Genomic DNA, 288358 nt, shown 5'->3' with positions numbered 1-288358 from the left:
ACTCCATGCGACCCCAAGCACTGTAACACACCAGGCCTCCCTGTCCACCATCAACTCCCAGAGTTTACCCAAACCCATATCCATTGAGTCGGTGATGCCATCCAACCATCTCATCCTCTGTCGTCCCCTTCTACTCCTGCCTTCAATCTTTCCCAACATCAGTGTCTTTTCCACAGAGTCAGCTCTTCACATCAGGTGGCCAAAGTGTTGGAGTTTCAGCTTCAACATCAGTTCTTCCAATGAATGCTCAGGTCTGATCTCCTATAAGATGGACTCGTTGGATCTCCTTGCCGTCCAAGGGACTCTCAAGAGTCTTCTCCAACACCACAGTTCAAAAGCATCAGTTCTTTGGCACTCAGCTTTCTTTATAGTCTAACTCTCACATCCATACATGACTACTGGAAAAACCATAGCCTTGACTAGACAGATCTTTGTTGGCAATGTAATATCTCTGCTTTTTAATATGCTGTCTTGGTTGATCATAACTTCCCGTTCAAAGAGTAAGCATCTTTTAATTTCATGGCTGCAATCACCATCTGCAGTGATTTTGGAGCCCAAAAAAATAAAGTCAGCCACTGTTTCTACTGTTTCCCCATCTATTTGCCATAAAGTGATGGGACTAGATGCCATGACCTTAGTTTCCTGAATGTTGAGCTTTAAGCCAACTTTTTCACTCTCCTCTTTCACTTTCATCAAGAGGTTCTTTAGTTCTTCACTTTCTGCCAGAAGGGTGGTGTCATCTGCATATCTGAGGTTATTGGTATTTCTCCCAGCAGTCTTGATTCTAGCTTGTACTTCATTCAGCCCAGCGTTTCTCATGATGTACTCTGCATAGAAGTTAAATAAGCAGGGTGACAATATAGAGCCTTGACATACTCCTTTTCCTATTTGGAACCAGTCTGTTGTTTCATGTCCAGTTCTAACTGTTGCCTCCTGACTTGCATACAGATTTCTCAAGATACAGGTCAGGTGGTCTGGTATTCCCATCTCTTTCAGAATTTCCCACAGTTTATTGTGATCCACACAGTCAAAGGCTTTTGGCATAGTCAATAAAGCAGAAATAGATATTTTTCTGGAACTCTCTTGTTTTTTCAATGATTCAGCAGATGTTGGCAATTTGATCTCTGGTTCCTCTGCCTTTTAGTTTGAACATCTGGAAGTTCATGGTTCATGTATTCTTGAAGCCTGGCAGGAGAATTTTGAGCATTGCTTTACTATATAGTTCTATAGGATATTCAATGCAGGGCTGAAAAACCAACTAAAGGACTATGTCCTACCAGACAGCCCAAATGATACACCAACACCAAAATGATAAAGAATGTACTGGTGAGATGAGTGCCAAGATCACTAAGAAGTTCAGTGGTGCCTCTCTTCTATAGGCCAGAGTGATCTGGAGATTCCATTATAGTACTAGATTCACAAATAGAAAGTGGATGGTAAGCCTCTGAAACATAGGGCCGGATGCCAGAGGCCTAATGGATGCAGTTATGGTGAATGACAAAGTCAGAAATGCGAGCAAGGGCCCTTACCTACAGAGGATTACACGTGCATGCTCAGTTGCTCCATTGTGTCCAACTCTGCCACCCTATGGACTGTAGCCCATCAGGCTTCTCTGTTCATGGGATTCTCCAGGCAAGAATAATGGAGGTGTTTGCCATTTCCTCCACCCGATGCAGGGATTAAACCTGCATCTCCTGCATTGGCAGGGAGATTCTTTACCACTGAGCCACCTAGGAAGCCCACAGAGGACCATGAAGATGGTTAACTATATTTGGCATCCCTTAATGGGGAGGTAAAGAATAAATGAGAAGCCAGTGAGGGTACTAGTCAATATACATAATCAAAAGATATTAAGGATAGATGAACTGATACCTTACAAAGATTAAAATCAAGGAAGAAGGCAGTCCTAAAATTAAGAGCACAATTTCCCACCCAGTTCACGGGCCTGAGGCAGGTTTCAGACACAGAATCCTTTAACTGATAGAGAGGGTGGGCCCCAAGAAGAAGGGTCTTCTGAGACCATGCTGCTCCTGCTGCTAAGTCGCTTCAGTCGTGTCTGACTCTGTGTGACCCCACAGACGGCAGCCCACCAGGCTCCACCAGCCCTGGGATTCTCCAGGCAAGAACACTGGAGTGGGTTGCCATTTCCTTCTCCAGTGCATGAAAGTGAAAAAGTGAAAGTGAAAGTGAAAGTCAAGTCGCTCAGTTGTGTCTGACTCTTAACGACCCCATGGACTGCAGCCCACCAGGCTCCTCCTCCATCCATGGGATTTTCCAGGCAAGTAACATAATAGCGATTCTCCCAAAAAGACCTAAAGCCATTTACTTGATTAGCTGAAAATTACAGAAAGAAGTTTACCCATTGAGAGGACTCCTGGACACAGAGTATGAGCTGCCATTGACATCCAAAAGTGGCACCATGGCCCCACATTAGTATGAACATATAGAAAGGCTAGGAATAAATGAGCCCTGGACCAGGTTCAGGTCACAGTGGATCCGCTGAGTCCATGGACCCATCACTATTCACTTCTCAAGTCCCGAAATATAGTAGTCGACACTACTGACACAGATTGTGCTTGGCCTGTGTGGCAAGTGATATCACAGTGAGGAAAGCCAAGAATAAAACTCTAAGATTGCTCCACACTCCAAGCTAAGATGGGAGATCAAAAATAATGTAACATCTCAGAGAGAATAGCAGAAATTAGTGCTACTATTACATCTGAAAGATGTAAGGTTGATTATTCCCATCATAACAGCATTTAATTAGTAAGTCTGGCCCCTATAAGGAAACAGATGGATTCTGGAGGATGACGGAATGCTATTCTATTGCAAACTCAAAAAGTAGGAGCCCCAGTTGCAGCTGCTATGTTAGAACTATTATATGCCAGAGCAGATTAACACAATCTCAGATATATGCTATGAAGCTATTGATCTGGCAGATGAATTATTCTCCATCTCTATCAGATAAGAGGATCAGAAATAGCTGCACTCACTTGAACAGACAGCCATGTATATTTGCAGTCTTGCCCCAGGCCTTTGAGAAAAAGACAGATTATAGAGCATCAAATGGCCATACAGCTAGAACTGTCCATCATGACCTGAGTTTCATCAGACCCATCAAGTCATAAAATTGGATGGGGCCAGCAGCAATTCATCTTAAATTGGAAGTGACACAGCCAGGATTGAGCATGAGCGACTCTAGAGTACACAGACAAGCTACAAGAAGCGTTAGGACAGACCCACGTGTCAGCCACCACTGTTTCGCAACAGCAGTTCTCCCTTACCTACACTTCAACATGAGACTCCTGGGAGATCCCTCATGATCCATTAATGGAAAATAACTCCCAAGCATGGTTCATGGGGAGGTTAGTTTGGTATAGGAATGAAAGCTACACACCAACAGTCACAGCAACTCCACCTCATTCAGAGGTGTCCTTGATGGACAATGAGAGGAAATGCTATCCATGGGCAGAGCTTTGGCCAGTTTACTGGGTCATCCTATTTGTGTGCAAAGAGATGTGGCCCAAGGTAAGATGTGGCCATGGGCAGTGGCAAGTGACTTGGTTGGCTGGTTAGTTCAGGCCCTGAAAGGCGCAATAAGGGAATCCCAGGAACAAGGAGTTCTGGAGAAGAGGGATGGGGTAGTGGGCCCCAGATGTTTATAATCTGCTAAGATTATAGTGCAGCTTGTAGTCCTTCTGTCCAATCCTTCTTCCTGCTTTCCCTTCCCCATGTGTTGAACCCATGCATATAATCTAATAAACCTCCAGTTTAGAGTCTGCTCCCTGTTAAAAACCACCTGTAAACATTACCTAAAACACTGAAATCATAACTTTGTTTTCTGCTCTATCCCCAGTGGTAGCTCTGCTTGACACATTAGATTCTTAATAAATACTTGTTGAATAAGTGACTAGATCGCAGGGATGCTAATTGGACAAAGTTCATGACACAACCACTTCTGAGTTGTGTTGTTGTTGCTATTTAATCACTAAGTCCTGTTCGACTCTTTGAGACTTCACGGACTGTAGCCTGCCAGGCTCCTCTCTCCATGGATTTCCCAGGCAAGAATACCGGAGCAGGTTACATCCCTTCTGCATGGCATTTTCCTGATGCAGGGATCAAACCTGTGTCTCCTGCATTGGCAGGCTGCTTCTTTACCACTGAGCCACCATGGAAGCCACTCTTGGGTCTGTACCCTCATGCATAGTAAATTCTGGCCCTCCTGGCTTTAACACAGGATTCAGTAGCCTGAGGCGGACACAAAGTGGTAGGAGTAAGAGGATCGTTCCTGCTATGTTTTGTCATCCTGCAGTTGTTATGACTGCAAACACACATCCCTCAGCTCAAACAGACATACCAAAACACACGTTTTTGTCTGCACCTTATTATAGATACCCAGATTGCATATTAGTAATTTTCAAAACCATCAATAACATCACAAATCATTATCATACAGCAGTTATTAAACTTCTATTCTCAGTAAATTGTCTTACAGAAAAATAGCATTTCATAGAGAATTAGAATTTTTCACACACATACACAATAAGTCACTTGTTATTCAGTATTCCTGCTTAAAATTCTCATGGATGTTCAAATGCAGCTCAAAAGTTGAAAATGTGATTCATACTGTAAAAACTGTATCTTTTCATATTAAAAAAAAACAGAAACATAAATAAATGTTGTTAAAATACATGTGGTATTGGTTGCAAGGTCATGCTCCAAAGAGAAAATTGGAAAGGAGTTTGAAACATGCTCTTGGTGAGATCAGATGTCATGCATAATAGCCTCCTTTCTAAAATGCGAGGAATTTACCTACTTTTTGTTAAATTCTTTTTCTAACTTGCTCTCATACTCTACTTTCTGAAAAGAGAATTGTTAAGTTTTGCTTGCACCATTTGTGGGATAATAAAAATTCTAATTTTTATCAAAATACTTTCCTATGTAGATGAACCAAAACAAGTGGAAGAATATGAAGTTTAGAGATTGAATATTAAAATTCTCACACAGTTTAATAGAACTGTGTTGACCCAGGCTGGGTGTAGGAACTGCTAGTGACTCCTGAAGTGTCCAAAGCCTGTGGTGGCAGCGGCAGCGGCAGCCTGGCTTGGTATCCTAGTGTATGACAGTAATCCGGGACATTGAGATGACAGCATTTTAACAGTCAATTGTAGGTGCCCCGGAGGGAGTATACACAGTATACATATCCCAAAATTTTTGGTCCAAATCATTGGTAAAATTTTAAGGTAATCTCTACTGGTTCATATGTCATTTATATGTTTAATTGTTAAGATATATTTACTATGTTATAAAACATATATAAATGTCCTGTAAAATAAATGCTAAAGTTATAGCTCTCCCCTTCCCTTCCCACTTCAATCCATATGGCATCTTTATGAACAGGCAATGTAGTGTATGTGGGTAAAGATATATAAATCTTTTTAGATGCATTGATTTTTATATAAATGAGGCATAAAACTCATCTGGATTTTTGTGCCTTTTTTCAATCTTTGACTAGATGGTCTGTATTTTGGGTACATTTTGTTTTGCGAATTTTCATTTCCTCTCTGCTTTTTGTTCTTCTGGGCATTGCTTCTGTAACTACACAGAATGTACATATGTCTCCTTTTCTTGGTTTAACAATGCTGCACTGAATCAGTGAGACTTCAACATGAAAGTTGAAGATGGTAGTGCATATTCATCTCTCACTTCTCTCCAAACCCTCACCATCTCACATCTCAGGTTTTGTCAGTTGTGTTATTACTTTTACCTTGTCAAGTATAACATTTACATTGTGGTCCTCAACCTTGATTGCCAGAGTCTATGAATACATTCTTTCTTACTATGGTTTTCTAATGCCAACGCTCTTCATTTGATTCTCATGGTTGCCTTGATTTCTTTATCATCTATAGCTCAAATGTTTGAGAAGCTATTTCCTCCTACCTTTATTAATGAACAGTTTGACTTCATTTACTCTCTCTTCTAAGACCACTAAAGATATTGCTCTAATACCTCCAAACTTTTAGGCCAGTCTGATCTTTTTCTTCCTGAGTGCCTTTTGCTTTTTCTACCTAGATAACGATAGGGATCTTTTTTAGTTTTCTTGAGTTTTGCTACTTCAGCATACCATGCCTTGGGATTATTTATTTTTTATATCTTCTTGTTGTTATTGTTTCTAGAACAAACTTATGTGAAGGAGTAAATTACTCGTCTGGAGATCAGAAAACCTGGATTCTAGAACTTGAGGTAAATGGATGACTGGATCAGTCACTGAAGTTCTCTGGGACTTAACTTCCATACAGTAATGTAGAAAGAAATATTATATCATCCCCAGCAAATCTTTTAGCTTCCAAATTCAATGATACCCATGCAGATGCATGGCTTTATACAATATACATCTATTATATTCAGTTCAGTTCAGTCGCTCATTCGTGTCCGACTCTCTGTGACCCCATGAATCTCAGCATGCCAGGCCTCCCTGTCCATCACCATCCCCCAGAGTTCACTCAAACTCACGTCCATCGAGTCAGTGATGCCATCCAGCCATCTCATCCTCTGTCATCCCCTTCTCCTCCTGCCCCCAATCCCTCCCAGCATCAGAGTCTTTTCCAATGAGTCAACTCTTTGCATCAGGTGGCCAAAGTACTGGAGTTTCAGCTTTAGCATCATTCCTTCCAAAGAAATCCCAGGGCTGATCTCCTTCAGAATGGACTGGTTGGATCTCCTTGTAGTCCAAGGGACTCTCAAGAGTCTTCTCCAACACCACAGTTCAAAAGCATCAATTCTTCAGCGCTCAGCTTTCTTCACAGTCCAACTCTCGCATCCATACATGACCACTGGAAAAACCATAGCCTTGACAAGACGGACCTTTGTAGGCAAAGTAATGTCTCTGCTTTTCAATATGCTATCTAGATTGGTCATAACTTTATACCACTACAATTCTTGATAAACTTTGAATATTATAAGAAGCAAGATGATTATAATAAAGAAGAGAGAACAGATGTGGATATCTCTTTAAGACTTCCTCCTTGATATATGTTGAATGGGTTACATCAAACATAATAAATAAATGCTCATATATGTGATGTTATGAGGCTATGGGAGATTTACTAAGGGGAGAAGAACGGTCAAAGCCTCAAGCTTCATTCTCAGGTTCTGGGTTCATCCTTGCTTGGAGGCATCATAGTGAGTTAGAAGAGCACTGCACTATGAGTCAGAAAACCCAGGTTCTTGTCTTATTAATGTAGCTGGTCCACTGGTATGAGTTTGAGCAATCAATGCAGGTAAACTCAGGTTTGAACCCTAGTTATGCCATTTTCTAGCTGTGTGACATTTGGAAAATTATAAAGCCTCTCTGAGCCTCTGCTTCCTTGGATATATATGACAATAACTAGTTCAACTTTCTAATTATGTCATGGTTATTAAATGAAGCAAATTTATTTAAATGGATGTTTAGCTCTCTACATCCCAGCCACTTTCTCTCTGAGCTCTCTTCTCATGTTAACATTTTCGGAGTCTAATTAAAATTTGGATAATATAATATATGATTCATTTCCCCTTATTTTGCTGTGATATTTCTATAAGGTGCTTGCCATTATAGCTTGGGTGTAATATCTTTCTACTACTTGGAAATCTCATTTTTAATGAAATATTTGCTGAAGACCTATTTCTAGTCCCTAATTAGGCATGACAGATGGGTATCCCTGTGACCACCATTTAGTAGCTGCAAAACAGATATCATGAAAATACATAAAGAGGAACAAAATTGCCTGAGAGCAGCCAGATTCTCCTCATTCCTTTACCTAGCAGTTTCATTAGATTGGGGGAATTCTCTGAGGTCAAAGAGAAATTAGGTATGTGAACAAGAAATTTGACATTTTATTTCCAAACAATCTATCTGCAGACTCTGAATCTGATATGAAATCTTGCTCAATTAAAGAAAATAACAAGATAAATATAGTTGTTTGCAAATAACAAACAGGTGTTGGTATACATACTGTATTCTGATTCTGTTAAAATGCAAAAGAGAAATAAAATATATGTTTTACTGCTTAAACACTTTTAACTTTGCTTCCTGAAGCCATACATCATCTGGCTAGATGATTGATGATATCATTTAAATTCAATGCCCCCCCCCCACAAAAAAGTAATCCATTAGGTTGCAAATAATATTGTCATATTTTCCACTTACAAGAAAGAAAAGGTAGAAGATGAATAAATTAGTAGTCTAACATCCCCCCTCAGGGAGTCTTGTATTAATCTTTTTAAAGTAATGAACAGTGTGATGGAATCAGCATGGGAATCAGCACTATTTACTAGCAGCCTGCTCTTGGGCAAATTGCTCAGCCTCCTCCGGCCTCATTCTCTTCATCTATAAAGTAGGGGTAAAAACAACAAGAGCAGCAACAACTCACAGGTGTGTTTTGAAGACTTGATTAAGACAGCAACTCTGAAATGGCACTGTAAACCAAAATGACCTTCCCAATACTGGCTAACAAAATTAAATTCTGGCATCCTTTTTTTGTTTTTTATTTCACTTCTTCATGGCCAACCCTAACTCTAAAACATTTTTATTTCTCTTCTTTCTCCCAATGTGTAGGGAAAGTATGAGTTTTAAGAAACCATCATGTTCCTTCAAATTTTACTTCCAAATTTAAAGCCTTAGTAAGGGCTTCCCAAGTGGCACTAGTGGTAAAGAACCCTCCTGTCAATGTAGGAGATGTAAGACATGCAGGTTCAATCCCTGGGTCAGGAAGATCCCCTGGAGAAGGAAATGGCAATCCATTCCAGTATTCTTGCCAGGAGAATCCCATGGACAGAGAAGTCTGATGGGCTACAATGGTCCATTGGATCGTAGAGATTCAGACATGACTGAAGTGACTTAGCACACACAGCATAAGTACCATCTAATCAAATCAATACATCTTTGTTGAGCTTCTCATGTGTGCAGTACGTTGCATTAGGTACTGTAAGGACAGAGGAGACAGAGGCATGTTCATTTTTGGTACTTTATGATAGAATCATATTAAGCAAAACCTGTCTTCAGTACAAATGGTGCTGGATACTTAAGTCATCCTGTTAAAAGGATTGATACTTCTCTTTTTCTCTGCCCAGTATGTTGGGTTCTTTTTTTTTGGAGGGAGGAGGGTGTCAAGTTTTTTTTTTTTTTTTTTTTTTTTTAGTTGGAGGATAATTGCTTTACAATGTTGTGGTGGTCTCTGCCATACATCAATATGAATCAGTAATAATTATATACCTACTCCCTCTTGAACCTCCCTAGGCTCAAGGTCCCACACTTGTAGATCTACAGATTGCCAGACTGTGTTACACAGCAGTTGCCCACTTGTTATCTGTTTTACACGTGATAGTGTGTATATGTCAATGCTACTTTCTCAATTTGTCCTACCCTCTCCTTCCCCTGCTGTGTCTACCAGACCATTCTCTATGTTTGCATCTTCATTTCTTTGCTGTAAATAGGTTCACCAGTATTGTTTTTCTAGATTCCATAAATATGTGTTAATATGCAATATTTGTTTTTCTCTTTCTAACTTACTTACCCCTGTATAACAGGCTCTAGTCTTATCTACCTCACTAAAACTACAAATTTGTTCCTTCTTGAAGAAAGCTGAGTGCCGAAGAATTGATGCTTTTGAACTGTGGTGTTGGAGAAGATTCTTGAGAGTACCTTGGACTGCAAGGAGATCCAACCAGTCCATTCTGAAGGAGATCAGCCCTGGGATTTCTTTGGAAGGAATGATGCTAAAACTGAAACTCCAAAACTTTGGCCACCTCATGCGAAGAGTTGACTCATTGGAAAAGACTCTGATGCTGGGAGGGATTGGGGACAGGAGGAGAAGGGGACGACAGAAGATGAGATGGCTGGATGGCATCACTGACTCAATGGACGTGAGTCTGAGTGAACTCCGGGAGTTGGTGATGGACAGGGAGGCCTGGCGTGCTGCAATTCATGGGGTTGCAAAGAGTCGGACACGACTGAGCGACTGAACTGACTGATGGCTGAGTAATAGTCCATTGTATATACATATATACAACTTTTTAATCCATTCATCTATCACATCTGTCAGTGGACATCTAGGTTGCTTCAATGTCCTGGCTATTGTAAATAGTGCTGCAATTAACATTGGGATGCATGTGTATTTTTGAATTGTGGTTTTCTCAAGGTATATGCCCAGTAGTGGTATTGCTGGGTCGTATGGTATTTTTATTTCTAGTTTGTTGAGGAATCTCCATACTGTTCTTTTTAAAGGCTATACCAATTTATATTTCCACCAACAGTGCCGGAGGGTTTCCTTTTCTCCACATCCTCTCCAGAATTTATAGTTTGTAGTTTTTTTTAATTCTGATTCCTGTGAGGTGATACCTCATTGTAGTTTGATTGGCATTTCTTTAATAATGAGCAATGTTGTGCATTTTTTCATGTGTTTATTGGCCATTTGCATGTCTTCTTTGGAATCTTCATTTTTCTTCCACAGACCCATCTCTCTGCTTTGGATCATGTTCTCTGCCCTCTGGAGGTGGGTCTGTCTGGCTTCATGCTGGACTGCGTGGCGGAGTTCAGTGAACATGCAGAGGAATAGAGGTGGGAAGGAGGGTGATATTGTGCTTTTTCCCAGCTCCTCCTGTGGGGTGTTCCAGCTGAAGGCCACAGCTTCTTTTTTGTTTCTATTCTGGCAATTACTCCTTTCTCTACCCTTGCTAATCTAAGGTGTTCATGGTATCTGGACACTGTACTTTCTTTATGGTTTTCCTGGACCCTGAGCACCTTCGGAAATACTCTTCAGTAAATTCTCCTCAAATGACTCAGTTTAAATGTCCTTCTATTTGCTGACAAGATGGATACACTCACCTATCTCCACCTCCCTCCCACCTGTACCTACCCCATACCTACTTCCAATTCTAGGTACTGCTTGGTTTGATGTCTCTATACCAATGTTTCTCAGACTTAGGACCTTGCAGACCTCTGAAAATACATCTATGGACTCTAGGAGTCCACAAACACGAGTGTGAAAAGCACAGGTCTGTCCAGCATTCTTACCCCCCACCCCTCTCAATATAAGACCCCAACAGGTTAACTTATTTTCTGTTTAAAGGAATCTGTTCTTGTTGGAAAGAGGTCAAAGTAACAATTATATATCATCATCCATTTTTTGCTGCATTGGGTCTTCATTGCTGCACACAAGGCCAGTGCTTGGGCTCCTCATTGCAGCGGCTTCTTTTCTCATGGAGCACATGAGAAAAGGCTCTAGGACACAGGCTCAGTAGTTGTGGCTCATGAGCCTCGTTGCCCTGTGGCATGTGGAATCTTCCTGAGCCAGGGATTGAACCCATGCCCCCTACAAAGGCAGGTGGATTCTTAACCACTAGACTATCAGGAAAGCCCTGTCATTTTTAAAAATAATTTATTAGATATTACAAAATCTCAATGGTGTACAAAACCTAATATTTTAGGACTAAAAAAAATGAGTTTAATCTAGCACTTTCATTTAATAAATGAATGAACCCAGATTTAGAGAAGCTAAGTAATTTACCTGGCACCATACAGTTTTCATTGGCTAGAACTACAATCAGCCTCCTGATGGAGTTCTAATTCAGTGTTATATTCTGCCCAACACCATACCTAGCTTTCACTATATTATAGAGAAAACAATGAGAAATAAAATGTTATGCACCTTAACAGTAAAACTTCTAACACTCTATTCCTAAAAACTGGGGGAAAATACAGACTGTCAAGATATTAGGCTCTTGAAGATACTTTCAGCCTCTCCCTGAGTTTATAGGCAGGGGATCTGAGTCCCACAAAAAAATCAAAATATCTTGTTTCCCATAACATTTTCTCCATCACTTTCAGGATCTCTAAGGGAACTTTGAATAATTAGACACGTAGAGTGTCTTCATAAATCTATCATTTTTTTTTTCCTATGAGAGGATTTTAAGACTCAAAGGGGCAGTAAGATAGAGAATAACGAAAAAGTGAAATATGCCATCTGATGGATAGTATCTTAAGAGCTACCCTGTAAATTGAAAGACGAGTTAGTTAGCAGCTTCCTTTATACTAGTTTGATGGAAGCTGACAAAGGCTCTCTGAAAGAAGACACCCTTGATTAGTGAGCCTGCTAAGTCAGGGTACCTATGGTGATGAAATGTTCCATCAACCTGCGCACTGACGCTGATGTTTGTCCAGGACGCCATCACCTGTGCAAGACATTCAGGATGAAGTTTTCAATCTCTGTCTGAGGAAGGAGCGACTGCCATTCAATCCACAGGAGCACTTTCTCAGCGTCAAAAGATGCTGTTAACTCTGAGCTGGCATCATTTTTCATCTTAAAGAGGATATTAAACAAGCACAGTAAATTCATACAGGTGAGCCAACATGTGCTAGCCATAAAACAGCACACCGTTCAGGTTGAATTCTTTTATTAAGGCTTATTCTGTGAGGCAATTGGCCGATTACTTTGCCAAACTGTTAAGATCTATATTAAGGAAGCCCCCACCGTGATAAAGTCGGCTCCAATTTTCTTATTCTCCCATTACAGAGTGGTATTTTGGAAATGGACAGAGACCCCTGAGTTTTGTCCTTATATGTCCCTTTCAGACACCGCGAGGCTACTCATCCCCAAGGTCTCGTCATCATCCTTTGCTCACCTTAGAACAGGATTATCTCTTTGAACACAGGCATTTTGCTGAGTCAGGTAAGAGCGTCTCTTTAAAAAAACAAGAGATGGGAGGGAGGAAAAGGTGAAGTGACTCTAAGTCAGACATCCTATTGAGGAAATTCAAGGACTAGATGATCCCCAAAATCCTTTCATACTTTCTAATCCTCCGGTTTAGGACCACAACAAATGCCTCTGCCACGGTTTGCAGACTGATTTCAGCTGAATGTAACCCATGGTGGTTTGCTGCAGAATAATCTAGCCTTCTGAGTTTCATTCCAAGGTATTTCTCCCCCTCCTCCCCTTCTCTACCTTCCATCCCAAACGGGAGTGCTACGATTTTCTGAGACTGACCTGTCCAAGAGTGTCCTTTAGGATGGCAGAGGATTTCTCAGGCTTATCCTTCTGTTTGAAACTCCCCCTAATTGGCTGCAAAGCTATGAGAGTCCAGAAATAGAGCCCATGGAGTCTGCTGAAGTGTTTTTACCCAATTTAGTATAGAGGGAGGGCCTTGAATTCACAGTCCTGGACCTGAATCTTGATATAATCTTAGCCCAACTGAATAACCTCTCTGAGTGTTACCCTAGAAAACTGAATGTAGGTATTTACCCACTGGGGTGGATAAAGGGTTAAAAGAGACTCTACATGAGCCTTGCATTGAAGTTCAGCTTCATCCTGGGGGTTCAGCCAAAAAATATGGCATTAGCTTCAACTTTGGCCTTGATCTTTGGAAGGTACTAACAGATAGTTTACCTACTTCATCATCATTTCTGGCATCCCCCACCTTGAGAGTCATCAATAATTGCATGTTCTCATCAGCTACACAATATCAATATGATACACAGCAAGATTGGCAACAAAAGCAAGGGTTTCTATTCAGCCTCATCATTAACGTGCGAATATTCACCCTCCAGTATAGGTGAGCTATCCCTGGCCCTGCTTTATTTCTCGACCTGATCCTCGTGACTACCTGACTGGATAATACAATATCTATGTGCTTTCTATGCATTGTGTATCTCCCTAATTAGTATTCAAACTGTACCAGAGCAGGAATTTATTTGATTTTGTTCACTGCAGCATTCCAAACATCTAAAAACTGTGCTAGCCACTTCACAGGCACTTAATAAATTATTCTTGAATGAGTGAATATGCAACAGACCTTAATCTCTATCTTCATACTCAATTCTGCAAAAACAATTATTTTCTCTATATTTCCATAACTGAATTTAGCTGTTCTTCACCAGATTAGCAGTATAAGATTCAGCTCCATGTTTCTGTGGTGGGGTCATCCATCACACCTAAGATCTGGGGAACCTTACATAATTTTAAGGGGTTGAAGAGTTGGCAACACATCCTACCAGTCATCTGTCCAAGTTGACACCCACAGAAACATGCCCTCTAGTTACCTCTGGGCTATCCCCCCTCCTCCCCGACACTTCGCTGGGTTTAGTGGCACTTTTGGTCTCTGTCTGCTACTTCTGGGCCATTCCTGGGCACACATTCTGGACCATCATTAGGCAGTTCCCAGGCCCTACTGGAATTCAGGGGTATTCTCAGTATGTAATATCCATTCCACCTACAGAACACAATCACTTCTTTTCTGGAGCCTTGTCACTCACCCAGGACTCTACCTAGGAGAGGGCTAAGAGACCCTCTGTTTTCAAATCTGGGTTTTCCAGTGGCCTCACACACCTTGGCTAGAGGCTGGGTCCAGAGAGCAGAACACTTAGAATTTCGTTCTTAGGGACTCATCCATGCTTCTTGTCTGACTGTCTTCTATCTCCAGTGACTTACTTTTTTTCCATTCTTATTTGGAGAATCTAAAAATCTAATCAGAATCTGTGCTTTGGAAACTCAAAAGCCAGGAAAAGATTTCCTTTTTTCTGCCTGTTGCGCCACTTTCTTCTTCTGTGCCAGTGAACATAGACTGGTTAGTTGATCAAAATGTGGGATAAGGGTCAAGACATAAAAAGAAATATGAGAAAACAGTTAGTAACATTTCCAAAGCATCACACATACACACACACACACACACACACACACACACATAGTAAGTTGAAAAAACCCATCAGTTGTTAAGTTCTTTAAGCCTCTCAATGAAAATCTCCAGCTCTCTCCCAGCTCTCTCTTTTTTGGGAAATGGCAGATCAATTTATATAAGAGCCTCTCAAACCCTCCTTCCAGTAAGTTTGCCTAAGGCAGGCCAACAGTATCTAGAAATACTAAACTCCTAATGTCCAGGCACCTCACTGGGTAGCCGACACCTGTTCATCTTCTCCAGTCTGCTTAAGCATCACCTTCTCTGAGAAGCCTTGTCTGGTCCCCCCATAAAAAGTCACCCATCCCTTGTTAGTGTCCCTCACTGTATTCTGTAGCATTAATAATGATTCAGTTAAGGCAGGCTAGAAGTTGCAGAAAACTCAAAAGTATTAAAAATAAAAATATGTTTACTTTTCCTCTCATGAAATTTGAAAGTAAGAACCCCAAGGCTGGAAGCTGGCTTCAGGAGCACCAAGGATCTAGGTTGGGGGAAGGTGGGGCGAGAAGAAATCTGCTTTGCTATTGCTCCCACTCCCTCCCTACAGGACCTTCTCCTTGGGTATAAGATGGTAGCTCACACTCTAGCTACCACATTCCAGGTAGCAGAAAAAGAAAAACAGACAGTAAAGGAATGTCCCTTAACCTTCAGGAAACATCCCAGATGGTGCACACAGAGCTCCTGCCTGTCTCCCATTGGCTGTTACTTAATTGCAAGGCTGTTAATTAATTGCCAAATGGAGTTCGTAAAATAGTATTTTAACTGAACTGCAATGTTCCCAACAAAATTTGGGGTTCTTATATGCAAGAAAGAAGAACAGATGGGTACTAGAAGGCAGCTAGCAGTTTCTTTCACTCCTGCTTGAAAATAAAATGGTTACATTTGTTTACCTGTTTTCTTAACGACATGGTAAATTCCTTGGAAAAAAACACGAAACAGTGTCTCATTCATCTTTCTTCCCCAAATTCTAGCACAAGGGCAGACTGGAGTTATACTCAATGTTTATTAGTAAAGGAGAATTTGAAGCCTCTGCAATGAAAGGCACTTGATAGATATAAGGGGCTTTCCCAGTGGTTCAGATGGCAAAGAATTTGCTCACAATGCAGGAGACCCTGGTTTGATCCCTGGGTCGGGAAAATCCCCTGGAAAAGGGAATGGCAACCCACTCCAGTATTCTTGCCTGGAGAATTCCATGGACAGAGGAGGCTGGTAGGCCCCAGCCCATGGGGTTGCAAAGAGTCAGACATGACTGAGAGACTATTCCTTTCACTTTTTTTGGAAGCTGTGAAGTCTAGTTCTTAATTAAAATACAAAACAAAAACCAATAAAGGTATATTTAAGAACCTGTTTCTATTCCATTTTATGAAAAATAGGAAACAGGCTCAGAAATATTAAGTAAGTCACACAAGATATCAGGTCCTGTGAGTGGCAATGAAGTGAAGTGAAATTCACTGTCATGTCTGACTCTTTGCCACCCCATGGGCTTTTCAGTCCATGGAGCTCTCCAGGCCAAAATACTGAAGTGAATAGCTGTTCCCTCCTTCAGGGGATCTTCCCAACCCAGGGGTCAAACCCTGTGAGTGGCAGAGATTGGACTTAAAGCACCGCCTGACTCCAAAGTCACACTCATTGTATTATGTGGACTCTTCTACTGGCTGCTTCTAGCCTTTCCTTACCTACAACTAACGTGCCACTTAATGAACCTTGGTTTAAATCTGTATCATGGATACACCACTGGATAAAATGACCAATAAGAGCAGTGCATCCTGGCTCTTGAGGATAAAAGCACAGTACAACTCCTTAATAATAAATCCCTACATATGAACCCTCAAGTTTCAATTTTTCAAATATGCAAAACTTGCATTCCATCAATATCAGGCTTGAGTGAAACTGCAGCTTGCCCCCTGTCTCCTATTGCTGATGATCCTTCAGCTCTACCATCTTCCACCTCCTCTATATTCTTCAGTCAGTAACTCTTCTGGCCTGTTCACTCAATGCCAGCCCCTACATGCCAGCTGTTGTGCTGTATTACTGCACATTTCAAGGTACTGTACTGTAAGATTTAAAATGTTTTCTTCATTTTTTTGTATTATTTGTGTGAAAAGTATAAACCTATAACAATACAGCACTATATAGCCAATTGTGTTAGTTGGGAACCGAGGCTAACTTTGTTGGATCTGTGAGCAAATTAGACTTACAAACTCAGTCTTGGAACAGAACTTGTATATATGGGACTTACTGTACTTATGATAGAAACCCATCCCCATTTGCTTTCACACTGTATCATCGATTCCATCCCTTCACTTCCACTCCCACTTCAAAAGCCAGCTGATAAGACCGTGTTCTGCTTTGCCTTGATGACTGCTTACTTCCTTTGCATGCAATCGTGCTCAACCTAGTATCTTTTCATGAGGAGAGACTAGTACCTGAGCCACAAAGAGTGCTTAAAAAGTCCCTTATCAGCCAAGAGAACCCCACTTCATAAGGTTCTGATCGCTATTCTTGGCTCTCACCATTGCTGTGGTCACAAAAACAGACATTCTCACAGCTGCCTCCTCTCCTTCCTGATAGTACCTTCAAATACTTTACTATCTAAAAATCTGTTCCCCCAATCCATTGATTTAGTGTATTCTATTCTTCATATAACACAAATTATTTCCAAGAATATGTAACCACATAATTATATCTTTATAACCCCTCTAACAAAATACATTTTATATGCTTATTAATTACACTAACAAAATTCCCAATAAAATTTCACACTGATCTATATTACACATCACATCACACTATTTTCCTCTCTAATAGAAATTCGTAAAAGCACTTTATCATATGACTATACAACTAGAATTGGAGAAGGAAACGGCAACCCACTCCAGTATTCTTGCCAGGATAATCCCATGGACAGAGGGGCTTGGTGGGCTACAGTCCATAGTGTCTCAGGAGTCGAACTTGACTGGGTGACTAAGCATACAACTAGAATGAGTCACAGATCAAGATTAGAATGTAAGGTCTTTTGAGACTTGGCCTAACTGTATGTCTTAAATGTCTATAGTCTCTGGCCCTCACCTTGCTGTACATCATATCAGCTCTCATTTATTTCTCAGACTGATCCATATGGGAGAGTCAAGTCTAGAGCCAGTTGAATGGGGCTTCAACTCTAAATGTCCACTGGATTATTTTCAGCAACAAATTATGTTATCCTATGAAAGCAATATTATAATATTATGATCAATAATGCTGAGTTCTTTGTCTTCTTTCCAAAACAAATATTTTCAAGAAACCAGTATGACTTAGGAAAAGAGGGTTTTATCCACTCTTGGGTGTTAATGAATAGCATTTTTTTTTTAATTATTTTACCAGAATAGCAAACTGCCCAAGGAGGAACACTTCTCATTTTCCTCAAGAAGTGTTTATGAGACCCCTGCCAGCATTCACCAACCTTGAATTACAGCCAGCGAGGGACAAGTACCAACACCACTGGCATTCCTGAGGCTCAGAGTTGAGGCCCAGAATATCAGGGGATTTCAGGGGACTTGAACCTGGACTAGATCTGCAAATCTTAAATTTTAGAAGAAGAATTTTAAGCCATAAACCAATTCTATTTTAACTAAATTCAAGAAATAGGTACTAAGTGCTTACTACACAGCAGGAGCAATACTAGGTGCCAGGGACACAAAGAAATGAGAAGACGCTTTTCACCCTCAACAGGTTTACAAACTAAGGAGAGAGACAAAGCTAGACATTATTAGCTGATGTTTGTCACACTGTGCCATGTATCCTGATAAAGCCTGAGGAATGTTAATAATAACAAAAACAAGAATATAAATATACATAAAAGAATGACTAATATTTGCTGATGCCTACTGTCACTCTAAATGCATTATCTTGTTTATTCCTCATGGCAACCTATAAGATCTAAGTCACTACACCCCATTTTGTAAAAAAGAAATGCTATTGGGATGAGCAGAAGGAAACAACAAAGTCTGCCTTCAGGCATTGGGAAAGGCTTCATGGAGAAAGTAACATTTGTTGGAATCATCAAATCTGGTTTCTCATACAGTCCCCAGCACGCAGCGGTGGAATTTCATAATAAAGTCACTAATAGAAATTACGTACTAGGGGATTTCCAAAGCAATTGCTAATGGGGAAACTGCCTACACTAGATGACTAAATATGTTGTTCTGGGTCATTAAAACTGTATTATGCATATGCTGAGGTTGGGATTGGCTAAAATGTTATAGAGAGCCGCTAATCTGATCACCAGACCATGTTCAGTAAATTTGTTCAGGGATGAGCCAAAGTTAAAAGTATAAATCCAGCTGTAAATAAGGAAATAATTGGACTGTCTGCATCGGTTGATGAAAATCTGTGGCCAGCTGGAACCTTTTTAAAATTTTATTTTTCATGAACTATTTCATAGATTCAAAAAATTATGTCTAGGTAATAGCTAAAGTATCAAGAATGATTGACTGACCATCCATGTGCCCAAGCCAGCTTAAGAAACAGAAAGTGACTAATTCTGGCAAAGCCCCTTTCCCAATAGTTTTTCTTATTTCCCTTCCTCCCCACCTAGGATTATGTCTTTTTAAAACAGTTTACTATATACGCACATAAACTAGAAATATATGCCACTTATTTTTGTACATTTGAACTTGATCAGGTGAACTCAGTGTATCCTTCCGTGATTTGTGTTCTTTTCTCTGCATTGTGCTTCGATTCTCATCCATGTTGAAGCATGCAGTTGTATTCAATCATCTTCACTCCTAAACTATGCAAATTATTGATCCATTCTCCTGGCAATGGACATTTTGGATAGACATTTGTGTGGACACAGTAAGAATATTTTTGCACACTACACACATGAGCAAAAATTTCTCTACAGTATACACCTAAGAAAGAAATTGCTAAGGAATGGGATATGTTTTTTAAAGTTTAAAAAATCATGACAAGTAATTTTCCAAAGTGTTCGTGCTGATTTATACTCTAACAAGGTCTATGTATCTCACATTCTCATCACAGCTAGCATTGTCCAGCCTTGCTAGTCTGATGAGTATAAGACATGAATTCATTGTAGTTTTAATTTGGATTTCTCTGGTTGCTAATCAGGTCTAATATTTTCTTCATATATGTTTAATATCAGTGGTTTTTTGTTCTGTGGAATGACTTTTTCATGTCTTTTGCTCATTTTCTTTTGAGTTTTATTTTTATTTATCTGCCTTCTGATAACATAAAATTTTATGCTAATGTCATCAAATTCATTTCCTTTTCCTTTGTGGTTTCTATTTTGTGTGAACTGTTTAAAAATGCTACTTCACCACTTGAGGTAAAGATTTTATCCTATATTCTATTTCAGAAGGTTTAGAAATTTCTTTTCACTATTGAAGTTTTAAGTCACCCGAACTAGATTTTTTTTAGAATACAAAGCCTAGGCCCAATTGTACTTATTTGAACAGAGAGAGTCAATGGTCCCAACATAATCAACAGCACAGCCCATTTTCCTGCTTGGTCTGCAATGTGAGCTCTGTATAAGTCAGTTTTCTATGTATGGGTGGGTCTGTTTCTGACTCTCCTGTTTAAGTGATCTCTTTATGTACCCATACACAAAGCTAATGAAAATGAAAGTTGCTCAGTTGTGTCCAACTCTTTGCAACCCCATGGATAGTCCATGGAACTCTCTAAGCCAGAATATTGGAGTGGGTAGCCGTTCTCTTCTCCAGGGGATCTTCCCAACCCAGGGATCAAATTCAGGTTTCCTGCATTGCAAGCGGATTCTTTACCAGCTGAGCCACCAGGAAAGCCCACATCAAACTAATACAAAGCATTAAAATAAGTCTTTACAGTTCTAGGTCAAGTTCCCCCACATTTTTATTTTCAAGCTGTTCTTGGCTGTTTACTTGCCTTTTCCCCTTTTCTTTACACTTTAGATGCTATCTACTGAGCGAAGAATTGACTCATTGGAAAAGACTCTGCTGCTGGGAGGGATTGGGGGCAGGAGGAGAAGGGGATGACAGAGGATGAGATGGCTGGATGGCATCACCAACTCGATGGACATGAGTTTGAGTGAACTCCAGGAGTTGGTGGTGGACAGGGAGGCCTGGCGTGCTGCAATTCATGGGGTCGCAAAGAGTTGGACACGACTGAGCAAATGAACTGAACTGAACTGAGTTTTACCAACAACTCAATTTCTATGTTAACAGATCAATTATGGGAGACCTGATCATCATATCTAGCAACATGTCATGTCTCCATTTATTTAGGTCTTCTTTCTACATAAAAGACAGACATCTTTTGTTAAATTTATTCCTCAGTATAAATTGTTGTTGCTATTTTAAAACATTTTATACAAATGAACACTTTATAACTATTGGTTGCTATTGTATTACTATGCAATTGACTTTTAATAATCTTACATCTAGCAGTCTTCCTAAACTATCCTAATGTGTTGTGTGGGTATGTACATGTAAATGCAGTAGTTCTTCTACTTGAACAATTTTCATGTCATCTCTGAATACTCAGTTTTGCTTATTTCTTTCCACTCATGGCAGCTTTTATTTCATTTTCTTGCCTTACGCCAGTGGCCAAAACCTCAAATAAAACACTGAGTATCCTTGCATGGGAGTCATGCTAATATTTCTGAACTCATTCCAGGGTTGGTATATGTGCTGCCAAAGTGAGACACAGCTCTGTGGCCTCAGGTGGCAGTCGGCCCCTCCTGGGTGCACGTGCAAGGAGCTGAGGAGATGACTCCACAGGTGAGCTCTGCTTTCTGAGGAGTAAGAGGCTGTTTCCAGGGCAACAAGTTTGAGCCTTTGGACCAGAATCATACCTTTAACCACATCTCACTTTAGCCCACCTCCTTGAATAAAGTCTCATAAGAAGCCATGACATTTTTCTGTTTTCAACTACTTTGAAAAAGTGAGGCATCACTTCTGCCACAAGGTGAGCAGTAGGAGATCCCAGGCAAACACATTATCAATTCTCCAGAGGACCAAATTTGCATTAGGCACTAATACACTTGATTATCTTGCCAGCCCCAGAAGTGTCATCTTTATTACCTAAGTAACAAAGTGAATGTGCTGAGGATTTTCAGCATGCAGTCTCTCGCCTTTCCTTCTAAATTCCTATTAGACAAATTGGACTTTCAGCAGCCAGTGGCAGATTTTGGTCCATGTTACTCTTTTCTGGTTTATGAAAGTGAAATTGAGCATTCTGTTTAAACTCCACTGGGTATTTAATCTCCAGCATAAACTGGGACATTGACAGTGAAAAGGGGTGCTAAATAAATTAGATGTCTGGGCAGAGGTCTAAACTGCAACTCTCCTGAACAACCCAGGGCATCTAACCACTTCAGCTATGCCACTTTTCTAAATGCCCTTTCTTTCTCCAGCTCCTCTCGCCGTGATGTTTTTTCCTGTCATGTCTCATGCCTAATTCAAATGTTTCTCAGTTCTATTTTGCAAGGGATTCACCCAACCAACAGCCAGCCTACACAGTCCACTTGTAAACCGTGAAACCGCAAATGAGGTACAGTTTAAGTACCTCATGAAAAATGATTTCAAAGAAACTCTGATTGACCTCAAATGCTGTGTTTCACATCCTTTGTAGTGTTGCAGATAAGGCTCTAATCTTCTCACCTGTACTTTACTTTCCAAATTTTATTATCCAAATTTCCTGTTACAATGGATGGCATGCATTATTTAACACATATACACACACATAAAATATAACATAAATGATCTATTCGTCCTTGATCAGGGAAATCTGCTGTAAACAGCACTGCATCAAGATGCTCTTTGGGATGCTTTTGTGCTTTACTGGTGATGCTCAGAGGAAGCCATTTCAGCTGTTTTCAAAAAACATTTAAATGGGTTTCTGACTTACTCTGCCAACCTGACAGGCCTCCTGGGCAGCTCTGTTTCTGAACACTTCTGCCACAATTCAACATCATCCTATGCCAGTGTTATCATTTATTAATTGCATTTTAATTGGTTTCAACTAATGCCAGCTAACAAGAAGAGATGACCATCAAGTGTGGTTAGACAGCAACTGAAAGAGAATAGAGTAGGAACTACTCCAATTGAGGAACTAGTTTATCTGAGACAGACAAAAAGTTCCACAAACCACATTTCTCGATACTAAATAGTCTCCTAATGGTCCCCAATTTTATATTTGCATAAGAAAATAAAATGTTTATCTGTCAAGAAAGATGAATCTAAAGAGCTGGATTCAAGACGAGCACTGAGTCAAGTCTTACAGGTACATGGAGAATAAGAAGCTCACAAGATGGCAAATGGTAATAATTAACATTTGTTGAATTCCTACCATATACTGGGATCTTATCATGTCAATAGCTTAATAGCTATTGTCTCATCTAATCTGCACGACCCTGTGATGTTGGTACTTATGTTATCTCCACTTAACAGATGAGAAAACTGAGTAACTTGCCTGAGGCTGTAACATAGAGTCCTAGGGCTGGGATCTGATGCCAGAGGAGGTGCCCTTGAATAACCCAATATACAATAAGGCTGGTTTTATGTATGCATTAAGTGCAAATCTCTAATGTTTGCCTTCCAAATATCTTGCAACCAGCTTCTGCATATATATCCAGCATGACTAAGGCATGCCTTACCTGTGCCCCATGACTATAGTAAGATACAACATTCGTAATTCCCATAGTGATTCATTCACCAAAAATACACATTGTTACAGTTACACAAGCACTTCCCTGGTGGCTCAGATGGTAAAGCGTCTGTCTACAATGCAGGAGACCTGGGTTCAAACCCTGGGTCGGGAAGGTTCCCTGGAGAAGGAAATGGCACCCCACTCCAGTACTCTTGCCTAGAAAATCCCATGGACGGAGGAGCCTGATGCAGGCTACTGTCCACGGAGTCGCAAAGAGTCGGACACGACTGAGCGACTTCACTTTCACTTTCTTTCACAGTTACACAAAGGAGTCTCACTTGCAGACTATGACAATAAAGAAAAATTTCACAAGGAAGGTTACAGTTGACCTATTCTAAAAGTGAGGATGGAATCATTCAAAGTTAGAAGAAATAAAATGTGATAAGATACAGAGTTTGGAAAGCATAAGTATTGCTTAAGAAATATGATAGTTCAATGTGGACATAGCATAAGACACTGTGATAGAAAATTCATTTGGAAATGTAGATTGGGCCAGATCATAGAAGTTATAAGATTAATTCAGGCTGCCACACACATTCCAGGAAGACTGATGGTTCCTTAGAGTCAGGGACGGTAATATTCATGTTAGTGACCTCCTCTCCCACACAGAACATTGCATGGTGTCTAGCTCATTAAAGACATTTACAAATATGCTAAATATATAAGAAAATAAAATAGTCTGTGCAAGGCAATGTGTGTGCTAAGTTGCTTTAGTCATGTCCGTCCCCTTATGGACTGTAGGCCGCAAGGCTGCTCTGTTCATGGGGATTCTCCAGGCAAGAATACTGGAGTTGGTCTTCCCAACTGAGGGATTGAACCACGGTCTCTTATATCTCCTGCATTGGCAGGTAGGTTCTTTACCACTAGCGCCACCTGGGAAGCCCCCAAGGCAACAGGCTTTCTTAAAAAAACATGAATCAAAACCTTAAGTGAGCAGAAGTCACTCAAGTGGTGTAGTGGGCTCCCTTAAGAAAACAGAGAAGAATTTAAGGAGTTAGCAGCATCTCACTAGAATTCCTAAAACTGCATGAACTTATAATAACTAATATTTTCTGTGCTTTCACTGGGTGTCTGCCTGTGTCCTTGCTGTTACATTCAGCATCTCACTTTACCTCCACAAACCCTATGAATACAAACAATTATTATTCCTGGTGTCCATCCAGGGATTCTGAGGGCTGTTAATAGTCTTTGTCACATTGAACTAAAATTAATGTGTAAGCAAAATTTACAGAAGTAAATTTTCAAAATCAGGATTCTATTAAGTCTGACCACTCTTCAAGGTTTGGCAACACTGGAAATCTTATTCTACATGAAAATACACATAGTTAAAACTCCCACTGTTTAGAGGAAGAAAGATTGTTATTAGAATATTATTAGTGTCCTGAAAGGCAGTGCAAAGAAAATGCTAATTATACAATGCTCCCCAACCACTCCTGACATTATTATAATACATACTCATCTGTTTATTTCATTATTGCATGGCTTCTGCAACATAATACAAGCACCATGAAAAGGAAAAGCCCTTGTTTGGTTCACAGCTGTGTCCTTAGCACCTAGAACAGTGGCTGGCACATAGGGGCCTGTCAATAAATAGGAACAAATTGGCTAAAAGGAAAGTTTGTCAGTTGTCCTGGGACTAACATTGTGTTAACCCTTATGTGAGGAGCAATATTGAGAGCAGTGGTTTTATAAAGAGGCAAGAGAGTGTTCTTTGTGGTACCATGTCGTTTTACCCTTAATAAAAGCCAGAGATATCCACATGACATGTCTCAGAAAGGCAGTTCAGTGGAGAACTAAGCATGCCATTTCTAGTAATCAAATTTTATCAAAGGGCCATAAAATAGGAGAGTTCAATAAAATGTTGGTGGCAGGATCAAGGTGGTGGAAATTATGTCAGTTTTGCTGTGAGTTTGAAGGTGTTCTTAATTGAGTGTTTGGAGAACATCCCTCAAAAAAGAATATTATTAGTGTGTTCTTGATTGATCAGGGTTCTCAACAGGTGGTAGGCTTGCTTTTTAATTACTGTTACTTTAGTTTCCTTATTTTTAATTCAATGTTTCAGTTCAGTTCAGTCACACAGTTGTGTCTGACTCTTTCTGACCCCATGGAATGCAGCATGCCAGGCCTCCCTGTCCATCACCAACTCCCAGAGCTTGCTTAAACTCATGTCCATCAAGTTGGTGATGCATCCAACCATCTCTTCCTGTGTAGTCTCCTTCTCCTCCTGCCTTCAATCTTTCCCAGCATCAGGGTCTTTTCCAATGAGTCCAGAGTCTTTACAATTCAGTGTTTATGGATTAATAGCTCTAAAATTGATGACGACTTTGGAGGAGCCTATGATTTTTTGGAAACTAATATGAAAGTTTTAGCATAGTGCTTATTATTTTGTTTTCCTCCAATTTTTTCTGCTGCCACAGAGTTGTTTTTTAATCCTAGGAAATGGGAAGGGGTAAGACAGATGAATCAAAGACTCTTTTGCTCCATATAAGCAGGAAGCAGTCAAAAAATAAAAGGGAAAAAAGTGACCTAGAAGTGTGTGTGTTTGTGTGTGCTCAGTTGTGTCTGACTCTTTACAACCCCCTGGACTGTAGCCCTCCAGGCTCCTCTGTCCATGAGATTTCCCAAACAAGAATACTGGAGTGGGTTGCCATTTCCTACTCCAGGGGATCTTCCTGACCCAGGGGTCAAACCCTGGTCTCTCACATCTCCTGCATTAGCAGATGGATTCTTTATCACTGCACCACCTGGGATAACTGACCTAGAAGAGCAATGCTAAATTAACGTCATTGGATAACCTTTGCCCTCTGCTCTCAGATCGGACACCTCTTATCAGTCATGACACCTTCTTTCACTGAGCTAAAATGCAGCTTCAGATTCCTTCCTAACTCAGCATTCCAGATAGCATGTGGGCAGAGGAGTCGGTCCCTATTTGCAATCTGTCCTATAGCTATGATCTAATCTTTGATTGGAAAAGAATCTGCAACATAATTACTCCTTATAAGTTTATTGTTTTGGTTGGCACACACAGGACCATTTAACACTATCAACACTGACACTCATATAGCCATCTTTATGCATCATGCTAAAGGTTTTATAGATTATGTCACTTCATTCTCACAATAACCATCTGAGGCAAGGAGAGTGGATCCTTATTTTGTGATACCTCTGTAGTCTAGAAGGTGAATCATATTTCCAAGTGACTGACTTGCTAGGCCCCCAAGGTCCTAACACTTAATGACATGTTAGTCTTTGAACAAAAAAGGGAATTTTCTAGAATAATGCTCTGGAAAAGCTTTAAATGACAAATATTTAAGTGATCCTGAAATTATGTGAATGCGAGTGTTATGAACAAAGTATTCTCATAAAAGATACGGAGGCTGTATAGTGGAAATTTTTCAAGGTGGGCAAGGTTAGGACTGAAATTAAGCCTCTCTATAAAATATAAAGTATATTGTACAAGAATATGTGTTAGGGAATGTGACAGTTACTTTCACCATGTTTATTCTCTACAACTATGGGAGGTGAGTGTTATTACTCAGTTCTATGAACTGAGTATCCAGTGAGATGAAGTTACTTTTCAGGCTCACCTCTAGGAGCCAGGATTCAAACAGCTCATCTGAATCCAAAGCCTGGACCCACCCTGATGAGGCAACCTGAGGAAAAAATCAGTGTCAGCTTTAAATGATGTTTGATGGGGCTCAGAAAGCACTGACACCAAAATTCAAAGCCACTGGATCCTACACTGGAGACTGGTCAAGGTCTATGATGGACTTAAGAATCAGATATAAGCAACTTTTATGGTTAGGTACAAAAATGGGAAATGGGCTTCCCAGGTGGTGCTAGTGGTATAGAATCCACCTGCAAGGCAGGAGACACCAGGGACATGGGTTCAATCCCTGGGTCAGGAAGATTCCCTGGAGAAGAAAATGGCAACCCACTTCAGTATTCTTGCCTGGGAAATTCCAAAGACAGAGGAGCCTGGTGGGCTACAGTCCAGGGGATTGCAGAGTCGGAAACCACTGAGCACACACACACACTGTCACCACTGAAATGGAAAATGGAGTTAGCCACACATTTGAACAGCTTTTCATTTCAATCAAATATTTCTTCTCTCCACTAGGGCAAACTCAGGCAGGTGCCACGGGCTGACATCATTCATTTTACCCCATTGTAGTGTCATCAGGCAAATCATGCCCGTGATTATTTCTGTTCACTTGCCAGAGAAAATGCATCAGAAAATGTCAGCCTTCCATTTCTCATCTTAGGGACGACGGCATTAAACAAGAACTGAAATTCACACAGGTGAACCCATCTGTGCTAAGCATAAACTCACACAGTTCTCAGCATGAATTATCTCAACATTTAAGCTTTTAGTCACATGACCAACTTGGTCAAATTATTAGCATGTTGACTGTTTTTATTTTCTCTCAGAAAATGATAGTTCAGAAGGAAATTCTAGCTTATGCCTTCTTGGCATCTTGGGTTTCAATTATTCAGACTTTTCCTAACATTTTGACAGCAGTTGGTGGTTGGATAACTTGCATCCTTTTTCCCTCTTGTCCTTCATTAAAAAACATGTGTCTATTAATCCACCAACCATCAGGCAGCTCCGAAATCAAATGTGCTTCCTCATTGTTCTCCCATCCACCTGGGATAATAACATAGGTCAAGCTTCTTTGAAATCTCATTTAATTGATGGTACAGATATTGCAGGGACCCACAATCAGGGTCAAGATTGGGAACCTGTAACTTTTCTTATGACTCACTTTGCCTTAATCTAAAAAAAACAATTCAGGGCAATATATTTCCCTTCACAAAATATTTATTCAAATGGAATATGATTTATATCCTAACAAAAAATTTGTAAATTCTTCTCCTAGCAAGTAAATGAAAAATGAAATTACTTTTATAAGCATTAAAGAGCATATTGCTAAATTTTTATTTTAGTTTTAGTCATAATAATTAATACCAGTCTTTTCAGAATTATTTGTTGAGTCTTTCACTTTATTTCCCATGGACAGAGGAGTCTAGCGGCCTACAGTCCATTAGGTTGCAACAGTGGGACAAGACTTGGTGACTAAATTACCACCACCACTGTTTTATTTCATGTATAATAAGGCTCAAAATTAGGAGTTTAAAAATAAAAAATTAGACTTAAACATATCACAAGAGTGATGCATGTGACTTTTATGTCTTCCAAGTTTTTCTAAAAGCAAAATAAAACCTAAAATTCACCCAGAGTCCACCATCCAGAGTTAAGCTCTGCTAATATTTTAATGTAGATGTCCCTGACTTTCATCTTTCCCTGTGAATTAACATACAGATTATGTATTTATTGAATGTGGGCTGAAGAAACTTAATTTAAGGAATTAATGCAAAAGGAGGGATTTATAATAAGCATAGTAGGGTGCCTCCATGAACTCAAAAGAAGGAAGGCAGCCAGGTGTTAGACACAGACTAAAGCATGGCAGGGAACTGGAAGTTTCTTCTCTCCATCCTTCACTCTGTTTCCTCCTCTTACAGCAGAAAAGGATGCAAACTACCATCTTGTGATTTTCAATTTCCTCTATTCAAGCAAGCAGCCAGACAGAGACCAGACATTCTTGGTCACAGTCCCAAAGCTCCCAGGGAAGGGCATCAGGACTCTTTAAAGAGCCCATCACAATCCAAGAGGCATGCTTGTGTCCCAGCAAGATGGCTGCTTCCATTGTAACTGCATGTTTGGGTTGAAGGACAGTAACAAGAAGGGAGGCGTCACTGTGAGGCACAGAATCTACTAGCAATAGCTGTTATTTTTCAAAGGTGAAAATAAGCCATATGTATTGTTCTATAACTTGCCCTCTCACTTAATACATGTTGACCAATGTTCAAATAGGCTTCCTTTATTCTTCCTTTATTTTTGTTATTGATGAGACTTTCTCTGCATATTTGTTTTCCTTAAATTGTTCTTTCCAATTAAAGACAATCTCTTTAACAAGTGGTGCTGGGAAAACTAGTCAACCACTTGTAAAAGAATGAAACTAGAACACTTTCTAACACCATACACAAAAATAAACTCAAAATGGATTAAAGATCTCAACGTAAGACCAGAAACTATAAAACTCCTAGAGGAGAACATAGGCAAAACACTCATCGACATACATCACAGCAGGATCCTCTATGACCCACCTCCCAGAATATTGGAAATAAAAGCAAAAATAAACAAATGGGACCTAATTAAACTTAAAAGCTTCTGCACAACAAAGGAAACTATGAGCAAGGTGAAGAGACAGCCTTCAGAATGGGAGAAAATAAAAGCAAATGAAGCAACTGACAAACAACTAATCTCAAAAATATACAAGCAACTCCTCCAGCTCAACTCCAGAAAAATAAATGACCCAATCAAAAAATGGGCCAAAGAACTAAATAGACATTTCTCCAAAGAAGACATACAGATGGCTAACAAACACATGAAAAGATGCTCAACATCACTCATTATCAGAGAAATGCAAATCAAAGCCACTATGAGGTACCATTTCACGCCAGTCAGAATGGCTGCGATCCAAAAGTCTACAAGTAATAAATGCTGGAGACGGTGTGGAGAAAAGGGAACCCTCTTACACTGTTGGTGGGAATGCAAACTAGTACAGCCACTATGGAGAACAGTGTGGAGATTCCTTAAAAAACTGGAAATAGAACTGCCTTATGATCCAGCAATCCCACTGCTGGGCATACACACTGAGGAAACCAGAAGGGAAAGAGACATGTGTACCCCAATGTTCATCGCAGCACTGTTTATAATAGCCAGGACATGGAAGCAACCTAGATGTCCATCAGCAGACGAATGGATAAGAAAGCAGTGGTACATATACACAATGGAGTATTACTCAGCCATTAAAAAGAATACATTTGAATCAGTTCTAATGAGGTGGATGAAACTGGAGCCTATTATACAGAGTGAAGTAAGCCAGAAAGAAAAACACCAATACAGTATACTAATGCATATATATGGAATTTAGAAAGATGGTAACAATAACCCTGTGTACAAGACAACAAAAGAGACACTGATGTATAGATCAGTCTTATGGACTCTGTGGGAGAGGGAGAGGGTGGGGAGATTTGGGAGACTGGCACTGAAACATGTATAATATCATGTATGAAATGAGTCGCCAGTCCAGGTTCGATGCACGATACTGGATGCTTGGGGCTGGTGCACTGGGACGACCTAGAGGGAGGGTATGGGGAGGGAGGAGGGAGGAGGGTTCAGGATGGGGAACACAGGTATACCTGTGGTGGATTCATTTTGATATTTGGCAAAACTAATACAATATTGTAAAGTTGAAAAATAAAATAAAATTTAAAAAAAAAGCCAACCTTTTTTACATTATGACGTATGTGCATGGAAAATAATACTTCTGTTGCACACTCAGGAAACTGGAGGAAATATGAAGGCTTGGTACAAAATATTTTTTCTTTATATTATGAAATTATGATTAAAAATAAAAAAGTAAAATTGAGAAACATTTAGAATACAAAATTTAGGATAGAAAGCACAGAGACAAACCCACACACCAACGGTCACTTAATCTATGACAAAGGAGGCAAGAAGATACAATGGAGAAAAGGCAGTCTCTTCAATAAGTGGTGCTGGGAAAACTGGACAGCTACATGTAAAAGAATAAAACTAGAACACTGACACCATACACAAAAATAAACCCAATGGATTAGTGACCTAAATGTAAGACCAGATACTATAAAACTCTTAGAGGAAAACATAGGCAGAACATCTTTGACATAAATCCCAGCAAAATTTTTTTGACCCATTTCCTAATGAAAATAAAAACAAACAAAAAACAACAACAAATAGAGCCTAATTAAACTTAAAAGCTCTTGCAAGGCAAAGGAAACCATAAACAAACTGAAGACAGCCCTCAGAATGGGAGAAAATATTTTGCAACCAACAAGGGGTTAATCTCCAACATATACAAACAGCTCATGCAGTTCAATATATATATATATATAATACCCAATCAAAAAATGAGCAGAATACCTAAATGGAGATTCTCCAAAGCAGACATACAGATGGCCAAGAAGAACATGAAAAGATTCTCAACTAACTAATTCTAACTGATCAAAGATTCTCACTAACTAATCAAAATTACAATTAGGTATCACCTCACACCAATCAGAATGGTCATCAGAAATTTTACAAACATTAAATGCTGGAAAGGGTGTGGAGGAAAGGAAACCCTCCTGCACTGACAATGCTCTAATTTTCAGAAACAGCACACGCTCTCTAAGAGGCCATCCTGAAGCTGGCTAAGTTGCCACTAAAGAGGCATTATGCCACCAATGGGCATATGTTTTCAGATGTATGTAAAAACAGGGAGCTGTGCCCACCTGGACACCCCTACACTGGACCAGCATCACGTGAAGCTAAGTGTGGTTCTCCAACTACAACTGGTGAACACTGGCTGCTGAAAGAGGGGGATCCAGGGTGCACACGTGCCTCCTCATCTGTGCTCTGGCACAGCCCCAAAGAGCAGAGGGCAAATGTAGAAAGGCATGGCCAGCCTGTGGGGACTGAGAGGCACCATCAGATCACTCCACCCGTCAGGAAGCCCTGGACGTAGCTCCAGGTCAAAGACTACAGGAATCCAACAGCCCCAGGCTTGCTCAGCCACCCCACAGTCCGAGGAGATCAGTATCTTGAAGCTGGAGTCCATTGATAGCACCTTGGCAAAAGCTGTGACATGGAAGATGACATGGAAGATTTATTCATTCTACCTATTAGATAATATCTATTAAGATAATGGTTTTCAAATTTTGCTCCATGAGATCCAAGATTTTGTTCCAGGGCCTCTGGGTCCCCAGGTAGATGCAAGGGAAGCCCAGGGGTCATAGTTTTGAGTGTGCTGCTCTCTCTCAACCAGAGCAGGCATCACTATGACCTCTTTTATTTATTTTTTTTTTTATTTTGTTTTATTTTTAAACTTTACATAATTGTATTAGTTTTGCCAATATCAAAATGAATCCATCACAGATATACATGTGTTCCCCATCCTGAACCCTCCTCCCTCCTCCCTCCCCACACCATCCCTCTGGGTCGTCCCGTGCGCTAGCCCCAAGCATCCAGTATCGCGCATTGAACCTGGACTGGCATCTCGTTTCATACATGATATTTTACATGTTTCAATGCCATTCTCCCAAATCTTCCCACCCTCTCCCTCTCCCACAGAGTCCATAAGATTGTTCCATACATCAGTGTCTCTTTTGCTGTCTTGTACACAGGGTTATTGTTATCATCTTTCTAAATTCCATATATATGCATTAGTATACTGTATTGGTGTTTTTCCTTCTGGCTTACTTCACTCTGTATAATAGGCTCCAGTTTCATCCACCTCATTAGAACTGATTCAAATGTATTCTTTTTAATGGCTGAGTAATACTCCATTGTGTATATGTACCACTGCTTTCTTATCCATTCGTCTGCTGATGGACATCTAGGTTGCTTCCATGTCCTGGCTATTATAAACAGTGCTGCGATGAACATTGGGGTACACATGTCTCTTTCCCTTCTGGTTTCCTCAGTGTGTATGCCCAGCAGTGGGATTGCTGGATCATAAGGCAGTTCTATTTCCAGTTTTTTAAGGAATCTCCACACTGTTCTCCATAGTGGCTGTACTAGTTTGCATTCCCACCAACAGTGTAAGAGGGTTCCCTTTTCTCCACACCGTCTCCAGCATTTATTACTTGTAGACTTTTGGATCGCAGCCATTCTGACTGGCGTGAAATGGTACCTCATAGTGGTCTTGATTTGCATTTCTCTGATAATGAGTGATGTTGAGCATCTTTTCATGTGTTTGTTAGCCATCTGTATGTCTTCTTTGGAGAAATGTCTATTTAGTTATTTGGCCCATTTTTTGATTGGGTCATTTATTTTTCTGGAGTTGAGCTGGAGGAGTTGCTTGTATATTTTTGAGATTAGTTGTTTGTCAGTTGCTTCATTTGCTATTATTTTCTCCCATTCTGAAGGCTGTCTTTTCACCTTGCTGATAGTTTCCTTTAATGTGCAGAAGCTTTTAAGGTTAATTAGGTCCCATTTGTTTATTTTTGCTTTTATTTCCGATATTCTGGGAGGTGGGTCATAGAGGATCCTGCTGTGATGTATGTCAGAGAGTGTTTTGCCTATGTTCTTCTCTAGGAGTTTTATAGTTTTCTGGTCTTATGTTTAGATCTTTAATCCATTTTGAGTTTATTTTTGTGTATGGTGTTAGAAAGTGTTCTAGTTTCATTCTTTTACAAGTGGTTGACCAGTTTTCCCAGCACCACTTGTTAAAGAGATTGTCTTTAATCCATTGTATATTCTTGCCTCCTTTGTCAAAGATAAGGTGTCCATATGTGCGTGGATTTATCTCTGGGCTTTCTATTTCGTTCCATTGATCTATATTTCTGTCTTTGTGCCAATATGACCTCTTTTATATTTAGGTGCATGGGTGTGTGTAGAGGGAAAGAGGAAAATTTCAACTACTAAAAACAAAAAAGTGTTAAGCTATTATATTGGTGTTCATCTTTGAAACTTTTAAAAAGCACATATGAAGGACTTTCTTAGCAGTCCAGGGGTTAAGACTTCATGCTTCCAATGCAGGGGAGCACAGGTGTGATTCCTGGTGGGGGAACTAAGATCCCACATGCCACACAGTGCAGCCAAAAAATAAAAATAAAAATTTTTTAAGTTAGCTACTTTTTAAAAAATTTATGAAAACATATATTTCTATTAACATCAAACATGAAACAGTATACTTCTTCCTATAAAATGTGACATTTTTGTTAAAATGATCTAGGACTTCTCAATCTTTTCAATACTTTTTTGACATTATTTATCTTCTCTTTCCCTTTATTTTGACATTTGCGGTAAGTTCCATAACTACATTAGCAATAATAATCTAAATTTAATGCTATTTCACTGGTTTCATCTTTCACTACATTTTCTTTTATAAATCCTCTTGATTTCTAAATTCTTTATTACGATTAATTTCTTGGTTCACTGGAGCAAATTAGTCAATACTTTTTTCAGGAAAGGTACACTGACAGCATGCATTTTGAAGCCTTGCACATTGAAGATTGTTTTCCTTCTACCCTCCCGTATGAAGGCTAGTGTGTCTGGGGCTAGACCTCTGGGAACACAATGTTTGTGCCTCAAAATTGCTTCAAAAAAAGAAAGGAAGGGAATCTGTACTGTTATGTGGCCAGTGTTTCATTGTTTTCTTCCAGTGTTTATTTTTTAAAGAAGAGTTCTGAGGTCGGTTGGATTATTTTCCATTATAATGAATATTTCCCTTGAATCTGCATGCGTTAAAGCACTCAAAAACCATTGAATTAAGAAACTTTGCCCTGACGTAGCTAGACATTTTAATTATCTCAACTCTAAGAGCCAAATTTTTCCTCCACTTAAAAATATTTTTCTTTCACTATTTCCTGCACCTATAATGTCCTCTCTGAAAAGCATTCCAGCTATATGATATCAGCTCACTTATTAATAGATCATGCCACATGTTTCTTTGCTCTGTTTCCATTACTTTATTCTTTCCCTTACTGTCTTGGGATAGTTTATCAGCCTTACTTTTCATGCATTAATTCTATTTTCTCCTGAGTTCAAATCACTGGCTGCTTCTTCCACTGAATGAATGAATTCAGAGTTGATGTTCTTCATCTCCAAGATGAAAACTTTCAACAAAATAGACTCACAAACTTACAGAATGAACTTATGGTTGCTGGAGGGAAGGATGGGGTGAAGGCATGGTTAGGGAGTTTCAGATATACGTGTACACACTGCTAGATATAAAATGGATAGCCTACAAAGTCCTACTCTACAGCACAGGGAACTCTGCTCAATGTTATTAGGCAGCCTGGATGGGAGAGAAGTTTGGATACATGTATATGTAGGGCTGGGCATCTCTGGTAGCTTAACAGTAAAGAATCTACCTGAAATTCAGGAGACTCTGGAGATGCAGCTTCAATCCATGTGTCTGGAAGATCCCCTGGAGGAGGGCATGGCAACCTACTCCAGTATTGTTGCCTGGAAAATCTCATAGACAGAGGAGCCTGGCAGGCTACAGTCCACGGGGTCGCAAAGAGTCAAACACTACTGAGCAACTGAGCGCACACACAGGTAGGCCAGAATTCCTTTGCTGTTCACCTAAACCTATCACAACATTGTTAATCGACTATACTCCAAAATAAAGTAAAATGTTTTAAAAAAGATGAAAACTTTCAGACTCCTCCCTTTTCCAGATTGCCTGCTTTTTCATCATAAATGCAATTTACTCTTATTGAGAATGCAAATAAGAGGTTATCTGAGAGTTTTCCTTCTTCTTCCTGTGACTCGCAGGGTGACACTTGCCCTGTGGCATGAGGAAGCCTGCTGTCTTTAGAGCTGCTGTTGTTTTATATCACATGCCCAGTGAGTAAGTGTTCTCTGTTTGCCCACTCAGAAGAGGAACAGCCATGTTTACCCAGCATTGTTCAGGCAGATTCCGCCACAACGACTGTGGGTCTTTGATCAAATATTTCCAACAATATTAAACACATATAAAAAAAGAATATTTAGATATACTGTAGTTTTACTTTGTGAGATTAGCAGGATGGCTGCTCTCTGGGAGGGGCCTTCCTGGTGACTCAGCAGTAAAGAATCACCAGCACTGCAGAAGACACAGGTTCAATACCTGGGGAAGATCCCCTGGAGCAGGGCATGGCAACCCACTCCAGTATTTTTGCCTGGACAATCCCGTGGACAGAGGAGCCTGGTGGGCTAAAGTCCATGGGGTCACAAGGAGTCAGACATGAGTGAAGTGACTTAGCACGCACGCACAGCCCTCAGGAAAGTTTGGAGGAAGCTGCAGCCCAGTTCAGTCCCTTCAGGGAACCTCATCTCTATGCAGTGGCTATTTTCCACAGGTGACTTGGCAGCCAGAAAGTTAACTGGGGCTCCAGGCTTCCCTTCTCTAAAGGATACAACCACCTTCCCTGGGAGCCCACACAGCTTAACTCATCATCCAAGCCAATTACAAACTCGGTGAGTGCTCTGAGGGCGCTGGTTTCCTCACACATAAAAGGGGTTACTAGGATTGAATACTTACCTCGTGGTGGTATATGAGGATTGGATGGAGACCTCACACACACACACATCTGCCACATCTCCTGCCCTGGTCTCTTCCTCACCTCACAGCCATCTCAAAGCTGGAAAGCACTTCCCTTGGTCTGAACTCACCATCTTTTCCAACTACAATATTTTGTTGTGTTCATTGAGAATTTGAAGGAGGGAGTAAGTTCTTACCCCACTCCAACAATATCTGGCACAAAGTCAGATCTTTTTTATTTATTTATATTTATTTATTTTTACTTGGATAATTGCTTTACAGCACTGTTAGTTTCTGCCATACATCAACATGAATAAGCCATAGGTATATATATGTCCCCTCCCTTCTGAACCTCCCTACCACCCCCCACAAAGTCAGATCTTAATTTAGATCTGTTGAATGAAAGGTGATTCATAGCATCAGCTCCCCCTCTCGATTCTAAAGCTGTCCTGTTTATGAGAAAGTGACCTAATGTCACCTCCAGAATGTCAAGGCCTACTGAAAACAGTTTTATCACAGTTGGCAGCAGCTGACACCAATCAAAGTCCAATTAGTTGATGAGAATGTCGGAGAAATGATTTTAGAGCCCTTTAGGGCTGGGAGTTGGAAAGGCAATCGGTCAGTGGTGTTAGACAAGAGGCTTGGAAATTTACTGAAGAGTTTTTAAAGGAGTTGGAACACCTAAATGAACATATCCTAATCAAAGATAGACCGAGCAGCTGAAATCTGTTCAAAGGCTTTGAGAGCTTCAGCACTGAGCTAATTTTAATCAGCGTCTTTAGATAAGAGAGAAATAAGCAGGTCACTTTGGCGCATTTAGAAATTCTATGTGAGGTTTGAGACTGAGAAGTGAGGAAGGGGAAGACAGAGCCTAAAATTTCTCCCCACACCAAGACTGCAGAGCCCCAAATACATCAGGAGACTGACACTGCTTCACAGTTTCTGGAATAAGTTCAAAAGAAAATTAGATTTGGAAAATAGAATTCATTTTGGAGCAACCAAATTAATCCTTCTTTAATGACAAAACAACATGGTACATCCATGATCAAAACGAATTTCAGAATGGCAAGAGTCAAACTACACAAACAAACTAAGAGGATTTGCAGTACAAGAAAATAACAATAAAAATCCAGACCTTCATGAGGCTTCCTCCCCGTGGATTTGGCTGTACATGGTACAAAGGGACACTGGTCAGATAAGTTCAAAGCAAGGATAGTGCAGGACAATTTTCCTAGTAATGCCAAATAGCAGGCTGTATCCTAAAGAAAATGGAGCTCCCTCACCCGACCCTAAAGGAGAGCTTTAAACTCTTGTTAAGCCACTAAGAAACAGGAGTTTATTTCTGCAGTACATTCTAGCTTTAATATTACGCTAAGGTATGCTGTGAAAACAACCACAAAATATCAGTAGCTTAGAACACTATTAGATATTCTCACATTAGATGTGGTTGTGGATTAGCTGTGTATCTGCTTTATGTGTCTTCACTCAGGCATTTAAAGTGAAGAAGCAGACCTAACTGGGGTGCTGCTATTCTCGTAGCAGAGGCAAGAAAGTAGGAGGACCCATGAGATGGCTTTTAAAGCTTCTGCTCAGAAGTGGCATGCAATAGTTCTGTCCCCATTTCATTGCTCACACCAAGTCACATGGCCATGCTTATTACAAAGGAGCGGCTGCTGCTAAGTCGCTTCAGTCGTGTCCGACTCTGCGAGACCCCATGGACAGCAGCCCACCAGGCTCCCCCGTCCCTGGGATTCTCCAGGCAAGAACACTGGAGTGGGTTGCCATTTCCTTCTCCAGTGCATGAAAGTGAAAAGTGAAAGTGAAGTCGCTCAGTCGTGTTCAACTCAGCGATCCCACGGACTGCAGCCTACCAGGCTCCTCTGTCCATGGGATTTTCCAGGCAAGAGTACTGGAGTGGGTCGCCATTGCCTTCTCCAGAGAACTATAATCCCTCCACAGAGAGGAACAGCAAATAATTGGGAACAATAATATTAATATAACCTACCGTAATACCTTACCCTGGCTAATACGCATATTGAGAACAGAAGCAGTGAGCTGTCACCAAATAACAAAGCAAAAACAAATCCCCCAGAATTATAATATGTGGCATTGGTCCAGCAGTGAGATATTAAGAAGATTGATTTCTGAAGTTAGAGAAATGGAGATCCATGTATCATATTTGGTAAAACCACCTTCTGAGATAAGATGAAAAGCAGATTGTGTGTCTACTGAGCAGGCATCTTTAGATGGAGAGATAGGAAAACTGAAATGTAATTTTATGTATGTTGTTACTGGCTGTGTTTGGCAATATTACAAGACAAATAATACCCCATGGGGGAACAAACGGCAATTTCGATCAGAAACAAAGTAAATAGAGAGTCTGGAAATGTAGGGTGTTACAGAAAAACTAACTTCCAGACCCCACAGTGATATATGAGATGTCAAAACAACTTTAAGTGACAAACTAAAAAAGGGAAATTTGATTTTGCCAACAGAACTTACCCTGGTCCATCTATCCATCTAATTCTGGACCAATACATGAAAGATAAACTTCTATCTTATTTGAGCTAGTATTTTGGGGGGTATCTTTGTTATAGCAGTTTAGCTTGTACCCTAACCCACAACAGTAAAGTCTCTTTATTATTGCTTCCAAAATTCAAATGTATAGTCTGCCTCCTGAAGATCAGAACAATTATCCAGCACTGGTGACATCTAACATGACCTTGAGTAACTTCTTGTTCATTTAGCCTTTATAATTACCAAAAGAAAGAATCTCATCTAATTCGTTTCCCACCTACTATGAAGGATCACTCAGGGAAGTATCAAAGAATTCAAAGCACTGCAAGAAATTATAATTTGATATAATTATTATAATCTTATATAACTATTATATTCTGGTACATGTGTACATGTGTGCTAAGCCACTTCAGTCATGTCCAACTCTTTGCAACCCCATGGACTGTGGCCTGCCAGCCTCCCCTGTCTATGAGATTCTCCAGGCAAGAATACTGGAGTGGGTTGCCATGCTCTCCTCCAAGGGACCTTCCCAACCCAGGGATCAAACCCACATCTCCAGTAGCCTCTGCATTGCAGGCAGATTCTTTACTGTTGAGCCATGTAGGAAGCCCATTATAATCTGTTATAGTTATTATAATCTGGCACCAGAGAAAACTCTTGAGAGTCCCTTGGACTGCAAGGAGATCAAATCAGTCAACCCTAAAGGAAATCAATTCTGAATATTCATTGGAAGAACTGTTGCTGAAGCTGAAATTCCAATATTTTGGCCACTTGATGTGAAGAGCTAACTCACTGAAAAAGACCCTGATGCTGGGAAAGATTGGGGGCAGGAGAAGAGGGTGATAGAGGATGAGATGGTTGGATGGCATCATCAACTCAGTGGATATAAATATGAGCAAACTCCAGGAGATAGTGGAGGATGGAGGAGCTTGGATCCCTGCAGTCCATGGGGTTGCTAAGAGTAGGACATGACCGAACAACAACAATAGACTTACACTGAATTTAAAGACCAGTGAAGATGCAAGGTCAAATCTAGGTACTGACATTCTCCCCAGTTCAGTTCAGTTGCTCAAACATTTATTGCAGCCAGGGAGACTGAGAGATAGACAGTTTTTGCCCTCAAGAAATTTCCTATTAAGAGAAATTATAAATATGCAGAAAGTTGTAATATAGTAGAGTAGATGCTACTGCAAAGGAAAGTAGGCATGGAGTGCTGCAGGGACACAGATGCACAACACCTATCTCAGCTGGAGGCAAGCACTTAGGGCAGGTTTTGCAGAGAAGGAGATGCTTTATCAGAATTCTAAAGGAAAAAGTGAAAAAATATCTTTGCAAAGGGAAAAAATGGTATTAATAGTATAGGCAGAAAGAGCCAAGTCAAGTATGTGAAGGCAACACCTTTATTCCTGTTCCGGGATCTCCAACTGAGTATTTTATCCAGCTCTATCACTTTGTTGAGTACCTGGCCACTGGGACTCTGGAAATTACCTCTTGTGTTTGCCATTCTTTTGTTGGGAAACCATTTCAGATGGCCAGGCTAGAGAGTGTCCTTACACACTTGGTCATGTGTATAAAGTTGCTAGGGGCTTAATAGTCTTTCTTTCATATGTTGATTAACAATTTTCAATAGTGTTTCTGTTTTTCTTATATCAGCTTTTGTTCCACACTGTTTTTTCAAGGTTGCCTGTGTAACAGACAGCCTTGGAAGACAGAAATAATATCTCCCTCCAGGACAGAAAGCGCTTTAGCTTCATGACCCGGGGTAATGAAGATAATGTCTGCTTCCACAGAATATCCCAAGGTTGGGCAAGTTTACTAGAATCACTCTTTCAAAAGTAAGGATTTCCTCAACTGTGATGCATAACTTCACCTAGGTCCCAGTGAGACTTGGGTGCAAGGGGAGCCAACGTGAGCATGAAGCACATGCAGCCTGCAAAGCCATCAGTATCAGAGTCCTTTGTCTCTGACACAGAAGATACCTGTCTCCTACTAGCTTCTGTGAAATTGTGGCAGGCTAGCTTGTTAGCTTGCGAGTAAATAAAATCTCAGACTCCTCAAAGTTCTTGACATTACAGGGATATTTTCTTTTTGTATCAGAAAACATTTCCTTAAACTAAGAGGATGCATTTCTAATGAAGAATTTCCAGACACTAACAACAGATAAATATTTTTTCAGCAATGAACTCTCCCGTGGTCACCACCATTCCCAACTGTGTGTTAGGACAGCCCTGAGTGGTTTGGAACTGGCTCACCCTCTGAAATGAAGAAGTGGAAAGTCAAGGTGAATGGAGCCTTCAGAAGGAGATGCTTTTCAGTGTATATGAAAAGTGTGCATATGTGTGTGCTGTGCTCAGTCATGTCTGACTTTGGGACCCCATGGACTGTAGCCTACCAGGCTCCTTTGTCCACGGCATTCTCCAGGCAAGAATACTGGAGTGGTGGTGATGGTTTAGTCGCTAAGTCATGTCTGACTCTTGTGATTCCATGGACTATAGCCCTCCAGGCTCCTCTGTCCATGGGATTTTCCAGGCAAGAATACTGGGGGTTGGGAGGTTGCCGTTTTCTACCAAAAGGGATCTTCCCAACCCAGGGATCGAACCTGTGTCTCCTGTATCTCCTGCATTGACAGGTGGATTCTTTACCTACAGAGCCACCTGGGAAGCTCACTTTTCAATGTACTTCAAGAAAAATTTCTCTGGAAGCCTGGAAATGATTTATAATCCATGAGTACAATGTGTCATGTTCTAGAGTGTGGAAGTGTAGTTAAATCAACTTTGTGTGAAACCACACATGTCAAAATCCCTCCTTCTGAAGTATAGGGGCTTTGTCATCTCCTGGGAAGTGGTCCTAGTTATATAATCAAAGCTATCTCAGCAGCACAGGATCCATTTTCATCCCATTGAGAAGCAGAAAGTGAGCATGTGGAATTCAAGCAAATTTCTCTAAGTGGCATGGAAGTTGCATACTTCCCTTCTACTCATCACCTTTGGGAGAACTTGTTCATATGGCCACACTCAGCTGGAAGGGGAGCTGGGAGATGTTGCCTTGGGCTGCGTTGCCTCTAGTTGTATGGCCTAGTAAAATCTGGTGGGGTTGCATAGCGGCTATATGAATATAGAAAGGAGAGATATAACACTGGAAAAAAGATAGCTGTCTTTTTCACAGACTGAAAATATGATCATTCACTGTCTTGTGAATCCTTGCAATAAATCCACTTATCAAAGGTAATCTGGATGAGTCAGTTCCTTAGAAAGTCCAACTAGTGTGTGTGTGGGTCTTCAACAATGTTTCTTATTTAACCTGGTGAGATAAACAAGTGCTTTCCCTTTATTTATGCAGAGCGACTACAACAGCACCTGTTGAGTATCTGTAATAGGTCCAGAGCGAGGCCCAGAGTTGATGCCCCCATAGAAATGAAAATGTCTTGTGTACCTGGCCAACTGCAGTTACTCAGTGGAGAGAAATCAACATCCCTTATGTTGACGAGCAGTAGAAACTTCTATGTTACCACATTACTATAGATTAAAAGCCCTTGAGATCCCATTCTTGGGCATGGTTCTGGAGAAAACCATAATCTGAAGAGATACATACACCCCAATGTTCATTACAGCATTATTTACAATTGCCAGGACATGGAAGCAACCTAAATGTCCACTGATGGAAAAATAGATAAGAAAGATGCAGTACATATATACAATGGAATATTACTCAGCCATAAAAAAGAATGAAATAATGCCATTTGCAGTAACATGAATGGACCTAGAGATTATCATACTAAGTGAGGGTAGGTCAAACAGAGAAAGACAAATTATCATATGATGTCACTCATATGTGGAATCTATTTTTTTAAATGATACAAATGAACTAATTTACAAAATTGAAACAGCCTTATAGATATTAAAAACAAACTTCTGATTACCAAAGGGGAAATGTGATGGGGAGAGATAAATTAGCATCTTGGGATGAACATATACACACTACTATATATAAGAGATAATCAACAAGGACATACTGTATAAACAGGGAACTCTATTCAATATTCTGTGATAACTGATATGGGAAAAGAATCTAAAAAAAATTATTGTATGTATATGTATAACTGAATCACTTTGTTATACACCTGAAATTAATACAACATTGTAAATCAACTATATGCCAACAAAATGGGGGGAAAAGCCCCTGGTGGTGGAGGTGATGGGGATGTGGGGTTAATAGTCTCTTTCCCTCTGTGTGAGCATGCTGGGGAAAGACACAATGAAAATAGAAAAGAGAGGGCAACTCTTTCTTGCCTGGACACAGATTGTTCTAGAATAAAGAAGAGATACAATGTCTGTTAGAATGGATCTGTTTTCTTAGTGGATTATCTGAAATAATTCAGGAATGTATTTTCTTGCTTGATGTAGAGGATGTAGTTAAAAAGATGCCAACCAGCATTTTATTCGATATTTGTAAGAATTTGGAAATGAATTGCTAAATTGGTTTGATCCCAAGCGTGATTCAAATACAAGTTTAAAAAAACAACAAACCAACAAACCCTCCATCAGTATTTATGTGAGTTAAGTGAAAACACACTCCACTAGATGAAAACTAGGTTGGGAGCCTAGTGTGATCAGCACAATCTCTCATTAGCAACTTTCAGCCTGAGGGAGACACCGCTCACGACAAAACCCTTCTACAGGCGGCACATGAGCCACTAGAATCCGAAACACGCTGTGTTCACAGGGCACTTTCACAAGTTTCAGTTTGTTGCCTCGGTGCAGTCAGTTCTAAAGTGGTTCTCCATCCTGTACTCGTCTGTCAGGTGTTCCTTCCTTGTTTTTTCCTCTGGATCCTTTCTATCATCGCTGGAATAATCCTCCTGAAACACATGCCTCACCACCTCACTCCCTGACTTTATTTCCTTCAGTAGCTTCTCAGGGCCAAGGATATTGGCTCTCAGTGGCTCAAGCAGATATTATCACAAATATTTGTCAAGGGAGCCCTATGTACATGTTCCCAACAAGATATCTCATTTTATGAGGAAAAAATAGCCAAATATCATCTTTACTGTACGAGGAATTTCAGCTTTTCCCCCCAGAACTCTAAGGTTATTCCTACCTCAGGGCCTTAGCATCATCTCAACTGTTCATGTGGCTGGTGCTCCCTTCTTTCGGTTTCTGCTCTGTTGCTACCTCCTCAGGAAGGTCTTCTGTGATGGACCCCAGTCAATGTTATCTATTTCCTTACACTCTGCATTACACTGTCTTAATTTCTTCTTCACTAAATTTATCATTCCCTGAGATTTTTATACTGTACTTATTCATTTCTTAATTTATTTTCTCTTTCTGTTAGGAGACTATAAGTTCTCTAAGGGAAAGATCTTTCTTGTTTACTGCTATATCCCTGGTAACTATAAGAACAGTGCATAAATGTATTTGTTAAATGAATGAATAAATGTTGAGGCACTGCTCATTGTTTCTTAAACTAGAATTACTTTTATATTCAAACTGATTATTAAAGCATAATATACATTCATAAGACTATACTTAACATATCCTAAATATACAACATATTAAGTTCCATAGATGGAACACATTTGTGTAAATAGTGCATGCTAAGCCACTTCAGTCATGCCCAACTCTTTGCAATCCTATGGACTATAGCCCACCAGCCTCCTCTATCTATGGCATTTTCCAAGCAAGAATACTGGAGTGAGTTGCCATTCCTCTTCCAGGGGATCTTCCCGGCCCAGGGATCAAACACATGTCTCTTACATCTCCTGCTTTGGCAGGTGGGTTCTTTACTACTAGCACCAACAGTACTCAGATCTAAAAACATAACAAGACCAACTATTCCAAAATTCCCTCATCCTCCTTCTGTCATTCACTCCTACCATAGATAATCATTATCATGACTTTTATAGCATGAATTAGTTTTATCTATTTTTGGACTTCACTGAAATGGAATAATGAACATATTATCTTTTGTGTCCGATCTCTTTTATACATGACGCTTGTGAGATTCATACATATTTTTATATGTAGTTTTAGTTTTTTGTTGTTGTTTTTAAAAGAATTTTTATTGAAATGGTTGATTTATATTGTCGTGTTGATCCCAGGGGTACGGCATAGTATGTATATATGTATATGTATGCATCTTAGCTCTGTCCACTGACTCAGTGCATCACAGCAAAATCTTGGTTTCTAAATTCTATCCTACATTATAAGGAAACAGGACTCCTTGGGGAAATAACTAATTCCAAAGGTGAGACAGGAAAAATATGAGACAAACCTAGAATATCTTATTGGACCATAATTGAAGGAATGCTCAAAGAATAACAAAGATTCATCAAAGGGACAGAGGAGTCAGCTTGAAGAGACTTCTACTGGTCAAATTTGGGACATTATAAGCATCAAAATAAATACTGATAGTAACAGATTAAAATATATTATTGAGTAAAATAGACATCCGTGAGCCAACACTGATATGAATGAATGAAGGGGAAAGAAGAAAAATCTGTTCCTTACAATAGGAAATAAACTAATAAATATAGAAGAAATGATAGAAATAGAAAATACCATCTGATAATCAATATACTGGTAGCTGATAAAGTAAGAAATTGCCTTGGAAGTAAAGGTTGGTGGCTGATGGTTTGAAGAGGAATAGGATTAATATTTATCAATTACAAAAGGGAAAAATGGTGACTTTGTAGTACAGAACCCTATCATGTGCCATGACCAAGGTTAACATTGGCAGTGACGCCAGGGCAGCACCTTGTGCCTCCTGATGTGAAAACCACAAAGGGCACCGCTTCACTTCTGCAAAGAATGCCTGCCTGAGTCTGGCCTTGGGGAAGCAGTAGGCCGGCCGGAACCATGGGTCACAGTGACAGCGCACTGCCCAGCGTGCTGGCTGTGGCTGCGTGCGGCTGTCAGGCGCTTGGGATGTGACCAGTCTTAACTGAAACGTGCTATATTTACACTGGGTTTCAAAAACTTTTATGAAAATATAACATAAATAGACAATTTTTGTACTGATCACATTTTAAAAAATGATAGCATTTTGAAAACAATGGGTTAAATAAGTATATGTTGTTATTGTTCAGTTGCTAAGTCACGTCTGACTCTCTGTGACCCCATGGACAGCAGTCCGTCAGGCTCCACTGTCCATGGGGTTCTCCCGGCAAGAATACTGGAGTGGGTTTCCATTTCCTTCTCCATAAATAAGTATAGTATTCTTATTAATTCCTATTAATGGATCATCTTAATTAATGAACTCATCCTTCCTTTTCCTAATGCTAAAAAAAAATTCCATTTTGCTTTTCCACTGCTGCTGCTGCTGCTGTTAAGTCGCTTCAGTCGTGTCTGACTCTGTGCAACCCCATAGATGGCAGCCCACCAGGCTCCCCCGTCCCTGGGATCTCCAGGCAAGAACACTGAAGTGGGTTGTCATTTCGCTTTTCCACTAGAAAATTTTAAAATATATACTTACTACATGTATTGAACAGTGCATGAAAGGCCTGCACTGTTTAAAACTATCAAAGATGCAAAAAAAATCCCAGAAAGATTGAAAAACTGTTCCTGACTGAAGGAGGCTACAGAGACAGGACAACTAAATGCACACCTGGGGTCCACCAAGTTTCCTCACGACTAGACTCAGGAATTCAGTCTTTGCTTGATATAGATAGATATGCTGTCTACTCTTATCTTTCTGATATATACATGTGAGAGATTAGAAGACCTACAGTAAATGCAGTAATATATTGACAATTAGGAAATCTGAGCAAAAGGAATATAGGAATTTTTTAATATTACTTTGTTAACTTTTGCATAGGTTTGGATATTTTCTAAATAAATAATAAGTGTACCCATAAGTCAAGTGAAATATAAAAGGAAAGTAGAAATGGCACTACAATTCACACATACCAAGACAATGCATTACCTCTATAATCATCAGAGCCCAGTACCAGAGGCTCACCATGCTCTGTGATGGAGATAGAATAGAAAATGATTTGTGTACAATTCTTGGAGTAGCAGTTAAAATTCCACTCTGTTCTCTCCCACTCAAGAAAACAAATCAGAATGCAAGTAGACAAGATGAATTTACAGAAAAAAAAACAGCCTTAAATCTGATCTAATTTATAAAAGAAACAATCACCTATAACCCTTGGCATTTCAACTAATTTTAGTACCAAATTGCACCATAATAGACAAAATGTGTTAACTACTCTACAACTGAGAACTACTGCTGACTCAGACCAGTTGTTCCCTGCCATTTCAACGGTAAAGCTTCTTATGTTTTAAACATTTTCCACATACCATATGACAATAATTCCATAGATTTTCCTTCAATTTATAGATGAAGTTCTTAAAGACTTTATTTCAATTATAGAGACCCATAGCCCACATATTGGGAATCACCAGGCAAGGATAAGAAACACTTTAAGGTTAATTTTCTACTGACCCTTTTTTCTGAGCTACTTGAGGTTATCCAGACTCATCATGCTGTTTAAGACCATCATCATTTGGCTCATGACTTCCTTATGCCAGGAGTATTTATCTTTCTCCTTTCTGCCTGCTTTAAGAGCTTTCTATTTTGACATAGTTAGGGTTATTGGATTCTAACCTAAGCTTGGAATCCAATCTAGTCTCCAATTAATATTAGACAAAATGAATTCGTTTGATGGATGTAGGATGGTTCACGAGATGGAAAGAATATTAGAGGAATAGGGCTCAGAAGGAACAAGAATCAAGATAGCTCCAGAGATTCTGGTGGAAGGAGCCAGACATGGTGCTACCACCATGGAGATTCGTCCACTTCAACCTGATTTCATTTCCTTCTTTGTATCGCTCTGCTCAAACTCTCATCTTCTGGGAGATAAATTCCAATTAGCCAAGGACATGTGTACCAAGTCATGAACTCACTCATTGGTTAGACAAAGGCAGGGCCCCTTTATGGAGGGTTCCATCTAAATGACACAAATCGGGGAAAGGGGATTTCTCAAAAGAAAATGGGAGAATGGATTCTGGGAGACAGGAAAATTAATAAACTGACCCTATAATCTTTAAAAGTTAATTCAAGCAACACATTTATCAAATAAAAGAAGGAAACCATACCAAAGCAAAAACATATCTACACTCTTTCCCACAAAAGGAAGACCATGCCAATGCAATGTAATGTGATTTTACTGATTCTTGGCCTTCACCCAGCTCCTATTCAAAGCTGAGCTGGACTGTTTACAAGAGTCAGGACATGGAAGCAAACTATATGTCCATGGGCAGATGAATGGATAAGGAAGTTGTGGTCCATATACACAATGGAATATTAGTTCAGTTCAGTTACTCAGTTGTGTCCGAATCTTTGCGATCCCAAGGACTGCAGCACACCAGGTCTCTCTGTCCATCACCAATTCCTGGAGCTTGCTCAAACTCATGTCCATTGAGTCAGTAATGCCATCCAACCATCTCATCCTTTGTCATCCCCTTCTCCTCCTGCCTTCAATCTTTCCCAGCATCAGGGTCTTTTCCAATGAGTCAGCTCTTCGCATCAGGTGACCAAAGTATTGGAGCTTCAACTTCAACATCAGTCCTTCCAATGAATATTCAAGACTGATTTCCTTTAGGATTGACTGGTTTGATCTCCTTGCTGTCCAAGGGACTCTCAAGAGTCTTCTCCAACACCACAGTTCAAAAGCTTCTTCTTCAGCGCTCAGCTTTATTTATGGTCCAACTCTACATGACTACTGGGAAAACCATAGTTTTGACTATACAGACATTTGTTGGTAAAGTAATGTCTCTGCTTTTTAATATGCTGTCTAGGTTTTTCATAGCTTTTCTTCCAAGGAGCAAACATCTTTCAATTTCACGCCTGCAGTCACCATCTGCAGTGATTTTGGAACTCAGGAAAATAAAGTATGTCACTGTTTCCATCATTTCCACATCTATTTGCCATGAAGTGATGGGACCAGATGCCATGATTTTATTTTTTTGAATGTTGAGTTTTAAGTCAGCTTTTTCACTCTCTTCTTTCACTTTCATCCAGAGGCTGTTTAATTCCTCTTTGCTTTCTGCCATCAGGGTGGTGTCATCTGCATATTTGAGGTTATTGATATTTCTCCTGGAAATCTTGATTCCATCTTGAGCTTCATCCAGTCGCATTTCTCATGATGTACTCTGCATATAAGTTAAATAAGCAAGGTGACAATATACAGCCTTGATGTACTCCTTTCCCAATTTGGAACCAGTCCATTGTTCCATGTCGGTTCTAACTGTTGCTTCTTGACCTGCATACAGATTTCTCAAGAGACAGGTAAGGTGGTTTGGTATTTCCATCTCTTTAAGAATTTTCCACAGTTTGTTGTGATCCACACAATCAAAGGCTTTAGCATAGTCAATGCAGCAGAAGTAGATGTTTTTCTGGAATTCTCTTGCTTTTTCTATGATCCAATGGATGTTGGCAATTTGATCTCTGGTTCCTCTGCCTTTTCTAAATTCAGCTTGAACAATGGAATATTACTCATCTATAAAAAGGAGCAAGTTTGCATCAGTTCTAATGAGGTGGATAAGCCTGGAGTCTATTACACAGAGTGAAGTAAGTCAGAAAGAGAAAGACAAATACTGTATATTAACACATGTATATGGAATTTAGAAAGATGGTACCAACAATCCTGCATGCACGGCAGCAAAGGAGACACAGATGTAAAGAACAGACTTTTGGACCCAGTAGGAGAAGGCAAGGGTGGGATGACTTGAGAAAATAGCACTGAAACGTGAACATTACCGTATGTAAAACAGATGACCAGTGCAACTTCAGTGCATGAAGCAGGATACCCAAAGCCAGTGCTCTGAGATCCAGAGGGATACGGTGGGAAGGGAGGTGGAGGGGGGCTCAGGATGGCGGGGAAACATTTAAACCTATTCATTTTCCCTATTCATGTTGATGTATGGCAAAAACCATCATTTGTAAAGTAATTATCCTCCAATTAAAATAAATTAGTTTTTTAAAAAGTTGAGCTATTTTTAAGTTCTTATCTTCTTGAAAGGAGTTAGGAGAAAGGGTAAGTAGAAAGTGACTGCCTTGTAATCATTTGGGACTTTCCTAGTTTTGTTTATAGGATATATTCTGTGTGTAAGTTAATCTATTTTCTGCATAACTAAATAATTGAAAAATTCCCTTTTCTTTTACAAGGTGACTGAAAGATCAACTCTAAATACCACTTTTCAGGAACCTTATTAAAACAAGAATTTTTAAAACTTTGGGGTCCAATTTTCATGTTATGGTGAGGTTTTACTATGTATGTATGTATATGAGTGAGGCAAATGTGATAACCACTACACTATGAAAACACTCACGTATATATGTATGTGTGTATGTGTCCATCCGTCCACCCATCCAGCCATCCAGACTCCCAGCCAAACTTTTATCTAGCTACCTAGTATCTACCTATCATCTATCTACCATTAGAATAGCAATGAAGGAAATACAACTCAAGGCTATACACTCTGTGTCTCTTTGCTTTATCAACTCATTTGTTGGAGTTCTTTGCCCAGCTCATTGACCAGACTTTCATTCTTGAGGGATCTGAGTCCTTGCTGGACCTGCCTATGTGGAATCGTGACATTATTTCATTAAAATTCCATGAAGCATTTACTGTTTCCATCCTTACTTCTCCCTATTCTCACCATTCATGTAGCCTCAGTGCTATTCTGATACTCACAATCAAGCCCAAATGAAACACATTCTCTTTTGTGGCAGCATCCTAGGGACATGAAGAATTTGAAAGGACAAGGCAGCATTGCTTTGTTGCTAAGTCACTTCAGTCATGTCCAACTCTGTGCGACCCCATAGACGGCAGCCCACCAGGCTCCCCCGTCCCTGGGATTCTCCAGGCAAGAATACTGGAGTGGGTTGCCATTTCCTCCTCCAGTGCATGAAAGTGAAAAGTGAAAGAAGTCACTCAGTCGTGTCCAATTCTAAGCGACCCCATGGACTGCAGCCTACCAGGCTCCTCCATCCATAGAATTTTCCAGGCAGGAGTACTGGAGTGGGGTGCCATTGCCTTCTCCGAAGACAGCATTGGTAGATTCCAATTCACGGGAACAACTATTGTATCTCCAAGTAGAAATAGAACCCAGAGGCATAAAGACAGGAAGCACAAAGTTGCTAGGAGACATTTTCAGTTCAGTTCAGTTCAGTTCAGTCGCTCAGTCATGTCCGAATGTTTGCGAGCCCATGAATTTCAGCACACCAGGCCTCCCTGTCCATCAACAGCTCCCAGAGTTTACCCAAACTCATGTCCAAGGAGTCAGTGATGCCATCCAGCCATCTCATTCTCTGTCATCTCCTTCTCCTCCTGACCCCAATCCCTCCCAGCATCAGTCTTTTCCAATGAGTCACTTCTTCGCATCAGGTGGCCAAAGTATTGGAGTTTCAGCTTTAGCATCAGTCCTTCCAAAGAACACCCAGGACTGATCTCCTTTAGAATGGACTGGATGGATCTCCTTGCAGTCCGAGGGACTCTCAAGAGTCTTCTCCAACACCACAGTTCAAAAGCATCAATTCTTTGGTGCTTAGCTTTCTTCACAGTCCAACTCTTACATCCATACATGACCACTGGAAAAACCATAGCCTTGACTAGATGGACCTTTGTTGGCAAAGTAATGTCTGCTTTTGAATATGCCATCTACGTTGGTCATAACTTTCCTTCCAAGGAGTAAGCGTCTTTTAATTTCATGGCTGCAATCACCATCTACAGTGATTTTGGAGCCCAAAAAAATAAAGTCTGACACTGTTTCCACTGTTTCCCCATCTATTTCCCATGAAGTGGTGGGACCAGATGCCATGATCTTAGATTTCTGAATGTTGAGCTTTAAGCCAACTTTTTCACTCTCCACTTTCACTTTCATCAAGAGGTTTTTTAGTTCCCCTTCACTTTCTTCCATAAGGGTGGTGTCATCTGCATATCTGAGGTTCTTGATATTTCTCCCGGCAATCTTGTTTCCAGCTTGTATTTCTTCCAGCCCAGCGTTTCTCATGATGTACTCTGCATATAAGTTAGATAAGCAGGGTGACAATATACAGCCTTGACGTACTCCTTTTCCTATTTGGAACTGGTCTGTTGTTCCATGTCCAGTTCTAACTATTGCTTCCTGACCTGCAATAGGTTTCTCAAGAGGCAGGTCAGGTGGTCTGGTATTCCCATCTCTTTCAGAATTTTCCACAGTTTATTGTGATGCACACAGTCAAAGGCTATGGCATAGTCAATAAAGCAGAAATAGATGTTTTTCTGGAGACATTTTATGTAATCACAAAAGGCACTACTCCACTCAGCTTTTGGTTCCCCAATGTCTGTATTTTGGTCATAAATAACAGGAGGAAAAGAACCATGCCAGACACTGATCTCTTGATTTATAGCAACCTGTAAGATAGCACACTAACTTTACAGGATGCTGGCTTCAGCCAAGAACAGCAGTCTTCAGTATTCTATTCTTACACTTGAGAAGACTAGCTGCTCCTGGGGATTGAGGACTATGATAATACCAGTGACTTCCATAAGTATCATCTCATTGCCTTTTATTCTGCCATGATGTACATTCTTCGGTCCAATGTTACATAGACTCTCATAATTCTGCATTATAAGGCATTGGTTTGCAAAGAGATGGTGCTGGCAGAAGCATGATGGATGGGGAAACCGAATCCAAATCCTTTTATCAATTCCATGATATAGGTGTTCTTTTTATTTCCATTTTATATATGAAGAAACAGACGAAAGTGGCCGAGACAGGATCCACAGCAACTGACAAGCTTCAGCTTCAGTGAATGGTCTTATCCATTGAGCCTGTCTTTGGAGAAGTTAGGTGACTCAACCAAAGGAATAACCAGGCTTGGTTCTCTAACCACTGCCTTATCACCCTGTACTCTCTGCTGTACTACCTGCCTGCTTGGGGAATGCTGGAAAGAGAACATCAAGGATTTACAATCTGTAGGAGACAAAGAGTAAATATGCTTTACATAACCATTCAAAGTACTAAACATATCATGTTGTTTATCTTGCAAAGATGAAATGTGAAACCTCATTAATTTTTAAGTAGCACAGATTTAACAGCATAGATTTTCACCAAACAGAAGGAAACTGAAATCGCTGTCACCCTCCTCTGTAAAACCCTTCAGTTATCCCTCACTAACTTTCAAATGAAGTCCAAATTCCTTTACCAGGCAGAATTGGCTGCTGCCCATTGCACCACTCCCCCACTCCCAGCCCTTCTACTCACATGTTGTCCTGACTCTGGACTCCAAACATATTAAAATACAAACAGATTTTTCCAGGGCCCTTGGTATTTGCATAAATGGAATCCTCTGCCCAGAAAGCTCTTTTGCTCTTGATTTAGTCCTGGGTTGCCCTGGCCCAGAGGGGAGGATTAACCATATTCTCCATTTTGTATATTTTGATGCCTTGATATTTGGGGACTTGCTGTTTCTGGAGGGACTGCTTCTCCAGGGGTTAGCTGATTCTTAGAGAAAGACAGTGAACAACTAGCCCAGGAGCACGCCCTTCACGTACAAACCAAGCAATCCAGACTCCACATCCTCAACTGCCTTCCCTACAGGTCTCATCCACCTGCCTTAGTCGCGCAGGACCATATACCAGGAAACTAGGGCCAGCCTCTATGCCCCAGAGTCCACTGAAGTCATTCAACAAGCCAGTCCTAAACTTGCTTACCCTGCCTTGCTTCACCACAGGAAAGCCTCCTGTCCACATCCCGTCCTCCCCCTACATCCTGACCAACCCTGGATCTTCCTCAAGTGGTACAGCATGCCCCTTCTCTTGGAATCTCTGAATATAACAGAGTATAAACTATTTTTCAATGAAAATCATCTCACGATCTGTTGGCCTCATCGTAGCATACTGAAAAAAATTGGTGAATTGATTTTTCTTGCTTTTTTGTTACCACCATACCACACAACTGTTGCTGCACATTCCACATAACCATGCTGCAAGCCTTTACAGAACTGTCTCTACTGATTGCTATGGGCTTCCTGAGAAACTCTTTCATCTTCGTATTAACAGCACCTAGTATGCTGCACATCACCATGTAAGTTCTCAATAAATGTTAGATAGGTGAAGCAATTAATTAATAATTAGTCCTAGAAGCTCCTGCATGTCAAGTCACTTAAATTCAAATCTCATCACTTTTCAATTAGCCTTCCCACTTCTGACACATACAAATGCAAGCACCAAATTCATACATGGAAAGTTAAATCAGCTCATTGGTACATAAGACTACTTGATATAAGCATGAAATAATGCCAACAATCATACAAATGTTAAGGTTGAAAAGAAGTTTTACAACTGCAAGATATTATTATTATGTCCAAAAATGTGTGTGAAAGAAGTTCTGAGCCAAAGTATGGAATGGAGCTTTAGTGCCTCAATTTTATAACATTCATTGAAAGCCCATGAATCTGAGGGTTCATAAATTCTATTTGATGATAACTTAGAAAAGGAAGAAATGACCTCCATATTTTAATCCCTTGATATATAACAATGCAGATTCTTTTCCAGATGAGCCACTAGGGAAGCCCAAGAATACTGAAGTGGGTAGCCTATCCCTTCTCCAGTGGATCTTCTTGACCCAGGAGTTGAACCGGGGTCTCCTGCATTGCAGGCAGAATCTTTACCAGCTGAGCTACAGGGAAGCCAAAATTCTATTTGATGATAACTTAGAAAAGGAAGAAATGACCTCCATATTTTAAGCCCTTGATGTATAACAATGCATATATTCTAAATGATCTCACAGTATGTAACTTAAGCTACCATGTTATTAAGAAGAGAGGAAATCATATGTAACTGAGGGCCTACCATATGACAGAGGTCAAGCCTCATGAACATCTTGCAAGTTAGGTGCTGTGCAGCCCTGTCCCTTCAGAGATATCATGCTGAAGAAAACCTCAGCCTTTTGACTTGACAAGGGAAATAAATTCACATGAGAAGTTTTCCTTGGTTGGAAGAGCACGGAAGGAAGGTTCTGAACATAGAAAACGAAACAATGCAAGTCTCTATGGGAAATGATGATAGAAATATTACAGAATATATAAGAACACATGGGAAAAAAATTAATGTCTGGTTTGAGATGGTACAACAAGTAAGTGGTCATTCAGACCACACCCAGTGGGGAATGGGCAGGCAGGAGCACTGGTAGGTGCCAAGTGAGATGACTCAGGGGAGGAGGTGTAAGCATATATAGTTGGGTTTCTACTTCTGTATCTTGAACTCAACAAACCCCAAATACTGAAACTGTGTCAGATACATACTTTGTACTCTATGACTTTGTTTGCTGAAGGAATTAATGAATGAATACTTTTCAAACAATTTAAGTTGTTAACTACAAATTTTAATGCAAATTATCTGGTTATACCACTCACCTACCCTCATTTGGATCTTATAAAACAGGCCCCCCAAAACCTATTGTCATGGCTCTGGCCTTATCTGTCAGCTTAGGAGATGCAGCTGTTTATTTGAGGAGCAACAGGATAGGTAGTTACCTCTGAAGTATCCAAAGGGACATAGAAGGCATTCCAAACAGAACATGTGTAAGGATCCATCAGTTGTTTTCATTTTTAATTCATGTTTATTTTTCTCTATCAGCATTAGGACGGCCAGTGGTTTCCAACCAAGTTACAGCCACTTCGGGCAGGAGGAAGAAATCTGGGCTTCCCACTCCTACCTCAACCAAAGAGAAAGTGAAAGTTGCTCAGTCATGTCCAACTCTTTGCGGCCCCATAGACTATACAGTCCATGGAATTCTCCAGGCCAGAATACTGGAGTGGGTAGCCATTTCCTTCTTCAGGGGATCTTCCCAACCCAGGTTTCCCACATTGCAGGTGGATTCTTTACCAGCTGAGCTACCGGAGAAGCTCTAATTTTAACTCGCATAACAAACCTCCAGGAAAGATTTTATTTAGGCAACAATGATAACTGACAGTGCTTTTTTATAGACTTCATTATGTGTGAAGGTCCAAATACTGATACTACCACTTAGTAACTCTGTGATCTTGATCAAGACATTTTGCCTATTTATGCCTCAATTTCCTTATCTGTAAAAGGACACTATGACAGTAGCTAACTGAGAGGGTTGTTGTAAGGATTAAATACATAAAAATTCTATAGACCTATTGGAAATTCTCATCATTATCTCCTTTAAGCCTTTAAATAGCCCCACTGAGGAGGGCATTATTACCATCATCCTTGCATGGATGGGACAAGTGGGGCATAGAGAGATTTGGTATCTAGCTCAAGGTCACAGTCTATAAAGAGTAGAACTGAAATTCCAGCATAGATGTAGTTGACAGTGGAGCCTGTGCCCTTAATACAGAAGTGAAGTACAGTTTCCACAGATAAAAAGAAATTCAAAAGTCACAAATTTAGGTCTTTTCATGAGAGGGCAAGGTCCAAGCTGACTTTTTTTTTTTTTTTAAGTTGACAGGTTAAAAGTGTAACATTTCTGTATGGCAAAAACCAACACAATATTGTAAAGCAATTATCTTTCAGTTAAAAATAAATACTTTTTTTAAAAAGTGTAATATTTCAATGCTACTTAAATAGAATCAGCTGTTTAAAATGGCATATGCAATATTTCCTAACAACAGGAGGAAGACACAAGAATGATATAAATTAGAATGGGAAGAGAAGCAGAAAGATGCTTATAGATCAATCATGCTTTTTACATTAGCAGAAATTTATTGCAAGGACACTCAAGAATGCACTTTTAAATTCATTTTGAAAACTCTTTAGCTGGCTTCCCCTCTTGCAGCTGCTACCCCTTATGTTGAATGCTGCAAAAAAAGAACAAAAAGGCCGGTCTTCCTGGGTGTAGACCCAGTATCACCCTTGACTTCCCAGGCGACAGAGGAGCACAGCGAGTTTTATAGCACATGCTTGCTCAGCTTTCAGGTTTTGCACTGGGTCCTACAGGGAGGGTCCTTTGTCTTTCACACATGGAAAGAGAAAGTTTTTTCACATATGGAGGGTCACAGCGTTTGCCCCTGTTTGTCTTTCCCCAGTCTACTTTGAGATATTATAAACAACAAAACAAAAGTCAATTCCTAATGTGAAAAACTCCCCCACTCCAAAGTTTCCTGGTCTTTCTTTCTAGCGTTGGCCTGCCTTCAAATATTAATACTCCAAATGTTACAGGGCTCTGGGATTTACGAATTCTCAACAGAGTTGCCATGTCCACCCTCATGGATCTGTGTCGTGGCAGTAAGATTTCTCAAGAGGAAGGTGGACGAGTTGAGTTCAAGTCCTGTAGTCTTCTCACTAGCTTTGTGACTTTAAGTTGCTTTAGCTCTGTCAGTCCAATTTTAACAGTGAAAGAGGCGATGATTATAATCATTCATCCAGCCACTCATTTACTAAGTTACATTTACTCAGCACCTTCTGTTTACCAGGCTCTGGTAAAACAAAGGTGAGGTATACAAAATTTCTAGATTCAGCAGTTCACAGTACACCTCAGGAGACAGATATCTAAACAGGTCAGTAGTGAGGAAAAGGGGAGAGACCTTGACGAGAGATGTCTTTGTTTGGAATCACAGCTATGGAGGCAGGAGGAACTGGCTGTGAATAGGAGCCTCCCAGCCTCAGCTGGAAACCGCACATCTTTCTAACTCACAAAGTTGTTGGGAGGTTCAAACAACTTAAAGAGTTGAATCTTTTGAAAACTCTAAAGAGCGATTTCCACATGTGGCAGGTGTTGTGGGTTCTCTGCCTGTATCCCCTGCTTCTGCCACTTCAATACAACTAGGGACTGAAACTTTCAGTACCTGCCAGCCTCTACCAGAGGGACTTTTCTAGCCCCTGGAGCCCACCTCCTTTTGCCACCTGTGAGGCAGGCAGCAGGAGCCAAAGAGCCAGCACCAATTCCCCATGCTCAGAGCAGCCCAAACAAAGACCACCTCTCCCTCAGCCTCCTGTGGAATAACCATGCCTGGCATCTGCACTGGCTGCCAGAATCTCTCCAGCAGGACTGAGGCCCAGTTGTCTACAGTAGTAACTTGATGGAAAATGCACTATTTATTGGCTGCCTTCTCTCCGTATTTCACTTCCCTACTCCCCTCAAGATTTTCTCACCTCCCAAAGAGATGTTTGCACATAGCTTTTTATCCCAGAGTATACTTATGAGAACCCAAACCAAGACATCATGTAAGCCAATTTTTATGTTATTATTATTTATCATTTTGAAATGTGGCCAGAATTATATGCACTATTTTGCATGGAAAAAGCACTGCTTTGTATTTATAAATCCTCATCTGCATACTTAGGATTTGATTCACTGTAACCATTATAACATAATACCTGCCTAAGAATTTCTTGAGTCCTATCCCAACCACCGGGCTGAAGACTTTATCTCTCATTTGGATTTCCATAACAGTGTCCTGGGTGTTCTCTCTAGCTCCCATCTTTCCCCCTACAAAGCCATCCCTCTCACTGTCTCCAAAGACCCCACCTAGAAAGTAATTCCAGAGAAGGAAATGGCAACCCACTCCAGTATTCTTGCCTAGAGAATCCCGTGGACAGAGAAGCCTGGTGGGTTGCTGTCCATAGGGTCACACAGAGTCGGACACGACTGAAGCAACTTATCAGTAGCAGCAGCAGCAGAAAATAATTCTGAGCCCACCATTCCCAGTCCAAATGGTACTACTGTGCAAATTTTTAAAGCTTCGGAGGACTTCCCTGGTGGTCCCGTGGCTACATCTCCATGCTCCCAATGCAGGAGGCCGAAGTTCGATCCCTAGATCCCACATGCCACAACTAAGAGTTCACACAACCCTAACTAAAGGTCCTTCAGGCTGCAACAAAGACCCAGGGCAGCCAAATAAATAAATATTTTTTCTAAAAAGCTTCTCATACTTACAACACTTTACTTCCATCTAATCGAAAATTATGTTATTCTGATATGTGTAGAGTAAGATGCTTTCTGGTCATTTTCAAGGAAATTGATGAAAAGAAAATATACAAATCTGCAGCATCTATAACTGCAACAACCATTTAGATGTGTATCCTTACACACTGCACAACCTGCACAGATGTACAGAACCTGGTAACGTCTTACCCACACGCTTTCTCTGTTTTCAGCACCTACCATGAGTTTTGCTTTGTTATGTTGCCCTTTCTGCCAAGGGACACAGGCCTTCTCTTGATCTATTTCTGGTGATCCTTTAAAACCAACTAAACATTCCTCTTTTGCCAGAAATCGTATCTGAAGCACTCTCACACAGCCATATATCCCTTTTCTGGGACCTCTTTAATCCTTCATGTACACTTAGCCTGAAAAAAAGAGTTAGTCGCTCAGTTGTATCCAACTCTTTGCAACACCATGAACTATAGTCCACCAGGCTCCTCTGTCCATGGAATCCTTCAGGCAAGAATACTGCAGTGGGTAACCATTACCTTCTCCAGGGGATCTTTCCGACCCAGTGATTGAACCTGGGTCTCCCACAATGCAGGCAGATTCTTTACCATCTGAGCCACCAGGGAAGCCCTGTGTGGTCATATTACCTGATCACGGATTTGTCTTTGGAGGACTGTGTCTTTCCCCTCTTTGCACCTCCAACATCTAGTGGAGGACTTGGCCTTGAGTCAGAGGATTTAAGAAAGAGTGGAGTGTGGAGCTTGTGAAGGAAGGCTCTGCAGTCAGACAGAGCTGAGCAGATCTTGGTTCTGTCCCTTTCTAGCCATGTGACCTTGACCAAATGGCCTCACATCTCAATGTTTCAGTTTCCTTGTTGGTAAAGCAGAGATGACATAATACCTGATTTAAAAAACCTACAATTAGCACAATGCCTGACTGCAGGCACACAACACCTATTAACTATTATTTTTATTATAAGCTCAGTAAATATTTGAGGATGAATGCTTCTCTCTTCTTACCAAACAGGCAACCCGTTAAGAAAACATATCTTTTGTTTGATCCATCTGTATAGTCAGTATGGGGATGAACCCTATCCATATGTTAGTATGTTTTGTCTACACAGCTACTGGGCTTGAAAGGTTTTACTATCTGCCTGTTACAAATGAGGACACTGAGAAGGACAGTCAGTCAGTGGCTTGTTCTCAGTCACATTAGAGTTAGTGTCAAAGGTTGGGCAAAATCTGGTCTGTATGATGCCAAGCCTATGCTTTTAACTGAGCTGGGGAGGAATTAAGGAGGGGCCTCACTGTCCACCTGCAGGTTTATAAAGGAGAGGATACTGGTGGATGCTGTACAGGCTGAGATGTGAAGAAGTACGACAGAAAAGGACTTGTTGAAGGACCCAGCTGACTGGCCATAAATACTGTAAATTCAAAGAACAGTTTTTCTGGCTAATTCAAAGCATCCCTAGGTAGAGAGTCAGAAGATGAGATTCAAAGGGAATGGTGGACGCGTAGTTAGGAAGGACCTGGGATACTGAGCAAGGATTTCTAGCTTTATCTGGAAAACCATACAAAAGCAAAGAGACCTTTAAAAGACTGCCAACACCATATGCTGACAGGATGGGGAACAATGGAAACTCTCATTTGTTGCTGGTGGGAATAAAAAATGGTCCAACCACTTTGGAAAACAGTTTAACGATTTCTTCTAAAGTTAACCAGACACTTGTCACACGACACAACCATTCCATTCCTAGGCATTTATGCAAGAAAAATGAAGCCATGCATCTACCAAAAGACAAGAATGCACTTAGTAACTTTATTCGTAAAAGCTCCAAACTGAAACCAACCCAAATGTTCATTAACAGGAGATTGGATAATTTTAAACAATATGACGACTCAGCAATAAAAAGGAATAAACTCTTAAAATACCCAACAACATGGAGAAACCTCAAAATAGCATGTTAAATGAAAGAAGTCAGACTAAAGGGCATATTCTGTATGTTTTCATCTATATTATGTTCTACGAGGCTGATCTAGATGAAAATCAGGACCATGTTTGCCTCTTTGCTTACTGGGTGAGGGTTAGTCTAACTGGAAGGAAGCATGAGGGGATTCTCTGGGATGATGGAAATGAACTATAACTTGATGGCAGTGGTGGTAACAAATGCATAATTTTGTCAGAACTCATCAAACTGTACACCTAGTTTTATGTATTTTACTGTCTGTAAAGTATACCTTGAAAAAACAAAAGTAGCAAAACAGTGTATCACAAAACAAGGAACTGTTCTGGGTCATATTATCTAAATATTTGGTGTAAATTATATTCTTATAAATCAGACTAGTTTGGGGTTTAGTAGAGGAACTTGGTTCTGGGAACTCTTACAAAGCTTCTATCCATTCATTCTTAAACTAATATTTATTTGTTTTAACAAATATTTATTTAGCCTAATGCTGTTGTTGTTCAGTTGCTAAGTCATGTCTGACTCTTTGTCACCCCATGGACTGCAGCATACCAGGCTTCCCTGTCCTTCTCTGTCTCCCAAAATTTACTCAAGGTCATGTCCATTGAGTCAGTGATACTATCTAACCAACCCTAATGCTCACCACTCACCAAAGTCACCAAAGTCACCAAAGTCTGACTGACTTTGCACAACTGACTCTCAGTGTTTCAGCCCACTCATTTGTGAAATGCGGAAAACAGCAGTACCTATCTTGTGGGGTTGTTGTGAGGACTGAAGGAGTGAATATATATAAAAGTCTCAGACTAGTGCTGGCACATAGTAAGGAGCTGAATAAATGTTAGTGCTTAATATTTTTTACCCTCACTTAATGTGCTGGGCTTGTAGGGTATAAACAGTAATAAGACACAGTTCCCGTTCTGGAAAATTTATGATCTAGAAGCAAGGATGAACAATAAATACATAAATGAATATGTTTGGTACAATAACAGAATTTGAAAAGTGCTTTGAGGGCATAAATGACTAACTATCTTGGAACGGAAAATCCATTCAAAATGAAAATAATCAGCCACCTAAATCAAATCAAGTTCAGAGAGTCATTTATTGTTTTCTTCAGTATTATCATTGCTATAATAATGCCTCCTATTCTCGGCATCCGAAATTTGGAGCTCCCAGGGTTCAGGCTGGTGACCTCCTCTCGTCTGTGTCCTGGCTTATTCCTAGGTGACTTCATCCTTTCATGAACCATGATGCCCTGTTCATGTCTCTAATCCCAACATAATGCCTGAATTCCAATCGCCTGTGACATTTCATATTGAGAACATCTACATGCAAATTTCTATTCTCAGCCCCTCAAACCTGCTTTTCCAGAGCATTCATCATCTTGGAATTGGCAACATCTTTCCCCAAGGTGCCCAGGTCTAAAGCCTTGCATTTGCTTGCCCACTTTCTTTTTCTCATGTCTCATACCCAGTACCAGCAAATCCCTAAACCAGTCACTTCTCCTGAAAGTACCACCACCTTCTTCCACCTAGACCACTGCAAGAGCTTCCTAAGTGGTCTCCCTCCTTCTCTTGCTCCCCTAAAAGCTCTTTTCTGCACAGCAGCCAGGTGATCTTTCTTTCCAGAATAGTAAGAATCCATGGCCTTCCTCTGCTCCACACCCTCCAATGGGTTTCCTTCCCTCCGTGCTTTCATGGTCTATGAGGTGCTAGACAATCTAGCCCTGGACTACCGCTCAGTGCTCCCTTCCACAACTCTTCCTCTCATTCCCCCCAACGCCAGCTATACCACCTCCTTGCTGGCTCTTCAGCATGCCAACCAAGCTCTTACTTCATGGTCTTTTCATAGGTTGTTTCCTTTGCCTGAAATGCTCCTCCTGTAGATAGCTTCATGGCTCCCTCACTCACTTTATTAAAATCTCTCCTCAAACGTCACTATCCCAACTAAAACAGTACTACATCATGTCCCAATCTCTAGCCTGCTTTACCCTGCTATTTTTTCCTAGTTCTTGACATTCTAATATATTAGTTCATTGCCCTAGCTCAAATATAAGCTTCATGGGCTTATTTGTCTTTGTCACATTACTATGTCCCTGGCACATAGTAGATGCTCAACTGATATTTCTTGGATGAATGAAAAGAGTTTCTATTATCTTAGCTCATGCAGAGCTTCATAGTTTACAAAGTAGTCAATTATACAACATCATAATAACCCCTCCAACAATTTGGGGGCAGGGCTTAGTTATATTCATTTTACAGGTCAGTTTACAGTTTGCTTAATATTTTTAAGTTCTTTGGTCAAAGTCATGCAGGTCTTGGTCACACAGATCAAACCCTGTTTTTTCCCCTTCAAATCCAGTCTTTTAATCATAGTATTAGTAATCAAAGTATTAATTTATTAACCAAAGTATTATTAGTAACAGCTAACAATCTGTTAGGCTTCCCTGGTGGCTCAGTTAGTAAAGAATCCACCTGCAATGCAGGAGACTACCTGAAAGGCAGGAGACCTACATTCGATCCCTGAATCAGGAGGACCTGTTGGAGAAGAAAATAGCAACCCACTCTAGTATTCTTGCCTGAAAAATCCCATGGACAGAGGAGCCTGGTGGGCTACAGCGCATAGGGTCGCAAAGAATCGTATTTGACTTAGAGACTAAACCAATGGTCTGAGTATTTCTCTTGACACTTCACTTGTAGTATCTCAATTAACTTTCACAACAATGTTTTGAAGCAGGAGCTCTTGTAGTTGCTACTTTACAGATAAATCAAGGTACAGCTAAATAACTTAACCCAAGGTCACAGCACTGGGAAGTGTTAAAGTCAGAATCTGGGTCCTGACAGCCAAACTCCATGCATTTGTTCCCAACCATGCAGCCCATTAGGCACAGGCTATGGGTTGGGAAGATGCCCTGGAGGAGGAAATGGCAACTCACTCTAGCTGGGAAAATCCCACAGACAGAAGCCTGGCAGACTACAGTCCAAAGATTCAGACACAAGGCAACTGAGCTCACATGCAGGTGAAGTAAAAGGAGTTAAGGAAACTGAGGAACAAGTATCACTTTGTTCTGGGACTTTCTGCCATTATGAAACTTTATGCTCTTGTAGCATTTATCACAGCATTTTTTTCTTTAAGATCATAAAGTAGAAATCAGTTATGTCTTAATGCAGTTTACACTATGTTGCTTTCTGCTTTTCATACATCTTTGGAATGTTTGAAACGTTTGTTTCTGATTTGAGAGGTCATTTAGCAGTCATGGGCAGGGCTCACTAGTTTCCAGCAATCTGTCTTTCCTTCTCCCTGGGAGCTTTCTGGTGCCTCTGTGGCCCTGTGTACAGGCAGGCGTTCCCTTCAACCTCTAGATCCCACCTTCTCAATCTATGGCATGCCTTATTGCATGCCTTATTTCATAAATCCTCACCTTCAGTTTGCCTCATAACCTACATAGTGGAACATGCAATTTCTTTCCCTTTCCTTTCTTTTGCTTTCATAGGTAAGAATCTGTCTGATTGGATGTGATGGCACCAGAGGCAGAACTGTGGCAAAATTTTAAATGGTGAGAAATCCATCTCAGCTACCTGGATTTTGAGAAGCAAATTGTGATTCCTCGACTCACTTAGTATTGAACTGGACAAGTTAGATGAACTAAAAAACTTTATTGACTTGTCTACTTGTCTCCAAGTCAATCAAGTGTCTTGAATGCTGCCTATTTTCTGCTGTTTCTGGCTCTTCAAAGTACTAACTGAAAAGTGTGCAAAAAGTTACATCAACAGAGGTGGATACCCTTAAGATATTGAGCCCCTCGGGTAATAATAAGCTAGCACTCAGAAGTTGAAAACAAAGCCAAGCATTTTGATTGTTTCCTAATTCTTTGTAATATAAAGATTCATGGCAGTTATTTGGGAATAATAGGCTGTGAGTTGCTTCAGGGCAGCATGTCATCTATTTATCCAGGTATCCCCATGTCTGGCATGTAATAGGTACTTAGAGGAGATGCTTAATATGGTGGGCACTTGACAAATATATGTTTAATTCAGTCTTTCATTACCAGCTTGCAGACTTGTCACACACACACACACACACACACACACACACACACCCCTTAGGTTGTGAGCTCTTAGACAACAGGATCTGTGTCTTATTCCTCTCTGAATTTCCTAATATAAAATCACCAGATAGCAGATGATCATTAAATGATCATTACACTGAACAGCACAAGGATTCTCACTTTTGTCACTTGTTTTATCTGCCCTCCCCAAGGCCCTTTGTCCATTTGTCTCTCAGACCACAGTGCCTAAAACCTTTGCGTCAATCTAATCAAATATTTGAGAGCCAGAGACCGTGAAATTATTCAAGTCAACTTCAGAATTACATTTTTCAAATTTATCCTGGTCATCTCATAAGTAGATCGAGCTACTTGCTAACTGCTATCCCAGGAGAGGGGGAAAAAAAGCACAAGCTTAATGAATTTGGTCAGACATACTGTGTAACAGATGTCCAACGTGCTGCCATGAGCTTAAATCATAAATATGATGGCTCTGTTTGGCATGGCAAAATATATTAGAAGTGTTTTATTGGTCACCGGGCAACATACTAGATGGAAGGGGAATCATTCTGAAAAATGCAAAACCATGTCTAGTAGCATCTCAAAAGTAGCCCTGGAGAAACACAGATAATCTGCTTGCGCCAATTCATCAAGATGGTCCTTTGTCTCCCTAATTTGAGTGTCAAGAGCAACCACCCAATAAAGAATTGCCAAGACCCGATAAGATTCTCCTCTGGCTGCTGCTTTTTTTGCCCTAACAACTGGTACTATTCATGCCTAGAGCACAAATTGAATAAATAGCTTCAAGGCTGGCAATGTTGGACACTGTTTGGAAATTTTTGTTCTTCCTTGAAAGGCTAAATCCCATATGTTTCTCACTTCCCCCCAAACACATAGCATTAATAGTCATTGTTGCACTGACTAATTTTAACTTTCTTAATACTGAGTATAGAAGGATGCTTCATAAGTTAAAAATAGTTTCTGTTGTATCATCAGTCCAGCAATGGATTAGTGAAGATTAAAAACCGGATTGTAATGCCTTCTTTGGCCTTGAGAAAGCTCTTATTGTGCCTATGGTTCAGTTGGTCTGCTGATCATTTCCATCTTAATGTAATCTTTAACATTACACTGCTACAGGTGAGGAATTGAGTAATACATTAAGACAACTATTCTCACTGAGCAATTTCACAAAAAATATGTTTCCAACTAAATTAGACATTTAGCAAATGCCATTTGTAATTCAACGTGGGGTGGGAGAAGGGGAGATCATCCTTTAAACAAGATATTGATATGCATTTCCTGAGAAAAAACAAATAATTATTTTTTTAAATTTCAATTGGAGTTCTAAATGTGAAATTATATACTGTCAGTCCAGTAGAACAACACAAGGACAGCACTAAAGGCCTTAAGATTCTTACAAAATAAGCAGTAAACAATTTTATCTCTAGCAGCCAGAAATCTTTCATTTAAATTAAGAAGAATCTACAGGTCCAGTTAATCCTGTGGATATGATGTGCTGAATGTTCTTAACACTTAAATCATTTAGATGAACACTAGGAACCTCAAGGAGCTGATAAAAATAAATAAATTACAATATTTAAAACGTAATGAATTTAATAATTTGGATGAAAATGAGGCTATAAAGATTGCATGAGAATCACTAAATTTAAAAAAGTAAAATTAAGCAGGAAGAGAATATCAGAAAGCTTACAATTGGAAAACTGAAATATTAATTAATTTACTTGAAAAAAAAATTCGTGACAGATTCCTCCCTGCTAAGAACATAAACGCAAATTCTATAAATAGAGCTATTGACATTTCGGTTGTTGGCTTGTTTTTACCGAAATCACAAAACAGAAATATTAGTTTGCAAATTTTCAAATGGCTATCATGTTCAGAATCCAGCTGGATTCCCTCTTCCTTTTTACTTGATGACTTCATAAAAGATAAATAAGCCCTTGGACTAAGAGGTGGGTATACTGGCACAGTTAACTCTCTCGCCCAAGAAATTCTACTCCGCTGAGATTACTATTTGGGGGCTGGAAGGGGGGAATGAAGAGGTCTTTAGGACCCAGCAGGCGGCGGCAGGCGGCAGTTGTGTAGATCGCTGAGAGACTACGAGGGTCCGGTTCAGTTTTAATTCTGTCTCTAATCTCTGCAACAGCGGCGCTTCCTGGGTCCCGCGGCTCCCCTGCTCACTCAGCCGAGGCTGGCCGCCGGGCGAAAATCAAAGCCGCCTCCGCCCCGTCACCCACGATGGAAACCCTCCAAGAAAAAGTGGCCCCGGACGCGCGTGCCTAAGGATTCCGCACAAAAGAAGTGCCCAAAATGAAGACCCTGGTGGTGAGTCATTTGTTGTAACTCCTCTGGGCATCGGCGGGATCCCGGGGCGCAGCGTCCCCGGGGCGCAGCGTCCCCAGGGCGCACGGGAGAGCTCCCGGGCGCCTAACCCTGAGCTGCTAGATCGCCCGTTACAAAGGGAGAACTTTTCACCTGCTCCGGGTCTACTCCCGATTCCTCAGTTCTGCTAGGCTCGGAATCCCAGAGCCGGAACGGGAACTCGGGTTGCTGGGCTCCTGGATCTCCGGCCGGAGTTCCGAGCGGTCAGCGGAGAGCCAGAGAAACCTAGGAGTGGTGGGCGTCTTGTTTGGGAATGGGGATTGCCCTAAAGCAACAGCTTGGCAAAAACTAAGAGGGGCGGGAAGCGGGGGACCTTTGCCGACTTTCTTGATTTCCTTGTCGTTATTTCAAACTTGCAAGGATGGCCGAGGTAGAGCCCCAAGGGTCCAGAAAGGAGAGGCTAGACATTCCAGCAGCCGATCTGGGGACAGAGGGCCCCCTCCCAAAGTGCAAGCCCCCCCTGCCCCCGCCGCCGGAGCGCTGTCCCTCGCGTAACGGGGCGCCGCGCACCACCTGTCCTCTGCCAGGAGATGTGGGAGGCGGTGGCGGCCGAGAGCAGCGACGCGCAGGGAGCATCCCCTGCGGTACCCCCGGGGACTGTGCCTTCTCTGCCCGGGCTGTGAGCGGCCGGGGTAGAAACCGAGCCATGCAGCCCCCGACCCCGACCTCCCCCGCCCGTCTTGTCTGACCGTCGCGCTGGTATCCCCGCCGGGCGCGCTCCTCCCGGGTCGGCGCTCAGACTCTCCTGTGCTCTCTCCCGCCCGCCCGCAGCGCCATGGTCTGGCAGTGTGTTTAGCGCTCACCACCATGTGCACCAGCTTGTTGCTCGTGTACAGCAGCCTCGGAGGCCAGAAGGAGCGGCCCCCGCAGCAGCAGCAGCAGCAGGCAGCGGCGACCCTCAGCTCGCGGCGGGCGGCAGAGAGCAGCCCCCCGCCGCGCCCGGAGACCCCCGCGGGACCGCGGCCACTGGACGGATACCTCGGCGTGGTGGACCACAAGGTGACAGCTCGCTCGCCAGCCTGCCCGCCACCCAGCCTGGGGATCCCGCACACCTGAGCTTGCCCCCTTCCCCGGGGCTGGGAGGCGCCGTGAGTAGGTGCCATTCGGAGGCTGGAAGGGGGAGTGGACCCTGCGGGGTGGGATGGGATAGTTACTATTTGGTGTGAATTTCTATTTGGAGAAGGTAGCAAAGTTTTTTAAGGAACAGGAATGAGATGGGTGCGCCCCAAAGCCTAATTTCCTAACAGGAACCGTCCCTGGAACTAGAACCGCTCGTCCCCGGAACGACAGCTACTGCTGGGTGCTGGATTCCTGAAGCCTCGGGTTTGGCGGCCGAGTCGCGCCCTAATGGGAGGAGACCCGGGAATGGAGCGGGTACCAGTCCGAGCGGTTACCTCGGACAGGGTGCCGGAAGCTAAATAGCAGCTAGTCCTCTGCTGGCCGCTGCTCAGGCTCGCAGATTCCTATCTGATCACTGCTTCAGATGCTCAGGGCTGAATTATCACAGCCCTGGAGAGCAGTGCCCAGGCAGGCGCAGAAGGCTTGAGGCACAAACTCAGCTTCCATTGGCTTGAAACTCATCATTGAGGGCCTATTTTCCTGTGCCTTCCGGGAAGCCGCTGCATGGCTTGGCTAATAATTAATAAGATGAATTTTTAAGAAATTGAGCTTTCTTTCCCTGGAATAATAAATCTCTGGTTTCAGAGTGTGAAGCCTCTGGGAGAATTGTAATCAAGTTTCTTGATTCTAAAAAGATATTTTAATACAGTTTAAATGTATTTCCCATTATCTGAAGCTGTTAATATATTTTTATTAAAACACCATTCCATTCCATATATGCTCTATAAAGCTACCTCTTGAAACCACCCAACTGTTCTGCTTTATGTATTACTACGTTTTATGGTTGTGAACCAAAGTAATATTTAGGAGGTGCTCCTTTTGTGTGAAAAGGTGGCTTTTGTCATGCATGAAAAAGTCAGACTTTTTAAAGTGACCATCAAAATACTTCTACTCACTTGTGCAATGTATTATGCTAAGGAGTTAAAGGGTACAAAGGAGTTTAAGGCAAGACCCAACCTTTAGAAATCTTTGAATGCCTGTGGGGAAAAAACAACATACCATGAAATATGAATGGATGGATAGATGACAGAGAGATAGACGGTAAATATAAATGTATGGGAAATACTGGATATAAAGTTATTATTGTTGGAATACAAAGATGAGAAAGATCTCTGCTCTGGTAGGATTAAGGAAAGTTTCTTTGAAAAGGTGGAACTTGCACTGGAAGGATTCAGGGAGCAGAAAAGAGAGAGAGATTTCATTAGGAAGTGATTTGCTGGGGAGGGGTCTGGTGATCTTAAAATCAAAAGTAGAAACAGCTGTCAGTTTCACAGTTAAGGCTTCTGTTTCTCTTTAATTTGTTGATTGATTACATACTTTGTATCTGCAAGCAACCCATAAGGGCTGAGTCCTAGAAAAGTTTGGGCACTGACTTCTGACTGTGGATGGATGTGGTGTTTATGTGTTTATGATGAATCTATTGAACATGGTGGATTTTCATGGCTGTTGTTTAATGTAAATGGCTAGCATTTGTGAAGGTTTTGTTAATAGGGATGTCAAAAGGTAAATTTGCCGAAAGCTGTGATCTACCTTTAGGAAGATGTTGCTAGTACTTCCCTTCCTGGGCGCTCCTGCTGGACCAGCACTAGCTAAGAATGTTGGTAGCCTCAGGCAAACTATGATGCCCTCATGTTCTTTTTCAAAACAGTGTTTATTCACACTAATATACTGGTTTTCATTTTCAGTGAATCAGCATTGTATTTCATTAAAATGAAGAACAGCCCTTTTGGGAAAGGGATAGGGACACTATATATGAGAAATTGAGATTATCTGTAGTAAAGGGTTTTGTAAACTGTAAAGTGTTTTGTGAATGATAGATATGTGTGGAAGACCTTAGCAGAGAATTATAAATGTGACCAGGAAAGTCTTTGTAGATAATATTAATGAAATTGGTTTTATAGAAAACCAACTTCTCACAAAATTCCATATCCAAAGGGTTCAAAAAAGTTTACCCTGCCTCAAGCAAAGGAACAAATGCAGATCTTAAAACAAGTGCCTTCTCTTTAGGCATCATTGCAATTGTCCCACTGAATGAAATGTAAGCTGCTCAGAATGTAGCCACTTTGTTGTTGTTTAGTCACTAAGTCATGTCTGACTCTTTGCGACCCCTTGGACTGTGGCTGCCAGGCTCCTCTGTCTATGGGATTTCCCAGGCAATAATACTGGAGTGGGTTGCCATTTCCTTCTTCAGGGGATCTTCCCGACCCAGGGGTCGAACCTGTGTCTTCTGCACTGGGCAGGCAGATTCTTTACAGGGAAGCCAGTAGTCACTTTACTGCTACTGTTTACTGACTGGAAATTGGGCAAAGTTTCATCTCCAATGGCTCTCTGAAGGTACACATGTAAAAGGTTTATGTTCTCTCCCAGTTGCTGTTTAGGTTTACTTGGGAGTTTCCTATGTATAGTCTTGCTTAAGCAGAGGTAGAAATCATTTGTTAGACTATTGCTGGGAATTTTCTTTCCAGTGAATACTGAGGAAGGTAAGAAATGAAAGCTTTTCTATTCTTATTGTGTTGCCAGATGATGCTCTGATTGCTTTTGTCCCCCACTCTTACATCAGGCTTTAGAAAAATTACGGGATGTCCTGACTGTGATGACCACCAAGCCATATGCTGCTGCATATTGAATCAGAATTCCAACAGACTTTCTATTTCCCATTGATTTACTGAATCTGGAGAGGGTTACAGATACCACTTAGGAAAACGTTCACATCTCCATGGCTGGAGGTCCCAAAGTCTGATAAATATGTAGTGTTTTTGTTCAGTTACATGATGGTATTAACATTATAACTCCAAGATTAAATTCAACAGGCGGTCCTAATCCCCAACACCTGAATTTCACAAATTACCGCCTGTCTGCGATGATAGTCTTGTCTTATACGCTGCAGACTGAATTACTGTTGAGATTAAATCACTATGTGCTTTTGTTGAAAGACATGCCGCAAGTCAAGCCAGTGATGAGCAATATGTATAGAAGCTTAAAATATCACTTTGCATGGTCATATTCCATACTTCCTCTTTCATAAAAGATGTGAGCGGAAATTGTAATTCCAGTATGACTGAGTAAGTGAGGGATTCTTGCAATATCTTGTGACAATGAAGCCATTTCACTCTGCCTTAGATTTTTTTCTCTTCATTCCCAACCCTTCCCCTAAACTTTTCCCTACAAATCTCCCACTAACTCATTTCCATCTTGTTACATGTCTGTTACTGCAGCTACTGTATCTGCATCCTGGCATTTCCTGGTCCCTGTTTTTGGAAGCCATTGATTTCTAATCAGATCTGCCAGATCTAAGCAAAGAAGCCAAGTTTCATGGTTTGGGGAAACGTCAGCCTTTGAACTGCAGCATAATGTATAATCAAACTAAAATACACATGTGTGTGCTTGCACACAGAGAAACACACACACACACTAAATCAAACCACCCCCAGAGGAAAGCACCAATTCTCCCAGCAGAGTGGGAGGGGGCATGTAGCACATTCTATGTCCAGACTGGATTGGCTCTGGGTAGGTAAAGTCATTGGCCATCTGGTGGACCCTGTGAAATGAAACTGTGAGCCAATTCCCATTTCCAGTGGAGCAACAAGGGAAGCCTTCCAGTGAACAGGAGCTCTTATCACAGAAGGCCAACTTGTCACCTGGGCTGCCCTTTGCTTAAATGGCTTATAAAGAGCAGTGATCATAAGGTCTGAAGCTGAGCTGCTCTCTCCTCGCTTTAGCAAGAATGGATTTTACATGTACCAGTGGCATGCTTGCCTTGGTTCTTTCTTTCCTTAAGCACTCAGTTATATAGACAAAACCAAACTGCTTAGAGGTAATAGTACTATCACTATTAATCAGTAGCTGTCCAGTTGGAATGCTAAGACAAATCAACGCAAGAGTTGAAAAAAGAATTCAAAACTGGAAAAAAAGGTTCAGTTCTGACTCTTTGTGACCCCCATGGACGGCAGCACACCAGGCTCCCCTGTCCATCACCAACTCCTGGAGCTTACTCAAACTCATGTCCATCGAGTTGGTGATGCCATCCAACCATCTCATCCTCTGGTATCCCATTCTCCTCCTGCCTTCAATCTTGCCCATCATCAGGGTCTTTTCCAATGAGTCACTTCTTCGCATCAGGTGGCCAAAGTATTGGAGTTTCAGCTTCAGCATCAGTCCTTCCAATGAATATTCAGGACTGATTTCCTCTAGGATGGACTGGTTGGATCTCCTTGCAATCCAAGGGGCTCTCAAGAGTCTTCTCCAACACCACAGTTCAAAAGCATCAGTTCTTCGGTGCTCAGCTTTCTTTATAGTCCAACTCTCAGATCCATACATGACTACTGGAAAAATCATACCCTTGACTAGATGGACCTTTGTTGGCAAAGTAATGTCTCTGCTTTTTAATATACTGTGTAGGTTGGTCATAGCTTTTTTTCAAGGAGCAAGCATCTTTTAATTTCATGGCTGAAATCACCATCTGCAATGATTTTGGAGCCCCCCAAAATAAAGTCTGTCACTGTTTCTATTGTTTCCTCACCTATTTGCCATAAAGTGATGGGACCAGTTGCCACAAGCTTAGTTTTCTGAATGTTGAGTTTTAAGCCAACTTTTTCACTCTCCTCTCTCACTAAAAAGGTATGTGCCATATAACTTACTTTGAAATTATGGCATAAGAATTCTTTTTTTAGAGAGGTATATACATTCCAGATATAAGTTTATATCATTCATTAGACTCTTTTATAATATTTGAGGCATCCAGTGAAGGATAATTTGGTTCTCAAAGAAATTTAAAGTGACTCATTTGCAGTGTTCAAGTATTATAAAATGTAAAGTGCCAATTATGACAAAACTCTGTTATCACAAAGCATCAACTAAAAGAAATCATGAAATGCACAGCTTTTTATTGGCAAAAATTTCCAATAATGTAGTTGTTTTAAACTGGAAAAGTATTCTTATAAGGTTAATAAAATAGTTAACCTTTCTTAATTCTGATCCAGGAGTATTTCTCCAACTTCCCATAGGAGTAATCCCAAGATACCGTTATGCCAAAGCCCAGATTGTACCTAGTGGATGAGTCTGACCTGGCTCCCTTTCAAGTGTCAGGTATTCTGGCCTCTTTCTGATCCTTGCACACTGATTGTGCCTCAGGACCTTTGCACTGGCTATTTCATCTCCCTGGAAAGCTCTCGCTCAAGATCTTTTGCATGGTTGATTCCTTCTGACCATTTAGTCCTCAGATCACATATAATCTTCTTGGGTATCAAACTCTTTAAATAGCCCCCTTCTCAACAGTCGTTCTCTATTTTACCAGCCTGTTTTATTTCCCTAGTAATACTTAACAATATCTGAAATAAACTGAAAGTTTATTTGTGTCTTGTCTGCCCTCCCCCCAAGTACAATCTAAGTGCTGTGACAGCAAATATTTATACCTCTTGCTGAACAGTTTAACTTCAGGCCTAATGCTTGGCCATTGCAGTATACAATAAGTATTTATGGAAGGAAAGAAGAAAGCAGGGTGTATTGGGGGTACCTTACGTCAAGTCCTTTCTCTACAAGAAACATCAGGGCAGTCTCAGGCCCAGGTATGTCGTGTCTTTCCTAAATTTGATTTACTATTGCTCCACCTAATAATGATAATGGAAAGGAAGAAGAAATGATTTAAAACAAAAGACTCTTTGGGAATAAGATTTGGGAATCTACCAATTTAATAGGCTTCCCTTATTATCGTGCATATTAAAGTTTGAGAATCATCATCTGAAATGTTTTTAATCATCACAATGTGTAGTTCTGTAGCTAATTTGTTTCTGGGTTTTGAACTACTCACAGCCCTTAGTAAATATTCACTGAAGGCCTAATAGTTGCAAAATTACAGGGAATTCTGGAAGAAGAACACAGTCCCTACCCTCAAAGAACCTTTTTAATCTAATTGGAAAGAAAAGACAAAGAAGTAAGAAAGGTTAATAAAAAAGCAAGTGCTGAATAATAATATGAAACCAAGAAACAGTAAATCAAGGCAGTGGCACTAAAAAGGAGTCAATTTCTGTGATCTTTCCCATCTATAAAATTGGTTAAATACTATTATTACCTTAGAAGTTATAAAACTTTCAAATTAAAATTCCATTATTCATTAACCCTTTTAAATATATGTGTGTATTTCTATATATATTACATAGATGACAGGCAGCGATAGTTAACAACTTGAATATTAAATCAACTTCAAAGTGGGTTGATTTTAAATTCAAAATATTCAGTCTCTTTATGATTCTCCTTTGGAATGGCATAGGATCCCCTGGACTCTTGAAGGGAGCTAACCCTGTTACCTTGTTCACCTATCTCTGTAACATATGGTGATTATATTTACAAACCAAATCTCGTAACTCATGGTATGATGAATTCTAACATAATTGTGTTGGCCACAAGACAGAATATTTGCGATCAGATCTGTCCTGAAACACACATCTGTTATAGAGGAGACTTTTCATAACCTCTAAGGTCAAACCACAGCTCAGTGTAATTCCTGTCCTCCAAATGCTGGGATAAAGAGAGATTAAAGATGAGAAAAGACTGAAAGGTTAAAACCCATCATTAATCAATAAATTATTCTGAAAAGCTTCTATACATGTATTAAGTAGCCTTTGAGCAGCTGTGAAGGGCCTTAGATATTGAAAGACAAGGAATGATGATTTCTTAAATAATAATATTATTACCCATACCTTGTAATTCAAGAGAATTCCCTTGTGAGTCAGTAAATTTATGATCAAATGGTCAATAAAAATTTGGGAGTGGGGGCTTTTGTAAGATGTACTCAGATTCTTCTCAAACTGTTTTAGTCTTAAACTCACAGTGTGGGCCTGGGACAAATAAATATTTTTATTGCATGCTGTATTCAATATAGTTTCCCAAATAATAACCACAAGCATGGATAGTCTTAATTTAGACAGAATATCAGCAGGGAAGCCTTCCTAGACTTGTAGTCCATGATGGATCTGAGCTATATGCTTTGTCTTCATCACCAGGTTCCCACGATAACACTAATTCTAGTTTATTGTCATTTTTTGTCTAAAATTGTCTGCTTTTCCAGTTTGACAGTCAAGTCTTGGAGAAGGGGAATTTTTTCTCTTTTTTTGTCATTAAATTCTCAGCCTGGCATATAATGGGTCATCAATAAATATTTGTTGAATGCATAAGTGTATCTATATAAATATTTTATATTTCTTCTAAAATAAGCCCATTTATGACTGCTTGGAGTCACTGAAAAAGAATAACTACATATTGTAAATATCAATTTTTCAGGCCACAATTTGTAGTTCTGTAACTATTTCATTTCCACATTCTTGTACTTATCAGATCTCTTCAACATACTCAAAATTTTAGAGCTAGAACAAAAACTTCACAATTATCAAAAGGGACTCATGAGTGGTCGTGCAATTTTCCCAGAGTGGCAGTGAGTCTCTGACATGAGTATCATTCCTATAAAAGAAATTCAGTGCCAGTGTATTCTAAGCAGCGACTCAATGCTATTTGAACAGAATTTATTAAAATGAAGAACCTAGGCGTATCCAGTTATTGGAAAGAAATAAATATTTAAACATCTTATTATTCTGAAATGAATATGAGCATATGCCTCTAGATAGTTGAAAAGAGCTCCCACCAACCACTGACTTAGCAATGGGTACTCTAAAGACTGCATAAAATGCATGGCACTGATGTAATTGGAACAATTTGCAAATCAGAGTAGATTTTGCCTTTAAAAAGTAAACCAAGCCAAAAGGAGTGTGGTGTTTAATTATTTGCAGAAAATGTCATAAGTAGACCACTCATTCAGCTGAATTACCTTCTCCTCAGTGGGGAAGGAAACATCAGTGAGAGATTCAGTTCACCAAGTTTCTTCAGGTAACCATTGACTCCTGCTAGATTCTGAGATGAGCTTCTTGCTCTGAGATAGAATGACTTGAGGCAAATCAGAAAAACCATTTTACCCATAGTAGGGAAAATGAACCTTGATAGTTGTTGTAGCTCAGAATGAAAAGGAATCTTTTTTATTATATTCTCTTTTAATAGCTAAGAAGATGTCTTTAGTGTTCCTGAGAACCTCACCAAGTCTGAAGATACCCTGGCTGACTGAAATGCAGAGTTAAATCATTTTTAAATAAGAAAGCATATTCTGGAAATTAATTGCACATAAGGGACCTCTCTACTGACTGAACTGCATTACTGAATTTCTCATTTACAGATCTGCTCATGTTCTTCACACACCTCCAATGGCTTCCCATTTCCTGGAGGATCATGTTCAGACTCCATAGGATGGCTCTCAAGGCCTGATGGGGTCTTTGTGGCCTAACTCCCCAACCTCACCTCTCACAGCAACTCATAGCTCAGGTTCCACACACCCTGGGAACACAGCTTGCTGTTTCACACTCACCTGCTCTTCCTCCATTAAGGAATGCCCTTTCTCCTTTTTTTCCACCAGATAGGGAATGAATCATCCATTAAAACCCAGTGCAAGCATCTCCTTGCTAAAGTTTTCCCAGAGACAACCTCTATGCAGAGTAAACTGCTCATTCTTTTATGCCAATGGCATATCAGTCAATCAAATATTGGGTAAGTGCCCACTATGTGTTAGACACAGAGAGGGAAAAAATAGGGAGGACCTAGTCCTTACCCACAGGAAAATCACAGTGGAGGAAATTATATATTACAATAACTGTACCTTGGTAAGTGCTAAAATATTCTCTGTATCCTGTGCACATCTCTAATAACAAAATATTACAATTATTTGTTTGCATGCTTATTTCCCCTACTAGACTACACCTTTTTGAGGCCAGGAACAAAACTTATCCATCATAGTATCTCCAGAATCTGAAACTGTACCTCATACATGTCAAAACTCAACAAATGTTTGTTGAACATTAGGTGGACAGAAAATGAAAGTGAAAGTCGCTCAGTCATGTCCAACTCTTTGCAACCCCATGGACTATAGCATACCAAGTTCCACCGTCCATGGGATTTTCCAAGCAAGAATACTGGAGTGGGTTGCCATTTCCTTCTCCATCTCCTTCTCTCCAAGTTGCCATCTTTCAGACCCAGGCATTGAACCCAGGTCTCCCACACTGTAGGCAGACGCTTTACCATCTGAGCCACCCGGGAACAGAATCCTGTTCTAATTATGTGTAATAGGAAGAGAGCTGAACAAATCTGGCTGATAAACTTATCATAAGAATGACGGAAATGATAAGTAGGGACAGAAGGACTTCACATTTGTGGCACACACATCTTTAATTTCTGGTTCCCCTTTAAATGCAGCGCAGCTTTTGCTGATCTTTCCAGAGTGGTTGACCTGGTGTTGAGAAATAGGAATGCCTCTATTTGAGGGCAGAATGATATTGTGAAAGGCAGGTAGGCATGTCCAAGCTTTTTACTTGTTATGAGCTCTTTGGAAAGCCCTGTAACTTTTAGGCTAGTCTGTAGAAGGGGCAGTGAAGCTAGATTTGTTCATTCTTTTATTTATCAAATAATATTGTGTGACTTGCCATTATGTTCGGGACCCAGAAAGTAGCAACACATAAGGTATGATCCCTGACCCTGTGAAACTTAACATATATGAGAGACAGATAAGCAGGCATAAAAGCACAGCACAGATTTGGAAAGAAAGATTTACATGTTATGGAGATTAACTTTTTATCCTGAAAGCTTTGAGGAAGTCTTCAAAGGGTGATTAAAGAAATGACTTCACCAGATGTGTTTCAATGGATCATCATGGCTTTGGCGTGGCACAGGTCTGAGCGGTCCTAGGTTATAGGAAGAGGGACCAGTTAGCAGAGTGTAGATGTGATCTAAGTGAGAGATGCTTAAAAAAGATCTAAGATTTGTGCCTGCCTTAAGTTTCTATGATCACCCACCCCACTGTGTCGGTTCAGACAGTCTGAGTGCATCTTTTCAAACAGCAGAAGGTTTGTGGTTCACGATTGCCTCTCAAAAGTTAGTGAAAAGAGTTTGAGGATGATCCCAGATGGCACTCCAACTTTGTCTAATTTTGAAACTTGCTGTGCATCTTAATACCACATACTGACTTGAGCAAAACAATGGTGTGATGGTTAAGGCTGAAGCAAGCTGTTCATGGAGATTCCATCATGCACACTGGCAATGAATGACAAGAATTAAACCCTCCACCTGCAGCAGAGCCAGTGGGGTGTGGAATACATGTGATGAAGACTTTTTATTAGGTAACAGTTCTATAAGGAGAGAATTTACCCTAGAATAACCTTGTCATAGGAGACTTTTGTTGCATAATAAATGTCACCAGGTGTAAATCTGTTTGAAATATGGGGTGGAAGGTAGTCTCCTCTCCTTTCATTCCCATAGTTAGAGAGCAATTGGCATTTTTTTTAATCACTTAAGTTCGTTAACAACTTCTAAGAAAAGTAAAGATTCTATTTCCCATGCATCAGAAGGAAAAAAAATGTGTCAAGGGGGTCTGATTCCTAATTCATTTGAAAACATTTGGTTGGAAGCAAAAAATACACACATCTGAATGAGTTCTAGTTTTATCGGGCTCATATTTGGAGTTACTCAGCAATGTCGCACCTGCCAGGCTGCCATCAGGGATTTCCAAGTTGTCTCCCATTACCTAAGGAGTACATACTTCCATTCTGTAGTGCAAATCATAAAGCTGGATCATTCCATTTTTGTTCCTCTTGTTGCAGGTTTTGAACAAAGTGCTAGAAGTGGTGATGATATTCTACTTGTTTTCTGGAACGTGGAAAAGGGATTATAGGAATCTGTATGTGTTCCCCACTACCAAAGAAAAAGAAGCTTAACCTTGATACTCAAGCCATAATGAATCCCTTAAAGAATTGTGCCCATCACTCTTCCTAACAACTGTATGTGGTTTTTGGCTCTGTTTCAAATTTGAAGTGTTTTAACCCAAAAGTTCAGAAATAAAAATCAGAGAAAGCCATTATAAGAGAACAGGGTATCCTGACTGGATGAACCTTCAGTAGTGAAGTATAAAGATGAAATAACTAAGTCCAGGACCAGGAATAAAGACCAGAGTGAAAAATAAGACCAGTTGCTTCTTCCCTGTTATCAAAGGTGAACTCCTCCTGACCATACAGACATGAAATACTGATTGGGTTCCAGAAAGATGATTAGGGTGGTTTATCATGGGTTCTGCAGTGTCTATGAAGGAGTCACAGTTGTTTGAACTTATTATATTGAGTGTGATTTGATGTGCTGTGTTGTAACAGAACAGAAACATCAATGGACAAGGAATCCATCTAACGTTAAGTTCCTGTGACCAAGAATCACAACTGTCTATTTTTTTCCCTGAAATGAGCACTGTGGTTGCCTGCTAAGATGAGCAGCTCAGGTCCCCAAGAGAGTTATTAATCTCAACTTAATAACTGATCTTCCAAGTGGAAGACCATTCTTAATGGGTCCACAGAGTATCCTGATGGTGTTTCACACTTTAGAAGGTGTAAAGGATGGAAGCAGGGGCAGAGCTGAATCTTCAGGATATTCTGCCAACCAGTTAACACCAAAATTCAGTACCATCTCATGAAAACTATACCTCCAGACTGTATTTGAGAGCATAGAATGCCTTCTCTCTGAGAAAAGCTTCTTCTGCATCATCCCCACAATCGCCTGTTGAAAAAGAAACGAGAGAAAAGAGGCAAAATGTTATTTCTGGAAAGCTTACTTTACCCCCACCCAGTTGTCAATGCATATCTTCTCTGTTTCTCAAAACGGCAAGAAAAGATTTATTCATAAACGTACTACCAATTACTGTTGGTAATTTAATATATTTCCTTACACATTTTCCCATATATATCAAATATATGTATCTGTGACATTTTAATGTACTTCTTCCCTGCTTTTAATTCATATATGTTAGGTACATGAGTCTTTTGTTGTTCTGTCGCTAAGTCGTGTCCGACTCTTTGTGATCCCATGGACTGCAGCACGCCAGGCTTTCTTGTCCTTAACCATCTCCCAGAGTTTGTTCAAATTCTTGTCCATTGAGTCAGTGATGCCATCCAACCATCTGATGCTCTATTGTTCCCCTCTCCTCCTGCCTTCAATCTTTCCCAGCATCAGGGTCTTTTCCAATTAGTCTATATATGGGTCTGTGTGCTGTGCTTAGTCGCTCAGTAGTGTCTGACTCTTTGTGACCCCATGGACTGTAGTCTTCCAGGCTCCTCTGTTCATGAGATTCTCCAGGCAAGAACACTAGAGTGGTTTGCCATGCCCTCCTCCAGACTATCTTCCCAACCCAGAGACTGAACCCAGGTCTCCCACAAGGCAGGTGGATTCTTTATTGTCTGAGCCACCAGGGAAGCCCATAAATGCTGGAGTGGGTAGCCTAGCTCTTCTCCAGGGAACCTTCCTGACCCAGGAATGTCTCCTGCATTGCAGGCGGATTCTTTACCAGCTGAGTGACCAGGGAAACCTTTATGGGTCTATATGTATATAGTTTTACAATACGATATGATTGGTGGTATAGTAAAGGACATGAGCTATACGTTAGATCCTAGCTAAAGATATTTCTTTTAATAGCTTAAAACCCAAATATATTCCAATTAAAGTTGGAATAATTAGTAAATATGTCTTGATATTTGTGCTAAGTTCTCCACTTATTAATCCTGAAGATATGTACATCCCTTACTAGGGTATAAACACTTTTTTTTTTTTTTGGCGGAGCTTGTGGGATCTTAGTTCCCTGACTCCCTGACTAAGGATTTAAACCCATGCCCTTGGCACTGAAAGTATGGCCTTGTAACTACTGGGCCACCAGAGAATTCCCTAAACACATTTTTCTTTCCTTGTCTACAATTCTCCCCCACTTTTTACTTGTGGTGATGCTTTCCTCCTCTGCTTGTTTGCTCAGTTACAAAATGTGTTCCAGGATTTTTCAGTTTAATGCATCATTCACAACAGTCCCTTAGCTCTTCTGGTCACTTTCTTTCTAAATTCCCTTCAATCCATCAGTTGCTATTTTGGGGGCATAGCTGGTGGCAAACTCTTATGAGCTTCCAGGACTCAGAGATGATTGTCATCTTTGTAGTCAGTGAGTGTTCCTTTTCCAGATTTTCATCTCATTTTAGCCTTTATTTTCTGGTCTTCCACTCAGCATTTAATTCCCTGTCTGTATATATTACAGTTTGAATTGCTTGTCCTTATACAAGTTTAATTTGACATAAGTGTCTTTCCTAAAAAGAAAATTTACAGCACAAATAATTATATCACCTTCTTAATTAGCAAAGTTTTCTGTATTTCTTTTTTATCTTCTAGTTTTATACAACATTTTAATTCCTTTATCTTATTTTAAGCTAACCGTTGAATTCTATGACTATTCTTCTTGACTTTTTTTTTTTTTAGTACTCAATGTCTTTGAGCTACTCTTTTTCACATTTTTAAAATACATGCTAAATGTTATTTCTTGACTTTGGCATAATTTCATAACTCCTCATTATTCTTTCAGTCCATGGGTAGAATAATTATGTCAGTAAAGACATCAGGGCCTGCCTTTTCCATGACAGCCAACTGGCAGGGGATGTATTTTATACATCTTGGTTTGGTGGCTTCCAAGTAAAGGGATGAATCGGAGAACATAAGATCTTTGCCAGTAAGCTCTTTATGAAATCAGTCCTTTGGTGCCTGAACTGTTTCCTTTATCCTTTAGATTGAAGCATCACTAAAATTTTTTGACCCACTTTTTTTGTTTTGTAGTTGTTTACAAGACACCTACTTAATTTTTCTTTTATTGAAGTGTAGTTGCTGTACAACATTATATGTTATAGGTGTACCATACAGTGATTCACAGTTTTTAAAGGTTATACTCTATTTTTTATAAATAAATAGAATATTTATTTTATAAATATTGTATTCATTGTAATACTTTTAGATATTTTATAAATGTATATAAGATATTGGCTATATCCCCTGTGTTGTACAATATATCCTTATAGCTTATTTTATACATAACAGTTTGGGTCTCTTACTCTCCTACCTCTTCTTGCCCCTTCCCCTATCCACTCCCCACTGGTAACACTAGTTTGTTCTCTGTATCTGTCTAATCCACTTTTTAAAATGTTTTTATTGTGGCGACTTATATATAACATAAAATTTGGCACTTTAACCATTTTTAAGTCTACAATTCTGTGGCATTTTAAGTAATCCACAGTAATGTTGATCATCATAACTATTTTCAAAATTTTTCATTACCCCAAACAGACTCAGTAACCATTATGCAATAACTCCCCATTCTTCCCTCCCTCCAGGCCCTGGTAATCTCCATTCTACTTTCTGTCTGTCTCTATGAATTTGCTTATTTTACATATTTCATAAAGTGGAGTTCAATCAGTATTCCTCATTTTATGTCTGACATTTCACTTGGCATAATCTTTTTTCCCATGTTTTAGCGTGGATCAGAACTTTGTTCCCTTTCATTGCTGAATAATATCCATTTTATGGCTAAGCTACATTTTGTTTATCCACTCATCTTTTGATTGACACGTGGGTTATTTCCACCTTTTTTTTTTTCAGTTTTTTTTTCTCTCCTTGAGGCTCTTTTTCATATGTTCTCTTTTATCTCAATTTAAAATTTTACTTCTGCTTCCTTCCCCCTGCCCTCCAGACCACACACACTGCAGCAGTGATAAGCTCCACCTCAGCAGCAGTACAACTCATGTATCTTCATGACATTTGAACACAGTGACTTTTGTTTCATGGGTAGAGCACAAGAAATATGGAGAAACACTTTTTCTGGGGACTGGACAATGCTAGATATAAGATTGGATGTTTACAATTATGGATGTTGCTGTGACAATGAGAGAGGAGTCCAGGTGGACTTTGATACAGTTTGTGCCTTGTCTGTTACTTGCTGTGCCCTTGAAGCAGTGCTTCTCAAGCATTAATCTATATATATATGAATCACCTGAGAATCTTATTAAAATGCAGATTTGAATCTTAAGGTCTGAGTATGGGCCTGAGAATCCGCATTTCTAACAAGCACTCCATGCAGCTACTGGCCCAAGAACCACATTTTGAGTTGCAAGATGTTGAGGCATAGGGCCCAGACTCTCATGTCTAAATATCACTCTCATGTGATATTAAGGGTAATACTGTGTATCCTGTATGAATAGCATATAGCTGAAATTAATTTTTAATCTAAATTTATAATTATTTTCCTTTAAGAGCTAAATTTAGTTCATTTACATTTATTGTGATTTTATATATATATGTATATATATTACTGATATACTGGAGTTTTTTTTTTTAAACTTCACTTAAACATTGGCTTATTTATCTCTTTTTCTATGCTTTTTTTTCCTTCTCTTTTTCCCCCTTCCTCTGGATGGGTGGAGGATTTTGTGTGGGAGGGAGAGGAGGTTGTCTTTCTTATTCCATTTTTAACTTACACTGGCTTGGAATTTATACTCAATTTCTATTCTTTCAATGTTATTCTTGAAATTTTAAGAATACTTACCAAAATCATAAGTTATTTTTACCCTCATTCCAGATAATTCAAAGACATTGGAACACTAACTCTGGGCAACCTGAACAGTAGTCTTACTATTATATTGAAGTATTTTCTCTTTTTTAAGCCTAACAAATTGGATATTAGCATTATTAATGTCATTGTTTCAGATAATCAATGTTTATTTAAATTTATCTGCATATTACCATTTTTTCACTCATCATTTATTCTTGCAAGTTAGATTTCCATTATCCTTCTTCCTAAAATAAATTTTTTAGAAGTTATGCTGATGAGGTTCTGTTGGTAGTAAACAGTGTTTTAGTTTTTCTGAAAATATCTTTGCTTACACTCTGGAAACAGAATACAATTCAAAATCACTAGTTATTTTCTCTCTCAGTATTTTGAAGGCCTAATTCCTATGTTTTCTCCCTCTCATTTTGATATTGAGCTGTTTGCCATCAGACTTGTTGTCATTACTTTTTAGGCAGTCTAAACCATTATCTGTTTATAGGATCTCTCCTTCATTCTATCTCTTTGTAATGCTTTGTTTATTTGCCTATGCTGCATTCTAATTTTTTTCTGATTTTCTAGTTTATATTCTACCCAGCTATGTCTAATCTGTTATTTAACTCACTCATCAAGTGTTTTCCCCCACACATTTTATTTTAATCATTTTATTCAACATTTCTAGATTATTTTTTCCTCCACATTATCTTGGTCTTTCTTCATAGTGTCTTCTTCCTTACATACATTTTTATTTCCACATCTGATACCTCCAATATCTTAAATCTTTGGAAGTCTAAGTATGATTTTTCATTTTGTGCTGATTTCATTCAAGAAAACATTTATTTATATGTTTTGTTTGTGGTTCTGTGGATGTGGATGTTTATTGTGACTCCATGTTCATCTGGATTATATTTGTGGAAATTCTTAGTGACCTAAGTTAAAGCATATTCCTCCAAAGAAAGCTTTCATTTGCTTCTGCCAAGCTCCTGGGGGCCATACCAACTAAGAAATACCACTTTGTAGTAAGTCTGACCTGCACATGTCAGTGGTGTGAATGTAAACTGAAAATCTATGTGCTTTTTATGAATTCTTAAGAAAGATTGTTTACCCTCTTCAGTTCAGTTCAGTCGCTCAGTCATGTCCGACTCTTTGCAACCCCACGAATCGCAGCACTCCAGGCCTCCCTGTCCATCACCAACTCCTGGAGTTTACTCAAACTCATGTCATTGAGTCGGTGACGCCATCCAGCCATCTCATCCTCTGTTGTCCCCTTCTCCTCCTGCCCCCAATCCCTCCCAGCATCAGGGTCTTTTCCAATGAGTCAACTCTTTGCATGAGGTGGCCAAAGTACTGGAGTTTCAACTTCAGCATCAGTCCTTCAAATGAACACCCAGAACTGATCTCCTTTAGAATGGACTGGTTGGATCTCCTTGCAGTCCAAGGGACTCTCAGGAGTCTTCTCCAACGCCACAGTTCAAAAGCATCAATTCTTCGGCGCTCAGCTTTCTTCACAGTCCAACTCTTACATCCATACATGACCACTGGAAAAACCATAGCCTTGACTAGACGGACCTTTGTTGGCAAAGTAATGTCTGCTTTTGAATATGCTATCTAGGTTGGTCATAACTTTCCTTCCAAGGAGTAAGCGTCTTTTAATTTTGTGGCTGCAATCATCATCTGCAGTGATCAGTGATTTTGGAGCCCAAAAAAATAAAGTCTGACACTGTTTCCACTGTTTCCCCATCTATTTGCCATGAAGTGATGGGACCAGATGCCATGATCTTCGTTTTCTGAATGTTGAGTTTTAAGCCAACTTTTTCACTCTACTCTTTCACTTTCATCAAGAGGCTTTTTAGTTCCTCTTCACTTTCTGCCATAAGGGTGCTGTCATCTGCATATCTGAGGTTATTGATATTTCTCCCGGCAATCTTGATTCCAGCTTGTGTTTCTCCCAGCCCAGCATTTCTCATGGTGTAACCTGCAGAGAAGTTAAATAAGCAGGGTGACAATATACAGCCTTGACGTACTCCTTTTCCTATTTGGAACCAGTCTGGTATTCCATGTCCAGTTCTAACTGTTGCTTCCTGACCTGCATATAGGTTTCTCAAGAGGCAGGTCAGGTGGTCTGGTATTCCCATCTCTTTCAGAATTTTCCACAGTTTATTGTGATCCACACAGTCAAAGGCTATGGCATAGTCACTAAAGCAGAAATAGATATTTTTCTGGAACTCTCTTCCTTTTTCCATGATCCAGAGTCAAAGACAGAACAGACAGGTTTTCTTATACTTTTCCTGCACTGAGTATATTTTCTTTTTCTAGTTTACTCTTTTCATGAAGGTAATAGCCTTGGGGTTCCTCTTTCTTGCTCATCCTCAAGCTGTACCTTCTGTCCCTCCACATGGATGCTGAAATCCAAGGCTCTAAGTGAAGGGACCAGCTGTTACTCTTAGAGTAGCAGCTGTCTTCAGTGCCCACTCATCATGCTCGATTTGTACTCTGGCTTCATTTTCAAACTCTGGGCACTTCCCTTACTTTTTTGTTAACCTGAAACCCCAATAGTTCTTCTGATGTGAAGAACTGACTCATTGGAAAAGACCCTGATGTTGGGAAAGATTGAAGGCAGGAGGAGTAGAGGACGACAGAGAATGAGATGGTTGGATGGCATCACCAACTTGATGGACATGAGTTTGAGCAAGCTCCAGGAGTTGGTGATGGACAGGGAAGCCTGGCATGCTGCGGTCCATGAGGTCGCAAACAGTTGGACACAACTGAGCAGCTGAACTGAACTGAACTAATTAAACAAGATTTTAAAACATTTTATTCAACTTTTTTTTAGGAATTTTGTTATCTGAGTACTTAGTGGCAAATTTTGAGGTATTATTTTTTAAATAAATATATGGTTATTATGGTTAATTTAGAAATACAGAAAAGTAGAAGGATAAAATAAAAATCTGAAGGGACTTTTTTAAACTATAGATGGCATAACCATTGTAAAAACTTTGGAATGTTTCTTTAAGGTCTTTTCTCTACATATATTATTTTTACATAGATGAGTTTATACCATATGTATCAATTGAAACATAATTAAAAGATATTCACAAGTGGGAAAGTGGAAGATTATATAGAGAGGTTGGCAGCAAATAATATTAAGTCTTTCCAATAAAATTCTTTATTATGCAGACTTCTATTTGTGGAAAGTGAAAGTACTTTTATTTAATCATTCTGTTAGCACAGTGTCCCAGTCATGTAAAAAATTTTAGTAGTGTTGGAATAGAACAGTATCAGTAATTAATTTAGACAGTCATCAAACATGGCAAGAGATTTCATCTAAGGCATAGAGTTAAAAAATAATAATAAAAGATCTAGTCCTATGACTGGGATAAAAATATTAAGTGCAATAACTAAGGAAGAAGTTTAAGGACAACCTTACCCCAAACCAAAGAACTCACAAGAAAACATAGTCCATAACTGGATTTCTAACTTTCAACTTAAATCAGATAAGGAAGATTCCCATGATTTTTGCCCCAACTTTCTTCTTCTTGTATTGATTTGTTTTTATCTCTTTTGGCTGGAATATACATATAAATCACTTTTTCAATTGGAATAGGTAAGTGGATCGACTTCCTAATTCCTTGCCTAGCTGACATTCTTAGATGCTTTCAAGTTGGCTATTAAAAAAGTCCCTGGGTGACAAAATTTTTATTTCTACTCTCTCAGCTAGGTGCATGTAGAACTAGGGAGATGCAGTAGAACTCAAACTTGGAGCTCCCAATATATTTAGAAAAGACAGACAATAAAGCAACTGTTCAATAAGTGTGTCTCCATCTGATTTGATTTTTAATAACAGATTTGATCATACATATAATCCATCATTTTAAAGTTTGCAATCCAGTGGTCTTTAGCATACTCACACACTTGTGCCATCAATACCACAATCTAATTTTAGAACATTTTCATCATCCCTAAAGAAACCCCATACACATTAGCAGTTACCTCGCATTCTCCTCTCTCCCCATTCCCTTTTGTTGTTTAGTTGCTAAGTCGTGTCCGACTCTTTGCGACCCAATGTACTGCAGCACTCCAGACTTCTCTGTCTATCATTATCTTCCTGAGTTGGCTGAAACTTCTGTCCATTGAGTCAGTGATGCCATCCAACCATCTCACGCTCTATTGTCCCCTTCTCCTCCTGCCCTCAATCTTTCCCAGCATCAGGGGCTTTTCCAATGAGTCAGCTCTTCACATGAGGTCGCCAAAGTACTGGAGCTTTAGCTTCAGCATCAGTCCTTCCAGTGAATATTCAGGGTTGATTTCCTTTAGGATTGATCTAATCTTAATCCACTTTTTATTTCTATGAGTTACTTCAGTTCAGTTTAGTTCAGTTGCTCAGTCGTGTCTGACTCTTTGTGACCCCATGAATCGCAGCACGCCAGGCCTCCCTGTCCATCACCAACTCCCGGAGTTTACTCAAACTCATGTCCGTCGAGTCGGTGATGCCATCCAACCATCTCATCCTCTGTCATCCCTTTCTCCTCCTGCCCCCAATCCTTCCCAGCATCAGGGTCTTGTCCAATGAGTCAACTCTTCACATGAGGTGGCCAAAGTATTGGAGTTTCAGCTTCAGCATCAGTCCTTCAAATGAACACCCAGGACTGATCTCCTTTCGGATGGACTGGTTGGATCTCCTTGCAGTCCAAGGGACTCTCAAGAGTCTTCTCCAACACCACAGTTCAAAAGCATCAATTCTTCAGCGCTTAGCTTTCTTCACAGTTCAACTCTTACATCCATACATGACCACTGGAAAAACCATAGCCTTGACTAGACAGACCTTTGTTGGCAAAGTAATGTCTCTGCTTTTTAATATGCTATCTGGATTGGTCATAGCTTTCCTTCCAAGGAGTAAGTGATGAGTTACTTATTCTGGATATTTCATATAAATGAAATCATTCAACCTTTGGCCCTTTGTGACTGGCTTATTTCATTTAGAATAACTCTTAAAGAACATTCATATATCAGACTTTCTTTCTTCTTTATAGTTGAATAATATTCCTTGTATGGATAGACCACATTTTATTTATCCATTCATCAGTTGATTGACATTTGTGTTTTTCCACCTTTCAGCTATTAAAGATAATGAACATTTGAATACAAGTTTTTGTGTGAACACATGCTTTCATTTTTCCTGGATACAAACTTAGGACTGGAACTGCTGGATCATATCTTAATTTAGGGTTTAACTTTTTGAGGAACTACCAAATGGTTTCCCAAAAAGACTGTCTGCACCATTTACCAGTAATGTATGAGCTTTCTGAATTTGTCCACATCCTTATCAGCACTTAACATCATCTGTCTGTCTTTATTCTAGCCATCCTAGTGGGTATGAAGTAGTATCTCATTGTGATTTTTTGTTTGTTTGTTTTTGGCCCCACTGTGTGGTTTGTGGGTTCTTACTTCCCCAACTAGTAGTTGAACCTACTCCCTTGACAGTGAAAGCACAGAGTCCTAACCACCAGACCACTAGGGAAATCCTGTATTGTGGTTTTTATTTGCATTAACCTAATGAAACAGTTTTTAATTTTTGTGATTTTAAATTATCCATTGCTTTCTCTTATCATTTGTGTTTTTGGTGTCATATTTTTAAAAACTATCACCTGTTGCAAGATCATAAAGATTTACTCTTGTTTTCTTGCAAGAATTTTATAGTTTTAGCTCTTGCATATATTCTCCAGTTTGAATTAATTGTATATGTGACCCAACTTTGTCTCTGCATTTTGCATGTGGATGTACAGATGTCCCAGCACTATTTGTTGAAAACAGTTATTCTTTCCTCGTTCAATCACCAAGGGATCCTTGTCAAAAATAAATCATTCATAAATTTAAGGGTTTATTTGTGAATTCTCAATTCTCTTCCATCAATTATTTTATATGAATAGTCACTAGTCATACCAGGTATTCGTATATCCTTATGATTGGCAAGGACAATGATTATCAATAGTCATGGAAAAGAATAATGGTCTGTTATTTCCAAAAGTCCTGCAAAGATGCATGTGCAGCTGAGAGTTTGTTTAGTTTATATAAACTAAGAATAGGTCTGCTTTGTACACTATTAAGTAGTTAAAAGATTGTAAAATTTCTCAGATCTCTCAAAACTCACACTTGCAGGAAGTTTGATTTAACAACTTGTACATGACAGTCTCAAATAAAACCATTCCCATGAGAGTGTTACTAGGGACAGAAAAAAAATGACTCTGCCTCTTTTATTGTCGCTATTGTTATTTTGGGCTCCTCTGGTTTTTTGTTGTTGTTTCAAATGATTGCCTTTTGCAATAAGCAAAAGCATAGATAGATCTTAAATAGAGAGGACCATGTTTAGGATTTTTGTTTATTTTAGTCACAGTGATTTTTCCATTTACCCTGGAAAGCAGTCACCATTATTTATAAGCAGTGAGGATAAGCAGAGTTCCTGATCATCTTTATGAATAGCCTATATGTGTACGAATAGAGCAACAGCAGTATCTCAGACTTTTCTTTCAATTCTAGAAACATCTGAATATATTTTGAATATTCTACCCAAACTAATCTCATTTCTAAATAATGAGATTATTGTTGCATGTCTAAGGTGGAGAAACAGGAGATCCTTAAGTAACACCACACAATCACATCTTTTTAAAGGAAAAGGGTCACTTGTAGCTGATGACAGAGAAACTAAGGTGAAAAAAATCCCCTTATCAAAATCAAAAATATATTTGAAATATTTTAAGCTACAAACAAATGAACTATCTCATAAAATATACATGATACTCTCAGCACACATAATAAAACCTTGCATTTTAAGTTTTTCCACTCGAGTCTGCCCAGTTGTGCAAAGAAAGGGAAGAGGATTAAATATGCAATGAAGTAGTGGGTGTCTTTAGCTGCTTTATAGACTGTTCCTCAAAATGAATCAACACATATCAGTCATTCATTATAACTTGTTTATTCTCAGCAGCATTTGCTAGAAGGTCCAGATTCTTTGCTGTAGCCCCAAGCACATGAGTTTCCTAGAGAGCACGATTTTGTTCTAAGTATTATTCATGTATTCACTCTTTAATTTATACCTGTAGTCTTGGCAAGCATGGGGAATATCACAATAGAAAAATGTAGATCCTCCCTTTATGGATTTGGGGAGCTTTGGAGACCTAGCACTCAGAACATAGCTTTAGTAAAACTTTGTTAATAGAGAAGGAAAGGAGGGAGAGAGGAAAGGAGGGAGAGAGGAAGGGATGGACAGACAGAAGGATGAATGGACAGACTTGCATTCCATCCCTCCGACCGGAGAAAGATGAAATCATGTGATGGCACATTGAGACATAAAATGGTGTAAAATATAAGAAGAGGTGAGCAAAAGGAAGGCAGAGGCATTAGCAGAGGAGAATTAGAGCATAATGCTTGAGGGCACTGTCTTTGGAGACACAGATCAGATTTCAGTCCTAGATCTGTCATTTATTGACTGTGGTTTGGAGCAATTCACTTAATCTTTGAACCTCAGTTCCCTCTATAATATATAAGGAGTAGTAGTTGCTACCTCATTGGATTATTGGAAAGATTTAGTAAGATAATAAGAAGAAAATACATGTATTCCTTTAGTATGATACACTCAGGAAATATCAGTCATTAATAGGAGATGCTAATTATATTCAGGTTTTCTTTAACCCTTAAATGTGGACATACACACACAGGTAAAAATTCTCAAATCAGTCATGAGTTGAGGCTTTTAGATTTTTTTCTTTACTTTTGAAATAAGTTCAAGACAATGCTGTCATGGAAAGCCTCTGTATAAGAAATTGTCATTTTTTTTGTACCATTTGCCTTTCTAAAATCTGTCAAATTCCCAAGGTTTCCCCCTTGACCTTCCTGGAAGCTGAAACAGAAACTTAATTATCATAAAACTTTTTGAGGTTTGCTTTGAATCTACTTTGGAGCTACATGAATGAGGTCTCTTGGTAACTGACACTCTGTCAACCTGAACAGGCCCATTACGGAGCAGAGAGTACACACCTCCTACCTGGCTACAGCTGCTGTGGCAGCAGTGTTCAGATCTTTGGGGTAAAACAGAGTAGAAATCCCATAAATAAATCCCCATATGTACAGTCAAGACTCTTGAGAGTCCCTTGGACTGCAAGGAGATCCAACCAGTCCATTATAAAAGAGATCAGTCCTGGGTGTTCTTTGGAAGGACTGATACTAAAGCTGAAACTCCAATATTTTGGCCACCTCATGCGAAGAGTTGACTCATTGGAAAAGATTCTGATGCTGGGAGGGATTGGGGGCAGGAGGAGAAGGGGATGACATAGGATGAGATGGCTGGATGGCATCACTGACTCAATGGACATGAGTTTGAGTAAACTCCGGGAGTTGGTGATGGACAGGGAGGCCTGGTGTGCTGCAATTCATGGGGTCGCAAAGAGTCAGACACAACTGAGCGACTGAACTGAACTGAACTGAACAGTCAACTAATACTTGACAAGGGGCCAAGAACACTTTATGGTTAAATAGTCTCTTCAGTAATTGGGAAGACTGGATAAAATGATATTGGATTCCTATCTTGTACTACTCACGAAAATTAATTCAAAGTGGATTAAAGATGCAAACATAGGCTTGAATCCATAAAACTCCTAGAGTTTCTTGTATAGAGTTATGACAAAAATCAGCCATGTGTAATTAATAATATCCAGTGACATAATAATTTGAAGCACAGAAGAGATAGGAGGGAACTTTAAGGCAAAGAAACTTTGTATCCAGCTGTGCCCAACAGACACTTCCTGTAGACTTCATAGGCACCCCATGGTCATTTGTCATTTGGAGACTGAGTCTATACTCAAAAGGAAAAAACCTTTACCTTTCACGGTGTTATCTCAGCAGTGCAACTTCATGAGTAAAGATGATGATGTTCTAAGAGTTAATGCAAACTCTTTAAAATGTTGGAACTAACCAACAAATTCAGTAAAGTTGCAAGATATGCAATCAGCATGCAGAATGTAGTTGTATTTATGTACACTAACATCAAAATATCTGAAAAAGAAATAAAACAATCTCACTCACAATAGTATCCTAAACAATAAAAGACTTAAGAATAAATTAACCAAGGCAGTAAAAACCTATACAGTGGAAATCACAAGAGTTCAATGAAATAAACTGAAGAAGCTACCAACAAATGCAAAGATAGTCTATGTTCATGGATCAGAAGAATTAATATTGTTAAAATGTGCATGTTACTCAAGTCACTTATAGATTCAATGCAGTCTGTATCAAAATGCCAATGGAATTTTTCACAGAAAAACCATAAGGCCCAGATAGTCATCATAATACTGAGACAGAACAAAACTGGAGGAATCACACTTCCTGATATACAAACTGATATTAACCAAAACAGTATGGCACTGGTATAAAAATAAACACATAGACCAGTGAAGCAGAGTAGAGATACCAGAAATAAATCCCAATATGTACAGTCAACTAATACCTGACCAGGGGCCAAGAACACTCAATGGTTAAAGAATAGTTTCTTCAATAAATGGGAACACTGGATAACTACAAGTAGAAAAATGAAATTGGATTCCTATCTTATACCACTCACAGAAATGAACTCAAAGTGGATTAAAGATGTAAACATGTCTTGAATCCATAAAACTCCTAGAAGAAAACATGGGAAATGTTGGTCTTGGCAACAAATTTTGGGGTATGACACCAAAAGCACAAACAACAAAATAAAAAAATCAACAAGTGGGACCACATCAAACTATAAAGCTTTCGTGCAAAAAGAGAAAATCAACAAAATGAAAGCACAACCTACATAATGGAAGAAATATTTTCAAACCATATTTGATAAAGGGTTAGCATTGCAAATACATAAATAACTCATACAACTCAACATCAAATAACAAACACTCCAATTTAAAATGGGTAATGGAACTGAATAGACATTTTTCCAAAGAAGACATCCAAATGGCCAAGAGGTACATGAAAAGATGCTCAATATCACTAACAATCAGAGAAATGCAAATAAAAACCACAATGACCTATCACCTGTTAGAATTGCTATTATCAAAAAGACAAGAAATAGTGTTGATAAAGCTATAGACAAAAGGGAACCCTCATGCACTGTTGGTGGGAATGTAAACTGGTTCAGCCACTGTGGTAGACAGTATGGAGAGTCTTCAAAAAATTAAATAGAATTACTATATGATCCAGCAATCCCATTTCAGCTTATATATCCAAAGGAAATGACAACAGCATATTGAAAAGGTATATGTACCCCATGTTTATTTCAGCATTATTCACAATAGCCAAGTCATGGAAACAAAAGTATATGGCAACAGATGAATGGATAAGAAGTTGTGATCTACTTCATATATATACATATGTACATGTATGTGTACATATACATATACATATATATGTATATATATTGTTGTTGTTGTCATTGTTCAATCACTAAGTTGTGTCCAACTCTTTATAGCCCCATAGACTATGGCATACTAGGCTCCTCTGACCTTCACTATCTCCCGGAGTTTGCTCCAATTCATGTCCATTCAGTTGGTGATGCTATCTAACCATCTCATCCTCTACCACTCCCTTCTCTTTTGTCTTCAATCTTTCTCACCATCAGAATCTTTTCCAATGGCTCTTTGCATCAGGTAGCCGAAGTATTGGAACTTCAGCTTCAGCCTCAGTCCTTCCAGTGAATATTCAGGATTGATTTCCTCTAAGGTTGACTGGTTTGATCTTGCAGTCCAAGAGACTTTCAAGAGTCTTCTCCAGCACCGCAATTAAGAAACATCAATTCTTTGGTGCTCAGCCTTCTTTATGGTCCAGTTCTTACATGACTACTGGAGAAACCATAGCTTTGACTCTACGGATCTTTGTTGGCAGTTATGTCTCTGCTTTTGAATATGCTGTCTAGGTATATATGAATATGAGCATTACTCAGCCGTGAGAGAGGAGGAAATCTTGCCATTTGCAACAACATAGATGGACCTTGAGGGCATACACAATTACATGTATAATTTGAAAAAGTTGAACTCACAGAAGCAGAAAATAGAATGGTGGTTGCTAGGGACCGTGGGGTGGGTTAATTGAAGAGGTGGTCAAAAGACCCACACTTGAAGATAGGAGAGAAATAAATCCTGGCGCTCTAATGCATAGAATTACAGTTATAGTCAACAGTACTGTATTACATCTTAATACTTCAAGGCTCCTAAGAGACTAGATTGTAAATGTCCTTACCACCACCAAAAAAATGTTAATTATGTGGGGTGATAGGTGTTTTAGCTAACATTCCAGTGGTAATCATATTGTACTATATAAATGTATCAAGTCAACGTGCTGTGAACCTTAGACTTACACAGTTTTGTAAATTTTATCTCAATTTGTGAAAAACCTCCATCATCTAAAAAAATTAAACATAAGTAAATAATAAAATTAAGTGCTACTAAGTACTTTGTAGGTGGTAGATGTGTGATAAATGAGATAAGTATTGAAATTTGTTTGAAATGTGAAATTATATGATTATAATTTGCTGTTTCCACCATAACCATAAGGAATACCCAGCAACTTATATTCATTCCTAACTATAATTATTAAAAATAGTAGAGGCCACAATGCAATAAAAATATTCATCTCTCAAAGAAGCATTTGGTGTTAGCCCAGAATTGAACATTTTTACAAAAGAAAATGTTTATCAAATCTGCCATAAGGAGGAGCTAATTATTCATAGGATTTTTTTCCCTGGGATTTTAATAAATCCCCTTGATTCCTGATCAAAGCAGTTGAACATTCTAACAATGAACAAACTGAAAGCAAGAAAGTGGTCAGTCTAATTTCAATGTGAACAAATTGATAAAAATAATTATCATTTCAAGTATTTCATTTTTACATTTTGCAAATAGGAATAATTTTTCTTAAATATGTTTCTTATTTCCTCAGTGATTAAAAATCACATTTAGATACATTTACTGCAATTGAATATTTTTCATAGTTTAATAACACTGGTTTGCTGAAATTATCTGAATATATAATTAATTCAGATAATAAATTTGGAACAGATTTATGGATTAATATTATATTTTCTCAGACTATCAATGTTTTAGGAAATAATATGTTTACAGTCAGAACATTATTGCCCTCATTAGATGTTAGTGTAATTCTCAAGTAAATATTTTATAAAGCTCCTCAGTAGTCTTGAATGAGAAAATGTTTTCCTTTAGACCATAGAGGTTAAGGAAGGAATAGTTGCAATAAGTGTTTGTGATACCTTAATTCCAACATTCTCTTCTGATGAAAATAAATGACTGGTATATCTCTACACATCAACAATAGGACCACAAAATTCTTCAAGGACATTAAGAACTATCTAGTCATGGAATAAATCTTACTTTTTTAGCCCTCAATGTCTTTTTGGTAGATAAAAGGTCCTACTTATATTGCAGCATACTGGTCAGCCTTTGAGACATTTCCCAGTTAGAGTTGAAAGAAGTTTGGTTTCTCCAGCTGTGCTCTGTCGGTGATCAGTCCTGCCTAACTCTCTGAGATCCCATGGACTGTATCCCATGAGGCAAGAATACTGGTTGTTGTTGTTCAGTGGCCCAGTCTGTGGGACTCTTCGCGACCCCATAGACTGCAGCAGCCAGGCCTCTCTGTCCCCCACCATCTCCCGAAGTTTGCCTATGTTCACGTCCATTTCATCTGTGATGCCATCCAGCCATCTTATCCTCTGACTCCTGGAGCCGGTTGTTATCTCCCACTCCAGGGGATCTTCCAACCCAGGGGTCGAACACGGTTCTCTTGCATCTCCTGCAATGGCAGGCAAATTCTTTGCCACGGAGCCTCCTCAGAAGCCAATACCTTTCTATGTTCTCTCTCCGCATCTGCCATGAGGGGGCAGCACTGAAAGCACCTCTGTCCATGGCTGCTACTGCTGCTGCTAAGTCGCTTCAGTCGTGTTTGATTCTGTGCTACCCAATGGACGGCAGCCCACCAGGCTCCCCCGTCCCTGGGATTCTCCAGGCAAGAACACTGGAGTGGGTTGCCATTTCCTTCTCCAATGCATGAAAGTGAAAAGTGAAAAGTGAAAGTGAAGTCGCTGAGTCGTGTCAGACTCTTCGTGACCCCATGGACTGCAGCCTACCCAGGCTCCTCCGTCCATGGGATTTTCCATGGCTAGGTTTTCTTTTTACAGTAGGGCCTTGTTCTTCATTGTGAGTATGGCTAAAACCTATGTTTTTATGTGGAACGGTTCAGTCCAGGCAGTGGTGATATATGATCTCATAGTCTAACATACTATCATTTTAGCTCTTTTATTACAAGTCATCAAACACTGTAAGTGGAAAACATGAGGATAAATTATAGTACATTCAGAAACCGCTGAGAAATAACAAGGAACAGAGAACAAGGCACTTTGGGAATATAAGATCTATCGAATGAAGAATGTTTTGTGCTGGTTATGAATGGATCTGTTACTTACAGAGAAACTCCATTGCATTGGTCTTCTGAGCTGGACATTTTCTTAAAGTTTTGCCTAATGGAGCAAATAAAATATCATGTTATATATTCTTTTAGAGAATTTCCAGATTGTCTTTTACTAATTTGAGTTTTGAATTTTCACTTTATTGTGAAGCTGATTTTTAATTCTCTTCGGTATGTTCACTGCTGCTGCTGCTGCTAAGTCGCTTCAGTGGTGTCCGATTCTGTGCAACCCCATAGACGGCAGCCCAACAGGCTCCCCTATCCCTGGGATTCTCCAGGCAAGAACACTGGAGTGGGTTGCCATTTCCTTCTCCAATGCATGAAAGTGAAAAGTGAAAGTGAAGTCTCTCAGTCATGTCAGACTCTTTGCGACCCCATGGACTGCAGCCGACCAGGCTCCTCTGTCCATGGGATTTTCCAGGCAAGAGTACTGGAGTTCACTAGGTGGCCATATAAATTGGAATAATCTATTTCTAATTACAAAATGTTACACATGATTTTTTTCCAACCTAATTGTACATTTTTTTCTCCCCTGTATTCCTTTGCAGTGTATGCCTTAGGATCAGAAGATTTTGTCCTCCCATCTCCAGAAAATTGTTAGAAAATACTACATAGAGATTAACGGGTCTCTTCTTTGTTATGATTACATTTCTCTAAGAAATTTTTTGTAAAAAGAGCATGTGTTCTTGTATAAAGAAAGTCCTAAGGAATACACTGAAAACTGTTGGGACTTAGAAACAAGTTCATCAAGGTTGCAGGATACAAGATCAGTATACAAAAGTCAATTTTATTTCTATACAATTACAATGAGAAATTGTTACTGAGTCCAAGCTTATACTGCTTGCTGCTGGACAGGTCAGTGAATTGATAGATAAGTTGCTGGGGCAAAGAATAGTGACTTTATTTGAAAAGTCAGCAGACCAAGAAGATGGTGAACTAGTATCCCTAAGAACCATCTTGCCCAAGTCAGAATTCAGGCTTCCCTTATACTAAAAGAGAAGAGAATAAGCTCAAACATTTCTTGGCCCTGATCGTTCTCTAGAGGAGATGTTTTAATTTCTTCCTTCTTGCAGTTATTCACAGATTGGCCTGGTCAGGATGTTTCCTATGAGCTAACCAAAAGTATTTTAGCTTAATGCTTATTGTATAGGAGGCAGGGTTCCCAGAGATGGGTCTTTGTGTATAATTTAATCTTATAGGCAACATCCCTTCAGTGATTAACTTGTAGCAAAAAGCAACAGAATACAAAGATTAAAGTAAAAGAAACAGATTCAATATGGAGTCAGATTTATTCTTTTCTATTACATGATCTGAAAATGAAATGAAAAAACAATTCCATTTACATTTGCATCAAAAAGACCTAAATATTTAGGTATAAATTTAGCAAAAGAAATGCAAAACTTATACTCTGAAAATTACAAAACATTGTTGAAAGAAATGAAAGAAGCTCTAAATAAAAGGGAAACATCCTATGTTCATTGTCATATGTCTCTATTTTTAAGTTGACATTACTCCCCAAGTTGATGTTCAGATTCAGTACAATCTCTACTGGAATCCCAGGTAGCTTCATTGTACAAATTGATAAAGCTGATTTTAAAATTAATACGGGACTGCAGGGGACCCAGAGTAGCCAAAACAATTTTGAAAAATAAAAATAAAGTTGGAGACTTTCAAATTTTAAAACTTTTCTATTTCAAAACTTATTATGAAGTGAGAGTCTTCAAGATGGTGTGTTACTGGCACAAGAATAGCCATATAGGTCAATGGAACAGAACTGAGATCAAAAGTGAAACCAGGTATCTGCTGTCAAATGATTTTAACAAAGTTGGCAAGACCATTGGAGTAAGAATAGTCTTTTCAACAAAAGATGTTGAGATGGCTGGATAATCACATGTAAAAGAATGAAATTGGACTTTCCACATACCTATTAAAACTTATTCAAGATGGATCAAAGACCTAAATAAGATACATGTAAATGTTAACCTATAAAACTCTTAGAAGGAAATGTAGGAGTAAATCTGTGTGACCCTGGATTTGGCAGTGAATTCTTAGGTATGACACCAAAAGCATGAACAATGAAAGAAAAAATAAATTGCTCTTCATCAAAATTAAAATATTCTATGCGTCAAAGGGCACTATCAAGAGAGTGAAAAGACACCCACAGAATTGGAGAACAGATTTGCAAATTATATAGCTGATAAAAGACTTGTATCAAAGATTATAGAAAGAACTCTCACCACTCTATAAAAGACAAATACCTAATATTTAAATAGGCAAAGAATCTGAATAGAGGTATCTGCAAAATAGATATACAAATAGACAATAAGGACATAAAAAGATTCCCAACATCATATGTAATTAGAAAAAATGCAAATAAAAACCACAAGGTATTCCCCTAGGATATATCTCATACCCACCTAGGATGGCTGTTTTAAAAAAGACAAATGATAATAAGTTGGCAAGGATATGAAGAAATTGGAACCCTCATACACTGCAGGGCAGGAATGTATAAAATGGTGCTACTACTTTGGAAAACAGTCTGGTAATTTCTCAAATGGTTACACATAGAATTACCACATGTCCCAGCAATTCTATTCCTACATATATATCAATATAGATGAAAATACTCAGCCACAATAAACACTGATCAGTAGTTTTAATACTATGATTTATGGCACACAAAATGTGAAAACAACCTAAATGTCTGTCAGCTAATCAATGAATAAAGAACATGAGACATATCTGTACAACTGAGCATTATTCAGCTACAGAAAGAATGAAGTACTGATACCTGCTGCAGTATGGATTAACCCTGAAATCATCATGTTAGGTTATAGAAGCCAGTCACACACGAAAAAACACCCCACATATGGGACTTTCCTGGAGGTCCAGTGGTTAAGAATTCTCCTGCCAATGCAGGGGACATAGACTCGATCCCTGTTCTGGGAAAATCCCACATGCTGCAGAGCAGCTAAACCCATGCACCACTAGTACTGAGCCTGTGCTCTAGATCCTGAGAACTACTGAAGCCTGTGTGCCCTAGAGTCCATGCTCTGCAACAAGAGAAGCCACCACAATGAGAAGCCCACGCACCACAGCTAGAGAGTAGATCCCACTCTTCACAACTAAAAAAAGCCTGTGTGTAGCAATGAAGACCCAGCGCAGCCAAAATAAATAGTTAAAAAGTTTTTTAAAAACACGTATTATATAATTAAATTCCTGTGAAATGTCCAGATAGACAAACCCATAGAAACAGAAAGTAGATGAGTGATTTCTCAGGGTTTGTGGGGCAGGGATCAGAGTTGGGATTTGGTCAATAGGAGAGTGATAGCTAAAGGGTATGGGATTTCTTTTTGAAGTCATGAAAATTTTCAAAAAATGGTTGTGGTGAATATGCAGGCATACCTTGGAGACACGGTGGGTTCAGTTCCAGCCTATCACAGTAAAATGAATATTGAAATAAAATGAATCACACTTTTTCTGGGGTTTCTCAGTGCATATGAAAGTTATGTTTACACTATGCTGTGCAGTAGCACTGTGTCTAAAAATGTACATATGTTAATTTAAGAAATGCTTTATTGTTAAAAAATACTAACCATTATCTGCAACTTCAGTGAATCACAATCTTATTGCTGGTGGAGGGCTTAAAATATCAGAATAATTACCAAAATGTAACACAGAGACACAAAGTGAGCGAATATTGTTGGAAAATGGTGGTCTTAGTCTTGCTCCACACAGGGTTGCCACAACCTTCCGTTTGTAAAAAATGCGATGTCTGTATAGCACAGTAAAGCGAAGCACAATAAAATGAGGGCTCTGGTACCGGGAGGAAGAATTATGTGGAGTGTAAATTAAATATATCTCAATAAAGCTGTTAAGTGAAACAGAACAGGAATGGGACACTGTCTTTGGCTTAGTCCCAAGGCTCCTTGCTTATTCTAGGAGGACCCCTACTTGAGTACATGGGTTATAAATAGGCAAAGGGTAATTTTCCTGGAAGAGGGATAAATAAATGCCACATGGTAAAAAGTGAAGTTTGTTACACATGTTCTTGATGTCATTAAGATATCTGGTCTTTACTAAGTACTGAGGGTTCTATTAGAGTCCCAGATGGGAAGACAAAAGGGAAGGGATTACAATTCCCAGTTATTGGGTAACATGATGGGCACCAACACATTTCAATAAGAGACATGTGTAAGAATGTTCATAGCAATACTATTAATAATAATCCAAATATCCATCAAAATTTGAATTGAGATGTATTTAAAATGGAATGGGCTTCCCTGGTGGCTCGGAGGGTAGAGAATCTGCCTCAACATGGGAGACCCAGGTTCAATCCTTGGGTTCCATCCCTGGGTTCAGGAGATCCCCTGGAGAAGGAAATGGCAACCCACTCCAGTATTCTTGTCTGGGAGATCCCAAGGATAGAGGAGCCTCAGAGGCTACAGTCCAGGGGTTGCAGAGTCAGACATGACTCAGAGACTAACACTTTCACTTTCACTTTCTTTTTAAAATGTAATGCCATATGAAAGCAAGAATGGATAAACTGCAGAAGTCACAACATAGATGAATTTCACAAATTTAACATTGAGTCAAAAGAGCCATTTATGAAGATACGAGTTATGTGATTCCATTTAAATAAATAAATAAATAAATAAATTCCATTTAAATAAATAAGTGTAGAAATAAGCTTTATTTAAATCTATGTTGTAGAAGACAGATTAATGTTTATTCTTGGGGGAGGGGTTGTGAGTGGAAGCAGAGGAAGGGCTTCTAGGGGCTGATAATGTCTTATTTCTTGATCTGAGTGCTGTTTAATTAAGAAAATCCATTGAACTGTCCACGTATTATTTATGTATCTTTCTCTCTGTATGTTAAACTTTGTTAAAAGTGAATAAAAAAATAAGGTGCTGTTTATTTTCTATAGTTTGGCAACAGATCTTCTTTATCTCTTATGTTGTTTTTATACAGTCTGTAAGTCATGTCCAACTCTCAGCAACCCCATGAACTGCACATTTGGCTTCCCTGTCCTTCACTATCTCCCAGAGTTTGTTCAGACTCATGTCTGTTGAGTTGGTTATGCTATCTAACCATCTCATCCTCTGTCATCTCCTTCTCCTTCTGTCCTCAGTCTTTGCCAGCATCAGGGTCTTTTCCAATGAGTTGACTCTTCACATCAGATGGTCAAAGTGTTGGAAATTCAGCATCAGTCCTTCCAATGAATATTCACGGTTGATTTCCTTTGGGATTGACTGGTTTGATCTCCTTGCAGTCCACAGGAATCTCGAGAGTCTTCTCCAGCACCACAATTCGAAATCATCAATTCTTCGGCACTCAGCCTTCTTTAAGATTCAGCTCTCAACATCTGCACATGACTATTGGAAAAATGTAAGAGTAGAGATTTTCTGGCAAGGTTGGAGTAGAGGGTCATCATTTATAGGAATAAAGTTATGGAGCATTTCCTAAGCATAGAAAGGATAGAATCCTTCCAGTTTTGTCGTTTCATTTTTGTTGCCTTGGAACCGGACTGTGCAGCAGTTCTGCCTAACATCAGGTAAACAATGGTGGTGGTCATCTCCTGCCACATTGGTTAGGCTGCTACGGCAGCCTCCCTACCTGATTTGCATAGAGACAGAAGGTGTAGACAGGAGCACGAATGGAGTAGGAAACAATACATCTCTCTGTGGTGTTGCTGTTCATTGTTCAGTCACTCAGTCAGGTCAGACTCTATTACCCCATGGACTGCAGCACTCCAGGCTTCCCTGTCTTCACTGTCTTTTGGAGTTTGCTCAAACTCATGTTCACTGAGTCCATAATATCATCCAACCATCTCATCCTCTGTTGCTCCCTTCTCCTCCTGCCTTCAATCTTTCCCAGCATCAGGGTCTTTTCCACTGAGTCAGCTCTTTGCATCAGGTGGCTAAACTATTGGAGCTTCAGCATGAGTTCTTCCATGAATATTCTGGGTTAATTTCCTATGGTGTGCTTCTGTCCAAATCAGAAACAGTGCTCATTCTTTCATTAAGAAATCTATTTGCTAACTCTCAGGGTACTGTTCTTCAAACTGCGATTGGAGGAAGAGATACTTCTTTATGAGTTCTATGAAAAACTCAAAATCCTGTGCTTTAATATTGAATAAAATAACCTTTCCAAATATAAAGACAGAATTTCTGTATTGAAAAGTTATTTTCATAAAATAAAACCTCAGTTTCTTAAAGTCAGCCTTTTGCAAATCAGAGTTCATGTGTGAATTATCAAAAAAAAAAAAAATGTTCCCAGTAAAGGCACTTGGGCAGGTTTTGGTGTGTTTGATGTGTACATGAAACTTTGGGGGAGGTGAGTGATACAGTCATCCCTTTCATTTGCTACAGTCTTTCCTTGGAACAGAGTGATTTTTAGCTGGTGCTGAGATCGAGAGAGGGGTCTTCTGTAGTGTTTTTGCAGAACTACCTTATTCTTTTAAGCATACAGAAAGTTAGCATGACCTAACGGCTTCAAAGGAAGCAAAATGCTCTTGTCTTAAATATATTCATCATTCCAAGGGAGGAAAAGGCATAATGAGTCTTTCTTTTCTCTTTTTATTAACTGAACAGCAGCAAATGATATTTAAGCTATTATCTAGCAACAGAAAAGTCCATGCTAATGTGAAAAAATATTGCCTGCCAAAATTCCTCTCTACTGGGCAGTTAAATAAGCCTCAATAGCCAAGTTAAAAGCCCTTTTGAGTTGGAGAATATGACAAGAAAAGTGACATACCCCCTAACCAAAGTGGACTTTCCAAGAGCTTCTAGAATAAAGCCACTCTCTTTACGGTTTCTCACACTGGTTTTTGGTGGCAGCCTTTCTCAGGAATCGTTTGCTCCATGGGGGGAGTAAAGTGGTAGGATCGTTCATGACAGTTGCAAAAGGGGAAGTAAGAATTTAAATTGAGAAAGTCAGTTAAGATAATATCTGAACTTTTGAACTTTCTGATCAGATAATTCTTCTTGAAAATCTGTACAAGATAGGAAAAGAGAATTAATGCCACTTCAAGTGTTGAATTTTAGAGGAATACTATCATTAATGATAGTACTTCTCCCATAATTGTTTGATTGTTGAGTACAGGCATGACAAGAATTTTATGAAGACATTTCTGATTGATAAAATGGAGTATAAACAGAAAGTTCTTTTAAGTAGTAAGGTGAATGTGTTTGGAATTTGAACTTGCCCCTCTTTGCTTAGAAGTGAGCATGATTAATGCAAGACGTCTGTCTGTATCTCCACCCCAGGTCTCTCTCCTAAGCTGCAAATTTGCATATCCAACTACTTATTACACAGATTCCCTGCATGCTCCACAGACACCCTAATTCAATATGTTAAAAAAAAACCTCATCATCTCAGCCTCCTTCTGCCCCCCATACTATTATCTCTTACTTCTCTTCTGTATTAATCATTGTTAAACCAGTTCCCAAAATCATGGGCAAACGATGGACAGACACGGGAAGTCTAGTTAGAACATTGTTCCAACTAGGGAGTTGATGGAAGAATGACGGTGGTCTCTTCTAGATGGGCAAGAGTGGGGATGCACAAAGTGATGCTTTGCTTTAGGAGAGATGATTGATTGGTGTGTGTAGCATCTGAGATGGCAGAACCCAACGATGACACCTAGACAGATATTTGAACTTAGGCTTTGACTTAGGGCTTCCCAGGTGGCATTAATGGTAAAGAACCCACCTGCCAATGCAGGAGACTTAAGGGACATGGGTTCAATTCCTGGGTCAGAAGATCCCCTGTAGGAGGGCACAGCAACCCACTACAGTGTTCTTGCCTGGAGAATCCCATAGACAAAGGAGCCTGGTGGGCTATAGTACCTAGTGTCTCAAAGAGTTGGGCATGACTGAGGTGACTTAGTACACTTCACTTAGTGGATTCCAGCTAAGTGGAGATCCTTGGTTCACATTAATTTTAGTCCCAAGATCATCCCGGTCTTCTTCTTTGTGTTTTGTTATCACTTTCATATATCTTATTAGGAAGGAATACTGAAAACATTTATTTAGTGCATTGCCTTTCTATCGTGGCAACACCTGAGCTATTTCTACACATGCAAAACCACTTGCAGAGCCTGTGGAAGGGTTTATTTCCCTATGCGTGATTAGCTTAAAACACTATTTTAATACAATACATTTTCTTTCTGATGATACTACCTAGTACTCACCTTCCCAACCAAGACTCAAACTAGTCTAATTTTTCCACTCCCTTGTTCTTCTCAAGACTTCTACAGTTTTTTCCGGGGCTTGGCCAGCACGCCCGCCACCTCCCGGCCGCCGTTGGCCGGTCCCTCCCTCCGCAGTTCGCCCTCTCGGGGCGCCGCGCAAAAAAAAAAAAAAAGACTTCTACACAACAAATTGCATCTGGACCATTGGGATCATTCCCCTCCTCTCTGCTTACCTACTTTTTAATCTCTGCTTAGACCTCCCTCCCTCCAGAACGTCTGAATTAGAGCTTTTTCTGTGTGCCCCCTAGCTGCTTTCCCTTCTTATCACATCACACTGAACACACTCTGCTGGGTTGTTTGAGTGTCTGTAAGCTGTATCACCGCAGGATGCTTGCTGTCTTGCTCATCCTTGCCTCCTCAAAGCCTGTTGCAGTATCTGGCCCAGAGGAACTATTTAAAGATCATTTCTTAATGAGTGAGTAAATAGATCATTCTGTTAATCACTGAATCATTGAATCAATGAATTTACAATCCTATAGAAGTCTCTGATGCTCTAAGAAGTTGAAATTGTGTTTCCTGAAATTACATATTAGTTTCATTTCTTAAAGTATCTTATTTGTCCCTACTTTCAGTCATCACTACTGTGTTTATTAAAATCTTGCTACTGTCAGTGAAATGCATATGGCATCTAATAATGCCTTAAGAAACTTATTTCAGGCATGTTTGTCAGCATTTTCATTTCATATGAGATTATTGGTATTTGTGTCTCTCTAACCTGGTAAGATATGAAGTGTCTCAAGGGCAGTGACCATGTCAGATTCATCTTTGATCTTCACAACCTCATATCTATGCAGCGTCAGCAGTCAGTAAATGTATAAATGCTTACGGGAGGCCAGAAATCAAATCTAGGCTCCACTACTGTCTGTCTCTGACACTTTTCTCTGTACTTAAGCTCTCAAAGCCTCAATGAATCATGTGTAAAGTGAGAATTCTATTGGTCTAAAAGATCACCTTGCAGGGTTGTTGTGAAATATTACATAAGATATACTGTGAATAAGTACCTGGAACATATAGATATTATGAATAATCTAAACTAAAGGATAAATCTAAGCTTCTTTGTGAAGAATGCTGGTATGCCAGAATGTTAATTTTTCAGTCACAGGTTGACAAGATGTTTTCAGGTCTAGCAAAATCTTTGCAAAAGAAACCAAAGAGACAACCTTCCCAATTTTTATATTAAGGATATTTGTCTGAAATAGAAAACAAAGCGAGAAATTAGGATGCAAATAAAATACACTACAGGGCAATTTATGGAGAGTTCAAATGTATCAGTTGCATAATTTTTCTTATGAATATAGTTTTCAAGAAGGAAAATGAATTGGACAAAAGACTGTAAATCCTTGAAAATGAGATGTATGTTTGGAGACAGCTCATAGAAAAGAGGACCAGAAAATCATAGCCGGACCCGCTCTTCCCTAACTAAAATAAATCCATACTGTTGTCTGTAGTGTGTTCATGTTTTATCACTTTACTAATTATTCTTCCTCTTTTCTTTGAATTTATAAGAAATTACTAAGGAAAAAGGTTCTCTAATCATAATGTGTTTAGGGAAGTCAAGATGTTAAACATTTATATTATAGGCTGGGAACCAAATTTAAAGGAGAAAGAACTCTGCTCTTAAACCTGAAACTTCAAATTTTTTAGCATAACATGCTTCCATTTGCAAAGACCAAGGCATTTTGCTGGCATGTTTTCTCCTGTGTTCTTTTATTCATCTTATAATGCTGTATAAGCCCCACCAGGGACTTCCCTGGTGGCTCAGATGGTAAGTGTCTGTCTGCTATGCAGGAGACCTGGGTTTGATCCCTGGGTCGGAAAGATCCCCTGGAGAAGAAAAAGGCACCCACTCCAGTACTCTTGCCTGGAAAATCCCATGGACAGAGGCTACAGTCCATGGGATCACAAAGAGTCGGACATGACTGACCAACTTCACTCACTCAGTTCTTTCTCTGTACTGGTTTGTCTGATGATTTTCATATCATATACTGTTATTTTAGTGGAATTTGTAATTTTTTAAATGGTTGCCTCTTTAATGATTGTAATTTCACCTTATTATATAACTAGCACAAATATATGCAGTCATGAAATTAGAACATGCAGTGGTGATATGCAGTGTCACAATTGCAACGGTTAAACGTGGGTGATTTTTTTGGGGGTGGGGAAACTAAGTAAACATAGTGATTTCAGGAGCAAGCATTTTATCTGTCTAAGTTGACTGCCCAGAGAAGTCAACCAAACATTTTTATTTAGGCTTAGATAAGAAGTTTTGTTTTCGCCTGTACTTATAATGAAGAGATTTGGACAACTTAATTTTAAATAAAAAGTTTGATACCTCGTGAAACACCTATAAAGAAAGTTTCAGCATTAACTTTAAAATCTAAAACACTGAGGATCAGATCTTTCTAAAGATGCCTTTCCTATGCTGCTGCTGCTGCTAAGTCGCGTCAGTCGTGTCCGATTCTGTGAGACCCCATAGACAGCAGCCTACCAGGCTCTGCCGTCCCTGGGATTCTCTAGGCAAGAACACTGGAGTGGGTTGCCACTTCCTTCTCCAATGCATGAAAGTGAAAAGTCAAAGTGAAGTCGCTCAGTCGTGTCCAACTCTTCACGACCCCGTGGACTGCAGCCTACCAGGCTCCTCCATCCATGGGATTTTCCAGGCAAGAGTACTGGAGTGGGGTGCCATTGCCTAGGTTGCTATCTATGTGAACTTGAGAGTGAATTTATTAACATCTTGAACTGGATGTGTATTACCACCATGGATATCTATATCTATAAAATTGAAGTTGTTTATGTGGATGTAGATAAAAATGCAGCTGGTGGTGATTTATATGCCTTTCAGAATCCCTGTGACCATAAAATTTGTTCCTCTAATTACTCATTAGGTGAAGAGTATATTTAAATAAGTAGTCAAGACTGAAAAAAAAAAGCATAATTCAAATTCAGCACTCACTGGAATCCTAGATGATGAAAACCAGGCTTTAATAAAGCCAGCTCCATAAGCTCCCTGTGCACGAAGAGACCACAGTCTATTGAGCTACATTCGTCTTTAATTAAAGAGCTGCACTTGCTATTAGAATATGAGAGACAAACAAGTGCCTCTACTCACTCAGGGAAGACTTGCGGCTGGTGTAGATCTCTGTTAAGATTTTAACGTGTTTCTAGAAATTCCTTGGTGGTAATAATAATCATTCTGCATATTTGAGAATTTAGAACATGAAGATAAAACACATTTTCTACCAAAATAAAGACAAGATTGATCTAGGTATCAGCATTAAAAAAAAATTCTCTGAAGTATTCATGTAGAATATCTCTCCCATGGATGGGCTGCTTGCATAGCTTTAGGAGGAATGTGTCTTTTACTTTTGGACCAAGAAGACAATCCAAATTTTGGTTGAAAACAAAATTGTCTATATCTGTGTTCTAAGTGCTTCTGAGACACAGGTTGCAGGTGGGAAGCTGGGATAGATGACACATGGAGGAGAGGAGTGAGTCAGCCAGCCCACAGGGCTGCTCTGCGGTATCTCTCCCAAGCCATCCCTTGTTCAGCATCTGAAGAACAGCCACACATTGCCAGAGAGGCTCTCAATCTTTAGTTCCTTGCAAAAAAAAAGAAAGCGAAACTCTATGCCCTATTCAAATGGCACATTGATCTTATAGATTGGAACTAAAAACTTCATCACCCAGGCACTTTTTCTTCCAATTTGATCTTGGTCTAAATTGTATTTTTCAGTAAATGGAAGAAGTAAAGTTTCTTTAAACATCAAGATTTTGGTAGCCACTAGAAAATGAATAAATTATTAAAGGATGGGCTTTTGAAACACTCTTTAGTGCTCAGTAGGGACCAACTACAAGGCATGAATTTCTCTTTCAGTGCTCTGGTTAAAATCTAGCTGGTATGTCTTTGGTTTTGTAAAAAAAAAATAGGACTGTTGTTGTTAAGTCATAAAATCATGTCTGACTCTTTTGCAATCCTATGGAATGTAGCTAGCCAGGTTCCTCTGTCCATGGTATTTCTCAGGCAAGAATACTACAGTGGGCTGCCATTTAAAAATGGGATTGTGTTTGTCAAAACAATACAAAATTTGAGGGTTTTTTCTGTTTTTTCCTCGCCTTTTAGGTACTCTTGCAATTAGGGTATACCCTAATTATACCTTGGTTTTGGCTTCATGTTTTCCCTTAGAATACGTTAGTATACTTTCCCTGTAAATTAAACTTTGTATGTCATATGTCACCAAAAATTTAGTATACATACTAACAAGGTATATTGATAAATAATTTTAAAGATAAAGGGAAAAAAACCCTAAGCAGAATTACTGCTCTTCTGCAGAATTAATTCTTCCTAGATTAATTATGTAGTCTCCCCAGGAACCCCTTCAGAATGAGTAGAAAGTTAGGTGGGCAAGGCTCTGAGCCCTACTTCCTTCCAATGTACAAATTGGAATTTGGAAAACAGAGTTTTGAATTCATTATTTGACCTTGTTGAGGACCAGGATGTTAGACATGTACTTTACTATTGCTCTTTGCACATGTATACATAAAAAGAAAGAAGTTTTTATTTCTTCAGTTTATAATGAATGTTAATGATATAAATAATCAACACAAAATAAAGCTAAAAGGACTGAAAAAACATAGGGTTAAATTTATGACATACAAAACTGACTTGCTCCTAGCATTGAACATTGCTAAAAATCAAGCTGGGGGAAAATAGATACATCAGGGTCAAAATGTCTTGTATTTGTTTAAGATTTATTATTAAGCTAGGATTACTAGCAAATGTGTACAGTGTGATTCAGTTGTTTGGAAAAATTAAACTGGCAACATATACACACACACACATACACACATTCCCACTGCCTCTGGTTAATGGAGTTATAAATAACCTGAACCTTTGGTTTCTTATTTTTAAATAGATAATATTTTACCCAAGTAACATATTTAAAGTTTTTGAATACTTATTTATTTTGGCTGTGCTGCATCTTAATTGCGGCATGTGGGATCCAGATCCCTTACCGGAGGTTGAACCCAGACCCCCTGTATTGGGAGCCTGTAGTTTTAGCCATTGGGCCACCAGGGAAGTCCCTAAAAATTATTTTTTTAAACAGAAATTTAGGACTTCCCTGGTATCCTAGCTGGCTTTAAGAAAAAGCTGGCTTAAAACTTAACATTCAAAAAACTAATATCATAGCATCAAGTTCATGGCAAATAGATGGGGAAACGATGAAAACAGTGACAGACTTTATTTTGAAAGTGAAAGTCATTGAGTCATGTCAGACTCTTTGCAACTCCATGGACTATACAATCCATGGAATTCTCCAGGCCAGAATACTGGAGAGGGTAGCCTTTCCCTTCTCCAGGGGATCTTCTCAACTCAGGGATCTAACCCAGGTCTCCCACATTATGGGCTGACTTTATTTTGGGGGGCTCCAAAATCGCTGTAGCCATGAAATTAAAAGACACTTGCTCCTTGGAAGAAAAGCTATGACCAACCTAGACAGCATATTAAAAATCAGAGACATTACTTTACCAATATTGGTCTGTATAGTCAAAGATATGGTTTTTCCAGTAGTTGTGTATGGATGCAAGAGTTGGACCATAAAGAAAGCCAAGCGCTGAAGAAGTGATGCTTTTGAACTATGGTGTTGGAGAGGACTCTTGAGAGTCCCTTGGACTGCAAGGAGATCCAACGAGTCCATCCTAAAGGAAGTTAGTCCTGAATATTCATTGGAAGGCCTGAGGCTGAAGCTGAAGTTCCAGTACTTTGGCCACCTGATGCAAAGAACTGACTCATTGGAAAAGTCTCTGATATTGGGAAATATTGAAGGCAGGAGGAGAAGGGGACAACAGAGGATGAGATGGTTGGATGGCATCACCGACTCAATGGACATGAGTTTAAGCAAGCTCCGGGAGTTGGTGATGGACAGGGAAACCTGGTGTGCTGCAGTCCATGGGGTCACAAAGAGTCGAACACGACTGAGCAACTGAACTGAACTGAACTGGTATCCCAGTTGTTAAGAAATCTGCCTGCCAGTGCAAGTGACACAGGTTTGATCCCTGGTCTGGGAAGATTCCACATGCCATGGAGCAGCTAAGCACATGCGCCACAACTCCTGACACCTGTGGGCCTAGAAACTGTGCTTTGCAACAAGAGAAGCCACTGCAAAGAGAAGCCCAAGCACTGCAACTACAGAAAACCTGCATGCAGCAACGAAGACCCAATGGAGCCAAAATAAACAAAAAACTTTTTTAAGAAATTTAATGAGTTGGATAGAAATTACCTTCTTTGTAAAAGACAGAGACATAGGCAAGAGTCAAGTTGATGATGTGCCTAAAATCTTTCCTGGCTTCTAGCACAGTTTGAAAGCACAGAAAAGACAGCTCAGTAAAACTTTTCTAAGTATTCAGGTCACTTTTTTTTTTACCACAGCATCAGTGTTGGAGAGGCAAGTCAGAAGAACGAGGCCCCACACCAAGCTCCGGACATTCCTCTTTCTCACTGCTTTAGTGTTTGAAGTATTGATACTTTGGACCCTACTGAACACTCTCTTTTGCTGGCAGCAGCACAAATCATTCTGTTGAATGGACTACATCTATTACACACACATATGAACACACAGATTTAAATGAGATTCACTGCCATGAAGTGGCCTCTGTAACTGAAGAATCGTAAAGATTCTGTTCTGCCCACTTCTTGTTTTCTTCTCCATGTCTTTGTTTTCATAGCTTAGGATTACTAGAATGTCATTTGGATATTGTAGGGAGGCCTTTATATCCTACCTTTCAAATTCCTCAGGTAACCACCTCTCTACCCTTTTTACCAATGCCTTGGTTCTCAGACCATTGCCTTTCTCTTCAATTGTGTGTGTGTGTGTGTGTGTAGGTTTCAAGCATGGGTGCTAAGTTGCTTCAGTTGTCTCCAACTCTTTGTGACCCTATGGGCCATAGCCCATCAGGATTCTCTGTCCATGGGATTCCCCAAACAAAAATACTGGAGTGGGTTAACTCCAGGTCGTCTTCCCAACCCCGGAGTTGAATCCATGTCTCTTAAGCCTCCGCCACTGGCAGGCAGTTGGTTTACCACTAGTGCCACCTATGAATGTTGGCAGTTTAATTTTTTCTTTCTGAGCTGGTTTGCCTGCCTCTGGGTTTACCCCTTCAAATTCATCTTCCATGCAGCTGACTGAGTGGTCCCTCTGAAGAAAAAATGTGAGCATGGCCCAGTTTAATTATCATCCAAGCTGCCTGGGTAGCCCGAGGATGGAATGAAAGCTCCTACAGGGTATGGACAGGCGCCGCCCCCCCACACACCCTTCCGCCCTGCTTGCCTCTTGGTTCCTGCACGCTCATCCAGTTGTGTATTTTCTAGCATTAAACAGTGTAGTTTTTTCACAGGCACTAATTATTGACACTATTTAATCCCACTCCTAGATTGCCTCTCTGCCCAATCTCACAAATCCCTGCCTTATTCCCTTAATGAATTTCTATTCATTTTTTAAGGCATGGCTCAACCATCTTCTTATCTGAAAAGTTTTCTCTAATAGCATCTCCCTCTAAAGGACAAGGTGACTTTCCTTTTTTGTCCAGAAGAAATTTACCAGTGGTCACACTGGACATGGATGAACCAACTGTCTCATCTGCTAAGCTGTAAGGTCTTTGATTTTAGAACCTGTATTAATTCATCTTGACATCCTCAATGCCTGACAGTGCTCAATAAGCATGGGGTGAACCAAACTAAATTCCCAGAGATTAAGCTAAGGGCACTTAGTTACTTAAAAAATAAACTTCTGACCTTTCTCCATTATAATCTTAGTAAACTCAGAGTACCTTTGCCTTAAAATATCTTTGTAATTAGAGAGTTGAAGTTAGAGTGAGGATGAGAATTGTAGCGTTAAAGAAGGAAAATTTTTTTAGCATTGTGCAAGAAATAACAGAAAAGAGCTATAACCAGTTTCACTGAGGACTGCCAATAAAAATCAGAGAAAACACCATAAATACGGCATTAAATAAAGTGGAAAGTTGTGCTACAGCTTTAAGATGGAAATATTTGTGGGAAAATAAGGCAGTGAGAAATAATATCCTGTATCACGTTTTGACATACTGTATTCATCTTTCTGGTGATGACTATATTGCACATGTAAATTAAGAAAAAAAAAAAAAAAAGAAAGTGTATGTATGTCATGTCCAGGAAGGGATAGTCAAGTATCTTAGAATAGCTTCTCGAGTCAGCTCTATATATCTGGCCTTTTGAAGTATGGCTGAATTTTTTTAATCTTGCCTTCTACAAAGAAATAACAAAAAGTAGAAATTTAAAAATCTCAGTGACTGTAAATTCAATGACTTTACATGAATCAATCTATTATTCTTCGACATCTTAAAGGAAAACAGCCATATGACTGATAACCTTTGGTGAATTTCAGACTCATATGACACAGAAGCTGAAGAATTGAAACAAAAAGTAGTGATATTTAAACTTTTTAACTATATATATTAGGTCAGATACAATGGCTATCATAGAATAGTCTACTTATCTTCTTTACTAAAAATGGCCAAAACTTCAAACTAACACTGTAAGTATACCCAATTTGGAACTTTACGTTGTGATTTATTCTCAGTGCTTCATAGACCCTCTATCCAGAGCTCCCTTCTGACGAGTTTCTTATATATAGTCACCAAGCTTTGTAACCACTTTATCTTGCTGTGCTGGCCACAGATGACTGGATCAGGGACCAGTGGTCAGCCCAGAGTCAGCCTATGGGCTAACCTTACAAAATGAATGTGGCCAATCAAGCAATTTTTACTAAAGACTGACTGGCCAACCAATTCAATATTCTCTTGAAGAATGTGCCAGAAACACAGGTAATGTTTGATGCCAAAGTTCACAGACACAGAGATAACAGGCAGAGAGCAAGCAGAATCTACAACAAAACAGAAGACACAAGGTGAAAAGAATACAAACCCAGACTTGGGTAGGGCAGTAGAAACTGTCTTTTGGTAAGAGGCTAGTGTCAGAAGTGGAAAGCAACAAGCAGAATCAGAAGCAAACTGAGACATGGTTAGAGGGAACTCACAAGAGGGGCGGGGGGCAGGATGCGTGAGAAATGAAGTGCTAGAGGCAGAAATGTAGACTACCTGCTTGAGAAGTGTAATAGTGAGGAAAGCAATAGTTTATTAGGAATTGTGCCTGAGGGACTTTATTTACTGTGGAATAGAGGCGAGAGCAAACTTATGGGCTTAGAAGCTTGAAGATGAAAGAGAAAGCACAGATACTGAATGTGGTATGACCCCAGAGAAGAAAATGGAGGCAAAACTGGGGAGAGGGTGCTTAGCCTGTGAAAGGAGGAAGGAGCCTTCCTTTAACACAAAAGGAATGAAAAAAAGATGGGCTGGGATATCAAGAACTAGAAAGAAAATAGAGAGAAAAAGAGCTCTTGCTGTCCTGGAGACATGATCTTCAACATAAGAGTGAGAAACTGAAAACAAGTAAACAATGAAACAAGAAAATCAATGAAACAAAAAGCTAATTCTTCAAAAAAAAATCAATAAAATTGATAAACTTCTAGCAAGACCGAAAGAGTTATAAAGGGAGGAGACAAAAATCACCAGTATCAGGAATAAAACAAGGGTATTGCTACAAATCTTCACCCATTAAAATGACAATGGAATAGTATGAGTAATCTGACATTGATGGATTTGACAACTTAGAAGAAATAGAACAATCCCATGAAAATCACAAATAACCGCACCTCGATCTGAATAGTTGTAAAGCCATTGATGAAATTAGATTTGTAATTTATAATTTCAGAAAAAGAAATCTCCAAGTATGCAAAACTAATTCATCACTTGAAAATCAATTTAAAGGCTAAAGGAGAAAAACAGTGAATCATATCAATTGATAGAGAAAAGCATTTGACAAAATCTTATACCCATTTAGATCAAGACTCATCAAGTTGAGAATAGAGGTGAACTTATTAAGGTCAATTTATTAAAAATATCTACAAAAACATGTACAGATGTGAGAGTTGGACCATTAAGAAGGTTGAGTGCCTAAGAATTGATGCTTTCAAACTGTGGTGCTGGAGAAGACTGTTGAAGGTCCCTTGGACAACAAGGAGATGAAATCAGTCAATCCTAAAGGAAATCAGTTCTAGATATTCATTGGAAGGACTGATGGCTGAAGCTGAAGCTTCAATACTTTGACCATCTGAAGCGAAGAGCCTACTCATTGGAAAAGACCCTGATGCTGGGAAAGATTGAGGGCAAAAGGAGAAGGGGACAACAGATGATGAGATGATTGGATGGCATCACTGAGTCTGGACATTAGATGGACATGAGTCTGAGAAAACTCTGGGAGATAATGAAAGACAGAGAAGCCGGGCATGCTCCAATATATGGGGTCGCAAAGAGTTTGACCTGACTTAAAGACTGAACAACAGCAACAAAAGAAAACATATGGCTAACACTGTACTTAGCAGTGAACAATAATGCTTCCACTCTGTGATGGGGAAGAAGGAAGGGACGTATAGAACCACTCTTAGTAAGCACATTATTGGAAGTTCTAGCCACCAGATTAATACAAGAGAAGAAATTTAAAATTCTTTTATATTGGAAAGACATCTGTTTGCAGATGACATGATTTTCTGCCTAGAAAGTGCCAATGAATCTGAAAAAAGAAAAAGAAGAGAAACCTGCTAGAGCTAATGAGTTCAGCATGGCCACAGAATAAATGATCAGCATGCAGAAACCCAGTGGATTTCAGTATACTCACAATGAATATGTGGAAACTGAAATTAAAAACTTGAAATGATTTACAGTCACTTTCAAAGTAAATGAAGTACTTAGTATAGACTTAACGAAACATGCACAGAATCCATATTTTGACAATCACAGAATACTGATGAAAGAAACAGACTTAAATTAATGGAAAGACACTCTGTTCATGGATTGAAAGACTCACCATAGTTGAGATTTTGCTCTTCCTGCCAAAATCCAAACAAGGTTGTTTATAGCTATAGACAAGCTTACTCTAGAATTTATATGGAGGGACTTCTCTAGCAGTCTAGTGGTAAGACTTCCAATGTAGGGTGTGTGAGTTCAGTTCCTAATTAGGGAACTAAGATCCCACATGGTTCATGGCCAAAAGGCCAAAATATAAATAGAAGCAATATTGTACCAAATTCAATAAAGACTTTAAAAATAATCCACATGAAAAAAACTGTTTTAAATAAATTTATTTGGAAAGACACAAACCTTAGAATAGCTCAAACAACCTTGAAAAAAAGAAATAAAATGAGAGCAGTAACTCTACCTAATAATGAAGCCTACTATATAGCTACAGTTATCAAAATAGTGTGGTATTGCAAGAAGGATAGGCACATAGATCACTGAAACAGAATAGAGAACCCATCAATCAGTTCAGTTCACTCAGTCGTGTCTGACTCTTTGTGACCCCATGAATTGCAGCACTCCAGGCCTCCCTGTCCATCACCAACTCCTGGAGTTTACCCAAACTTATGTCCATCGAGTCAGTGATACCATCCAGCCATCTCATCCTCTGTTGTCCCCTTCTCCTCCTGCCCCCAATCCCTCCCAGAATCAGAGTCTTTTCCAGTGAGTCAACTCTTCACATGAGGTGGCCAAAGTACTGGAGTTTCAGCTTTAGCATCAGTCCTTCCAATGAACACCCAGGACTGATCTCTTTTAGGATGGACTGGATGGATCTCCTTGCAGTCCAAGGACTCTCAAGAGTCTTCTCCAACACCACAGTTCAAAAGCATCAATTCTTCGGTGCTCAGCTTTCTTCACAGTCCAACTCTCACATCCATACATGACCACTGGAAAAACCACAGCCTTGACTAGATGGACCATTTTTGGCAAAGTAATGTCTGCTTTTGAATATGCTATCTAGGTTGATCATAACTTTCCTTCCAAGGAGTAAGAGTCTTTTAATTTCATGGCTGCAGTCACCATCTGCAATGATTTGGGAGCCCCAAAAAATAAAGTCTGACACTGTTTCCCCATCTATTTCCCATGAAGTGATGGGACCAGATGCCATGATCTTCATTTTCTGAATGTTGAGTTTTAAGCCAACTTTTTCACTCTCCACTTTCACTTTCATCAAGAGGCTTTTTAGTTCCTCTACACTTTCTGCCATAAGGGTGGTGTCATCTGCATATCTGAGGTTATTGTTGTTTCTCCCGGCAATCTTGATTCCAGCTTGTGCTTCTTCCAGCCCAGCTTTTCTCATGATGTACTCTGCATAGAAGTTAAATAAGCAGGGTGACAATATCCAGCCTTGACGTACTCCTTTTCCTATTTGGAACCCATCAACAGACCTATACAAATATGTGCAGCTGATTTTCAACAAAGGTGCAATAGTTATTCAGTGAAGAACAGATAGCTTTTTCAACAAATTGTGCTGGAGTAATTGGGCATCCATAAACAAAATGGTGAACCTTTCTTAAACTTCACACCTTATGAATCAATAACCCAAAATGAATGATGGATTTAAAGTAAAATATAAAACTTCTAGAAAAGAACATTGGGAGAAAGTCTTCAGGATCTAAGGCTAGTCCAACTTTTTTGTCTTGACACCAAAAGCATGATCCATAAAAGGAAAAATTGATAAACTGGACCTCACCAAAATGTAAAACTTTTGCTTAACAAAGACTTTGTTAAGAGAAAGAAAAGTTAAGATACAATTTGGGAGAAAATATTTGCAAGCCACAGATCCAACAGAGGATTAGTATCTAGAATACACAAAGAGCTATCAAAATTAAGCATTAAAAAAGAAAACTATAGAATATATATATATGTATTTACATATATATATATTGCAAATAAGCACATGAAAAGATGTTCAACATTATTCATCATCAATTAAATGCAAATGAAAACCACAATTAGATGTCATTGCCTACCTGCCATAATACCTCAATAAAAATTAGTGACAGCACCTAATCTTTGCCAGTAACTAAATTGCTCACACAGTACTCACAGAAATGTAAAATGATATAGCCACTTTACTGCACTTGATATAACAAAGTTTAGTAGTTTGTCATAAAACTGCTTGTATTGTCTAGCAATAACAATCTGGTAATTTATCTCCAAGAAATTAAAACTTATGTTCACACAGCAATCTGTACAAAAATGTTCTTCATAATAACCAAAAATTGGAAACAAGCCAGATGTCCTTCAGTGAGTGACTAGATCAACAAATAAATTTTAGTGTATCCATTTCATGGATACTACACAGTATTAATAATATAGGGAACAAATAACTAAAATGACACTTTGTATGAATCTTCAGGGAATTATGCTGAGTAAGAAAAGTTAGCCTTAAAAAGTTATCTACTGGAGGGTTCCATTTATATAATATTTTTAAAATCACAAAATTAAAGAAATGGAGAAGAGATTAGTGGCTTCCAGGAGGTTAGGGAGAATAACTGAGCGAGGAGGGAAGGGAGGTCATTGTGGTTCTAAAAGAGCAACATGAGGGATCCTTGTGGTAATGAGAATGTTTTAAACATTGACAGCATCACTAATACCCTGGATGTGACACTGCATTTTAATTTTGCAAGATGTTAACCATTTCAAAGATGCTGCACAAAAGACATATAAGATCGCCATTATTTCATATAGCCACACATGCATCTATAGATATTTCAAAACAGAAAGTTGATTTTAAATAATTAAATAATATTGCCAAATGGAAAAAGAAAGAATGAGTTCAGGTCAGGAACAGAAATTGGAAACTTGCAGTCACAGGACAGCTTGTGTGGAAAGCTTTGTGGTCAACTAGAGATGAATAAAAGGTTTACCAAGCTCCATCATTAGCTCTTCTGAGGTTAGATTTCACGGTTTTGAAGCAGAACAACTGACATAACTAAGTGTATTTGGAATAGCATGATCCCAAGTTATGGCCACCCCCTGCCACATCTAGGAAATCCCATGCAGATATACATATGAACTATAATGTATCAGCTCAACACTTCAAAAATTAATGTGCTATTCCAATGAAAAGAAACTGCTTGCTGTACTCCTGGGCTTTTGCTAATGCCTCAAATGAAAGTCCTATTGAACACATGGTCAAATAAACACAGCATGATGGTACTAAAATGAGCATTAAAGTCGGGTAGGGAAAAACCAGCACTACTGTGATACCTAGAAGTGGGACAGACAGATTTCTGCTGAGCTATCTTAATGTGTGTGTGTGTGTGTGTGTGTGTGTGTGTGTGCACATGCATATGCTCACACATGCACATGAGTATATTAGTGTAGATTAGTATTGTATGTAAATATATAAGTGTGGAAGAGTTGAAGCCTGAATTAAAGACTTTTTCTTCCAGATAAAAGAAATATTATTTATATCTTCAAAGCCCACAAACCAGAGTCTGTTTGGTGGCATAGCTTTTGCACTCCACTAAGCCCTTTCACTCCAGTGCCAACTGTGAAAGGTGAAAAGCAGAACATTGAAGGGGTGCTCCACTACCTAAGTATCTAGAGATAATTTTTCCCTTTGGGATCAGATCAGATCAGATCAGATCAGTCGCTCAGTCATGTCCAACTCTTCGCGACCCCATGAATCACAGGACTCCAGGCTTCCCTGTCCATCACCAACTCCCAGAATTCACTGAGACTCACGTCCATTGAGTCAGTGATGCCATCCAGCCATCTCATCCTCTGTCGTCCCCTTCTCCTCCTGCCCCCAATCCCTCCCAGCATCAGAGTCTTTTCCAATGAGTCAACTCTTCGCATGAGGTGGCCAAAGTACTGGAGTTTCAGCTTTAGCATCACTCCTTCCAAAGTAATCCCAGGGCTGATCTCCTTCAGAATGGACTGGTTGAATCTCCTTGCAGTCCAAGGGACTGTCAAGAGTCTTCTCCAACACCACAGTTCAAAAGCATCAATTCTTCGGCGCTCAGCCTTCTTCACAGTCCAACTCTCACATCCATACATGACCACAGGAAAAACCATAGCCTTGACTAGACAAACCTTTGTTGGCAAAGTAATGGGAAGATTCATCCAAATCACGTTTCCTGATGGCAGGTCCATTTCATGCATCTTGATATACCAACCACAGTTACTTTGACATAGGAACACACAAATATCTGTTGTGTGGTCAAATGTGTATTATTGAGAGCAAACATTGTATCTACCAGTTTATTGGACTAAATGGAGGATGCTTGTGTGCTAAGTCACTCAGTCGTGTTCGACTCTTTGTGACCCCATGGGCTGTAGCCCACCAGGGTCCTCTGTCCATGGGATTCTCCAGGGAAGAATACTGGAGTGGGTTGCCATTCCTTCTCCAGGGGATCTTCCTCACCCAGGGATTGATCCCATGTCTCTTACGTCTCCTGCATTGACAGGTGGATTCTTTACTGCTAGCACCACCTGGGAAGCCCAAATGGAGGATACTATCTAATACACTGTCGTTTTCCTAAAATGTTTATAACCAGAACTTTTGCATGTCTTTTCTCTGCAATGTCAGCTTTACTGATGGACTAGTTCAAACATGTTTCTTTAGCTTCCTTATATACTGCTTCCTACCTGCCGAAAGTTCCTCTCTACTCCACCCCTGAACAGGATTATCAACAGACCTATAAGATTAAACATCCAGCATTTCAGATGAACAGCAATTTCAACTAAGGGGACCAAGAGGTTCCAAGAGACCTTGAAGGATTAAGAGCTATGTAGTCTTTGTGTGTGTGTGTGTGTGTGTGTGTGTGTGTGTGTGTGTGTGTGTTGGGGCTAGGGGTGGTTTCCCAAGTGGTTCAGTGGTAAAGAACCTGCCTGCAATGCAGGAGATGCAGGTACAATCCCTGGATCGGGAAGATCCCCTGGAGAAGGAAATGGCAAACACTCCAGTGTTCTTGCCTGGGAAATCTCATGGACAAAGGAGCCTGGCAGGCTATACTCCATAGAGTCACAAAAGAATCAGACATGACTTAGTGACTAAACAACAAAGTCTTTGGGTCCAAATATTCCTGACCAGTGCAAAACCATGAGCAGTACTAGACTTTTAAAAACCTTTTTTGAAACTAAAAAAAGTAAGTAAGTATGGATGGCCTGGTTTCTTCAAAAATTCCAGCAATCTATTTGACTTTGTTAACTCAAAGCTGAAGAAACATTTATCTTTGTTATCAGAATAACTTATATGTGAAGATCATAGGGGTTAACAGAGCAGAGTCTATTTTTCTGCCTTCAGTCAATATTGTACCCAAATTAACTTATAATAAGAGCAGTCTGTCCTTTCTTTGAAATTTCAAATGACAGAGCTGCTCATGGAAACACATTCAGGAGTTTTAAAGCCTCCATCATTAGGGGGTCATCAGAGTCAAATATTTGATACCAAAAGAAGAAAAGTGATGAAGAGTCTGTGTGCTACATGATACATTTCATCATTAGCTATATGTTTTGAAAACAAATATAGAAGTGAAAACCTATATTCTAGTATCTTTCAGAAGTTATACTAATACATGTTAAGTATTCCTTCTATTCCTAGAAACTGGGGGAGATACAAATTGCCATTTCAGAAACTCTGCTTGGATTGCTTTTGCTAACCTTAGAAAGACAATGTTTAAAAAGATAACTAGTGACAGACTGTCTAGAAGAGATAACTGGGACCTAGACTGACACATTTTAATTCATCAGCCAGCAACACTGAAACCAGGACTTAAACCCAGGAGCAGCTTTCCCAGGCTCTCTGGATGCTGAAATCCACAGTGTCAGCAGAACTCTGCAGCACCATGAGCCCCACTCCACTGACACATCTGTGGGAAAACTGAGTAAAAACATCAGCCTGATTGGATCAGGGCAGTGAGCATCAGCACGTGATTCCAGAGCTCTTTCTTTCTTGTTACTTATTTTATTGTTTTCCTTGTGAAGATGAAGCAAAATCATAGTAGAAAACTTAGAAATTATTAAAAACTCTAAATTGGAGAGGGTGTGGAGGAAAGGGAACCCTCTTACACTGTTGGTGGGAATGCAAACTAGTACAGCCACTATGGAGAACAGTGTGGAGATTCCTTAAAAAACTGGAAATAGAACTGCCTTATTATCCAGCAATCCCACTGCTGGGCATACACACTGAGGAAACCAGAAGGGAAAGAGACACGTGTACCCCAATGTTCATCGCAGCACTGTTTATAATAGCCAGGACACGGAAGCAACCTAGATGTCCATCAGCAGATGAATGGATAAGAAAGCTGTGGTACATATACACAATGGAGTATTACTCAGCCATTAAAAAGAATTCATTTGAATCAGTTCTAATGAGGTGGATGAAACTGGAGCCTATTATACAGAGTGAAGTAAGCCAGAAGGAAAAACACCAATACAGTATACTAACGCATATATATGGAATTTAGAAAGATGCTAACAATAACCCTGTGTACGAGACAGCAAAAGAGACGCTGATGTATGGAACAGTCTTATGGACTCTGTGGGAGAGGGAGAGGGTGGGAAGATTTGGGAGAATGGCATTGAAACATGTAAAATATCATGTATGAAATGAGATGCCAGTCCAGGTTCGATGCACGATACTGAATGCTTGGGGCTAGTGCACTGGGACGACCCAGAGGGATGGTATGGGGAGGGAGGAGGGAGAAGGGAGGAGGTTTCAGGATGGGGAGCACATGTATACCTGTGATGGATTCATTTTGATATTTGGCAAAACTAATACAATTATGTAAAGTTTAAAAATAAAATAAAATTTAAAAAAATAAAAATAAAAAAAAGAAAAGAAAAGATAAACTTTAAAAATATCAAAGTGCAGAATTGCATGTAAAATATGTATTATTTCTGTGATTACAGAAAAATAAAAGATTTTCTCCAGAAGGATACACACACACAAAAAAAAAAAACTCTAAAAGAAAGAAAAAGCCAATTAATAATACTGCTATCACATGATAATCACTTTGATCTTTGCAGATAAATGTTTTCTAAAATTGGTTGCATGGATATTGAGAAAATTCAAGCATTATAGAAAAAAAGTATAAGTATTCCATCATCCAGAGGTGACTGCTGTTAATATATCAATGAATATCTAGTCATCTCTTTGATCACACTTATATATACAATTATCACTCTAATTTAGGTAAGGTGTCATTCTCTATATCATGCCCTGCATCTGGCCTTTTTTTATCCAGTCAATATTCAGGGAGATCTTTCCATATCAGAAAACATAGAAAAACATTCTTTTTAAGGCATGCAGATAATTATTTTAAATGAATGAACGGCTGTTTTGGAAATTATGCAGCCAGTCCCTTATTTATGAGTATGTAGGCTGTTTCTAGATTTCTATTCTCTGAATAAAATAGAAGCCTCACTGCTTCAGTGAGGCTCTGTGTACATGTATACTGCTAAGTCACTTCAGTCATGTCCGACTCTGTGCAACCCCACAGACGGCAGCCCACCAGGCTCCGCCGTCCCTGGGATTCTCCAGGCAAGAGTACTGGAGTGGGGTGCCATTGCCTTCTCCGGTGTACATGTATAGTTGTACTTAATAGCTCTTTAAGATAAACTTCTGGGAAAGGAATGCTGCTGCTGCTGCTAAGTCGCTCAGTTGTGTCTGACTCTCTGAATCCCCTTGGACTGTAGCCCGCCAGGCTTCTTTGTTCATGGAGTTTTCCAGGCAAGAATACTGAAGTGGGTTGCCATTTTCTCCTCCAGGGGATCTTTTCGACCCAGGGATCGAACCCAGGCCTCCTGCATTGCAGGCAGATTCTTTACCACTAATGCTACCATAACTGGGTCAAATTTGATATCCTTTTCAGGATTACCAAAAAAAAAAAAAAATGTTGTGAGGATGCACGCTTTCACTGTAATGTATAAGAACAGTGGATTCTTCACTCTCTCATTATTACCAATATCTTCCTAATTTACTAGGAGAAAATGAGATTTATCCCATTCATTAGTCACTTTTACTAATAGTTTTTCTTTAATTGTGCAAACATCTTTCCATACATTTATTGACCATTTAATTTATTTTGTGAATTACCCATCTTCCAATTGGGATTTTTGTCTTTTTAAAATTGCTCTGTAAAAATGTATTTTAAGTTGTGAATAAATATTTCATGTCTATAGCATATTGCACTATTTTCCCAATTTGTCATTTGTCCTTTGACTTACGATGTATTAATGTATAAATGTTAATATCTTCAAATAACAACTAATGCATAATTTTATATCTGACTTTTGTCATTTAGAATTACACTGTTTTTACCTTCCCTTATTATTAATATTTCTAGTAAAATATTTTAATGAATGTATAAAAATGGTACATTTTAGTAATGTACCATTGTTTGCTTGTTTCCTTACTGTCGATAGTATTTATATTGTTCCAGGTTCTCATCACTATAAATAGTGCTGTATTCAAGAGTAGTGAGGTGATAAGCAGATGGAAAAAAAATAAAATAGCTATGATCTTCAAAATTTTAGCAACAGGAGAGACTGGAAATGAAATGAGACTATTTTTTCCTTTTTCACTACTAGGAAAGGGTGAAGGGTTTAACTAGTAAAAGCCCAATCGTGACACTTTCAAAGAAATTGAGATGCATGTTAAGAAAAAATAACCTTGGTGGAAAAGTATATAGAGGACAATAGTACATTAAATTTGCATGATGCAGTAGACATGATTTTAACTGAACCTTCAAGTTTTGTCTTTGCACCTGTCCCATTTGTTTTAATGGGACATAAACTTTTTTCCCTGAACTGTAGAGTCCCTCATGATCCACTGCATTTTCTTACTCTTGGCAACAGTAAAATGTATCCATTCTCTTTAGGTCTGTCTAATAGGAAACATTATTGCATTATTCAAGCATTTAAATTTGATTGATGAGTTTACCCATAAAGTTGTTCATAAATCTGTTAAAGTCATTTATTTGTGATTCCCGTATAATTGTGTATGCCAGTATTAATGCTGCTTTCCAGGAGATTAACCATATGTTGTAGGGCTTAGTTTGAGGTTCAGAGTAGAAAGTGGTGATCCTTTTGATGAGTGATTTATTGGAGGAAAAGGAAGCTTGATGGATATAATCTGGGAGCAAACACACAGTTATGAGAAGTCCCCAGATAGACACCTTTTTACTTTGCTGTTATTCAGCAATTTATATTGTGGGACTTCTAGCACCAACAAGGGTGACAGATAGCTTCACATTTTGCTGTCAATTCAGTTGTATCTTTTTTTTTTTTCCTAAGACCAGGGAACAGAACATAAAGGTCGACAGTTTTATCCTAATCTGAATTGTTTTGAATATTATATTTTCATCCTTCATTGAGTTTTAACGTGATGTGATTTATTATAGCAATATTCATTATAGTGTGCTGCACCAAAATTATGCTGTGAAAGTGTGACTTTTAATAAAAGGAAATGTTTGTGATTATTTGTGCATATCAATTCTGTCGCCTCAAATCCATAATACACTGTAATTCAGTAGGGTTGTTTTTTCCAGTTTCACAGCAATAAATGAAGCACACTGGTTCCATTGCCACGTCAAAGTTTTAGAGCTGTTTTGAACCGCTGAGGGTTTCGCTGGTAGTTCCCATGCCTTTTCACCTAAATCAGATGGACGAGTCTACCCCACCTAGTAAGGATCAGGTGCATTATTGGATAGCTGTAGGTGAAAAGGTTACTTAGTTTGGAAATTGGCTTGTCTACTCTGCTTTGTTCATTGTTGCTTGTCTGCTTTGCAATATTTCATGTTTATCTACTCTTACCTACCTTCAGAATTTTTCATCTTTGCTCTTCAGGATGTAGCCTCTTGTCATCCCTACTTCTTTATCCCAGCTTCCTTTGTGGCTCAGTTGGTAAGAGTCCTCCTGCAACACAAGAGACCTGGGTTCAATCCCTGGGTTGGGAAGATCCCCTGGAGAAGGGATAGGCTACCCATTCCAGTATTCTGGTCTGGAGAATTCCATGGACTGTATAGTCCACAGGGTTGCAAAAAGTCAGCCTGACCAAGCGACTTTCACTTTCACTCTTTGCCCAGATCAATTAATCACTCCCAAGTCTGTTCAGATTTTGTTCCCTGCCCATACCCACACTATGTTGTTAAAGTATCTGTCTCCCTTGTGTGCATCTTAACAGAATTTGGGTCTGTCACCTTACATTCTCAGGGCTTGGTGTCTATCATGGATTCTAGCACAAGGTGACTTTAGATTAGTTCAATTGAGTGAATCCAGTCTTGTCATCTTAACATATTAAAGTGCAACTGATTATGAAAATGTTAATCCATCTTCCTTCAAAGCTTTTTTCCTTCCTTTCAAAATTATTTGTTGAATACTTGCTTCAAACATTGCTCTTGGCACAGAGAAATATGATGAAAATAATGGAAATAACCCTTGTTTTCAGGGACTTGAAAATCTAATGAAAAAATTTAATAGTCTTATTTGCCCAATTCACATGCTTTTAAGTTTTAGATTGGAGAAAACAAATCAAGTATCTCTTTATATTAAAAAAAATTTTTGGCTGCATTTGGAGCTTTGCCAGTGGCAATATGGTATAGAAGAGAAACATGACGAAGAGCTGTGAAGTCCAGGACTGTGCCACTTTGCCATGCTGCTGTTACTGCTGCTAAGTCACTTCAGTCGTGTCCGACTCTGTGCGACCCCAGAGACGGCAGCCCACCAGGCTCCGCCATCCCTGGGATTCTCTAGGCAAGAACACTGGAGTGGGTTTCCATTTCCTTCTCCAACGCATGAAAGTGAAAAGTGAAAAGTGAAAATGAAGTCGCTCAGTCGTGTCTGACTCTTCATGACCCCATGGACTGCAGCCTACCAGGCTCCTCTGTCCATGGGATTTTCCAGGCAAGAGTACTGGAGGGGGTTGCCATTGCCTTCTTGCCATGTGTAGCTGCTAATACTTGGGATGTGCTAGCCTGAATTGAGGCGCACTAGATTTTCAAGATCTAGTATGGAAAAAAGGTGCAAAATATCTCAATAATAATTTGCATATTGTTTATTGTGTGTTGAAATAATAGTTTTTATATTTTAAGTTTAATAAAATGTTTCTAAAATCAATTTCACCTAGTTCTTTTAAAAAAATTGTAACTACTCTTTAATTTAAAATTACAGATATAGTTTGCATTTGTGGCTTACATTATATTATTGAATACTGTGAGTATAGAGAGTAGTATAGCATAGACTAGAGGCAGCAAACTTCACTTCGGATCCTGGTGTGGTACCCTACTGGCTTTGTGGCCCTGGGTGACTTCCTTGATCTGTGTTTCTTTTGCCTTATCTTCTTGTAACATCAAGGTAGCAGTAGTAGCTAACTTACACTATTGTTATGAGGATAGAAGCATAAATCTTTTAGAACAGTGCCTGGCAAGTAGAATACACTTTCTAAGCGTTTGTTAAGTAAATGAACGTATAGGTCACTAGTGTTTTCACCCCAGTGGGTAGAATTATCAAAGGAGAAACGTCATTTTTTAATAGCAGTTTTGTGAATAAGCTGTATTTTTCTAGGGGCAATTTCCAGTAGCAATTTCTATTACTATAAAGTTAATTTCTAGTAGCAATTCTAGACTGATATAATGAACATTTTTGAGGGTTTACTAATTCAATTCCCTTCTCCCCACCCTCCTCTTCCTTCAGAACAGATGGAGGGAAAAGAGTAAAGCTCAAATGAATTAATTACCTTTCTCTCTAGCAGACTATTTGTGAGAGATGTGCTGAAATAAATGGCAAATCTACAAAGTTCTCTCTTACATGATTGCAGTTCTAAGTTACTTTGTGTGGTTTCCTAGAAAGAAATCTAAAATATGAAAATCCAAGGTTCTAAGTTTGAGAATGGATTCTTGACAAAACATCCATTAAAAAGCACTATTGTCAATTCCTACGTATTTTAAACTGATTAAAGAAGACACTTTGAGGTCAATCAAAATTAAGATATTTATGATACCTGTATAGAAAGGAAAACATATGTTTTAATAAACCTGTCATATATGTTTTCATAGTTGAATAGTAGTCTATTCTATAGACAGCAAGAATGTCTTTTGAATCCTTTATTTGTGAACATTTAAATTTTTTTTTCCTATCACAATCAGGAGAGGAAATATCTTCATACTGTATCCTAAAGCATTTGTGTATTTCCATGGACAAAATGCTAGAAGTTGAATTCCGTGTTCAAAAAAATGTGCATTTAAATTTTTGATATATGTTGCCAAATTGCCCTTCCAAAATGCTGTGAGTTATGCTGAAAACAACAAAAAAAAAATCATTAATATTTTTTGCCAAATTGCTAAGTGACAAGTGTTAAGTCATTACGGGTTTTTAAAATTTTTATTTTATTGAAGTATAATTGATTTACAATGTTGTATTAATTTCTGCTGTACAGCAGTGATTCAATTACACACACACACACACACACACACACATATATATATATATATATATATATATATACACATTCTTTTTCTTATTCTTTTCCATTATGGCTCAGATGGTAAAGAGTCTGCCTGCAGTGCGGGAGACCCAGGTTCAATCCTTGGGTCGGGAAGATCCCCTGGAGAAGGAATCCACTCCAGTATTCTTGCCAAGAAAATCACGTGGATGGAGGAATCTGACAGGCTACAGTCCATGGGGTTGCAAAGACTTGGACACAACTAAGCGATCTCACTTTCACTTTCATGGTTTATTACAGGATTTTGAATATATTGAGTTGGCCAAAAAGTTCATTCGGGTTTCCATAGAAGGATTTGAATGAATGTCTTGGCCAAGCCAAGAGTTCCCTGTGCAATACAGACACCTTGCTGTTTATCCTGTCTATATATAATAGTTTGTCTCTGCTAATACCAAATGCCTACTTCATCTTTCCCCCACCTCCCTAGGAAAATTATATATTGGTTGTGGCAGAGACTCTTAAAGGTGACAACAACCAGATTAGATTATAAATGGATCCTAACCCAGTTGAGCCTCTTATGAGACCACAGTCCCTGCCAACACCTGGATTTCAGCCTTGTAAGACCTAAGCAGAAGGCTCAAGAAAGTCATGCTCAGACTCCTGGCCCATATAAACTGAGACAATAAATATATGTTATTTTAAGCCTCTAATTTGTCATAACATTTTTATCGAGCAATAGATAACTAACACACTAATACTTTGACATCCAAATTTTTGCTTCCAAGCATATTTTATTTGTAAAGCAGGATTTATATGCATCGAAATTATTACAACTCAGGTTTCTTTTCTCCATTTTAGCTGTTCCTGCCATTGTAGCAAGCCTGGCTAAGGAAATTAGGTGTATGATGTTTAAAAATAAAATCAGTTACCATGTTTATGGATTTTATAGCCTTTTAAAGTTTACCTTTAATAGATTTTCAGTTGCTAGATGATGACTCAGTTTTCCAAGTTATTTTGACACAGTTCTGTAGTTTAGAAAGTATCAAACACATATATCTATGGTTCCAAAGAGAAATATTGACCAGAGAGATTTTTTTTTCAAATTGTTAGCAACTTTCAGATGGTAATTGGAGCTACTGAAATGAATTAAATCACTTAGTTGTCTGAGAAGGTAAAGAAGACTAAGTACAAGGCCCAAGAAAGAAACAGCATGTAAGGGACACAAAGAAAAAGAGTCAGCAACAGGGGAAACCAAGTCAGGAAGGTAAGCAGAGATTTAGGGGAAAATAATGTCAAGGATGCCAAGAGTTTCAAGACAAGGAGAATTCAAAATAAAAAAAGAAAAGAAACGTGAATTGAAACTGGAGTTAATTGGATTGAGGAATTAGGAAGCGAATTTTTTTTTTTTATCTTAGTGAGGTAGGACAGAAGCTGAATTTTAATAAATCACTAAATAATGTAGGACGCTAAAGCTGAAACTCCAGTACTTTGACCACCTCATGCGAAGAGTTGACTTATTGGAAAAGATTCTGGTGCTGGGAGGGATTGAGGGCAGGAAGAGAAGGGGATGACAGAGGATGAGATGGCTGGATGGCATCACCGACTCGGTGGACATGGGTTTGAGTGAACTCCGGGAGTTGGTGATGGATAGGGAGGCCTGGCGTGCTGCGATTTACGGGGTCACAAAGAGTCGGACACAACTGAGCGACTGAACTGAACTGAAATAATGTAGGAATGACGAAGTCAAGGTAAATATTCACTTAAGTGAAGGAGATTAATAAGTCAAGAAAAGAGCTTTCTTTAAACGGTGAAAGAGACTTTTATGCTTGTTGTCCATGCGGAGTTACTAGAAGAAAGGTTATCCGTATGGGAAAGGAAGGGGATTATTGGCAAAGTGAGGTCCAGAATTCTGTGGCAGTGTATGAGTGGGGTGGGCAGCATGAAGCATTACCCATAGAAGGGGGAGAACACCTCTCTCCCAAACTAGAGGAAAATAAGTTAGGCTATATGTGGAAGTAAATACATTCTAGGTGTAGGGGTGAAAAGTCAGGGAATTTACACAAATCAAGTCTTTCTATCTGCTAAGTAAGTGGGTTACTGTTGAATAGGGTCTTTAAGCCGGGTGGTGAAATGGATACAACTGCTGAGGAGATTCAAGGGAAAGTTCACTGAACACAAATGAGAATGTTGTTGAATACAGCTCAGTTTCTAAGAGGAAGGGAGGATCTCGGCAAAGCTGATGTAGTACTGAGACAGGCTGGGACCTGACCCTCTGCTGCAGTGCTGCAATGCTTGCACCAGGACACACCTCTCCTCCAGCAACAAAATACAAAGCAGCTATATGGGACTAAAAATAACTGTATGCATGGGCAGTTGGGGCAAATTCTGGACCCCAAAGCTAACAAACCCAATTGCCACTTTTGAAGAGCAGGGAGCAAAACTGATTGTTGAGAGCAAAAGCAGGGTACTGCACATGCGCCCTGCACTCAACATCACCATAGGGGTGGGCAAAACACCTAAGTCACCCTTCTGCTCAATCCCTGCACACATCCCTAACCTCAGCCCATATAAAGAACGAGCTCACTACCCTCCTCCAGGAGTGAGCAAGCAAAGGAGCCTATTGTTTGTTCTTGCTCCCTCTGCTGCAACAGGGACCCCAATAAAGCCTGGCCTGAATCTCTGGTCTGGCCTCTGGTCAATTTCTATTAATTGGGGAAGGCCAACAACCTGGTCAGTAACAGTACCATTATGAAATCCCCCTTGGAACTGAAGAAGATAAGATTTTTGTCTGTATTAAAATGTGAAACACCTTGCAGCCTGCCTGCCAAGACTTTTGCCAAAGCCATCCCTCTTGTACTCTTGTGAATGTCCTCATGCCTCTTGACAAACTAAGTTTTTGTTTTGCTTTGGCTTTAATTTGATATGGTCATACATACACACACAATTGAGATCTTCAGGTTGGAAGTAAGGAATTGCATTTGTAGGATGTATTCCTTGCATGAGGTGACATATGCCCACCATCCTCATTACAAAAAGGTACTACTACCTTACTTTCTCTTTGCCACTGGAACTGTTTTCAGTTCCCACCTCTTTCTACATCTGATATAAGTAAAATGATATCAGAGTCATCCTTCTTTTTTCTCTGAGACTGGTTCTTTAGGCAACGGCATGCATTAAACTCTTTAGAGGTAATGTTTTTTTCTTCAAAAGAATCTAAGTTCATAAAACTAGAATTATTGTCCACTCCATTTCTTAAATGTATCTTAAAATTTTGCTCCTAGAAAAATGGATTGTAAAGAAAGCAACCTCCATGTCTACAGCTTCTATGTAGCAATGGTGCTCTGACAATGGCTGCTGCCAAAGCCAACATTCAGATCTTCTGAAATTATCATAGCGGTTTATTCTTTCCTTTAATATAATGATTAAGTACATGCTATGTGTCTAGTGCTGTTTTAGGCTACAAATAAGGACCCTAGCTTTCAGAGAGCTGCCTTTCTTAGGTACTTGTGATGGGGAGAAGGGATGGAGGCTGAAGCTGAAAAGAAACATCTAAACAAATATATGTTTTTAAAAGATATATCAGATTATAAGTGATAAGTATGAGCAAAATAAAGTAGATACGGTGGATAATGACTGGGAAAAGGCTAGCTGTAGACATCTGGAATACCATATAGAACTTGGTTTATTAGATTGCAACCAGACAGCTAAACAGTCTGTGATTACCTTGGCAAGAACACAAATGGCATGAGACCTGCTGTGTCCATATTTTTGGAAAGCTGAATCTAAATCAGGAGAAATAATTCTCTCCTGTGAACTCAGGATCTCAGAGACACATCCCAGCCATCAGCTGAGGGTAGTACATCCTTTCCTTAGCTAAAAAAACAATTCATCCTTTCCTTAGCCAAAAAAGAGTCCTAAAAACCAGAAAAGAAGCCAGGAAACCTTATAGATGAGGAAAATTCTTTGTTGGAAATTCAGTCTCTTGGCAGGAAATAGTCCTCTTAGTGTATTACTGGCATTCAGGCTCTCCCCTTGTACCCCTCCTTTGTCTTACATTTTTAATCAGTTGATTATATAACACTAATAATAAACATATTATTACCCTCTCTTGTTTTGATCGTCACAAGGATGGCCTGAAATGGCCTCAAACTCTATCTTCCTTCTCTTTTGTTTAGACTTTGGATTCTGAACCTACTTTAACTACATACAGACTCTGGAAAATGGAGGTTTCTGGGGTTACGTTTGAAAGATCCTTGAGTGACAGGCTTTCTTTGGCCACACAAAATTTCAAGAGTGGAATAAAAAAAAATGTGGCCATAGTTCAAACTCCAGAAGCTTTTTTTCACCTCAGAAATGGAATCTGGCTGTGGTGAGCCCAAGGGAATGTAAACAGAACCTTACCTGTAATTAACCCAGGGCTTCTCTTGTTCTCAATGCAAATAGAGTTATAATTGTATTTCCTTTAGTAGAATAGAGAGCCTGCATTTCATGGGGGGAGCTGGCAGTTGAATAGAGGACAAACTGTCTAACTGTGACAGCTCCCTCCTATCTCCTTCTAGAAGCCTGAATGATAATAAAACTAGGCTTGCAGTTGATGTAAGACATATGGTAATTACTATAATAATATTATCACCCAGGTTCTGCAATGGTTTTGTCAGTGAGGTGCAATTTCACATATTGTCTGCGATAAAATCCCCAGTTTTTTTGGTTATTGATAGCAATGCCTTTCTAAAATGGTATAGGTGTTTTGTGACAGCTGTGAAGTTCCTGCTTCATATCCAGGTAATTGGGTTGAGAATAAGGCCTGCATGCTAAAACCTGACAGTGTAAGAAGTGGTGAAAGCCCAGGGAATACTGTGAATATTTTGGTAGTTATTAAGAGGCTAAAAGGAAAGCCTTTGCTTGGCAGATCCTCTGAAGCAATCAATCCTGAATTTAAAAAAAGGAAAGAAAATCTCCGTTTAGAAAGCATCTATGGAGTCTTGAGACATGATTTTGAAAATTTTAGCTAATCAATCAGACTATGAATCTGTAGGTGATATTTTAAGGCTGTATACTATATTCACAAATTAGACGACAATTATTTTCATTTAATTCTGCTCTTGGGTGTTTCCTGAGTCAGATTTCACTTTGCCTAATTTCTGATTTAATAGAAATGACTTCAGCATAATAAGTATGTGGGCAGGTAATAAACACTTTTATTTATTTGTCACAGGAAAATTGGTTCCACAGTATGTTATCCTGAGCTAGCTATATATACTCAATTTTACAGCTGCTTCCAGGGAACCAAATACTAAAAACATAGCAGCATGTTAAAATGGACTACACTAAAGCTTTTTTCTTTTTGGAAATATGTGGGAAATGAGTAATAAATAACAATAGTATGTCAAAATGATTCTATTGCTGAGATTAATAGAAGGAAGCCAATATAATGTCCAGATAGGGGGAAAATCAAATTATGGGTATTTCCCTTTTTAATATCATCTCTTATGCAGAATTCATTTTTTAAAATTCTCACCAAAGACCCATAAAGCATAGCTCTATTCAGGAGTTATTATTTAGGAATAAATCATCACTAGTGGCAATATGGCATTGCATACTCTTGTTGAATTGAATAAATATGTATATGTAAAGGTGTAGGTTGGTAATTTACTTCTTCTGTGAAGTGCTAAATTATCAAATTATCAGAAGTAATCTTAATTATTTAGGAGTAAAACTGGTGTTGTATTAGTTGGCTATTATGACTTCAATTCCTTGGTTAACTCTCTTTTGTTTTTTTTGAAAAAGAAAATTTTTTCAGATGTTGAAAAATTGAATTGTAAAGTTAACACAAAAATTTAAGACCTTTGATCCTAGCATTTACACCAAAACATTTGGGATTTGTAAAACAAAGATTTATTGTAAGGTGGTAATTCAAATCATTTTGATGTAATATAATTCAAGAATTATTATTACTACTATTATTAAATATCTAAAAAGGCCAGGCACTGTCTAGCCCCTGGGAGTACAGACATGAATAAAATGTCTACTCTCATGAGCTTACACTTAACAAGATATGGATTCTGTGCCAGACTTTGTATATAACATCTCAGGTACAACTAATGCTAACCCTTTGAGGTGTTATACCAATTTCTCACCAAAGCTGGAGACTCTGAGCAGTCATTTATTAATACAAGAAAGTACCAGGAATCGGTCCTAATTCCCTAAGTACTTCCCTGGTAGCTCAGCTGGTAAAGAATCTGCCTGTAATGTAGGAAACCTCGGTTTGATTCCTGGGTTGGGAAGATCCGCTAGAGAAGGGAAAGGCTACCCACTCCAGTATTCTTGCCTGGATAGCTCCAGGGACAGAGTAGCCTGGCAGGCTACAGTCCATGAGGTTGCAAAGAGTCAGACACTACTGAATGACTTCACTTTCCACAAGCACTCTGAACTTTCCTCTAGTATAATAGGAAGGTTATCTTCTGCAGACATAAAAAACATCCTTAATTTAAAAAATAAAGTCAAAAAAAGCCTCCAGTTGGGTTAAAAGTTTTGCATATATGTTTGTTCCTACACGATTTTCTTTTGTAACTTGTTCATTGACACTTGCAGGATCTAACCATTTTTATATTAACTTGAAGCTCATTATGTAATTAAGTTTTTACACCTTTGTCATATATACTGTAAATACTGTCCCAGTCTATTGCTTTATTTGTTGATACCCAAATCTTTAAAGCAAATATCTAATTTATTGTATTTTATTTGAAGCAATAGATCTACCTTCAATCGAAGTAAGAACCAAACTTGCAGTTTAGTTGGTTGTTCATACTCTAAAATAGAGTAAGGAAAACACACACCAAAACTGCTGGCCTGTTTCTTCTTAGGAATGAGCGTCTCCCCTTGGAGGAAAGGTTGCTAGCAAAGTTTGACTGCAGGATGTTTTCCATTTGAGACATTGTGCACATGTGCTGTTGGAGTCTGCGGGAGAAGGAAGCCTTTCTTTGCACTAGTTCCCACTGTGAGGTCAACACTTAGAGAGTATCATGATAAGGTAATTAAATGGTATTTGCAAGATTGCCCCAGTGGAGTAAATCTGGGAGATTTCTTTTCAGGTTTATGTTTTATCTTTGAAATGACATTAATTGTTGAGCTACTGATAATGAATCTTGGCTACTAAAGATCTTTCTAAGGCCCATAGAAGAGGTTACATGGTGTTGTAGTGGAAAGAACATTGGACTTTGTACCAGGAGATGTGAGTTTTCATCTGCAAATGAGGACATGGACTGGATGATTCCAAGGCCCTTTTAGAAGTGGGGGATTCTAGGACCATTGGAAAAGTCTTCTTTTTAAATTGGGGTTATTTTCTTTTTTAAAAAATGATTCCTCTTTTTCTTCCCCTTCCTAGATTTAGAGATTTTCAAGAATGCAGTTGTACATGCTGAGTCTTAGATGTCTGAGCTGGCTCTTAGCTATATGAGTTTGAAGTTCAGATGAAAACTGAAACTGAAGATGCATATTTGGAAGTTGTAAATAGGTAAATATTATCTAAGTCCATAGAAATAGGTAATATAAACATATGATATTAGAAGAATTCAGAATAGAACCCTGAGATGATTCAATAAATAATAGTTCTATAGAAGAGGAACTGCAAAGGAGACAGGGAATCATGTCTAAGAATTGAATATGGCATTTTGTTGTCCAGTGCGATGCAGAATTGATTATGACATCATGGTCAGTATCAGGTAATTAACACAGATAATAAATTTTAAAAAATGAACTGTAGTCTGAAATGATACAGTAAGTATTGGAAGGGCCATGTAGTATATCTTATTGGTATAATTATTGATTGAATTCCTATGTAATTTAGGATTTAGAAGAAAAAGGCCTCATATCCAGTTTTAAAGCGGGGGGGGGGCGGGGGGGGCTCAGAGACTGGGAAGGTCTGCAGGAAGAAATAATTAATCTGAACCTCAAAGGATGATGGGAGGAGCCAAGTGAAGACATTCCAGATAGAGGGGAAAAACTAAGCAAAAGCAGAAAGAGGGTACACATAGGCTATGTTCCAAAAACAGCAGAGGGCTCAATGGGTTCCAGCCAGTCCCTTATGTAAATGAGTTGAGGGCTGAAAGTGGACCTGTAAGTAGGGCCCTGTAATGAAAATATTTACATGCTAGGTAGGAAGCCTATTCATTAACAGTCAGGTAATTGGACGTTCCCTGGTGGCTCAGACAGTACAGCGTCTGCCTAAAATGCAGGAGACCCAGGTTCAATCCCTGGGTTAGGAAGATCTCCTGGAGAAGGCAATGGCACCCCACTCTAGTACTCTTGCCTGCAAAATCCCATGGACGGAGGAACCTGGTGGGCTACAGTCTATGGGATCTCAAAGAGTCAGACACGACTGAGCAACTTCACTTTCACTTGGAAGTTAGCGAGTAAATTCTGAAGTAGAGAAATTTACTTCAGATAACCATTTCAAATGGAAATTTGAAAATCATAAAGGTAGACAAAATTTAGAACTTATTTATTAAGCATAATTAATTAATGCTTGAATACTTTCAGGCTCAGAGAGCTTCCTTTGGGTAGAAGCAAAAGGTATGACTAGAAAAGAAAGTATCCCCTTGTTGACAAAGTCATTCCCATACTCCATCATCAGTTCTCTGGCACTTCCAACATACAGGAGATCCTCCAAATTCAGTCCAGTGTTTATTCTCCCAGGAAGGAGAATAAACATCCTCTGACTTAATTCGAGACAGGTTCTCCTTTCTCTTTACTGATAGAAGGATTTTAGGATAGAATCCAAAATCAAACTGATGCAGGGAAAGTGGGCAGGCAGTTTCCAGGTTCCTAAGGCACCAGTATCATGTATTCCAACCTTCATTCAGTAAATGTCTCCCAACCACCATCTAAGTGCCATATGCTCAGAAAATCAGGCTCATTCACTGTTGACAGCCATCAAATCTAGTTGATTCTCAGGATATTGTAAGGCTTTTTTCTTCTCCAATTTAGCTGAAAAATAACACTTATCCCCATAACTCACTCCCTTCAGAAAGGCCCATGAAGAGTTAAGGCTGATTCTGAAAGCTGAACTTATTTCATCTCCCATCTCTCAGTCTGTCTCAAACCTCAGTGTGTAATATACATTGGTGCAAAGAAGGGATGGAGTCAGAGAAACAGTGGATTTCTTCAGGAAAAAGATGAAATCTTCAATGAGGGAAGTGAGAGCAGAATTGAGTGCAAAAGCGTGGAATGTAAAATCTCTTTCAAAGTGAGAATTGATTTTTCCCCTTATTTATTACAAAATATTGAGTATAGTTGCCTGTGCTAAAAAAAATCTTTAAAAAAAAAAAGATGTATGTGTATGTATAACTAAATCACTTTGCTGTACACCTGAAACTAACACAACATTGAAAATCAGCTATACTTCAATTGTAAAGAAAAGAAAAAACACAAAAAAACCAAAGTAAGAATTGATAGGACTTTGTGGCCCACTGACTGAAATATGGGTAAGACTAGAGACTCAAAACTGAGTCTGAAGTCACAATCCAACTTACAACAGGAAGTTGAGCCTGTGTGTGTGCCTGTTTGACTGTTGGCGGGGCTGGGGGAGTTGTCAAGGAAAGCAGTAAGAGGCTCATGCAGGACACATTCCTTGAAGATGCCACGTTGAGACGTTTTGTAGACCATCAAATATCTCCATCTCTAGAGATGGCCTGCACTGGAAGATATAGGTCTGGGGATCAGCAACATACCAGGAGTTAATAGAAGCAAAAACAGAGATTAATCCCTAGTGGCTCAGACGGTAAAGTGTCTGTCTGCAATGCAGGAGACCTGGGTTCGATCCCTGGGTTGGGAAGATCCCCTAGAGAAGAAAATGCCATCCCACTCCAGTATTCTTGCCTGGAAAATCCCATGGACCACAGAGCCTGGTAGGCTACCGTCCATGGGGTTGCAAGGAGTCGAACAATACTGAGCAACTTCACTTTCACTTTCACTTCAGGAGGGGTTGTAGAGCAGAGGTCCTACACTAGCCTACAGGTGATTTTTGGTTTTGTTTGTCATTTCTGTTTGATTGTTGCTTTTGATGATTTGACAATAAAAGATTTTCTGAAAGACCAAAGTTTTGCAAATTCATACACTGAAATAATAGGAATTTGGTGGGGATGGGGTGGGGGGGGAGTAGGAAAGAGGCAAATCACTCAAAACCCATAAGTTTGTAACCAGGACGTTAATAAAAATAATAATAATCTTATTAAATTATCAGCACAGTTAAAAACCATACTACATTTCCCATTTTTTTTTTTTTGTGAGAATATGTAAGTTTTACTGTCTTAGCAAATTTCAGTTATACAATACAGTGTTATTAGCTACAGTCACTATGTTTTATTATTTGTTTTATTTTGGGCTGCAGTGGGTCTTCTTTGCTGTGCACGGGCTTTCTCTAATTGCAGTGAGCAGGGACTACTCATCCTTGTGGTGTACAGGCTTCTCATTGCGGTGGCTCCTCTTGTGGAGCACAGGCTCTAGGAACAAGGGTTTCATTAGTTGCAGCTCGTGGACTCCGTTGTGGTGGTGTGTGGGCTTCAGCAGTTATGACACATGGGCTCAGATGTTGTGGTGCACGGGCTTAGTTGCGTGGCATGTGGAGTTTACCTGGACCAGGGATCAAACCTACGTCCCCTGTATTGGCGGGCAGATTCCTATCCACTATGCCACCAGGGAAGTCTTAAATGTAACCACTTCTTTTTTCATTTGTTTTGGTTTTTGTTTGTTTTTGTCTCCTGGTACATGGGGATCTTAGCACAGCATGTGGGACCTCAGTTCCCCAATCAGGGAATTCCAATGCACATCCCATGCATTGGAAGTATGGAGTCTTAACTACTGGACTACCAGGGAAGTCCCCAGTCACTATGTTTTACATTAGCGTCTCAAATCTTCTAGATCATACAGCTAAAAATTTATACCCTTTTACAAGCTATTTCTTGTTTCCCCGACCACCACCGCCCAGCCCATGGCAACCACTTTTCTACTCTCTGTTTATAAGAGCTTGGCTTTATCTTTTTTAAGATTTCACTTATAAGTGACACTATGCAGTATTTCATTTTCTCTGTCTTATTTCTCATAGCATAATACCCTCAAGTTCTATCCATGCTGTTGCAAATGGCAGGATTTCCTTTCTCGTGGTTGAATAATATTCCACTGTGTATATATTCCATATAATCTTTATCCATTCATCTGTTGATGGACATTTAGGTTGTTTCCATACCTTGGCTATTGTGAATGATGCTACAGTGAACATGAAAATGTGGTTATCTCTTTGATATCCTATTTTTATTTCCTCTGGCTATATGCCCAGAATAGGATTGCTGGACAATCTGGTAATTTTGTTTACCAAATAAATACCAAAACAATATTTAAGGGACTTTGACACTGTTTCCCATGTGGTTGCACCAGCTTACATTCCCACCTACAGCACAAGTGTTTTGTTTTCTCCACATTCTCACCAACACTTGTTATTTCTTGTCCTTTGGATGACAGTCATTCTGACAGGTGTGAGGTGATAATTTGTGATTTTGATTTGCATTTCCCTGATTAATGATGTTGAGCACTTTTGCATGTGACTGTTAGCATTTGTAGATCTTCTCTGGAAAAACAAAAACTAAAAAACGCCTATTCATTTTCTCTGCCCATTTCTTAACTGGATTGTTTCAGGGTTTTTTGCTATTGAGTTATATGAGTACCTTATATATTTTGGATATTAACCTCTTATCTGCTGAATAATTTGCAAATATTTTCCTTCATTCATAGTCTAAAACTATGTTCAGTTCAGTTCAGTTGCTCAGTCGTGTCCAATTCTTTGCGACCCCATGAACCGCAGCACACCAGGCCTCCCTGTCCATCACCAACTCCCAGAGTCCACCCAAACCCACATCCATTGTGTCAGTGATGCCATCCAACCATCTCATCCTCTGTCGTCCCCTTCTCCTCCTGCCCTCAATCTTTCCCAGCATCAGGGTCTTTTCAAATGAGTCAGCTCTTCGCATCAGGTGGCCAAAGTATTGGAGTTTCAGCTTTAGCATCAGTCTTTCCAATGAACACCCAGGACTGATCTCCTTTAGGATGGACCAGGTGGATCTCCTTTATTGGACTACTGGTTGGAGAGTCTCCAAGGGACTCTCAAGAGTCTTCTCCAACACCACAGTTCAAAAGCATCAATTCTTTTAAACCCCCAATACTTTTTTTTTTAAAGAGAATGGTTGGTAGCTTGATAGAAGGTGGTGTGAGGAAGAGTTGGGTCTGCTGAGTTGAAGAAGAAACAGCAAATTCACTAAGTAAGGCAAACACCCAACAAGCATTTCCTAAACAGAGTACATGCAAACCTCAAGGAAAAACAAGAAATGAATGCATTTAGCTGGCCAAGGTACTTTGTGCTCACTTGCTGTTACTTCTTTGTGTACCATGATAAGAAAAACCAACAGAAAACCAACAGCAACCATCCCTGATACTGATATCAGTCCCATCTTTACCAGAGAAGAACATAAAAGAAACACGCCTTTTTCTCCTCTGTCCTACCTGACCATTAATACTTATGCTTATAATTCCTTGCTCTTGGTAAGGCCGCTGAAGAGATCAAAATGACTCTATTCCGATTTGAATGCCTTTAGCATGAGGGTATACAATATCCATTTACCACAGACCACACCACTCCCTGTTGTCTTATACCTCTCCTATCCCATCTATTTCACGAGTTTGTTTCCGGCTTTCTCTCTGTTGGACTTGCATTGGCAGGCCCTTGTATAGAGAAGAAAAGAATGTAGGGGAAAAGCTCACCTTTGAGGGCAGGCCAGGAACTAAACAATGGTCACCAGAGAAGTAGACGGAGCATCAGGAGAAAATGTTAGAGCTTAAACCAGAGGAGAAAATGATTTCAGAAAAATAGAGTTGCAAGTATAAGATGCTATAGAGAAGTCTTAATAGAGCATTGAGACTTCTCTGATGGCCCAGTGATTAAAAATCCACCTGCCAATGCAGGGGACATGTGTTTGATCCCTGGTCTAGGAAGATTCTACATGCTGCAGAGCAACTAAACCCATGTGCCAAAGCTACTGAGCCCACACTCCCTAGAGCCCTTCTCTGCAACAAGAGAAGCCACCTCAATAAGAAGCCTGTGTAATGCAAGTAGACCCCCATGCCCCACGACTAGAGAAAACCCACACGCAGCAACAAAGACCCAGTGCAGTCAGGAAAATAAAGAAATGAATAAATTAAAAAAAAAGATTTTTAAAAAGAGAGAGCATTAGATTTATGGGGCAGTACAGCATCAGTAACTTCTGGGAGCAGTTTGTGTGTGGTGTGGTGATGGCAGGGTCAGGCTGCCACACCAGGGAAGCAGGGCTGCAGAGAGGGAGGAGGGAATGTGCTACACTCTTTCAAGAAATTTGATGAGGAAAGAAAGGAGAGAGGAAAGGCTTTTACAGAGAGACACGTTGAGAGAATTCTCTTTGTACGAGGAGGAACACTTGAGCATATTATTTTTAGAATGAAGAGAAGTAGCTACTGGGGAGGAATAGGGAAATGATTGAAGATGAGAGAGCGAGAGCAAGAGAAAAGACTAAATGGAACAACTCTCCAGGGAGCTTATTTCCATTACATAATTCACTAAACAAATGTGGATTCATCTTTGTTTCAGTTCTAGCACCTTCTGACTGCAAGTGTGATTTCTGGCAGTAAGTTTACAGGCTCTCCCCTGCCCCCGCTCACACACACCCCAGTAACAGCTCTGGATAGACCCTTTGGAAAGATCTGCGTACTACAGTGGCGTGGACCAGAAGACATCTGTTGGTAGTGAGTGCCTTTTGCCAAGTTGGAGTGAAGTGCTGCATCCCTGGAACTATCAGGAATTGACGCAAGCCATCTTTGCTGTGACCCAGCTCTGAAGGCGGCCAGCGAATCTTCAGGATAAGTGGACCCCTTCTTATATGATATCAGCTGCCTCATTATGCTTAACATTTCAAACATTATTAATTTTTAATTATTTACATTTAATTATCTGCAACACTTAAGCATCCAAATTCCACAGCTGATGTTCCTGATGAAATATTTACTAAACAATCAATCCTCTTGGATTCCACAGAGCCGGATGTTTTCAACTGGGAGCAAATCCTTCCTCTAGGAGGCTGCCTTTGCTTTCTTGTGTTCTAGATGGACGTGGCTGCACTCTGAGCACTCGTGGCTTCAGCTGCAGTGTCCACTTTATCTCAGAGATGCTCTGTCAACTCTTAAGGGATGAGTGGCCCTGCTCGGCACTAGTGATAGCAGGTTGAGTGCCGCTGGGACACTCAAGCCATCTCCCTTCTCATTTCTCTTCCGTTAGGGCTGGAAGTATATTAACAGGTAACCAGTTCTGATGATAGAAAAGCGAGACAATCTTATTCATGGTCCAAAGGCAAAGGCATGATGAAAACTAATCAGAACTCCTACAGGAGATGGTCACTCATACAACTAATCAACCAGCTGGCTTTTCCTTGCAAAATCAGGACCCGCTGTCAATGGGAATGCCATTTCCAGAGCAAAGGCCAAGGGAAGCTTATCCACTTGGGCTCCCTGACACAAACACTCCACAGTTCTATCATCCTTTGTGCAAAAGGAAGGGGCTTAAGGCCAACAAAATATGCACAGTTTCACTTGGTTTTCCAGGAGCAGAGATGAAATAAATGGTGCTAATCTACCTGTGCTCACCATTAGGGCCTTCCTTGCTGTCTCTTACAGGATCACTGGGAGGGTTGACTATGTGATGTATCTGGCAGTGTGGTTGAGAGTAAGGGATAAGAGTTAAGTCTTCACTCATTCCACATATATTTATTGATCACCTGCTGTATGTCAGACCCTGCTGTAGGCACTGGAGAGGCAGAGGCAAATGAGACAGACATGGTTACTACCATCATGGAATTTATATTCCAGGGAATGGAAGACTCTGGGATTTGACTGCCATCTACCTGCCACCTACTTCACTTAAGTTAATTAACCTCTCCATTTCCTTATCTGAAAATGAGAATAATCTGAGTACCACTTTCATAGTGTCACTGTGATTATTTAATTATGTACATGCAAATGCATGTACAACTAAGAAATCATAAGACTGGCACCCACAGTCAGCTTCACTGAGTTGTAGGTTAGTTACGCATGTATAGTTCACTAAAACTTATATTTGAGGCATGTAATAGAATTAGCAATTTAACTATGAGTATGAGGTTACAATTGCTATTACTAAGCACAGCTCTAATTTAAATAGCAGTTGGAGACAAGATACAGAAGATGTGGCCATGGTGACTACGTATTAGAGAGGAGGGGTTTCTGAGTTCAGGTAAAGTCAACCCATTAGTATAAAAACTGACATGAAGTAAGTGTTCAATAAATGCTAGTTGTTGTCAGTATTGTTATGATTATTAGGCCCTGAAGTCTTCATGAATAGGTAGACTCCCTATCTCCTCCTCTTTTGTTTGGTTTGGTGTGCTTTTATCATGTTCCTTTACCTGCTGAATATTTCTCTGCCTTTTCATCTTGTTTAGGTTGCTGTGTTTGGGGTGGCCTTTCTGTATGCTAGAAGTTTGTGGTTCCTCTTTATTGTGGAGGTTCCTCCCTGTGGGTGGGGTTGGATGAGTGGCTTGTCAAGGTTTCCTGGTTAGGGAAGTTTGCGTTGGTGTTCTGATGGGTGGAGCTGGATCTCTTCTCTCTGGAGTGCAATGAAGTGTCCAGTGGTGAGTTTTGAGGTGTCTATGGGTTTGGTGTGACTTTTGGCCACCTGTATATTTGTGCTCAGGGTTATGTTCCTGTGTTGTTGGAGAATTAGCTTGATATGTCTTGCTCTGAAACTTTTTGGCTCTTGGGTGGAGCTTGGTTTCAGTATAGGTATGGAGGGTTTTGGATGAGTTCTTGTCAATTAATGTTCCCTGGAGTCAGGAGTTTTCTCGTGTTCTCAAGTTTTGGATTTAAGCCTCCTGCCTTTGGCTTTCAGTCTTGTTCTTACAGTAGCCTCAAGAACTCTCTATCCATACAGCACCGATGATAAAACATCTAGGTTAATGGTGAAAAGATTCTCCACAGTGGGGGACACCCAGAGCAGTTCACAGAGTTACATAGAGAAAAGAAGAGGGAGGAGGGAGATAGAGGTGACCAGAAGGAGAAGAGGGAGAATCAAAAGAGGAGAGAGCAATCTAGCCAGTAATCAGTTCCCTATTTGCTCTCCGCAGTCTGGAACACTTAGAGAAGTTCACAGAGTTCCATAGAGAAGAGAAGAGGAAGGAAGGAGATAGAGGTGACCAGGAGGAGAAGAGGGGGAGTCAAAAGGAAAGAGACAGATCTAGCCAGTAATCAGTTCCCTAAGTGTTCTCCACAGCCCGGAACACACGAAGAGATTCACAGAGTTAAGTAGAGAAGAAAAGGGGAGGGAGGAGATAGAGATGACCTGGGGGAGAAAAAGGAGAGTCAAAAGGGGAGAGAGCAATCAAGCCAGTAATCACACTTCTAAGTAGAAATGGATACTGAAGATTGGATTCTTAATGGTACAGAATTGATAACAAATACCAAAAAGTAAAGATTAAAAATCTAGAGTAGAGGTTAGACTCTCAAAAATACAATCTTAAAAAAAAACAAAACAAAATCACAAAAGTTATTTTAAAAATATATGAAATTTGCTTTTAAAATAGGGTTTTTTTTTGCAGGGTAATAGTAGGTTTTAAAAATGAAAATTAAAGGAGTAATAAAGAACTTAAATTTTTTTTTAATTTAAAAAACTTAAAAATGATAATAGTAAAACATATCTAAGAATTTCTCTGGAGCTGTTGAGAACATATGTGGTCAGTTCAGTTTCAGATAGTTCCTTGTTCCAGCTTACACTTCTTCTCAAGGTCTATAGGTCCTTTCCAATGTAGCCACTGCTAACTACAGGGTTTTAATCTGTTGTACCTGTCACTTCCAAAGCGGTTCCCTCTATTTATTTTGGCTTCCTCTGTTTGCAAGTCTCTTCAGTATCTAACTTCCGCCCTGACATAAGGGGGTGAAGGTGGTCACTTATTCAGGCTCACTTGTTCAATTGTGCTGCGGGAAGGGAGGAACACTGCAAACAAATATCACTGGCGTGTGTGGGGAGTGCTTGTAGTGTCTGGGCCACAATGGGTTTGCCCCACTCACGGCGTGTGTGCTTTCCCCGTCTACACTGCTCAGGCTCCAGGTTGCTCTGCAGGGGAACTGTCTAAGGCAGGCCCTGGATTACGTGCACTTCCCAGATCTACGCTGCTCAGGTTCAGGAAATTGGGTACTCCACAAAGGTGCAGACTCAGTTGGGCCTGCATTTTGTGCCCTTCCCAGGTCCAAGCAGTTCAGGTGACCAGGTGCTTGGCAAAGGCACTCCCCCAGTTTGGCGGTGCATCTTATCACCTCCCCAATCCCAGACACTTGGTTTTCTGGGTGTGCAGTGGGAGCACTGTCTCAAGTGTGCCGTGTGCGTCCTCTGGGGAGCTGATCTCTGGCTGTGACCCTCCTGGCAGATGTCAACTGTCCAGGATCCCAGGAAGACTTGGTTAGCAACTGGGAGCCTGCTCGCAGTTTGGTAGAGGCTGCTGTCTAATGGCACCCCACTCCAGTACTCTTGCCTGGAAAATCCCATGGACGGAGGAGCCTGGTGGGCTGCAGTCCATGGGGTCGCAAAGAGTCGGACAAGACTGAGCGACCTCACTTTCACTTTTCACTTTCATGCATTGGAGGAGGAAATGGCAACCCACTCCAGTGTTCTTGCCTGGAGAATCCCAGGGATGGGGGAGTCTGGTGGGCTGCCGTCTATGGGGTTGCACAGAGTTGGACACGACTGAAGCGAATTAGCACCAGCAGCAGCAGACTTCTCTGGGGCCGAGTTTGCTCCTTGCCTTCTAGCTCTGGCTGTCGCCCACCTGCCTCCCTCCCTCTGGTGAGGGATGGGCTGGCCCACTCTCAGCTAGCTCTCCTCTGGTATTCGCTAAGTCCTTTGTTCTGTGAGAGGCCTGGCAGTGCCTTAGGTTAGAGCTTTTTTGTGGGAAAGTTCTCTCTCTCTCTTTCCTCTCTCTCTCTTTTTTTTCCCTCTCTCTCTGGCTATCCCACAATTTGGGGTGCTATCTCACATTAGCGCCCTCAGATTGTCCTCGGGGCATTCAGGCCTGGTCCTTACCCTAAGCAATGCAGCCCGGGCCTCCCTGTTCAGCCCCCACTTACTGGTGGTGGATGCCAGCGTCTGGGCTGCTTCTCCACTGGGAGTTGCAGTTAGGCGCATAATCTGTGGGTTTTATTTATTTATTTTTCCTCCAGGTTATGTTGCCCTCTGAGATTCCAAAACTCCCCACAGACCCGCTGGTCAGAGGGTTTCCTGGTGTTTAGAACCTTCTCCTCTTTTACGACTCCCTCCCCAGGATGGGTTTCTGTCCCTAACTCTTTTGTCTCTCTTTTTATTTTTTATATTTTGTCCTACCTCCTCTCCAGACAATGGGCTGCCTTTCTGGTGCCTGGTGTCCTCCGCCAGCGTTCAGAAGTTGTTTTGTGGTATTTGCTCAGCATTCAAATGATCTTTCGATGAATTTGTTGAGGAGAAAGTGGTCTCCGGTCCTATTCCTCCACCATCTTAGGGGAGAATCTCCAAGCCTTCATAAATAAATAAGACTGATATAATGGAGCACAATGTGGTGCTTGTACATACAAAAACATTAATAAATGTTAGCTCACACAAACTCATGTTACTGTGCTTTTTATGACAGACTATTTTAAATGTGTATTAAATGGAGGGGACCTTAGAAGCGATGGCATCTGGCTCCTTCAGGGTGATGAAACTTGAGATCCTTAGAAATAGAATAACTTGGGCAAGTTACATAGTGAGCAGTAAACTGGGAATTAAAATCTGGTCTTTTGCCACAGCTGGAAAGGGTCTGCTGTACCCACAGTGCCTCTCTTCTAACTCCCTCGTCTAAATCAAGTTCAACAAAAATGATGATAAGGTCCATACCACAGTGGCAGCTGCAAACACCTTTTGCTTTTGTGCCAAGCTTAGTTATGAGCTTTGGAGTGTACCCATTTTGCCTTCTCTGGCTCCTCACCTTTCTGCCACCTGTCTTTTGGGGTTCATAACAAAAATAAAACACAAACACAAAAATCATAGGTCTGACAATCATAGCTGGTTTCACTGGATGGCTAGAGCTTAGTTATGCTTGTAGAGATTCACTGAAAACTTTTTTTGGAGCCTCAAAAAATTAGCATTTTTATTGTGAGTATTAACTAAAAATTGTCATTACTGGGCACAACTTTAGTTAAGTAGCGGTTGGAGGCAAAATACAGAAGCTGTGGCTGACCAAATGTCAGGATTATCAACTCTGTGAGCTTGGGTGATGCGTAAGATATTGTGTAATTTCTTGTAGCACACAAGCCACTTAGAAACTTACTACCTCTGTTCCTTCTTAAATATATAGTGTTGTTCTTAGTGGTTTGCACTGAACATGTAACAGGCAGCATTCAGTAAAGTCACTTGACAGCTCCTTCTAAAATAAATCTGATTTTATCTTTGTGTCATATAATTTCCCATGCTGAGAGGTTCGCATTATCATCAACACAATAACAGTGCCTACAGCAGGCAGTCCTGAAGTACTTCTAAACCCTGGTTCCCTCAACACCACAACTCTTTCTAGCACAGGAGTCCCCAATCTCCAGGATCTGATATCTGGTGATCTGAGGTGGAGCTGATGTAATAGGAATAGAAATAAAGTGCACAATAAACATAATATGCTTAAATCATCCCCAAACCATCCCCCTTCCTGCCCCAGCCTGTAGAAAAATTGTCTTCCACGGAACTGGACCCTGGTGCCAAAAAGATTGGGACCGCTGTTCCAGTAGGTTAGGGAGAAGGCTGTCTAAATCCAACCATGAATAATCAGACACAAGTAACATGAGAATTTAACTGTAAGTTTTTTTTCCTTTCCCCTGATGCCTTAGTATATAATTAATGCTTTTAATTCATTGTTGTGCCAATATATTCCATCTAGCTCATGGAAACCAGTTCTAAAATGCAAAGACACGATGGCTGCCAAGATTCCGGTCATACACGTTTCAGATGGTGTGGACTTTCTCTGGAGTATACCTGACTATTGTGTTCTTTAACAAAAGTAGGGTGTGAGTTTGCACACGTAGGGTGCAACAGGAGGATGGTGGGTGCCCAGCAGGTAATTCATTTAGTGGTCATGTGCTGAGGAAAACAAGAGTTGTGAGTGTAGACGGATCAAAAGCAAGGAGTCCTGTGTGACCCTGCTGCTGCTTCTCTTACCCTAAGGCTGCCCAAGGCGAGAGTTTTCATCCTGGTAGGATGTACAAGAGCTTCCCCTGATATAGGGGGCCAGAAATCTAGAAGTAAATGTGTTCTGGTTCTGTCTGAGAACACTAGCAACAATTCCCGTGCAATTGCTTTTGCTTTTTAAAAGGGAGAAATAGATGGCTATCGGGTCACTTTCACAGCTAATAGTTTATAGGTCAAGATAATCTGGAGCTAAGAAATGTGATATTCATTATGAAAAATAGAAAGCTTTGTTTAGCAGAGGATTTTTGTTTAATTGCAAGCCCAAAAGGCTGAGTATAAAAAGTATTTATTGTACCAAGAATAAATTAAATTTCCCCCTTTCTATCTTTCTTTACTTATTCCTCTAATTGTTTATTTTGAAACCCCTCTTCACCCATGAGAATGTGAGCCACACGGAGGTAGGGATTTTCATCCATTTGCTTGCTGTGTATCCCCAGGGCCTTACACAGAGTCTGGCAAATACGAGTATCCAATATGTACTCACTGACCAACAAATGAATGAATGAGTGAACTGTAAATTGAAAAACCATCCTTCCAAATGAATTCATTTGTGGATGTAAGCTAGCACATTCCCTAGAAAGCAGCTTCCTTCATTAAGGGCAGGCTTTAAGGTTCACAGGAGATTTTAGCATCAGCCTAATGATGCTGATTTTCCTTGGAAATTGCTCTCTGCTCCTCTCCCCTAGTTTGTCTTCCTCAGCATTTATTTTCAGATCAGCATTGGATCTGAAGTTATAGCTTTTTCTCCCCAGAATTCACCTGAGGAAAAAATTGTCTTTTCCTTGCATTTGAAGCTTAGCAAATTGAGGAAAACCAACTTAGGTGAACATCTGATGATCTTTTGAAAAAAGAGAGACCTGGAAGCTCAATACAGATGGTGCCACTCCTGCCTTGGGGATGCTGGGCAGCTTGGGCCCGGCATGGAGTGGTTCTCCTGGGACACCGGGACTGGCTGGATTCTCTCCTAACTCAGCAGAAGTGCCAGGGCCATGCCAGTCACAGGGTAAAGTGGCTGGGGTGTGAGCCCTACACAGAGAGGGTCTGTAAAACCCTTCTTACTGACTCAAGCCCTGACTCAGGCATTCTAGGATTTCAGGACTCACCCAAACCTGATTAAAGGTGTCCAGAGGGCCTGGGGTTAACACTGAGTTGTTCTTTAAGTACAAGATTATGGTTTCCAATAAAGTGGATTTGTGGTACCTGAGGTGATTTTGTGGAAGAAAAAAAGGAAGATTAAAAAGTCTGTGTCAAAGTAGTATTTTGATTAGACCAGAAGCATAATTTTAGAAAATGGAAAATAGTAGGGATGCCATAGGAAATGTGCTTGGGGCCTGCCCTCCCCAGAGGAATGGAGTCAATAAATCATCTCCCGCCAGTCCCAAGTTTTCAAGTGTGATGTTTTCGACATTTTGTAGACTTACATTTTAAAGTAAAGAATGCACAACCCCATTTATTAAGATTGTGTTATTGCATTTGTCATCTTTTTTTAATTTTGGAAGATATTTCATTTACCCTTGTTAGGTATAAATATGATCCTGTGCTTTACTTTTCATGAAGGATGGAGAGTAAAACAACAAGCTTCTTGGTTTAGGAAGAACTAATTAGTAGATTTTCCTCCAGTTCTCCAGGATCGTGGCAACTGCTTCTTTCCTGACAGTGAACTTTGCATCCCAATCTCCATTAGTCTTAATAGAAGCCAAGCATTCTCTCCCCTTCACTGTGCTATAAGAATCATTTTTCCTGAGTGGAGTAATGGTTATGAAGTCATTTAGGTATTCACAGAAAAAAATGCCTTTTACTGTTGTTTTTTTATTGATTCCAGGAATGTGGCGAAGAGAAACCCTGCTCCATTTTACCGTAAATACTATTAATCCAGAGATGACTTCTTAGTATACAGCAATGATTGATTTGAATTTAAATGAGTTGATATTCAGAGTTTTCATCTAGACTCAGATAAAACAACAAAATCATGCAGTGACTCTGGTTACATCTGGAGTTGCTACTTAGATTGCCTACACAGTCTTGTATTTTGAAAAAATACAAGGTTTGAAAAAAAAAAAGGATAAGAGCTGAGATATATTAGATCCTGAAAGTATATACTTCACCTATCCTATTACTGACATTCACTCCTGACTTCATTTCCAAAGAATTTCACCCATTTCTCCCACCAGGTCCAAGATCAATATCTTATTTTAAGGAAAAAGTTTTCACTCAAAATAGGTTGACTTTTGAGTCTGACAAAGTAGAAATTAGAGTTATGGTGCTGTTTTAAGAGAAAAATTGGAGAGGTCTGATTCCCAATCTACATAATAATTCAACAGAATTTAAGGCTGTCTTTAGCACTTTGCATTAGCAGCAAGTAATTACCTCCAACTAGAATGAAATGAGGGTCAAGAATGGTTTCAAGCAATCAAGTGAAGTGTTACTTGCTTTATTGAACATGCTAATTCAAAGCTGCACTTGGAAGAGTTAAAGAAGAAAAATGCCTCCAACCCAAATTGCCTTGTGAGCTTTTTTGCAAGAGTGGGCCAGAATGGTTTGTGGATGATAAGAAGTTTAAGTTGTTTAGTTTTAATATTTTAAATGACTTTACCTAGGAATTTGAGTGATTTCGGATTTTTCATTTTTGTGTTTTAATTTAATGGTGCATTCGATATACATAAGGATAAGCACACATACATTATTTTGAACATGTTAACAACTATTTTCAAATGGGCGTGCCTATCCCTGAACGGATAGGTTGGTCTCCTACCAAATTACAAAATTAAGTAGATATGAATTAGTGTGTGGAAGTGTTACTGAACTAAACTTGGGTTCACCTGCCTGCTACCCAGCATAAACAATCAATTGACACAAGTTGCAGTGAAGGAAAGTACAGTGTCTGTTTGCAGTGCACCAAGCAAGGAGAACTGGTAGCTCATGCTCAAAAGGCCCAAACTCCCCTATGGTTTTCAGGGAAGGGTTTTAAAATGCAATATTTGGAGTGAGGGTTGCAGGGTGCATGAATTTCCTTTGATTGGGTGGTGGTGGTTAAGTGACAAGGTGGCATTTCAGGAACCTCAATCATCAACTTTCAGGTTCCAACCAGACTGAGGTCAGTATATAATCACCATCCTATACCTGGTCAGGGGTCTTGGTTTCTGCATAACAACCCAAAGGTATGCATCTGATTGCTGTGTATATTCCTTGAGGAAGACTGTCCTATCACTGAACTATTGTTCAAGTTATCTTTCTTAATTGCCTTTCCTTTGTTTCTGCATATCATCATTTCTCTAAGTAGTAACCATTTGAGTCTGCTGTTTGAAACTCAAGGAAGGTATAGGAGAGTAGAATTGTTTTCTACAAACAAGAAAAGGTGGGGGATACACAGGGGCTTTTGTACATGGGACGGACTCACAGAGTCCTGTTCAATTTCAATCCCCCTTTTTCTTTGATGCTTCTCAATCCTGAGGGGAGCAGGAGCCAGACAAGACAGGCAATTAGGTTTTGAATAGAGAGTCTAATCATACTTGTCAGGGGAACTCGGTTTTGGGGGGACCTGGTTTCTGAAGTGCTAGCTGAGTCTAGTTCCTCTTATGAAATTCTAGGCCTATAGAATATTGATCCAAACTCAGACACAGTTTTGCTTACTCAATTATCCATGATTCTAACCTTGGGGAACAATTAAAATTCATAACTGTATTATTAGCAACAGAGCTTCCCAGATGCTCAGTGATAAGGAATTGTCCCTGCCAATTCAGGAGACAAAGGAGACCTGCATTCATTCCCTGGGTCAGAAAGATCTCCTAGAGAAGGAAATTACAACCCACTCCAGTAGTCTTGCCAGAATAATCTCATGGACAGAGGAGCCTGGCAGGCTACAGTCCGTGGAGTCACAAAGTGTCAGACACGACTGAGTGTGCACACACACACACACACACATTTATTAGCAAGAGAGTAATGAGAATAAAAATGAAATCATGTGCAGAATTCCTGAATTTGCCTTTTTTAAAATATAAATTTATTTATTTTAATTGGAGGCTAATTACAATATTGTAGTGGTTTTGCCATACACTGACATGAATCTGCCACAGGTGTACAGGTGTTCCCCATCCTGAACCCCCCTCCCACCTCCCTCCTCATCCCATCCCTCTGGGTCATCCCAGTGCGCCAGCCCGAGCACCCTGTCTCATGCATCGAACCTGAACTGGCGATTTGTTTCACATATGATAATATACAGGTTTAAATGCTATTCTCCCAAACCATCATACCCTCACCCTCTCCCACAGAGTCCAAAAGACTGTTCTATACATCTGTGTCTCTTTTGCTGTCTCGCATATAGGGTTATCATTACCATCTTTCTAAATTCCATATATATGCATTAAATACTGTATTGGTGTTTTTCTTTCTGGCTTACTTCAGTCTGTATAATAGGCTCCAGTTTCATCCACCTCATTAGAACTGATTCAAATGTATTCTTTTTAATGGCTGAGTAATATTCTGTTGTGTATATGTACCACAGCTTTCTTATCTATTCGTCTGCAGCTCAGTCCCAGAAAAATGAATTTGCCTTTTTTATTAGATGTTAACTGAAGTTTAGGATGAATAACATTTTATATATCTAGGTTGATTATAATATAAATAATTCTGACTTAGAAACTGTATCTTGTAGCTTTAAAAACATATTTTCTTTATCATGTGGCAGGAAATACGTAGAGATTAAGCTCTCTTAAAATAATTAAAGACAATTTAGATGGTACAAACAAACTTTATTTAACACTTCATGAAGCAAACAGTCTCCATTTGCCAGGGTCCAGAGAACTTCATAATGGGCTGGAAGGCAGGATGCTTTTATAGGATAAAGAATAAGAAATAAAGAAGAGAAAATGAATAAGGAAAAAGGAAATACATATAGAACCCTGAATTGGCTTGGCATGTGGGGATTGTTTGACAGGATACACTGTTTTTCTAGTCAAATGAAACTTTTCTCGGGACTTGAAAGTTACCTGTATCAGTTTGCTGACCTGGCATACCAGGCAGGAGTAGCTCCATCTTGGACCTAGACATTTATTTCAATGGCTATTTAAAGTGAATCTGCAACTTTATTTTTTCAAGAGGACAATTAGTTCTTTATTTCAGATGTTGTACTTGGAAGCTCATTTGGTATCTTTTTTTAATTGAAAAATATGGTAACCTTATATACTCATTAAATGCTATCTTTCTAAAACATAGCTTGGAGACATGCAGCATGCATGTTTAATCTCAGTACAATGGATTCAAAACCAAGAATGCATGTTACCTGCATCAAGGCTAGATTACAAATTATTATAGTCATCATCATCATCTTCACATTTTGTTTTCCATGCATTTGATGATTCATTGGCAGTATTTTGGTGATGACACCACATTAGTGGTAATAAGGATGTTTTAGGACCTAATTAATGATGGTTTAATTACAACATTTTGAATGACTACCATTGCAGGAATTGATGCTTTACAGCTGGGGATTGTGAAGTGGGTATCTGTACTGTGAACCTTTGCCCTGTGAGGGACACTAGAGTCCTTGCTTTAGCTGACACAGACATGGTATGTGGGAGTACTTGGTCAGTTCATAACTGAACCAACACTTAACTGAGGAACTGTTCTTCTTCTTGCAGAAGTATATTCCTTTTTTGTAGAGACCTAAATCTATAATTTTGAGCAGTCAAGCAATATCTACCAGGTGGCAATCTAGGGCTTTAATATAACTTGGTCAATGGCAAGGGAGTTTGATTTCTTTGCCTTGCAATATCTAATTTAAAAATCTCTTGGGAGAGGAGAGGTAAATGATTTAATTGATATCTTCTATTCTTTCATTTCCTTCATTTATGTCAGCTAAGGACAGGACATGAAGACCCAGAATTAATCTGCACATTAAAATGATTAATCATAAGGTTATATAATTCAGAAGGAAATAGTGGGGATGAAAACTTTCAGTAGGAAAAAGACCATGAGATGGGAGATAGGATTGTTTTCTTTGCTCTGCAGAAGATTTTTTAGTTTGATGTAGTTCCACTTGGCTATTTTCGTTTTTGTTGCCAATGTTTTTGATGTCAGGTCCATGAAATTACTGCCAAGATCAATGTCATGAACCATTTCCCCTATTTTCTTAAGGAAAATTAGTCATTTTAAATGAGGGATTGTTAAAGCTAAAAGAGCATGATGATTAAAAAGCTATAAAATTATTGAAAGTTTACCATCTGAAATATTTAAATCTCCAGAAAGTTTACCATCTGAAATATTTAAATCTCCAGAAAGTTTGTCTTTTATCAAAATAGGGGTTTTTTGTTTTTTTGTTTGTTTGTTTTTGTTTTTTAGCAAAAAAAAAGGAACACAGGGGAAACTAGGAGCAAAAGAGAAAATTTGGGCTTGTGTATAAATTCCCCTCAAATCCCTCTATCCTGTGCAGACACATTCATATTTCTAAGCAGGATAACAGGAATTGTTGTTCAGTCATTCAATCAGTCCAAATCTTTGCAATAACAGGGTCGGATAAACAGAGGAGGATCTCTAAACAAATGCAAAATGTTGAATTCACAAAAGCCTCCTGTCCTGCATCCTGCCCGCCCCCCACCTCCAACTTGTCATCCTCAGATGAAATGGGCTTGATAAATCAGAGGAAAGTTCAGGATAGACTATGCTTCAGTAACAAATAAACCTAACAAGTAAAATTTTTAACACACTGAGGTTTATTCTTCACTCAAAGTCCAAAATGAGTCAGATGACCTTTTTCTATCCTGTAGCCTGCAAGGTTGCTGTGTCAGGAAAAGAGGGTGCTAACAGAGACACTGAGAACAGACATGTGGTTGCCAAGGAGGAGAGCAATGGGAGAGGGATGGATTGGGATTCTGTGATTAGCAGATACAAGCTCTTATATAGAGAACAGATAAACAACAAGGTTCTACTGTATAGCACAGGGAACTACCTTCAATAACCTGCAATAAATCATAATGGAAAATAATATTAAAATATATATATGCACACATATATATACACATATAACTGAGTCATTTTGCTGTACACCAGAAACTAATACAACATTGTAAATCAAGTACATTTCAATAAAATTAACTTTAAAAAAGAAAAAAAGGAGAGAGCTAGAAGTTTGTTCCAAGTACCTATAGGGGCCAGGAAGTACCCTCATGACACTTGCTTCCACAATTGATATTAACTTGGCCACATTATTCCATCCTAAGGGAATTTGGGCCAACAAGGGGACTTGGAGTGGGACTTAGAGGTCTCTGCCTCAGGAGACTTTCTTACTCCTGTAAGCTTATCCTACCTTAGCAGTCAGCTCCCTGATTTCTCTCCACAGAACTAGCTTCCCTCCAAAGAAAGAAAACTGGCCAGTAAGAAAGAGAGAGAGAGAGAATGAATGAGAGCCTTAGCTCTCATATCAAGCTCCAGAGCACAGAATTACAGAATGGTGCCAGATTCCAGTGTCAGAAAGTCCAGGTCATCCTGAGTTGCTAATGAGTGAGAAAAGAGAGAAGCAAAACTATTAAAATAAAAATATATGCTAACACTAGTTAAATAAGATGATAAATAAGAATATACTTACTCTCCTTCCCTTCCACCCACGTAACTATTTCCACTACAGTGATTCTGACAAAGTATATGTCTGATTTCCTTACTCCAAAAACATATCAAGAACCATAAGCTCAGATGATTCATTTTCAACCTCATCTTCATTTGTTAAAGGGCATCCATTACTGAGCCATTTCGTATTCTACTAAATATCCTGTGACATTGTGGTCACCAGCATGAGTGACAGTTTTTGCACTCATCCAAACAACATACTGAATGTCTTCCATCTGCCAGGCCTTGTGCCAGGTTGATGCTTGGACTGCTTCTTCTCTAGAGCTCATGGCCTAGCAGCTGCCATCTGAGTCTAGACAGATATGTTCCAGGAAACATATCCACAATTTCTTGTAAGCCACATCCTGAGGGGTGTTTCTGGGTCTGTGCTCAGCCAGAAAAGGAAGAGGGCCTCTGAGGCACCAGTTGATTACCGCTCCCTACTAATCACATCCAGGATGGGATGGCATGTACATTAAAGACAAAATCTTCACTGTTCTCATGGGAGTTAAGAATTGGAATTAGTTTTTCCCAAAGCCAACTTCAACTCTCTCCAACAGTCAGATTTTATTTGAGAACTGGGAGAGCAGGGGAGAAGACATTGTGTGTTTGTTTGGATCTCACTTTGGCATCAGAGATGCTCCTTGCCGGCCGTGATGCTGGCCCATGGTGAGTGGGACTGGAGTGGGAGCAGAAGCTGTGAGCTGGGACCCTAGGAGGTACGCTTCCAAGTTCTTCCACTAACTGGCTCTGTGACCTTGAAGGAGGCCTTTGGTCCCTCCGAGCTCCAGTTTCCTCATGTGTAAGATCAAATGCTTGGACTAGACAGGCATCTCCCAGCTCTGACACGTGATCGTTCCGGGCTTCTGTGTTCCCGCCTCCATAACTGAGGTCCCCAGGCCTGTGTCACATGGGGTCAGCAGGTGCATCAGTGCCTTGTCATCAGAGTGATCCACTTGAGAGGCATTCCCCCACCGTAACTTGCCAAGAGAAAAACGATTAGCTATGTCACCTCCAAAACTCTTTGGAGTTTATTTCTTTTTTTCAACAACTTTCAAATTCTCACTATGATCACAAACTGAAGAAGAAAATAGTCCTTATCCAGCCAGTAAAATCAACAAGTGGAATGTCTGGGGATCTCTGCACATCACCAAAACACTTTGCCAAAGGGTCCTTAGCCCATTGGTGAGGGTTTAGCCCATTGGTGAGTGTCCCTGAGAGCCCAGCTCTCACAAGGGGACTTGCCATGTGATACTGTGGAGGTACAGACCTTAGTGCTTCAAAGAGGCTCAACCTTCTGGCATTCACAAACATATTTTGCACATGAGGGAACTGAAGCCCAAGGAGGTTGATTAGTCCAAGGCCATGAACATTGGGCAGAAATGAGATGAAAACTTGCATCTCCTAACTCCTGACTTACAGGCCCAAGCTCTTACCCTACACTGCGCTAGAAAATTCATAGATGCTTTCACTGAAATCTGAATCTGTATCAGTAATAGTCATATGGCAATGAAAGTGCTGGGCTTCCCTGATAGCTCAGTGGTAAAGAACCCGCCTGCCAATGCAGAAGACATGAGACTCGTGTTTGATCCCTGGGTTGGAAAGATCCCCTCGAGAAGAAAATGGCAACCCACTCCAGTATTCCTGCCTGGGAAACTCCAAGGACAGAGAAGCCTGGTGGGCTACAGTCCATGGGGCTGGGAAGGGTCAGACATGAGTTAACAGCTAAACAACAACAACAATGGTAGTGCCAGCAATGGTAATAATATATACCACATATTTATGTTATATGTGTACTTTATACACACACATACACCATTTATTGAGCAGCCACCATTAGCCAGGCACTGAGACAGTCATTTTATATATCTTAGATCTATTTTTATGGTAACTGTAAGATATATTCTCTTCATTATCATTTATAGTCCTTACTATGCACAGGCATTAAACTAGCCACCATGGTGAAATTTGGAAATAAATTAAGAAAGAGCCTTGTCCTTAAGGAGATAATAGAAACCTGTGACATAAGCCTCAGAATATGCGACAGCAATATGAGGGAGAAGATGTCAGAAGAAAGGTTTGGCTACATTCTGGGGGGATTCAGAGAAAAGGATGTGTATTTTTCCATATTGAATGGATTTGGAAAGGAAAGACAAGGGAGGAGGTGGCTGAACTGAATCCTCAGTAGAAGAAAGGATGCTGAGTACTGGAATTGGGATGAAGGACTTTCCAGAATAAGCAGAAGCACTGAGCCTGAAAGTCAAACTATATTACATGGAACCAAACAGCAAATCAGCTGGGATGTTGATCTTGGGCCAGTATTTGTCACAGCCAAGGGACAGTGAGTGTAAAACATTTAGTAGGTAAAGACCCAAAGTGACTAATCCCATGAACCATCTGCTAGAAAGAAATCTTGCTTTCAGGTTTTGTTATACCAAAAGAAATGGAAAAACCACTAGAAAACTTGTAAATTTGGAGTCTAAGCTGAAAGCAAAGTGGAACTTACCCAGCCCACTCTAAGGGTCTCTTCACAGGAGAAACTAAAGCATCTTCCTGCAAAGTCAACAGGGTTTACAGTGGTAGAAGGTCATTGATTCTGAGCACACAAATCTGAACATACAGGGGTCATCAGTTTCCCAGAAACAGAACATGTGCAAAAGGTAAAAGCCTGATGTGGCGCAATTAACCTATATCTGTGCTTTAAAGGGGAGTGGTGATTTCTCCACTGAACTAAGAACAAAGAGAGAGGATTGGACTTATGCCCGTAAATAAACAGTGTTATGCCAGTAAATGTTTACACACTAGCTCTCTCTCTTTTTAATATAATTTTTTATAATTAGTTTTAATTGAATAATAATTACTTATAGAAAAGGCAGAGGAACAAGAGATCAAAATGCCAACATCTGTTGGATCATTGAAAAATCAGGAGAGTTCCAGAAAAATATTTACTTCTGTTTTATTGACTATGCCAAACCCTTTGATTTTGTGGATCACAATAAATTGTGGAAAATTCTTAAAGGGATGGGAACACCAGACCACCTCACCTGCCTCATGAAAAATCTGTATGCAGTTCAAGAAGTAACAGTTAGAACTGGACATGGAACAACAGACTGGTTCCAAATCAGGAAAGGAGTATGTCAAGACTGTATATTGTCACCCTCTTTATTCAAGTTATATGCAGAGTGCATCATGCAGAATGCCAGGATGGATGAAGCACAAGCTGGAATCAAAATTGCCAGGAGAAATATCAATAACTTCAGATACGCAGATGACACCACCTTTATAGCAGAAAGTGAAGAAGAACTAAAGAGCCTCTTGATGAAAGTGAAAGAGGAGAGTGGAAAAGTTGGCTTCAAATTCAACTTTCAGAAAACTAAGATCATGGCATCTGGTCCCATCACTTCATGGCAAATAGATGGGGAAACAATGAAAACAGTGAGAGACTTTATTTTCTTGGGCTCCAAAATCACTGCAGATGGTGACTGCAGCCATGAAACTAAAAGATGCTTGCTCCTTGAAAGAAAAGCTATGACAACCTAGACAGCATATTAAAAAGCAGAGACATGTTGATGTATGGCAAAACCAATACAATATTGTAAAGTAAAAAAAAATAAATAAATAAATAAATAAAAAGCAGACACATTACTTTGCCAACAAAGGTCTGTCTAGTCAAAGCTATGGTTTTTCCAGTAGTCATGTATGGATGTGAGAGTCAGACTATAAAGAAAGCTGAGCATTAAAGGATTGATTCTTTTTTTTTTTTCTAATTTTATTTTATTTTTAAACTTTACATAATTGTATTAGTTTTGCCAAATATCAAAATGAATCCGCCACAGGTATACATGTGTTCCCCATCCCGAACCCTCCTCCCTCCTCCCTCCCCATACCATCCCTCTGGGCCATCCCAGTGCACCAGCCCCAAGCATCCAGCATCGTGCATCGAACCTGGACTGGCAACTCGTTTCCTACATGATATTTTACATGTTTCATTGCCATTCTCCCAAATCTTTCCACCCTCTCCCTCTCCCACAGAGTCCATAAGACTGTTCTATACATCAGTGTCTCTTTTGCTGTCTCGTACACCAGGTTATTGTTACCATCTTTCTAAATTCCATATATATGCGTTAGTATATTGTATTTATGTTTTTCCTTCTGGCTTACTTCACTCTGTATAATGAGGTACCATTTCACACCAGTCAGAATGGCTGCGATCCAAAAGTCTACAAATAATAAATGCTGGAGAGGGTGTGGAGAAAAGGGAACCCTCTTACACTGTTGGTGGGAATGCAAACTAGTACAGCCACTATGGAGAACAGTGTGGAGATTCCTTAAAAAACTGGAAATAGAAGTACCTTATGATCCAGCAATCCCACTGCTGGGCATATACACTGAGGAAACCAGAAAGGAAAGAGACACGTGTACCCCAATGTTCATCGCAGCACTGTTTATAATAGCCAAGACATGGAAGCAACCTAGATGTCCATCAGCAGATGAATGGATAAGAAAGCTGTGGTACATATACACAATGGAGTATTACTCAGCCATTAAAAAGAATACATTTGAATCAGTTCTAATGAGGTGGATGAAACTGGAGCCTATTATACAGAGTGAAGTAAGCCAGAAGGATTGATTCTTTTGAACTGTGGTGTTGGAGAAGACTCTTGAGAGTTCCTTGGACAGCAAGGAGATCCAATCAGTCAATCCTAAAGGAAATCAGTCCTGAATATTCATTGGAAGGACTGATGCTGAAGCTGAAACTCTGATACTTTGGCCCCCTGATGCGAAGAACTGACTCATTGGAAAAGACCCTGATGCTGGGAAGGATTGAAGGCCAGAGGAGAAGGGATGACAGAGGATGAGATGGTTGGATGGCATCACCGACTTAATGGACATGAGTTTGATCAAGCTGTAGGAGTTCACAATGGACAGGGAAGCCTGGCGTGCTGCGGTCGATGGGGTCTCATAGAGTCGGACATGACTGAGTAACTGAACTGAACTACTTTATAATATTGTGATGGTTTTTGCCATACATCAACATGAATCAGCCACAGTTATACATGGGTCCCTCCAGTCCTGAACCCCCTATCTCCCTTTTAAAATGTGAATGTGTACATGCTTAAGCTTATTGTGAATTTTATTGATGTGATGACAGTATACACTTTAGAAATAATAAAATACTAACACTACTTTAGAAATGATAAAATACTATTATTTAGAAATAATAAAATACTAACTAGAAATAATAAAATACTAACACTTTAGAAATAATAAAATACTAACACTACTAATACATGGAGAAGGAAATGGCAACCCACTCCAGTATTATTGCCTGGAGAAACCCATGAACCAAGGAGCCTGGGGGGCTACAGTCCACGGGGTCGCAAAGAGTCAGACACGACTGAACGACTTCACTCATTCACTCACTACTAATAAAATACAAATATGCAATATTTTTTGTGGTTAATTTCATATAGCATATTGGTCCTCACAGAATGCTTTCATTGGTTTTTGCAAAATTCTTGTGTCTACTATTTACAATAGCTAGGACATGGAAGCAACTGGGATGTCCATCAGCAGATGAATGGATAAGAAAGCTGTGGTACATAAACACAATGGAATATTACTCACCTATAAAAAAAGAATGCATTTGAGTGAGTTCTAATAAGGTGTATGAAACTGGAACCTATTATAAAGAGTGAAAAGTAAGTCAGAAAGAGAAACACCAATATAGTATATTAACGCATATATATATATGGAATTTAGAAGGATGATAGTGATGACCTTATATACAAGACAGCAAAAGAGACAAAGATGTAAAGAACAGACTTTTGGACTATGTGGGAGAAGACGGTGGGATGATTTGAGAGAATAGCATTGAAACATGTATATTACCATATGTAAAATAGATGTCCAGTGCAAGTTCGATGAATGAAGCAGGGCACTCAAAGCCGGTGCTCTGAGACAGTCCAGAGGGATGGGTGGGGAAGGAGGTGGGAAGAGGTTTAAGGATGGGGATACATGTGCACCTGTGGCTGATTCATGTCGATGTATGGCAAAAACCATCACAATAGTGTAAAGTAATTAGCCTCCAATTAAAATAAATTAATTAATTTAAAAAATTTCTTGTGTCTGTGGCCAATCTGCAGTTGCAATTAATGAATGTATGTAGTCCCAACATGAATGCAATTGATATTTTTGGTTACTTAATGAGAAGAAAGGGCTTCCTTGGTGGCTCAGAGGGTAAAGAATCTGCCTGCAATACAGGAGACCCAGATTCAATCCCTGGGTCAGGAAGAGATGATCCCCTGGAGAAGGGAATAACTACCTTCTCCATGGACAAGAGAAGAAGAATTCCATGGACAGAGAAGCCTGAAGGGCTACAGTCCATGGGGTCACAGAGTCAGACACGACTGAGTGACCAACAGTTTCGCTTTCACTTCAAGAAGAAGAAAGTGAAACAAAAAAAGACCAATGTTGAAACTTTTCTCACTCATGACAAACTTCTTTGATGAATCGAAATGCGAGCAATTTCTTTGCTGAGTCAAACAATTGTTTTCAAATAATAGAAGGCTGGCTTATCAATTTGATGCTCTTCATGATATAATGGTTTATAGACACAGCACACTTTAAGGCTTAATTTACAGTATTAACATTTTCTCCGCAATTCTACTTGTTTTGCAATTAGCAGTACAATAAACCAAATTCTGGTTTATAGTTTGTACTTATTTCTAGGATATAAATACTATTATATGGCTGGATTCCAGCTACCAATGAGATGTCACTGAATGCAGAGTAGGGAAGAGAGGCACGGTAGCAGAACTTGTATGATGCTTCCATTGTTAGGGACTCAATGTTTGCATCCCCTTAGAATGTGTATGTTGAAGACCTAACTCCCAGTGTGATAGTATTTGAAGCTGGAGACTTTGGGAGGTAATTAACTTTAGATGATGTCATGAGGATAGGGCTCCCATGGCAGGATTAATGTCCCTATTAGAAAAGGAAGAAACACTAGAGCTTGCCTGCACGCTGCCATGTAGGGACACAGCCTCAGCTGGAAGGTTGTCATCTACAGGCCAGAAAGAGCACTCTTACCAGGAACCAAATCTGCCCAGCTCCTTGATTTTAAACTCCCCAACCTCCAGAACTGTGAGAAAACTCTGTTGTTGAAGCCACTCAGTCTCTGGCATTTTTCTTACGGTAGCCTGAGCTGACTAATACAACCAGCATTGCTGCTACTGCTAAGTCACTTCAGTTGTGTCCGACTCTGTGCGACCCCATGGCAGCCCACCAGGCTCCCCCATCCCTGGGATTTTCCCTGGGAGAACACTGGAGTGGGTTGCCATTTCCTTCTCCAATGGATGAAAGTGTAAAGTGAAAGTGAAAGTGAAGTCGTGTCCGACTCTTAGCGACCCCATGGACTGCAGCCTACCAGGCTCCTCCGTCCATGGAATTTTCCAGGCAAGAGTACTGGAGTAGGGTGCCATTGCCTTCTCCGTTTTGGGTGGATGTAAATAACTTCAGGACAGAGTTAATACTAAAATGTTGTAAAACAATTAGAAATTGCTGTCTTGAGTATTTACATCTTATGTATTTGTTTTGTTTACTTTTTTATTTTGAAGTAATTATAAGACACATAGGAATTTGCAAAAATAGTAGAGCACACATACCCTTCACCCAGCTTCCCCCAATGTTGACATCTTATATAACTGTAATACAATATCATGAACATGAAATTGAGACTTGTATGATACTACTGGAGCTGAAGCTCCAGTATTTTGTCATCTGATGCGAACAGGTTACTCATTGAAAAAGTCCCTGATGCTGGGAAAGATTGAGGGCAGAAGGATAAGAGGGCATCAGAGGATGAGATGGCTGGATGGCATCACTGATATGATGAACACAAACTTGGGCAAACTCTGGGAGATGGTGAGGGAGAGGGAGGCCTGGCATGCTGCAGTCCACAGGGTCACAAAGAGTTGGACACAACTGGGCGACTGAACAACAACGACATGATACTACTAGACTAAAAACATTGATCAGTTATCATCATTTTTATATGGATTCATTTGTCGGTGTGTGTCGGTGTGTTGTGTTTGTGGTATGTGTGCAGTTTTATCCCCTGTATAGATCTATATAACCATCAGGACATTCAAGATGCATAAGTGTCCCATTACCACAAAGGAATCCCCTGTGTTTTCTCTTTAGATTGTCACCATTCTATCCTTGTCTCTCATAATTCTTGGTCTGTTCTCCATGTCTGTTGCTAATATAACAATCAATATCCAGAATGTTTTAAATATAGAACCATAGGTCATGTAAATTTGATACTCTTTTTCACTAAGCAGAATTCTCTGAACTTTGTTTCAGGTATCGTTCTTTTTTATTGCTAAGCAGTGTTTCATTGTGTGGATATACCAGTTTGGTTAACCACTCACCCACTGATGGATTATTTGAGTTGTTCCAGCCTTATACTGGGAGAAGGCAATGGCACCCCACTCCAGTACTCTTGCCTGAAAAATCCTATGGATGGAGGAGCCTGGTAGGCTGCAGTCCATAGGGTCGCTAAGAGTCGGACACGACCGAGCGATTTCACTTTGACTTTTCACTTTCATGCATTGGAGAAGGAAATGGCAACCCACTCCAGTATTCTTGCCTAGAGAATCCCAGGGATTGGGGAGCCTGGTGGGCTATCGTCTATGGGGTCGCACAGAGTCGGACACGACTGAAGCGACTTAGCAGCAGCAGCCTTATACTGTTATGGATAGAGCTCCCATAAACATTTGTGTCCAGGTTTTTGTGTGAATGTAATTTTTCAATTTTCTGGGATGTGACCAAGAGTGTGACTGCTGAGTCATATGATAAAGTACAGAAAATTTTTCCAAATTATTTTGGAAATTATTTTCTCAGGTGGTTGTCTCATTTTAGTTTCCTATCAAAATGTATGACAGATCAATCAAACATCCTTGCAGAGTTTTGTGTTGTTATTATTTTTCACTTTAGCTATTTTAATAATTGAATAATGAAATCTTATTGAGATATTAATTTGCATTGCTTAATGGCTAATGGTGTTAGACAGCTTTTCATGTATTTGTTTGTCACCTCACCTCTTTCATGAAGTGCCTCTTTAAATCTTCTACCAAGCTACTAATCAGATTTTTTGTTTCCTTACTGTTGAGTTTTGAGAATTCTTTGTCAGATATGTGGTTTGCGAGTTTTTTCTTCCAGTCTGTAACTTATCTTTTCATCCTCTTAAAAGGGCCTTTGTGGCACAAAAATTTTAAATTTTGATGAAGGTAAATTTATCAGTGCTTTCTTTTATGGATCTTGCCTTTAACGTCATGTCTAAAGACTCCTCACCTAGGTTTAGATCTTAAAGACTTTCTCCTATGTTTTCTTATAAAATATTGAAATTTTAAATTTAAATCCACAATCATTGTGAGTTAATATTTTATATGGTATGGTTTTAAGTTAAAGCTATTTTTTGCCCATGGTTGTCCAGTTGTTCCAGCACCATTTGTTTGAAAGCTTATTCTTTCTCCACTGAAATTTTATTTATTTTTCATATAATTTATTTTATTGTAAGTTTAATTTTTAATAATGGCTTTGGTTTGACATCCAGCTCACAAACTCTCTGAAAATTTAACAATGTGTTCTGGGAGCCAGTACAGACTGATTCCAGCAAATCATTGATTTATATTGTGTGTATGGTTTTGGTCAGAGGAAAAAAGACAACCATAGGGATGATTGGGGATGGTGAGCATGTGTAAACATTGAAATATATAATGTAAAGCATTATAAAAACACCAAGCCCAGAGGTGACATTAGTATCATCTTGTAGAAAATTAAAACTCAGATTTGAAATACATACTTTTTTAGCTTTGGGGAGAGGGAGCAGGAATTGGATATAATTCATGTCATTAATTTGAAATTGCTTAATTAATAGGTTCCCTTTAAACTAATTGGGTGGCCAAGAAGCTTGGAAGGATAGTCATGGCCTCTGTGGTCAAATGGAGCTGGGCCTGATTCTTGGCGCTGACATTTATTAGCTTTGAGGAACACCTCAATGACCTTTAGATCTGGTTAATTTCAAAGCTGGCAGAAGAATCCAAAGCTGTGTTTATTAATTTAACAAATTCTTGATGAGTTCCAGGCTATGTAGAAGGGATTAGGAATATAGCAGCAAGCAAAATTATCACAATTTTTACCCTCAAAGAATTTACTGTCCAGTGGAAAGGTGGACAATGAACAAAAAAGCACACTAGTAAAAAATGCTGTTACATAAGTGATAAGTGGCATAAAGGGCTGGGGTGGGGGGAAGAAGCAGGTGCTGTGATTGAAACAGATAAACAAAAACCCTGCACAGTTCCAGGCACACAGAGGTTGCTAAGTGGTAGCTCTTTTTTTTTTTTTTTTATTACAGATCTGGATAACATGAAGGTGGACAGACAAAGATCTGAAGACCTCATCTGAGGGCCTGACTACCCTTCACTTGTGTTATATACTGTAACGCCTACTTTGTATAGGGAGCTGTATTGGATATACTTTAAAACCCTCTTAAGATTCCTAAGTGTCTAAAAATCCGTGACTGTCATGTGTGTCAAGCAGGGATTTGTTTAATTTTTTTACATAAAGACACAGATAAATTAGCAATCAATATGGTAGTCATTAGATCAGATATTGCATATATTTATATTTTTAATAATATTTGGCTGCCATCCTCTCTAATCATTGTGCCCTTATAAAACTGGACTAAATTATGAAAAAGTACTTAAGGATCTAGAATTCTGAAACCTGGGACAATGCAATTGCTGTGTTTTATCAGTTTTATTTCAACTATATACACATTGGCTTTTGTTTAGAAGTCTAGTTCAGTTCAGTTCGGTCAATCAGTTGTGTCCGACTCTTTGCAACCCCACGAACCACAGCACGCCAGGCCTCCCTGTCCATCACCAACTCCCGGAGTTCATCCAAACCCATGTCTATTATGTCAGTGATGCCTTCCAACCATCTCACCCTCTGTCATCCCCTTCTCCTCCTGCCCTCAATCTTTCCCAGCATCAGGGCCTTTTCCAATGAGTCAGCTCTTCGCATCAGGTGGCCAAAGTATTGGAGTTTCAGCTTCAAACATCAGTCCTTCCAATGAACACCCAGGACTGATCTCCTTTAGGATGGACTGGTTGGATCTCCTTGCAGTCCAAGGGACTCTCTAGAGTCTTCTCCAACACCACAGTTCAAAAGCATCGATTCTTCTGCGCTCAGCTTTCTTTATAGTCCAACTTTCACATCAAGTTACTATTAATCAATGTTTTTCTGTAATGAAGTCCTTAAATCTGCATTAAATAAACATCCAGATTTGTCGATGTCCTTTTGCTTTCCTGCTTGAGCCTGTGTATTTTCATCAGAATAATTCACTAAATTCAATCTGAGTCTATTTAAACATTTTTTTCCTAGTTTTCTACTAAGTTTCCCCTGACCTCTTGAACAACCAGCCCCAGTGTCAGCTGCCTGGGCTGTGGGGCATTTGAGCACTTTTGCTTCTTAACTGATGTTCTTATTCTTTGAAACAAAAATAATCATCTTTCCACCCCACTGCTATCTCTGCCACCTCCATTTTTTTTTCCAGTGGGAAGATGAGGAGTAAGAGGGACATGGCTAGTTCTTTAATTTTTTCTGATTATCAAATTTGCATTACCTTATTGGAAAACATTTGGAAAACTACAAAATCTTCAAAGGAGAAAATAAAATTTTAGCAGTGGTTACACTGTTTGCAGAATTCTTTTCCCCATACCTTGAAACACTGGGCATGATCATTGCAAAATTTCTGAGTCAAGCTCTGTTGAAATCACTGCTTCTACATTTACCATGGTTTGAGACTACCAGGTAAAGCCATGTACAAGGCCTGAGATCCAAGAAAAATATACAGCACAAACGTGCATAATGCTGAGTTGCAGAAATGCTTTTTAGTACTATGAAGACTCATTTCTTAAACAACTCTATGAGTATGATGATTATCCCTGGTTTTCTAAAGTCACAAATGCAGAGACACCCTGAATGCAGATCCCAGAAGGCCAGCTCCAAGTCCACAGACTACAATAAACTTCTTACACTACAGACATCCTGGTGATAGGTCCAACCTCTCTCTTCCCCTGGCATGTCCCTTTCTGTGTAAAGCCAACACCTTCTTTGTTTCTTTGTCCCAAACCAGGCCCCATATTGACTTCGCTCATATTTCGGCTTATTAGATGATATCATCATTCCTATGAATTGAAGATCTGTTTTGTCCCTTTATCCTGTTTCCTGGAGATGGTGGAGGAAAGAAAACTGGCATGCTGCAGTCCATGGGGTCACAAAGAGTCAGATGTGACTGAGCAATGCAACTGAGCAACTGAACAACAACCTCTTTCCAGAACCTTCACTCCACTCACTTCTATTGAAGGCCAACTGCATTTCCTGTGGCTCAGCAGTATTATTCTCAACCACCTCTCCAGTTTTGAACATCTGGCGCTTCTACACAATAATCACAGTCAGTCACACAAGATTTGGGGCATAAATTTAGGGAGGAGAGAGATGATTATGCTCACTTTTTAACATGGAAGTCAGGAGGTTTTTTGAGGTCACTGAGGGGCATGGACTCCTCACATTTATTGGGAAGATAAGCATGATTGATTTATTTCCTTGATTTTGTTCTATGAATCAATTAAATTTTTAAAATTTTATTTATTGTTAATTTTTTCCTTACTTGTGATTTTGAAATACTTCCGACCTACTGAAAAACCTGCAGTATTTTCACTGAGTAAAAACCTAAAGTATTTTTAGCTTTACCTACCATATTAATTTCCCCAGGACTTGCATAACTGATTACCACAAATTGGGTGACTCAAACAACAAAAACTTATTTTCTCATAGTTCTGGAAAGTAGAAGTCTAAAATCAAGGTGTCCACAGGCCCTGCTCCCCACTGAAGGCTCTGAGGAAATTCTTTGCCTCTTCCTGATGTTCAGTGATTGCTGGCAGCCCTGGGCATCTCTGTATTTCTCAGAACTCTGCTTCCATCATTGCGGCCTTTTCCCCTGCGTGTCTTTCCTTATAAGGACCATATTAGGTTTAATGTGTGTGTGTGTGTGTGTGTGTGTGTGTGCTTGCTCAGTAGTGTCCAACTCTTTGTGACCCCATGGACTGTAGCTCATCAGGCTCCTCTGTCCATGGGATTTCCCAGGCAAGAATAGTGGAGTGGGTTGCCATTTCCTTCTCCAGGGAATCTTCCTGACCCAGGGATAGAATTCACATCCCCTGCATCCTCTGCATTGCAGGCAGATTATATATATATATTTTTTTTTTTTTTTTTTTTTAATGCTGAGCTACCAGGGAAGCCCTTTATTAGGTTTAGGGCCACCATAATCCAGAATGACCTCCTTTTAATGTAACTAATTATTATCTGCAAGACCTTAAACATAGTAACATTCTGAGCTTCTGTGTAGAAATGAATGGGGGCGGGGAGTATGTTTAACCCAGCACACCTACATGCACTAGTTATTACGTACATTTTTAAATATTGCCTTCCAATTTTCTTTTTCTTTAAAATTTTTATTGGGGTATAGTTGGTTTACAGTGTTGTATTACTTTCTGCCATACAGGAAAGTTAATCAGCTACACATACACATACATCCACTCTTTTTTAGATTATTTTCCCATGTAAGTCACTACAGAACATTGAGTAGAGTTCTCTGTGCTATGTAGTTGGTTCTTTCTTGTTGGGGATGATTTCTCTTGTTGTTTAGTCACTAAGTCATGTAGAACTCTTTTGTGATCCCACAGACTGCAGCCCACCAGGCTCCTCTGTCCACGAAATTCTCCAGGCAAGAATACTGGAGTAGGTTGCCATTTCTTTCTCCAGGGGATCTTCCTGATCCAGGGATTGAACCCACGTTCCATGCAGATTCTTTACCACTGAGCCACCAGGGAAGCCCTCGGCAGGTCATAGTATATTTATTTTATTGGCCACACCACTCAGCACTCCAGTTCTTAATTCCCCAGTGAGGGATTGGACCCATGTTCCCTGCAGTGGAAGCACTGAGTCTTAATTCCTGGGCCGCCAGGGAAGTCCCTCACTAGTTATTAACATTTTGACATGTCTGTTTTATATTTCACTCCATCGATCTATGTGTGCATACATGCATCTACCCACACTCAGATTTTGTTGATCGATTTGAAAGTTTGTACTAAACATGATGCTGCATCCCTAGATACTTCACCCAGGTGGTAACTGCTAAGGAAAAAAAAACACATTGTTCTACATCATCACAGTACAACTGCCACAACATAATAGACTTAATACCTGCTACCATAATTTACATGAATACAGAGCATATTTAAAATTCCCCATTTACTCCAAAAATATTTTTTATAACTGGTGATTTCTTTCTAAATCAGGATTTAATAAAGAATCAGACACTGAATTTATTTATATCTTTTTAATCTCCTTTTCGGAGAAGGCAATGGCACCCCATTCCAGTACTCTTGCCTAGAAAGTCCCATGGACTGAGGAGCCTGGTAGGCTGCAGTCCATGGGGTCGCTAAGAGTCGGACACGACTGAGCGACTTCACTTTCACTTTTCACTTTCATGCATTGGAGAAGGAAATGGCAACCCACTCCAGTGTTCTTGCCTGGAGAATCCTAGGGACGGGGGAGCCTGGTGGGCTGCCATCTATGGGGCCTCACAGAGTCGGACACGACTGAAGCGACTTAGCAGCAGCAGCAGCTGTCATCTAGTTATGCTGCAGATGGGAGTTACTGGTGCTTTTATTTGCTTTCGTTATTGATCTGTGTAGGTTCTAGAGAACAAGTGTAGAGAGATTTGTATTTAGTTAATGTATAGAGACTCAAGGTCTGTATGTATTTATTCTTACTTTCTTGGTATTTTAATGTAAATACAATGACATATTTTGCTTATTTTAGATCTTTAGTGGTAATGTAATTATATCTATTTATATCTATATATTTCTCTTTGTGTGTGTGGTTTGCTTTTTACCGTTAACCCTTGAATCCTTCTGGAAGTACTCCTTGCTTTGGACCTGCTTATCTAGACCCTCTGTTCTGGCCTGTGGGCACAGGAGAACATAAGGAATCATGGCCTAGTTTGCTTAGAAATGGACAAATGCTGAGAGAGATGAACGGCAAATTAGGGCCTTGTCCAAAAGTAGTTGATGCATTTTGAAGCACAAAATGGACAGGGGCAGGGGAATGCTTGATTGTAAATTCTTATGAAAGTTGAGTGCCAGCCTCTTGGCACTTGAGGCTCTCATTTCTGTTGTTGTTTTTTTTTTTTTTAAAGACAACTGTCCTTCAAAACTGGCTGTTCATCAGATTCCTTGGAAAAGCTTTATGCACTGTCACATCGTTAGACACTTGCTTATGTTCCAAATTCTTCATTAACATTTTATATTTTCATGAGCAACTTCTACCTCCTTCTCTCCCAGGGCCCTCTGCAGGAGTCCTGCTCAAAATAGGCTTTGAGGGGCTATTCCATCACCTTTAAAGCCTCTGTCTTGAAAACTCAAGAAGTGTTACATCAAAAGCAGTTTCTTTTTCTTTGGAGACTGATGATAAGAAAAAAAAAAAAGACACCTGAGCAGAAATGAAGATAGGAGCATTTGTGTGCTCTACAGTCTTTCTAGACTGAACCTGTAACTTGTTAAGCCCTCTTCGGTTTGCTCAAAAAGTGGTTTGAAAAAGACCATTAATACCCCTCTTTAAAATATATATTATATGGGTTTGCACAAAAGTAGCCTCTCAAGTTGTTGTCTGGGCATTGCCTGTAAAGCCCTTTGGGAGGGACCAGATTATGAATTCAGTTAAGAATCTCTGCTTTATACATTCAAAAGGTCTGCTGTTATTTGAGGTTCTGTGGGTTATTCTGTTTACATTTATCAGTCATGGCACACACATGTCTCTGGGATGTAAATACCTAAATAAGGCCTAAATAAGGATGTAGATACCTAAATACCTAAGAAAGTGAAAGTGAAGTCGCTCAGTTGTGTCCAACTCTTTGCGACCCCATGGACTGTAGCCTACCAGTCTCCTCAGTCCATGGAATTTTCCGGGCAAGAATACTAGAGTGGATTGCCATTTCCTTCTCCAGGGAGTCTTCTCCACCCAGGGATTGGACCCAGGTCTCCTACATTGAAGGCAGATGCTTTACCGTCTGGGCCACCAGGGAAGCCCTAAATACCTAAATAAGGATGTAAATACCTAAATATACGTAAATACTTAAATAGGATGTAAATCCCTAAATACGGGGGACATGAAAATTGAATGATGTCACCCTCCTTGGAGAAGCTCTGCTATGGTTTTCCTTGTCTTAGAGTAAAGAAAAAATGTTTTATAGAACCTGTAAGCTCTTCTATTGTCTGCCCTCTGCCTGATTCTCTGCCACCGTCTGCCACCCCAACTCCCTTGCTGGCTATGCACCAACCACACTGGCCTCCTGTCTCTCAAACAATCCATGCTTCTTGCCTCCAAAGGATGTTTTCATAAACTGCTCCCACTCCTTAGCTGTTCCTACTCCCTGGACTATACCTATCCTATCTCTTCCCTTAGTCAATACTTGCATATCTGCCAGATCTCAGGTCAAATATCACTTATTGAGAGACATGTTCTTAGAATGTCCCTGTCACACATCCTCAGAGTTTCTGGTACTTTCCGGGTATTTCTTGCAGTTCTAATTTTACTTTTTTTTTGTAGGGTCATTTCCATAACACAGTTCTCCTTCACCAGACTATCACCTTCACAAATATAGGAGCAGATTTTGCTTTTGCCAACCATTGAATCTCATGTACCTAGAACAAAGAGTGGTCCATAGGAATAGCTGAATAAATTTTTTGTTGGCTGCATGACTGGATTGATTAATGTAAAGCAATCGATGAGGATTAACTGTCCAAAATGAAACAAATACTAAACAGTTGTTTAGCCAGAGAGACAGTTAGCTGATTAAAAAAGCAATCATCATTTGATAATCTCCAGAAAAGATGCTGGGACAACTGAACACACATATAGTCTGAGAGACAGATGGAATAACTAAGAGGGAAAGTTGAGGAAGAAGGTTGAAGAACACATGATAAAAAATTCAGAGCTACTTGCTGGCTGTGTCAGAAAGCACAGTGTTCATTTCTAGTCACATCACTGCTGCAAGGAGTTTAAAGACACAGTGAATAGAGGAGCCTGGGAAGGGCAGCCTGAATGATGCCAGATCAAATGTCAAGCAGCTCACAGAAAGTTTAGAGACATACAGTGGAAAGTCAAGAGGACTTGAAGGAGATGTAATTATAGATCCAAAGTGCAATCGCTGTACATGATAATGTCACCTACTTTCATTGAAACTAAGACCTGTTTATACAATGCAGATCCTAGAGTGGAGGTCTGGAAAATTCAAAGCAAATTTATGAAGTATTTTCATCATCAGTAGCAACTGAAAGATCTAAAGGCATAGAGTAGAGTATTAAAATGATATCTGAGGATAAAGCGTTGAATCTGTCGATGATGTCTCTGGTGTGCACCTGTGCGCGTGCACACACACACATACATATGCACTAATTTTAAGAAAAGCATAAAAATAAAGACTGTAACAAAGAGACGGTGTTAATTTGATCTTTTAAACCAAAATGCTGCATATTCATCTTGCATTTTAATCATCCTCTTTTTTTCTTAGTCTGCAAGAAACAGAAATATGGCTGTTTTCTACTGATTATTGTATTCTTTTGACTCTAAAATTGAAGATTTTTTTTTAATCCTTTACTGTTTGCCAAGGGTTTTGAAGGGAATATCTGAACATTGACTTTTTTTAGCATTATTTTGGTTAGAATTTTTTTAAGAGTTGTTTACTTCGTATCAATATGGAATTGGCTTCTCAAAGCATAGTTTCTGAAGTATATCTCTTACATCTTGTGGAAATTTGTGCATAAGATTGTTGGAACATTTGCGGAAGACCTAGTGAGAATAGAGAAGGGAATTGGTAGGAAAACTGGGAATGGACAGAGGTAAGGAGGTAGTAATCAAGGACTGTGATAGTAGAGAGATATTGCCTACTAGCTAGAACTGATTACTTACGGTATTAAAGACTGTGGCTAATAGCTGAAATAGCCATACATTTTTTTCCCGCTAGAAAATAAATCAAATTCAATATGAACAGCAAATGCTTTATTAATAATAGGCTAAAATCACAGAGTAAGTGCTCTGGCTAATCAGATTGCTATACATTTATGACCATTCCTATTAGAGCAGATACAGTTTTGCTTACAAAAGCATCATGGAATTGTGCATAACCAGAGACTTAATTGGTCTGAATGTCTTTGATTTTGAAACTAGATGATCAGTAGGACTGAGCAAGATAAGGACTAAGGAACAAATTCAGGACAGGCCTGAATTGAAGAATGGGGTGTCTTAATCATAGGATAATTACAATTTAGATGATCATCATATAAACAGTGGGTTGGGGAGCCAATTCAGCAAGTAGGTAGAGGCTACCAGAGGCAGCCAGATTGCTTCTCAAACTCGGGTGAAGACTTGAGTGTGCCCTGACTCACACTTTGAGTATGTCTATTTGCATGTCTACCTCTGTGATAGGCAGAACAAAAGCCCACAGCTACAACCTAAATAAGACAAAGATGTCCTAAAATGTATTAATACATATCCTAATTCCCAGAACCTGTGAATAAGTTACCTATAATTCCTTCCCTTTACCATATCTACAGAGATTTTGCAGGATGATTAAGGTTAGGGATCTTGAGATGGGGAAAGAAAGAAAGAAACCCCCTGGACTATAGCCTACCAGGCTCCTCCATCCATGGGATTTTCCAGGCAAGAAAACCACTGGAGTGGGTTGCCATTTCCTTCTCCAGGGGATCTTCCTGACCCAGGGATCGAACCCGAGTCTGCCGCATTGCAGGCAAATGCTTTACCATCTGAGACACCAGGGAAGCCCAAATGGGGAGATTATCCTATATTAGTGTGGCAAAACCAGTCTAGTCATGAGTCCTTAAAAGGGGAGTGCCTTCCACAGCTAAAGTTAGAGTCAAAGGGAAATGTGACTACCAAAGGAAAGTGAGAGAGATGCAATAGCAGGACTATTTTTGAAAATGAATGGTGGGAACCTTGAGCCAAGGAACACATGTAGTCTCTAGAAGCTGGAAGAGGCAAGGAAGATGTTTTTAGAACATCCAGGAGGAACCAAATCCCTGCCAATACCTGCATGGGGCTCTGTTTGACAGAACGGAAAATAATACATGGTGTTGTCTTATGCTCATGGTGTTTGTGTTAATTTGTTAAATAGTGATAGAAAACTAATGCAATCCCCTAATGCAGCCACTAACATCATTCGGCTGAACTACTGCAGTCTCCTAACTGGTTTCCCTCCTTCCAATTCAGTCCTTCCACAAGCCAAAATCATTCAGAGTTGTCCTGTTGAAAAATGCCAGATAAATAGTATTTTCTGGTTCAAAGCTGTTTGACAAACCCACTGACCTTAGGCTAAGACCCAGAATACTTAATGGCCCTTCTCTAATCTCACATCACACTGCTTTCCCTCCACGGACCTCAAAATACCTCCCCAGAAATAACTTTTTCTGACTTTTGTAATACTTGCTTCCTCCTCTTTTTCTCCATAATTTAATCACTTATGTGTATCTCACTAAATTATGTAATTTAGTTTTGTCAATTTCTTGAACAGTATGTAAATGGAGTAATACAGTAAGTCTTCCTTTGAGTATGACTTTCACTCAATACTATTTTTGAGGATCATGTGTTGCATTTAGCTGGAGCTTATTTATTTTCGTTCAATAATTCATCTTTGAATCTTTTGAATTTGCTATGTGAACAATCACACCATTTATAAATATGGAAAATTTCGTTTCCTTCCAAAACTACTTCTACTTCTTGTTCTTTACAGCAATGTTTAGGACTTTCAGTACAATGTTGAATTAAAGTGGCAATAGCAACCATTCTTATCTCAATTTCAGAAGGGTTTCAGCAAGTCATTCAGTTCAGTGTAGTTCAGTCGCTCAGTCGTGTCTGACTCTTCGAGACCCCATGAATTGCAGCACGCCAGGCCTCCCTGTCCATCACCAACTCCCAGAGTTCACCCAGACTCACGTCCATCGAGTCAGTGATGCCATCCAGCCATCTCATCCTCTGTCGTCCCCTTCTCCTCCTGCTCCCAATCCCTCCAAGCATCAGAGTCTTTTCCAATGAGTCAACTCTTCGCATGAGGTGGCCAAAGTACTAGAGTTTCAGCTTTAGCATCATTCCCTCCAAAGAAATCCCAAGGCTGATCTCCTTCAGAGTGGACTGGTTAGATCTCCTTGCAGTCCAAGGGACTCTCAAGAGTCTTTTCCAACACCACAGTTCAAAAGCATCAATTCTTCGGTGCTCAGCCTTCTTCACAGTCCAACTTTCACATCCATACATGACCACTGGAAAAACCATAGCCTTGACTAGACAGACCTTTGTTGGCAAAGTAACATCTCTGCTTTTGAAAATGCTATCTAGGTTGGTCATAACTTTCCTTCCAAAGAGTAAGTGTCTTTTAATTTCATGGCTGCAGTCACCATCTGCAGTGATTTTGGAGCCCAGAAAAATAAAGTCTGACACTGTTTCCCCATCTATTTCCCATGAAGTGATGGGACCGGATGCCATGATCTTTGTTTTCTGAATGTTGAGCTTTAAGCCAACTTTTTCACTCTCCTCTTTCACTTTCATCAAGAGGCTTTTGAGTTCCTCTTCACTTTCTGCCACAAGGGTTGTGTCATCTGCATATCTGAGGTTATTGTTGTTTCTCCCGGCAATCTTGATTCCAGCTTGTGTTTCTTCCAGTCCAGCGTTTCTCATGATGTACTCTGCATACAAGTTAAATAAGCAGGGTGATAATATACAGCCTTGACGTACTTCTTTTCCTATTTGGAACCACTCTGTTGTTCCATGTCCAGTTCTAACTGTTGCTTCCTGACCTGCATACAGGTTTCTCAAGAGGCAGGTCAGGTGGTCTGGTATTCCCATCTCTTGAAGATTTTCCACAGTTTATTGTGATCCACACAGTCAAAGGCTTTGGCAGAGTCAATAAAGCAGAAATAGATGTTTTTCTGGAACTCTCTCGCTTTTTCCATGATCCAGCAGATGTTGGCAATTTGATCTCTGGTTCCTCTGCCTTTTCTAAAACCAGCTTGAACATCAGGAAGTTCACGGTTCACATATTGCTGAAGCCTGGCTTGGAGAATTTTGAGCATTACTTTACTAGCATGTGAGATGAGTGCAATTGTGTGGTATTTTGAGCATTCTTTGGCATTGCCTTTCTTTGGGATTGGAATGAAAACTGACCTTTTCCAGTCCTGTGGCCACTGCTGAGTTTTCCAAATTTGCTGGCATATTGAGTGCAGCACTTTCACAGCATCATCTTTCAGGATTTGAAATAGCTCAACTGGAATTCCATCACCTCCACTAGCTTTGTTCATAGTGATGCTTTCTAAGGCCCACTTGACTTCACATTCCAGAATGTCTGGCCCTAGGTCAGCAAGTCATTAATAAGTATTAATACACTTTTGGTTAAATTTTTTTCTTTTTCTTTTTTTTTTTTTAAATAACATTTATCAGACTGAAGAAATTTTCTCCTATATGTAATTTGTTAAATGTTTTTGACATGGATGAGTGCTGAGCTTCCAAGATGATCATATCAACAATTTTTCTTTTTTATACTAAAAATAAGGCAAATTACATTAATTAATGTTTAAAATGTTAACACAAACTAGTATTCCTGAAATAAACCCCACTGGGTCATGAGAGGTATTTGTGCTGGTGTGTGTGTGTGTATTCTACTTTCAGTGTGCTAATGTTTAACTCAGGATTTTTACAACTGTGGTCATGAGTGAGATTGTCTGGTAATTTTCTCTAGTGCTTTATGTGCTGATTGGATTGATTCATTTGCCTTATTACACCCCCGAAACAGACTGCTTTAATTACTGAAGCTTTGTAGAATATTTTAATTTCTGAAAAAGCTAGTTCTCCCCTTCTTGTTTTCCTGATGATTCTGGTTTATAAAACTGAAAATCAGCTTATCTGGTTACAGGGAAAAACATGATGTTTTTACTGGATCTGAATTTAAAATGTAAATGAGGGAAGATTGTTATGTTTATGATTTTGAATCCTCCTATCAACATGTGCGCTTCCCTGGTGGCTCAGTGGGCAAAGAATCCACTTGCAAAGGAGACATGGATTCAATCCGTGGGTTGGGAAGATTCTCTGAAGGAGGGAAATGGCAACCCACTCCAGCAGTCTTGCCTGAAAAATCTCATGGACAGAGTAGCTTGGAGGGGTATAGTCCATAGGATTGCAAAGACTTGGACGTGACTGAGAGACTAAAGGCAGATCAAAACATGCGGTATGTCTTTTTACTTGTTGATGTCTTCTGTTATATTCTTTATCCCTTTTTTAGAGGTTTTGTTTTTTTTTCCCTAACAGAATCCTGGATATATTCTTGGTAAATTTATTCACAAATATTTTATTATTTTTTTATTTCATTATGTTTGTTGCTGTTGTAAATGGAGTCTTGCATGAAGGCTATTGATTTGTTTATTAGTTTTATAAGCTGATACATTACTGCATTTCTTTATTGCTAGTATAGAGTTTTAGATATAAAATCTTTTCATTCCTTCTTCTTTCCAAGTTGTATACCTCTCATTTTTTCTCATAATAATTTTATAAGATTGTAATTCTGGTACTTTGTTAAATAAATAATGTGAATATTTGATATCCTTTGCTTGTGAGGATACTTCTAGTGTTGCTCTACTAAGAATGACACTTTGGGATAGAGGTAGATTCATTTCTCATGTTAAACAACTAATCCATGATCACTATTTCATACAAGAATGAATTTAATTTTTCAAATATTAATATTTTCTGTATCTGTGGAGATTATCATATTGTTTTCTTTTTGACCCATTAAAATGATAAAATATATCTATATATTTCCTAGTATTGAATCATCTTTGCATTTCTGGGATATATTCCACATAGTCATAATGAGTTTTAATTCTACAGGACAAGAATGCTTATCTTCTTGTTTATTAAAAAAAAATCCAAAAACTGAAAATAATCAACAATTTCACCAAGAAAACAATAGACAAATTGGAGTATTTTATACATAAAGTATTATACATGAATGGAAATTAACAGATTACAAACACTTGCACCAAAATGAATAAATCTTGCAAACATAACTTAAATTTTCCCAAAAAGCAAGACACAAAGTATATACTACATGATTTTATTTATGTAAGTTCCAAAATAGGCAAAACTAGAGTGTTTGCTGCTGCTAAGTCGCTTCAGTCGTGTCCGACTCTGTGCGACCCCATAGATGGCAGCCCACCAGGCTCTCCCATCCCTGGGATTCTCCAGGCAAGAACACTGGAGTGGTTGCCATTTCCTTTTCCAGTGCATGAAAGTGAAAAGTGAAAGTGAAGTCGCTCAGTCGTGTCCGACTCTTAGCGACCCCATGGACTGCAGCCTACCAGGCTCCTCCATCCATGGGATTTTCCAGGCAAGAATACTGGAGTGGGGTGCCATTGTTTAGAGATGCATATTTAGGTGATAAACATAAATAAATAACAAAATGATTATCATAAAAGTTAGAATAGCAGTCATCTTTAAAGAGGAGAGAGGGATGACTGGGCGAAGTTACTTGAGGGTCTTCTAGAGTGCTGGTGATGTCTGAATTCTTGACCTGGGTAGTATTTGCATGGGCCTGTACTTTATAATAATTTATGGATCCTTCTAGTTAATGCAGTCTTTTCCATATGTGTATATTGGGTTATGAAAAGGGTTTTAAAAATTACTTGCTAATAATTTATTTAGGATTTTTGTGTCACTATTCAGGGTTTCCAGGTGGCGCTAGTGGTAAAGAACCTGCCTGTCAATGCAGATGTAAGAGACACAGTTTTCATCCCTGGGCTGGGAAGATCCCCTGGAGTAGGAAATGGCAACCCACTCCAGTGTGTCACTATTCAGAAGTGAGATATCTATATATTTCTCTTGCTTTTATTGTATTTTGGGATTTGGTATGCTGGCTTCATAAAAGGAACTTAAAGATTTTCCTTTTTGTCTGGCTTTTAAAAGTATTAGAATCACTGTACAATTATCTGTTCTTTATAATTTACTTTAAAAAATTTTGGCTGTGTTGTGTGGCATGCAGGATCTTAGTCCCCAACCAGGGATTGAACTCATTCCCCCTGCAGTGGAAGCACAGAGTCTTAACCACTGGACCACCAGGAAAGTTCCTAGCTGTTCTTCAAATACTTAAATGTAAGACCCTGAAACTATAAAACTACTAGAAGAAAACGTGTAGAAAAATATTGATATTAGTCTGGGCAATGGGGTATTTTTTGGAGATGATCCCAGAAGCACAAGCAACAAAAAGCAAAAATAGAAGAGATTACATCGAACTGAAAATGCTTCTGCAAAGCAAAGGAAACAACAGAGTGAAGAAGCAATCTACAGAATGGGAGAACATATTTGAAAACCATACATCTGATAAGGGGCTAATATTCAAAATACATAAGGAAGTCAACTCAATAGCAAGAAGACAAATAACTCAATTTAAAAATGGGCGAAGAATCTGAAGAGACATTTCTTTTGAGAAATACAGATATACAAATGGCCAATATGTACATGAAAAGATACTTGATATCTTCATATCTTGACTCATCAAAGAAATGCAAATCTAAATCACAATGAGATGTCACCTCACACCTGTTAGCTATTATCAAGAAAACAATAGATAACAAGTTTTGGAGAGAATGTGGGAAAGAGAATCCTTGTGCACTACTGGTGAGAATGAAAATCGGTGCAGCCATTATGGAAAAACAGTATGGAGTTCCTCAGAAAATTAGAAATAGAACTACCATATGATCAAGTAATCCTTCTGTATGTATATCCAAAGAGAATGAAAGCAGTGTCTTAAAGAGATGTTTGTACTCCCATGTTCATTTCAGCAATTTTCACAATAGCCAAAATATGGAATCATCCTAAGTGTCCACTGACAGACAAATGGATAAAGAAAATTTGATACACACAGGCATTCATACACATCATGAAATATTCAGTTCAGTTCAGTTCAGTTGCTCAGTCGTGTCTGACTCTTTGCGACCCCATGAATCACAGCACGCCAGGCCTCCCTGTCCGTCACCAACTCCTGGAGCTCACTCAGACTCATGTCCATCGAGTCAGTGATACCATCCAGCCATCTCATCCTCTGTCGTCCCCTTCTCCTCCTGTCCCCAATCCCTTCCAGCATCAGAGTCTTTTCCAACGAGTCAACTCTTCACATGAGGTGGCCAAAGTACTGGAGTTTCAGCTTTAGCATCATTCCCTCCAAAGAAATCCCAGGGCTGATATATTACTCAGCCTTAAAAAAGGAAGGAAATTCTGTCACTGCAGCAACATAGATGACACTAAAGGACATTATTCTGAGTGATATAAGCCAGATAGAAAAAGACAAATACTGTATGATCTCACTTATATATGTGTGTTAGTTGCTCAGTCATGTCCAACTATCTGCAGCCTCACGGACTACAGCCCACCAGGCTCCTCTGTCCATGGGATTCTCTAGGCAAGAATACTGCAGTGAATAGCCAATCCCTTCTGCAGGGGATATTCCCAATCCAGGGATAGGACCCAGGTCTCCTTCATTGCAGGCAGATTCTTTATCATCTGGGCTACCAGGGAAGCCCCACTTGTATGTGGAATCTTGAAAATAAAAGTCAAACTCATATAAGATGAGAGTAGAATACTGGTTACCAGGGGCTAAGTGGTGGGGAAATGGAGAGATGTTTGTCAAAGGGTACAAACACAGTTACATACAAAGATTAAGTCTAGAACTCTTGTGTACAGCCTGGTGACTATTGTTAATGATACTGTATTAAATACTGGAAATATGCTAAGTAGATTTCAGGTGCTCTCATGACATATACAAAAAATGGTAACTATGTGAGGAGACAATAGGTTAATAACCTTGATTGTAGTAATTGTTTTACTATGTGTATGTGTATCGAATCATATATACCTTAACTACACACAATATTTATTTTAAAAGATAATTTTTAAAAAATAGTTACATGTAGATCTCCATAAGTATGGCTAAGGTAGAGGGTTTTCTGTTGGAGGGGGTAAGGAAGGTTTTCTGAAATTGATTGTAGTGATGGATGCCAGCCCTGTGAATACACACTAAAAGACAGTGAGCTGCACACTTTAAATAGGTGAAATTATATCTCAAAATATTGCTAAAAAAGAATCTAAAGTGCCTTCACTAGCAGTTCCTCTTTGTTAATATCTTCTTGTTTTTACTCTATCAGTCTTGATACAACTTTTTTTGTTGCATATACAGTTTGCAACTGTTGTATTCTGTATTGCAAATTGCATCTTTTAATATTTTTTTTCTTTTAATGCTTTTTGGCCTGAGCCAAGTAGGAAATATTGTTACTGAGATCACAGATTCTAGATTGCTTAGGTTTAAATTCATACTTTCACACTTGCAAAGCTAACTGTCTTTGTGTCCCAGTTTCTTCACCCAAAAAAAAAAAGACAAAATGATAGTAACTAACTCACTGGGTTTGAAGCGGATTACATAAGTTAGTTTATATAAAGCACTTAAGTAAGTAGTAAGTGCTTCGCAGGTGGTGCCATGGTAAGGAATCCACCTGCAATGCAGGACAAACAGGTTCAATCCCTGGGTTGGGAAGATTCCCTAGGTTGGGAAGACCCCCTGGAGAAGGAAATGGCAACCCACTCAAGTATTCTTGCCTGGGAAATCTCATGGAGAGAAGAGCCTGGTGGGCTGCAGTCAACGGGGTCGCAAAAGAATAGGACACAACTTAGCGACTGAACAACAACGACAAAAGATGTTGCGAATCTTTTCATTGTCTGTTTGTATGTCTTTTTTTGCAGACATGTCTATTCAGATTCTATGCCGCTTGGCAGGCAGATTCTTTAAAGCCCCCTGGGAAGCAACGAGTGCTTACTTCATGCTTATTGGCACGTAGTAAGCATTAGGTTAAAAACTGTCTGCTCTTAAGCTTTATTATCATGACTCCTGCTATTTGTTTACATTTGCTGATATACTTCTGTCCATCCTTCGATTTTATTTTTACTTTTCTGAATCCCTTCATTTTAATTGTATATTTTGTGCACTAAATATCACATATGAAATTCACTTTCATTTGGTAGGTAATTTTGGCTCAGTTGGCTATGTTTTGTAATAGATCTGTCGCTTTCTCCTATATTATGAATTCTTACTATTTTTTTTTTTTCAGAAACTGTCACTGTGATCAGTTTTCTTCACTTTGTTTTTTTTGTGAAGTTCTTTTGCATTCTTGATGGAAAATTTATGGTTTTTCTATAGTTATCTTTAATTATAAATTACTCTTACTCATGTTTATGACTGTTTATCTTTATTATTAATAGTTACAACTGTGAGAGGGGCTTCTCAGGTGGCACTAGTGGTAAAGACCCCCCTGCCAAAAGAGAAGATATAGGAACTGTGGGTTAGATCCCTGGGTCAGGAAGATCCCCTGGAGGAGGGCACGACAACCCACTCCAATATTCTTGCCTGGAGAATCCCATGGACAGAGAAGCCTTGTGGGCTACAGTCCCTGGGGTCTCAAAGAGTTGGACAGGACTGAAGCGACTTAGCACGCACGCACAACAGTGAGCAGTTAAACATTTAGTATATTTCCTCCTTCTCTTCCTCTCATCTCCTGTGCATGCTGATTTCAGTCAGAAATATCTTTCTTGGTATTTGCCTTGATACACTTTAGGTTTTTATTTCCTGATTTATCAACTTTAAATGAAATCCTTTGACTTCAACTTTGGATGAGACAGTGAATGCATTTACTCTTTCTTTCAATTTTTTTCCTTCTTCCCTCTTAATTTTTCAGTTGTACCCAAACTGCCACTCTAACCATCAATTTTTCTAATTTTATATTGACTCTCTTCCAGTTTTTTTCCAAACTTCTTGATCAGCTGAATGTTGTTCTTTTATTATTTTCCACAATAAAAGATCAAGAAAATAATCTTCCTCCAGTTTTTGCATCTTTAAAGTTATTGTTTGTAGTCTTTATTCTTGAAGGAGAGCCTGCATGAATGTACCATCTTTATCTTAAACTTTCTTTCCTTGAAAATCTTGTCAGTACTGCATCTGGTATTCAGTGTTGCTATATAAAAATATGAGGTCAGCTTGACTTTTTTTCTCCTTATAAATGTGACTTGATCTTTTCACCTGTCTGCTCCAAAGATTCTTTATCTTTTAAGCCCAGTAACTTGACTGGAATATGTCTCATTGATCATCCTAGGTCTTTATTTCTATTTCATTGCATTAACTTTCTCATTTCAATTCTCTGTGAATCTACTGTGTTTTCTATAGTATCTGTTCACTCTTGTGCTCCATTTTCCTTTCATTTCTTTTATTTTTGCTATTTTTTCTTGTACACCCTTACTAAGTTCTGCCAATTGATAACTTATCTCCTTTTATTCCACTGTATTTTTCCTACGTTCTTCCATTTTTTTAATGGAATTTATTTATTTGTTTATGGCTGTGCTGGGCATTTATTGCTTTGTGCACCCTTTCCTCGAGTTGCAGTGAGCAGGGGGCTGCCCTTTGTTACAGTGCGTGGGCTTCTCACTGCAGTGGCTTCTCTTGTCGCAGAGCACAGGCTCTAGGGCACGTGGGCTTCAGTAGTTGTGGCACACGGGCTCAACAGTTGCAGCTCCTGGGCTTTAGAGGCTCAATACTGGTAGTGCATGGGCCCAGCTGCTCCACTGCCTGTGGGATCTTCACAGACCAAGGATCAAACCCACATCTCCTGCACTGGCAGTCAGATTCTTTACCACTGAGCCACCAGGGAAGCCCTGAATGCTTCCATTTCCACAATATTTTCTATCTTCTTTCATCCAGTTGATCTCTTCATTTTGGATTTTTTCCTCTCCAAATTCATGGCAAAACATGCTTACAACTTTCATCTGCCCTATGATATTTTAAGAAGGATGTACTTTGTTCATAAATTTTGCTTATTTTTACCTTTGTCTTAGAGTATCTTTGTTGGGATATGATTGGGTTTTTTAAATTTTTTTATCACTGAATGATTTTTTTGTTTTCCTACACCAGATATTTATAACAACTTTCTTGAAAAGGGCCAGTTAGCATTTCTATCCAGCAGAGTTTCAGAATACAAAGGTCCTCTTCTCAGAGCTTACACAAAGCTAGAATGCCTCCTGAAAATGTACCTTCTCAGCCTGACTCTTTCCTCTTTTTTAAAAACTTGACCACAGCATATGGCATGTGGGATCTAGTTCCCTGACTAGGGATCAAACCCAGTTCTGGTGCTGCATTAGGAGTGCAGAGTCTTAACCACTAGATCACCAGGGAAGTCCCTGAATGTTTCCTCTTTTACACTGAACTTGTTATAGTTCTGTTGAGGTGGAAAGTAACCTGTTTCTGCTCAGCAAATGGTCCAGCTTGTTTCTCAGGATACACATCTCATTTTCAGTAAGTGAATTTTTTGTGACATTTCCTACAATCTGTCAGGGCTGGGCTCCACCCACTGACATCTTAAAATCTTCCCTCAGCCTTTCTGCACTATTTCCTGAAAGAGCTCTGTTGCTTTTAGAAAATACTAAAAATGTACTAGAATCTCCTTTGAAGTTTAATTCAAAACTGAGTTTTTGTTTTTACTTTTCATTCTCCTTGGATAGTTTCCAGATAGAGGAATTGTAAGGTTGCGTTACACAGCCATGCACACACCCTGGGAATTTCATACCCAAGCTTCATGGAAAGTATATTCTTTTATTCTTTTGAAGATTTTTTCTTTTGCCTTTTTAGTTTCTTTGTACAGTGACTAAAAATAGTTCAAGAACATATTCTTTGCAACCTCAAGGCATTGCTCAGCATGTGGCAACCTGATTTATAGAACTTCCCACTGCAGAATTGATGGTCCTGAACATGAACTCAAACAGCAGTTACCTGAAAAATCTAGACACATGACTTTTCATCCCCCAATTTTCCAGTTCTTTCAGGGTGAAACGTGGACCTTCTCAGCCTTCTGCTGTGTCTGCTGCTCATTTCTAAGTGGTTGAGTAGAACCACCCCAGAAGAATCATCTTGGTGCTGACACCGAGTCTCTAAAAGAAAGCAACTTATGTCTCCCCAGATTCTTCCCTGCTCTCTGTTCAACCTAATCATCTCAGATGCAGTGCCCCCTCCTCTGTATGCTAGGGACCAGTGGAAAAAGGGATTAACTGACAATTGACAGGTTGTTTTATGAATCAAACTCTTCCCGGAAGCAAACCAGATAGCACACTCAAACTGAGTGATTTGAGAATTTAACAAAGAGATAATTAATGAATCTCCTGAGACTGAATCCTCTGTTGGGATTTGGGGAAAGCATTCAAGTGATAATGCAGTGTCATGGGGTCTGTGGTAGTCTGAACATTCTTTGGCATTGCCTTTGTTTGGGATATGAGTGAAAACTGACCTTTCCCAGTCCTGTGGCCACTGCTGAGTTTTCCAAATTTGTGGCATATTGAGTGCAGCACTTTCACAGCATCATCTTTAAGGATTTGAAATAGCTCAGCTGGAATTCCTTCAACTTCACTAGCTTTGTGTGTAGTGATGCTTCCTAAGGCCCACTTGACCTCTCTTTCCAGGATGTCTGGCTCTAGATATGTGATCACACCATCATGGTTATCTGGGTCATGAAGATCTTTTTTGTATAGTTCTTCTGTGCATTCTTGCCATCCCCTCCAAAAAAAAAAAAAGAAGAGAGAGAGAGAGAAATGTCAAAGGATGTTCAAACTATCACAGTTTCACTCATCTCACACACTAGCAAGGAATGTTCAAAATTCTCCAAGTGAGGATTCAACAGTACATGAACCAAGAACTTCCAGATGTGCAAGCTGGATTTAGAAAAGGCAGAGGAATGAGAGATTAAATTGCCAGCAATCATTGGATCATAGGAGAAGCAAGAGAATTCCGAAAAAAGATGTCTACTTCTGCTTCACTGACTACACTAAAGCTTTTGACTGTACCATCACAACAAACTGTGGAAAATTCTTAAAGAGATACCAGACCACCTGACCTGCCTCCTGAGAAATCTGTATGCAGGTCAAGAAGCAACAGTTAGAACTGGACATGGAACAGCGGACTGGTTCCAAATTGGAAAAGGAGTATATCAAGGCTATATATCGTCACCCTGCTTATTCAACTTATATGCAGAGTACATCATGCAAAATGCTGGGCTGGATGAAACTCAAGCTGGAATCAAGACTGCCGGGAGAAATATCAATAACCTCTGATATGCAGATGACGCTACCCTTATGGTAGAAAGCAAAGAAGAACTAAAGAGCCTCTTGATGAAAGTGAAAGAGGACAGTGAAAAAGCTGGCTTCAAACTCAACATTCAAAAAACGAAGATCATGGCATCCAGTCCCGTTACTTCACAGCAATTAGATGGGGATACAATGGAAACAGTGACAGACTTTATTTTCTTGGGCTCCAGAATCACTGCAGATGGTGACTGCAGCCATGAAATTAAAAGAGGCTTGCTCCTTGGAAGAAAAGCTATGACCAACCTAGACAGCATATTAAAAAACAGAGACATTCCTTTGCCAACAAAGGTCCATCTAGTCAAAGCTATGGTTTTTCCAGTAGTCATGTATGGATGTGAGAGTTGGACTATACAGAAAGCTGAGCGCTGAAGGATTGATGCTTTTGAACTGTGGTGTTGGAGGCAGCTCTTGAAAGTTCCTTGGACAGCAAGGATATCAAACCAGTCAATCCTAAAGGAAATCAAGTCCTGAATATTCACTGGAAGGACTGAGGCTGAACCTGAAGCTCCAATACTTTGGCCACCTAATGTGAAGAACTGACTCATCAGAAAAGACCCTAATGTTGGGAAAGATTGAAGGCAGGAGGAGAAGAGGATGACAGAGGACAAGATGGTTGGATGGCCTCCCCTACTCAATAGACATGAGTTTGAGCAAGCTCCAGGAGTTGATGATGGACAGGGAAGCTTGGCGTGCTGTAGTCCATGGGGTCACAAAGAGTCGGACACGACTGAGTGACTGAACTAAATTGAACTGAACTGGGGTTTAGCCTTTATCATCTCTAAGCCTGTAGGAACCAAGAGTGGTAGTGGTAGAGGATCCCACAGAGGGTAAAGAGAAGGCTTCCTGAAGGAACTGTAGCCTTCAGTAGATGCGTGTAAACCACAGAAGGAGGGAAGCAAGGAGTAAAAACCCAACCTCTTTTCACTCTTCCATCTCCCACAGTGCCTCTCACTGACCAAATCCAGTTGAAAGCCAGATGGCAAATGGAGACCTTTAATCAATCCATAAAAATCAGCCTCCCAGGGCAAAGGGGAGAAGAGTGGAGCGTGGATCTGGAGAGGCACACAGAAGATAAACAGCTCTCTATGGATCCACCAATCGACTAAACAAAATTTGAGAGGGATTGTTTTATACTGTAGCAAACATGTTGCACAGATTGCTGGCTTGCAAAAAGCAAATGTGAGATTAGTCTAAAGAAAACATAAATCTGAGGCTTATGTCTTTTAAAAAGTGAATTTTAGGGCTTGACACAGTTTTGCATCATCATGTATAAGTGAACAAGTGAGTGAGTGAACAAATATCTATATTTGAAAGCTAAGGCTTGAGAGTCCCTTGGACTGCAAGGAGATCCAACCAGTCCATTCTGAAGGAGATCAGCCTTGGGTTTTCTTTGGAAGGAATGATGCTAAAGCTGAAACTCCAGTACTTTGGCCACCTCATGCAAAGAGTTGACTCATTGCAAAAGACTCTGATGCTGGGAGGGATTGGGGGCAGGAGGAGAAGGGGAAGACAGGACGAGATGGCTGGATGGCATCACTGACTCGATGGATGTGAGTCTGAGTGAACTCCGGGAGTTGGTGATGGACAGGGAGGCCTGGCGTGCTGCGATTCATGGGGTCGCGGAGAGTCGGACACGACTGAGCGACTGAACTGAACTGAAGGCTTAGAATTATTCAGACACACCCAGTGAGCTTCATCTGAAAATCATCAAGTTTTTTATTACCATTTTATCCTGAACCCCACTGGCCACTTCTCATTCAGTTTCCATTATCTGTCCTCCTGTTTCCACTATTATTTTAATCCTTGGCTATCCAACTACAGCCTTCTCTCTAGTTCTGTACTTTCTCCTAGGAAGGTGTTTTCATTTCTTTGATATCAGTTTCCACATCTTCCCTAGTGAAACTTCAAACAATTTCTCTAGCTCAGCTCTGTTTCATGAGTTCTGTGGATGCTTCCTGGATGTTTTTACCTGAATGCTTTACATGCATCTTAAATGTACATGCTGAAAACGTAGAACATTATCTTAATCTCTCCCAACATCTTTCCCCAGAACACACACTAGTGCTTTTTCCTGTGTTCTCAAACTTCTTCAACACTATGTGGCCTCCTTAATTTTGTTTTCCAACAAAAAAAGATAAATGCCTGGAGGGAATGTTCCTTTTGGGCAGAGAAATAAGTAAATATTAAAAATTTTAACAGTGTTTTCTATAATGAAGAGGAAATCAGCCAATTTCCATAGTCTATGGGGGGATCAGTTTCTGAAAGGCACATCCCAGAGGCAACCCTCAACTCCACCTTCATTTCCCACACACACATGGTCATAAGTCTATGATAAAGAAATATAGTTCACGTCTTCCTTCCTTGGGCTTCCCTGGTGGTTCAGTGGTAAAGAATCCCCCCACAAAAACAGGAGACACAAGAGACATGGGTTCAGTCCCTTGATCGGGAAGATCCCATGGAGGAGGAAATGGCAACCCACTCCAGTGTTCTTTCCTGGGAAATCCAATGGACAGAAAAGCCTGGAGGGCTACAGTCCATAGGGTTGCAAAAGAATCAGACATGACTTTGTGACTAAACAGCAAGCAAATGTCCCACTTTGGTATTATATCACCCATGCCTAATTTTGAAATCAATATTTCTTGAATGATGAATGACTCTACATCTTATGGTTTTCCCTTCTAACTCTCTACACCTGCATCCCTATTGCTACCTCCTTGACATAGACCATCATCCTTTCCCTAGACCCTTCTAGAGGTCTTCTTGCTTCCAAATACTTCCCTCTGACGATCTTTTCTTTTCACTGCAACCAAATACCTTTTTAAAGGGCAATTCTGATCCCACCACTCTCCATTAAGAGACACGTGTACCCCAATGTTCATCGCAGCACTGTTTATAATAGCCAGGACACGGAAGCAACCTAGATGTCCATCAGCAGATGAATGGATAAGAAAGCTATGGTACATATACACAATGGAGTATTACTCAGCCATTAAAAAGAATACATTTGAATCAGTTCTAATGAGGTGGATGAAACTGGAGCCTATTATACAGAGTGAAGTAAGCCAGAAAGAAAAACAGCAGTACAGTATACTAATGCATATATATGGAATTTAGAAAGATGGTAACAATAACCCTGTATACGAGACAGCAAAAGAGACACTGATGTATAGAACAGTCTTATGGACTCTGTGGGAGAGGGAGAGTGTGGGAAGATTTTGGAGAATGACATTGAAACATGTATAATATCATGTATGAAATGAGTCGCCAGTCCAGGTTCGATGCACGATACTGGATGCTTGGGGCTGGTGCACTGGGACGACCCAGAGGGAGGGTATAGGGAGGGAGGAGGGAGGAGGGTTCAGGATGGGAAACACATGTATACCTGTGGCAGATTCATTTCGATATTTGGAAAAACCAATACAATATTGTAAAGTTTAAAAATAAAATAAAATTAAAAAAAAAATAATAATAAAATAAAGACTGCCATGAACTATCCCTTGTTTGCTGAGCCAACAGATGATTCTGGTGTGTTTGCCCAACAGTGTACCCTACTCCTGAATTTGCACACTTTTAAGGCAGCATGCCCTCTCTGGTACCCACTGGCCCCTGAGCTAACTTCCAATTTGCTGTTCAACTTGCCTTTCTGGACTTGACGTCATCCTCACCTAACCACTCACTCAGAACTACGGCTGTTTCACAAGCCTCGAAGTCCTGGACTGTATTTCAGCTTTTCTCTGTCATCCCACTCCTCACTGCAACATTTGAAACAGAGCAAAGGCTAAGCCGATGTCTTTAAAACTCAACATTAAAAGAAAACTAAGATCATTTTATTAGGTTCCATCACTTTATGGTAAATAGAAGGGGAAAAAGTGGAAACAGTGCACATTTTATTTTATTGGGCTCCAAGTCACTGCAGCCATGAAATTAAAAGACGCTTGCTCCTTGGAAGAAATCTATGACAAACCTAGACAGCATATTGAAAAGCAGAGACATCACTTCGCCAACAAAAATCTGTCTAGTCAAAGCTATGGTTTTTCCAGTAGTCATGTATGGATGTAAGAGTTGAACCATAAAGAAGGCTGAACACTAAAGAATTGATGCTTTCAAATTGTTAAATTATAGTGCTAGAGAAGACTCTTGAGAGCCCCTTGAACTGCAAGGAGATCAAACTAGTCAATCTGAAAGGAAATCAACCTTGAATATGGAATGGAAGGACTGCTGCTGAAGCTCCAATACTTCTCCACCTGATGTGAAGAGCTGACTCATTGGAAAAGACCCTGATGCTGGCAAGGATTGAAGGCAAAAGGAGAAGGAGGAAGCAGAGGATAAGATGGTTAGATAGCATCACCAACTCAGTGGACATGAATTTGAGCAAACTCTGGGGAGATAGTGAAGGACAGGGAAATCTGGCATGCTGCAGTCCATGGGATCACAAAGAGTCAGACATGACTTAGCAACTGAACAACAGAGTTGATGCCTATTAAATTAGTGAATACTTTATTAACTTATATTTATAGAGCATTCTTTTTTTTTTTCTTTTTTTAAATTTTATTTTATTTTTAAACTTTACATAATTGTATTAGTTTTGCCAAATATCAAAATTAAACAGTACCCGGTCTCATGCCTCAGCATATGTTTCACTGAAGCTTTCTCAATAAATTTTGTGGGAAATATAGTGGACTGTTCTCTGGTCACATGGCAGTTTCACTCCTGTTTATATTTTTTTGTACAAGCATACCCTGGCAATATTGTAGGTCTGGTTCCAGATCACAACCATTAAGCAAATATCACAATAAAGCAAGTCACACCAAGTTTTTGGCTTCCCAGTGAGTATAAAAGTGATATTTACATTATACTGTAGTCTATTAAATGTGTGAATTAAAAATTGTACATACTTTTATTTTTAAAATATTTATTAAAATTAAGTAAATAATTTACTGCTAAAAATGTTTATCCTTCATCTGAGCCTTCAGCAACCCATAGTAGGAACATCACAGATCACTGCTCACAGATCATCATTACAAGTATAATAATAATGAAAAGTTTAGAATATTACAAGAATTCCCAAAATGTGACACAGAGACATGAAGTAAGCAAATGCCATTGGAAAAATGGTGCCAATAGATTTGCCTGATGCAGTGTTGCCACAAACCTTCAATTTGTTAAAAAACAAACAAAAAACACCCCAGTATCTGTGAAGTGCAAAAAAGCAAAATACAACAAAGCAAAGTATGCCTGTGTTACCAGAAATAATGCCTGTAACTACTGTGGTGAACCTCTGAAATTTCTATTTAAGGAGATTGTTACCATTGGAAGCATTTGCAAATCCACCAGGCTCAACTCCTTGTGTCCAAGCAGTTCATTCTCTGCTGTGTTATGTTTAACTTTCAACTCTTGAAAATGCTCTCCTCCTCCTTTGTGCAAATGTATCCAACTGTCTCCTCTTACTTTCATCAGGTTCTCTCCTTAAAGCCGTATTTTTTTTTTCTGTTTTCACTTGTGAATTTGTCTCCATTGGAGCTTCCTGACGTAGAATCTATTTGAGGAAGATTTGGTTGAAAAGGAGAAAGAGAGGAAAAAAGACTTGTTTTTAAAGTTTCCCCGTTTCACCTAGTATTGAATGAAATTTCTTTAAAATTCAACTAACTTGTTATCAAATAGCACACACTGTGAAATACGCGTACAACCACAATGTCATTGTAAATATATTTTTCTTATCAGAGAAGGCAACAGGCAAATCAACCACTCTTGCAAGGTTATATTTCATAGAGACAGCTAAACTCACCCACTGCTGAATTATGTTATGAAGCCAGTGATTTAACATTGTCATCTATTTTGATTGACACCAAAAGCCTTCCAGGACAGTAAATGTAAAGACATTAGAAAAAATCACTTACAAAATGGCTTGATAGCTTTAATGAGTTTTGAAATGCAGGATAACAACTTAATCAAATCAGACAGCTCCATAAAAGAATTAATTTGGTCATTGGCTCTTTTTCCAAAATGACTTTGTTTTACTCAGTAAGGTGAGAATTTCTCTGTGACTAAAATAGTCACAATGAAATTCAGAATGACATGGGCTGGAATGGGTAATGCATTCCCCCAAAGTTTCTCAGGAGCTGTTTGTATTGTGGCTTCCTGATGAATGAGACATACACTTTTTCTTAAGTTTCATTTTAATGAAAGAGAAAAAGAATGTGAATGAAATATATTAAAAACCATGAGACACACTTAGAACCTCCATTTTGGGTAGTGGGTAAATTTTAGAAACTAGAATGATGCTGAGAGGCTATTTATGGGCCCCCATGAGAGGGGACTTGGAAATATGCCTGCTCTGCCAGACTACAGCAGCCATTTCTTGCAGTGTCAAGAGAAAAATACACACGGGACAATAACCAGTGACAGACAGGAAGCACCACTTCAATTTTTGCTAGACTTTTGACCCAAACTCCAGAAGAGATTATTAAAAGGTGGGCTTCCCCAATAGCTCAGTTGGTAAAGAATCCGCCTGCAATGCAGGAGACCCCGGTTTGATTCCTGGGTCGGGAAGAACCACTGGAGAAGGGAAAGGCTACCAACTCCAGTATTCTTGGGCTTCCCTTGTGGCTCAGCTGGTAAAGAATCCACCTGCAATGTGGGATACCTGAGTCTGATGCCTGGGTTGGGAAAATCCCCTGGAGAAGGGAAAGGCTACACACTCCAGTATCATGGCCTGGAGAATTCCATAGACTTTGTAGTCCCTCAGGTCACAAAGAATAGGACATGACTGAACGACTTGCACCTTCACTTCCACTTGACCCCTATGGAAATGTGAGCTTATGCCCAGACTAGAGGCCTCATTTAAAAAAGACTCATTTCCTGTCTACCCAAGCTTAAACCCCAAACTTTTAGTGTAGCTCTAAACTGGGATTAGGGACTTCCCTGGTGGTCTAGTAGTTAAGAATCCACCTTGCAATGCTGGGACACGGGTTCAATACTTGGTTGGGGAGCTAAGATCCACATGCCTCAGAGAAACAAAGCCTGCAAGCTGCAGCTACTGAAGCCTACAGGCTCTGGAGAAGGGAAAGGCTACCCACCCCAGTATTCCGACCTGGAGAATTCCATGGACTGTGTAGTCCATGGTGTCACAAAGAGTTGGACACAACTGAGCAACTTTCACTTTTCACTTTGTTCACAGGCTCTGGAGCCCACACGCCTCAACTAGAGAGTCTGTGCACCACAACTAGAGAGCCTGTGTACCACAGTGAAGATCCCGCATGCCACAGCTAAGACCCCATGCAGCCAAATAGAAAAACATAAAAATGAAAACAAAAAACTGAGGTTAGTTCAGAAGTGAGATTTAAGGAGAAAGTTTCATATGGCCAGAATTCCCATCAGTTGTAAATCATCAACCATTGGTACAGTTTAGTCTCTTGGGCTGAGCATCAGATTGAGTGGTCAGCTTCCATTCAGTTCTGTGTTATATAAAATATTATAACTTTCAAAATTAACAATGCCCTTGAGAGGCAGGCGGAATTGGGACAGAGTGAGGAAAGAGTAGATTCATGGGTCCTACCTCTAAATTATTTGGGCCACATTCTTACTAATGATCAACTTACCTGCACTTTTCAAATTACTGTTTCTTCTTCTCTTCCTCTCCACCTTCTTTTCTCTACTTTCTCTCTCTCTTAGAGTCCTAGGAATTTTGTCTCCTAAATCCCTGTGTGTAGTGCTTGCCACCATCACTATTTGATATTGACATGCGTGTTTATTAAATGTAGGTCTGTGTCATCTGTGAGCCTGTTGGCTCCAAGAAGGTAGGGGCTGTGTCTCCTTTGGTTCACTATTATGATTTCAGCAACTAGCATAGTGCCCAAGAGGAACAGAACACAGTATGTCTTCAATAAATGGATAAATAAAAGAGAGACCACTGGACATCACTGCCTTTGAAAGCTCTGCTCTTAGTAAATGTGGCTCAGTCACAATGCAGTGTTCTAGGCACCTTTATCATTTACAAAGAGCTTTCACAAACATGGCCTTGTTGTAGAGATGACAGGCCTGATGCCTCCCCCCACCCACACACACATTCACAAAAGATCTCAGTCTGTGTGACTTGCACACAGTTGCACAACTAACTTGTGAGAGAGGCAGGCTTTGAACCCCTGACTTATAAGCCTGAACCAACCCACCTGGGGTTCCCCATACCAGGGTGCCACACAAATTTTCAACGTATTTTGTTGAAATTCTACTCTGCCCATGGCTGCAACAATGTGCAGGTTAAACAAAAGGAAAAGCCAGGTTTGGTGGTTTGCACATACATGAAGGGGTATTGTTTCAGGTTTGAAATGAGTTTTTGATCATTTTTCACATATGTTGGGGATTATCACAGTAATGCGTATTTGCAGAGCTGAGGCCCTAGGCTTAAATTTATGGAAGGACTATGGAACTTTCCTCAGCATGGAGAGTTTGAAACAAGGATTGCATTGCCAGGGAGTTGCTCTGGAAAATATAAGCAGCAAGCACATTCTGTCTTTTCCTTTTTTCCAGTGTTAGAGTCTCCATAGCATTCCAAGTGAGAAAAGAGCCTGCAGAGGTGTGAGGCAGAAATCATATTACAGATTTGAGCAGGTGAAAGCAGCACAGATGACAGGGGAGAAAATGGCACTTTAATGCATAAGAGTAATCCTCCAGGATTTGTACCAGGATGTGTTCAATTTTAACAAGAAGGGTTCTCAGAAGGGTCAGTTTCAGCAGTGTCACGTGAGGCCCCAGAGAAGACGGCTGATGGGCTGGCATATCCGAACGTTGAATGTGCTGGGTAAAGCAGAGGCGGACTGTGAAGTCCTGGGAAGTGCAAATTACAAAACAAATCTTTTTTTTTTTTTTTGGTTTGTTTCACAATAGATGACTTTGAAACAAAAAGAAATAAATAATGCATATAAGTGAGTAGAAATTTAAGAAGTAAAACTGAGTGATAAAGGATTGGTTCTTACATGTAGGAGATACACAGAATTTGTATGGTTTCATGGAGACAAGAACTCCTAGTTTCAAAAAAAAGTAGACTTCTTGGCAAGGAGACAGTTATGAACAATGAAGGAACATGACAAGGTTGTGAGGGGCTCAAGGGTAGTAGGTCTGCATGAAACATGACACATGGCAGCAGCAAATTAGGCTAGCTTGGGCTGAAAATTAGCTAAAAATTGATAGAAAGCTTCCAACTAAGCAGTGCTATAACATGGAAGACCCTGCTATGTGGACTGAAGCTTTTCTAGGACTTTCATTAGTTTGTCCCTTTTAAACAGGTTGGGCTTCCCTGATGGCTCAGTGGTAAAGAATGTGCCTGCCAATGCAGGAGACACAGCTTCAATCCCTGGTTGGGAAGATCCCCTGGAGGAGGAAAGGGCAACGCACTCCAGTATTCTTGACTGGAGAATCCCATGGACAAAAGGGCCTGGCGGGCTACAGTCCATGCAGTCGCAGAAGGGTCGGACACAGCTTAGTGACTAAACAATAACAAATTAAACAAGATCCAGGCAACTAAACTACCACTCTTTGAATACCATAGTGGGTATATGTAGAAATTCAAACTTTCTTTCATTTTGTATTAAATAAATAAAATTAGATGATCTCTTTAAAAAAGAAGCCTACATTTGAAACTAATGATTTTGTGTTGTGTCTGGCATAGAAGCACTCTCTAAATGACGTATTATAGGAAAAAAGTGTTTAGGGCAACAAACTGTATTCTGATTTCAGATTCAATGATGATCTGTAGGGACTTTTGACAAGATGGATTATGTTTTGTGCTGAGCAGAATTCAAGACACTATTTACTGGAAAAGAAGTTCCAGTTTCCTTTATGTGCTATTTGCATATTGGGATATTTTTCTCATTAATAGAATTTAGATTTTTTTCAAGTTTAGAGTTTTAAAACTCCCCAGAAACTTTGAGCCATCATTGAGTAATCCATCAAAAATCCAGAGGCACTAAAAGTTCTGTGACTAATATGTGTGAAATGTTTGAAGATAAGAAAGACTCTTTTTGTAATTATACACTGCAGAATATGGAATAGTTTCTACCATGTGAATTACCTACCCGAGGATACTATTTGAAAGTTCTATCTTGCATAAATAACAGTCAGCCTCTTACAGAAGAGAAGCAGTGTTTACATTCCTGTAATGGAAATTATTTTAGAATCATTTACATGCAACATTTTCTCATTATTACTCAAATCTATGAAAGGGAGGTAAACTTACACAGCTGGCCCTTTTCAGGCAGCGATTCGGTTTATTCTTGTTTCAATATTGTAGGAGAATGAAAAGGTTAGAATTACCTTTTGGATTCAGTGTGGCGTTTCCCTTTGATGCCTAAATAAATGGAAAGCAAGTGGCTTTGCCATCTTCGGACTCTAAGACAGTAAGGGATTTCCCTTGTAGAGTGTTTTATCTGAAATCCTGTATTTTTCCATCATGAAGCGTTTACAGCCTGAACTTAATCCTTCAAACAAAGTCAATGTCTTGTGACTTTTCCAGATATTGCCCTAGTTTATAAGAAGAAGCAGGCTTACTTTATTTCTGGTCTGGTGTGTATGTATGTTCTTTTGAGCTAAAACAATTTGGGAGATGGGACGATCTAGTACAAACCTACCCTGCCCTAGAGATGGTGACTTGGTGGGTGTGAGGTGGGGTTCAGGAATGTGTAGCATTGGGTCCTTTTCTTTATTATGGTAAAACTTACGTAACATACAATTTATCCCTTTAACCACCTCTTACTGTACAATTCAGTGGCATTAAGTATATTCACATTGTTGTGTGACCAGCATGACTGTCCATGGCCAGAACTTTACCATCATCCCAAGTTAAAACTCTGTACCCTTAAACAAGAATTCCTCATTCTGTCTTCCCCTCAACCCTTGGAATCACCATTCTCCATTTTGTCTCTAAGAATTTGACTATTCTGTTTATATCTGTTTGACTATCTGTTAAATCAGATAAGCTTATAATATTTTCCCTTTTGTATATGGATTGTTTACTTAGCATGTTTTCAAGGCTCATTGATTTGTAGTATATATCAGAATTTCATTCCTTTTCAAGGCTGAGCATAGTCCATGGCACATATATAACAACACACTTTGTTTATCCATTCATCCATCAATGGATGTTTAAGTTGTTTTGCCTTTTTTGGCTATTGAGAATAATGCTTCTATTGATACTGGGCTGCAAATATCTATTGGAGTCTCTACTTTGAATTTTTAAGCATATATTTAGATGTGGAATTGCTGGATCATATGGTAGTTCTATGCTTAATTTTTTGAGAAATTGTCATACTGTAATAATGTATAGTTTTTAACCAGTACCCCAGTGGTTCTATGATCAGATAATTTGGGAAACACATATTTAACAGTTACACATTGTTGCTAAACAAGCCACCCCCAAAATGAATGGCTCAAAGCAGCATTCCTTTACTCAGCTCACCAAAAATGGGTGGCTGTTCTGGACTGAGATAGACTTACCTGTTCTCTGTTAATCTAGCTCACACTTTTGTGTCACTTGGCAGGTCAGCTGGGTGCCAGCAGCTCCCACTTGGCCTCAGTTGTATGTCAGGTCGTTGTTCAGCTCTTGAGTGAGGCAATGAAGTGACTGGGCCTAGAATCTCTCATTGCCCAATGGGCTTGCTTTCATGGCTACAGGGTTCCAGGAGAAGCAAGAGGAGAAGCCCCAAAGCACAAGCACCTATCAAGTCTTGGCTTGCATTTCATGGGCTTGTCCCATTGTCCAAAGCAAGTCATCTGGCCAAGCGCTAAGTCAACATGGAGGGCCCACCAAAGGATGTGGAGATTGAGAGGCAGAAAAGGAGCTGAGGCCAGGCTCGTCTCACCACAGCCCAGGTGCTTAATTCAATTTTCCAGTCAACTTTGAGTTACCTGAGATCTTTCTCCTGCCATCACAAATCAGAATGAAACATAATGGTCTCTGAGTTTGCATACAGCCCTCAGAGCTCTGTGCCCCAGCTGTTCAAATGCTTTCCAGGTGTGTGCTCATTCACTAATTTAATAAATACTTATTGTGTATCTACTTGGACCTGGAACTCTTATAGGCCTCAGGAACCAAACCATCAGCAACACAGTCCAAGTCCCCATGGTTTTAGGACTTAAATCCTACTAGTGATAAAAAAGTTTGGGGAATGAGAATAAATGTGTTTAGATCCGTTACATATATCCAGGAAGTTTTTAAAAATTAAAAAGCCTGGAGAATATTCCTCATTATCTCATTCTCCACTCCTTTGTGCCTTTATGAATAGCTGAATATAAGAAATAGTTGGTTTAATTAGAAGTTCCAGATATTTGAATGCCAGAAGGCAGATGTAAAGTTCTGCAAGGACATGAGAATTGACTTCAAACTTATAATCTTTGTCTGATAGATGGCTTTGCTTCTCCCCTCCTTTGTGGTCTCTGCAAGGCTTCCTGGCTAGAACTTTTGGCCCCATGGCTGCCTGAGGGAGGGCAGCTGGTCTTTATCGCTCAAAGGACACTGAAGAGTCACCTACAGGTGAACAGTGATGGGTATCTAGGACAGGCCCTTTCTTTGCACATTTCTTTCTTTTTTTTTTTTTTCAAACTTTGTGTGTGTGTATTTAGTCCTGTGGGAGGAGAGTGAAATCCTGTTTTTTGGTTTTTTTTAAGTAGCACAATTTTGTTGGAGAGGTTGATTTTTATAAACTAACAGTATCTGTTAGCACCGGAAGATGAGATCAGCTTAATGCCCCGCCAGCGGCTCAGAGGACCTCGGACACTCCACACCAAGAACTTGGCCAAAATAGAAACTCACTGCAGACACAAGAGCTTACTTTGACTAAGCAGCTGAGCTTTGTGTCTGGTGTAATCAGACATCGAAGTGGGGGGCTATGAGGAGATTGCATGTGGGAGGGTTCAAAGCCTACACTTTAGAGTCAGACAGATGTGTCCTAATTTGTATTAACCTTAAGCAAATGATTAACCTGAGTCTCAATTTATCTGTCCATAAAATGGGATAATGACACTATCTTAATAGTTTCATGAAATTTGGAACAATTAAGAGAGTACATGTAGCTCTCTTAGCACAGTACCTGTAGTAGGCACTTGACTAAAATATTAGCTAAAGCTGTGTTTGTAATAAATGCTGTTACAGTGTACAATTTCATCACTGCAAAGAAGTGACTTAGGCTTGGATCTCAGGGTCAGAAATTAAGCTGCAGGGTATGGACTTTGTGAACCATACGAGCACCAGTTCAAGTTGAGATAAAGACATTTATGAAACTAAATTTGCTGTTTATTCATAGCCAGTCAGGTATTCCTATCTGGGCTATTACCTACTATTGGAGCAATTTTTCTGTAACTTGGAGTTTTCCCAAATTAGTCTTTCTCCAACAACAACAAACCCAGTACTTCAAACAGTAGGGTTCTTAGAAAGACAAACCCTCAAATATCTCCTTGGTAGTTTTCCACCAGACTTTCTGGAAGAACCTACTATCAAAATGTAAATGTATTCAATCTGGTGTTTTCCAGTTTGGACTTAGCTGAAAGTAGCAGCTGTACCCAGTGGGAGTTTGGGTTGAGAGTTGACTTTGATGGATGGAAACAGGAGTTTTATGAGGTAAGAAGAGAGAGGGGATCTGGATACCAGAACCATGCAACCTGCATTTTCTGAAACAATCCAATTTCCCCATAAACCTGAGACACCAGAAAGGGGTCAGACTCTACCTCTAGGTAGCTGCTAGAGGATTGCAAGGCTTTGGTGCCAGTTAGAGCAGAGAGATAAAGAAATCAGGAGTAGGTGGGGGATCCAAATGGGAAACAAATAAGGTTGAAATGCAGACTTTTCAGCCAGGTTATACGAGCAACATTAGCTATGATGCACTGTGGAAAAATACCACCTTCCTGTCCTCCCCATGTGACAGGAAGCTGATCTGTCTGCCTGGATTTATTTCACTCTGGGGCTGTATTTTTCTCCTTACTTTTGTCTCACTTCCTACTTTGTTATAGGTGATCTTTCTCCCTCCTCAGGAAATCATAATTCTATCACTGTGAAAACTGAGGTGTCTTCAAGTTTCTTACTAGTCTTAGAGTATTTTCTTAGGACAAATTGCCAATTTCCTCTTTTTATGGAAAATACTAAAAAATTTTTAATAGAGTGACCTTGTTTCCATTTGCTATTCTTTCCAATTCATTGACTGGAGCTAGAAAAATGGAATTGAAGGACTTGTCAGCCTGGTGGCAACAGCCACACTGAGAACATTAAAAAGTTTGCTTTGAGAGTCCTTGAAACAGAGTCCCAGTGACAAGCCATGAAGTGACAGAACTAAAGACACAGAGCATCAGTGAATCTGACTTCTCCAGGTACAAGCATGAGGCCTGATGCACAGTCGGTGCTGATAAGTATTTATTCAGTGATTGGAGGGATGGTCTATGATGCAAGATAATAACCTTGCCAGATACAATCGAAACCATTGGAGTTAACACCTCCAGCATGTGTTCTTGGCAGCTCTGCTCTGGACCGTATATCCCTCCTTCCTTGGAGCACTCTCCCTCAGCCTGAAACACCATCCATCTAAATGGGTAGCCCACGGTCTCCACCCTAGAAATCTGGGTTCTCAGTGTGTGACAGTCACTTGAACCTGTGGCTCCGGAACACCTAAGTATCAGGACTGAACACCTGGCCACTCCTCTCCTTAAATATGTCAGAGATCATGCTCTCACTAGTTTGGAAATGGACATTCTTAGACCATTTCTAAAAGCAACTGCAACTTGGGGACAGATTGATTCAATTCATCAGTTCTCCTAAAAATGATGTTTGAAAGGAATATTGAGCTGTCACTATCTTCCCAAAGAAATCCTCATGGCCTTCCAGAGGCAGAAATTTCTTTAACTCCTGATGTTTCAGTTCAGATAAGAACCTCTGATCATTGTCCTTGAAGTCGGAGGCTACTGCTGTTGGGCTCTTTAAAGCCGAGGACAGAATGTCCCAGAACTCTCAGGCTGGTAGGTGACTCCTTGCAGAGAATAAGTGCCGGCTTATTTCCAAGGTCAGTCATGACTGGAGCAGTAACTTATGACATCACATTGTAAATCAACTATACTCTAATATAAAATAAAAAAATTTTTTAAAGAAACTTGTGGGTGGCGCTCAATAGGACAACAATGATGAGAGCAATGAAGCTTTTACAGTGGGAAAACTTGACTCACACACAGACTTGAGAAATATAGAAACATTTCTATTTTACTGATGTATGTCTTGGTATCTCTGGCCTGTACAAGTTCACCCACACATTCAAACACAAGTCAAGACTTAGGGGCACAAAAGTGTTAGCAGTGGAGGCTGCTACACTGTGTTAACCCCTGGAGTGACACAGTTTCACTGTCAGGAGGACAGAAAAACCATTAGAGATATTCTCTGGGTATGTAGCCCTGTAGCCTGGTTATTTTTATCTTTTTAACAAACATCCCAAATATCCCAAACCATGATATTGTCCCTGAGAGCACTCCCTCACTTGCAGTTTATACAACTGTATCTCAGACTAGTTAAACCTGTTTTGTTTTTATTTATGTAATAATAAAATTTACTTTCATTTTATATATATTTTAAGAATTTTATTTTTATATTTTGTGTATGTTGTATATAATACAATATAATTATTTTGTGTACAATATCTTTAGATTGTATTTTTATTGTATAATACAGGGATGATAATAACATATTAACTGTGTATATAAAGACAGCTTATTATATACAAGATATTGTTCCAAATGCTATATATACATTATCACCATTTTATAGATGAGAAAAGACAGGCACAAAGAAGCTAAGTAATTTGTCTGAAGATCCATAGCTGGCAAGCAGTAAGGCTGGATTCTACCCAAGATCTGGTGGGTCTGGCACCCGAGACTTTTAACTACCAACTGCCCTGTTCAAAGTAGCCTGAAGTTTTTGGAGACTGAATGGAGAGAATTGCATCCCAAGGTAGTAGAGAGGTATAAGGTATATTGAGAAGGGAATGAATGACTCCGCTGCAGAAGTCATGTTTAGGACTTAGATCATCTATTTGTGGCCCAGACCATACTTAGTTGATTAATGTCCAAACCTATAGAAACAGAAACTTTGAAGAACCCCAGTAACCAGCTGTCAAGATGGGTCTGGAAGGAATGGGAACCCCAGTACTCTAGAAATGAGAAAGGAAAAGTATCCATAAGAAGCAGCTCTTGGGCTTCACTCAACGTGGACTGGGGGAAGGTCTTGCTTCTGAATGGGAGTCAAAACCAAGAACAGTAGAAAAGGGATACAAAATGTGAAAAAAGTATTTAAATTTCTGATGCAAAGTCTTGATAGGTTTTTCTGTGTTACAGAAAGCTTCTGTATTAAGAGGAAGGCTAGAAGGACAGGTCCTGATTGAATTGAATAGATCTCCTGTCAGTAGGTGAGCCCTTCTTCATTGTGAGCCAGTAGAAAGGCTTTTATAATACTGTGGCCTAGATGCTTTTAATTGAAGTTCCAGAATATTATGGGTAAATTAGGAAAGTTTTCTAATTCATCTTAATATTATTTATTCACTCATGAACACTTATCAAGTGTTTTTGATGAACCAGCTCTACTCTAGGGGAGACAGAAAGGGATAAGGTGGAAGAGGTTATAGAAATAAAAAAAAATCATCCTCATCCCTGCATCTCTCACAGGTGAGTGGTGGAGACAGACAAGAAAACCAACACCAGCTTCATAAAGTGGTTCCATAGATATGTGAGAGAGTTGCTTATGATATCTCTGAGGCCCTTAAAACCTCTTAGGGGTGGAGAAGTCAATTCCAAGACAGTACTTTAAGGAAGTTTCTCTTTGTGTCTCAATAGATTTGTAGTGGTCCAGGCTGCTGTGGAGGGCATCTTGGGCGGAGGGAGCAGTGTGTACATGCCTCAATCATGTAGGTGCACTGTGAACAATAGAACTAGCGAGCTGGTCACCCACCTCCTATGTACTCTTTGATGGAGGTTTCAAACCCAGTTCTAGACCTTCAAGAATCCCACGTCATAGTCTGTGTCTCAGTAGATAGTCAGGCTCCATTTCTAGATCCTTCTCTGTGATTGTGTGTCTAACTTTGTACTAAAGCACCTGGACAATGAATATATTAAAGCCATTCAGATCTACAAATTTAATGTAATCTCTATCAAATTACCCAGGACATTTTTCAAAGCACTAGAACAAATAATCCTAAAATTATATAGAACCATAGGAGACCCAGAACTGCCAAAGCAATTGTAAAGAAAAAGAACAAAGCCCTCCTAGACTTCAGACAATACTTAGAAAGTTACAATAATCAAAGCAGTGTGGTACTGGCACAGAAACAGACATCAGGATCAATGGAACAGAACAGAAAGTCCAGAAATAAATCCACACACCTACAGTCAATTTAATCTTTGATAAAGGAGGCAAGAGTATAAAATGGTGAAAAAACAGTCTCTTCAACAAATGGTGTTGGAAAAACTGGACAGCCACATGTAGATCACTGAAAATAAAACACATCCTCACACTGCACAAAAAGCAAGCTCAAATTGGCTTAAAGACTTAAATATAGGACATGACACCATAAAACTCCTAGAAGATAACATAAGCAGAACATTCTCTGACATAAATCATACCAATGTATTCTTATTGAACTCATTGAACTACCAATGAACTCTTCAATGAGTTCAGTCTCCCAAGGCAATATAAATAAAAGCACAAATAAACAAATGACCTAATCAAATTTATAAGCTTTTGCACAGCAAAGAAAACCATCAGCAAAACCAAGACAACCTATGGACTGGGAGAAAACATTTCCAAATGATATGACTGATAAGGGCTTAATTTTCAAAATATACAAGCAGTTAATTCAGCTCAGCAACAAGAAAGCAAACAACCCAACTGAAATATGGGTTCAGTTCAGTTCAGTTCAGTTGCTCAGTCGTGTCCGACTCTTTGTGACCCCATGAATCGAAGCACGCCAGGCCTCCCTGTCCATCACCAACTCCCGGAGTTCACTCAGACTCACGTGCATCGAGTCAGTGATGCCATCCAGCCATCTCATCCTCTGTCGTCCCCTTCTCCTCCTGCCCCCAATCCCTCCCAGCATCAGTCTTTTCCAATGAGTCAACTATTCTCATGAGGTGGCCAAAGTATTGGAATTCCAGCTTTAGCATCAGTCCTTCCAATGAACACCCAGGACTGACCTCCTTTAGAATGGACTGATTGGATCTCCTTGCAGTCCAAGGGACTCTCAAGAGTCTTCTCCAACACCGCAGTTCAAAAGCACCAGTTCTTCGGTGCTCAGCTTTCTTCACAGTCCAACTCTCACATCCATACATGACCACGGGAAAAACCACAGCCTTGACTAGACGGACCTTTGTTGGTCCGTAATGTCTCTGCTTTTGAATATGCTATCTAGGTTGGTCATAACTTTCCTTCCAAGGAGTAAGTGTCTTTTAATTTCATGGCTTCAATCACCATCTGCAGTAGGAAACCTAAATACATATTTCTCCAAAGAATACATAGAGATGACCAAAAGGGACATGAAAACATGCTCAACATTGCTGCTGCTAAGTCACTTCAGTCGTATCTGACTCTACGCGACCCCATGGACTGCAGCCTACCAGGCTCCTCCATTCCACAGGAGTTTCCAGGCAAGAGTACTGGAGTGGGTGGCCGGTGCCTTCTCCAAGTATTAGAGACACGCAAACCAAAACTGCAATGAGATACTACCTCAGTCCAGTCAGAATGGCCGTCATTAAAAAGTCATTTAAAATATTCTAAAAATAACAAATGCTGGAGAGGTATGGGGAAAAGAGAACTCTACTACACTGTTGGTGAGAAAGTAAATTGGTGCAGCCACTATGGAAAATAATATGGAAGTTCCTAAAAAAACTGAAAATAGAGTTGCCATGCTGCTGCTGCTAAGTCGCTTCAGTTGTGTCCGACCCTGTGCGACCCCATAGACAGCAGCCCACCAGGCTCCCCCGTCCCGGGGATTCTCCAGGCAAGAACACTGGAGTGGGTTGCATTTCCTTCTCCAATGCATGAAAGTGAAAAGTCAAAGTGAAGTCGCTCAGTCATGCCTGACTCTTAGCGACCCCATGGACTGGAGCCTACCAGGCAACTCTGTCCATGGGATTTTCCAGGCAAGAGTATTGGAGTGGGGTGCCATTGCCAGAGTTGCCATATGATCCGGCAATCCCACTCCTGGGCATATATGTAGAGAAAACTCTAATCTGAAAAGATGCATGCACCCACAGCGTTCATGAAACTGAATTGAAACATTCTCTCAGTCATGTCTCTCAGTCATGTTCACCCCATGAACTTTTGCCTGCCAGGCTCCCCTGTCTATGGAATTCTCCAGGCAAAAATACTGGAGTTGGTAGCCATTCCCTTCAGGGGATCTTCCTGACCCAGGGATTGAACCCAGATCTCTCTCATTGCAAGGAGATTCTTTACCATCTGAGGCACCAGAGAAGCCCACAGAGTTCATAGCAGCACTATTTACAATAGCCAAGACATGGAAGCAACCTAAATGTCCATCAACAGATGAATGGATAAAGAAGATGTGGTGGATGGATAGATAAATTGATGATAGATAGATAGATAGGTAGGTAGGTAGAGAGATAGAGATACACACCAAGGAATAGTACTTAGCTATAAAAAATGAACTAACGCCACTTGCAGCAACATGGATAGATCTAGAGATTATCCTACTAAGTGAAGTAAGTCAGAAAAAGAAATATAAAAACCATTTGATATCACTGATATGTGGGATCTAAAATATGACACAAGTGAACTTATTTATGAAACAGAAACAGACTCACAGACACGGAAAACAAACTTACGGTTACCAAAGGGGAAGGAATGGGGGAGGGATAAATGAGGGATTGGGATTAGCAGATTCAAACTATTTTATATAAAACAGGTAAACAACAAACTCCTACTGTATAGCACAAGGAAATATATATATATGTGTGTGTGTGTATATATTGGAGAAGGCAATGGCACCCCACTCCGGTACTCTTGCCTGGAAAATCCCATGGATGGAGGAGCCTGGTAGGCTGCAGTCCAAGGGGTCGAGAAGAGTCGGACACAACTGAACGACTTCACTTTCACTTTTCACTTTCATGCATTGGAGAAGGCAATGGTAACCCACCCCAGTGTTCTTGCCTGGAGAATCCCAGGGACGGGGAGCCTGGTGGGCTGCAGTCCATGGGATTGCACAGAGTTGGACACGACTGAAGCAACTTAGCAGCAGTGTGTGTGTGATATACATACACACATAGAGAGAGAGTCTGCTGTACATCAGAAACTAACACAATATTGTAAATCAACTATACTTCAATTTTTAAAAATGAACATAGATATAGATATATTCAAGCCATTCAGCCCCTTTTGTGTAATTAGAGTTGCCAAGGAGAAAAGGAGTTAATATTTCTTGAACAGTCACTATCCTCTAGGCAAGGAAGTATGTACTTTTGCAGTGGGGGGTGGGGGCTTCTTGTTATTTGTTTTTATATAATTGCCTTTACCAGCAATTTTGTCACTAAATGATACCCACTTGCTTTTAATCAACCACTGAGAAGCATCCTCTTTTAAGCAGAGATAAGATGGGACTTGTTTTCTTCTGGGTTTCCATTTGCACTTGGATACAGCTCCTTCCTCTCTGAGAAGCCATCCTTCAGTCAGTGATATTTCTCTAAGTGCCTGGTGTCACAGCCCCACTCCCAGCTGCCACTCATACCCTAGAGACTATCACGATTATTTACATCCATGTGATGGCTCACTGCCTTGAGCAAAAGGATACACAACTAATGTCTTAGCTCGTGGCAGCAGGCTGGCCTTTCTAGAGTGCCAATAGGACTTGTCTTGGAGAGAGCCGTGCAAAATGGCTACCCAAACTCAACTTTTAACTAATTATTCAGTCAACGATTTGGCAGGTCAGTCAATGGGAAATGATGTACAGTGGGCTGAAATTGATCACACCATTTCCCATCAACTGTCAAGCCAAATTGTGGATAAAGTCATAAGTAAAGGATCATTGCCCATCATTCTTGGGTCTGGATTTCCATATCCCTTCCACTTACTTAGACTCCAGGCTGATTGATAAAAGCAAGTATTTTACTCTTACAGAGGGAACCCATATAAAATGTTTACCACTTTCTGAGAGGCAAGGGGAGGGAAGAATAGTTTCTCTTTCATAAATGATGCAACTGCAGCCATATAATGCCCTAACCTTGTCAGGCAGCTCGGATCTGGAAGGTGGATTTTAAATCCCATGATCCATTATGCATGCTTGCTTCTACATCTATTACCATTCCATCAGCCAAATGACAGGATTTCCCATCGGGGCTTCTGAGAGTGTGGGGCCCTTTCACTTCATGCCTCTGAATAGGCATGTGCAACTTCTCCCATGGGTGATTTACAGGCAATTAGCAGAAGGTAATAGCAGATTTCATGTAGCTTTTCTCAAAGTTAAGAAAAAAGGATATAGGGAGACGGATTTTTCTCCCCAGAAAAAGGTTTGGAATGACCCAAGGAATGAATTTGGTGACTTTAACCACTGCCTTCTCAGAAGATGTCATAAAATGGGGCATGTTCTTGACTGAGTTGGCTGAGAGCTGCTCAAGCCCACTGCTAGCCCAGCTGGTGGAAAGAGCAGGACACAGTCTCACTGTGTCACTCCATCCCTGTGCCCCCAGACCAGCTGACCTCCTTCCTTGCATTCTAGGAAACTGTTGACTCCTTATAAAGAGAAGTCCTCTGGGACCTGGACATCAGCCACCAGGAAATATCCAGGATGAAGTTTTCTGAGAAACACATCTCTGTGTTAAAATTATCACATTTCCCTCACAATGATTTATGAGTCAGAAAGGGTGGAGTTTTTTAAATCTGTATTTTGCAAGGTAGAAAATGAAGGTTTAGAAACTTGAGTGACCTCCCTAGAGTCCTGAGGTAAATAACTTAATGACAAGGCTGGAATTAAACTCCAGAGCTCCAGGGCAAGATACTTTTTTTTTCCCTAAACCATATTTCCTGAGTCAGTAGATTTCTATTTACCAGTTTCCTCCTGCATAGACACATCCTTTATTCTCTTGCTCACTCAAAACCTATTTATCAAGAACTTACCGTGTGCTGTGTGCTTACTTTGTCCTCAAGGATCTCACAGTCTAGGGAGAGAGACAGACCAGCAGGCGAGCAAAGTGATAGCGTGTGAAGCACTAAGTGGTTGGATGGAGCATGGGTGCTCAGGGAGTACAGAGGAAGGGTGCCTACTTCAGTCTTGGTGATGGTCCAGCAGTCTTTCCCGAGGAAATGACTAAGGCCTCAGGGACAAGCGGGAGTGAGTCAGGTTGACAAGACTTGCCACACGGAGGAAACAGCATATGCAAAGCCCCAGAGGCAAGACAAAGCTTCACAGGCAGATGGTTGGAGCTTAGAAAATAAGGTAGAAAAGGGGAGAGACCTCCCGGGTCTATTTTGGAGGAGCTCGTAAGCCTTTAAGTGGAGCCAGGCCCCAGATCCCAGCAGGATCTTCCCCCTCACCTTCGTCTCCCCCTCTGCCTCCCTTTTCTCCTTCTCCCTCTTCCTTTTTCCAAGAGGAAGGAAAATTGACTTTTGGTCAAGCACTTCTCAGAGTGGCTTCAGCAGAAAAAATGTTTCTACCTCTAAGTACACAATACTGATTGCTCATGCAAAGATTTTTTTCTCAAAAAAAAAAAAAAAATATATATATATATATAGTGAAGGTGGTGAAGGTGACTCTGAAGGCTGATTTGATCAAGGTCACTTGTTGCTAGTCTCAAAAGGAGCTGAGATTTGGGGCCATGCCTCCTATCCCAGGGCTTCCCTGGTGGGCTCAGAGCTTAAAGCGGCTGCCTGCAATTCGGGAGACCCGGATTCGATCCCTGGGTCGGGAAGATCCCCTGGAGAAGGAAATGGCAACCACTCCAGTATTCTTGCCTGGAGAAGACCATGGAGGGAGAAGCCTGGTAGGCTACAGAGGGTCACAAAGAGTCGGACATGACTGAGCGACTTCACTTTTACTTTCCTGTCTCAGCTGCTTTCATGGCAGTGGTGGTTTAGTCTCCAAGTCGTGTCCCACTCTTGAGATCCCGTGCACTGTAGCCCGCCAGGCTCCTCTGTCCATGGGATTTTCCAGGCAAGGATACTGGGGTGGATTGCCATTTCCTTCTCCAGGGGATCTTCCCGACCCAGGAATCTAACCCAGGTCTCCTGCATTGCAGGCAGATTCTTTATCTACGAAGGAAGCCCATGCTCTGCTATGCTATGCTAAGTCACTTCAGTCGTGTCCGACTCTCTGTGACCCATAGACGGCAGCCCACCAGGCTTCCCTGTCCCTGGGATTCTCCAGGCAAGAACACTGGAGTGGGTTGCCATTTCCTTCTCCAATGCATGAAAGTGAAAAGAGAAAGTGAAGTCGTTCAGTCGTGTCCGACTCTTAGCGACCCCATGGACTGCAGCCTACCAGGCTCCTCCGTCCATGGGAAGCCCATAGCAGTACTTAAACACACTGCCTTTGGTCTCCTTGTATGTCAGTGTTTTTACTTTAAAAACTTACTAGGATGCACTGTGTTTCAAATTATATTTTCTTTTCCAGGGTGTTTCACATTGAAGAAAATAACACCATTCTCAAGCCTTTAAACTGTCCTACATTCACAAAAGGGGCGGGGGTGGGGGGCGATATTGCACTGAAATTAGGATCTTCAACAACTTCTTAAATGCCTCCTTTTTAATTGAGTGAAAGTAATAGACTTGTAATTGTTTCAAATACAATGTGGTAAGCTTTGTGATTAAGACCTCTTATTTCTGACTGACATGAACAATTCAATAGGAAAGAGAGTTAGCCATGGCATGCATGGGATGTTATGTGCTACAAGTCTGGGTACCAGCATTCAAAAAATAGAGACTGAGCCTTCTTGTAATATTTCTGAGTTGGTGAGCATGAAGGGAGCAAACTTAGTCCGAGCTGTGTGTTACAGATTCTATAATCAGGAAAAGACAAAAAGAAAGTGAAGACCAGTACCTCTAGGCTCCTCCCCCAGCAGTAAACACTGGGGCACCAGACTGTGAGAGCCCTGCCTTTCTTTAAGTCCATGACATCAATTTCTATTTCCTTCAACATCAGAATGTCAATGAAGTAGAGCAGAGAATGCTTCCACAGATATTAAAATGACAGAGTCTTATTCTCCCTTAATTGGAGAACAGAGCTGACAGCTATCCAATTGGTATGGTTTTAAGTGGTGCAAATACACATGTCTCAAGGAGCCAGGAAGGAAGGATAACCATACAAGGCTGGCCTGGTGAATGCCAAGGGCACGAGGCACATGCCAGTCTCTATATGGAGGGCTGTTGCCCATCTCAGCTCTGCGTGTCTGGGATCACAAGGGAATAGGGATACCCAGTGACCCAGATCCTCTATGTTTTCAAGGGAAGCTAAAATTCTAATTTTTGCGTTTCTCTTCTGTATTTTTAAACTGGAAAACTTCTAACCTACAATGTTGTAACCCTGGTTTGTATCCTTATTTTGTGGAAGGAAGAGTCATAGTTTACTGCATATTATTTCAAGTCCATACTTGGGATTTTGTAAATCTCAATAATTAGGGAAAGAGATTTGGTATTAAATATGGAAAGCGAGTCTTCTTCTAAATATGGAAGCCACGTTACAGAGACCTTCTGTAAGGAGAAGTTAGTCAGGGAGTAGAAAGAACCCTGGGCATGGGATGAGAATTTCTGAGTCTTGATGTGTCCACAGTCAAAGGCTTAGGTAGTTTCTTCATCTGGAGAACCAAAGATTTGATTCTGATGATATCTGCTCTCACCTCTAAGTGTAACCCTTGGCCCTGGTGAAATCCATGCAGCACCTCAAGAGGGATGCCCCCTCAGCATCAAGAGGTTTTTGATTCTAATTACAGGGCTCTCTTCCAGGATGTATTAATGAATAAGAATAAGAACATTCTAACAAGGCACAGGGAATATAGACAGAAGAAGGGAGGAATGAGAGTTCCAGAAAGAGCCAAACTTTGGAAAACTGGTGCACCCTCATCCTCTCGCCATCAGGATTTCATCTATTCTCTCCAGCCAGGTCCAATTCCTTTGTAGATCATAATTACACCTCTTATCAACAGTGAAGTCCCAACAATGGTTAGGAATCAGAATCTTCAGAGCATCAATCATCTACCAAGCGCTTGTCACACACCAGGCACCATGCCGGGCACAAATGTTCATTTTCTTCACAACAACCCCAAGTGGTCAATCTCTAGGGAACTGCTGCTGTGCATGGGTTTGCAGATGGGAAATGGAAGCATGAAATTAAAAGACATTTACTCCTTGGAAGGAAAGTTATGACCAACCTAGATAGCATATTCAAAACCAGAGACATTACTTTGCCAACAAAGGTCCGTCTAGTCAAGGCTATGGTTTTTCCTGTGGTCATGTATGGATGTGAGAGTTGGACTGTGAAGAAAGCTGAGTGCCGAAGAATTGATGCTTTTGAACTGTGGTGTTGGAGAAGACTCTTGAGAGTCCCCTGGACTGCAAGGAGATCTAACCAGTCCATTCTAAAGGAGATCAGTCCTGGGTGTTCTTTGGAAGGAATGATGCTAAAGCTGAAACTCCAGTACTTTGGCCACCTCATCCGAAGAATTGACTTATTGGAAAAGACTCTGATGCTGGGAGGGACTGGGGCCAGGAGGAGACAGGGACGACAGAGGATGAGATGGCTGGATGGCATCACCGACTCGATGGACATGAGTTTGAGTCAACTCCGGGAGTTGGTGATGGACAGAGAGGCTTTGTGGCTGCGATTCATGGGGTCGCAAAGAGTCGGACATGACTGAGCAACTGAACTGAACTGAACTGAAGGAAAAGCCACGTACATGTGCAAAACACACAACAAGGAGAAGCCAGATCAACCAGGACTCTGGCTCCAAAAGACTTGATCTTAATCACACCTGAGAGGCCAAGGATTGTGTCCTATCTTTTGGGCTCTGGGAGTCGTGCCTCAGTCCAAATCTGGCATTTGTCACTCCCTGGCCATCCTTGGAAAAGTAATTTAATCTCTTGAAAGCCCCAGTTTTCTGATTTGTAATTGGGAAGAGCTGAAGTACCTGTTACAAGTTTTGAGGATTAAGTGAGCTAGATAATCCATATCGAGTATTTGTGAGCATTCAATAAATAGCATGATTGTTGTAATTAGTTCATTATTATGGTCTACTGTCTTATTTCTCATTGAACTGCCAGAAGAAGGAGGCGGCAAACCATCCCATGAAGCAGGCAAGCAGGAAATCAAGAAATCACATAACAAATGAAAATGACTTTTCCCCAGGGAGCCAAGACAAGAGGCTGCAAAAGGACTTAGGGGCATCCAGGCAGCCCCTTGGCCCTGCTCCCTGGACACTTTGATTCTTTAAAGTCCCCCAGGAAGATGTGAAACAATAGAAATTCTCTTGAGCTTCAGGGAAGGAAAAATGCCATCTCTGCTTTAGGGAGGAAATATACCTAGATCTTCCCCCAGTGTAGTTCATTATGGGCAGATGTACTAGATGTTCCCCATGGCCCAGTGGTGTGAAACTGGGGAAGGAGGAACACACATGAGCAGGAGCAGGGATGAGGTCCTTGCCTGCCTGCTGAGTGGGGCAGAAGGGGCAGCGAGCTTCACTGTCACCACAGAAGTGCCTTGGAGCACAGGCACCCTGGGGCACGAGAAAGCCATCCAATGCAATGCAGACCAGCCCAGCAGATTTGTCTTCCTGCTGTGTCCTCATCACATCCCAAACTCCTAATTTAACCTTACTATGCCTTTGATAATTTGTCTTATATGTCTTTGAGTCTGTTTCTGTTTTTTAAACTGTGACGTCTCTTTATGATCCATGTAATGATGACAGGTGTGTGTGCTTTGAAGAGAATTCTAGTGTTTAATTTATATTTTTAGAGTGCCTAGAAAGTGGTTCGAAGAGGCATTTGAGGCTGTGGTGTTGTACCCATGAAGCCCAGCCCAGCCAGCTTTGCTTTTGTTGCTGTGTCCTTACTACACAAGATGTTCAAGCCCCCACAAATGCTCACCAAGAGAGCCTGCATCTTCACAGCTAAGGGGAGTTAGAGAGCTGAAAGCAGGTCTTAGTAACTCTTCAGAAAGCTCCCCACACTGTCTAAAACACCATCTTCCTTCTCCATGGTAATTCTTAAGCCTGGCCTGGAGGAACTTCTGCCAACTTTATAACTAGCCTGACTTAATGGAAAAGCGGCACCTGAGTCCTTTGTTCACAATAATCTAAGCAATAGATATTGCCAATGTTTGTTGGATCATACAGAGAAGGCAATGGCACCCCACTCCAGTACTCTTGCCTGGAAAATCCCATGGACAGAGGAGTCTGGTAGGCTGCAGTCCATGGGGTCGCTAAGAGTTGGACACAGCTCAGTGACTTCAATTTCACTTTTCACTTCCATGCATTGGAGAAGGAAATGGCAGCCCACTCCAGTGTTCTTGCCTGGAGAATCCCAGGGATGGAGGAGCCTGATGGACTGCCGTCGTCTCAGGGTCGCACTGAGTTGGACACGACTGAAGTGACTTAGCAGCAGCAGTTGGATCATAGAGAAAGTAAGGGAATTCCAGAAAAACATCTGCTTCATTGACTACACAAAACCTTTGACTGTGTGGATCACAACAAACTGTGGAAAATTTTTAAAAATGGGAATACCCGACAACATTTCCTGTCTCCTGAGAAACCTATATGTCAGTAAAGAAGCAACAGTTAGAACCAGACATGGAACAAGGGACTGGTTCACAATTGGAAAAGGAGTAGGACAAGGCTGAATATTGTCAGCCTGCTTGCTTAACTTATATTCAGAGTACACCATGCAAAATGCTGTGCTGAATGAATCACCAGCTGGAATCATGATTGCTGGGAGAAATATCAACAACCTCAGACATGCATATGATACCACTTTAATGGCAGAAAGCAAAGAGGAACTAAAGAGCTTCTTGATGAGGGTGAAAGAGGAGAGTGAATAAGCTGGCTTAAAGTAAATATTCAAAAAAACTAGATGCCAAAAATCATGACATCCAGTCCTATCACTTCATGCAAATAGAAGGAGAAAAAGTGCAAACAGTGACAGATTTTATTTACTTGGGCTCCCAAATCACTGCAGATGATGACTGCAGTCATGACTTTCAAAGACACTTGCTCCTCAGAAGGAAAGCTATGACAAACCTAGACAGCACATTAAAAAGCAGAGACATCAGTTTGCAGACAAAGGCCCACAAAGTCAAAGCTATGGTTTTTCTGGTAGTCATATATGAATGTGAGAGTTGGACTATAAAAGAAGGTTGAGCACCAAAGTACTGATGTTTTCAAATTGTGGTGCTGGAGAAGATTATTGAGAGCCCCTTGGACTGCAGGGAGATCAAACCAGTCAATTCTAAAGGAAATCAAACCTGAATATTCATTGGAAGGACTAATGCTAAAGCTGAAGCTCCAATACTCTAACCACCTGATGCAAAGAGCCAGCTTATTGGAAAAGACCCTGATTCTGGGAAAGATTGAAGGTAAAAGGAGAAGGGAGTGGCAGAGAATGATTGGTTGGATGGCATCACCAACCAATGGACATGTATTTGAGCAAACTACAGGAGATAGTAAAAGACAGTGAAGCCTGGTGTGCTGCAGTCCATAGGGTCACAAAGAGTCGGACATGACTTAGTGACTGAACAATAATAAAAAATAGTAGTGGAAGGGTTGCCAAAAGTTCTTGCCCAGTTGGAATTACACTGTTTATAAGATTAGTTCCCTTTGCTAGAAAAGCCCACCCTGGAGGTATCTGCAGCCCTGGCACACACTTAAAAATATGTATTTGTCACATTTAAAACTGCCATTTTGTTCATAGACAAATGGAGGAGTGTCTCATGTTTCATTTGCCTCATGCACATTCCTGTCTTAGACTTTAAATTGACCTGAAAACTAAACAGCCTTGGAATCAGACCACAGACACCAGGCCACATTGCCAGCACAATAGTTTAGCAGAAAGATCCAGACCATATCCTGCATGAAATCTCTCAGATTGTGTTTATACTATCAAAATAATGCAAACAATTGAACCAAGTATCCAATTAAAGAAAACTTTAATTGTGATAATAACATTGAGCAAAAGTTTTAGCAATAGCTCTGAACCGTGGAGTGGGGACACTTCTTTTCTTATTGAAATATAGTTGATTTATAATATTGTGTTAGTTTCAAGTATACAGCAAAGTGATTCAGTTATATTTTTTCAGATTATTTTCCACTATAGGTTATTACAAAATATTGATTATAGCTCCCTGTGCTATACAGTAAATCCTTGTTGTTTATCTACCTTATATATAGTAGTGTGTATCCTTTAATCCCATGCTCCTAATTTAACTCCTTTTCCCCTTTGATAGCCATAAATTTGTATTATATGTTTTTGAGCCTGTTTCTGTTTTTTCAAACTGTGAAGTCACCTTATGGTCCATGTAATGATGACTGGTATGCTTTGGAGAGAATTCTCTATTTAATTGGTATTTTTAAAGTGCCCAGAATGTGGTTCTAAGAGGTATTCAAGGCTGTGGTGTTGCACTCATGAGGCAGTTCATAAGTATTTTCACTTCCTTCTCATTATATTAATAGTTCTATTGTTTGGGAGAGAGGGGCCAATGGTGTTTATGCCATATCTCCTAATAAATGCATTAGTCAAAAAAAAAAAAAAAAAACTACCCTAAACTTGGTGTGAAAACTCAAGAATCATTTGCTACTATTATCTCTCAGTTGTGAGGTTTGACTAGATCCAGATCAGCAGATCTCCATCAAGATCTTTATTATGATTCATATGATTACAGAGTCTGGAGCTGGAATCATTAATAGCTCCCCGTCATCTCTGAAGGGTGATGATGGCTTTGGGCTGGGACCTCAGTAGGACCCATTGGCCAGAACACTAACAAATGGCCTCTTCCTGTTGCCTGGGCTTCCTCATAGCATGGCTGCTGGGTCCTAGAGTCAAGTATCCCAAGACACAGAGCCCCACAGATGCCTTACCAGCATTCTAGGGCATTCCATTCACTGCAGGTAAGGCACTAAGCTTGGCTTACCAGATGGTGCTAGTGGTAAAGAAACTGTCTACCACTACAGGAGACATAAGAGACAAGGGTTCGATCCCTGGGTTGGTAAGATCCCCTGGAAGAGGGCATGGCAACCCACTCCAGTATTATTGCGTGGAGAATTCCATGGACAGAGGAGCCTGGCAGGTTACAGTTCATAGGGTCACAAAGAGTCTGAAGTGACTTAGCACACATGCAAAGCACTAAGCTCAATCCGTAGTTAGGGCAAGGAGGATTAGACTGGACCTCTTGATAAGAGGAGAGTCAAAGAATTCCAGAACATGAAAAACTTCAGATCAGTATTTTTAAAAAAGGGACTTCCTGGTGGTCCAGTAGCTAAGGCTCTCTGTTCCCAATGCAGGGGACCTAGGTTCAATCCCAGGTCAGGAAACTAGATCCTTCATGCTTCAATAAAGATCAAAGATCCTGCATGCCACAACTAAGACCCAACCCAGCCAAACATATATATTTTTTGTTTTGTTTTGTTTTTAACAGTCAATCTGATTTCGGTGTTGGCCATCAGGTGATGTCCATATGTAGAGTCTTCTCTTGTGTTGTTGAAAGAGGGTGTTTGTATGACCAGTGAATTTTCTTGGCAAAACTCTGTTAACCTTTACCCTGCTTCATTTTGTACTCCAAAGCCAAATTTGCCTGTTACTTCAGTTATCTATCTCTTGATTTCCTGCTTTTGCATTCTTGTCCCCTAAAATGAGGAGGGCACTCTTTTTGGGTGTTAGTTCTAGAAGGGCTTGCAGGTCTTCATAGAACCATTCAACTTCAGCTTATTCAGCATTACTGGTTGGGACATAGACTTGGATTACCATGATATTGAATGGTTTGCCTTGGAAATGAACAGAGCTCATTCTGTTGTTTTTGAGATTGCACCCAAGTACTGCATTTCAGACTCATCTGTTAACTATGAAGGCTACTCCATTTCTTCTAAGGGATTCTTGTGCACAGTAGTAGATATAATGGTCATCTGAGTTGAATTCACCCATTCCAGTCAATTTTAGTTCACTGATTCCTAAAATGTCCAAGTTCACTCTTGCCATCTCTTGTTTGACCACTTCCAATTTACCTTGATTCATGGACCTAACATTCCAGGTTCATATGGAATATTGTTCTTTACAGCATTGGACTTTATTTCTATAACCAGTCACATCCACAACTGGGTGTTGTTTATGCTTTGGATCCATCTCTTCATTCTTTCTGGAGTTACTTCTCCACTATTGACTCCAGTAGCATATTGGGCCCCTACCAACCTGGGGAGCTCATCTTTCAGTGTCATATCTTTTTGCCTTTTCACTGTTCATGGGGTTCTCAAGGCAAGAATACTGAAGTGGTTTGCCATTCCCTTCTTCAGTGGACCACATTTTGTCAGAACTCTCCACCAGGACCCATCCATCTTGAGTGGCCCTACACAGCATGGCTCATAGTTTCATTGAGTTAGACATGGCTGTGGGCCATGTAATAAGTTTGATTAGTTTGATTATATTCTTTGCAGCCAAAGATAGAGAAGCTCTATACAGTCAGCAAAAACAAGACTGGGAGCCAACTGTGGCTCAGATCATGAACTCCTTATTGCCAAAATCAGACTGAAATTGGACAAAGTAGGGAAAATCACTAGACCATTCATATATGACCTAAATCAAATCCCTTATGGTTATACAATGGAAGTGATAAATAGATTCCAAGATTAGATCTGATAGAGTACCCGAAGAACTATGGACAGAGGTTCATAACACTGTACAGGAGGCCATGATCAAGATCATCCCCAAGAAAAAGAAATGCAAAAAGGCAAAATGGTTGTCTGAGGAGGCCTTACAAATAGCTGAGAAAAGAAGAGAAGCTAAAGGCAAAGGAGAAAAGGAAAGATATACCCATCTGTGTGCAGAGTTCCAAAGAATAGCAAGGGGAGATGAGAAACCCTTTCTCAGTGATCAATGCAAAGTGAAAGTTAAGTGAAGTCGCTCAGTCATGTCCAACTCTTTGCGACCCCATGGACTATAGCCTACCAGGCTCCTACATCCATGGGATTTTCCAGGCAAGAATACTAGAGTGGGTTGCCATTTCCTTCTCAAGTAGATCCTCCTGACCCAGGGATTGAACCCGGGTCTCCTGCATTGTAGGCAGACGCTTTACCATCTGAGCCACCAGGGACTATCAGTGCAAAGATATAGAGGAAAACAATAGAATGGGACAGACTAGAGATCACTTCAAGAAAATCAGAGATACAAGAGAATATTTCATGAAAAGATGGGCACAATAAAAGACAGAAATAGTATGGACCTAACAGAAGCAGAAGATATTAAGAAGAGGTGGCAAGAGCACAGAAGAATACACAGAAGAATACACAAAAAAGATCTTCACGACCCAGATAATCATGATGGTGTGATCACTCACCTAGAGCCAGACATCATAGAATGCAAAGTCAAGTGGGCCTTAGGAAGCATCACTATGAACAAAGCTAGTGGAGGTGATGGAATTCCAGTTGAGCTATTTCAAATCCTAAAAGATGATGCTGTGAAAGTGCTGCACTCAATATGCCAGCAAATTTGGAAAACTCAGCAGTGGCCACAGGACTGGAAAAGGTCAGTATTCACTCAAATCCCAAAGAAAGGCAATGCTAAGGAATGTTCAAACTACCACACAACAGCATTCATCTCACACGCTAGCAAAGTAATGCTCAAAATTCTCCAAGTCAGGCTTCAGCAATACATGAACCATGAACTTCCAGATGTTCAAGCTGGTTTTAGAAAAGGCAGAGGAGCCAGAGATCCAATTGCCAACATCCACTGGATCATCAAAAAAGCAAGAGAGTTCCATAAAAACATCTACTTCTGCTTTATTGACTCCACCAAATCTTTAACTACGTGGATCACAACAAACTGTGGAAATTTTTTCAAGAGATGAGAATACCAGACCACTCCACCTGCCTCCTGAGAAATCTGTATGCAGGTCAATAAGCAACAGTTAGAACTGGACATGGAACAACAGACTGCTTCCAAACTGGGAAAGGAGTATGTCAAGGCTGTATATTATCACCCTGCTTATTTAACTTATATGCAGAGTACATAATAAGAAATGCTGGGCTGGATGAAGCCCAAATTGAAATCAAGATTGCCAGGAGAAATATCAATAACCTCAGATATGCAGATGACACCACCCTGATGGCAGAAAGTGAAGAACAAAAGAGCCTCTTGATGAAAGTGAAAGAGGACAGTGAAAAAGCTGGCTTTAAACTCAACATTCAGAAAACAAAGATCATGGCATCCGGTCCCATCACTTCATGGCAAATAAGTGGTGGAACAATGGAAACCATGACAGACTCTATTTTAGGGGGTTCCAAAATCACTCAGATTGTGACCGCAGCCATGAAATTAAAAGACACTTGCTCTTTGGAAGAAAAGCTATGACCAACCTAGACAGCATATTAAAAAGCAGAGACATTACTTTGCCAACAAAGGTCCGTCTAGTCAAAGCTATGGTTTTTCCAGTAGTCATGTATGGATGTGAGAGTCAGACTATAAAGAAAGCTGAACACCAAAGAATTGATGCTTTTGAACTGTGGTGTTGGAGGCGACTCTTGAGAGTTCCTTGGGCTGCAAGGAAATCCAACCAGTCCATCCTAGGGGAAATCAGTCCTGAATATTCATTGGAAGGACTTATGCTGAAGCTGAAACTCCAATATTTTAGCCACCTGATGCAAAGAACTGACTCATTGGGAAAGACCCTGATGCTGGGAAAGATTGAGGGCAGGAGGAGAACGGGACGGCAGAGAATGAGATGGTTGGATGGCATCACTGACTCGATGGACATGAGTTTGAGCAAGATCCAGGAGTTGGTGAAGGACAGGGAGGCCTGGCGTGCTGCAATCCATGGGGTCTCAAAGAGTCGGACATGACTGAGAAACAGAACTGAACTGAACTGCAAAAGCAGTCAGACCTGTCCTTTGTTCTCTCATTATCCACTCACATCCCGAGTGGAATGACAATTCGAATGAGCCTACCAGAATCCAACAAACCAAATTGGTTGAGTCTGAAGGTTGTTGTTTTTATCTCTTCCAAGATGAAGTTATCTGTGAAACCAGAATGCCAATTCTTCTTTTAGCAGCCTCTGAAATTAGCAAATGAATCTCAAGTAAGACAGGTAAGACTCCTGAGTGGTGATGACTTTATTACATTTTGGTGCTGCCAGAATCAGGTTGCCAGAGGTGATACGTAAGTGGGCTTGCATTCCCCTTAGGCTAAGCAGCAGGCGATACCCATTATTTGAGAACAGCATTGTTCACTTGAGCTTTGTCTCGATAACAGCTCCTGTTTATCAATATGATGCATTGCACTCTGATTTTCTACTTCTGTCTTTCTTTCCGGATATTCCTTTCTCCTCTCTGATTGCTTTTTCTTCTTAGACCATTACTCTGGCTGATAGTGCCAGGTTATCATTGGTTCCCATCTCCCTCTCCAATAAGCCTGTGATTGATACTAATCTTCCTCATGGGACACATTTTATAGAAGGCACAGTGGAAACCACTCTCTAAATCTTAGCTTTATATGTGCTGACAATTTACAAGGTTGCACCTCACACTCATCTCAGGAGGCTTAAGGGGAAATTTGAGAACCGTGTAATCAGGCCTCCTAATAAGAACAGAAATCCCTTTCATACACAGACACTGTCATGCCATTCAGCAGTCTGTAGTATGCCCTGTTTGTAGTTTTTAATTTTTTTTTCCAGTCAACAAAATGCACATCTAGGTAAGTGCAATTTGAGCCATGGCCAGTTCCTAGAAGCCCAGCATGCATCATTTCTTTCTTCAGAGGAGAGTGGTATTTTAATTACTCTAGTGAAAGCTTTCACTTGCCATCAATTCCATAAAAACAGAAAATTAAGATGATAACAAGCTCCTCACTGAAGCAGAAACCTTACCTCATAATATAGCTTCATTTTTCCTAGGAAAAGTGAGCTCCCAAGAGATTTATAAACACAGCATGCTTCATCTGACATAAGCTTGGGGTACAATTTTATTTTTCCAGACCCATGAAAGTGTTTTGATTTCTCATGTAAAGTCTGTACCCCTAAAATATGCAGGCCAGCGGAGCTAATATAATGCAGTATTTGGTTAAAACAGTATTAGACTCGGAGTGTTCTTCAAATGAATGCCTGCATCTGGGAAATAGAGGTGCTTATCAGAATCAAGGGCTTCCCTGGTGGTTCAGCAGCAAAGAATTCACCTGCCAATGCAGGAGACTCGGGTTCAGTCCCTGAGTTGGGAAGATCCTCTGAAGGAGGAAACGGCAAACCACTCCCAGTGTTCCTGCCTGGGAAATCCCATGGACCGAGGAGCCTAGCGGGCTACAGTCCATGGGGTCACAAAGAGTCAGACACAACTGAACACACACACACACACACACACATCAGAATCAAGGCTTTCAAGCCACATGAGCTGAATTCATGATTTGTTAATGAGATGATATGAAACTTGAAGAACAAGACTTCTGTCTTTTCTATCTCTGTATGATCACATTGTGGACCAGCAAACAGTAAGGAAAATTGGGGATCCTTTTATATCATAACTTAAAAATTCAGATCCAATTACATCCACTGGGGAATAATACAAAAATTTGGTTGTTTTGAGTAGTTAGATCTCCCTCCCATTCTTGTTTTCATGTCCGAAAGTGGATCGGCCCTTTTAAAAGAGACAATATCTCAGAACCTTTCGTTTCTTTTCCTTCAACATCTGTGTTCTCTGTGAATAAATATTAGTACTTGTGTTCAGGGACTTCCCTGGTGGTCCAGTGGCCAAGACTCCACGCTCCCAATGCAGGGGGCCCAGGTTCCATCCTGGTTAGGGAACTGGATCCCACATGCCACAACTAAAGATCCTGAGTGCCACAGCTAAGAACCAGTGCAGCCAAATAAACAAAAATAAAATTTAAAAAACACTCCTGGTCAAACTGGGGGTTATGAACCAAACTGTTCCTCCCTCCAAAACTTTGCATGTTGAAGTCTTAAACCCCAGTACCTCAGACTGTAACCAATTTGAAACTAAGACCTTTGAAGAGGTAATGAAGTTAAAGTGAGATCTTTAGAGCGGGCTGTAACTCAGTACATCTGGTGTCCTTAAAAGAAGCAGGGATCAGGACGCAGACAACACAGAATGAGACACAACCAGCAGTGAGAAGGTGACCGTCTACAAGCCAAGGAGAAGGGGCTCGGGAAAACCAACCCTGCCAGCATCTTGCTCTTGGACTTCCAACCTCCACAACTGTTGGACAATGTATTTCTGTTGTTTAGTCCACTAAATTTGGTATTTGGTTATGGCAGCTTTGAGCACTGGGAGTTTTTCCTGCATATAACAGAAACCCATTTTTCTCATTAAGTAAAAGTACCTTGCACATTTTTGGAGAAGGCAATGGCATCCCACTCTAGTACTCTTGCCTGGAAAATCCCATGGACAGAGGAGCCTGGTGGGCTGCAGTCCATGAGGTCGCTAAGAGTCAGACACGACTGAGTGACTTCACTTTGACTTTTCACTTTCATGCATTGGAGAAGGAAATGGCAACCCACTCCAGTATTCTTGCCTGGAGAATCCCAGGGACGGGGGAGCCTGGTGGGCTGCCATCTATTGAGTTGCACAGGGTTGGACACGACTGAAGTGACTTAGCAGCAGCAGCAGCACATTTTTAGGTAAAGCTGTGGGTGAGGTCACAGTGTCCTGGTCTCACTTTCAGGGTTTCAAAAAATTAAAGATGGACACTAGTCAGAGATAAGGAGGGATTGTAATCAGTAATATGTTGATTAAATGGGGAAATAATAGGGAAAAAAAATCCAGTGTGAACTGAACTCAGCTTTGATTTACACAAAGGAATCTGGGCATGTTAAAGGGAGAATGAGGGCATACGGAGGAGGTTCAGGAGCTCAGCAGAGTCAAGGAAGTGAAAAATAACAACAAGCAGGAGGGGAGTTGGCCCATGTAAAACCCAGCTGGATGTCCTAACGGGCACTTATGGAAGTTAGGCTTCCGACCTCCCACAGAGGCTGAGAGAAGGGCCCTGTCTTCAGGTGTGGGCCGAAACACCAGTAAATTCTTTTGGCAGCCTTGAGTTTGCTAAAGCAGGCCCTTCAAGGGGCTAGGGTTATCCTAGAGATGCAGCCTTGGGCTGTTAGGAACTATGTCAGTGTTTGTTCAAGTTTTCATGGGCCAAGGTTGACTGGCCTCATGGAGAAGAAGGCTCAGAGGAGCCTGGCTAGAGTTTGATCACGAAGAGAATCTTTGTCAAGGGCCCCCAGAGTCAGCAAAGCCCACATGCTGACAAACACCACACACACTCTCACAGTCCAGGCTCCCACTGAGGAGCACAGAAGGTGACCAGAGTTTGGTGCTGATACAGTAGCATCAGTAATAGAAACCAGGGCCCTTCAGAACTGTGGGATGACACAGACTGGGGAGGAAACTCCATAAAAGCAGACCTGAAATCTGGGGCAGCCTCAGAAATAATGGCAGGGGAAGAGGCAGATGCCTTCAAAGTTAGAATTTAGGGTTGGCTCTTTTTGATACCCATTGCACTTGCAATGGCAACCCACTCCAGTACTCTTGCCTGGAAAATCCAATGGATGGAGGAGCCTGGTAGTCCATGGGGTCGCAGAGTTGGACACGACTGAGCGACTTCACTTTCACTTTTCACTTTCATGCATTGGAGAAGGAAATGGCAACCCACTCCAGTGTTCTTGCCTGGAGAATCCCAGGGACGGGGAAGCCTGGTGGGCTGCCATCTACGGGGTCGCACAGAGTTGGACACGACTGAAGCGACTTAGCAGCAGCAGCAGCAGCACTTTATTATGTTGTGTTTACACAACATAGGCAGAGAAGTGAGAAGCTGAGTACAGAGTATAGCAGAATCAGGCTGGTGCCAAGACAGCTAGAAGGGCATGAGCTACAAAGCTGGTGGAATAATTTTTAAAAGGGGAGTGTTTGGGGTGCCTTAGACAGGTGTCCTGTGCCAATGCTGGTTACATACCAGCATACCAGCTCACATAGGTAAAGGCGTCACCATCACAGTGGTGGTTCTGAGAAAGCCCAGGGAACGAGCCACAGCCCAGACCCAGGGCAGTGGAGGAAAGTATGGTGCGGGTTTGTGAACTTGGGGACTTCTCAGAAGCCAAGACCACAACACGATTCTGACAAAGACCACAACAGGATTCTGACACCCAACACCAGACTGGATCCACTCCCACTATAAATATTCTCATAACATGCCATTCTTTTCCTTCCTAGCATGTATGAGTTTATGATTATGTATTTGATTATTAATCAGTTATTTGATTAACATATCTTCTTCCACTAAACCAGACGTTCCATGGAGACAGAAACTGTGACTACTTTACTTGCTATTGACTTCCCATTGTCAAACATGGTCCTGGCAAGAGCTGACACTCAGGAATTGCTTGTGGAATGAATGGATGAGTTGATTCACAATGGCACCCCTAAGCCTGTCTTCTAGTATGGAACTGTGTGGGATGCACGGAAGGTCAAGGTCAGGAAACAGCATCCACCCGGGGGTGAGAAGCCTCTGCCCTCACTGGGCCTCAGGGCTTGGATGCCAAGTGCATCACTGTGAATTGGGAGAGTGTATCACCTCTGAAAGGCCAATGAAGAGCTCAGTGACTGAGTCTGTTTCTGGAGATTTCACAAAGGACTTGACATGAGAGGTCCAGGAACTCTGCAGAGTAAAAAGAAGGCAGTGGGCCTGCCTGTGGAGACCGGGCCAGGATATGATCTCTGTCTATAGGCTTCATGGTCCTTGCAGGCAGGAAGATTCATCACACTGACAGCTATTCAGCAGCCTCCAAGCCTTGCCTAGATGGGAACAACAGAGTCCGTAGTAGTCCATGGACCGCTGGATCCCCAGTCACCCAGAGCGGAGATTCACAGAGGTTTCCTATGCTGTGACCCCACCTGCTGTGACCTGCCTTTCTGTGTCACCTGAATACTGATCAGGTCACCTCCCAGGCATTCTGCCCCTTCTAACTTCCTCTGTCTTCTGCCTCTGGTCCCCAGCTTTCCCTCTATGGATTCTGTTTATTTTAGACATAAACACCATAGTCACTGAACTGTGTTGGAAAAGCTCCATTGATTCTGAAACCTCTCTCTCAAACATATGCACACAAACACACATATACCCAGTGCTGTCCCCCTCCAATGATGCTTAAATGCCTGATATTCCGCCACAGTCACCTCTTTGGCTCAAAGAATTGAAGAGATTACAATTAAACCATTCTTATATCTGGACAAACCAATTTACTTGATGAAAATCAGCTTACTCTGCATACCTGGAATAGTCTTGGAAAAGATGGATCATGGACTAGATGGATTTTGATCAGGAAATGTAGCTAAGAAAGATCTGGGAAACTGCGCATGCTTCTGTAGACACGGTGGATCTATGGGTGGCTCTACCCACTGGGTTAAATCACCCCAGGCCTCCCTCCTCCAACCTACCTCTCCCCCGACAGGCAGTCTCCTTTCTGACTGCAGAGCCCCCACCTGCCAAGACCACCTGGCTCAGAGGTTTCACTCCCTTCAGCAGATGATAAAATAGTAGACATGAAAATACAGGCTGGTCACCCCAGTCAGTTATAATGGTGCTCTCTCATTTCCTTAAAGAGACTGGCACTTGTCCAAACTAGTTTCAGGAAAGAGTATTACCCCCTAAGATTTTCTGTTCAGAGGCAGCATTGCATAATGGAAAGGAAACTGGGCTAGAAGTTTTAGACTGAATTCTGGTCCCATGTTGGCACTGACTCTGTGGCCTCCAGCAAGTTCCTTCACCTCCTGAGGATGTTTTCTTTCTTGTAAATGTCATGCCACCTTTGACTTATTTGCTGCCATTTTTGGGGGGGGAAGCACCCTGGGAAATATGACTAAGGAGGGACTCTTGTCCTCTTAGCTGCAGAGGGGACCTTAGTGCTCAGTCCCAGTGAGCACTTTGGATCAGTCTCAACTCCTCTGGAGTTAATTTCCTCTTCCTTCTCTCTAATCCTGCTGTCCCCATATAATGGCACAGCATGGCCCTTTGCATTTAAAACTGCTTTCTAGAAAGTCCACACACGCATCGTGGCTGGGCTGCCTTCGTGTGGAGCTGGGACTGATTCATCTCAGGAGCCTAATTCCAGCCATGGCACTGACCTGCAGAGGTGTCACTGAGAGGGACTCAGAGGGCTAAACTTAGTGACTCTCCAGGACGCAGGTATTATGGCCCTGGCCCCATATGCCAAGGTGCAGCAGATGTAACCCTGGGCTCTCCAAAGTCGGCAGAGAAGTTTCATTTCTGCACCTTTTTGCTTATTGATCAGTTTTCTATCTGTACCCCCAGTTTGTATGTTACTTCCATCATGGCAGAGGTTCTGTTCGGTCAGCTCACCCTTGTGTCTTTAGCATGTGGAATTATACCTGGAAGACAGTAAACTACTAAGAAATGCATTTTCAATGAATGAATGGCAATTGTTTGATCCAAGTACTCTGCTGCCAAACATATGGATGAGTCTGGCCCTCTCCCAACAGGCCACCCCTAAGGTGATCAAGGGCAAAGCAGGGAGAGTTGCAGGCAGGGACACAGTTGGGTTGGGGTCATCACTGCTCAAGAACCCTTTGCTCAAGTGTGACTGTTCCCCCAGCTGATGGAAGGAGCTTGCAAAGATTGTTGCTGACAAAGAGTCCTTTCATCTCCACTCTAAAGACAGGAAATAATAATGACATGTGCATGCCCCCTAAGTCGCTTCAGTCATGTCTGACTCTTTGCAATCCTATGGACTGCAGCTTGCCAGGCTCCTCTGTCCATGGGACTCTCCAGGCAAGAATACTGGAGTGGGTTGCCATGCCCTCATCCAGGTGATTTTCCTGACCCAGGGATCGAACCTGTCTCCTGTATTGACAGGCAGGTTCTTTACCACCTGGGAAGTCCATTAATGACATAGAAGAGAACAAAATGGTCCCTTCAAGGTTCTAGCATGCAATTAATCCCAAAAGATGTATTCCTTGTCATCCAATTGCAACAAAAATAAATGCTGCCCTTTATACTGAAGATGGATTGAAATGGGTGAGGTTCCTTCATTCCTGGATGCGGGGCTTCTGACCCATCTCAGGGGACCAGCACTTGGATGAAGGTCTGTGTCAGTTTCCCATTGGCCTCTTCTGACTGGAAGGATGAACCATTTATTGGGCATGTACTGTGTGTCAGACTCTGGGCTAAGCTCTGTGGATAAGACAGCATCCTTTAGACATTTGTAGTCTAGCAAAGGATGCTGGCAAATAAACCACAGGTGTAGCACAGTTGCAGCAATTGAGGTGACAGATGGTGGAGGTCTGAACTAAGATGTTTACAGTAGGAATGGAGAGAAATGAGCAGAATGGGAGGAAACTGGGGGTGAAGGACAAAACTTCATGATTACTTGGTTGAGGTGGAGAAGGAAAGGGAGCAGTTAAATGGGACTCCTAAGTTTCTGGGCAGGCAGGGCAGCGGGGTGGGCCTGAGCTCTTCATTGGGAGAGAGGAAGAATGGAAGCTTTGGGGAGGCTGAAGATGCCGACTCCAGATATGTTGAAGGCAAGGCTCCTATGTGCCATGCAAGGAGAAAATCCATTAGGAAGTAGAAGATTTAATACAGAATAATATTTAAAGAATGGGGAAGTTTCACTGTTTTCATATCTTTAAACATCAGTAGTATTCTAGAGAGACATCTCCTCCTGCATTTGAAGACTGATTTACAGTGCTGACCTCCTTCATAAGTAAGTCTTTTTTTAAATTTTGTTTTATTTTGGAGTATAGTCGATTTATAACATTGTGCTAGTTGTACCTGCACAGCAAAGTGATTCTGTTAGACATACATGTATCTATTCTTTTTCTGATTCTTTTTCCATATAGATATTGAGTGGAGTTCCCTGTGCTATACATAGAGTTCCCTGTGCTTGTTGATTATCTATTTTATGTATAGTAGTGTCTATACGTTAATCCCAACCTCCTAATCTGTCCCTCCCTCCAAACTTTCCCCTTTCTTTTCTTTATCTGTAAATCTGTTTTGTAAATAAGTTCAGTTGTATCACTTTTTGGTTCCACATATAAGTGATACACGATATTCGTCTTTCTCTGTCTGACAGTAACCTTTATTTTTTCAGCCCTGAGTGCCACTGAGAATGAGCAGGGCCAGGCCAGTGGGGAATCCGGTCTGTCAGACTCTGTATTTACCAGTGCCCTCCTTCACTAACCCCTGCCCTCATGCCTGTGCTGTCCGTTCTGAAGGATATTTAGTTCTCTCAGCCTCAAAGTATTTAACCCTCCTATAGCCTCTGAAGACAAACCCAGGGTAACTCAGACGCCTCATGCATGTCCAGGAATTAGCACAAAAGACAAAAGGGTCCCCCTCTGCTCAGCGTGGCCAGAGCAACTCACTAAGTTTCATGCCTTCAAAGCCAAAGCAAACTTCCTAGCAAAACAGGTCCCCGTGCTCGAAGGGTGGATAATTACACAGGAGGTCAGAAAAATGATCAAAGCTTCTTCAAAACTTCAGCATATTTAAAAAAAAAAAAAAAGCCTTGTCATTCTCTGATTAGAATTCAAGCTAGAGGAAAACATCATAGTTCTCTGAGCAAATCACGGGTGAATGAAAGGATGAAGCCCAGTTCCTGCAGCTTTAGAAATTCATATGTTCATTTATTCAACTGACATGGATTAGGCATCTCATATAGTTAAGCCACTTTTTATGGGGTAGTGTGGAGATGCAAAGATAAAAAGTTATTCTGCCTCCCAAGGGGGTGACTCGTGAATGGTCAAAATGGGTGAAGAAATAATTTCCAGTATGAATTGTGGGGTAGGCCGAGGGCTCATGAATCCACTGACGAGCAAGCTGTGGCTCCTCTGTGGACTCACGAACGCACACAGTCCTAGGAGGGAGGTTGGATCATTACCATGATTTTATAAATGTGGAAATTAAGGCACAGGCAAGTTGAGAAATTTGCCTAAGGTCACTAGTTGGTAAGTGATGGGATTTGAACCCAAGAAATTGTAATTAAGGGCAACTTTGTTTATCAAAGGGTGATCACAGTACCTATAGCTCAGGTTGTAAAGCATCTGCCTACAATGCGGGAGACCCAGGTTTGATCCCTGTGTCAGGAAATCCCCTGGAGAAGGAAATAGCAACCCACTCCAGTACTCTTGCCTGGAAAATCCCATGGACCAAGGGGCCTGGTAGGCTACAGTCCATGGGGTTGCAAAGAGGTGGACACGACTGAGTGACTTCATTTTGTTGATCAAATGGCCTTTATGAAGAACTTTAAATGGTTGGATGGTTTTCAGTGACTGGAGTTGCTGGGGAGTCCATTCCAGGGGGTCACTCTAGGGGCAAAGATGAGGACATGGCACATTTGGATAAATGAGTGGTATTCCAGTTTGGGGGAATTTAGGGTTCTTGAACCAGTGAAAAATAAGATATGAAGGGTCCCTTTTAGGAATGTAAACTTCCTTCTGTAACAGGGAGTTATGGAAAATCTCTAAGCAGCAGCAATGTCATCAGAACTATACTTTAGGGAAAACAGCATGCTTCCTGCAATCTCTCTGTCAGTTTCTCAGTCATGTCCAAGTCTTTGCAACCCCACGGACTGTAGCCTGCCAGGCTCCTCTGTCCATGGGATTCTCCAGGCAAGAATACTGGAGTGAGATGTCATTTCCTTTTCTAAGGGATCTTCCCGACCCAGGGACTGAGGCCGTGTCTCTTGCATATCTGCATTGGCAGGCGGGTTCTTTTCCACTGGGGCCACCTGGGAAGCATACTCTAGCCACTTGGTAAAATAAGTGGGGAAAAAAGAACGTTTCCTGGTTGCTTAATGTGATAATTACAGTTACACTGACTGCTTCACAAACAGATCCAAAAAATGTGTCACAGCTCAAAATGACAGTTTTGGTTTTTGTTTTTTTTTTTTTTTAATCTCTTAACATAGTCAAAAAAGTGAGCATGATTAATATCTCTCATCCAAACAGTGATTCATGGACTTGGGCCCCTTTTCGGTCTTTGGCTCTGCCATCTTTGACATAGGACTTCCAAGTTCACTATGCTGGGTGTACCAAGGCAACAGAAAGGGGAGGTGTGGAGAAAGCACCTGCTTCTTAACTTCTCCAGTGACTTCTGTTCCAATTCCATTGGGAGGCACGTGGCTCCCCCTTGAGGCACGGGGACAAGAAATGTAGTCCTGACTAGGCAACCACTTGCATCTGTGTCTACACTGTGGAGTGGAAGCATGAATTTTCTCAGAAAGTCTACCACACCTGAGTGAGGGAAGAAAGGCTGATTTATCCTTAAGCAGTAACTTTTCAAAGTAGTCTAGCACCTCATTTTGAAGCATAGTTGAGGAATGAGTATTATGAGCAAATGAGTCTGAAAATAAGCAACATTCCTTTTAGCACCAAATCGTATTTGTCTAAATTATTTTTGAAGGTTCCAAATTGATTTTATACTTTCCTACCTAAGTGAACAAAGCTAAACTTAATTTAAGCTTTTCTTGATGACTTGGGATCCACATTATGAACGCCACATTATAATGCAGAGTGTTGTATACGGTTGGCTTTTGAGTGGTATGAAAATGTTTGTTCCTGCACTGAAAGCCTCCAGAATTCTAGGCTGTTCTGCTAAATTTCCTCTTTAACCTTTCTTATCCCTCTAAGAATTTGTATAGCCACAGTGTTACCTCATGTCTCCAGTTTTTGTTTTCTATGTTTTGTATGTTTTCCTGCCACTTTTGTTATCTAACTAGCCCCTCCCCTCCTTAGGCTTCTTTTTTTCTTTTTTTAAGATCCTTCAATCATCTTTTCTAATTAAAAAAAAATTTTTTTTTTGTCCACACCACGTAACATGTGACTGTTACGTGGTAGTTCCCCAACCAGAGCCCACACCTCCTGCATTGGAAGTATAGAGTCTTAACCACTGGACCTCTAGGAAAGTGCCCAATCATCTTTTCTTTGGAGTCTTTCTACTCAAGTCTGTCTGTCTGTCATAGTGGACAGAGCGTGCACACACTTGAGAGTGGGATTGACCTCAGCACCAACACAGGCTGAGCCTTAGAAATTATGAGCTTGAACAATATAACCTCAAACCTCTGTCTCCTCAAGTACAATCCGAGGTGGCAATACTGTACATGTCTTGCCAGTTTGGAGTAAAGTGATAAAATAATGGTAATACAAATAGCTTCTACGTAAAAATTGGTAGCCTTCAGCATTGCTCTTTTGGCACTTACAGGACCTGGTTTCTAACTGGTACTCTCTATAGAAATAAAAATAATCCACAAAACCCCAGGTAATTGGGATCTAGATACAGATGGAGGAAAAGCTAGAATATGGGAGACACTTTGATGGAGTGAGTGGCCAAGGCCATGAGTCAAGGTGCTGATAGTCTCCAGGAGTTATGGATCCATTAATACGCTTGGAATACTAGAATGGGTTGCCATTCCCTTCTCCAGGGGATCTTCCTGACCCAGGGATCGAACCCAGGTCTCCTGCATTGCAAGCGGATTCATTACCATCTGAGCCACCAGGGAAGTCCCGAATATGTTTGGATGTAATCTAAAGCAAGATCTAACATAAGTGGATGAAGCCAAAAGAGAAGTATCAAGAAAAGAAGGTAGGCTAAAAGTTTCCCCTATTTCTTATTTTAAAAAGCTCCCCCGCAAAAAGAAGGAAACCTTTCTTAACCCTGAAACTCTCTCATGTTATCAAATCTATTTACCTTCACCAACTCCCAGGCTTCTTGAAGGAGCTGGGACACCTCTGTATCTGCTTGCCAGGAATCAGCTTCCTTGTATTTTAGGTCTTCCCTCTGAGTCTGAGGATCAGTAGAGGACTGAAGACAGCTGTGTACTGGGCAGCTTGCCCAAGAGGTCCCATTACACAGGCAGTAGGTGCTTAATAACTATATGTTGAGGAAATGAAATGGGAAAAGAAGAGAAAGTGATTTTTCACTAATACAAAGCAAGTCATGCAGCCCAGAGGATGCATCATATTTAGCAAATTAAAGCAGGGGGCCAAGTACTTCCCCAGGGTGTACATCATGTATAATGTCCATCAATGGTCAGCAGAAGAGAAGACTGTGCTTGCATTGGCAATCCTGCTTCTAGCCTTGTGCTTTATTTATTTAACTAATGGCTCTTTGCTAGTGGCTCATCACAACAGTGTTACTGAGCTTGGCAAAGTGAAAAATTATGATTTTGTTTACTCATGTGTTCCCAGCTGGGGTACTGAGTTATCCAGGCTGCTGATGGTCATTCTCAGAGCCATTAAAATAGGCAGTTCAATAAACAAACCATCATCCCGAGAACCAGAGTATCAATACTGACATAATCTGGTTATTAGCTACCTGGCAGTAGTCAGTATCCAGATCCCTGAACAATGACTTATTCTGAACAATGAGTATTTGCACCAAATTAAATAACCTATTTTGGATGAGCTTGCCTATACTTGGCCTTATCAAATGGAAATGAAAACTGAAACACAAAGCCTGGAAGAGGCTGTGGTTCTGGAACAGTCCCCTCAGCTGCATGAACTGGTTTGGTTACTTGTGCAGTAAATATTTAGTGAGTACCCATGGTATATTAGGTCCTGGGAATATTTTAGTGACCTAAACTCAACACAGATATAGACTCAATTCTTGAGAACTTTGCCATTTTGTACAGAAGAGAGAAACTGAATCAATGATTACAGATAAGAGGAGAATTATAAAGGAAGAAAGAGGATCCTAAACTAATCTTGACATTTAGGGACGGTTTCAAGGAAGTGGTACTTTGGACAAGTGATGAAGGAATTACAAAAATCATAGATGGAGAGAGGATGCAGGGGAGGGAAACTTTGAATGTTATTATTATCTCATAAAATAACTTTTCCATGGATGTGTATTGTTCTGGTTTACAACTGAAGGAAGTCAGGTTCTGGGAAATCATGTACAAAGGCCCTGAGGCAAAGTCATGTGAATAGTGCCACTTGGAGCTGCAAGGAGCTACAGAGTCAAAGTCAGCATGACTAGAGTGTAGAGAGCTACGAGAGGGTGGGGGTGGGGTACAGTAGGACCTGGCAAGGTATCAGGGCCTGGTAAGCCACAGGGATGATCTCGTAAAGCTCTCGTCCTCACAAAGCAATGGAGATCATATAGGGATACTAAGTAAAAGCAGACCCTAATTAGATGTGCATTTAAAAAGGCCACTCTGCCTGGTGGGGAGACTAAATGGGAGTAGATGCAGGAGGACTGGCTAAGAGGCATGGCAGTGCCTGGGCAAAGATGGTGGGTTGAACTAGGCAGGATCAAGGGGAAGCCATGTACAGGTGGATGCATGGGTACTCCATCATTTCAGTCATGTATGACTCTTTGCAACCCTACGGACTGTAGCCTGCCAGGCTCCTCTGTCCATGGGATTCTCCAAACAAGAATACTGGCGTGGGTTCCCTTACCCTACTGCAGGGGATCTTCCCAACCCAAGGATCAAACGTGCATCTCTTACGTCTCCTGCATTGGGAGGCAGGTTCTTTACCACTGAGCCACCTAAGGTGCCATACAGGGGGATAGAAATGTTCGGATTCAGCAGAGGTGAAGGAGGTTGAGTTTGCAGGCTCAGAGAGTGATTAGACATGAGAGGAGAGGATATAGTAGGTTATTCAGGACGGCTCTTTTTTTATCTGAGATAATGAAGCCATGCTAGTGGTAATAGTTATTTCTTACTCAATGTCTACTCTGACCATTTTACAGAAGAGAAAACTGAGACTGAGAGTAGGCAAGTACCTCCCAATAAATGACTGAACTGAGATTTGAACCCAAGTCTGAGTCAAGACAGTACCCTGTCTACTTTAACATTGTAAATTTCATGTTTTGTTCAATTAGGTTTTTTTCTCAGTTGGTCAACTGAAACCCTAGCTTTCCCCCCTCCACTTAACACAGCTATATGTGGAACTCCCACATTCTCATAATTCTTCTGCCTTTGACCATCAGTTATCAGTGTTCCTCCCAGATCTGGGCCATGCTGTATTTATCTGAGGATCCTTACAAGTGTAGCAGAGGCCAAAGAAGCCAGCTCTGTGGAATCAGGCTTGTCTGGCAGCATTAAATATCACCTTCCTCTAATGAAAATGGAGTTTTTTGTTTGTTTTAATGAGCTCAGGGGGCCTTTATAGCCCATCTCCTCCTAGAGGAAGTAACTGCATATGAGTGACCTTTGAAGGAAATCACATCAGGGAGTTATTTGAAAGGCTACGAGGTGAGCCAGGGGGTAACATCAACCACTGTACTAGCATTTCAGAATGGGTCTAGAAGTGGGCTTGTCTCACTGACAGCTCATCTGTGCCTCTCTGGACAGAGAACAATCATCTGCCACTTGCTGAAAAAGTAAGGTAGTCCCGTATTAGGAGATTTCTTTACCTTTTGAGCACCTGCTGTATACCAAGCATACATCATGATCTCTATGCTCATGGCACTCATGTTATAGGGGAAGTGACAAATAATAAATAAATAAATAATGTATGTCATTAGAGACTGTGAAAAGTGCCATGAAGGATATAAACAGGATCATGACAAGTGATTAATTTGTACAAATTTTCATCTGATAAAATAAGAATGATGGTAGAATTTGCCTCTCAAGGCTGTTTCAGGATTAAGGTAGATGATGCATGATTTGTGCTTAGAACGGTGCCTTACACGTGAGTTAGTTGAACATTTTGTCAATGTTATTAGTGGCGAATATCTTTCTTATATAATAAGTGAGGGAGGCTGCCTCCAATTAGAGCAGTCAGGGAGGGCCTCCTGGAGGAGATGGCTTTTAATCTGACATGCGGGACTTCCCTGGTGGTCCAGTGGCTAAGACTCTGCACTCCCAATGCACAAGGCCAGGGTTTGATCCCTGGTCAGGGAACTAGATCCCACAGGTTGCCACTAAAGATCTTGCAAGCTCTAACAAAGATCAAAGATCCTGTTGCTGCAGCTAAGACCTGGTACAGTAAAATTAATAAATAATTTTTTTTAATCTGACACATGAGAGAATGGGACAAGCATGTAAATAATAGGGGGAACAAAGGCTAGAGGTCAAAGAAGGAATGCCTTATCTCTCCCCGAAGCAGAAAGGAGATCTGTGGTCAGTGGGGCTGGAGAAGGAACCAATGAGTTGAGGACCAAGAAGTAGGCACAACTCCAGCCAGATGAAGAATTTGGATTCTGTTTTTCTAGCAAGGTAGGAGAGTGAATGCTTTATGCTTTAAAATCTCCCTCTGAGAGTCATGCAGAGAGTGAACTGTAAGGGTGAAAGCTGCAGGGCCAGGATGGAGCCTTGCTGGCTAGAGTGCTGGCAGGAGGCTGGAAGGCAGAGTAAAGACTCTGTGTGTGGGGTGGGGGGTGGCAATGCATTGGTTTCCCAGAGCTGCCAAAACAAGTTTCTACAAAGTGGGTGTCTTAAAACAACAGAAATTTATTCTCTCACAGTTCTGGGGGTCAGAAGTCTGAAATCAAGGTTTTGGCAGGGTCCTGCTCCCTCTCAAAGCTCTCAAAATCCTTCCTGGCATCTCCCAGCTTCTGGTGCTTGCCGGCAATCTTCGGTGTTCTCAGGCAGCAGATGAATCACTGCAATCCGTTCCATGAGGTTGCAAAGAGTCGGACACAACTGAACAACAATCTCTGTCTCATCATATGATGTTCTCTCTCTTGGTCTCTAGGTCTTTGATCTCTTCATATAATGACACTAGTAATTGGATTTAGGGCTCTCTAATCCAGTCAGACCTCATCTTGATTTGCATTTTAAATACATCTGCAAAAACCCTATTTCCAAATAAGGTTCACACTCACAGGTACTGGGATGTTAAGACTTTAATATAACTTTTCTGAGGGACATAGTTCAACCCACAACAGGCAGAAGGGTCCTGACTGGCCATGCCTCCAAGAGGCCGTGCTGGAGAGAAGCCAAACTGGCCCAACTTCCCCAGCAAGAATAACCCTGGCCACACACAGAGCATCAGCATCTTCAACCCCTATAATAGGGGTTTGAATGCTCTTTAGTTATCCCTGGCTGCTCCTTCCAAATCAGCAGGCAGGTGGCACAGAGGTGGGAAGCGCTGCAGATAAGGAATGCTCCTTCTTATTCATCTGTCTTCACCACATTTCTTCCATTTCCAGGTTTAATCTTAAGTAAAACTATTAATTCATGATTCCTTTTCAGTGAGTCCCCAGTGACTTTAAACAATCTACTGACATAGGCGGATTTTCTTAGATTTGTGGAAAGAGGAGACCTGAGGTTTATCTCAGATGGTGCCCTTAGTGTGTGACCTTGAGCAAATCATATAACCTTCTGAGTTTCAGCTTCCTCTTCTATAAAACGAAGGCACTGTCCCGGGCTGGGGGTTCTCAACCTTGAGGATGTGTCAGAATCACCTGTGTTGCTAAAACACAGATTGCTGGGCCTCACCTCAGAGCATCTGATTAAGAAGGATTCTGGCAGAGCCTGAGAACTGCAATTCTAGAAAGTTTCTAGACTTTGTTGTTGCTGCTGGTTGAGGAACCAGTCAGAGAAATACTGTCCTAGATAATCTCTGAGATTTCTGCCTGTGATTCTATCCCATAATTCTACAAAACGCAAATTTCAATTTAATATGAGTAGGCAAAGTAAAATGTCTAAATTTAATTATCAAAATCTGGCTTTCCCAGTTTTATTGACATATAATAGACAAATGAAATTGTATATATTTAAAGTATATAATGTGATGGTTTGATATACATATATATTGTGAAGTGATTACCACATCCATTAATTAATTAACACCTCTATCACTCCACATTACATTTTGTGTGTGTAGGTGTGTGTAGTGAGAATGCTTAAGATCTACTCTCTTAGCAAATTTCAAGTATACAATGTCATATTATTAACTATAGTCACCATACTGTACATTAGATCCCCAGAACTTATTCATCTTATGAATAAAATCTCTACCCTTTGACCAGCATCTGCCCATTTCTCCCAGCTCCTGGCCACTGCCATTATACTCTCTTTTCCTATGGGTTCAATTTTTTTAGGTTCTAAATATGTGGGATCATCTACTATTTTTCTTTCTCTGGTTTAATTTACTTAGCATAATGTCCTCCAGTTTCATCCATGTTGTAGGTGGCAGAATTTCCTTCTTTCATGGCTGAATACTGTTTCATTGTGGGTTGAATATTTTTCTTTATTTATCATTTTTCTTTATTCATACACTCATTAATGGACACTTACAGTGTTTTCACATTTCAGCTACTATGAATAATGTGGCAGTCAACATTAAAGTGCAGGTATATGTCCAAAATACTGATTTTATTTCTTTCATATGTACATTCAGAAGTGGGACTGTGATATCAAATGGTTGTTTTATCTTTATAAAATCTGGTTTATATATAAATACATGTCACAGTCACTGCTCACCTTATTTTTCACCTTGGATTTATCTCTCCTAACCTAAAGGTGTTGATTAAAAGGCTCCTCTTTCTCTATATTCTCTGTACACATAGACTATGCACTTTCCTCTGCCTTGTGAGTCCTGCACATACAAGACTCCTGCAGAAGTCAACAGAATGTTGACCTAGAGCTTAATAGAATCACCTACTCCTGGTAGAACTTATTTGGGGGTGGAAAAGGAGTCAAATAGATGGAATTAGAAATTTGAAAACTATGGCATAAATAAGACTATGAAAAGATCATCAATATCTTTACTCATTAGGAAAATGCAAATCAAAAACACAATGAAATAGAACAATTTACACAGAGTTTTTACACAATTATTTACATGGATATAGAACAATTCTAAACTTTGTATGGAACCACAAAAGACTACAAATAACCAAAGCAATCTTGAGAAAGAAGAAGAACCAAGTGGAGGCATCACACTTCCTGATTTCAAACTATATTACAAAGATATAGTGATCAAATAGTATGGTATTGGCATAAAAAAAGACACTTATATCAATGAAACAGACTAGAGAGCCCAGATATAAACCCATGCGCTTATGATAAATTTATTTATAACAAAGGAGCTAATGAATATATAATGTGTAAAGGACAGTCTCCTCAGTAAACAGTGTTGGGAAAACTGGACAATCACGTGCAAAAGAAAGAAAATGGACATTCACCATGTACAAAAATCAATTTAAAATGGATTAAAGACTTGAACATAAAACCTGAAACATTCCTAGAAGAAAACATAGGTACTAAGCTACTTGTCATAAGTCTAGATGATAATATTTTTTTTACTCCAACACCAAAAGCAAAAATAAACAAGTGGGACTCCATCAAACTAAAAAACTTCTGCCCAGCAAAGGAAACTCTGACAAAATGAAAAGGCAGACTTCCTTGCTGCTACAGTAGATAGGCATCCACCTGCCAGTGTGAGTGACCTGGGTCCATCCCCGCTCCAGGAAGGCTCCACGTGCCTCAGAGCAACTAAGCCTGTGTGCCACAACTACTGAGCCTGGGTGCTGCAATTACTGAAGCCCAAGCACCTAGAGGTTGTGCTCTGCAACAACAGAAGCCACCACAGTGAAAAGCCTGCACACCATAACTAGACTGTAGCCCCCGCTCTCTGCAAATAGAGAAAGCCTGAGTGAGGCAATGAAGACCAAGCGCAACCAAAAAATAAATAAACAAATACTGTTCTTAATGAAAAGACAACCTACTGAATGGGGGATAATATTGCAAATCATATATCTGATAAGGGATTAATATCCAGAATATTAAAAAAAAAACTCATACCACTCAATAGCAAAATCAAACAAACAATCCAGCTTAAAAGTGGGCAGAGGTCATTATGCTGTACATTTTAAACTTATACAGTGCTATATGACAATTATATCTCAATAAAACTGGAAGAAAAAATTGGTCAATGATCTCACAGACATTTCTCTGGAGAAGACATACATGTAGCCAACATGTATTGATACACGAAAAGGAGCTCAACGTCACTGATCAGTTCAGTTCAGTTGCTCAGTTGTGTCCAACTCTTGCCACCCCATGAACCGCAGCACGTCAGGCCTCCCTGTCCATCACCAACTCCCGGAGTTCACACAAACTCATGTCCATTGAGTTGGTGATGCCATCCAATCATCTCATCCCCTGTCATCCCCTTCTCCTGCCCTCAATCTTTCCCAGCATCAGGGTCTTTTCAAATGAGTCAGCTCTTCACATCAGGTGGCCAAAATATTGGAGTTTCAGCTTCAACATCAGTCCTTCCAATGAACACTCAGGACTGATCTCATTTAGGATGGACTGGTTGGATCTCCTTGCTGTCCAAGGGACTCTCAAGAGTCTTCTCCAACACCACAGTCCAAAAGCATTAATTCTTCAGCGCTCAACTTTCTTTATACTCCAACTCTTACATCCACACATGACTACTGGAAAAACCATAGCCTTGACTAGATGGACCTTTGTTGGCAAAGTAATGTCTCTGCTTTTTAATATGCTGTCTAGGTTGGTCACAGCTTTTCTTCCAAGGAGCAAGAGTCCTTTAATTTCATGGCTGCAATCACCATCTGCAATGATTTTGGAGTCCAAAAAAATAATGTCTGACACTGTTTCCACTGTTTCCCCATCTATTTCCCATGAAGTGATGCCATAAAGGGACCAGATGCCATGATCTTCATTTTCTGAATGTTGAGCTTTAAGTCAACTTTTTCACTCTCCACTTTCACTTTCATCAAGAGGCTTTTTAGTTCCTCTTCACTTTCTGCCATAAGGGTCGTGTCATCTGCATATCTGAGGTTATTGATATTTCTCCCAGCAATCTTGATTCCAGCTTGTGCTTCTTCCAGCCCAGCGCTTCTCATGATGTACTCTGCATAGAAGTTAAATAAGCAGGGTGATAATATACAGCCTTGACGTACTCCTTTTCCTATTTGGAACCAGTCTGTTATTCCATGTCCAGTTCGAACTGTTGCTTCCTGACCTGCATACAGGTTTCTCAAGAGGCAGGTCAGGTGGTCTGGTATTCCCATCTCTTAAACAATTGTCCACAGTTTATTGTGATCCACACAGTCAAAGGCTTTGGCAGAGTCAATAAAGCAGAAATAGATGTTTTTCTGGAACTCTCTTGCTTTTTCCATGATCCAGCGGATGTTGGCAATTTGATCTCTGGTTCCTCTGCCTTTTCTAAAACCAGCTTGAACATCTGGAAGTTCACAGTTCACATATTGCTGAAGCCTGGCTTGGAGAATTTTGAGCATTACTTTACTAGCATGTGAGATGAGTGCAATTGTGCAGTAGTTTGAGCGTTCTTTGACATTGCCTTTCTTTGGGATTTGAGTGAATACTGACCTTTTCCAGTCCTGTGGCCACTGCTGAGTTTTCCAAATTTGCTGGCATATCGAGTGCAGCACTTTCACAGCATCATCTTTCAGGATTTGAAATAGCTCCACTGGAATTCCATCACTTCCACTAGCTTTGTTTGTAGTGATGCTTTCTAAGGCCCACTTGACTTCACATTCCAGGATGTCTGGCTCTAGGTCAGTGATCACACCATCGTGATTATCTGGGTCGTGAAAATCTTTTTTGTACAGTTCTTTTGTGTATTCTTGCCACGTCTTCTTAATCATCAGGGAAATACATATCTAAATCACAGTGAGATATCATTCATGCCTGTAAGAAGAATTGTTATCAATAAGATGAAAAATAACATGTCTTGGTAGAGATGTGCATCTCTTTAGGATTATGGGAATGTTCTTTTTTTTTAATTTTATTTTATTTTTTAACTTTACAATATTGTATTGGTTTTGCCATATATCAAAATGAATCCACCACAGGTATACATGTGTTCCCCATCCTGAACTCTCCTCCCTCCTCCCTCCCCATACCATCCCTCTGGGTCATCCCAGTGCACCAGCCCCAAATGTTGTTAAACTAGATCATAGTGATGGTCATAAAACTCTGTAAATATTCTTAAAATCATTGAACTTACATTTAAAAGGAGTGAATTTTATGGTATGTAAATTATATATAAATAAAGTTGTCTAAAGGCATTTAAGTAATAGAATGCAATTCCATTAAAATTTAAAAAAAAAAGAAAACTAATGGGATTTCCTGGGCCTCTCTTTGAAGGTCACCTAATGCTGAAAGTGTTTATGACATATGCAGGAGAATTCAAATACCTCTGTTTAGAAAATATCAACCTACTTACCCAGACCAGAAAATATTAGACTGGTTACTAGTTGGTAGAATGGTGACACTTAAATACATTAAGCACATTTCTTTCATATTCTTGATGTACCAGGCACTGTGGTAAGTGCTATATGCTTTATTCTTCAGTCACTCATTCAAAAATATTTATTGATCTTATATTTTATGCTCAGCATTGTTCTTTATGCTGAAGACACAGTATGAGTAAGACAAAGTCCCACATTTCTTGGAGCTTACATTCTAGTAAGGGAGAAAGACATAAACATGTAAACACACAAGCCATAATACAGATTACTTTAGGTGGTGATATATGAGTTCAAAAATAAGCCTGGATAATGGAGAGAGTCGCAGAAGATGGCAAAGGAGGGCAGTGGAAATTGAGGGCTCAGGGAAGGTTTCTGGCAGAGGAGGGGGTAGGCTGAGGTAACATTTGAAGAATATAAAAGTGTCATCATGCAAGGATCAGGAGAACAGTGTCCTGGGTGGGGAAATAGCTAATATAAATCACATCAGGCCATAGGAAATGGAGAGATGACCATGTAATTAACAGAAAGCAGAACAAAGTAGAGGCACCACACTCCTTGATTTCAACTATATTGCAAAGCCATAGTAGTCAAACAGTGTGGTATTGGCATCATCTTGGACAGAACTCTCTGTTAATTACATATTAAAAGTCACCCCAGAAGCTTTGTGGATATGGGAACATGGATATGGGAACATGGAAGAGGGAAAGAATGAAGAAGTAAAGAATTAAGAGTGTGCAGCAGGAGCTAAAGAGAGATGACGGTGGCTTTGATGAAGAGGGTGACAGCAGAGATGGTGAGAGGTACTAGTATCTGGGACATCTTAGGATAGATCCAATAGGGTTGGATGCTCTGTAGAGGGTGGAGAAAGAGGTGTTGAGAATGATCCTTGAATTTTACCTTGAGAAACAAGGTAGAAGGCACACCATTCATTGAAAGGGCAAACTTCTTTGAGATTGACTCTACTATATCCTGATCATGGATGAAGAAACTGGGGCTCAGAGAAGCTAAGCCACTTTGCCCCCAGGTTATCCACCTAAGGAATGGGAGAAGTAGGTTCAAAGCCAGTGACTCCAAAGACCATATTTTGTTTCTGTTTCTTTATTTATTTGGGGGGGGGGGGTGCTGTGCTGGGTCTTCATGGCTGTGCCAGGATTTCTGTAGTTGCAGCAAGCAGGGGCTACTCTCTAGTTGCCATGTGTGGGCTTCTCATTGCGGTGGCTTCTCTTGCTGCAGAGCACAGGCTCTAAGGTGCACGGCTTCAGTAGTTGTGGTGCACAGGCTTAGTTGTCCTGCGACATGTGGGATCTTCCCAGTCCAGGAATCAAACCCATGTTCCTTACATTGGCAGGTGGATTCTTAACCGCTGGACCACCAGGGAAGTCCCAAAGGCCATATTTTAAACACTGTTTAGTACTAACTCCTGCTCAAAGTGTTCCTTCATCCTCAGCCAGACAGTGGACAGAAATCATGGAAAGTAGCATTGGGTGGCTAGAGGAGGGCTTCTTGGCTAATGGGTGGGCATGTCATTAAACAAGAGGGAGAGGAGCAACTTGAAGGAGTAACATTTTTCCAGTGAATCATATTACATAACCAGAGTGCCTTATACCTAGTGTCAGGCTAAACAGAGATTGACAGGTAATAACAGCCCAGTAATTACAGGAAAACATCAGCTTTAAAAGTGCAGAGATTCTTGAAATACCTGAAGCCATTTAATATATCTTATGTTTGCTCCAGACCAAGAGTCAGCTCCCAGAGCAAGACTGGTCTCATTACCAAACTAATGGACATCATGCTCTGAGGTGCCTTTCTTTCTGCCAAATAAATCAGAATTTTAAAAACTGAAGCCCAAGATAGCCATGCTGCAAATGTTTGCAAGGACATCACTGAGTGTTTCAGGTGTCAAGTTTAATTTGACTTGGCCCGGTCTGTTCTTTTAAGAAAGGCTCAGGAGGCATCAGCTGGGTCACAGGGAGAATTCCTTCTGCTCTTGCTCTTTGAGCTGAGACAGAAATCAAACCTTGATTCCCTGAGCATACTTTCTCAAGCAGGAATTGCCCCTGTCGCTATGGCCCAAAGGAGTAAGTTGTGATGAAAGTTGTCATTCTCCCCTATTCCCTGATTGTAGGGTTTTTGTTTTTTTTTTCCCCAGGAGTAGAGGATGAAGATAGAAGCTCATTCACACTTTTATGAGCCCCCAGTAAGTGGCAGCCACTGTCCTAGGAAGTGAAAGTCGCTCAGTCATGTCCAACTCTGCTACCCCATGGACTATACAGTCCATGGAATTCTCTAGGCCAGAATACTGGAGTGGGTAGCCAGTCCCTTCTCCAGGGGATCTCCCCAACCCAGGGAAGTCGGCTGATGCCAAATCTTTATATTATCAAAAAGCAGAAGTGATAGCAAAAATAAAAGGGTAAACATTGTGTGTGCCCACTTCTGTGTGTGTGTGCATGTGTGTGTGTGATATGTGCACACTCCCTCAGCTGCTCCCCGCACACTCCTGTGCACCGCACTCCTAGGGCCTGAGCATCAGTGGCCTGGACAAAGGGAAACTCCTCCGTGCCTTGCAGACTTTCCTCAGCATTTTTCACCATACAATAGCTCTAATGACCTTGGCATCGAGCTCTTACTGGGGATTAATAACTGGCTGGGTTTAATGGCCCTTACTGTGTCCTGGGCCATTTTCCCAGTCAGCCATTAATTCCAAGCAGTGCCCTGGGCTCTGGCCATTATGACTCCCTGGGCCAAGTGGCTGCCTTGAGGCAAACGGCTCAGCCTCCTTCTCTGCAGACAGAGCTTCCACTGCGCTCTCCCCTGCTTTTCTCCATGGCATTGGTACATAGGGCTGCAGGCAAATTGTTGGTTAGGGCATCACATGATGTCTTCTTTTTATGTGTGTAGATTTTCTCAGAAGACAGAGAAGTGTAGAAGTTGAATTTCATTCACTCACTTATCAACTCGCCTGTCTATTCAGTAGCAATTGAGTGTTTTTTATGGGTCAGGAAGCAAGAGAGATTTTGGAGTGACCTAATATGGGTGCTCATGTTTCCTACCAGGGTCAGAACACCTCACCAAGTGGGGCTTTATGGAAAATGTCCCCGAGACTCAGGGAGGCTGGATACTGTGAGAAGAAAGAAAGGGTAGGGATGCAGTGATTCATGAGGAGCCACTACCCCTCTTGCATCCTTGGTGCAGGTTCACCTCCCAGGTGCGCCAGCACAGCCCCAAGTTCACTTTCCCAAACTCCTCGGTGTGATTCATCAACTCAGCGTCTGCGTGCTTCAGTGAAGACTGTCAATACTCCGTCAGGAATCTTAACTCACCAAGGCATGAATATATCCACCCATTTCATTAAGACACTCAGGATGGTCACGGTCCTGCAATGTGAAGAAGCCAGGCTGTCTCAGAGGAGTAACATTCCAAGAACCTGGGTCCCAAAATCTGTATAGTCATTCCACCTCCCAAGATATCCTTAGTCCCTCTGAATGCAGGAAAGAGACTTCGTTTCCTCCTTTGGAAGGGATTCAGCCTTTGGTACATGCTCTTATCAACTGCAGGAAGTGTAACATTATGTTTAGAACAGTTACTGTCATTTTATTGGCTGCACTTACTAAAAGGCACTTAAGGCATAATTCAGACATCGATCTTTTCTGTATTGTTTGGTGCATCTGAGCAACACAAAGAGAGGGTGCTGGTGTCCAAGGTAATCAATATACCTCAGAGCTCAGGCAGGTGGGCATGAGGGAGGGCTTTCTGGGGCAGGGTGGACCCCAGTGTATTCTGTCCTGTGCCCAGGAATCACAGAGGGTCTGTATGGCATAGTCAGGAATGTTGACCTTCCCTAAAAGGGTCTTCATCTGGCCTCACATGGGCATAGGAGAAAGAGAGATAGAGAGAGAGAAGTCCTTGGAATCTTCAGAGGTGTTACCAGTTTCACCCATCAAGCAGCCTGTGCTCTGAGAATCACAGTAGAATAATTCATTACAGGGAAAGAGATACTGGGACCTTTCTTTAGAATTTTTCCCCAGTAAAAATGAGCACAATATCTAGAAATTATAGATCAGACTGGAAAATTCAGGATTAATACTTCTAGGTGAGTCTGATAAGAAAAAGCAGGTTCCAATGGCCTTGGGGTCCAGTGGAATGAAATCTTACAAAGTGACCTTATCAAGCAAATGGACTGAGTTACACTGTACCTCAGGGGTATATTAAGTGCTCAATGAATGTCTTTTAAATGAATGAACGAATGAATGTCATCTGGCTATTAGCATCTTAGTTGGCCCTCTCTTTGTTTTACGAGTGAGAAAGTTAAGTATCTGATTGGTGATAAAGCCTGCTTTAGACCCTGGGTCTCCTGACCCTAATCATCATTTGGTAATGTGCTATTTGCAGATGCCCCAGTCATCTTTGTAGAAATGTTTTAAGTGGGCTTCTACATGAGTAGAAGTTTCCCAGGATTTAAGACTTTTGGTGCTAAAATCCAAATAACCCCTAACAAACCGGGTTGTTTTTCCACTCCTCAATATTCTCATTAGTAAATAGGGGTGATGATGTATCTTTCTTATAGGGTTATTTGAAGAATTAATGCAATTATATAAAAAGCTCATAACAGTGCCTGGCACATAGGGACATCCAGAAATATTAACTAATATTAATATTAGTTCACTCTTTCCTTTATGTTCCCCGCTCTGCTCTGCTCCAAACAGCCCCCTTTACTAACACTGAGGCACAGCCCTGCAATGTGTCATGTTTTATTGCACATCTTTACTGACCCACTGCCTGCTTCTAAAGTATAAACTTTGAAGGGTTCTGTTTTTCCATTCCATTTGCATTCTTACTGCCCAGCAGAGTGCATGTCACCTAAGAGTAGTGAAACTGAAAGTCACTCAGTCGTGTCCGACTCTTTGTGACTCTGTGGATGTAGCCTGCCAGCCTCCTCTGTCCATGGGGATTCTCCAGACAAGAATACTAGAGTTGATGCCATTCTCTTCTCCAGGGGATCTTCCCAAACCAGGGATTGAACCTGGGTCTCACATTGCAGGCAGATTCTTTACTGTCTGAGCCACCAGGGAAGCTTCACCTGAGAGTAACTTGATGTCAAATGAATGATGAGAATTTGCAGTGGTAGAATTGCCATTTCATAAGCCCATGTGTCAATGATTGACTCCGGGTGATTAGTACATACTGACTTGTATATGGGCCTACAATGCTCTCCACTCTGCCTGATAATCCCCGAATCAGCCGTCACTTAATGAATGACACTGTGCCAGGTCCTACGGTAAGGACCGGGTTGAACTGCATGCAATTTCTATTAATAATTTTTCAGGTCAAATATTGGCAATTCCATATGACTCAAGTTGATTCTATGTGTTCCAGCAAAGTGGAATGGTGCATAAATTATCCCCAGTTAAAGATGAGAAAACTGAGACTTGTGGAGGTTAGTGAATGGCCAAGGTCCCAAAGCTAACAGGTGGTAGGGCCAAGCCTGGACCATCCTGTGTGGGTGCCCTTCGCCACTCTGCGAAGGGCACTCTGCAGTGAGGGAAGGTGGCCGCCCTTGGGTGCTCTTTGTCTGATTCTGAAGATAGAGCCATGGTTCAAGAAACTCCCAGAGTAAATATACAACTGAATACACGCAGAACAAAATTGGAACCAGTTTCCTGGGACTGTGCAGGACCCGGTGTGTCCAGTTCAAAGTTAACAGGGAAGGAGGACAGAGTCTCTGGGGAGAATATAATAGAGCAACAGTCCTTCAGAACATTCTTGACTGTCAGTTTCTTGTGCACTTGTTGGCCTTGGCCTCAGGCCCTAATTACATTATCTTCAAACAGCAACCGAGATATTTCTCGTTAAACACGATCAGGGAAATGTATAGCATATAGGAATGTTGCTGTTCAGAAAACACATCAGGGGTTCAGGGTATTGAAGCGAGCCCCATCCTTGGCGTTGCTATGGTGGTGACTGCAGGCCCAGGGCTCCCACAAGGCATGTGTGCACTCGATGAGCTTAAGGCTTTCTTCACATTTCTGAAGGTGGACCAACTCAGTTTCTCACTCTCTCCCTTTAAAATGGGAGAAACAATCCTAATTGTCATTTCAAAATTATGGCATCTGAGGGGTTACAATTTGCATGTCTTTTCTCCTGTGATTTTTAGATGATGCCTATTTAGGATAAATATATTTGTACAGCATCCAAGAATACTGATATATGCTTAACTTCCAATCAGGTGAGTCAAGAGCATCAAAACTAGTGTCAGAGCACATTGTAATATAGTCTTTTCTTCAACTTAGGGGTAACTCTGGATTCAGAAAGACCTGAATTTGAGAGCATGACTTCATTACTTGCTAGTTATGTATCTGAGCATTTTTTTTAAATGTCTCTGAGCCTTGGGGTATCATTATCTGTAAAATGGCAGTCACAGCAAGCTTGTTACATTGATATGACAGTCTGATATGTTAATATCAGTGAAGCCCAGACCCCCATGTTCGACAGGTCACTGCTGGCTCTTTTCCTGTTGTCCAGAGCTCCCTGACACCAGTCTGATGAGGTAATAGCATCAGGGGTATATTTTGACAAAAGAGGGAGGAGAAAAAAGAGAGGCAGCCCTCAGATGCAGGAAAGTGACCCGCTGGTGCCAAGAGAGCATTGCCCACTGATGGAGTCCTTCTCCCTCTCCTTCCAGCCGCTGAAAATGCACTGCAGGGACTGCGCCCTGGTGACGAGCTCCGGGCAGCTGCTGCGCAGCAGGCAAGGCGCCCAGATTGACCAGACTGAATGTGTCATTCGCATGAACGACGCCCCCACTCGTGGCTACGGGCGGGACGTGGGCAACCGCACCAGCCTGCGGGTCATCGCGCATTCCAGCATCCAGCGGATCCTCCGCAACCGCCATGACCTGCTCAACGTCAGCCAGGGCACCGTGTTCATCTTCTGGGGCCCCAGCAGCTACATGCGCCGCGACGGCAAGGGCCAGGTCTACAACAACCTGCAGCTGCTGAGCCAGGTGCTGCCCCGGCTGAAGGCCTTCATGATCGCGCGCCACAAGATGCTGCAGTTCGACGAGCTCTTCAAGCGCGAGACCGGCAAAGACAGGTACGGAGGCGAGGGCAAGAGGTGGCACGGGAGACAGGCTAGGGCGAGGAAACGTTCTCCCTGGCTGGCCAATTCACCAAGAGCGAAGCTTTTTTTTTTTAATGCTTATGTCAGATAAGCTTCTTTTTCTTTAAATTTTTAATCATTTTTTTTAATTGAAGTATACTTCATTTACAATGTTGTAGTTTCAGGTGTATAGCAAAGCAATTCAGTTATATGTGTGCTAAGTCCTGTCTGACTCTTTGCAACCCCATGGACTGTAGCCCACTGAGGTTCCACTGTCCATGGAATTTTCCAGGCAAGAATACTGGAGTGGGGAGCCATTTCCTACTCCAGCGGATCTTCCTGACCCAGGGATTGAACCCATGCTCTTAAGTCTCCTGCCTTGGTAGGCAGATCCTTTACCACAGAGCCACCTGAGAAGCCTAATTCAGTTTTGTGTATAAATGTGTGTGTGTATATATATATATGGAGAACATATATATGTATGTATATATATGGAGAACATATATGTTTGTGTGTATATATATATATGGAGAACAACTGTATATAATTTTATATATATTATATGTATACTTATGTGTAATATAAGATTTCTCAGATTCTTTTCTGTTAGAGGTTATTACAAGATATTTAATATAGTTCCCTGTGCTGTAGTGTAAGTCCTTGTTGTTTATATGTTTTATATATAGGAGTGGTTAATTCCAAACTCCTAATTTATCTCTTTCCCTCACTACCCCTTTTGGTAACAGTAAGTTTTTATTCTAAATCTGTGAGTCTGTCTCTGTTTTGTAAATAAGTTTATTCATAGTTTTTTTTTAAGATTCCACATGTAAGTGATACATGATATTCGTCTTTCTCTGACTTACTTTGCTTAATGTGATAAGCTCTACATCCACCCATGTTGCTGCCACTGGAAGTATTTATTCTTTCTAAAAGCTCTTGCTTAGGGCTTTCTGCTTTGGCCCTGCTGCTCATGCTGTGGACAGAGTTCATCTGTAGGGGCCTCCTGGAGATTGGACTGTTCAAGTTGAATTTATAGGCAAAGTGAAGAGAGTATTTATATGGATAATTCAGGGCCATAGCCCTACTTTGGAGGAAGAGGTGACACTGCTGCTGGCTTACATTGGTAGTAAGTGCAAGATAATAGGTTTCTTGCATTTTAGTTCCTCAGGTGAACACTAACCAAAAAGAAGTAAATAGGGTTGTTTTTCTCTTCAAAGGCAAATATTTATTCAGTCAACAGATATTTATTAGTGCCTGCTATTTCACTGCACCTGATATGGGAAATACATATAGTCAAAAGTAAGGCAGATGTAGAACCTGCCCTCCAGGAATATAGTCTTCTAGGGTGGGCAGATGTTCACCAAGTAGTGGCCAATGTGCTAGGTCTTGTGAGGGGAAGAAAATGGTCCTCTGACCTGTGGGACAGGAAGACGGGCTGTAGTCTAGGGCAAGGCTTACCAAACTGTTAGTTACAGATCTGTAATGGGACACAAAATGCATGCAGTGAGTCACTATAAGATTTTTTTTAATATAATAGAAAGAATGGAATAATGTAATAAAAGACAATTTCAGCATTCATTCCCCACAGTAAGTAAGGAAAAGTATTATTTCATGAAATAAAATTTATTTCAGTTTTGTACATAAAAATATACATATACAGAGACGTCTTTTTGATGTGATAAAATCATTCTAGAATTAGATAGGGATGATGATGGCATAACTGTGAATATACTAAAAAGCACTAAATTACGTGCTTTAGACAACTATGAAATGAAAGCCATGTATAATACATGTGAGCATATACACTCAATCACGGTGTAAAATGTATTTCTTACTGTAAGTCCAAATCTTTTGAAAAGCACTGGTCTAGAAGGTGAGGGTCTGGTGGAAAGACTTCTTAAATACATCTTCTCCCAAAGATGTATTTAAGCAGAGGCTGAGGTCAATAAGTATTTATCCAGGTAAAGAAGAACCTGAGAAGCGGAGAAAAAAGTGCCCTTATGGATATGAGAAGGTGAGAAGTGAGAAGACTTGCAGGGGGTTGGAGAAGAGTCCCTGTGACTGTGGGCAGGAGGGTGATGGTGGGCGGGGTGGGCAGCTGGAGAGGAGGCAGAGATAAAGGGTGAGGAATCGGCTAAATCTCACTGAAGAAAAGGACAGTTACAGGTATCGAAAGGAACAGCGCGGTGTACATAGTGAACAGTGCGGTGTCCAAATACACAGCTCTGGGTTGGAATTTTGACTCTGTCCCTCACTAGCTGTATAGTCTAGGACAAAATAGCTAACCTTTTAGTAACTTCACATGTGAGAAGCGCACAGTGACTAGGCTTCATAGAACTGGTCTAATGATTAAATTTTACTTATTTCCTCAATTCTAAAACATTCTTTTATAATTAATATGTGTTTAATGATATAACTTACCCCTTTCCTAAGAAAAACTGTTCCTGAGCCAATTTCTGATAAAAAAAGAATTTGTTGTTGTTCAGTCACTAAGTCATGTTCAACTGTTTGTGGACTGCAGAACACCAGGCTTCCCTGTCCTCCACTATCTCCCAGAGTTTGCTCAAGTTCATGTAAATTGAGTCAGTGATGCCATCCAACTATCTCATCCTCTGCCACCCTCTTCTCCTTTTGCTTTCAATCTTGCCCAGCATCAGAGTCTTTTCCAATGAGTCAGCTCTTCACATCAGGTGGCCAAAGTATTGGAGCTTCAGCTTTAGCATCAGTCTTTCTAATGAATGTTGCTGTTCAGTCACTCAGTTTCGGCTGACTAATTGTGACCCCATGGACAGCAGCACGCTAGGCCTCCCTATCCTTCCAATGAATATTCAGGGTTAATTTCCTTTAGGATAGACTACTTTGATCTCCTGGCAGTCCAAGGGATTCTTAAGAGTCTTCCCTAGCACCACAATTCAAAAGCATCAATTCTTCAGAGCTCGGCCTTTTTTTATGGTCCAATTCTCAAATCCATACATGACTACTGGAAAAACCATAGCTTTGACTATATGGACCTTTGTTGGCAAAGTGATGTCTTTGCTTTTTAATACATTGTCTGGGTTTGTCATAGCTTTCCTTCTAAGAAGCAAGTGTCTTCTAATTTCATTGTTGCATTCACCACCCTCAGTGATTTTGGAGCCCAAGAAATAAAGAATAGGAAGTACTAAATCCTTTGGGCTAGCTTAAGCAACTCATTATGGAGAACAGTCTTAAAGAAAGAATAGAGCTCACTCTCCCCAAATTCTTTGTTGGGAAGAGCTTTCTCTTTAAATCCTGGAAATCTTTGTGATCGTTGGAGGGCTGGTCAGACAAGAGTAAGTATGATTTCTGATGGAGTGAGGAGAGCGGGACCCAGCTGCTGGCATGTGGCCTCCTTCCCTGGAGGTCCAGGTGACTAATTCCATGGTTAGCCCAGTCAGTAGATCACACAGGGAATCTTGTCATCATCACACACTGTCATGAAATCCAGTCATTCATTATCTTTTAAAAACCACAAATAAGACAGACTGCTGCTCATTTGTATGAGTTCTTTAACCAAAAGAGCATTTTATAAGAGAAGGAGAGTGAAGGAAGTTATTTACGGTTTCAATTTTTGTGTTTGGAAAATTCAAAATAAGTAAAAACACTCTCTTCAATAGAAAACACTTTTCTTTTGAGTTTAATGGTTGTTTGCTAGATTTAAGTATTCCTGAAACACTGCTGCAGTGTTAGCTATATCAAATAATTACACATTGTTCTGGATCGCAACAGTTAGAATTGGACATGGAACAACAGGCTGGTTCCAAATTGGAAAAGGAGTTCGTCAAGGCTGTATATTGTCACCCTGTTTATTTAACTTATATGCAGAGTACATCATGAAAAACACTGGACTGGAAGAAACACAAATTGGAATCAAGATTGCCGGGAGAAATATCAGTAACCTCAGATATGCAGATGACACCACCCTTACGGCAGAAAGTGAAGAGGAACTCAAAAGCCTCTTGATGAAAGTGAAAGTGGAGAGTGAAAAAGTTGGCTTAAAGCTCAACATTCAGAAAACGAAGATCATGGCATCCAGTCCCACCACTTCATGGGAAATAGATGGGGAAACAGTGGAAACAGTGTCAGACTTTATTTTTCTGGGCTCCAAAATCACTACAGATGGTGACTGCAGCCATGAAATTAAAAGATGCTTACTCCTTGGAAGGAAAGTTATGACCAACCTAGACAACATATTCAAAAGCAGAGACATTACTTTGCCAACAAAGGTCCAGCTAGTCAAGGCTATGGTTTTTCCTGTGGTCATGTATGGATGTGAGAGTTGGACTGTGAAGAAGGCTGAGCACCGAAGAATTGATGCTTTGGAACTGTGGTGTTGGAGAAGACTCTTGAGAGTCCCTTGGACTGCAAGGAGATCCAACCAGTCCATTCTGAAGGAGATCAGCCCTGGGATTTCTTTGAAAGGAATGATGCTAAAGCTGAAACTCCAGTACTTTGGCCACCTCATCCGAAGAGTTGACTCATTGGAAAAGACTCTGATGCTGGGAGGGATTGGGGGCAGGAGGAGAAGGGGATGACAGAGGATGAGATGGCTGGATCGTATCACTGACTCAATGGACGTGAGTCTGAGTGAACTCCGGGAGTTGGTGATGGCCAGGGAGGCCTGGCGTGCTGCGATTCATGGGGTCGCAAAGAGTCGGACATGACTGAGCGACTGAATTGAACTGAACTGAACACAGTAGCATGGATTAAAGATACACTTAGTATGGAATATCTGATTTTGCACATCTCATGATCCAGACATTCATTTCAGGATAATATTTTGAAGAAATGGGATAATTCAGTAGATTCTGATTTATGGAAGTTTCACCCTACTTAAAAGTGAAGAAAAAAGTGGCTCAGAAACAATCTGCAATTAAGAAGCATGACGAATGACATAGATGGCCAAGTGGTATTCTTTGATATTAGAAAGTAACTGTACTTGAAAATAACTTTATAATTGAATAAGGGTACATTAGGAAAATATGATTCAGAACCAATATTATAGTAATTAGATAAAAGAAGCATAAATGAAATAACTGCAGGAAGAATATTTCCATAGAGATTATAAATGAGATTCTGGTGGAGCAGAAAGGCCTTTAATTGTAATTTAGTGTGCACTATAGAATTATCAGCTCAGTGTGTTACTTCATCATATAAAAGAATATCTGATCATTTCCCCTAATAAGCACATGACAGCTCTTCATATTCCTTCATTACAGCTGATTAAGTGTAAAAACAGTAGATATTCCTTTGCTGGAAAAAGAGTTTGAATCATTTTAGACAGACAGCACAGAGCAGTTGCATGTCTGTAGCATGTGAGCTTTTCCAAAAGGCTATTATTTTGCAGGTCTGGGGAATTTTAAGTGGCACTTTAAAGAAACCTTCATCTTGGTTTCTTTAGTCCTCCATTTTGTATTCTCCCCATTTTTACCCCTTAAACCTTTTACTGTAGAGTCCCATCCTCCTGTATTTCAGACTGTGGCTTGTGATTTCTACTACCTCACACAAAAGAAAGCCAAAATTGTGGGGAAGTTTCTGCCACTGGGAAAAAGCCCTCTTGGTGTTTCCTACAACTTGAAATCATAGGGACACAGGTGTGATTCCTGGATCAGGAATCTGTGGATCTCAATAAGCTATCATTCTCTTCCTGGGCCCCACATTCTCCTATTTATTCACTAACCTAGTTTAAGTCTAGAACAATTGGCCATCTCAAGGTCACAGCCTTGGTGAAGACAAGGTATGGCATGGCCTTCCCTTCCCCTCCCCCATTCAGCTCTGCTACGCACTCAGTCCCAAAGGTATTAGGAATACATAGTCCTGGTGAGAAAGAAGTGGGATCGTTAATACCTGTGTAGACTGGAGGTCCCAGAATTTTCTGATTACTTCCCTAACTACTGATGATGGATTCTACATAAGAGCCAGTAGCCATGTTAGAAGGATATCAGTTTCTTTATGTGTGTTAAAAAGCACTTAGAGTAATGGCTGAATTATTTACTTCATTTGCTCCAACCTAGCAACCCAGAGAGGAGGAAGGGACCTTGATGTATCAACATACCAGACTTTATACTTCTTATGATGTTGTCTCTCTTAGTCTTTGAAATTACAGATTGCTCAGGAAGATAGAGCTTCCCATGCCTGCTTTCTGGATAAGAAATCAAGGCTCAAAGAATAGTAGTAACCTGCCTCAGGTCATTCAGCTGGTGAATGATAGAAACTAGTAAGATACAAATCTGTGTTATATCCATCTTGAGAATCTTTTAAATGGACTTCCTGGGATATTACTGGATCAGGATACAGTGGAGTGGAAAATAAAAATGAGTAAAGAGATTAAGAACTAGAAAGTTGAAGCCATAAGCTCAGGAATGACTAAATTATCCATTCCTGTCAGGTATGTGATAAAACAAAAGACTTCTTAAAACACCTTTTTTGATTGTTATTCCTTATGTGAAATGGAAATAATGCAAACTGCTTAACAAAAACTCTTCCTCCTTAAAGAGGGGTACTATGCAGTGCCAGTAGAAAAACTTTACTGCAACTCCATTATTCATATCACAGATGGTGCTATGGCTGGGCAAAATCAGGCAGTCTGACCTTGAGGATAAGGTTTTGAAACTGGCTAATGAGGCCTACCATAAGCACTGGGGAAAAAAATAAAAACAGCAATCCCCAAAGAATTGAAATTAATATCCACAGCAGCATAGCATGGTGGACCAAGTCATCCTCACAGGTCAGCTGAGACCTTGATGGTATGTCTCCACAGCTACCCTCGGACTCAGCATGTGGTTAGAGCTCAACACAGATGTTTGAATGGGTAAATGAATTAATGTTGAAACCCACCAATGCAATCCTTATATTCTGTCAATTTTTGGTTCTTCTAATAAAAATTTTCATAGGGCTCTGACTCTTTTGATGGAAAATAAAGCAAATACTAAATTAAACATAAGTGTTCCTGTGTCCTCTTCCTCTGATCATTAGTCCCTTCCTAAATGAATGGACTTCTTTTAAGGAAAGACATTCAGTCAAGATTTAGGTGTCAGTTAGTCTAGTTAAAGGCAAGCTTCTACCTTACAACCATTTGATTGATCAATCAATCAACTGGTAGATAAAGACACGGAAAAGGCAATGGCACCCCACTCCAGTACTTTTGCCTAGAAAATCCCATGGACGTAGGAGCCTGGTGGGCTGCAGTCCATGGGGTCGCTAGAGTCGTACATGACTGAGCGACTTCACTTTCACTTTTCACTTTCATGCATTGGAGAAGGAAATGGCAACCCACTCCAGTGTTCTTGCCTGGAGAATCCCAGGGACGGGAAGCCTGGTTGGCTGCCATCTATGGGGTCACACAGAGTCGGACACGACTAAAGCGACGCAGCAGCAGATAAAGACAACTGTATTTATTCATTTTAATAAGCTCTTCATTATCCACCCTGCTTGGAGAAAAAAGAATATTTATTATTCTTGACTATTATAATAGTCAAGTACTCTAGTTAAAAAAGATTTGACACATGAGGATTGTTGTCTTACAAGAAATTGAGTGGTGGGGCTTCCCAGGTGGTCCAGTGGTTAAAAACCACCTTCCAATACAGGAGTCATGGGTCCTATCCCTGGTTGTGAAATAAAGATCCCACAAGCCATGGGGCAACCAAGCCCTCGTGCCACAAGTAAGATCTAATGCAGCCAAATAAATAGATAAATAAATATTTTTTTAAAAAGAAATTGGTAATAACTTGCACATAAACATTGATCATGATCTTTGGCTATGTAGAAGTCCCTTAAGAACCCACCATAATGGAACATTGACATCATTTACCATTGTATCATGGAATATGGTGGTACTGGTAACATATTGCTATCTGGTAAAGTTCTGGCTGTTTATCAAATGGAGAGAGAGAGAGTGTGTGTGTATATAGTCATCCTTGTTCCAGATAAGATTTAAGATGGAAGGGGTGTAATGATTACTTTACCAGCTTGCAGACTAAACTATTGTTCCTTCCAGGAAGATCTCCAACACTTGGCTCAGCACTGGCTGGTTCACAATGACAATAGCCCTGGAACTCTGTGACAGGATCAATGTTTATGGCATGGTGCCCCCAGACTTCTGCAGGTAGGATTTATTCTGCACACGTAATTCATCAGCAGTGTTATGCAGTGTTTATAACTATCTGATTCCAAATATCAACCACGAGACATGTCTTACTGTCTTCTTGAAGCAATTAATTAACATATCCCAAGTCCTGGTTCTAGAAACAACAAACAGCATTTAATTATGTGATATAAAATATTGAAAGTTTTTTGTTTGTGCTGCTGTAGAATTAATCCATCTTGTGGGCTTCATTTATCCTGTGAATATTTATCAACCAAAAGTAATGCAATAATTGGCATAATATTAATGATGAACAGCATTAAGAAATATTAGTTTTATTCTCATTTGAAAGGAATGTGGTAATTTTTAATGAATTAAAGAGAGCAATTTCTTTGATGGTAAGGCCTGTTTTCTAAAATTAAAATATTCCTTTGAGTCTCTTTCCCTTTCCACATCAGCAGCCTCAGTTTGTGCTTCTAGGACCAAAAGCACAGACATAATTATTTTGATGTATCGCTTTGAAGGAAACAACCATACATCTCTGTTGCTACCTTAAGTTACCTCCTGGTATGTGCCCAGACAGAGTTTGGTATGTACTCAGAGATGCACTGAGAGACATTCAGGGCTTGATTTGTGGAAGCCTGATTGAAAATTCACCTGTAATCTAGAGGAGTGGTACCAATAAATTCGGAAAGTTTCCTAGTTCTCAAGCACGCCTGCTGACCAGCACATGGACTCAGTTCTGATCTTCAAATGGTAAAAGAGGGCATTCTCAACTTGTTCATTAAAATTTATACTCGCTTATATCTTCATGTGGTGCTGGTGGCTCAGTGGTAAAGAATATGCAATGCAGGAGACACAGGTTCTATCCCTGGGTCAGGAAGATCCCCTGGAGGAGGAACGAGCAACCCACTCTGGTATTCTTGCCTGGATAATCCCGTGGACAGAGGAACCTGGCAGGTTACAGTCCAGGGTCACAGATCAGACATGACCTAGCAACAGAGCAGGCATGCATGCATACCTTCATGTATTTTAAACCTAACAGCTTCTCAAAGGCCATGGATCTTTAGGTAAAATCTACAATTGGGAGGTCAGATGCAAGGATGATGACGCATGATGAAGTAGACATCATGCCGTTACCACTTTGCCACTTCTCTCCTATCCTTTTTAACCCAAAGACAACACAGCAGCAGTACTAGCGTATGTGTAACGGTCAGGTCACAGAGAAGGAAAGGCATGGGTAGGACAAGACTGTGAAGTCTTCTTGGACTCATGAATCCCCAGGGAAGACATACTGTAGTAAGGAAGGATGTGGAGTCTGTACCCAGATGGCACAGGTTCAAAGCCCAGCCCCGCCACTTACTAATGTGACCTCAAGCAGGTCACTCAATCTCTCTGGATCTTAGCTTCGTTGCCATTAGAAGTGGATGTGATGATAGTAACAGATGCTGCCTCTTAGGTTTGTTGGGAAGATCTCCTGGAGGAGGGCATGGCAACCCACTCCAGTATTCTTGCCTGAAGAATCCCAGACAAGAATACTAGAGTGGGCAGGAATACTGGACAGAGGAGCCTGGTGGGCTACAATCCATAGGGTTGCAAAGAGTCAGACACGACTGAAGAGACTTAGCACACATGCATTCACATAGGGTGGTGGGTGAATTAAAAAAGCGAATACACATAAGTGCTTGGAACAGTGCCTAGTACATGACCAGAGTGAGCGTGGACCCTCATGCTGTTCCTCATCACTTCATGCACTGGCTTTGTTTCCCCCTTTAACAACCTCCATGCAAAAAGGTAGGTTGGACGGTGTTAAAAAAACAATCTGCCTCCTCAAACCAACAGGCCAGCAAAGGCAGTGGCAGCAGCCCCTTTGGGCATGCCAAGAGCCATCAAAGCTGATGGTTAGATGGCAGATATAATTATGTAATATTGCCATTAAGATGCCAGAGAGAAAGAGTATGAATAAATTGAAATGTTAATGACTTAAAGTGTTCAAGGAAATATTCCATTTATTATGGAAAACAAATGAATGGCAAGTTAACCTGTCATTTCTCTTACTCAGAGTAAGTTCATCACAACTTAGTGCTTGTGGGATGGGAGCAATTTCTGGAAAAACACTAGCAAGGAAGTCCAGATTTCCTTGTAATAGATTCCTGCCTTGGCACCGGATGGAATTTCCACCCGCTCAGAATTTCTGTCCCTCAGTCACCATCCCAGAGGTTCCATAGGTATTGTCACAAGATGCTTTTGGCAAAAATTCTTCAGAAGGATCCCTACCCCAAGCGTCCTTCTGGGGAAAGTGGAGAGGTCTGCTGGGTGTCTTCTGATGCAGAAGGTTAGGCTGGAGATAGCATCCTCTTCAGTCCCAATGCCTGTTTAGAAAGGAAAAGAAGGGAAAAACCCTGAGCAGCACAGACTAATCCCAAGTTCCTTTCCTCTTCATGCCCTGGACACATGGGTTGAACCACCAGGCACCCAGGTCCCAAATGGTGGAGGCTCATCTGCAAGATGGGGATGAGAAAACAGTAATAAAAAGTGAATGGGTCATGGTGAGGATTAAATGAGATCATGGATGTAGAATGTTTGACACAGTGCCTAACACAGGGAAGACTATTAATATCATTTATGTTATTAATACATTATACTGTAAGAGATATAAACTATTAATAATTATTAATATTATCTTAAGGACTCAAGAGTTTCCCAGAAAGTTACCAGGAATTTTGAGGGTGTTCAAAGAATAGGCCACAGCTCTTGCTTTCTAGAGGCTTACAATAAGCCTCATTTGCCAGGAAATCTAACACAGCAGAGCCACTTGTAGTTCAATGTCTCTTGCAAACAACATCTGCCACCAAAGAATGAAAACACAACTTATAAGTTAATCCTGCTACTGGCCTGACCATTCCCCATTTTGTCCTGATTTTGAAAGAAGCTAAGAACTCTGAGGCCAGCAGAGTACATGTATCATGAGTTCTAGGACTTACAAAAGTAAAATATCACAGGAAGGTGAGATAGCAGACCTATGCTGGTTGAGCCCACCAGAATATAAATGCCTGGAGGGAGAGACTTTTGTGTGTTGGGCTCACTGTTGGAGCCGTGGTACACAGGACAGTAGATAGGTACCATCCTGGCCTATAGCAGATGCTTCATCCATACCGAGTGGATAATGGCCCTATCCATTGTCTCTCATGCTGTAGTAAAAGGGTGTTTAATGGGTTAATGTAAGCCATTTCTGCCTCTCAGAAGCTGTGTGACCTTGAGAAAGTTATTGAACTTCACTGAGCCTTCGTTACTTTGGGCATGTTACTTTGACTTTCTACCTGAAGCCTTAGTTTCTATGTCTGCATGATGACAGCAGTTGTACTTACCTCCAGGGTTTATGTGATAATCCCATGAGATAATAAATGAGAAAGGCATGGCACAGCCTTGGTGTATGCTAAGCATGGATAAATTTACCAAGCAAAAGGATTCGCTCATCTGCACTTGTGGATACCCATGAGCACATTTTAAGAATCTGTCCCGTGAGTGCTAATCGGTCAGTGGGAAGGACCTGGCTTCTGGAAAGAGAAGGCATTGTGAGCATGTTCAGTTGTGCCTGACTCTTTACGACCCCATGGACTGTAGCCAGCCAGGCTCCTCTGTCCATGGGATTTTCCAAGCAAGAATACTGGAGTGGGTTGCCATTTCCTTCTCCAGGGGATCTCCAGACCCAGGGATCGAACCCAGTTCTCTTGCGTTGCAGGGGCTTCTTTACCAATTAGCCACCAGGGAAGGCCCTCACACACTTCTAAAGAGAATCTGATCATCACTTTCTCATTGACAAGGAAACTGAGGCACAGAAAGACCAAAGACTGGACTAATTCTGCAGTCATTTCCATCAGCTTAGCATGGCAGTGACCCAAAGGGAATCAATGTCGCTTGCTGTATGCTGGTATGCTGGGACATATAGGGACGGGGGTGGGGTAGGACAGGGAGTAGAGGACTAAATTATATCCTACGGAGCAGAAAGCTGAGGAAACCCACAAGTGCCTGACTTGTAAGAAGTGTGGGTAGATTATCCCCTACAGGCCTAGAGCTGTCATTTTCTTCCAGTTCTCCTGCAGGTCTGGCCTTCTCACCCCTCCCACCCAGAGGGGCCTGACTTACTTCCAGAGGAAGTAAATCCCAAAGACAGAGAAACCTGGTGGGATATGTCCATGGAGTCGTAAAGAGTTGGATATAACTGAACACCCCCATAATGCCTCCCCTTTCCAGCAGCCGGGCCCTCCCCACAGACCCATTGCCATTTATTGGCCAGAAAACTTCTAGTAGCCACTTCTAGTATTTCAGGCGCATGGACTCCTTGGGGAGAATAAAAACCCTATGTTCATATTTAAAACCACAAATGGAGACAGTGAATGTGTAAATGACCATATTGGCAGATGAAGGATGTGTTATTCAAAACCTGGCAGTATCTAACACTGACTAAAAGTCATGTGACTGGTGTGCAACCGTTTCCTCCTTAGTTTGGTGCCACCGTAGCCTTCTGACTGCTCTCTCTGACTCTGGTCTTTCTCTTTCCTCTAGATAACCATCATATCTGACTCTGTCACTGAAACCCCTCAGTAGGTCCCCACAGTTTTTAGAACAGTGTTCACACTCCCTAGCTTAGCACACGAGCCCTCAGGACCTACCCTCTGCAGCCACTTTAGTCTCGTCTCCTGGCTTCTTCAATGAAGGCTCAGTGGGTAAAGAACCTGTCTGCAATGGAGGAGACTTGGGTTCTATCTCTGGGTTGGGAAGATTGCCCAGAGGAGGAAATGGCACCCCATTCCAGTATTCTTGCCTGAAAACTCCCGTGGACAGAGAAGCCTAGTAAGCTACAGCGCATCAACAGGGTCGCAAAGAGGACACAACTGAGCAAATAAGCACACACACACACACATCTCTATTCACAGACTTATTTTTGCCACAATGAGGAACTTAAGAAGGAGCTCACCCTGTGCACACCTGTCCCTTTGCCCTCATCTTGGAATGTCCATCCCCTCATTCTTAATCTTGCTAATTGCTACTAGTTTTTCACTGTAGTATTAATGGCTGATATTTTTCTACATATAGCAAGTGCTGGCCCTATGCTTACTGTGAATACATGTGCCATTTCATTGAACCTTGATGATAATCCCAGGAGGTAAACATTATTATTATTGCCATTTTACATATGAAGCTTGAGGACATGAAACAGCTGCCAAAGTTGTGGGGCAGGAAAGTGATGGAGCTGTGATTTGAATTCAGGTCTCCAGGACTCAAAAGGCAAAACTCTTAACATCTCACTCCAGTGCTTCAGAGATCCTCTTCCTCCAAGCTTTCCCTGACTTCCTGTCTGGGTCAGACCTCACCTAGGCCCCTCCTGGGGCCTCTGCCACCTCCTCCTCTGCTCACTTCACTGGGTGACACATTCATCTTCTTCATCAGCCCGTGATCTCCTTAAGGAAAGGGGTCCTATCTCAAGCCACGTTTGTATCTCCAGTTCTTGCCACTTTTTCTGGCACATAGTGTGTATTCAGTATTGATTAACTTGGTGAATAAAAATTTTCCTTTCCCTGGCAGTGTTTAGGAGACTAATTGTATATTTATTCCAAGATCAAAAGTGCCAGGTGAGTGAAGAGTATAATTAACCAGTGGCAAATTCAGATTTCAAGGATCTGAAGAAGTCACTGGTAGCCACCTGTATCATTCTCAGCCAAGGCCAGCACTGGTCCTCAGAGAGAGGTTCAGGCATGAGGCATCAGTCTATTCTGCCTCCATCACTCCAACTGCAGGCTCATCAGTGTTCAGAAAGCTGGAGAAAATTAATGTCATGTCTCACCAGAGACAGCCTCAAAATATATTATTATGTGGACATGGACCTTTAAATCATGCCATATCCATATAGGAAGGCAAATCCATTCTCTCTAGATGGACTATAAATTGCAATGAAAAAGATCTGTTATCATTGCTTTCCAAACTAAGTTATGGTAAGTATTTTTAATCCCATTTTCCATTGTAAATTATTTGTGATAATAATGAGCCAAGCATTTAAATTCTACCTAGTAATCTTATTTCTGATCATACTTAACACATTACCAAGTTTACAACTCTCTGTTACCCATCATTTCTTGAGTATTAATTAGCAGAGTAATGACTCAGAGTGATCACTGTCATGGAACTAAATTAATATCTCATCCATAATGTGAAGGACATCTCAAAGGTATCGTGAATATCAGAGAGTTGATTCTGCTAGAGTTATTAGCTAGTGAACATTAATAAAGCTGCCAGCATAACAGGGCAAGTTCCTACTTGGCAACAGTCCATCATGTAGATGCTTACAGAGGATGGGTATGGAATATAATGCATTCATGTGGTTCACATTTTATGAAGTGAACTTAAAATAGATTGTTGTATTTTTTCATAGATGTTAACGTTTCCATAATTTCTTCTTTTATCTCTGCTATGATTTGACCAAATCTTACTGGTCACTGGGTGTTCTCATTACCTTCCTCTGTCCCATGGGTGCAATGCTTCTTAGGTGCCTGAGTGGTTGGTAGTGGATACAGGGTTCAAATGACTCACTTGTACCCTTTGATCCATGAAGGGTGGACAGCTACAGGCTCTCAGTGTTTCCTGTGCCCCAGAAACACAAGTATTATTCCACTGGCTTCTACCACTTCAGGTGTGCAGCAGTTTTCTTCCAAAAGAGGCTGTAAGACAAGAAATGGAGGCAACAGAATGAAGGTGTCTCATGGGGTCTCACAGGCCTGAAGTAGCTGTGTAAGAAGGCCTGTTAGGAGAACACTTTCTTCTGAATGCTCTAAAGTGTCCAGAGCAAGCCAGTTTCAGAACCACCGGGACACTTGACAGATGTTGATTCAACTCTATTCCTCAAAGTTTTCCTGACTACCTGCCAGTTCAGTTCAGTTCAGTTGCTCAGTCGTGTCTGACTCTTTGCGATCCCATGAAACACAGCACACTAGGCCTCCCTGTCCATCACCAACTCCCAGAGTCCACCCAAACCCATGTTCATTTAGTCGGTGATGCCATCCAACCATCTCATCCTCTGTCGTCCCCTTCTCCTCCTGCCCCCAATGCCTCCCAGCATCAGAGTCTTTTCCAATGAGTCAACTCTTCGCATGAGGTGGCCAAAGGACTGGAGTTTCAGCTTTAGCATCATTCCTTCCAAAGAAATCCCAGGGCTCATCTCCTTCAGAATGGACTGGTTGGATCTCCTTGCAGTCCAAGGGACTCTCAAGAGTCTTCTCCAACACCACAGTTCAAAAGCATCAATTCTTCGGCATTCAGCCTTCTTCACAATCCAACTCTCACATCCATAGATGACTACTGGAAAAACCATAGCCTTGACTAGCTGGACCTTTGTTGACAAAGTAATGTCTCTGCTTTTTAATATGCTGTCTGCTGCTGCTACCAAGTTGCTTCAGTTGTGTCCAACTCTGTGTGACCCGTAGACAGCAGCCCAGGAGGCTCTCTCATCCCTGGGATTCTCCAGGCAAGAACACTGGAATGGGTTGCCATTTCCTTCTCCAATGCATGAAATTGAAAAGTGAAAATGAAGTCACTCTAGGTTGGTCATAACTTTCCTTCCAAGGAGTAAGCATCTTTTAATTTCATGGCTGCAATCACCATCTGCAGTGATTTTGGAGCCCAGAAAAATAAAGTCAGCCACTGTTTCCCCATCTATTTGCCATGAAGTGATGGGACCAGATGCCATGATCTTAGTTTTCTGAATATTGAGCTTTAAGCCATGTGGTACTATATACCATGCCAAGAATACAAGTATGTTTGAAGAGAGTGTCTGAGAGCTCTAAAGAGAGACAAAAGCACCATTCTTTCATTGGGATCTTTAGCCTTATAGATAATCCAGACCAAATCCAGAGATCAGGGTCAATCTGGTCAGACCCAATAAATGGAAGTATCCACCCTTACCTGTTAATGATAAGCTTTTCATAATTGCAAAGCTTAGCTTTAGAAGATTAAAAAAAGGCACATCAGCAACTCCTGCTTCCAGTGATATCAGTGGCTAGAATTGAGTTTAGAAAATAAGCATAGTGACTGCAGCCATGAAATTAAAAGACACTTGCTCCTTGGAAGAAAATCTATGAAAAACCTAGACAGCATATTAAAAAGCAGAGATATTACTTTGCCAACAAAGGTCCATGTAGTCAAACCTATGATTTTTTGTGAGAGTTGGACTGTGAAGAAAGCTGAGTGCCGAAGAATTGATGCTTTTGAACTGTGGTGTTGGAGAAGACTCTTGAGAGTCCCTTGGACTGCAAGGAGATCCAACCAGTCCATTCTGAAGGAGATCAGCCCTGGGATTTCTTTGGAAGGAATGATGCTAAAGCTGAAACTCCAGTACTTTGGCCACCTCATGCAAAGAGTTGACTCATTGGAAAAGACCCTAAAGACTGAAAGCAGGAGAAGGAGATGACAGAGGATGAGATGTTTGGATAGCATCACCAACTTGATGGACATGAGTTTGAGCAAGCTCTGGAAGTTGGTGAAGGACAGGGAAGCCTGGGGTGCTGCAGTCCATGAGGTCGCAAAGAGTGGAACACGACTGAGCAACCACACTGAACTGAAGCTCTGATTTGGCAGGGACTTAACTAAATCAGCCATCTTCAACCTGGCTGCATGTTAGGCTCTCCTACAGAACTTTATAACATTATTACCTTTTTAAAAGGGGCTTCCCAGAGGGCTCAGTGGTAAATAACCCACCTGGCAATGCAGGAGACTCAGGAGATTCTGATTTGATTCCTGGGTTGTGAAGATGCCCTGCAGGAGGAAATGACAACCCATTCCAGTTTTCTCACCTGGAAAATTCCATGGACAAAGGAGCCTGGCGGGCTACAGTCCATAGGGTCGCAAAAAAACAAACACGACTGAGCACAAGCACCTTTTTTAAAAAATATTTATTTATTTATGATTTGGTTGCATTGGGTCCTACTTGTGGCACGTGAGGTCCTTGCTGAGTCGTAGGAGATCTTTCACTGCAGCGTGCAGGCTCTCTAGTTGCTGTACATGGGCTCAGTAGTTGCAGTGTACAGCCCAGTTTCTCCATGACATATTGGATCTCAGTTCACCCTCCGCCCCTCGTCCAGGGATAGAACCCATAGCCCCTGCATTGCAAGGCAGACTCCCAACCACCGGACCACCAGGGAAGTCCCATATTATTATCTTTTTAAATTTTTTGTTTTGAAAAAGTTTTAGACTTACAGAAAACGTTGCAAAAATAGTACAAGGGAGTTTCTGTATATCCTTCATCCTGCTCCCCTAAAGTTAATATTCTGGTGCGGTTCTCAAAACTAAACTGCTGGTGCAATACTCTAAACTAAACTGCAGGCTTTTTTCTGATTTCACCATTTTTTTCTACTAATGTCTTTTGTCTCCTCCAGGACCCAATCCAGGCTCCCTTTGCATTTGCTTATGTCTCCTTAGTCTCCTCCAGTCTGTGACAGGTCCTAAGTCTTTCCATATCTTTCATGACTCCAACACATTTGAAGAACTCTGCTCATTACTGTAGGATATCCATTGCTTTGGATTTGTGGCTCAGAGGGTAAAGTGTCTGCCTGCAATGCAGGAGACCTGGGTTTGATCCCTGGGTCAGGAAGATCCCCTGGAGAAGGAAATGGCAACCCACTCCATTGCCTGGAAAATCCCATGGACAGAGAAGCCTGGTAGACTACAGTCCATGGGATCGCAAAGAGTTGGACACAACTGAGCGACTTCACTTTCACTTTCTCATTATTAGATTGAGGTTATGCATTACTGAGAAGGATGCCACAGAAGCAGTTGCATCTCATATCAAGAGGTACATGATGTCAAAATATCTTACTACTGGTGATGTTAACCTTGGTAACTTGGGTATGGTGTCATCTGCTGGGTTTACTCATTGTCAATTTACTATTTTTTCCTTTTGTCATTAAATACCTGGGGGGTGCTTTATGCAAATAATCTATTTCTCATCTTCCCCCCCCCCTTTACATTCCATTCATTCATGCATCTTGCCTGCAGTAATTACTGCAGTATTCTAATGGCGATTTTCTACTCCCTCATTTTTTTCTAGAGTATTAGTTGGAATTATACTGCAAGGAAATGCTTTTTCTTCTCCCTCATTTATTTATTTAATAGTAATTTATTGAAATCATCATGGACTCATAGATATTTATTCTATTTTACTTTATGGGACTTACAGTTCAATATTGCCATTATTTATTTTGATACACAAAACCAAGTCACTTTTTAAAATACCTATGCCTGGGACCCTCTCCAAATCAATTAAACAAGACTCTGTGGAGGTGGAGCACAGGCAGTGGTATTTCTTTAAAGCTCCTCCTGTGCACTAAACATTAGTTCTTTTATCCTACCCACCTGGCTTCTCTATAAAGAAAAAGAAAATTCCTTCTTCGCATTATTCTGCAGGATTTTGTTCCCACACTAGCCCTTGGGGGGCTGATGACAGGCTGCAGACTTAGGGAACAAACTGGCTCTGTAATTACCATACCCCTCCCACCCCCACACCTTCACTCCCTGAACATCTCCTGGCCCCCACCAGCAACTTGGATGCCAGAATCCTCCCTTCTACAACAGTAGCCTCCTGATGTGGAAGTTCTGCTGATTCTTATTGTTGTAGTCATTTGGATCGGGTGGAGGGGAAAAAACCTATAGCAGCTTATAGAAAGTCAGGCTTGAGAAAAAAACTCAAGGAATTATAACCTTAAATTTTCTGAAGGAAGGGCTTTCTGAATGGCACAGTGGATGACAGCTAACAGCATGCTGACAATCTACAGGAAGATTGTTCCTGCAGTTGCTTCAGCTCTGCCTTCTATAATTAATCCCATCAAGCACTTTTCTGCCATTTGGACAAAGTTTTAAAGGGTGGAGACAACCCCCACTTATTTGGACACCTTTGAAACCATAATAACCAAAGATGTAAATCTCCCTTGAGGAGATCAGCAGGGAGCCAGATGTGTTTTCATTCAAGGAGATGGTCTTCCTGAATAAGGAAATTGAACCTACAGTGTCCTTTAGCTGATTTCCAATTTCCCTCTATTCCTAGGTGCCAAATCAATCTCATGATATTTTTAGAAACCTGATTGTTTCTTTAGTCATACTGATGCCAATAATATGCTCAAAACTTAGCTGAATCAGATTTAAAACCTGATGCATGCTGGAGTAAAAACTTAACACCAAGTCTACTATGGTGACATGAATTTAGCATGGTTCCCCAAATTATGCCATATGAATCTAGGAAAGATATGTCTCACAACTTTTTATTTCTTTTTTATTTTCTTCATACTGGTCAGTTCCAACTTGAATTTTTCCTACCACACACTTTCTGTGTTGAAAACAACTTCTAGTAAAATTTGAAGGGAATTCTAATTTCTAGGGCAATAAATAAGTGAAAGTGTTAGTCACTGAGTCAGGTCCAGCTCTTTGCAACGTACGGACTGTAGCCTGCCAAAGTTCTTCTGTTCATGAAATTTTCCAGACAAGAATACTGGAGTGGGTAGCCATTCCCTTCTCCAGGGGATCTTCCTGACCCAGGGATCAAACCTAGGTCTCCTGCATTGCAGGCAGCTTCTTTACTGTCTGAGCCACCAGGGAAATAAACAAGTGAACTCTATAATAACTAGATAGGGTGGGATCTGATGTCTTAATATGAAATACAGAATTACTTCCGAGACAAGCATAATAGAGATGCAAAGTATTAACTCAGCATAGCATCCAACCCAGGATGAGGAATGTTTAAATGGTGCATGACAAAAATAAATCTCTCTTCCTGGAAGAACTTTAACCTCAGAGGAGAGGAAGCTCAAAGGTTTATTGCTGTCAGAGCCACAAACTCGACACCCCTCTTGATAAAAGACTTCGATCCCTGACCTCAGTAAAGTTGCTACTCTAAAAGCCATTTGTCTATTGATCTCCTCTGAAGAAAGCGAATAGGTGTCTAGCAGGACGAGTATCTCTGGGAAACCAAGTGACTGTACTTAGAGTAGAGCCGAGTGCTGGGAAGGGGGCCCTAGGACATCAGGTGCCGTAAGGTGGTTTGCAGGAAGCTGGGATGCCTTTTAAGAGAAGCCATAAGAGGGACAAGAAAAACTTAGTTTCTGCAGCAAGGCTGCTTGGTGAGTGTAAGTCAAAGTAGGAAGGGTAATCTACTGGGATATCTTGACTGCTCTTGTCATTTAGACTTCAACACAGAAGAGATGGAGTGGACTGGCCTAGAATGGAAACTGATCAGAGATCAGAGCTCTTAGAGAGTGAGATATTTTAATAATCCAACATCAGGGCACCAACCACCCCTCATGTTAATCCTGTTCACATTACCTTTAAGAAAGAGCCAGTATTTCTCCTTTGAGGCGGAATATAGAGATAGGGATATGGAGCACCTGCTAGGAATAAGACAAAGGCCTATTCTCGTGAATAGACAAGAAGCAAGTAAACAACAATAGCAATTTCAGAAACCAATTAATGCCATAAGGAAAATAAATCCAGGGACTTTCCTGGTGGTTCAGGGAAGACTCCAAGCTCCCAGTACATGAGGCCTGGGTTCGATCTCTGGTCAGGGAACTAGATCCCACATACTGCAACTAAGAATTAGTGTGCAACTAAAGATCCCGCTAAGACCCAGCACAGCCAATAATAAATATTTTTTAAAAACCATTGCAACAAAAAGAATAAAATACTTAGGGAATATATCTACCTAAAGAAACTAAAGACCTATATATAGAAAACTATAAAACACTGGTGAAAAAAATCAAAGAGGACATTAATAGATGGAGAAATATACTGTGTTCATGGATTGGAAGAATCAATATAGTGAAAATGAGTATACTACCCAAAGCAATCTATAGATTCAATACAATCCCTATCAAGCTACCAATGGTATTTTTCACAAAGCTAGAACAAATAATTTCACAATTTGTATGGAAATACAAAAAACCTTGAATAGCCAAAGCAATCTTGAGAAAGAAGAATGGAACTGGAGGAATCAACCTGCCTGACTTCAGGCTCTACTACAAAGCCACAATGATCAAGACAGTATGGTACTGGCACAAAGACAGAAATATAGATCAATGGAACAAAATAGAAAGCCCAGAGATAAATCCACGCACCTATGGACACCTTATCTTTGACAAAGAAGGCAAGAATATACAATGGATTAAAGACAATCTCTTTAACAAATGGTGCTGGGAAAACTGGTCAACCACTTGTAAAAGAATGAAACTAGAACACTTCTTAACACCATACACATAAATAAACTCAAAATGGATTAAAGATCTAAACGTAAGACCAGAAACTATAAAACTCCTAGAGGAGAACATAGGCAAAACACTCTCCGACATACATCACAGCAGGATCCTCTATGACCCACCTCCCACAATATTGGAAATAAAAGCAAAAATAAACAAATGGGACCTAATTAAAATTAAAAGCTTCTGCACAACAAAGGAAACTATTAGCAAGGTGAAAAGACAGCCTTCAGAATGGGAGAAAATAATAGCAAATGAAGCAACTGACAAACAATTAATCTCAAAAATATACAAGCAACTCCTACAGCTCAATTCCAGAAAAATAAACGACCCAATCAAAAAATGGGCCAAAGAACTAAATAGACATTTCTCCAAAGAAGACATACAGATGGCTAACAAACACACGAAAAGATGCTCAACATCACTCATTATCAGAGAAATGCAAATCAAAACCACAATGAGGTACCATTTCACGCCAGTCAGAATGGCTGCTATCCAAAAGTCTACAAGCAATACATTCTGGGGAGGGTGTGGAGAAAAGGGAACCCTCTTACACTGTTGGTGGGAATGCAAACTAGTACAGCCACTATGGAGAACAGTGTGGAGATTCCTTAAAAAACTGGAAATAGAACTGCCTTATGATCCAGCAATCCCACTGCTGGGCATACACACCAAGGAAACCAGAATTGAAAGAGACACATGTACCCCAATGTTCATCATAGCACTGTTTATAATAGCCAGGACATGGAAGCAACCTAGATGTCCATCAGCAGACAAATGGATAACAAAGCTGTGGTACATATACACAATGGAGCATTACTCAGCCATTAAAAAGAATACATTTGAATCAGTTCTAATGAGGTGGATGAAACTGGAGCCTATTATACAGAGTGAAGTAAGCCAGAAAGAAAAACACCAATACAGTATACTAACACATATATATGGAATTTAGAAGGATGGTAATGATAATCCTGTATGCGAGACAGCAAAAGAGACATAGATGTATAGAACAGTCTTTTGGACTCTATGGGAGAGGGTGAGGGTGGGATGATTTCGGAGAATGGTATTGAAACATGGATAATATCATATGTGAAACGAATCACCAATCCAGGTTGAATGCATGATACAGGATGCTTGGGGCTGTTGAACTGGGATGACCCAGAGGGATGGTATGGGGAGGGAGGTGGGAGGGGGTTCAGGATGGGGAACACGTGTACAACCCTGGTGGATTCATGTTGATCTATGGATAAACCAATACGATATTGTAAAGTAATTAGCCTCCAATTAAAATAAATAAATTTATTTTAAAAAAATAATCTTTTGATTAGGTAACTTTTTTTCTTTCTTTTTTAATTTTATTTTCTTTTTAAACTTTAATATATTGTATTAGTTTTGCCAAATATCGAAATGAATCCACCACAGGTATACATGTGTTCCCCATCCTGAACCCTCCTCCCTCCTCCCTCCCCATACCATCCCTCTGGGTCATCCCAGTGCACCAGCCCCAAGCATCCAGTATCGTGCATCGAACCTGGACTGGCGACTCGTTTCATACATGATATTATACATGTTTCAATGCCATGCTCCCAAATCTTCCCACCCTCTCCCTCTCCCACAGAGTCCATAAGACTGATCTATACATCAGTGTCTCTTTTGCTGTCTCTTACACAGGGTTATTGTTACCATCTTTCTAAATCCCATATATATGCGTTAGTATACTGTATTGGTGTTTTTCTTTCTGGCTTACTTCACTCTGTATAATAGGCTTGCGGTCAACATCTGCCGAAGAAGGTGCGCCGGTTGCACACCTAGACCATATGATTAGGTAACTTTAAAAAAAAAAAAAAAAGAAAGAAAATAAATCCAAGTGAGATGGAGAGATGGGGGCAGGCATTGGTTACAGGTTCTCTGAGGATGATACATCTGTATCAATCCCCAGCAGTGAGAAGGAGTTAACTGAAGGTGTGTACCAGCCAGGTGACTGCCCTCAACAGCCATGACCTCAGGGGAGGGACCAGCTTGGCAGAGTTGACCACCAGAGAGGCCAATAACATAGGAGCATAGCAGCCAAGGCTGAGTAGGTTAGAAGAGACTCCGGAGTGAAGCTAGCTTACACCCTGTAGGCCATGCTCTTAGTATAGCTGGAAGACTTTGGAGGGTTTGGAGAGGGGTGGGGGTGAGGAAGCAGAATGATCTGTTTTTGTTTTATAAATATTATCATTACTGTGTGTGCTAAACAGACTGTATGGGGCAAGAGTGGAAATCAAAACTATAGTTGGGTTTTAGGACTATGTAGTTTCTAAATCCTAAAAGCCTGAATGTCCTACTGCATGTTTAATCTCACTGATCACGATGGTCACTGACTTTATTGCACAACCTCAGAACCTCTCCATGTGTATATTGCTTAAACATCAGAAAAGCCATTTGTTGAAATTCATTTAACGTGAAAGTGTAGTTTGTGCTTATCAGCTTATTAAAGATAACATCTTACCTAAATCAGTGAAAGGATTTTTGTTTTTGTTTTAATCAGTTATTTCACTTTCCTCCTACAGGGATCCCAACCACCTTTCAGTACCTTATCACTATTATGAACCTTTTGGACCTGATGAATGTACAATGTACCTGTCCCATGAGCGAGGACGGAAGGGCAGTCATCACCGCTTTATCACAGAGAAACGAGTCTTTAAGAACTGGGCACGGACATTCAATATTCACTTTTTTCAACCAGACTGGAAACCAGAATCTCTTGCCAATAGTCATTCTGAGAATAAACCTGTGTTCTGAAGAATGTGTGTGGCCAGACGGAAATCCTAAGAACCCCACTGTATCAAACATTGGGCCACTGAACCGGAAACCCCAGACATGAAAGAGGAACAAAACTGGTCGCAGGAATAGCTTCCTCCTCAAGAGGTACCATGTATAGATGCCTCTGAGGCATGACTACAAACTAGTGCAGTTGGTCTATAAGGGAAGATTCCAGAATTAATACATCCTAGTGAGTGTTGTCCCTTTCTAAAGGGGTTACCTTAGGAGCCAAATGCGCATTTCAGTGATGCTGCCATGGCAGAAAGTGTGTAGGAACTTTTTAAGTATTGCCTTCGAAACTGAGACATAAACAACTCAACATTAGATGTATCCCTTTGTAGAAATACCACCTCTAAAGTCATTTTTTAATCAAATTGTATCCTAACCTGAACTATAACCTTTGTTATCTGTTGGACTCTGTATGTGTGATTTATAAAGAGTAGCCTTGAAAATATGGACATGATTTCTGAAGAGTACGTCTTCACTTTCATAAGCAAATGCCCAATATTTATTTATTGAGAGTTTTTTAGTGTGCGCTAGGCCAGTATTTTTATAGATTATGATTATGTGGTAGTTTATCCCTCCTAATTATTTAATCCTGAATGATAATTGGAAAAGGCCCAGAACTGGGAGACAAACTGCCGTGTTCACAGTGCTCATTGTTAGCAAGCAACAGTATATGGCTTGGAAACGTCACATTGCATTTTTTGAACCCTCAGGCTTCAAGAACAACTATGATATTTTCCAACATGCAGAAATACTCCAAATGACAATATTGAAAACCAAAAACTGCGTTGTTCAAACAAAAACCAGACCAACAACAGAAACTGAAAGACAGTTGGCTTGGGTAATAATTAATGTAGGTCACTTCATTTAAGCCCTAGTTTCCTCTTCTGTAAAGTGATGTCACTGTCCTCTGGTACAGTGACGTCACTTAAGTTTCATGCCAGATCTGAAATTCTCTCAATGAGCATCTCATTGATCTACATAAGGACTTTATACTTGGAATGATGGGGCTCCCGCAGTCGCAGGAGCCTTATTTTAGGGGGCCTTTTATATCTCCCTAGGGGCTTCCCTGGTGGCTCAGACAGTAAAGAATCTGCTTTCAATGCAGGAGACTCTGGTTCAATCCCTGAGTTGGGAAGATCCCCTGGAGAAGGGAATGGCAACCCACTCCAGTATTCTTCCTGAAGAATTCCATGGACAGAGGAGCCTGGTGGGCTACAGTTCACGTGGTCACAAAGAGTCAGACATGACTGAGGGACTAACACTTTCACTTTATATCTCCCTACTACCTAGCTCCCCCTTGTAGTGAAAAAATACCTCCTCCCTGGACCCCGTAGGCAAAAATCCATCCCCTGATTCTCTAGTGCTTTTTGCACCAAAAGAGTGAGAAAGAATGTGTGTGTATTACGGCAGTGGGGGGAGGTGGGGACTTTCATACTATGCCCTGTGAAAGAGTGAGGCAGGAGGGAGAACCTTCATGCTGTTCTCTGACTACAAGAACAAGGAACTACACCTCTGTGAATCTGTGAGAAGAGAACCCAAGATTTTTCCATCACATGACTCATTTATCCTATGAACTGTTCACTCACTGCAAATCTTATATTCACTGCCGTTCCCTGGTCTTCAGGAGTATAAAGGACTTATGTTATTCAAAGCCAAGATCAGCTAGTATAGAAGATTTCAATTATGCAAGTAATATTGTTCAAAAATAGCCTTTTAGAAAATATATCAATGTTTTCTTTACTCATGGCTTAGGAGGAATTAATTTCTCTAATGCCAAATTTGAAGGCACCAGCAAATATTATGTATGGAGACTGACGTTGTTTTACAAAACATGACCTGGTTTGTGATTAAAGAAGGTTTCTCACATTACCATCTTTTCCTTTTCCTTATGAAGTACTAAAATTCCATTCTCTTGAACTAGTACTATTAATTATATGGAGTACTGTTATTGAGATGCAAACACAGTCCAGATACTCATATAGCAAAAACAATATTGGTATTATTGTGGTGTGACTTGAGCTGTAAAAAGTCAATACAGTCGAAATGTCTGTCCAAGACATATTGGAATGTGTTCTTTAAATTTTCTCAATTTTTTAAGGAAACAAAAGGAATTTTATTCCAGCACAATCTCTTCTACAGCACGGACTCTGAACAAACAATACTTTATGAACTTACTAAAAATCACAAGAATATAGGCCACATTTACTATCACTTGAAGAGATCATATTACTCAGATGTAAATAACTTCTTTAACAAGCCTTATTTTTATGAAAATTCGGAAAGGCATACTCGGGACATGCAAAAATGTAGCTATATTACTGAATCCAATAATAATCTCAAATGTCTGTTATCTTTAGGTTTTAGGGGTTTTGTTTTTGTTTTGTTTTTCAAGAATATATGATAGCTCCACCTTTTTTGAAACTTTCCCTTCTCAAATACTCAAAAGAGTATAAATCAAAGAAATTCTGAAATTCCTGGCTTTGTTGGGAAATATTTTAAATCTACATGTGGCTAGGATATGTATGTGAATTTACGTTTTTTAAAAATATGGTGTAAATATGTAAGAAATCATTAATGGTCAGTGGTTTTATTATAGCATTTAAAGAAAATACCTAGAATTCTGATAAGTTGTGCTATTCGGCCTGGTTATGAGCAATTGAACTATCTTGCCAAATCATTTCATGACTATCATTTTTAACACAGTGCAACGCCATTAAAATCAGCTCTGATATAAAAAAACTACAAACTACATTTACAGACCTCAGTGATTTCAATATCCGATTATATTTGAAGCCTGAGTCATACTCATTATGTTACATACCTTTTCCCTCTCTCCCCAGCTTTGTCATCAGCTTCCTCCTAGCTTTTAAGACCGAAGCAACTCAAAGCCACGGCTGGCCCATCCGTGGAGTCTGTTATTTCAACACAAGAACATTTGAATAGAGGCCATTACAATAGATAGCCTTTATGGGCAAGGATACAGGAATGCACAAACAAAATCAATCACTTCAAATGGCCCATAAAAAGAGGAATCTTGCATTTAATATTCTACAGTAAATATTCACCCAAGAAAACATACATTAAAAGAACATTAGGAGGTAAATATTCAGTGTGCTGCGTGGGGCCTTCGCTGTGTGATTTCCATTATGGTTAATGGGTGTTTGGTAACTAAGTCCCTGTGCTTCACTAACCCTGGGATGTGCTCCTAAGGGCCAGACATAAAACCAGAGCCATGCAGGAACTTCCAGTATCCTAAGATCGCAGACTTGGAGCTTCTCTCCAAAAAATAAGTGAAAGCAAAACACAGAGTCCTGTACTTAAAAGAGAAATTTCTATGAGGTTCCTTGGAATCCTTAGGTTACTATTGGATATGTGTATCGGATTCCAAACAAGACCACTCAAGACAGATTACCTTTGTTTTCTAGGTTCTCTCTGTTACTGATTTATTTGAATTACATGAAAAGTGGAAGGCTATAGCCTCATTTTGAAATAAAACTCACCTCAAAATTAAAATTATTGATTTAGATGGTAAGGGTATTTAGAAGGAAGGAAAATGTTGAAATTCTATTAGGAATGAGAGTGGTTATTTAAACACATATCTACCTATCCTTGGAAGGAAAGTTATGTCCAACCTAAATAGCATATTCAAAAGCAGAGACATTACTTTGCCAACAAAGGTCCAGCTAGTCAAGGCTATGGTTTTTCCTGTGGTCATGTATGGATGTGAGAGTTGGACTGTGAAGAAGGCTGAGTGCCAAAGAATTGATGCTTTTGAACTGTGGTGTTGGAGAAGACTCTTGAGAGTCCCTTGGACTGCAAGGAGATCCAACCAGTCCATTCTGAAGGAGATCAGCCCTGGGATTTCTTTGAAAGGAATGATGCTAAAGCTGAAACTCCAGTACTTTGGCCACCTCATGCGAAGAGTTGACTCATTGGAAAAGACTCTGATCCTGGGAGGGATTGGGGGCAGAAGGAGAAGGGGATGACAGAGGATGAGATGGCTGGATGGCAACACTGACTCGATGGACGTGAGTCTGAGTGAACTCCAGGAGTTGGTGATGGACAGGGAGGCCTGGCATGCTGCGATTCATGGGGTCACAAAGAGTCGGACACAACTGAGCTACTGAACTGAACTGAACTTATTTAATAAGCCCAAATATCTGCACTTAGGTAGGAGTGACCTCATTTCAGAAATATACCCTGGATTCCACTGGCGTGATGATTCAAGTTGTTAAACAGACCTACTCAGAGAAGGGCCTGTGTTCCCACTCTCCGTGTTAGGAGGTGATGTTAAAACTTACGTTTTTCATTCCTCACCCAATCGTGTCTTGCTTGCATCCTCACTGCTTCTCTCTTAAACCTCATTCTGTCTTTGCTGTCATTCTCTCCTGATGTCTTCTTTTGTCTACAGTGTGCTCTTAAACCAGCAGTCTTTGGGAGCTTGTTAAGGTCTTCCTTATACATTTTTCAACTAGAGACCTAACTGGTGAACAGATTTGGGGTGAGTCCTGCTAGGGTAATGGCCATAGTAGGTGGGAGAGCTACAGGAACAGGTAGTTCAGAAGTACCGTCCTGGTTTCCCCAGGGTCAAGGGAGGAGAAAAGGGGAGGAATTTCAAAATTTGGACGTTTTGTACTAAAATCCAGACGGCCCCAGGAAAGCCAGAACAGTGGCTATCCTATCAAAAGGCCACCTCAATGAGAACTACAATACCAAGGGCTTTGGGGTAAAAGTGAACCAATGGCCAAGGTTGTAGCACTTGCCAGAAGATACGTTGGAATGGAAAAGATGAGAGAGTGTCTACACAGCTTATAAATGAATAGGAGTGTCTGAGTGAACTCCAGGAGTTGGTGAGGGACAGGGAGGCCTGGCGTGGTGCAGTCCATGGGGCCGCAAAGAGTCGGACACAACTGAGCGACTGAACTGAACTGAACTGAACCGAACCCTTTTATTCCAGCTCCCTTATCCCCACCTATTCAGGGTATTGAGCCACCATAGAAATTAAAAAAAAAAAAAAAAAAAAAAGGCGGCAATCTTATTTGTTTCTACTCAGTGACCTAATATTATATGCTACCTTGGATTGTCCTTTGTCTTTTTATGTGTGTGTCCTGTTAGTTTAATTAGACTGTAAGCTCTTTGAGAGCAGGGACTTCTTTCTTCTTTGTCTCTGTAGCCCCATAGCACAGTGCCTTGCACACAATAGGCGCTCAATAAAGGTCTGTTGTTGATGACATCTTAACGTTGGCCCATTGGATCGGTAATTGGTGTATATCCTTCCATGTAAGAAGTACAAGAGACAGAATAGGTGGTAAAATAGCTAAATTTTAAGTGGGTTTTTATAGGGTCAGTCCTTAAACCTATAACATTTTTAATCAACAGAGTTGACCTAGATTCAGTAGAACAATATTGCTGAATTCATTAGGTTCGCTATGCTGGCTGTTCTGAACTCACAAAATGAAGTTCAGCAAGCTTTGTTTTCTCACTGTTAGTGAGCTGCTCTTAGCACAAATTAAATTTAATATTGACAAATGCTATACCACACGCAAAAAAGGGAAAAACATTTTGGGCTCTGACTTCTGTGATTCAACTACAAAAAGGAGGCTAAATGAGTTGAGTACAGCCTGCCTTAAACTTGACAGCTTAATTAAGCTGCTGAGAATCCAACTGATGATTACCGAAGATCTATAAAAATTAACCGTATATTTATCTTAAAAATAAAATATCCCCCCCAACCTTTTGTTTCTATAAAACACATCTAAAATGGTTTCATATCTATCAGAATATGAGGGAAAAGAACTCTTGAGAAAAGGTGTCCTCAGGTGGAGTATCCCAGGCTCCTGAGTCACCCCACCTGGCCAGCACCTGGCATCGGAAGACCACCTGGTTGCAGAGGGCAAAATGGCATAATGTCAGCAAAGGTGAGTAGCTGCTGGTTGGGACCTCTGCAGGAGCCATAACCATTACCTTTTGGAACATGTGAACACTCTGGAGTTCCCCTCCTACATTGTCTGCTCTTCCACCTAGTTATTTAATTGTGATCTCAATTTCAATTTTTAAACATAGAAAAAGGGCCGGAAGGCACTACGTGAAACTGTGAAATGTGCTTCTCTCTGACTGGATAGGATTATAGACTTACCCATATTTTCAGAAATAATATAACTTCAAAATGTAATTTAATAAAATATTAAGGGAGATGTTATATCAGGATTTCAAACTGAATTCCAACAGGGATGTTAGTAAAGAGCTAGTACATGCCATGGCTAGCTACACATACAAGAAGGTCATTGCTCACTACATAAATCATCTCAAGGATTAGCATCTTTAGCTCTTTGCCATGTGACTAGTTCTTTCATTTCAAAACCAAATACAGGCAGTCCATGACACTGAGTCAAATCTTTATAATTGCATTTCATCTACTATCTAACGAGTCCTTTGCACAATGTCATTTTTCTTATATTTATTATTTCACAATAATCCGATGATCCCATTGTGAAAATAAGTAAGCTGAGATGAGGACAGTTTGGGCATCCAGTCCCCAGAGTGTTGAAGATGGGAGCAGACACACAGCTTGCCATGGACCGGGCACTTTTCTAAATGCTTTACATTTATAAGTGCATTTCATCCTCACGATGACCAAAATAAACAGATAATTTCTTTTAGAGCTCCCCTTTTACAGATGTGAAAACTGAGACATAGAGCACTTCAGTAACTTTGCCAGGCTCGTGAAGCTAGTAAGAGGGAAAGTCAGGTAGACATCACAGGGTCTGTCTGGACTCTCTTTCTTTGGTCATCATATACTTCCTGGCAGAAACTTAACCATACAGGTAGCAATTTCTATGAGAATATTTGTCATGTACTATTATATCATATTCATAGTGTACAAAATATTTGAGATATACCAAATAATAAGTGACAAATCTATAAATTATGAAGCAAACATAAGGAAAATATTGCCATGACCCTTGAAGCTACCTGAGTGTTCCTTCTATCATCTTGGATTTTTGATTTTCCATTCTCTTGGTTTCTAAATAGTAGTATTATTAATACACATAGACATATCAACAAATAATACAGTTTTGTTTTATATATTAATAAGTGTAAATCTGTTACAACATTGTATCTAGTCTTTCAATCTTGCTTTTTATGCCAAGATTCATCCACTCTCTTGTAACTCTCATTTGTTCTCAAGATTGTATTGCCATTGTATAAATATACCATAATTTATTTTTATCCATTTTAAAGTAGACATTTAAGTTTCCAGTTTGTTGCTTACTGCTTTTACAAACATTCTGTAAAGGTCTTTCAATACATGTGTGCAAGAATTTTTATGCAGAGTATATATCTAGGAATAAAATTGCTGGGCTATAGTATAAAATGGTTCACATGTGCATTATATTGCCAGATTGTTTTCCAAAGTGGTTGAACACTTTATACTCCTAACAGTGGTTGTTCACATCCTTGCTAACACATGACTTGGTATTTTCAGACTGTAAATGTTTGTCCATCTAGTACCTGTAAATTATATCTCATTGTCATCTCAACTTGTATTTTCTTGATTCCTTATGAGGTTTAGCTTTTTTTTCCTTCTCCATTAGTATTACCTCATCGATGAAATGGGGCTTCTCTGGGGGCTCAAATAGTAAAGAATCTGCCTACAATGTCAGAGACTCTGGTTAGGTCCCTGGGTTGGGAAGATCCCCTGGAGAAGAGAATGGCTACCCCCTCCAATATTTTTGCCTGGAGAATTCCATAGACAAAGGAGCCTGGCAGGCTACAGTCCATGGGGTTGCAAAGAGTCAGACACAACTGAGCAACTAAGCAAAGCACAGCACATACTCCATATGCAGTTATTATAAAATATTGGCTATATTCCCTGTGCTGTACATTATATCCTCATAACTGTTTATTTTATACCTAGTAGTTTGTACTTCTTAATCCCCTTCAACTACCTTGCCACTCCCACATCCCTCTCCTCACTGGTAACCACTAGGCTTTTTCTGTATCTGTGCATCTGTTTCTGTTTTATTTGTTTGTTTTATTTTTAGATTTCACATATAAGTGAAAAAATACAATATTTGTGTTTCTTATTTCACTTATTTGTGACTTATTTCACTAAGAATAATACCCTATAGGCCCACCCATATTGTTGCAAGTGGCATTATTTCATTCGTTTTATGGCTAAGTAACATACCATTGTAGAGAAGGCAATGGCACCCCACTCCAGTACCCTTGCTTGGAAAATCCCATGGACGGAGGAGCCTGGTAAGCTGCAGTCCATGGGGTCGCAAAGAGTCGTACACGACTGCACGACTTCACTTCCACTTTTCACTTTCATGCATTGGAGAAGGAAATGGCAACCCACTCCAGTGTTCTTGCCTGGAGAATCCCAGGGACCGGGGAGCCTAGTGGGCTGCCATCTATGGGGTCGCACAGAGTCGGACACTACTGAAGCGACTTAGCAGCAGCAGCAACATACCATTGTACCTACAGATACCACATCTTTATCCATTCATCTATTGATAGACAATTAGGTTGCTTCCATATCTTAGCTATTATAAACAATGCTGCTAAGAGCTTTGTTGTACATATATTTTCTAATTAGTGTTTTCATTCTCTTTGAATAAATACGCAGAATTGGAATTGCTGATCATATGGTAGTTCTATTTATAATTTTTTGAGGAACTTCCATATTGTTTTTCATAGTGGCTGCACCAAGTTATATTTCCACCAACAGTGTACCAGGGTTCTCTTTTCTCCTCATCGTTGCCAACAATTTTTATTTCTTGTTATTCTGATGATAGTCATTCTGACAAGTATGAGATCATATGTCATTGTGGTTTTGATTTGCATTCTGCTGATGATTATTGATGTTAAGCATCTTTTGATGTGCTTGTTGGCCATATGTATGTCCTCTTTGGAAAAATGCCTTTTTGGGTCCTCGGCTCATTTTTTATTCAGGTTGTTTTATTTTTCTTGATACTGAGCTGTACGAGTTCTTTACACATTTTGAATATTGACCCCTTATCAAATGTAACATTTGCATATATCTTCCCCATTAAATAGGCTGTTTTTTGTTTTCTTGATAATTTTCTTCACTGTGCAAAAGCATTTAAGTTTGATTAGGTCACTTTTGTTTATTTTTGCTTTTATTTTCCTTATCTGAAGAGACAGATCCAAAAAACAATATTGCTAAGATCTATATCAAAGACTGTATGGACTCAAATTGGAAAGGAGAAGTAAAACTGTCACTATTTGCAGGTGACATGATACCACATATAGAAAACCTCAGACTCCACCAAAAACTATTAGAACTAATAGGTGAATTCAGTAAAGTTGCAGGATACAAGATTAATATGCATAAAATTGTTGCATTTCTATACATTAGTAATAAGCAAAAAAAAAAAAAGTAATGAGCTACGAGAAAGAGAAATCAAGAAAATAATACCATTTATAATCTCATCAAAAAGAATAAAACACCTAGAAATAAATTCAATCAAGGAAGTGAAAGATCTATACTCTGAAAACTTTAAGACACTGATGAAGGAAATTGAAGATGATACAAATAAATGAAACAACATCCTGTGTTCAGAGATTGGAAGAATTAATATGGTTAAAATGTCCTTATGACCCAAAGAAATCTACAGATTTAATGCAATCTCTATTAAAATACCCATAACATTTCTCACATGACTAGAGCAAATAGTTCTAAAGCTTGTATGGAACCAAAAAAAAGAGCCTGAATAGCCAAAGCAATCTTGAGAAAAAAGAACAAAGCTTGGGCTATCATGTTCCCTGACTTCAGACTATACTACAAAGTTACAATAATCAAAATAGTATGATACTGGCACAAAACACAAACAAGTAGACCAATGGAAGAAAACAGAGAGCCTAGAAATTAAACCACACATGTATGGTCAATTCATCTACAACAAAGGAGGCAAGAATATACAGTGGGGAAAACACAGTCTCTTCAATAAATGGCACTAGCAAAACTAAACAGCTACATGTAAAAATTGAATTGGAACATTTTCTCCCACCATATACAAAAATAAAGTCAAATGGGTTAAATACCTAAATGTAAGACAAGAAAACAAAACTCCTAGAAGAAAACATAGACAGTATTCTTCTGGCCAATTCCTTTAATTGGACTGTCCAGTTTTTTCTTATTTATGGGAATTTTTATGAGAACAAGTCTTTTATTATTACAAGGTGTGCCTTGCCTTTTCATGTCTTGAAGTGAAGTGAACTGAAAGTCACTCAGTCGTGTCTGACTCTTTACGACCCCATGGACTATATACTCCATGGAATTCTCCAGACCAGAATAATGGAGTGGGTAGCCTATCTCTTCTCCAGTGGATCTTCCCGACCCAGGAATCAAACTAGAGTCTCCTGCATTGCAGGTGGATTCTTTACCAACTGAGCTATGTTTCATGTCTTAATGGTATATTTTGATGACTAAAAATTCTTAATTATTTTAATTCAAATTTATCAATATTATATGCATAGTATGATTTGTGTATTGTTTAAGAACACTTACCTAGACCAAGGTCATGAAGGTAATTGCTTATGTTTTCTTCTAGAAACTTTGTTTTTTCTCTTCTTTCCATATTGTATTTGACTCATCTCAAATTGATTTGGGTATATGATGTGAGGAAGGGGTCAGGTTCTTTTTTTTTCCCCTTTACAGAAATCCAATTGACATAGCACCATTTATTGTAAATGCCACTTCATTGGTACTTTGTTGGTAAATCAGGTTACCATATATACTTTGGATTATTTCTTGACACTGAGTTCTATACCACTTTGTACTCTTACCTTATCTTAAATATTATATTAATATATACATTATCTTAAATATTATAACTTCATAAGTCGATATCTAAAAAGTATCCAGTATATTCATCTTCATCAATATTCTTTTTTTTTTTTCATCAATATTCTTTAGCTGTTCTTGGCACTTTGTATTTCCACATACAATTTTAGGGACCAAGTATCATTTTCCATATTTAATAAAACCTGCTGGGATTTCTATTGAGATTGTATTAATTCTATGGAGACTTTAGGGAGATATGACATTTTAACAATATAAAGTCTTCAATTCTTGAGCACAATTTAAAGTTTTCTGTGTAGAAGTAATCCACATCTTTTCTTATAGCTATTCCTGGAAATTTGATGGGTTTGTTTGGTGCTATTATAAATGATATTGTTTGCAATTTAATTGTCTACTTACTTGTTATTAGTATATAGAATACAACTGAGTTTTTAAAATAGTTTTATTTATTTATTTATTTTTCACTGTGCTGGGTCTTTGTTGCTGCATGTGGGTTCTCTCAAGCTGTGGTAAATTGTGAGGCTGCTCTCTAGTTGTGGTGAGCAGGTTTCTATTGTGGTGGCTTCTCTTGTTGCGGAGCATGAAGCCTAGGGCACATGGGCTTCAGTAGTTGCAGCTCATGGGCTCAGCAGTTGTAGTTCCTGGGCTCTAGAGCACAGGTTCAGTAGTGTGGCACACAGGCTTAGTGGACCCACAGCACGTGGGATCTTCAACCAGGGATCAAACTCATGTCTCCTGCGCTGGCAGACAGATTCTTTACCACTGAACCATCAGGGAAGCCCCACAATTGATTTTTGTATGTTGATCTTATATCCAGCATTAAAGCTAAATGAACTCAGTGATTTTAAGAGTATGTTTGTAAATGCTTTCAATTGTCTTCATGTACAATCATACTTTTGTGAATACTGACAGTTTTATTTCTTTCCAATCTTATATATTTTTTAATTTGCTTTTATATTGAGTAAAACTTCTAGTCCAGTGTTGATTAGAAGTGGTAACAGTGGTCATTTTTATTTTCTTCCCAACCTCAGAGAAAATGGTTTAATATTGTTTAAATAAAAAATAATGATGCTCATTGTAGGCTTTTGGTAGATATATAATTTATCAGATGAAGGGGGTTCCCTTCTATTCCTGGTTTACTAAGAGTTTTTATTTTAGTGTTTTTGGATTGAAATAAATGCTTATTCTGCATCTATTAAGATGAGAGAACAGATTTTCTTCCTTATTCTATGATGTGGTAAAGTACATTGATTTTCAAAAGTTCATAAAACTTGAATTACTGGAATAAACATTGTGATGTCATATCCTTACTGTATTTGACTGCTAATATCTTGTCAAGAATTTTTACATCAGAGTTCATGAGATAGCTTGACCTGCAATTTTTTTTCTTTGTCCGTATTGGCTTTGTCAGGTTTTGCTGTAAAGGTTATGCTGGTGTCATTAATGAATTTGAAAGTGTTTGTTCTTTTTCTATTTTCTAGAAAAGTTTATGGGATATTGATGTTATTTCTCCATAAGTTTTGGAAGAATTGAAGCCATTTGGAACTGTTATTTTTTGTGTGAAGACATTTTAAATTACAGATTGAATATTTTAATACATACGGAGTTATTCCAATTTTTCTATTTCTTATCATAGCAATTTGGTAAATTGTGGTTTTTAGTAAATTTGTCCATTTATTCTAAGTTGAATAAAGTTTTTCATAATATGCTTATTCTTTTTTTAATTTCTTTGGGACATCTGATATATCTCTTTTTATCATTGTAAATTGCCAGGGATTTCTTGTCTTTATTGTAATATATTTGCTTAATATATTCCTGAAATGTTTATCTTTATTTTTTCTTCCTTCTCCTTTCTTCAGTTGAATTTGCTATGCTTGTTCTAGTTTCTTGAATAGGTTAGATTGTTTTTTCAACCATATGTCTTGTCTTGCCTAACATGTAAATTAGAGCTATAGAATTCTCCTAATGCTGCTTTAGGAGCATCTCAAAAGTTTTATTATATTGAATTTTCCTTCAGTCAGTTCAGTTAAGTCACTCAGTCATGTCCAACTGTTTGTGACCCCATGGACTGCAGCATGCCAGGCTTTCCTGTCTATCACAAACTCCTGGAGCTTGCTCAACTCATGTCCATAGAGTCGGTGATGCCATCCAACCATCTCATCCTCTGTCGTCCCCTTCTACTCCTGCCTCCAATCTTTCTAAGCATCAGGGTCTTTTCTAATGAGTCAGTTCTTTGCAACAGGTGGCCAAAGTATTGGTGTTTCAGCATCAGTCCTTCCAATGAATATTCAGGACTGATTTCCTTTAGGTTTGACTGGTTTGATCTCCTTGCAGTCCAAGGGACTAAGAGTCTTCTCCGGCACCACAGTTCAAAAGCATCAATTCTTTGGCACTCAGGTTTCTTTATAGTCCAACTCTCACAACCATACATGACTGCTGGAAAAATCATAGCTTTGACTAGATGGACCTTTGTTGGCAAAATAATATCTCTGCTTTTTAATATGCTAAGTTGGTCTTAGCTTTTCTTCCAAAAAGC

At 40.3% G+C, this 288358-nt stretch overlaps 1 protein-coding gene and 1 pseudogene across 1 annotated transcript; one reads left to right on the top strand and one right to left on the bottom strand.

Moving 5' to 3' along the window:
- Nucleotides 1-66993: 66993 nt before the first annotated feature.
- ST6GALNAC5 (ST6 N-acetylgalactosaminide alpha-2,6-sialyltransferase 5) lies at nucleotides 66994-280230 on the top strand. Its single transcript, XM_070786294.1, has 5 exons — nucleotides 66994-67260; nucleotides 68089-68316; nucleotides 250375-250784; nucleotides 258805-258912; nucleotides 274730-280230. The coding sequence occupies exons 1-5, from the start codon at nucleotides 67246-67248 to the stop codon at nucleotides 274959-274961; spliced, it is 993 nt and encodes a 330-aa protein (XP_070642395.1). The 5' UTR covers nucleotides 66994-67245; the 3' UTR covers nucleotides 274962-280230.
- Nucleotides 154630-155449, bottom strand: LOC109556837 (transcription initiation factor TFIID subunit 9-like; annotated as a pseudogene).
- Nucleotides 280231-288358: the final 8128 nt, after the last annotated feature.

The sequence above is a fragment of the Bos indicus genome, chromosome 3, assembly GCF_029378745.1.
Source record: "Bos indicus isolate NIAB-ARS_2022 breed Sahiwal x Tharparkar chromosome 3, NIAB-ARS_B.indTharparkar_mat_pri_1.0, whole genome shotgun sequence".
NCBI lineage: Eukaryota > Metazoa > Chordata > Mammalia > Artiodactyla > Bovidae > Bos > Bos indicus.
Note: the sequence above shows the minus strand (reverse complement) of the source record. Positions and strands in the feature narration are given on the sequence as shown.

What these genes read in the sequence shown, in the direction of transcription:
- ST6GALNAC5 (XM_070786294.1), top strand. An exon ending in TCGGCGTGGTGGACCACAAG is followed by an intron (nt 68,317 to 250,374) that starts GTGACAGCTCGC and finishes CTCTCCTTCCAG; the next exon opens with CCGCTGAAAATGCACTGCAG. An exon ending in CGCGAGACCGGCAAAGACAG is followed by an intron (nt 250,785 to 258,804) that starts GTACGGAGGCGA and finishes TGTTCCTTCCAG; the next exon opens with GAAGATCTCCAACACTTGGC.